This window comes from Plectropomus leopardus, chromosome 20, assembly GCF_026936395.1.
Source record: "Plectropomus leopardus strain MGB_pleo_1.0 chromosome 20, ASM2693639v1, whole genome shotgun sequence".
NCBI classification, from domain to species: Eukaryota; Metazoa; Chordata; class Actinopteri; order Perciformes; family Serranidae; genus Plectropomus; species Plectropomus leopardus.
In genome coordinates this window covers 17,025,692-17,249,573 of record NC_142195.1, presented here as the reverse complement: position 1 = coordinate 17,249,573, position 223,882 = coordinate 17,025,692, and the positions used below count along the sequence as shown (strand labels likewise).

The following is a 223,882-nucleotide window of genomic DNA, read 5'->3' as shown; positions in this document are numbered from 1 at the left end:
TATCATGTTAACGTTTCTAAAGTGGCGTAGTTCTGATTACATATGAGCTGACTTTGCCTTGAGAAGATTGAGAGATTGAGAGAATTGTGGATAGAATGACATCTTTACCCCTTTCCCACCAAAATTAGCGCATGTATTCAGGTTTTTTTAAACATGGGAAAACCTGCTAAAAATAGGTGATAGACTACTACAGGGCTCTGCAAGTTTTTTATTTTTTTAACTGGTTTGTCACATACGACATCACGGACAGGCTGCAAAACATGTTAGTAAACAAAATTTTATGGTGGTTACTTTTTTGTCTCCTACTTCTTCAATCTCTATCAAACTCGGTGCAGACCAATTTCCAGCTTTGTTTGAGCACTGCTTCGGCGGAGACGGACAGTATATTCTGATGGTGTGGCATTGCGTCTCACTGATAAAGGGGCTAAGATTAACACGGTGACCTAGGTATTGTGCCTCCAACACTGCTGATTGGAGCCAGAGCTGATAAATACTCTTGACTAGTGCAGAGTCGAGTGACCCAGGTGTGAAAGTCGATTATTATCTTTCCCATTACATAAAAAAAACAAATGTTAGCAGGTGTTACTGGATTTTTCGTGCTGTGGGAAAGAGACTGTAGATTGCTGTCGTGCTGCACACCATTGTGAACTGTTCAAGACCAACAAATAAAGATTTATTTTTTGTTTTTTGTTCTTTTTTAAGAAGTCATTAATATTTACAGTAGTTAATTATGCAACAAAACGTGGTTATTTTAGTTTTTGTGCCTAAAGATAACCACACATTCACCACAGCATTGTTAAAACATAAAAAAATCTTATATCCTCTCTACATAATAATGTACAAATGTTACATATTTTTTTGGTGAGTGGGTTAAGAATTAGTTGTGGGACATTATGTTCATGATTTCTATTCTTGTGTTGGCTGTCATTTACATTTTTGAAAATAAAATAAAAGTATAATTTAAACCTGATTAAATTGTATGAAATATTTACTGTAGTAAATAGGCTAAAAAAGACTGAGCACTAAACAAGTAATGCAACACATCTGCGCTCCTTGTTGTGAATATAACATGATCGAACATGTCATGTATGCTCTCCGCTGATCCTCCATATTACAGGGGGATCAAACACTGTCACGTATAGCCACCATCAGCAGATCCTGTTCCCTGGTGCACACTCACGCACACACACACACACACATACACACACAGGTCAGGGGATAAATCCCACTCTTTTTTCTCTGTTGCTCACAACTCATATTGAATGTCAACGGTTTTTACTGCAGCGAGATGGTGATGAAACAGCTGCTGATGGCAGTTGGTGATATTTAACAAATATCATTTATGGAATAACACTAATACATGTCTTCTCCTGTTTATAAATACCCAGTTTGTATAATCACACACACACTGGTTTACTGAATGCTTAATGATCTTTGAGCTTTCGTCTTAATATCACTTAAACTTATTGTGACCATCTTTCGGAAGACCTTTTTCTGATGTGTGCCAGCATCATGGACAGCTTCATTCATGTGCTATAGTCCTTTTATACATTTGTTGGAGCATTACATTGTGAAGAGATAAAAGCAAAGGGCATGCCACTGAGGAGAGGCTGTTGTTGTTGCTAGTTTTATTTGGCAGGGAATAAGCTTCAATAGAGAGATTCATCAGCTTGATTGCACATCTCTGAAGGCATTTACTGGAGGACTTGAACTTAACACCACTCAGACAGGGGAATAAAAACTCCTTACATTATATATGTCAGTAGAAAATTATCCAGTTAAGTTGAGGGCTTTTGTAAGAACCCCCTGTCTCACTGTGAAAGAGCAACTAAAAGAGCCTGCAATTCCCAAACTCTCAGCTGATATTGTCTGACTCAGACACTGTCCAGGCCCTGTGCCTCTGAGCCTCTGTGAGGAACAAAGCAGCTCCGTCAGCTTCTTTCTCTCACATGTCCTGCTGTGATTTCCATAACTCTTAAGGTCATTGAAGTCTTCAGCACAAAGGCAATACAACTACTCTGCTTTTAAATGAATACTTCATTCCCCAAATGACCATTTGTAAATCAATTACCCCCCCTGGGGGGTCACTGGGTTTCCATGTTTAACAACAGCAAGGCTATGTCACAACATCGGTTTACAAACTGTCACAAAACTCATGCAGTATAATCCAAGTCTCATTTTTCCAGGCATACAGTCAGTACATCCATATGGGAAACTGAACTAAGAGCAAACTTATCTTTGCTCTCTTCAAAGCAAGACTCCATTGACAAAAACAACGATTTTACCGTGCTGAACACAGGAGCTGATAGTCTACCACTGTCTGGATTGTTCATTTGTTTGTGGTATTGCCCAACTTTGGTGACTTCAAACTGCATGAGTTGTGTGTGAGTTTGCAAACAGATGTTTTGATATAGTTTTGCTCTTGATAAAAATATGGCCGCCTATGACTCCAATTCATCAAGAATTTTGTCCATTTTTGGATTCCTAGTTCACTGGAGGCATGTGAGTTTTCTTCATGAAGTCAGCGAAACTCAGGTTATTGATATTGATGTTTCCAATGAGTCAGTTTAAAAATCTGGTCAAAATTCTGACTGATTTTAACTGTGATTGTCTTTAACTTGTTTTGATTGACTCATTGTTTTATTATTTTGCTTTATTGTAATTTATGATTTTTTTGTGATTATTATGATGATATTATTTTATTTTCTGATATTGCGTATTTTAATTGTTTGTTTTATGTTTATATTGTGTACTCGGGTAACCTTCGTCCTTTGATCGCTGCCCTGTGTTTAATGGTCCACACACACACACACACACACACACACACACACTCACAAATGCATGAGATCTCGATCTCAAAGGTTTATATATACAAATGGTCATTTGGGGGTGTAGTATTCCATTAAAATGCTATAAAAGGGAACTCAGTCATAAGTCACCAAATTTTTTTTATAGCACCAAGAGTAAATAAATCTATTTACTGGTGTCTCTGCTCATTGTAGTGTGCAAAAGACAAATTCAGAAACTGGAGAGAAGAAAACTCCACCTCCAAACGTCTACATGGGGGGACATAAATTATCTGAATGTGGCATTTATACTTCTTTCAAGTGACAAGTGATAGGTAGTACCTATTTTTCTGCTAATAATTGATATGAAGAACACAGAGGTGGAGAATACCTGTTAAACTTCGTATGCCAAAATTATCTGAACTCAATCATATGACGGTCACTTGCCAGGTTGAAAGCTCCTTACTGTGAAATTTTCTACTTTGAGAAAAACACCATCAGTACTCTAAATTGTCTCCTTCTTAGTGTTGCCGATACACCTTTCCACCTCCCTCCGCTTTCTAACTAATCAAGAAGTTGTTTTTATCTGCTTTTAACCACAACGCTTTCAGGATTTGACCTGAAGAACTTGTCTTTGATGTTGTTTGCAGTAATTGCATCAATACTGAGGAGGAAAATGGTGATGAGATTGGAACATTTCCTTGAGAGTCACCTTGCGATTATCAAAAGTACAGCTCCGATGGTAGCTCAGATGACGAGGGTCATGGTCTCATTTACAGAGGATCTGGGAAATCTACTACTGAAACGTCTAAAGCAAAAAACACAAAAAATCACTTTTTTTCACCATATTCAAAAAATGAACTCTCTGTAGTCTGAAGATTATCATAAATGCACATGAGGTTGCTCTGACCTCTGTTGTATTTGGGTAAAGGGAGATGGCTAAGCATCTGATTTCTCAAAATCTTGGCAACTAAACCAAAACTATCTGCATGGCCCAGATACCACATTTTGCAGGGATTACAGATAAACAGTTGAAGAAAAAAATGACAGAGCTTTGGTGGATAAGCCTAGTTGCCTGAGGAAAATGTTGGCATTGTATGTTTCTGCATACATATTAGACATATTAGATTTTGACATTTCATATTAATGTTTTTAAAGTGACATCGTTCTGATTAAATGTGCTTACTGAGAAACATTGCTAGCTTCTCCAGCCGCTTTTGTGCCACCAAAACAGGGTGTTTTTAGTGAGATATGGTTAGCAATTCAGTCATGATTGTGCTACCAAAACTGGGTAATTTTTAGCAAGCCACAAACGTTTTTTTAAGCAAGATATTTGCTGCTTTTCCAATTGCAATTTTGCCACTAAAACTGTGTACTTTAAGCCAAAATATAACATTTTTCAGGCCATAACCAAGTTGTTTTTGTGCCTAAGCATTACTACCTGTTAACCAAAGCATAGTTTAAATGTAAGGAATGTATGGTTTCAAAATATCTGCAACATAGTAATGAACAAATGTTGCATATACATGGTTTGCAGGAATGTACAATACAACATTGCAACACATATTCTGGCGATTAGGTTAGGTGTATATTACGTTTATGGATAAACCCAAGTAATGATGGTATTTATACACGCTCCATCATGCTGGTAACTTGTAATGAAAGCGATCATTTATTTGTGCTTAAGAGAAAGATGATTCATTTAGTGTGCTGTGTATGAGCACCACTTGAGCTGCCAGCACATTCACACATGAGTAGACATAAGAATACTCAAAAATACTCCTAATGAGGAACTAGAAAGCTGCTCTTTTCACCCCACAGATCAAATAAGTATGCAAATATGGACAGCAGGACACTTAAGAAACAGACAGCTTTTTCCTCTGGAGCTGAGCGCTTCACTGCACAGGTGTGTGTTTGTGAATGTGCATGTACAGCTTCCAAGTCTTACAATTGCTTTTGATGAAGATATACTAAAGAATACAAAGTCAATCAGCTGTCCTTTTTGTAGTGGGATTATACACAAAATGGAATAAATCCCAAAACATTTCACTCCAAATCAGTGGATTTTAGAATTGCAAATATGGGCTTAATGAGGGGCAAATGATTTATTGTGCATATCAATGCTTGTATAAGAATCATTCACCTTTCAATGCAAATGATCCTTCTGATGCATGGACCCCCAGCCCCCAACCACACACACACACACACACACACACACACACACAAAGAGAGTAATGCGTCATCATGTAATGTCATTACAGCAATCTGATTAAAATCTAGCTGAGCAAATGTATTTGAATGCCAAAGAACACAAACACAGAAAATTATATTCAGATTTCAATATTTCAGCTTTGTTTTTCACTGGATAATGATGTTGTAACATTGCAGCAAACAGGAACTCTGTCTATCTGTCAATATGCTCGCTGCCCATCTAAACTCCTGCCGCTTATTAGATTTCAGCCATAAATAATTGATGACTTTGCACCTCCCCCATCTCCCTCAATCTCTCTCTTTTTGTCTCACCCTCCCAGTCAGCTGTGGAAAAGGACACTCAAGGTTGAACAATGTGATTTTGTATGTGCATTTGTGAATGTGTGTGTGTGTGTGTGTGTGTGTGTGTGTGTGTGTGTGTGTGTGTGTGTGTGTGTGTGTGTGTGTGTGTGTGTGTGTGAACCATGAAACGCAGGGCAGAGATCAAACGATGAAGGAGAGTCCTGGTTTGATACCAGGAGGCAGAGACTGATGGATAGATGATGAGAAAAGAGAAGGGGAAATGGAAAGCAAGAGACAGAATACGCAGCATGAATGCAATAAAGTGAAGAGCAATATCAAAATAACAATACAGTGGGGTAGCTTTAGATTAGAGTAGATGAAACATTTATGATCTGCTTGCAGAAGTGGGTCACAGTGCAGAATACAAGATAGACGTTATAACTCAAATGGAATATTTTGGAGACAAAGTAATGGGTTTTAAAAGGTGACAGTGAGAGGTTTGCAGGTTAGCAGATGTTCACAGTTCACATTTCTTCACTTCACACAAGAGACACACGAGTGTGAAGGTTATCTGCTCATACTATGCAGACAGGAGAACAATGGTAACGACTTCTGCAAATGTGCATCCTTAGCCTCTGACATATCCCATGAACTTCAAAATCATGACAACACTTAATTTATCCTTTGCAGTGATGCCACTGACAAGTCAAACATCTGCTGCAATTACAGTGTATGTGACAAAATGAATACAGCTAGATTCATTTAAAGTGGTATTACTGCGTTTCAGTTTTATGCCTCTGCCGTTAGTCAAGTTGCATTTACAGTTTACACCCATGTCTGTAAAAACACACAGAAGTCACAGCGACCTTGACCTTTGGCCTTCGGCTGCCAAATTCTAATGAGTTCATTCTTGAGTCTAAATGAACATTTGTGCCAAATTTTAAATAATTCTCTCAAGGTGTTCTTGAGACATTGCATTCAAATTATGAGAAAGACAGGGTCACAGTGACCTTGACCTTTGACCTACAACCACCAAGATCACATCGGTTAATCTTTGAGTCCAAGTGGATATTTGTGCCAAATTTGAAGAAATTTCCCCAAGGCATTCTTAAGATATTGTGTTAATGAGAATGGGAAGAATGAATCAATGTACAGATGGACAACCTGAAAACATTATGCCTCAGTTACGACTAATACTGTCAGAGACATAGTAAAAAAAAAAAGCACAAAATATGGGATGCCATTCTGATAGTTTAAATAAGCTGTTTAAGAGTCTCTTATTTCTGTAAACCAGGAAAGTGATTTTAGGAAAGCATTATAATTCTCAGTACAACCACAGATACAATTAAATATAATCATTATTGTCACTCATTAAAAACAAGTTTAAAATACTCACCCACAGACACCATAATGTTAGACATGATCATTCGATGCTTTTGGTTTGTACTCACTGATTGATGATCCAGTGTGCTTTAGGTGGTTAAGTTTGACTTGAATGATGTGTGCAGAGTTGCCGGCTTAAGCTATAAACTGATTTGTCTGACTGTCATAAAAGAAATTTAAACAGGGGTAATAAACACATTCATCAAACAAACTGAGATTAAACCAAACACAGAGAGTTGGAGAGTGTATCCCTGTGGTGTCCTCTGTAGTCAGCTAAATTCAGCACACCTGGGTTTAATTAGAGGTTCCTGAGATGCCAGGTCAGGTGAACACAACCAACAACTAACACTAGGTGCTGCCAAACCACAGAAATTTATGAACTTGCTAGAAATGGCTCCAACAATTATAATCGTTTTTGTCCACAAATGTAGATTGTCTGCAAAGTTACGGTCATGGTTTTAGTGTGAATGATGCTTACCAGTTAAGCAAAGTTATTGCATTTGGTATTATGCCTTTTTGCTAATGTTCTTGGTTCCTGAAGTGACGTCTAACTGGGGGACAAATTTAGGATTTTATCTGCATTTTATCTACAGTATACATCCCGAGTGTTTTTGTTCTTTCCCAATAATTTTAAAGGTGATTTTGTAATTCTGGACAGTCTCTCTTTACTTTGTTTTTAGCCTTCATGCCAGCCAAGGTTTGAGACTGAATCCTTCCTGGTGACCTTAGAAACGGCAGTATGTAAAACAATCACACCACAAGCCCATAGGTGTATATGCATTACATTTGACACACATCTTGGAGTATTATCTCTGCACATTGCAAATATTTGATCCACTGTGAACTTTTGCACATCCCCTATTAACATTTTTACACATCCTGCACAAATTACTATATATATATATATATATATATATATATATATATATATATATATATATATATATAATTATTATTATTCTGAAGCAGCTTTATTTTACACACGTTATGTTATAATACTTAAAAATATATATATATTTCATATTTTTATTCTATTTTTTCTATTTTATATGTATTCTTGAGTGTTGCAGTACTGTACCTCATTTTTATTTCTTTTAATATGTTTATTATCTGTTTAATTCATGCACCAAAAAAATAAATAAAATAAAATAAAATAAAATAAAATAAAATAAAATAAATTATAATTCTGATCAGTAGCTGTCCTGGAGCTTTTGATCATAGTCACAATGTTCCTCATCAGATGGGGTTGCTTGGTTGATGTGGAATTGTCGTCATTAAAGTGTCCATTTTCGGGGAGACCTTTTTTTTTTAAAGACTGCTTTTAACTTTCTGCACATTCCCATTAGGGGTCTGCTTAAAAACTGAGTGTAGGCGATTACTTGAATTAAACAATTATATGTTCAGATAGATAGATAACCCAGTGGAGTGAGATAAAGTGTGGAATATCTTCAAGCTGTGTTTTAATTTGGCAGGCATTATGCTCACAATGATCCCTGACACCATCTGCTGTCTTCCTCTCTTTGTCTTTCTATTTCCCTCTCTAGTCCTCTCTCTCTCTCTTTGTGTTTCTCACTCACATACACACATACACTCTTCCTTCCTGTTTTCACCCTGACCACACCTTTTTTTTTTTTATGGCGTCCCCTCATTCATTCCTCAGTTTGTTGTTCTGTATGACAGTCACATGGTGGCTGGGTCAAGATCTGTGCAGGCTGAGCGGATGCTGAGAGAATAAGAAAGGGTTATGACAAGGCTGTGTGTGCATGACAGAGAGAGTTATTGGAAGAAAGGGTAATTTCAATTTTTTACCCACACTGAGCTTTTTTGCACATATTGCTAAATATTTAGTATCCAAAGACATTTGATTTGTACTTAATTATGCCTATCGGGGATATGTGGAGTTGCTTTTAGTGCAATATGTTATAAATATTTCCTCGTAGGGCGGTAAGTGAGCTATCAAAAGCAGTGGATAAGAAGTAATGAAATATTTAAAAAGGGATTACTTCCCTGGAATGTTAAAATATAAATCTGTCAGCTTCTTTTAACCTCACAAAGTGCTCTTGTTCGGCTTAAATGGCAAACTGTGGCTTGGACACTGCTGGGGTGAAAGCATCATGTCTGCAGTCATATCTGATTACACTTTGACGTAATGGTGCCTGCATAGTGTTTCAAAATTCTGGCCCTAAAAACAAGACATTTCAACAGACATAACGTGATGGTACACAGTGATTAATGCTGATTTGTTTGCAGCGGTTAAAGGGACAGTTCAGTGTTATTTGTCAATCTAGATTGTTTTGAGATGCTGAGTGTAGGAGAAATTGGCTGTAGAGATGTCTGCCTTCTGTCCAATACAGTGGAACTAGATGGCACTCAAAGCGGCAAAAAAATTCATCTGAAAAACTAAACAGCAATGTCTCTTTATAGAAATCATGACCTGGTTACTCAAGGTAAACCACGGACCTTGTTGTGAGCAGTCATGTAGGAACTATTTTCTTTCTATCGAATCACGACCACCAACCATATTACCCCACAGAAGAAAGCATGCATCTACTGCTCTTCTTTTCAATGCCATGGAAGTTGATATCATAATTAATTAAACACACCAAATGTTTATAGTGGTTTATGCAAATCCCATGAAACCGATACAAGAATTTCCTGGAAAACAGTACTTTTCTGTCCGAACCAGTGCCCTTGGTGCTGATTGCCTCAGAGTCCACGCTGAGTGAGAAAACAGCAGATGTGAGTAAAACCATGTAAATGTATCTCCTTTGTTTAACCTATGAATTGGTGGATTTAAGCGACAATAAAGCACAAAACATGTCAGTGTGACTTGATGCCCAGAATTTGATCCAGATTATTCTTTCTCTCCTTGAATGTTTTTGTACTGATTCGATAATCTTCCCTCACTCGGTATGTGAGAGTGTCATCAGACAGGAGCAAGGACAGGACCTGCCTCTGGTTCTGCTCAGCCAGGAAACCATCTGTTTTTAAAACTTTTCCTCTGGGAGGCCAATCTCAGTAATCACTGAGATCTCTTTGAAGCTCAATACTGTCTGTCGGTGAATTATCATCTTAGCACTCCTGAGATTTATCCCCCACAGAAAATCAATCCACTGTTTAACTATTCAATAGCTAAAACTTCCTTTCTCGACCCTCCCTGAAGCTACACATATTGTTCTTTCCTTGAGTGACCGGGGGGCAAAGCATGGCCCTCCTTCCACCTTAAATAGACCCTAACCATATTTTTGTAGGATACATTCACACAAATGTTAGAGCCAATGCAACAAAAAATTGCACACAAGTGAGGAAGGATCTGGTCAGTTCTGACATTTTCTTTCTTTGGATAAATATTACACGGGACATGTAGAATAAAGATTTTTTTAATTAAATATTTCAATTTTAGGCTCAAATTTTGTTTTTTCCTAATGGAGGTGTACATGATGTGTTCAACCATCAAAAATGAGAAAAAATGATGATGATATCTGTTTTGCCAGTGTCTGGTTGTGATAAATGGTGTGTTTTTAGGGTTGTTTTTTTTAAAAAAAAAAACCCAAAACAAAACTTTAAACTTTCTGTGCTTATATGGTGTTCAAAATAAATACAAATACAAATACAACAATTTAAAGTTGGATGTCCCTCCCCATCAGCAAAAATAATAATAATTTTACATATATATATATATATATATATATATATATACTACAGATATTGGTGCATGTGAGTACCCCTGTATGGCCTGCAGCTATCCCGATGCTGTTACAGTATGTACAGCAATTGTACAGCATTGTTTTGTTGAGTTCTGCAACCTCACAGCTAGATGCCACTTAATCCCACACATCAGTCCTTTATAGTGCTACTGTGTGCCCTGTAGTGCTTCGGTATAGGCTGTACATTTCAATACAAAGAGGACATGTACATGCATTCTAAATATAACTGAGTAAAAAATGACCAGAATTCATAATCCTGATCAATCCTGATTGTTCAAACCAATACTAATGCAACTTTATCTCTGACCTTGCACTAGATAAAACAGTGACATAAAAAATAGAGTAAAATTCCTGGAGTTATAGAAATACAGTAAAAGCTCAAAGCTGCACTGCATTGAATAAATTTCACTTTTCATTGAGGATTCACTGTTTACTCGTCATGATTCAATGCTTCCCCAACAGAGGAGAGTGTTACACCAGAGCTGCACCTGGTGCAGATGAGTCACCTTCAGCTGCGTGGACTGCTAGACTCATTAAAGAGTTGGACACACACACGCGCGCATGCACACGCACACATACCTACTTACACACACACACACACACACACACACACACACACACACACACACACACACACCTGTATTCCTTATTACTAAGCTGGCCTCTTGACTTTGCTCCCAAACCACAAAGGGGATGACACAGAAATGAATAGCAGTGGAACAAAAGCAGATTGCTGGATAATTGAGTCTTTCTGTTTGTATCTTACTGACAATGCACATGGCACTGGTTCTATTTTACATTAAACAAATTCACTTACTCATTCTTAATCTCATTTTGTGGCAAAGGAATTAAAAAATCCAATGAATTCATAGGACTAATGCAATATAGTGCATTTATCCAGATATAAGCAGCTGAGTTGTTAACATTACATTCTTATTATATTGCATAACGGATTACAGAAGACATTACCTGATGCAGTACCTTCCTTCTCCTTTTTATCACAGGGGCTCCCTGTACTCCTCTCCTCTGTTCTTCCATATGTTTGATCTTCCTCACTCTGATTAATCATTAGTGTACTTCGGTCTTGATGGCAAGATAGATAACATAGTGGACATCCAAAGCCTTCACTGTGTTTGGGTAGACCAGATGCTGAAACTGGCAGATTAATGCCAAAATGGAAAACAGGCCACAAGAGTAGAGTAGGTCATTTGGTTGTATAGTGTCCACAGCACAGTGTCACAAAAATTGACTTAATTATGAGAAAAAAGAGAGCACCAACGATGCATAAATCCATAAACAAATACATTTTAAAAAGCTGTAAAATTGTAATTTTGTCCTTAAAAATAATTGCCCACATAACAGGGTTGCTCTTAACACCAATTTGTTTTAAATCCTTAACTTAAAGTTAAATCTGTTTGAGCCAAGGCCTTAATCTTCAATGTCCTCATCAAGTGCCTCCCATAGATGGTTCTGAAGTAACAACTAACCCCCGTCCAGAGTCCTGGCCCTCTATAGAGAGACACAGACTGCCAGAAATCAAAGTTGGCACAGCTCCTATAAAATGAAGTCTTTTCAGGTCTTCTTGTATTTTTCCAAAATAATTCACACAGACTCATCTGAGCATCAGAGAGAGATGATCCTCATTCACCTTCTGTTAATCTTACTCTGGATGACCCAAACACAAACCCACACCTACCTCATTTTCCTCCATGTGTGGCTAAAATAAAGTGTGGTCATGTGACGACTGGTGTCACGATTTCTGTACTGTATAATACATACTGTATTTAAATATTTACAGAGGTTATATACATTATTTGACACTTGTTAACTGTAACAAGCTGGCTACCTGGTACACATACAAACTGTTTTACATGTGATTTTAGCTGCTGCCATTGTATCTCCAAAAGAAAGCATTTGGTGTAAATGGCATTTCTCCGATGTAAATCTGTACATAAAGCTCTCTCCTACTAGATCTCAGCGCCACGTTTGACACCATTAACCATCAAATCTTACTCCACAGACTAGAACACATAATTGGCCTTAAAGGAACGGCACTAAACTGGTTTAAATAATACGTATCAGATCGCTCTCAGTTTGTTCCTATTAATGATTAATTCTCCATGCATACTAAGGTCTGCTTCGGAGTACCACAAGGTTCTGTGCTTGGACCCCTAGGCAACATTATTAGAAATCACTCTCAACATTTCCATTGTTATGTGGATGATACTCAACTGTACATATCTATGAAGCCAGATGAAACCGATCAGTTATCTAGATTACAAGGATGTCTTAAAGACATAAAAGCCTGGATGAGCCACTTGGTCCCAAACACCTCAGAAACTCTTTTTCTATGGATCTAATTTCTATAGATGGCATTGCCTTGGCCACTAGCACAACTGTAAGGAACCTTGGAGTTATATTCGGTCAAGATTTATCCTTTGCCTCCTATATAAAACAAACCTCATTACTGCTTTGTTTCACTTGCGTAATATTGTAAAAATTAGACAAATTCTATTCAAATCTATACTATGATGTTTTTGTGAATTTTTGTATACTCTGACTCTTTTTAAAATTTTTGAATGACCTACTATAGTGTGACTTTTTTTTGTGACGTTTCACCTTTTCATGCTATTTTGGATGACATAGTGCATTATTACTCATTCATGCAGTTTTGACTTTGACTTTTTCATGCTATTTTGTATGGCCTTCTGCAGTATGACTTTTTTAATGCCATTTTGGATGACATTATGACTTTTAAATGCTACTAGGGACAACATACTATAGTATGACCCTTCTATGCTATTCTGGACCGACATACTATATACTATGACTTTACTAATGCATTTTTTTCACGTGTTTTCGAAGACATACAATAGTATGACTCGTCTGATGCTGTTTTTGGACTCATACTATAGTGTAATTTTTAATGCTATTTTGGGCAACATACTGTAGCATGACCTTTTCATTCTGTTTTTTTACATGCTATATCATGACAATATTTGCCTTTTCAACAGCTTTTTCAACATGTAATATTCTGACATTTTTTGACACAATATACTGCAACATTTTTTGACATAATATACTATGACTTTTTCAACCATTTTTTGGACATGCTATAGTCTTACATTTTCCGACATATTATATTATGACCTTACATTTGCATTTTCATTTCATCATCTACTGAAAGTGTCTGTTGAGCGTTGATTTTTTTTCAAACTATTGAAGACGCAAAAAATGTTAGACATATTTGTGTTTATCTTTATATTTAAATTCATGAAGTATACACAATGCATCCTACACTATTACAATTTCCACACGTTGATAATGTTTTTGTTGTTGGATGATAAAGCTACGTTTTGGCATTTAATTAACCAAACAGCAGTCTGACTAAGAAGCTTGGAGCAAAATAAACATTGAAGACATAAAACATTGTTGTGAATTGAACTGTAGCACGGCAGCAGGTTGGTAGGTACAAGTAGGCAACATTAGTTATAGTTACAGAGTAGAAAATCATAACCAAAAACTCAATATTAACTTTTTAATTTTTGTTATATTCAACCCAGTGCCTTTCGAGGAACGGTCCATTGTTTTAACTTCATCTCAAACTTTCCTCTGATATCAATTCTGAATTTCCAATCAGATTCCACCTTCAAGTTAGATGCAATTTACAGTGACTGTTCATTCAGAAATAATAGCTTTGTTTTTTTTTTTTTCCTTCAGTTTAGTATTAGAATTAATTGATTAGAATATTGTTGAACCCTCTTTCTAGTCAGCCAAATATGAAAACACACAAACAAGCATGTTTAAACCTCCCCCAACCCCTTTGGACTGATTTAGAGTGCATGTCAGTTTGACCTCTGACAACTTCCCTCTGAAGTCCTGTGACTGAAAGTGTCACTCCTGTGATACTGATCCACACCTAAGGTGCAGAGTTTCACTTCTGGCAGTTAACTGTGTGTGTGTGTGTGCGTGGGGGGGTATATACAGTCAGTGGCCACCTCAATATTTCAATCCTCTCAGTACTGAGTAACATCTGCTTTTGCCTCCTGAACACATTGAATTCTGTGAGGCATGAATTCATCAAGGTGTTGAAAATGTTTCACAGATATTTTTGCCCCATGCTGGTTTGATATAGTCGATCAATTCCTGCAGATTTTTCGTGCTGCAAGATGCGTGTGCTGTGGTTATCCCGTTGTGCCTCATCCCAGAGGTGCTCTTACTGAGTCGAGTGCAGGCAGCTGGAATAAACACAAGTTCCTGTCATGTTACTGGATCTATCTAGAGGTGATGCTTTGTCACACAGCCAAAAAAAGATGCACTTGGACAGTAACCATGTTTTTGGACACTGTGACATTAAGGAACCCCATTGTGCAAGCCAAGAAACTCTTCTCACCATTACAATAGAGTCTACCCTTGAGTCAACACTGTATACAAGCTTTTTACACCAAGTCTGGCCCTCAGAATGATCGCTTCAATCATGTAGCATATCCTAATCATCAGTCACGTGGTTTTGGCAATCACCTACTATTGTCTAATTTTCTTGGACTTAAATGTCTACAATTGATATTAAAGACAAGTCACCATTCAAAAAGTATTGCATGCAGTGCAGAACTTATCTGACTTTGTGGCCTTCCAGTTTGTTTTAAACATAGACATTTTTTAAACATAGACATTTCTCATAGACGAGGCATGTTTTTTTCTTTGCATCTGACTGCACTGCTCCTGTTTCTCACCATCCAGTACAAAGATAACTAGCCTCCATCTAGCACCAACAATCATACCCTCATCCAGATCCAACATCTTGTCCTCTCTGAGTTTTTGTGAGGAAACCTCTTAAACGTGTCTGCGTGTTTGGAAGACTTTATGACGGCTTTAACAAGCAGGTATCCCTAATAAAGTGGCCACTGAGTGCTGGTTCTGTACGCAGCTTTACATGAAACAGTGTATTTCAGTGTTTGTGTGTAGTGGTTAAAGAGATCCCAAAGGTCTGACTGAAGTGTAAAAAGGCCTGACCCTGCGTGACCCTGCCAGTCAAGGGCAAAGGTCAGAGCAGCTGGTGCCAGAGAGTAGGAAGGAGAGGTTTAAAGGTGTGTTCAAGTGCAGAAGGAATTACAACGTTCGGTTAATGTGTGTTTCCATTTTGACTTTACATTTCCCATAAGTGATGTTTATGGTTTGTAACAAGCATTGCACCGCTCAGGGTTTAACAGTGTTCTAACACACATACACAAGGTTGGCCTGGTTTGGTGCTTTTTTTAGTTTCTTTGTGCTGGGACACCCAAACCAAACAAACCTCAAGCATGTTTTATGTCTAGAATTTGATGTGAGCAAAGTTATGTTGCTGTTGGTAATCACAGCAGCTTTTATGCTTCTGTCCTTGCCGTGAATTATCTATTTGTATCCACTAGTATAATCTTTATCGACCTTCAGATCAAGGCTTTGTCAGCAAACTTTTCTTTAGCATCATTCATATAAACATTTGAACATTAAAGGAACAACAGCCGGGGAAACTTTTTTCCCCTTACATGCATGCACACACTCATAACCTTAGTGCTTTTTCTTTCCCTTGGACTTCTACACACTGTCTCGCTCTTTCTTTTATACACACATTTTAACGTTATTTCAGTCAATTATTTTGCATCCAAACACATTTTTTTTTTAGTCTCACGCTCACAAACACCTACACCTCACAGTCAACACAAAACAAAAAAACATGCATACTCTCTCTCTCTCTCTCTCTCATACACACACACACACACACACACACACACACATATGCTCATTACATAAGCACATTCATGTACATACATTAAAAAAGAAAGGTATTGTTCAACGTAAATTAGAAAAAGCTCAGTTTGAAAAGGCGTCTATTAGCTCTCGTACCTAAAACAAAAGTTTTACAGGGACTGGTTGGTCTGTGCCAGTAGTTTAGAAGGGAGCACGCAGAACAGTAAGGAAGGACGGAGTGTTTTCTTTTCTATCCCGTCAGGACAGCAACAGTTCAGATGTCCTACCTTCCTTCTGCGGGTCTTTAAGATCAGCAGTACAAAGACAGAAATAAATGAAGCATTTCTTTCTTCTTTTTTTTTATGCTTTTCTTTCTGTGACTGGTGGAAGCACATTGTGTCTCTGGTACCGTTGTACTTCATCTTGTGTTTGTCAACCACTTCTCATCAGCACACTTAGCTGGAGTCATCTGGGGTGGAGAGGAGAATAAATGGATGGGGGTGATTTGATCAGGAGCTGTGGGAACAGGGAAATATGAGGACATTCTTGATTAGAGGAACAAGTAGCACAGTCTGTGGTAATGGTCATCCTGGGAATTAACGGTCAGTGTCAAGTTATGGCCTGGTGGGTTAAGTTAGGCGCTCAGAGGTTTCAGCGTGATGTAGCACTGAGCTCCAGACGTGGTCCGGGTAAAACTGGATGACAGGGTTATCAGGTTAAGTGGTCTCCTTGCCCTGGGTCCCAGTGACGGTCTTGATAGAGCTGAGTGTTCGGTTGAACCACGTCTTCTTGGCAGCCTGCACTTCATTGAGTGCAAGACCCAGGTGGTGCTCCAGGTCCTGAATGCAGAGAAAAGATCGCTATGATTATGACAGAACAAAAGCAGTTTAAACAAGTATGCCAATAATTAACAAGATGAAAAAATGTAGTTCAGGCCTCTGTAAGGTTTTTAAATATTTCTAGAATCTATTTTTACCACTTTGCCTTTCCTAAATCTGCAACTTTGATCCAAATTCCCTTACCACTCCAACAGACGCCATGAATCATATGAAATCCTCATCTTTCTTTTTTGACATCATTCCTGATAAACTCTGTTCTCATGATATCTTGTCAAAAAAGTAAATGCACTGTATGTTAAAAAAAGTCATTTTATAGTGTATAGAATAAGTCATAGTATAGTATGTCAAAAAATTATAACATTATAGAATGTGGCTCTCACTCTGTAGTTTGATTTGGGTCAAAGCTGTGTTTTGGGCGTACCTGGATTTTGCACTCAGCCTCCACCAGCTGCAGTTTGGTCTGGGCTAGTTCCAGCTCCATCTCTCTCAGCTGATTCTTCAAACCCTCCTTCTCCTCATCCATCTCCTCGGAGCCCCCAGCAGGTGCTGTGGTCACGGCAGCACGTACGCGACCTTCTTTATTGAAAAGACTACTGCACTTCTCACAGCCTTCCACTTTTGACTTGAGAAAGATAAAAGAAAGATAGAAAAGGTTAGAGGGAAAAAAGCTAATAACTGACATCTATACACCTTTAAGCTTGAGTAGAGTAAAATAAATGAGAGCAAAGGGCAGTGTTGTGGGGGGTAAAGGAACTGTGAAAGAATTCTTCCAGGTTAGATAAAAAATATAGGCCAGCAGCAGCATGCTGTCGGGGAAGAAAAAAAAAAAAAAAACGTGAAAAAAAAGTTGTAACGAAGCTCAAAGAGCATTTTTATAGCATATCGCAGTGTAACGTTTTTAGTGCATTCTAAATTATGACTGTTCATAACATACTATGATTTGTTATGGCATAGTGCACTGAGGTTTTTTGACATACATTACTGTTTTTTTACAATAATATACATACTATAGACACTATATTTTTTTTAATGAAAAACTACACAATGACCTTTTAAGGCATTCTTTGCTATGACTTTTTAAAGATGAGACCAGCAGAAAATGTCAACTTTTGTACACAAACAAAAAGTCTAACAGAACAACTAATGTATGCAGTTATCTGCAGCCATGTCCTTCTGTGAGGTGCCCCATCATCATTTTGCAGTAGCAATATTTATATAACTTGAAAAGAGATGGTGCTCTACTTAGTTACTGAAGCATTGCAGCTCATTAGTGTAGTATCCATACGAGCCCACTAAACTCTCCCTCTTCTGTCAGGGCTGCACTCCACCCTGACCTTTTGTCAATGAGCTCTTTTTGGGTGCCCTTGTATTAGATGTGCTATTATTGGGCTCAGAACATTTGTGCAAGCAGCAACAGAAAATCACTGCAAACAAACCCATACTGATTGAGCTGCAAGACAATGTGGAAATTCTACTTGTTCGTTCATTTTAGCACCTATCACTGTGGCAGAGGGGCGTTATTTTTGCCAGATGAGGTAAGCTATTCTGGAGGTGTTTGAAGGTGTAAAGAGCCTCGAACTATTTCAAGGTAATACCAGTGCAGCAGTAATACATACATACAAATGGTAGTTTTAGTGTTCCTGCTTCATTTGCTCTAAGTTTGGCTCAGTGGCAGTGCAGGCTGGGTACTGTTTAGTAGGTTGATTCCTTTGAGACCAGCACAGATAGATTAGTGCTTTCGCTCACAGTAACAAGCAGCAGTGTCCACAGCGCTGAAGCTCAAAGTCGCGGTGGTCTTTCTTGGTGACAACAATTGACTATGTTAGTTCCGATATTCCCTCAGAATTAATATTTCATAACACTATTACATTTCATTCGGATTAAACTGTCAACTGAGTTTAAAGCTGAATAGTAATCATACATCACGTTTTCAGGGCTCATCACTGCAGAAGTGAATGAGAGCATTAATGAAGCAGCGGAGTGCTTGAGCTGAAATCGTTTCTGTCGTCACTTTAAATAGAATTATAGTGAATAAGTATGTCAGTACATTATTTAAACATTTCTAATTAACACTGTTGTAACTTTGTTATATATTATTCACTGCACAGCACTGTTCCCCTACATCACTTCTAAGTGTGATTCCTGACAGTTATATTAGATTTGCTGCCCTTTTATTAGTTAACTATAAACGAGAGAAAAGAGCACAAGAACAAACAAGATTACAGACTTTCAGACTTTACCTCAAACACACACACAAAGACGCCCCGCTACATCCTTTACAGGACTTGTCCTTTGTGCAATAAACCTGTTTGTCCTTTTGTGAGTCCTTGGGCAGCCCTGACAGAGCTCACTGCCAAAATGGCCTTCCTCCCAGCTACAGTCTAAACAAACAGTACATCAGCCAAGTATGCAAGTGCTGAAAGTGAGATGCCTGGCCCTGGCTCCTTGGCCTAACTCCTAATTCTTACTCAAAAAGCTTATATTTCACAGCCAGGAGGAACAATGAGATGGCAACATAGTCACCAACATACCTGCAAACTCGGAGTGACTGATATAAACATGGACATACCTGCTGGATTTTTTAAATATTGTTACAGAGTGTAGCGACCATGCGTTCTTAAACTATATCTAATTAACTCTGCTTGTGGTAGACAATTTCTGAGACATGAAATACAAATTTAGAAAACATACATCAATGAGATCTATAAAACCCGAATTGAAACACATATTACAAATGTCCAATGACTGCTCCTAAAACTGGAATAATACCAGCATGTCCCACAATCAAAAAATACAGAATAAGTCTTAATTCCCTATATCCAGACAGAATCTGCTTTTTACATCGTCATACTCAGAATAACAGTAGCATCTAAACTTTGTTAATGTTACCCAGCATCATTTGAGGTCTAACATGACTGTTAGTGTAAAGTAACCTGAAATTCAAAAATTAAAAAACAAAACAAGTGTGGGCATATAGAGGTGTGAAAACTCACCCGGATTTTCTCCAGTTCTCCTCGGTTGGCTGTCTGTTGCTTCTCTAGTCGTTCACTCAGCTGGGAGCAGATCTATATGAAGCAGAGACAGTTCTTCATAAAATGTTCAGTTTGGATTTGCGTAACTATAACCTGGCTTCTTCTCTGGAGCATTTGTGCTCCCTTGTTTCGTAGTTTTTTCTGAATCTTGGCTGCGCCTGGATCGTGGTGATGGCTGTGCTGATGCGGTGTTCTTGCCTTTAGCTGTGCTGTTGCTGTGGTCTTATCTGTGGCTGCGCCTGTGTCGGGGCCCTTGGTTGCACTGATGCTGTGATCCTGCTCGACACCTATTTCTACTGCTGTTATTATTAGTCATGCCTCCACTATTAATATACAGGTGACTGTTATCACCACTTAGAGTATTTGCATGTAACATCCCATGCTATCATAAATTGCATTCACTATGTTTATTACTATTGCTATATGTTATGTTATTATTACCATTATTGTTGTGCATCTCTCCCCGTCCCTCTTTCTCTTTCCTATATGTCATTTTGTCATCTACTGTAATTTAATTGTTTTTTATGACATCTATTGCACGTCAGTGCGTCCCCGAAAAGGGGTCTCAGTTGCTCTTCCTGAGGTTTCAACCATTTTCTCCCCACGTTACAGGCTTTTTTGGGGGAGTTTATCCTTGGTCGATGGGAGGGTCTAAGGACAGAGGGATGTCGTATACTTTAAAGGCCTCTTAAGGCAAATTGTGATTTGTGATAATGGGCTTTATAAATAAAACTGACTTGACATGGATACTTTCAGACTGTCATCAACATGATAAATAATTCACCCAAAGTCCATTTAATTTCTACTGAGCAATGCAAGGTGACGCTCTGCAGACTTCTGTATCTAGAGCAGCACTGTGTCGGTTAGGCGGAGATAAATTATAAAAAGAAAATTGAATACAGATGCAGTAGCTTGTTTACATTTTTCCATGAATAAGAGGTCAGAAGTTGGGAAAAGTATTTTCAACAATAAAGATGCTTTTATAACACTGTACATGTATCAAATTCTATTTATAAATACGAGTGAAGAACAATGGATCTACTTAAGCTGCAGAATGAAATAATAAAAGCTTGTTACAATAGAGCAAGGATGTGATGTCCAAATAAAAAATAGATTTTTCCACAGAGAAAGACCATAAAGTTTTTTTTTAACATCTATTTTGATTTCTGCCTCTCCTGACTGTATCACCGTGCACAGCCCTGTTTCTCCCTCATTTGGTAAATCAGTCTTTGTGGCAGAGTCCTCATCCTCTTACTGTTAAGTCCATTAGCAGTGTCACAAGGTCCTGTTTTTCCAGCAGGGCTCATCAGATGTACACGCATAAGAATGAATGTGCATCCTTACATATGCCCAATCTCCTTTTCTCCTCCTGCTATACCTACAAGCACACTTGATAGACATACAAACACACACACACACACCCACACACTTGTGCTCTAGCTTGTTGGCGAACAGATAGATCGATGTGACATGAGTCATCCTAACGGGGTCATCCCACCTCTCTGTAGACAGAAGATCTATCTTTCTATCTGTTTCTGCTCCCTGCATATCTCTCGGCTTCCCTGTGGCATATACTGTATCTCTCTTTATTCTCCTTTAGAGATCAATCTATACATCTATCTGTGTATCTTTAGCCAAGCAGATATCCATCTCCCTCCTCCTCCATGTCTTTTATCTTTTTCTCCTGTCATCCTCGCCTTCATTTGCTCTCAACTGCCATTGCTGAACCCATCTCTCCACCTTCCCTTCATCACTACTGATCACTTATCCCTGTTTATCTTCCAGCTGCCCTCTTGCCTAATTTATACTTCTGCAGCTGTGCGCCTATGCGTTCTTTGCAGGCTGGTGCGGGCGCTTTTCAGGCAAATATAGTACTGCAGTGGATTACGAGTAGCACGTAATTAAACGTGTGTTGGGACCAGAACCAGAGGTTGCGTTGGACTTTGTTTTAAAAATTCTGTCATAATCTATTATTACCTGTCATTTTGAATTTCATTTTTGTATTTCTCTCAAGAAAATCTCTTACAAGAAAATTTACCCGAAAATAGCACAAAAAATGGAAAATTGGAAAATCAAAAACAAACAGAAGAAAATAACCTCAATCCACACACTAAACCAATGTCGATCCAGGTGTTAAAGTCTTAAAATACTAACAAGCTTATAAATTAGGCATTTGTAGGCTGGGGTATTGTGCTATTTGTTTAAGTGCCAGAGTGCACCTTTGATTCAAGCGCACAGTTAAGTTGTAGTTTGTTTTGGGAGTTATCCAACCACTGTTTTCATGGTGGTAAGTTGACATACATTAGTCGACTATAACTGTCAGTCTACTGTACAATCAGGAATTCACTGTACCATCTCTCAGCCAGTTGTCAGGGATTATTTTTCTTATTTAAAATTTAGGGTGAATGGCGTTAACATTTCCTTCATTCTTGTTACTGCTTTATTTGACACTTTTGTGTTTTTGTGTTTGAGGCATTGTGTTTTTGGTTTGACTGTCTGTCAGGCATATTATTGTGAACACGGTATCTCAAAAAAATCTTGAGATATTTTTTTCAAATTTGGCACAAATGTTCGCTTGGACTCAACAATGAGCTGATTAAGTTTTGGTGGTCAAAGGTGAAGGTCACTGTGACCTTGTCCGTCTCATTCTTGTGCATGCCTTATCTAAAGAACGCCTTGAGGAAATTTCTTTTAATATAATGCAAACGTTTGAGTGGACTCAAGGATGAACAGATTAGAAGTTGGTGTTCAAAGGTCAAGGTTGCTGTGACCTTCAATTTGTTTCTAATTTTATATCTTGAATTTTTTCCACAAACAGTCTTATTAGTTATATTAGTTTTAATATTTCCACTCCGAATTTCAACTGGTCCTGCTGTAACTTTACTACCTGGGGTCATTTTTGCATGTATACAGTATGTATGTTTAGAACAGGCATGTTGTAAACACATGCTACATTAAGTGCCTTATCACACTGATATAATGTATAAAGCTGAGAATTAAAGTAAGCAATTAGGATGCAGTGCTCAGTCAAAAAAAATGTTCATAACATTTTGGTGTCAAAAAATATTTTAAAATGTAGAAATTAAATAAATATAATGCAAACAGGGCCTCAGAGACACAAGCGCTGGCACACGTCGCTGTCCCTGTTAAGTACCCGAGAGGCCTGAGTGTATCTACACAGGCTCGGCTCCGACAGCAGGGATTACAATACACCACTCGACACCGTTTTTAGCTTCACCATTAACAGACGTTTCTCTGTCCTCATGGGCTGGAGGGGCAATTAACACACAAAGCTTTTTGGGCTCTAATCCCACTAAAAGAAACTTGGCAGTCACAGCCACTGAAATTTGAAAATGCTATTTGAAGAATAATTTGAGCTATCTGGGTTGAAAACAATGCAGGCTATTTTGGGGCATTCCTCAGCTTGTCAGTCCCAGAGGATTGAATGCTGCTGTCCTCCCTCTGCTCTCTCCTCCACAGACTTCTGTTCATTTTCTCCCTCTCTCCATCCATCACCACCTTATTCGCTGTCACAAAAATAACTTTTTTTTTTTTTAGAAAGCTCCATTTTCACATTTAGCTCTGCTCAGCTCAGCGCCCTTAGCTGCATGCTATCTCAAAGTGCTCTCACCCATAACACGCACACAAACATCAAATCCTTGATGGCTCTTCATCAGTTTTCAGATCTGTCAATTTAAATCTGATGCCAATATTTTTAGACTCAGGTGAAGTTAAGGTTGGTTTCTAAATTAGTCCTCTTGCTATTTCTGTCTGCCTCCAGAGGGAATGATAGGAGCTGGACTGTTGCATAATAACTCTGTGCTGATGGTAATAGTACTTGATCTGAGTAGGTTTATATTTAAGCATTAAGTGACAGGACTAGATCTGAGAGGATGAAAATCACCGTAAGAGGAATTCGGAGAGACAGGAACTCAAAATATGTTCACAGGCTCACTCATCAAAGGCTCTGGGTTCAGCTTAGGGACAGTTCGTAAAATTAGAAGTTTCTGCCTCACAAACTAGATAAATGAATGAAAACAGAGCACTCATATTATTCTTAAATATTTATGGCTAGTCTTGCCACGATAATGGCGGTATCAGAGCTTAGATCTGAAAAGACGAGCCAAAAAAGGAAAGATAAAGTGGAGAAGAGGTGCTTAAAGCCTCCTAAAACATCCAGAGTTCAGGATGAGGCGAGTAAAATGTAGCAAATCAGACAAAACTGCCTCATAAGAAACACAAACTACAAGCCACAGTAATTCTAATATGTAAAACACATACTCTTGATGAAATTCAAAACTAATCTTGTCACTGTATGTTGGTGATGACACTCCTGAGGAGTTTAATCTTAATAATAATGACTGCTTGGCCTACTTAAAAAATAAGAGATGTTGAGTGAAAATACATAAAATCCTAGTTCCTTTTCATTTATGTTGTCTGAGATTTAAGTGAACTCCCAAGTAAATTCTCTCTCCAAATCTTCTCTAAATTTGTATAAAAGCTTGGATTGGTAGTAAAATTTTGGCATCACTTTGAGCATGTTGTAATTAAAGCAGTCTGAGAGAACACTAGACTTCTACAGTGCCTCTTGGATGTTTTCAGGCTTTAGAAAATCTAGCCCATGATGGAAGATTTTGGCCAATCACAGGCCATTTTCAGAAAAAAAATCAGCTGTGAATCGTGTCAACAGCTGCATTTAAATGTCAGACATAACTTTGCTGTGCACCTACAATGACATTAAAGTGTCTTATGTCTTGACTAGGCAGTGCTGATTCTGTTACTGCATTGACCATCTTTCACCTATTTTGTTTTTAGAAACATATTTTCGTGTACTGTTAAGCTATGAAATCAGAAGGTTTGAGATGCGGCAGCCATGTTGGAAAAACGAAATGAAGCACTGCTGGCCAAAGCAAACTTTCTCTGTTTCTGAAAACATTTGAATCTTGATTCATATTTGACCAGCGCTGCCTAGTTTGACAGTGCAGTGACTGACATGAGTGTCAGCTGCGTTAGAGACTCTTCTGCTCTGATTGGTTGTTTTTGTGATTCTTGCAAATGCCATTGGGCGAACTAAAAGGGTGATGATCATTTTCACAGATTATCTACAGATCATGTACTAGTGTCAGGATAAAATGAGTTATAAGGAAAAACTTTGTTGTGTTATTTTGCTTAAAAAGTTACCTACTGTTGCTTAAGTCTTGTTTGACATTATGAGATGTTCCTTTTGGATTAGGGAGCCTTGAATCAAGCAACCTAAATACCTCTAAATCTTTATATTTTTATCATTTGTCTGGCCAAACTCAAACATGGACCCACGGGATCACTGCCTGTTTGTATCTGATCACCAATTGAAAGCTTGTACTGCTGTCTTACCCTGTTTTATGCACTTAATTAGCAAAGCTCCACTATGTTCACGATGTCTTCCAGACCAGTGAGCAGCTTTCTGCTCATTTACTTCAGACTTTAAATCTCCTCATGAAATTAAATCTAAGCCACTGATTAGGATAAATTCTCTTGAAAGTATTAGTGCCAGGTTACCTTCTTGCTGCTGGAAAACAGCAACTGTACAAAGTCAGCTGATTAGCTTTTAGCCAGAGCTCAGAGGTGTGACTTGTCAACACCTATTTTCATCTCTCTACACTGGTTCCAACTGGGGTTTTGGATTGATTTAAAGACTTTGATTGCCTTTAAGGCTCTTAATGCCCTGACTACTTGATATATTTTAGACCCTCTAGCTCCATGTGGACCTGTGTGTACCTTGAGACATTTCTGAGTCAAGGCTTGAAAATAAGGAGACAGAGTTGCTATGAGGAACCAAAGACTGCTGAATGACCGACCTGAGGACATACAGAAAGGCTGACTGACTTATTGTCATCTTTATTTTATCTATTCCATTATTCTTTAGCTATTCATTTCATTGTATGTCATTTTTATACCTGTATAATTTGATTTTTAATGCATTGTTCTTTAAGAAACATCCTTATATTTGCTGTTGAGTGGATTGTTATGATGTTGTACCTAAATTGCAACGTGTTCAAAAAAGTTAAAAGGAAATTGGGGTGGGTCTGCAACAGTCTACAGTTTCACTTCTCTAAATTGTACTTGTGAAGAAAGAGAGATCCTTCAGTGATATGATTTAAACAGCATGTTTGATATTATTGGTAAACTCAAAGATCTATGGTACATACCTGTTTGTACTCTCCAATAATGGAGCCGTTCTTCTTTATTTCCGATTCAGACTTATCAAGCTCTCGCCTGCACATCTCCTTCAGCTGTGAAAACACACAAAAACAGATACTGTGAGGCAGTTGGAGGGCAGAGACCAAGGACAAAAGCCGGGTCAGAGCCCCCAGAGACCATGTGACTGCCATGACATGTGAAGAAGAGAGAGAGAGGTATTGGCAGACTGAAAGCTCGGGGCAAAGTCACACCGTCAACACAACCTTTATGCATACACATACATCATTCACAGTTAGACCCATACATTCAAGAAGACAGAACACCTTTGGAGGACAGTATTGAACACACATTGGAGCACAGAGGGCAGCAGCTTGCTTTCACCTCAGAGGGATTCTTCACAAACTCAAGAAAATCAACATCAAAGGTGCACTGACATCCTTTGACATTGGAGATTTGACTGTGAGAGCGTTTCTTTGTAGAAATGGCACAGAAGATAGAGGAAGTCCTGAAGTCCTGGTAGTGGTTCGATGGTCAACTACATATGCTGAATCCAAATGTTCACCCTTCAATACTTGCAGACTAGGCCATCGAAGGCCTCAGTCATTTGTCATGTGACACCTTCACTGTCATCATGTAAACTCTGCGATGGCAGGGGCTGCACGCTGCTGATAGACAGGCCTCAAGAGATTTTCACCCGTTTTTTGTGGAAACGATGGAGCGACAATTATAGCCATGTACATGGAAATCACTTCTGTCATATTCTTTATGCAAGGGGATGGGCAGTGTCTACTCATCTGTTCCTGCAGAGCAAGATATAAATCCAGAGTACAGGCTTTTTTGTGGCTGAACTAAACATTATTTATACATTTCTCTACAACGTGGATGCAATACACATTAAGATACAGAAATGCTTGTAAATGAGAACTGGACTGTGACTAAATAAATTGGGTATCAAGTACATTGAAAAATCTTCTTTTGTTGTTTATGCTAGTCTTCTAGGCCTATATATTTGAAAGTTTTTAGTTTGTAAGGTAGGCTGCAATGATAAAATGTATTTACCTATATAGCCCATACCTCTACATATTTCTGTTTCATAATGTGGATGAATATTATTTCTTGCCTCCATGATTTAAGTAGTGTAGTAGTAGTAGTGCCTCTGCAACAGTTGTTTTTTAGTAGGCAACTGTAAAAAACAAACTGTCACGTCTGTATTGCAATGAATTGTGGCTAATGAAGTCTGGTGAGGCCCACAAAGTCCTGAATCTGCAAGTGCAGTTAAGTCTGGAAATTGGATCCAGCTATAAGCACACTGTAGGTATCTATGGTGGGACTTCTGTGAACTCCTTTTATAGACTATAATTTCTAGTTTAAACGAGAAGCAAAATTAATCTTGGGAGACTGAGTGATGATAACATTATAAACTAAAAGACATGCCAACATGCCATAAGTCTGCAGGGTTTTTCCTCCCCACAACAAAAAACTAGCAGGTGATTATACTGATTAACACACCATCATCCACAGACAGACTTTTTCAGCAAATTCAGCCTTTGCAGTGTTTGGTTGGACTAAAAACCTGCAGACTCTTGGCTCTGTCCATAAGAGTGACTGCTCAGTCACAGCCTGTCACATTAATATTGCATACTTCCTGCAAGTTTCCTACTCCTGACCCGGGGACAGGAGATTTAAGCAGCGTCTTCTCACAATAATTCTGATCATTCCTTCACCTGAGAATTTGTGTAGCAATAGTGCTGACGCTCTCCTACCATCTGTAACCCTGTGAGCCTCATGAGATTTTAAGAAAAAACATATATTCAGCTAATGCCTAAAATATAGACATCAGGCTGAGAGGTGTCTCGTTGTTGGCTCTAACCTGCGCAGATTCCTCCTCCAGTCTTCTCTTCTCGTCCTCAGAGTCCACCAGTTTCTGTTTGGTCAGCAGCAACTCTTTATTCAGGGCATCTGCCTTCTCTTCAGCCTGACACACAAACACACACGACAACATAACCCAATGTTGATAAGGTCACTGAAAGTTACACTTGCCCTACTTTCTTCTTAGTTTTCTCTCTAGTGTCTTTTCTTTTCAAGGTAAGTTCAATCTCTCTTAAGTTAAACCTGATGACACCTCATATTCTAATAAACGTGCGCGCACACGCACACACACACAGAGGAAATGTCACTGTTTGGCTTACGTTGTCGAGGTCTTTGCGCAGGGCTATCTTGCTGCTGACTAGTTCATGCGCCAAGTCGTCATTCTCCTGCTCCAAACGCATGTTCGCCTCCTGCAAGCGACGGTTCTCCCGCTGGACATAGAGAGAGGGAGAAAAGGAGGACGACAAAGAAAAAAATAAGATGCAAGAAAAAGAGTGGGACAAGAAAACAGAAGAGCGTATGAGCAGAGAGAAATTAGGGAACATAAAAGAGGAAGGAAAGTAAAGCGATAGAGCAGGGAAAATGAGTCAAAGAGTTGCAAATGAATGAATAAGCACCTCTCACTGGCTCAGTAGTTTTGAGCGTAGTGCAACAATACACAGAACGAAACTGAGCGTAAAAGTTAACTGTGATCAGGTGAGAGCGTAATCCCAGTTTGAGTTGTTAATGTTTAACAGAGTGAAACCTGTTTGTACATCATTAACAGCAACAGACAACTAAAGAAAAAATGACATGAATGTAAAATACTTTCAAGGAGTCAACAAACATAGAGGTTAAAGGAATATCCTTTACTTTTACTTAATTTTACTTCTGTGTTTGATTTTTTTACTTTGTTTTACCTTACCCATTCATTTGTGCATGCTTATAGGATGCATGCTTGGAGGCGTGCTTGTTATATTATCTCTTGTGCCTTCTGCTGTTACCATGTAATGTTATTAATCATTTTTATTGTACAGCACTTCAACGTCAACTCTGACCATTATAAAAACCTGCTTTATGAATGCATCTGATTCGATTTAAAAGTTAAGATATTAAGTAATCTTAAATGCTCCAACTTCAGGAAGATACAGTTTAAAAAAAGTGTGCAGCACTTCTCTTACTTGGGATGGCATTTTGTTATGTTTAACTTTCTTGTTTTGGGACTTTAAAGCAATTCTGTTACTGCAAATAATGCACATTTTCTCATTTCTGAGTGCATGCTTTTCACTGAAATATATGCTCACTTTCATTCTGGGAAAACAAATGTTTTTTAATAAAAGAAATAAAGCTTCATAAATGCTCTGAGGTGCTTCCTTAAAACAACTGACTCAAATGTAAACTGAAACAGGGAGTTGTTAAAAAAGCATTTAAATGTGAAATTGCAATTATATCTGAAATATATTTTTTAAATAATAAATCTACAATAATTTGACTGAACCAACCTGACTGCAGTCACCTTTATCAGTTTTGCAGCTTAATGGTTGATTGTATAAATATCCTCATAAACAGCAATAATAAAAACATCTTAAGAGTCCTTGTTTGACATTTAAAAATGGTATTGACATATGGTTTGGTGGAAGCATTCTTTAAAGAGCAAACAAAGCAGAAGTTCAGTTGCTGTAATTGATGATCTTGTACTGTATACAGCCAACTCGCTACCCTTGAGATGACTTATGGCAGTACAATTAATGACTTTTTTGGTGCCATGTAGTTTTTCTTTCCCAAACAAGGACTGTCAAGGTCTACAGTGTTCAGTGGAAAATCTGTCAGAACATGTTGCTTCTTTTAACACTATATAGCATGAATATGTTGTATTAACACAATCCATTATCTACACCAGCACCTGGGTTTTGAGATCAAATGAAATACTACACTGGCAAATTATAAACTAATAAATATGAGTTGAAGGGACACCCCCAAATATAAAATACATATTCTTCCACGTGAAGTGCTTTTTATAGGTCTAAATCTTTTTGTGTGAGTTGCCAAATGTTGGAGATGTCTGCCTTCTCTCAAATATAATGGGACTAGATGGCACTCGGCTTATGGTGACAAACTTAAAAGCAATGTCTCTTTCCAGAAATCATGACCCGGTCACTCAATCCATAGACCTTGTTGTGAGCAGCTTCATGTAGGAACTATTTTCTTTCCAAACGTGGATCTACAGCTAGCTCACCTAGCACCACTGAGCTGGCTAACTTTACAGCTCAGGGGAAGAGGACACCATTGATGTCGTCATCTTGCGATGTCATAAGCACGAGCCTCTTGTCCATGAGCAGGTGCATGGTTAGCAAATGTAGTTCAGTAGAGAGAAAATAGTTCCTACATGAAACTGCTCACAACAAGGTCTGTGGATTATCTTGAACAACCAGGTCATGATTTCTGGAAACAGGGATAAATATCACTGCTCTTGTCAAATCAGAGTCGTGTTTTTTGGAAAAGAAAATATAACTGCGCACAGGTGAATATTTTGTGCGCTTGTTACCTCATATCTCTCGATGGGAGCCTCCTGTTGCTCCTGCTGCTCCCTCATGGTGTGATACTCCTTCTCAAATTTCTTCAGCTTCTTCTGGCTGATCTATTGGGCATAGAGAGCAGAACAACAAATGTTTGGTACTCATCAACTTTATCACACAAACAATTATACAACATGATGAAACATATGAACATAAACTGGCCCACTAGTCTTTGGCTCGTGCAGTCAAGGTGGCTGCCAGAGAAGAATCTTTCCCATCTTTTGTAAACAAGCACACAAGATTGATAATCTTTGCTGGACTGTGGCCTTCTTTGGTTCAGTCCAGCATTTGAATAAGTTACAATGGAACATGTCTGGATATTATAGGCACAATCTGTAACTGTTCATTTATTTCGGACGGGCCAATACATTGAGATGTATTTGTCCAATTCGGAGTAACTCATGCCACTTAACCGTTTTGCAGAGTTTTTTTTTTTTTTTAAACATTCTTAGATTTTTGCCAATTTGTAAATTTTACTGTTACTACAACCCACAGAAATTAAATATTACAGCATTAAAACATGAACATTAACAGGGGCTGAATGTTCCCCAAAGACAGCGTACATGTATGTATATACTTTGAAGGCTGCTTGAGATAACGTTGTATTTTCTTAACATGGATTAACCCAAATTGGCTTCATCTCTTTCAAAAACACAGGAAGAAACAAGTTCCAACTAATTTAACAAATCAGTGCCCCAGCAGTATGTGTGAACTGTTAAAGACGCAAGCTGTGAGGATTTCTTATGCATCCTGACATGGGGGGACTTTGTCCTTAACCTGTGTGTTGCGCTGTCATTGGCTGTAGCTCCTCGACAGAGACAGGCAGCGCTGCAGCACTTTCCATGGTTTATGTGTGTGTTCGTTTGTTTGATCAGGAGACAGAGAGTCACAGAGGGGAAGATAGGGTGGAGGATGGATTTCTCTAAGTTATTAGCCTGATAAATTACTTGGAAGCATTGTTTTGTCACTTTTTGGGCTAGATATTTTCTGGTTAGCACCCCCTTAACAGTGGATTAGAGCAGCAGTAGAGCGGTAACTGCCGTGTTCAGCAAAATAAATAGTTTTTCTTAATGGAATCTGGCTTTGAAGAGAGCATAGATGGATATAATGGCTTTAGTTCCCTGTCAGAAATCGCTATACACTTAAACTGAACTAAACTACACTTTGCTGCTGCCCTCATCCACAACAGCACATTGCTAAGCTTACATGGTGGTACTCCTGCCTGCTTCTTCACAGTGAAGGTATCCTGACTATGAATATATATCTCTTACTATCTTATTTTAAAGATCTGAACAATCCCTTTAACACATCTAGTTACTGCAGCAAAATCAGTGCACGGTTAGTCTTCGCCTGCATGTGCATATTACAATCTTAAGTGTAGAATTACACTGCAGTACATCAGATGATCCAAATCCTCCCAGCACTCCTCCCCTAATGATGCTGGCAGAACTGGGGCAGCATGGCCCACATGTTGTCCTGTTCTAATTGTCTCTACATGCATGTGTGTGCATGTACATGGGAGACAGACAAAAGGAAGAAGAAGTACTTGACGTCATTCAGGGCAGGAGTTGCCTCATCGATCTTCGCTCTCATTCTTTTTCTCTCCTTTCTCTCACAGCCTTGACAGACAGCTGGGTCTCCAGAAGTTACTACTTAGAAAAGCAATTAGGAACACGGAGCAACCTGGCTCTCTCAGGCACAGCTATAATTTACAGACATAAAATATTTCTCATCTTGCAAGTCGTGGATCAATTATAAATCAGAAAATTACCTGTGCAGCACCATCAGTATTGTTTTGTTAAAGTGAACGTGAGGAGGCATATTGTAAGACCACCTGCACTCTCTCAGGTGATCATTCTCTCTAAACCTTAAAATCTGTTACAAGCTTTTTCGCCTGGAGGGCTGTAACTGTATAAAAATACCTACATGCTCATACAGTACATACTACATAGACACAAGAGAGCTATGAGGTAGACATTAAGAGATGGAAACTAGAAATGTAAACAAAATGAAACGTCAAGCATTCGTGATTTCCATTTAAATCCTATTGGCAATTTGCATATATTAGTTTTAGAAGACAAAAAGTTGACAGACGAGGAGAAAATAGGTGTGACATCTACACACCGAGACAAAACGACCCCAGTTTGACCCTGAGATTGTTTCCTGAATAAATTTTGTGACCTGACTGTAGTTTCCAACCATGTTTGTCACATAATCACTTGGAAAATTATTCAAACCATAAAGACCTTTGACCACAATTACTAAGTAAAGTAGTTGAAAGAGTTTTTCCCCCAAAACCATCTATTAAAACACTGGTTTTCACACTATGGTTCATGTACCAGTGGTGGTACACATGCTCCCTCTAGTGGAAATATTTCTTAAAAATTAAATACATTTATTCAATATGTTTAATGCTATCAAAATACTATATCAAATTAAAGTACTTAATCAATGAGATCCTTGAAATGTAATTTTAATTGCTGTTCATGTAAAATTTAAAAAAATATATTTAAAAAAATATATATTTTGAACTAACAGTTTCATGCTGCTTCCACCAAAAATATAGGTATAAATAAATAAAGGAATAAAAATATAGGAAATTAAATTAACGAAAGAATAAATAAATATAGAAAGAACCACTGTAATTCTTTAACATTTTGATTGACTTTTTACTTTACTTTTTAGTATGAAAAAGTATGTGGACACACCCCAAGGCAGGTCATTCAAAGGTAACACTCCAAACTTTAAATCACATTTGAAACAGCCCTATGAGATACTGACTATAAACCTGGCAAATCTGAGCTAAAACAGACAGAGTTAGAGCACCTGGCAGCGCAGATATGCTCCAATCAGAAGGCAGAATAATCAGTCAATGAGGGCACCAGTAATCTGGTCAGGTAATCCCTCTATAGTGACATCCAAGTCTCAGATTAGCCTACCTTGAATCAGATTTAATTCCTAGCTCCAACACTGCCATACTCACTGAGGTCAGATGAGTTCTTAGAATTATATTCTCCTCCAACAAAATGTGCTTGAAATAACTTCTTTGAGCAGTATACAGTAAACGTTGGGTCTGTATAAATACTACATTCAGGTATTTTATGCAAATGGCTTAAAGAAACACCCTTAAAATACAAACCTAAATTAAGATTAATGATTACATAAAGCCTACAGACATCTCAAAGGCAGCACAGAACAAGAAAAATGTGCTTTTATAGTGTTTTGCATCCTGTCTGAGAGGCCAAACTCATGATTTATGCTGAGAACTGATGCTGCTAAGATGAGTACTGAAACATCTCTACTAGTACCGAAAGTCCAGTTCCTTCTGATTTTGTTCCACTTGATTTTCTCTGCTGGAGCAGCTCATTGTGTGTGTCCCACCTGTCTAGCTGAGAACCAAAAAGATCATATCTATCTCCATTCTGGCTCCTCTACAGAGTTTTTACTAATAAATATCTCCGCCAAAAGTTACTGTCAAAGTCAGGCCCCTCTAAACTAGGCTGCTCAAAACAGGTCAGGACACAGGTGTGACTGTATGTGTGTGTTGAAGAGACGGGAGGAGAAAGTAGTGTGTGTTTGTTGCATGTGGTTTCCTTTTAAAGTCCAAAGGTGACCCCTGCTGGTGTTTAAGTAGCACTGCTGGACTACAAAAAGGTTTCACTCATTCATTTAATCGATTACATTTAATCTGGAATATCTGATCAGTAGTCATGCAAGTTTTGTGCTTCGAATTTTTAAAATCTTTTGCAGTTTCCTGAACATCCTAAAGACCATTAGCTTTTAAGGCATAAGGGACTTGCATAAATTTCTCTTTTCACTCAACATCAAAATGAGGTTACAACATGAATACAGAGCTGAGCCTGAAGTCTCAGAGGTTGTGTAAGAGGTGCAGTGCTGCGCAGACATAGCTGCTGTGTGTTTTAAGTCAACTGAGATTCTTTTACTCCAAACTCACCTTCATGCTGCAGGCCAGCTCCATCAGTTTCTTTGCGTTTTCCTCAGAGCGGTACCTCTTCGGAACTGGGACACGAAAGAATTTGAGTGCACCCTCAAAGTCTGTTTGGATAAGATCGTCTTTTGATGTCTGAGGGAAGGAAAAAAACATTAAACGCTTTTACACAATCAGGAGTAGCCTGTTAGGTGAACATTTCTTTTCTTTTCTGCAACATGAAGGAGCACAATCCTCACTTATTGACATAATTTCTGGATTCTACACTATATAATAAAGGAACGTATTAAACTAAAGAGTGAGGGAGTTAAAGATATCTGCCTTCTCGCCATCTACTGCTAGCTCACATAGCACCACTGAGCTAATTAATGTTATAGGTCAGCCGAGGAGGCTGATTTTGGGATGAACTGTCCGTTTAAGTCTAGAGACAAGTACAAGATAAGGTAGCTCCCAGGACTTGTTTAAACTGATGGATCGCTATTTTCGAGGCCACCCATAAATGGGTCACTCAAAGCACGCGCCTGCACCTGTAAAAACTTTCTGCAGTTTGATTTTTCTTTTGCCTGGTGTTGTGTGTGTGTGTTCGCATTAGTATGAGATATCTTACCTTCAGGAGTGCCAAAGCCACGTTGAAGATCACACTGATTCCCTGAAAATGAAGGGACATTTTTAATGGTGTATTGAGGAATTGAGTTTCAAAGAAATTACCATAAAATTAACATAACTAATAAAAACATAGTATGCGCACAAAAGGTGCATACTGTATAATCTTTCTGTGTGCAGGACTTTAATTACATTAATGTATACATAAAACTCAATAATGACTAAGGTACATTCCCAGATTTATTAAAAGAAAAAGAGAAATGTCTCAACCACATATAGTATATAATCCGATTATTTTAGTGCTGCAGTTGCTGCTAATAATATTCCTTCACCAGCTTTGCATATTAGAATTAGCACAGTGTCTCCTTCTCTTCCTTGCAGATTATTTATCAGAGCTGTCACACTTCATGGGAGGTTGAAAAACTACAAACTTAATGTCTCTCCATAGAGGTCCAGGATTTAGCTGGCCAACTCAAAAACATCCAGAGACCAGAGACACACAGCCGTCTTGGCTTGGACCAGTATGAGGTCTTCCCCTCAGTCTGCGGTTGTGTGTGTGTGTGTGTGTTTTGGAGCTGGTTTTCTTCTCCGTATTTTGGGTCTGTCCATCATGTCCTAGATCTTGAACAGACTCCCAGTTCCTGCTGCTGTGATGCATCATTACAGCATCATGGTGCCCTCTATTTGTCAAACGATTAATGCGGTGTGGTTTTTACGAGACGCAGAGCTTAACATTCAGGCCAAAAACTATCTTTATTTCATCAGATGAACTACTCTCTGAGGCCTTCAGGTAGGCAAACTTTTTTTACTGACTTTGGACAAACAGCCAGGTCTGGGAAGAGTGTTTATTGTTCCAAATGCCTTTTACTTTACATTTTTCACTTCAAACTTAATTATTTCAACTACTCAGGGCTTCAAATACTTACTACTTGCACTAACAAGTACAACAACATTTTATTCACAATATTGCCATAGCAATAGCCCTATTTAACTTTTTATTGACACACTAATTTTTCCCCACCTCTCCCAAGCATAATAAAGATTTTTTCAATTTCAATTTATGCATGAATTGTAAAATGTGTAACCAAACAAGTGAACGCAAACAAAATTACTCATTGTTTCATTCATTATTCAGTTGTTATTTATTGTTTACATTTCTCAAAATTTGTTTCCCCTTTGTGGTATGGGAGATTGTGTGCATACCTTAAACCCAAATAAATATATTTTCACATGTATGTGTAATTGCAGCCAGTGAAATTGTTTTGTGTTTTAATACCAACCTCACAAAGTAGCAGGTCGATGATATGGAAGACCATGTAAAGAGGAAATTTGGCTGTGAAGAGGGTGAGGAACCATTGGGAGGCGTACATGTGAGCCTCCAGACCCACATTCAGGAAATGGTTGTATAGGTCTGGTATATATTCCTGTTAAAGATGGAAAGAAGGCAAACAACAAAACAATAAAATGAATAAAGTGACAGGAGCACAGACAGTGGACAAGTAAAAGGAATGATGTGGAGGGAAAGAAAGAGGAGAAAGTTATGTTAAGCAATGAAGATAAAGTTAAGCACAGGAAGAAAGAAAGTACTAATCGGTGCTACAGTAATTAGACTAATTGTACACCACCGAACACATTGTCCCTGTTTGTATAAACACAAGTTTTGGGTGATGTGATCACAAGTTAAAAGCTCTACATACAAGTGTAAATTACCACCATGACTCATTGTGATGCAATCACTCAAGCTTCTTGGCAATGTGGTCTGGGACACATTTGACCACATAGCTTTTGTAGTACAAACACTAAAGTGTCCTAAAGTGTCCCTGAGAAAAACTATGTCATCGATGCAGGATGCGATTGTTGTTTTGGCGACAGTGTGATTGCACTGTATAACTTGCCCAAGTCAGACAAAGTGTGACTGTCCAATGTCCAGCCAAGTGGAAGAAAATTTGTTGTATTCTGATGACAACCGTATCTCCAGTTGCACCGACACAACAGCTGACACGACTACTGAGCAGCCTACAGAGCAGTTAGCTAGAGCGGGGATGTAATAACTGTACGTGGAAACCTTTGACCTTCTAGTGTAAGTGACGTAGGCAATAAGAAAATCAGAACAAGTGATCTACAGAAGACTTATTATAGAAACAGGTTTGAACAGCGATGTGTCACAGCTGACAGATCACTGAAAGGCATATTAATACCAGGTGTAAACCAGCTCATCAGTGTGATAATGCTTGAACACAGTGAAGTCGACCACTGCCACAGAGTACATTCAGAAAAAGTAATTAAGATGTCAAATGACACACACTTACCTGCATGAGTCTCTCAAGCTGGAAAAACTTGCAATGCAGATCTTCAAAATTCTGCTTGAAAAGGTCCCTGAGCCCGTAATCAAACATGATCTTGACCAGCACACTGAAAGCTTGCTCCTCTGGCATCTGAAGAAGACAACCAAGCCTTTGGTCATTAGTAAGAAAACGCCAATTTATATTTTAATGACACAGTTTCAGATGAGGCTAACATGGCAGACAATTTAGTTCAAAGCTTTTTCATACAAAACTACCTGAACTTGTTAAATCACTCTTATGTTTTTGTATTTTGCACAAATCTTCAGCTCATAAAAAGACTTTGACACTGTTTGTCCACTTGATGGCAGTATTGACACGTCCCTGTACTGCAGGAGTGCTTAAAGGGAAGCCAGTCTAGGGTGGCGGATGAGCATGAGCACATTATGTATTATATATAAAAATAAAATGTAAGTGTTCCACCTGCAGTGATGGAGGGAGTCATCAGATCTTTTGTTTATGTAAAACTACTAATAACACACTGTAAAAATACTCCACTAGAAGTAAAATTTCTGCATTCTAAACTTTACTTACATAAATGCATTAAGTATAATCATTAAAATGAATTTTGAGTAGTTAACATAAAAGTCATAATGCAGTAAAATGTTCTCTATCAGTGTGTCACTGTTATATCTGATGCTTTTTGGATTAATATCACTGTTGCATTTTACTACTGTAGATTTTTAGGGTTGTGCTCATTTTAATAGTTTAACCTACATCAACGCATGATAATCTTTAAGACCATGATAAATTTGTAGCAGGGCTGTCCCGTGAGAATCACGTATCTCTAAAAAGTAAACTTTTACTGGTGTCAGAAAAACACCCATTTTTTCAGTAGGGATGTTCCTAACATCTACTCTCCCTGACATTCCTTGAAGGGAAGTTTAAACTTAGTTGACCTAAGAAAACACTTAAAACAGTCCAAATTAAGCGCAATTTAATCCATAAGGCTAATCATTGTCAGAGAAAGTTATTGTGTATAAGTGCCATTTGAAATGGTAAATTACACTTTTCAATTACTGACTCATACTTTAAATGCAGCTAATATGTATGTCCCTTTTGTATCCTACTAAATATGACAACTCACTACATATAAGCCAAAAAACTGCTAAACTGCAAGTGTTTTCACAAGATGTCATCTTTGTTGTGCTTCATTTTATCAAACATCACTACTTGTGGGGCGAGCCAAACAGATCAGTGTGTTTTTTTTCATGTTGCTTTGTTTTTACCTCATTTTTTAAATACAGCATTGTTAACATTAATGGCTAACACATGCTTGTGGTTTTACAAAGCAACATTTAAATGGAAAGACATGACATTTTAAATCACGGAAATAATGTCTATGAGTAGTTTAAATGTGTAGATCAATAGAATAATAACTTTAAAAATAACTGTAACCGACTTGTATTTTTGGTGCGAATGATGACAACATTTAATCAACTAATCGCGCACATCCCTGGTTTTCAGCTCTGTGACGATGATATTCCAGCTGATCCAAGAGGGTTTTTACAAAGTTAGCTAAAGAAGTAGAGGAATTTTCTCTACTCATAAAGGAACACCTCATCCTTCACTTTATCATAAAAATTTAACGTCAACACATCTGGAGATTCAGGGTTTTCACTGGACAGGAAGGGGATGAGAAACTAAACTGAGAGCTAAGTTGCATAAAATGGAAATTCTCAAGTAAAGTACAAGTACCTTGAATTTGCACTTAGGTTCACTTCTTGAGTAGATGTACTTAATAACACTCCATTGCTGCCTTCCTCCCATCAAAAATGTTTCTCACACTGTTTTTGTGCAGTAACAGTACATCATGCCTATCATATCTTCTACTGAATATACTAGAGACAAGACATTCAGCTTAGCTAGGTCAGTCCTCCTGCACTGCAGAATGTCAAAACAGATACAGATGTCAAATGAAAATAAAACAGTCCCTCTCCACTCTTGAAAGTGGATTAAAAAGGATAGGATTGGATTTTTTGTTGAACTCACGTGCAGCAGCAGCACAGCAGCCAAGAAGGATTGTCCCTGGCAGTACCCAATCTCCTCATCGTAAACAGAGTAAGCCTGAGGGACAGGAGAAAGGCAAACAGGCACACAGTAAATAATTTTCACAGTGATTTCAAATATTGATGGGGGAAAAGATGATGAGACGGTTATTGTAAAAAAAAATAAAATTAAAAAAAGAGCTACTGTATAACAGGCGTTTCCGTCACCTTGCAACTGAAGCCTGCAGCTGATTCAAACAAGTATTTTTACAGGTACATTAAACAGTATTTGGGTGATTATGCAACTTTTGTGATTTTGTGTCCCTGAGAAAGGACAGAAAAAAAAACAAACATACATTTGGACACCAAGGGGAAAATATAAAAATAAATGGTAGATCTGTAATTATTCTTATTAAACAAAAAGTGGTCTTTTATGTGTGGTTTCTGCTATATTTGCTTTGTTTTAACCCTGACACAAAAACACCCATTTTAATGAAATTTATCATGTGTTGTGAGATATATTAGTATTTCATGTCTTTTTTCATAATTACTGTAGAACACCTGTCCCTCTGGGTTATTCTCATTTCCACCAAACACTACAAAATGTAAATTCAGGGAGAATTTTTTTGAGAATGTGTATACTTGCTGTCCACATCAATAGTCACATAACAGTAGAGCACATGGCTGGGGGATAGTTAGCTCCATAGAGGGAACTGAAATAGGATGAAATCAAGGTAAAAATTTTGGCTAAATCAAAACTATGTTAATTTGTTGTCATTTTCAAACAGCACAGATTTCCCTTGAGAGTACAAATAATAATAATAACATCTTTAAAACATGTGTATTTTGTGTACATTTAATGCTAACGCTAAAACTGACAATAGCAATCTAACCTTTTTTTTCTTTAATGAGACAAAAATCAATAAAAAAGAACTGGAAAAATGTGATAAAATCCTGTTTTCACAACAGTCAACATCTCACTGAATACATTTATTATATTATTACATTTCTCTGAATAAGTGTTAGATCTCTAAAATTTCCAGACCGAAACTGATCATAACTAAAGAATGACCCATTTATGATTTCAACACAGACTCAAAATATGAAATGTAATGTGAAATAGAGTTGAAGAGCCAGAGTTTAAAAAAAAAAAGGTGAGGGTAAATTGAAAAAAACAAAATACCAAAAATATTTTTCCTTATGCGTTGGCAAACCAGGCAAGAGCCAGTTTAGTGTCAGTAAACACTGAACTTGTATTTGACAGGCAGTGAAAAAGATGGCTTGAGCAACGCTGGAAATTTAACACAGCTTCAAATCAATAAGAAAAAAAAAGAGAGCTTGAGAAATTACGCAACCAAAAATAAAGACGTACACTGCATACCCACCATCATATCAGTTAAATACAACTAGGATAAATATTTAGCTTTTGAACTCAATGCAGAATTGTTTAGCTACAGAGCTCCTGAAAAAAACTGCACCAGCTATTGAGAGTAATCTTTAGTCATTTTTATTCCCCTTTTAGAAATCTAAAGTTGTTGAAGTTGTTGCACTGTATGTGATCAAACATACTTGGCTGCATTGTGAAGGGCGTCATTACTGGAATTGAAATAGCAGTAACAGAGGACATAGATGAGGTAAGAATATGGAGTGAGGGGACAGACAAACAGTAAGAATTACTACGAGACTGTTAAAAAGTCAAACAAAAAGGAAGAGACAAAGAGAGGGGAAGGGTTGGAGAAAGACGTTGGTATTGAGGAAATTGCATAAATGTGAGAGGAGGGAGCAGAGAGAGTTGTGGCCTACTGAGCTACAAACACAAATAATGAGTACAAGTCCAACGGACAAAGAGTGGATCAATCCACACACAGAGGAAAGGGAGGGCCCACTGAATTATTCAAACACACCTGAGGAGGTGTTTGTCTGGGAAAGAGATGGATGCCCTCACCTGAGTTATACATAATGAATGAAATGAAAACAGTGAACAAACTGCAGGCCACTCGTGTGAGATTATGGAACCATATAGGCTGAAATGTGTCTCAGCTGTGCCTGCACGTGTTTGCTCATGAGAAAGAAAGCGCTCGCACTTCAAGATCAATAAGTATTTTGTGATAAGTTGCCAGGTTTGCATCTAGGTGTGTGTGATTGTGAGAGAGAGTCAGCTATGCAGCAGGACTGATTATGGTGGAGCCCAGAATGTGTGTGTTTGTTCGATTAGAAACTTGCGTTGCTTTTGTAGACAGGCAGTGAACTCACTGAACCACCCAGAAAGAAAGCGGCTGTTCAGGTAATTAATGAACCGTTTTCTTTAGCTGTGACAACTCTCACTACTGCTCGACACACTTTGTCATCAGACTTACTGTAAAGCATTTGTGTAATAATCGCAGTGTTAGAGGGGAACATGTGATTTGATTTCACATGCAGATTGCTCTAAGTGGCAATCGACACCACTGCTACCAAAAAGACCAACTGTTTATATTATAAATGATCTTAAATGTACATCAGGGCTACAGTAATTTTAATTAATTAGACCTTGTAAAATCCAATAATGTAATAATGCTGAAAATGTAATAAAATCTGTGTACTTACTAACTTTACATTTAAAAAAAAACTGAAGTGATTATATCATAACATCTGAAGAAATTAAAAGATCCCACATGTAGGGTATCACATTATCTATAAAAATGTTGTTACAATATCAGTCAGGACATTAAACTACATTACTGGTCAAGCTATTACATTTTTGGGCTTTATTACATTTTCAATCAAGTTAAGAGCAATTAACAGACCTGTAAACTTCAGGGATATAAAATATTAGACAAGATATGAAACAAAAATCAGATGGATTGGTCAGGGGGAATCCCCCCCGTAGAAAATTTTTAGTGATTTTAATACGCATATGAAGCATATGAAGCATATGAAGAATATTTTCCCCTGGGCACTAATACATCATTACTGATTTAATAATATCTTAATTTATTTTTTATTTCTTAAAGCAATCAAATAAATGTAATAGATTAAAAAATACAGTTTTTTGTCCCTGAGATGTAGTGGGGTAGAAGTTTAAAGTAACAGAAAACAGAAACACTCAAGCACTAGTGCCTCAGAGTTGTACTTAAATTCAGTAGTCGAGAAAATAAAATTCAGCCACCACTTTTAGTAACAGAGTTGGGAAACAGCAGAAAGTTAGACATTTAGGAGGATGGTACTGAACAGTTCGCCATGTTTTTTACGTTTTGTTGATCTGTAATGCAGCGTCACTGTGCGGGTAAAGATGGTAGCTCTTTTTTTCTCAGGCTGCAGCTTTCGTTCTTATGGTATATAGTCAGTTGTAGCTGTTGATAAAGCTTTGTCCACTTAGCTGATCAAATTTTATTTTCCACTTTTGACTGGGTTAGAAAATGCTCTGTGATGATTTCAAAATGTATGTGTCCCACCTTGCAGATCTTGTAGAGGGAGTCTTGTCCATCTCCTCCAGTGTCTTTGAAGTAGTCGTGAGCTGGGAATGTCCTGTTAATGTCCCTGGTGATGGCACTGTCCTGAGGGGACTCCTAATAATGAGACAAAGGAGGAGGGGGCAGACAAAAAGGTCAAGGTGAATAAAAGAAGTGAAGATGGTCTGTCACAGAGAGGAAGATTCATTCACATGAGAATCCACAGGAAGTTTTAAGAGACAACTACGGGGATAAAATCCCTGGAGGCCCAGCAGTGGTCAGTGTTTCTCAGTATGTGGTGCCAACACACTGCTGAGATTTACAGTACGGGTCAGCGTGAGTTACTGGTGGCACAGAGTGTTCTCTTCTACAGTACAGGCTGTGCATCTCTTCCTGTACCTCTTTTTCCGTCCATTTTAGTTGTGACTGTAACCAGTTTAGAATTTGACAAGTTATTCTGATGTTGTCAAAGCTTACATAAATAATAATAACAATAGTTACTAACACTGAGAAAAAAAGGTCTGACAAATCTGAAAGATTAATATAATTCATCATCTTGATTCAACATATCATCAAGTTTTTTCTGAGATAAATAACATACTGACAATTCTGCCATCACCAGTGGTGGGACTAAAAAAGTAAAGTTCATTACCTAAAAAGGTGGTACTGTGAAATGTAATTTACTCATAACATGCTGCACAAAACTCCATGCACTCTGTACTAAGAAAATCTCTGACACATTGCCCTACTTCAGAGTGATATCAGCGAGGAGGTCATTGGAAGGAAAAATACCAGAGACTGAATACTGTACTGTATAACACCAGGCTGATAAGAGGGTGTTTGGCTTTCATTGTTACACCTTCTTCCAACACCAATCTGAACTGCAACAGAGTGAAACGAAGATATTTTATCTGGAGAGCAGGATGGACGGATGACTAGGACAGAGAGCAAGGGATGCGTGGAGGTGTGAGTGGAAATGTATGCACCAAAAGAAAAACATGAGAAGAGCTATTGGCACCACAGTATGAGGGATCAAATGTGTTGTTGCGTGCATGTGTATTTACATTAAATGTCAAAATCTGATCGTATTTGAGACTGAGTGGTGCAAGACTGTACAAGGAGAACAGCATAAAGGGTTGGAGCTGGAGCCCTATTCATAACTTTAAAAGTAGCTCAGTGGTGCTAGAAGCCCAAAAGAATTTGACTTCCTGTGTATAAAATCATCCATACAGTCCATACAGTATGTGTCTAAAAACTTAAAGAAGCAAAACTGTTTTTTCCTGTTCAGGCCTCCACTAACTGGAATAGGGATAAATGATTTACTTGTGCTGCTCTTCTAGACTTTCAAAATGTTATCGCACTTAATGGCTCAAATCACAATTTTGCAGGGCCTGTGACACTCATGAAAATGTATCAAGATATTTTAAGTGTCTCTACTTTGATGTAAGTCTATTGGAAAAAGTCTTCTTTGGCTCAATGGCATCACGTGTTGGACCAAAAAGATGTGGTTACATGGTTTGGTCACAATGTCAAATTGGCTCAAGGTCCTGCACAATTCATGGGGGCATTGAGTAGCAAAAGCTTAAGAGACTTTCACATTTTGTTCTAGGACAAAAAAAAAATGCATCCATAAATACCCCACTCGTGAACTTTTAAGCTTTCATGTGTCTTTCAAAAAGCAGTGTTTCAATGAGGCTCCAGAACGTCATCACACTGGACACGGCTAAGCAGCCTCGGTGTGGTAGCGACGATTAAGTCATGCGGCCGCGGTGTAGGTTGTTTATGGACTATCATTAGCTTTATATTTCTGGCGACTGCATTTATGTTCTGCAAATCATAAAGTGAAGCTTAATTCTGGGTCGGCCTACAAATAAAAACATCACCAAGCTATTTGGTTATAAAGTACTTAACTAATTAACACTCTGACCTGAACACCGCAACTAAAAAAAGTCAAAGCTGTCATCAAAAATATAATTAATCTTGATTTTCATACCAAAATACTTGATAATCCACCTTTTGGACCAAACAATCAACACAGACCACACTGCCACCCAAAGTAAAGCTGCTAACAATGCTAACAAAAATATATCTGGAACATAAATCCAGATGAGCTTGTTTAAAGTCAGGATAAAGTCAGGATGACCACATCCACAACTGCAGCTTGAGGCAACATACTTCTCTGGGATATCCCAACACTGTGATGACAGAGCACAACGCAGTGGAAATACCACACACACACACAAATCAGTAACTACTCTACTAGCAAAGATTAATCACTCCCCATTTTATTATTGATGCTCAGTGTGTTTGGGACAAACAGCCTCTAAATAAGTAATGTCACTCCAGACACCCTGGCCATTACATGACAAATCAAACACACATTTAAATACACCTTCATATAGTATTTGGCAGTGAAGTGGCTCTGAAGTTGGGGAATACATGTCAGCTTATGTTAACCAGAAATGAGGCATTCATTTAACTTTGCAGGCAGAAATCTGTCAGGAGGTGCTGCGACCAGGCTTTCATACCAAGCACAGTAACAATAATGCTGCACCAAGTTCATGTTGAATGAGCAATTTAACGTGATACTCCGATGTAGGAAAACTTTCCACTACATGTCCGGAGGTACTCATTGAGTTTTTAGCATCCTGTGCCTGGTTCAACAGGACTTTTGCAGGACTGAAAGCATACCATCAATTCCTGCAGGGGCTTCAAATCCCTATAAAGAACATCATCCTGCTACATCATAGCCAAAATGGGTAAATGGGTAAATTAAAGCAGAAATCCCTGACTTTAAATCATCAATATGCTTTTTTTTTTTTTTTGTAAATCTCTTTTGTTCTTGTGTAGCTAATTATACCATCTTGGTCTTTCAGTTACTGTACCCATCAAGTCCCTCCCTCTCCTTATCCAAGGTTTCTGTTCCCGCTTCCACAGAGGAAGACAGTGAAACAAAAATAATATGAGTATAAGAAGAAATGCAGGAAGAAAGGAATACTAAAACAAAGTGAGCTAATGGGGATCAGAGGCCAACAACAGGGGGCTATTTTTTTAAGTCCATTCCAAAACTTCCACCACACCCTTGAAGTCATAGTTAGTTTGTGTGTGTGTATGTGTGTGTGTGTGTGTGTGTGTGTGTGTGTGTGTGTCTGGCTGCTTTGGGAAGTTGAGTAATGTTGATTGTTGGAGTAATTTTGGTGAGAGTGCGCCCTGACCTCAGTTGGTGTTAATGAGTCCCTCCAGGATTTTGCAGGATTTTTTGGGGTATTGTTGCAGACTAACTTGCCTGATTTAAAGGCAGCTTTTCTAAAAAACAAAAATATTTTGAGGCTTTTAAAAAACAAAATGTATCATCATATATGCAGGCTCTCTTTTGGCAATTGTGATAAGATTTTTTTTCACTCTTTTTTGACCTTCATAGACCAAATAAGTGATGAATTGCTTTAAAAATTAATTGCAGATTGAAAACTTGACTTTAGAGCACATCACTTTCACCAGGTTGAACTTATCCACAAGAAAGATACACAGGCACTCCAGAAACCCTGATCTTGAAATTGGTATTGATGCATTTCAGAGCGCAGGGGTGGCGTTACTGTGTCCAGTGTGAAGAGCCCATTACACTGGGCCACAGTCTCTCAGTGAATGATAAGGATCCATGTTTATACAAGCACCACTTAGCCATACTTATCTGAAGTGCTGAGAGCATGTACAAAGACCTCTGACATAATGGCCAATTAGCTTCCTCTCTCGCGTGAGAGGGGAGAGAAAACATATCCAGTGTCTCATGGCAGTGCAGGAAGTGCAAGAGTGAATTCAAGTGATTAAGAGAAAGACAAAAAGAGAGAGAAATATAATGCTAGGGATAGTGCATCCCTATGGGGATGTACAAATAAAGGAGACAGCAAAGGACAAAGTATTTAAATATTATTTATATATAACTATGGCTTTAAGTGATACTTAAACACTAAACCCATGTATGTTTTGAACGAGGCTATAAAGGGTTAGACTGTGCCTGGTCAGCCTGGACATTCAGTTAAAACAGACTATGAACAAACAAGGTAGGAGGGCACACATATCCAAAGGACTTCTACAGGTACAGGATAAAAAAAAAAATCACACAAAGTAAGAATCAAACAAAAGGTACTGTGCACTGTACTTAAAGCTCCCAATACATTTTAATTTGCAACATTTTGATCAGAAATATTCGTCAGGAATTTTTGCCAAAATGCCTGACGAAGAGCTTTAAGTACAGTGTGCGGATGTTTTGTTTGAAAAAGACTATGAAACCACTTTCGCAGCATAATGCATTTCTGCCCTTTCCATCTGTGCACTAAGTATGTTGTGCACATTTAAAGGAACAGTCCAACATCTGGGAAAATAACTCTTCGTTCTCTTTCTTGTCATGAGTTAGAAGAGAAGATATGCTCTACTTTTAACATAACGACTGGAGGAATGAAAAACAGACAGCCTGGCTCTGTCAAAAGCTAAAAAATATACCTACCAGCATCTATAAAGAACTTTGTGTCTTGTTTGTTTAATCCATATACAAAGTGTAAAAATGTCAAGTTGGGGTTTTATGAGGAGTCACTGCTGTTGGCTGATGTTTGCCAAGAAACTTTCCTGCTTCCAGCCTTCATGCTAAGCTAGGCTTATAGCTCTAGCTTCATATTTAACACAAAGACATGAGAGTGGTACTGATCTTCTCATCTAACTCTATGGCAAGAGAGCAAATAAGCAAGATTTCCCTCAAATCTCAAACTCACTGGTGTTACTTCCATAAGGCTGTGTGTCCAACAAAGCCTTTTTCTTTTCCAAAAGATATGTGGCAAGAGGAGAGTGCCTGATAGCACTACGGAGGTGGAGCAGTTTTTTAAGCTGGGATGCTTTGGTCGTGTTTGATTGCTATGATACAGAATATCTACACAAGATAAAGTACTTTGTCAGACCCTTGCTCTGGATGAACAGAAGGATGACCCATGTAAGGAAAGAGGACGGATCAGCCAGTCTACATGACCAGCAGTAATAATTTCTCCTCAATTGCTGTTAAGAACTGGTACATGTAAAATGTGACATTTGGTCCTTGTATTTGTTCTGCCCCTTCTCCACTGTGACTGGATAACTGGGGTAAAAAGGTGACAGTGACTAGCGGAGTGTTTTAACCAAAGATGAACATTTTTCAACAACACAGAACAGAGGCTTTGCACCCCGTCAGGCTGCTGGCTTTCTAGCATGATGTAATTATGCAGCGCTCCCATATATATATATATCCCATACATATATATATATGATGGCCTCAGGATAAAACACTTTCCTGGACACACAATTGGCTAACAGGTAGAGAGTGCTCAGTGTGTGCATTATGGACGATTTAGAAAATTAAGTTGATTTCTTGCCCGATCAACCAGTCAGTTGGATGAAGAGTTGGTGGATATTGTATCGAACCAAGATTTTCTTTGGTAGACTTCAACAGGGCTGAAACTATTAATTATTTTCATTGTCATTTGATTATTTTATAATTATTTTATTTTATTCAATAATGTATTGTTTGGTCAATGAAATGTCAGAAAAGGGTAAAAAAAAATGTTGCTCAGTATTACATAAAAAAGGCCAATATGCCATCCCTCAAATGTCTTGTTTTGCCCACAAACCAACAATATTCTGTTTATTTTCATACGGGAGTAAAGAAACCAGAAAATATTCACATTTATAAGCTGAAAGTAGCGAATTTGACTCTTATGTCTTAAAAAAATCTTCAAACTGATCTATTAGTTATCAAATTAAATAGCAATTAATTTAATAGTTGACAACTCATCAATTGATCATTGCAGCTCTAGACTGCAGCCCTTGTGTACTGTTAGCAACAATAAAGCACCAGAGTCGTATTGTAGGGATTCAAAGAGCATCTACAAACTGAGTAAAAGTCAAGGAACAAAACATGTTCTTTTTCTTCTTATTACAGACATACAATAAAAACCCTTCACTGGGGGTAGGCCAAAAATGGCAGAGCTACAGCGTGCGTGTGTGCTTTTGTGTGTGTCTAAAGCTAGGAATAAAGTACAGAGTAGGGCTTCCGTGGGAAGGCTGAGTAGCTAGCCCTCTATTGTTTATGTCCCTGATTTTCTCTGACTCAACACAATAGCTTACATGTCATTCTGTTATTCTTTCTCTACTCCTAAAGGACCCTGCTGAGATGCCAAGAGAACACGGGGTGATATTTATCAAGCTCGATACAAACCCTGTTCCTCAACCCAAACAACCCTAAGAGCTACAATTGGATTATATCACTAGACACAAAGTTAAATTATAGAAGTAACAATGAATGTGACAGCATCTGTAAATGGAAATAGATACGTTTTTTTTGCTTTAATTTATCATAAAGAAATAAATGTTGATTTTACAATGTAGTGGCTGTTGAATAACGACAGAGACAGCATTTAGATCGACAGATTATCGGCCTGGCCAATTATTGGGGCTAATGTTGGGCATTTTGATGATTATTTGTATTGGTGTTTTATTTCAATGATCGCCAATAAAAATAATGAATTAGAAAGTACAAAGAAAGTGTCAGCATGGGAAGAACTTTTACTCTGCAAAACCTCAGGAAACTATTTTTATTTTGTTCATTTTTACTTAAATTTTCACTTTTTATAAAAAAAGGTGCTGTGAACTTTCTGTATATGATGTTGAAAGTTTCAGTTTTGATTGAACATTTGCGAAAGGCATTTAAACAAAGTTTTGTGTTGGATTTTAGTTTTTAATTTCAAATTCTCAATATTGACAGAAAGAAGGTGGACTAAGGCTTTTTTAAAAAGATACACTAAGGAGGCTTTCACATCAGGACCCAGGTCTGAGTACACATGACCTCGTGTACCATCCCTGAGCACATTTTGCCGATCCATGCCTGAGTCCACTTGAAAAGGTGGTCTTGAACATCAGCACCCTTTTCTACACTGTAGCAACAACATACACAAATGTCATGTACGATCATGCAAAAAGTGCATGATCACTCTGGTTCAAAACATTACTAATGTGAAAGCTGAGCAGCAGGGGAGTAGTGAAGGGGGATAGTTGTACTTAGACAATTGTACCTAAAATGAAAACGGCCGAAGCCTCTTTTTCAATATGTGATTCTGTCTGCCACCAGGCATCATCTCCTGAGAAAATAAAGGCTCAATTTAAAGCACAAAGGAAGTGCATCAACCAAAACAGGAAGAGGATTTGCACTTTTGTTTTCCCTGGAAGTTATTGGTAGTTATCCCCAATTGCCAAAAAATAATAAATGTAAGTTCTTTGAAGTTACTATCCCCAGTAGCGGAAGTGGCAGCCAGTGGAAAAACCAGAGTAATTGTGGACACTCTACCCAGCAAAAGACAAAGCCCCGTTGCTAGGCTCTGAGGAAAACAGAAAGCGATCCAGTTGTCTTTGTGACAGCAACACCAATAATAATACCACTTGGAAATGCCGACGGATGTTTAATGGTTTGTTTATTGTTAGCAGATATTTAAGAGATGCGTTTGTCACAAAACTGCAATTTTTAACCACTATTTTAATAAAGCCAATACTAGTTAGTTAAATGCAGTAATTCCTTCAGTCTTCCCTTTACAATAATCTGTAATGGACAGAGCACATGCTCAAGATACCCACAGAGCTGTTACCTCACCTTAGCGTCATCTATCATTAAATCTTAATCGTCTGTCTCATGCCCTACTTTTTGTGCCATTTGTGCACTGGTATGCTGCTTCAGCACAAGGACAGCAGGCAGAATATGCATCTGATTAGAACAGAGATGACAGAGAGAGGAAGAAGCAATGTAAACTGTAATGACAACAGCACATACTTAAATACGCTGCCAAAACTACAATGGCCTGCATTCTCTGATGGTATTACTTTCCATTGACCGCACTAACATTTCCCACCGTAGCTTTGCAAGCATAAAAATTCAGCAGACTGCTGAAACTGCTTGCACAAATATGGTGCTGCTTTAAAGCTGCACAATTAATTTAATCTGTAACAATCTAGGCCAAAGTGTTCGCAATTTGGCAAATGATGGCAAATTCTGTGTGAATGCAATGTTATTACTTTTCTTATCAACTACACAGCTTGATCTCCAGCCAGCAGTATCTAGCCAAGACTTCTACCTCACTAAAAACTGCGAAAACAGGTCTGTTTTGTGAAATTTGTTGCAAATAAAAACGCATGTGTGTGTAAACCTACTATAGTAGAGATTACTATCACCATTTAAGGGGGGAAACTGACTATAAAGGAAAATCATAGCAAGTAATTAGGTCAAGGAAGTTTGAATACATTGAGATAACATTACATTTATTTGTTCAGTACAGATACAGAACATGTACATCTTGTAATACCATATAGGCTTGTCACCTACAAAGCATCATGTAATGAAAAATATCTCATTCGTCACAAAGACTCACTTTCATAAAGAAGCAAAATTAAATATGTTTGACCATTTGCATTATCCAAACATTCTCCAACTATAAAAGCAGCCACCTCACAAAAACCTTATCACAAACTAAACACCCCTGATGTGTGAAGTATGACGTGGTTTGCCAGGATCTAATGCAGTAATGGCTTCAATTTCTCAACCTGAAATTTACAAATGGACCCTTGTTGACTGTGAGCAGTTTCCAGCATTCATTGTGGACAAAACACATGCAGAGTGAAATTCCTGCATCTTTTGGGAAGGTTACAGACCAAGGTTTTGCTACAGTGGTTGGTCTCGGCTTAATCTGATAATAATCTGTTCCTGAGAACAGCTGGGTCATGAGTCAGCCATTAGTGGGGGTCTGGTGTGGCCTATTTAGAGCCTTATGAAAACACAAAGAAGAAAATCTAATACAGATTAAAAGACAGATAAGAAAATGCTGTCGCGTGGGAATGTGTGTGTTAAAGTGCACTAAAAGAGTGAGGCTGTAACCTTTTTGGGGCACTATTCACTCTACAACCAACCAATATTTAGTTGGTGTAAAATAGTTTTGTTGTTAATTACAAAACATGCGTTTTGAACTAAGAGAACAATATGTTCAAGATACTAATGTGTGCCTCAAAATAGATTTATAGTTTTTGTAGGCTCCAGTTAATCTTATCAATTGCATGTGTTTGTATCTGGATAAAATCAAAGATACAGTATTTACATTGATCGACATATACAGTACGCTACATAAAGACTATGCATGTTCCCAAGACAGATACACATCTGGGTAGCTCCAGTCCTGAAAGTGGCAATACAACTAAAGCTGTTTGACAACTGCATACGTTGCCAAAAGTGGAAAATGAAGAAGAAGCACCTATTGTACATTTTATTTAACTTTCATACCTGAAAAACACTATGTGCAGATGGCCGTCCCGTTTTTTTGCTCATTATTACTGACTACTGCCCCTTAAACAATTGCTTTCCTCTCCTAAAGCAGGATGTATTTAACCTCAAATGGCTTCCTAAACCAGCCTTAAGTGTCCATATTCCCTCTTGTTATCGCTAATCTGACCTAACATGGCACTGCACCTCGAGACAGCCACCGAGTGTTGTTCCCTTGAGAACATGAGAGTCATTTGTTTTCCCACAGGACAAAAAAAGAGTGTGTGAGTGTGCTAATGTGAGCATGTTATGTCACGATAATTTCCCAGGAAAGATTGCTGTACACATTTCTGGGGAATTGTACCATGAACTGCGATGGGGCATTTTTTTTTTTTTATCTTTTTAGTGGTGAATTCAAATTATTCTAAGTGCAAAAGACAGTACAGACACCTCAATAGAAATTGTCCAAGTAAAATAAAATGTATCTTCGTAAAGACACAGCTGCAAGCATTTCAATAGATAAGCATGCTGCTAAACGTACTTAGTGTCTGGATAACTTCACAAGAGAATAGACAGAAAGTAAGTAATTTTACAAAAATAAACTTCTGTAGTTTGACAATCAGATCAGACATTCAATACGCCATTTCTGTACACACCATTTCTATACACTCAATTCCTGAACAATGCTGTACAAATAGGAGAGATTACAATATTTGGCAATGCTTCACAGATGACAGCCAAAAAATCTAAAGACAAAATTTGAATTTATCTACAACCACTGAACATCATACTCACATACACTCACAAATACAGTATACTCAAGGAAGGTGATTTGCTGCTAATGAAGCAATGAAAGTCTGTTTAGCAACCTCGCTAAAACAACGTAAACAGTCCAATTCAGCCAATGGTCGTCTCCTTACATACCTCTACGCACACTCATACACACCACTGCACACACAAACAAATAAATTAAAATGCACACAAAAATTAACAGTTTTGAGTCATGTGTTTGCTCCTGGCTACTTTCATTTTACAGAAAAAAGGAACAGCGATTTTTGAAAAGTAGCTGAATAACCAGTGGCGTTCTTAAATTATTTATCACAACAGCTGGGGTTCAGGTTATTCTACACTGAGTGTGAAATCAAGGCTTCATCAAGGATGAACATTTTCATTTCAGTTTTGAGTCTGTGTGTTTATATATTAAGCCCTCCCTAAATGTAAGGAAAATACTTTGTCAACAGTTAATTTCATATCAAGGCAACAATATATCACTATATACTGAAAAACAGTCATATTCATGCACACAAGGCATCGCTGAGCCTTCACAGTGCAGTGGACCTACACAAACTTTGTGTAAAACCCATTCACATTTTACTAAATCTTTACTATTTGATATTTAGAAACAAATATCATAATTGAAGATCTGTTGAACTTTCTTTGGTAGATTAAATATATAAAGCTAGATTATCTGCAGCTAAACAAACTGTGACATGAAGTCTCCATGGTTAAAAAACAGATAGTTTTTCGCAATTTTTGAATTTATAACACAGTATGTACACTTGGATTCATTTGGACTTGTTATTGGTCTTGGTAAATTTGTATTCAAATATCAAATAAATAGTGAAAAGAACCCACAAATAAACATAAGGATGAGCAGACGGACTACACAATGTGCATACACACAAACAAATGCAAGTGAAGTCCACAGGGAGTGTTCATGGTGCTACACAGAGGTTAGAGGTTAGCCTGCTGGCAGAGTGAATATGCTATTTGTCTGTTCTGTTTACAAGTGATCCTCCTGTGTTGATGTGTGTGTCTGTGAGCGCATGCACTAGTTCCCAAATACGGGCACAGCTTACACCCAGGTTTGCAACAACGTAATTATTCGCAAATTTCCACAATCACATAATTAAGACTTCTCATTAGACTACAACTCTCAGCTAATCCTAAATACAAAGGGTAAGGCTCACAGTTCAAGGGTCATTCATCTAAGAGCTTGAAGTTTAACCTTCACTCAAAAGCTTAAAAAAAATAGCCAAATGATGTACCAACAATCGGTGTAAAATACATGTAAAAGTACATCCTTTCTTGGTCTTGCTTTACATGGACACAGTTATGAAATACATTTAGTTACATAATCAAAACAACAAAGGTGTCATGAAACTGACAAAGATTTTTAAAATTGAAAGAGAAATTCAGTGAAAATAATTTTGTCGGGTTAATGGTCGCATACCCAAGCTCAGAAGCGTCTCATATCACATATTACAAACGGCAGGCTCAATGTGTGAACCCACATTAGATGAGTTTAAGATGCATCATCGGTGATTCAAAATATAATATAAATCTGCAGTTTCAAAGTTTATGTCTTGATGCTGACATTGCTTTCAGTCAATGCAAACAAACTGACATGTATGGAGTGTAGATCTACATGAATTCTTTCTATTACTTTTTGACTCTGCTTAATCAATCAGTCAACGAGAGACGCAACAAATACACAAACACACCGTTGCATCACTTTTCAGATACTGTTCAGATACTAAAGGGGTGAGAGTGAGTAAAAACATATTTCAAGAGCTTGCTTTTGGCATTTCAACTCAGCACCACATTACTAAAACACAGCCATTAACTGTTAATGTATTTGCACTTGACTGATAATGTGGTCACAAAAGGTCACATTGTTTCACATACAGTGTTTTGGAACACTTTTCTAGCAACGTTTTGTTGTTTTGGCAAAATAAGTTAAGGATTGACTTCCCCTAAAATATAAAATGTTCACTTCTGCAGAGATTTTCAGACACCTTTTTCTCCTCTTTTCCAACTCCTTTCATCTATCACCTCTGTCCATACAGTACAGTATGCTGTTTAGGCCTTTTCTCCTTTAGTGCTTTGCTCTTGACTCTCTTTCTTGTCTTTACCAGCTGTAGCATGTGCAGAGAGGACGCCTGTGTAACCTCCAAATGTGACACAAACAGCACCGGCAGATCGACGCCTCCTTCCATCTCTTTAAAGCACATTTAAGCTTAAAAGAGGAGACATTTTACAGCAATCACATTGGCATTTTTTAAAAAGTTCAAATGGCTCTAGCGTTTTCTGTCTGCTCTACACATGACATGTTGTGCCAATTCCTATGTCCCCGTGACCATATCCGTACCCCGGCCCTGCACATCCTTTTTCAACAGAGCCAACAAAAGCCTTTTTGGTGTTCCTAACCCCAAATCCACCGCCACTGCGCTGTAAGCAGAAGGAGCAGAGGCGTTTGAGGCCCTTCCTGAAGGCAGAGTTGGAGAGGCTGTAGATGAGACAGTTACAGAAGCTGTTGCTGATTGCCAGCCATGTGGTGAGGAATGAGGCTGCAGGGTGGTGGTAGATCCCTCCGCTCTCCAACAGAAAGTAGAGGATGTAGGGCAACCAGAGGATATAAAACACGCTCGTAATGCGGAACAGTACCATGGCGTATCGCTTGTCTGGGTATGTTGATGTGGGCTGCTGATACTGTGGTTGGGATTTTAGCGGTTGAGACAAATGGGGCAACTGCCCTTGCTCTACTGCACTGTTGTCCTTGACCGCAGATCCCGCTGTCAATCCTGGACCCTGCAGCTGCTGGGGTCGATAACGTGCGTGGCGTTCGCTGATCTCCCGGGTGTGCTGTCGGCAGATCTTGAAGATGTTGGCATAGGTGAAGCAGACAGTGAGAGCAGCTGGAGCGTAGAGCAGCGCTACAATAAAAGTGGTGAAAGCCGGGCGAGTCCTCCACTTAAGTGCGCACCACTCCACCACGTCCCCGTGGTAACCAGGTTTCCCCCACCCAAGAAAAGATGGGAGAAACACCAGAGCAGAGTACAACCATATTAGAACAATGCAGCAGCGTACCCGACAAGGCGTCACAAGAGACGCATAAGTCAGAGGTCGTGTGATGGCAATGTAGCGGTCCACACTCACGCACGCCAGCGACACCATTGAAACTGATTTTAAAACAGACACCATGTACCCGAACACCTGGCAGGTGAGTTTGGGGTCAAGGCTCTGGAGGTGATGCAGGAGGGACAGCGAGGGGAACAGACAGCTGACCCCTACCAGCAGATCAGCGTACGCCATAGTCTGGATGAAAGCACTGGTGGTGTGCTGGCTAAGTAAGGGAGCACAGTGAAACACAAAAATCACCACTAGGTTTCCAGAAATAATGAGAACAGTGAGCAGGAGTATGATGGAGACTTCAAGGAGGCAGGTGCTGAAAATTTGGGAATAGCCTATCTCGAGCAGGCAGAAGGGAACGGACAAGTTTGACGGGTCAGCAGAGCTCTGGTTCAGTGGATCCAGGGAGGAATTCATCATCTTGGGCAAGAATACGTGTCTAAAGGGGCCCTTCAAGGGTACGATGAGCCAACGCTATTTTGACAGGTAGCTGGCTGGCTCTGAAAGTAGCCGTATGGTTTCAGTCCAAACAAAAAGCTCCATGCTGCGGTTTCATGATGAGACTGCTGCCATCTGCCATTTCCAATGCAGGAGGGATGGAAAGGACAGAGAAAGGTGAGGAAGCCCCCTGGGTTTGTCCTCGGTGCAGGCAGTTGTGGCTTTGCACAGAGAAACCAAACCACAGATGAACACAAAAAGAAACGTATTCCTTTTCTTTTCTTTTTTTAAACTTCCCAGCCAAAGGCACAAAAAGGGAAAAAAAAAGTGACTTTGTATAAAAGAATTCCAGTCCTGCTTAAAATGCCTCCACTCCCTATAAAGTCAAAGATGTCTTCAACATCTGCCGCAGCTGTAGAAAGCACAGATTGAAGCTCTCTTATCTGTCTATAGTCCACACAGTCACAGCTTCCAGTGAAAAGACATTATTGTGTAATGTGCTGCGTACATAAATTGAGGGAAGGAGACATTAAGCATAATTTCTCCTTTTAATTATGTCTTCCTGCTTCTCTCTTCTTCTTTTTCCTCTTGCCTCTCCTTCACCCTCTTTTCCCCACTCCTCCGTGTCCGCTTGCTCTTGTCTCAGTTTTTGTCTGGTCCTTCGCAGTACGATCACAGCAGACTGCCATAAGCTGAGAGGATGAAGGCGGTGTGCGGGGGTGACTGATATTTAAAACACACACACGCATACAAATACACCTCAGCTGTTATTTCTATCCAGAGGAGCAGCAACTCTGTCTGGACTGGAAATGAGGTAGGCAGGCATGCCGATGCTGGGAGAACCCCCCGTGTTCATTTATCCTCCTTCGCTGTCTCTCTCCCTCTCTCTCTCTCATTCTCTCTGCCTCTCTCTCTACAGAAACAGTGGCTCCGAGGCCCCTCCCCTACCCAGTGGCTCCAACCAATGATCAACTGCAAGGGCACGAGGCTTGCCTCCTTCCCCCACCCTCTCAACCCTTCCTGTTTTGCTTTGTTTTTTATAATCGACCCAAAGATTCAAACACTGTTTTACACTGTCAAAATTTACCTCAATGTTAACAAAGCTCAAAATTGGAGTGCTGACAGCCTCTCAACTCAGTCTCAGAACATTTTGAGCTGTAAGAAAGACATTTTCTCTCGACAGTGCACAAAGTTATTGTATTTGTCTGTAGGGCAACAATAACTGCAAGTCTGGGTGCAGTTTACAGGAAATATTCCCATTATCAATCTGATTGCAAACCAAGAACATACAGTACAGAACAGCAGGTCACCCTATAGCTTTGTGCATACAAGCACACTGTACATACAGTATGTGCTGCCTTTTACTGCACAAAAGAGTAAATCATCTCTTATGTGTTGGTTCATTTTCAGTCAGCTCCGAAAATAAAAGCAAAGTGTGAGAAAAGTGCCGCTATTTAGCCTTTGAAACCTGGAATGACATCACTTTTTTTGTACTGCGTCCGGACGCCTTTCACAAGTATTTAAATGTTTGAACCCTGAACAAGTTCGGTTTGAATTCTTTTGGTAACATGGGAAAAAGGCAACTTACTAAAAGATGTCCCTCAAACTGAACGAAATTGGTAAATTTGCATTGCTTGGGGGAAAATGTCAATAAAACTGTATTTACAATTATTAGCATTATACATTTAAAAATATGCTACATAATAGTTATTACTTTTACAGCAATTTTTTTTGCCAGGTTGTTTCCTTGTTTGTTTGGGTTTTTTTTATGTTTGTTTTTGTGTTAATTCACTTTTTTTTGTTTTTTTTTGGGGGGGGGTTGCCAATTTTCAGTTACTGTAAAACATCAAAATAAGACCCCCAGTCAGTTTTCCTAGCTCAGTGTGGCATTCAGGTTCCAAAAGATAAACTGATAGTCTTCATTTTTTGTAAAAAAAAACAAAAAAAAACAAAAAAACAAATAAAAACCCAAGCTGAATGTCTTACATTATCTCTACAAGTTTATTAACGAAGCCCTGGGTACATTTTTTTCTGGCTCTGATGTTTTCATGCTGTTGTACACTGAATTAAACTTAATGCAATAAATGAATTGTATTAGTTTAGACATTTTATAGCTATAATCTACTAATAATAAATAGCAGCAACATTAAAGCTTGCGAGACTGACAGACAGATTTAAATACATGAAAGCATAGCGCAAATAATTTAATTTGCGCTCACAGCACAGTGTGTAATTAGGAGCTGATTCACTAACGCAGCAAGTAATTATGCAATTAGTAACTGCCTTCTAGGTGCATACTGCGAGTGAAGGAGAGATTGAAAGGCGTCATTCAATGGTGGGAATTCAGCATGTTCTAAAGTAACATTTTCTAAGGCCACTTTGAGTGTACCAAAGCAATTCATTGGTTTAAATTATATATATATAGAACTGTTTGTGAAAATAGTGCAGCAAACAGCACTGGACCAAAAAAAAGAAAAGATATAGAATGGCTTAAAAGGATGTGCTTAAGTTTCCTGGAAAACAAAAAAAAGAAACACCACTGCGATGTAAATATCCTGTTACCAAAGTACATTTATCTTGTTCATATTTAATGAACTCATAACCTCAACAAAGAGGGTTTATTCTACTCTAAAACCGTACATATTATTAGTATTAAAAAATGTAATAGTGGGTTTAACTGCAATATTCTTCTGTCATCAATAACTGCTTTGTACTGTTTGTACTAAAACATGTGGATGACAGTGTCATGTGGAAATGTCATGAACGCAAACATTCCAAAAAACACTATTAGAGGTCAAAGTGGCAACTTTAATAATAATCACTATTCATGTAACATGAATACATCAAAATAACATCACACACAAAAATGAGATAATGTTTACACACAGCACTCAGTACTCCTGCCTTTTATGATGTAAACAATGGTACTATGGTATGTAATGACTACACAAATGGACTACTGTCCTATAAGGTCTTTTCAGATATATATAAGTGGGTATTTTTGCCTTCTGTTTAATTGTAACTCTGTGTTTCTGAATGAGCAAGAGGAAAAAGGAAAATTGAGACTTCATACTGACACTTAAGCATTTACCGTACTAAGTAGCAACTACTGAATTTCTACTCCTATTGTTGTTCCAGAGTAGAGGTGCAACAATTAATCTATTAGATGTAAGCTGGGAAATTAAATGCCAACTGAGTTTTGAATTAATTAATCAGTTTGGATTTTTTTAAGCAAAGAAAGAAAAAAAAGTCCCAGGTCAAGCTTCTTAAATGTAAATATCTGACGGTTTCTTTACTCCTCTACCACAGTTAAATGAATATCTTTGGGTTGTGGACAAAACAAGACATTAAAGAACACCACAATGGGCTTTGGAAAACACAGATTTATATTTTTCATTTTCTTCTAACATTTTATTGACCAAAAACTTGCTGATTGAGAAAATAGTCTCCAAAATAGTTGACAATAAAATGCATTTTTAGTTGCATCCCAGAGCCAGCTAACTGCAAGCAAGTTCCGAACATTTTCAGTATTTATACATTTCATGTCGTAGACTATTTTCTTTTTAATAGTAACTTTGTCCATGTATAGACCAAATCACTGTCATGTTGCCCTAACAATAACAGTCACTTGCAGGTAGACAACTAGCAATTGCTTTCAATTGCAGAAACTGAATTCTTGTTTCTTTTTTTCTCTTCAAAATTCTTTTTTCATTCTTCAAAATTTTTCATCAGTGTAAGTGTACGGTCTTTGGAATATTTTCAGCACCTCAGCTGCCACACTATCTGATGGAGGCAGCGGTAGACAAGCAACTTCAGTGTTTTTGCTAAGTAAAATGACTGTTTTTTCAATGGAGTCTGGTGGGTTTGAGATAACGGCTCCTATTCCCCATCGTAAAGGCCTAAAAATGCACTAATTGAGGCAGTGTTTGCTTAGCGCCCGTTTACTGTATGTATTTGATGTAGGGATTTTCTACCAAGAAGTTATGGTAAACAATCATGATTCAGTGTATTTGTGTGCGTGTATGTACTTGTCCTTCTGTCTATTTGGCCTAAGAGCCAAATATGCACCTGCACCTGATTCTGTATGCATCAGCAGGTGCTGCAACTCCACCTAACAGGAGAGTTGCTTTGACACAGTCAGCTACACCCAGGTAGCACGACCTCACCAGACATCTTTAATCTGCCTCCAGGCAACATAAACACTAAATGTTTTATTGCAAGGCTCTAAAGGACTCCGTTGAACACTTTGTTTTTCACTCTTTCTTTAAAAAACATATAAGCCCTTGCAAGTCCCCTTTAACTCTTCTGCAAAACACCTACTTAATCTGTGCTAGAATAATTTCCAGCTGAGTTATTTTTAGATCATATGATGTGCTGATTACATTTAATTACTCAGAATCCTGTGCTAAAATTAGAAACATCAGTGGGTAGTAATCACTGGCAGGTTTAGTGCTGCACGGTCTAAATCCTCATCCTAATGGCTTCCTGAAGACTGCAGAGTGTGTCTCGTGCAGGGCAATTTGGTGTAGCGTGATGGAGACCCAAACATACCCACACACACACACACACACACACACTTCATCACGCGCGTGCACCAGCCTGCACCTTTCTCCCCCGCAATCCAGACACACTCCCATGCTTTCACGCACCTCGTCTGCCCACCACACGAGGAGCTAAAAATAGATGACAGTACCACGAAAAGGGTTGGAGGAAGAGGAGGAGCAGAGAAAAGGATGAGGAAGAGACTGGAAGGAAACACAACACACAAAGATGAGAGGAGGAAAAGGCGGAGGAGAGAAAAACATACAATGTTGCAAAAACAAATCAGAAGAAGAATCAGAAGAAAGGGACGCTGTGTGAGAACGAGAAAGAAGAGCATGATGTACCATCAACAAAGTTGCCCGGCCGAGCACAACTTCGTCGTGACAGCTGTGTAACTTATGCTTCATCACAACTTGTCAACCTCTAAAGGACAGATGTCCAGTAGCTTAAACACAAGCCTGACAACAAAACAAAGGCCCTAAACTCCTGAAAACCAGGTCTGATTTTAAGAGAAAGAAAATCGTTGAGAATCACGATTATTAGTGATAAATACTAAGTCACCTTATGATTGGTCTTTGTTGACACTTCTGTAACTACTGTAAGGGTGGTTTTAATACTGCCTAACATCAGCAGTGATTCTTTTGCAAAATATCAGCAAATGTATTTCAATTGTACTTAAAGAAATACTTTTCAAATTTTTAAGTAGCACTGAATCATAACAATATGGGTAGTAAACAGAGTCGGTTGTTTCCTGTGTCAAAACCATAGATGCATGAAGAAAACTGGATATGGTGTTGGACCTGTTCATATCTGTGGGAGTCACTCAATGGCACATGCAGCCAAAAAAGCTAAATTTCCAGTTATAAAATCACTGTACAAATGGTGCAGCCCATTTAACAAGCACACCAGAGACCTAAGGTGGCCATGCAGCTAACTCCTGGTTTAGCCCTCTGCTAACTTAAATGGGGATAAAATTATTTCTATTATGCAACTCTCAAGATTTTCGCAATGTTAGCAGACCAACTGGATCAAATCTCGATGGTGAAACCAGAGATTCCACCAGGGTTGTGATGCTCAAAAAAAAAAAAATATCCACTAAATTTACAGCTGTAAGTAGCACTGATTTAAAAAGTATTTGTGTCTCTCTGCTGCACAGATAGCTTTGCTTTATGAGAAGACCATCTTTTCAGCAGTGAAATACTTCTTTAAATAACAAAATATTAATAGATCCCCAACAAGAGAATACATTTCCTTTTGGAAGCCAAGCTAATCACAAATAAAAGAACAGATTGGAAACTTGCAACTGCTTCACACCCACAATCCATCTCCACCCAGCTGGTGGCTCATAATCCTGATAATTCTGTTCTGTTTTCATATAAGCAGTCACACAGTGCCAAGTTTAGAATCAACGTGATATGAAAAAAAGGGCCGGTCAGCTGATGTCCTGCCAGAGGTTTTTATTAATATGAGAAATGTCTGATAGGAAGAGAAATGAAAAGAATTTCAAAGAACTGGACGGCTGATATACCAACTCTTTTATCTGGGAATTAACAATGTTTATCTTTGTGATCTCTATGATGAGCCTCGAGCTAGCACATAAAGGTAATACAAACATCAGGCAAGGGTGGTGAGAGTTGTTACATAGTAACAGACAAAAACATTATTATAATAAGATAGACAAAAGCCCATTCACATTCGACTGCAAAAAATATTCCAAAATTCTTTCATCTGACTGCCTGAACCTTCAGGCATTCTCTGTGTGTTTTATAATGTGGGAAACTGGCTTCAAAACAGGATACAAAAACATCCAAAAGTATTTACATTTCAGTCAAAGTCATAGCAGCAATGCACACAAAAACCTATGGGACAAGAGAGACAGGCTCACACAGAAAAAGAAATACGCAGACACAGGGGCCGACAAGACAGCAGGAGAGGAGCAAGGAAGAGGCAAGCAGACAGTGTGACAAAACGCAAGTGAGCAGGTGGACAGAGAGAGGCAGGAAGACACACAAGCTGACAGGAGCACAAACAGGTCTAGGTAAAAGTCAGGCGTAAACAAGTACAAACGATTATAAAGACAGACAGGCATACAGGTCATTATGTGGGTTAGACAGAGACAGGCAGGCAGACATGAGCACTTGTTTTTTTCTCTCTCCATAGGAGGCTGAAACAGCAGGTCTGGGGACCGGGACTGTGTTTATCTGATCACATTGTGTCGACACTACACACATCGGCATTTGTGGATGCTTCTACATACCATAAGACCCCCATATGGGTAAAAGGTGGCTGAACATATTTGAGTATCCTGCAGTAATGCAACATTACACAACACCACTAGGTCTGTCACAATAACTACTTTTGTTGGACAATACATTGTCCATGAAATAATCAGTGTCTAGAGGCATTAGACAAGATTTGTAACATCAAAAAATGTGAACGCTCAGGCAGAAGAGCTTGACTCGTTTTGACAGAGATCAATTAAATATAGATACATGAAATTAGATCAAATGTTTGTAGCAATTAAGACCTCGCAAATTCAAATTCAGGACAGCTAAATGACTTTTGAGGTTAAATATTTAGAAACTTAATTTAAGAAATTTTAAGACTTTTTAAGGATAATTGGGTGTGTCCCAGTTGTTAAGAATACTGTAATTCCTTTAAAGACATTTTAGGGATTATTTCTAAACAAATTTGAGACTGATTTGGAACAAATATTTTTTATTTATACACTGCGGATAAGTATGAACATAATATATTATAAATAATTATATAAATAAGTATATCAGTTGTCCCATGCAGACGTAGGTTTCATGTAGAAATATGGTTATTTAAGTAAGTTACATAATTTTACAAGTAAGTATAAAGTAAAAAGACAGTATAAGGCTCAATAGTATGTTAAGGGATTTGTAATATCAAATATGTGGATGTTCACTTTGAAGAGGTTGACCTGTTTTAACAAAAATAAATGAAAAGATAAATGAAAATTAGAAAATTAGATAATTAAGACCTCACAAATTCAAATTCCAGACTATTAAAAGACTTTTAAGGTAAAATATTTATAAATTGAATTCAAGACATTTTTTAGACTTTTTTATGGACCTGCAGACACCCTGATAATCGTGTTAAACAATACTATTGTTGTTTTTTTAGAGCATTGTGTTATTATTGATAATTTAATAACATAATAATGCAAGCACATGCTTTAAAAGAGCAATACACTTTAAAATCTTACGAACTTAAGAACACTGAAATTGTAATATGAGATAAACATTTAACTTAATTATGTAATGAACAACATAAGAAGATAATGAAGACAAATATAAGAAAGAAAGGGCAGTCTTATGGTGGATTTTATGGAGTGGAGGATGAAGTTGTCTAAAGATAAAACTACAAAAGACAGACTTGTTGGCTTGTTGCCAGGGGTTGGCAAGTGAACGACTATCAGGACTATGCCACTTATCCTCCAAAAATGCAGCTGAAGGCCAGTAAGCTATGCTGTGTCTGCTCTGAGGCGTTGCTATATTTTTCTCTGGCTTGCTGCACGGACTCGTCATATAATAGTTGAAGGGGAAACCCTGCTGTTTATTCTGGCATCATATGGATAGAGCGTTAGTGACATTCTCATGTAAACAAACACGTGTAAACACAGCAGGGAATATTGAGGCCAGCAAAATCACTGGGGTCCTTATGTTGTATAAGTAAATAATTGTATAAGGAAATTATTGTCGTGACAGGCCTAAAAACTACCATCACCCACACGCACAAGCTAAATAGAACCTGGAAATCACTATAGAGTTCACATAAATGCTCTCGGACACTCTGTCACACAACTGCAGGTAAAAAAAAAGGATAATTAAAGCCAAAAAGGCTTGGAATTGTGTTTTAACAGGATTATGTACACTAAAATAGCCATCCAACATTATTTCAAATGTTACCAACCAAACTAAAGCTTATAACATCAAAGACAAATTACATGCAAACATTGGGCAACAACACTTCAGTGGTACAAGAAAACTAAGATTCTGCTGATAATAATGTGTTATCTGTGATACTGTAATAATGCCACGATGTTACTACCCCTCAGCATAATAACAAAGTGTCACAATGTCTCATCTTTCGTGGCCAATTATTCATTTGCCAGACTTTTAAGCTAACACTGAGCCATGGCCAAACAGCCAAATTAACTTATAGGTTATTGGGTGTAGTCAGCCTTCAAAGTTAAACTGGTACTTTTGGTATTTAGCAACAGGAGCTTTTATATCAATAATTCATTAGGGCTACATAGGGGACAAACATATGACCTGTTCCCCTTCCATCAATGCCCTGCATTCAGATATGTGGATGAACACCAAGTTCAGACAGAGTTAGGGTACAAAGGAGGGCACTAGCTAGGACATAATGTGCATACATTGCAAGTCAGCACAAAGAGATGCAAGCTGAGTACAGAAAGCACCCAAAACAAATTAGGAGCTGGCACATGAGTATGGTATGTACAAACTTTTAAAATAGGAACTGAACGGGGAAAGATGGAATTAGTTCATGAAAAGATCAGCTTTAATTAGTACCAGTGACAATACCAACATCAGTGTGAATGAAATTCTTTCCTAATTAAAGTTATGATATTCAGACTGCAATTATGCAATATATTTCAATACTCTTTTCAACATTTTAGAGCTACTCTATTAACAAGACCTTTCAAGTCTTGGTTGAAGTTTGATTTGAAAAATCAGTACAACTTTCTCTATGCACACCTCATAGCGTTGAACAAGATTTAGCATCTTTCTGTCCTTTAACTGTTCTTGGCTGCCTTACCCCATCTTGCTCTAAGGAGACTTAATAAAACACTCACATCATCTGTCAGTGTCAGACACAGCTGCACGTGTTCTCCACACTTTTCTCTGTGTGTTTGTTGGCTGATGTACAAACCTGGAATGCTTTAGTGCTTCTGCAATAAAATCCTGTCCAACTTTCTGTCCAATGACTATCACTACAATGGCATTGTGATCCATTGTTATTGTTGTCTGAGTAAAAGCTGAGATTCCATTCATACTATTCACGTCAACAGAAAACAGTGTGGCCCCCTACGTGATAAACTTTTATTTAAGTTTATCCTCAGGCAAGGGTCCCTTTAATCTAAAATGTTTCCATCATCACATGCCAAATATGTAAGACAAAATAAAGGAAAAGTGCAAAGGCTGAGGTAGGAAAAGAGCAAAAGAAAAAAAGAGGAAGGATGGAAATGTGGTCGAGGGTGAAGAAAATAAGAGTGGGAGAGTAGAGCAGAGGGGAGGAAAGGGCAAGACCAACATCTTGTCACCACCTGGGACCCAGCTTGCTGCCCGGGGATGTTGCCTTTACATAAGAGCAGTGGACAGAGCTGTAGCCACAGCAAAAATTACATAGACTAACCCACTGTTCAGCGCGCAGGGAGGGCTGCCCACCTATAGCAGGGCTAAGTCACCTCCGATCTGTCCACACATGGCCGCACAGACAGACCTTTACATGAACATTGCAGCCATCATACAAACACACACAGGTTTGCAGAAAAGAGATGCACCATTGAATATGGCCTAAAAACTTAATGAAATACAAAGCATCACGTCGTTGATGCGGTAAAAAAAAACAGCCACAACCTCATGAAAAATGACTCCTTACTTTCAGAAGTTCATAAACAGGTTGTAATGTACATATTTTGTTCCTTTGTTTAGAAACTGGATATAGGTTACAACATAACTGTCTAGTTTTAAAAAAAGTTAAGGATTATTACACACTTAACACCAATTTGTTAGTAAGGGTAAGCGCATCAACCTTTCACTTGCATAACGCCAAAAGTAATCAGCTGGTCACCATCACAAGTCTGAAACACATGAGAGATACTTATGAAACAGGGCAATCCGTTGCCCCAGAGGTGTACTTTCAAAGCTTTTTCAAACTGCCAAGGACAATAACAGTAACATGTGCTCTGGTTAGCACAAAAAAAAACACAAACAGGAAATTCAGTCTGTTTGATTAAATGAGTTTCAGTAAAAGAGATTAAACTATGACCAAGTGTAAAAACTAGGGATGCACAATATACTATATCAGAAAAATATTCTGATAATGAAACTACAGGTAATAACAGAGCAGATAACACAAAATCAAACTGCTTTCATTGATTTCACAAGTGCAGCATCTACACACTCAGACACAGGATGTGGCTGTATGCACCTTTAAACTGGGTTTGCAATCTGCCAGAGAATAACAACAACAAGCGCAGCACGCTGACTAGAGAGCCAAACGTGTTGTCATCGTCCGAAGCATTTTTCGCAGTCTCAGAGAAACACAACAAGATTGACCCAGGAGTTTGAACCCACACCACCCACTCTCCGCATGATCAGCAAACTTTCTGTTGCTGCCATTACATGAGACATACACAGTGATGAAGGACTATCTCCAGAACTGCCCATCTCCAGGCAAACTGTAAATTCAACTTTTGCCCAGTTAGCATTTCATTCACTTTCTTGTGTATAAGTTGCTGACATGTCTGATTTGACAGATTATGTCAAAGCATCCAATATACATTATATACATATAATTATTTTACATCCTTTACATCTGAAAAGTAAAAACTGTTCTGTCGGGGTTTTTCTGTTTTAACAATTGTGATGTCAGTTGGATTTGGTTAGGCCAGGGCTACGGGATACAATAAATCATCCATATTTGCTCACTGAATCTTAGCCTTTCTAACCTTTACGTGTGCATAAACTACAGCTTAAGAATTTCTTTTTAAAATACAAAAATGCGATTATCGGTGATCTTGTCTGTATCGGCTGGTAAAATCAGGTAATTATCAGTATCTTCCCTTGTAAAAACACACAAGACAACATTGTTACAGGAAAAAGGTCTATCTTCAGTGATATCTTCAGCTTGGACAAAGATTTAGAAATCAGGGGTGAAGTGTACAGATTGCAGGTGCATCCTAAAATTAGGGGAGCTTGTGTACGAGCTATCTTGTTAAAGGACACCAACATTAGGGGATCATGGGACTTTGCGATGTCCTGGCCATCCTAACACAGACAATACTTTTGTGTGGTCTTACCTTTGTAATAAGAGTGCGGTACTCCTCTACCTGGTGGTCATTGTTATGACAGCCTGCCAGGAGCTGCCACACCTCCCCACGGAGAGCCTCAGGAATGCCGCTCCGCACCAAAGCGGGAAGCTGCCTGGGACGCACTGATAAGTTCATATGCCTGAGAGAGGAGAGAGGAGGAAAGGGGGAGTCAACCATGGCAGTTTATCATGCACATACTAATTTTATGTCATAAGTTGCAATCTTTTGGTGCACACCTGTCTGCTATATCGACCCCAAACAATGTTTTCATAGGCTCTACATTGTGTCTATAAAGGACTATCATCATATCTACAGATGGTGTGCTGGGCAAGAATCAGGACAGTGAGGAGAATTTATATCACCTAATACAGCGGACATAAGGATTTACGAGTCCCACAAAGGATACAATCAATCAGTGACACAAATGTCACAGATTCAGAGTGTAAAATATGTGCTATTTTTGCATGGAAAACATTATACTTTCTATAGGGCTGCGAATCATCAGTCAGAGACCCCTCAGCAGAATGAGACTGCTTCATATCAAGCAGTCTTTTTTTCTTTTTTTTTTTTTTTACTAGTCAGCATGGTATGTAGTGTAGCCTAATTCTGGGTATGTTTTGGTCCCCAGATTTTACTGTAGAGTGAGTGCTCTTGACTTTAACGCTTCTCTTTGGAGTTGCGGCCATGCAGGCTGTGGCACAGAGGAGGAGAAAGGAGACTTTCTGCCTAGAAGTGGTGAATTTACAACTCAAAGCAACTTAATATGATACAGTCTCTGGCTTTTGTTTGTTATCTAGTGTCAGCAAAAAATGTTTCTGCACATTCGTGACCTGTCATTAATGCAGTTAGCTTATTTACGTGAATGCCACTGTCACATGAACATCCTTCAGAGCCCGTTCAAACATTACAACTTTGTATGGAAAACAAAATGCATCATCTAATATTTATACTGAACATCTGAATCCACTTGCATAATTCTGAGTTGGCTACAGTCCTTACTTTATATATCCTTCCTATTCTTTCTCAGCTTTATTACTCCACATCTTCCCTGACATTAGTTTTTCTCCCTGCACTATTTTTACCAGGATGGATAAACAATAAACAATGGGAGACAATAAGCCAATAGAAAATAACAGCAAGCAATACACAGAGGCAATTTTTAGTTCTTCCTTCCTTCTGAATCTTCACATTTAAATGTTGAAGCTGTTGGCGAAACACTCCATCTCAGAGAATGATTTACACCGTATGCAGCCTGATGTGAACTCAGGCATCTGCCAGCCAACTAGTGAGTGACAGAGACAGAATTAGAGATACAGAGTGAGGGAGAAGGTGAACTTGGAGACACAGCTGTATCTACCTAACAACTACCGCCTGACTGGAGCCGACAGAAAATCCCTGAATCCCTGATGATTCTCTCACTTTTTCCTCCTTTCTTAATTCATCACTCATTATTTTCTGACTTGTTTGGTTTGTTTGTTCCCAGAGTCAGGTTATGCAATGTGTGGCATTTTCTTCTGAGTATCAGAAAGGGAACAAAAGTGTACTGTGTACTTGTGTGTATGTGTGTGTATGTGACATAAGTAATGCCAGGCCTGGTCCTCAGGGGCCTAAGATTGTAAAGGGCTTTCTTTGATTTGCTCCCTGAGAGCTGCATCCCACAATGCCGCAGCACACACACTCTCGCTCACACACAAAATCACCCGCACAAAGCCTAGCATTATAACACACTAGTCTTATGATTTCTTTCTTCATTACCTTTGCCAAAGAGTTCATGTATTTGCCTTGTTTTGTGCTTTGGTTGTTTGTTTGCAACATTATGGTAAAAACCAAGGCAAAGGTTGAACCCCCAGATCCGAATCACATGATGGATACACAGATTAATTTTTCACTTTGCAGTATATGACATTCATAGTCTAGGTTAGGTTTGCCTAAACATGGCTCTCACCTCGGACATAGCAAGCAAACATGGAGATGGGTGAGCTAAAATCGTGGCATTAACAGTGCAGTGCTAACAACAGCAACAGTGCCGATTAAACTACCAGTGTTAATAGGGGTTTAGCTCACAGTCATTTGTGCGACCTTGGAGGGGGAACCAGAGGGTGGGCATTACGCTTCCATGACGACTTGGTCCCGCTACTGTTTAGTTATTTAGTTGAAACACCGTTTTCAGTGGTGCTACCAGCACTAACAGTGCTGACAGACCTAACAGTGGGGTTTTTTTGTTTGCTTTTGTTTAAGAAGAAAATTTTATTATTTTCAACTTGAAAAGACATGCACAGATGTATAATACTAAAAAGTATAACAATCCAGAAAACAAACAAACAACAACAAAGAAAGGCAAATGAGCACATAAAATGAAATATTTAAAAAAAAAATAAGGGGGTGTGGGGGGTTTCATATACAAACACACATTAATCTTAAAAAGATACATTGAATGCACATGACCACACCGCTCTGATTGTACCATTATAACCTTCAAATCATTTATAAAATAATTTTCAGACGGGCCTCTGGTGCTTTCTAGTAAATTGTGGTACCTCCTCTGAGAATTAAGTAGCATAAATCGCTGGGCAAGTGATTTATCAGTGGCTGCCATACATTTATGAAGCTGCTCTCATTTTCCCTTTTATTTTGGCACTGAGTCTTTCCATGAGAAGCACTCTGAAGATTTCTCCAACCCATTGCATCACTAATGGGGTGGAGATCTGCTGGGGTAAATTTTGCTTAAATTTTGAAGTATTCTGTGTTGTCTGTGTAGTGCCTACACCTAACAGTGTTACTGGGGTTACTTTACAGTCACTGGGGTTTTCGGTCTGGGCAATATATCATATATATATTGATATGGAATAGCTTCTAAGATTTTGGATATTTCATTATCCTAAATGTTGTCCTGTCCTGGTTTCAAAGGCTGCATTACAATAATGTGATGTTTTTTTCTCAATGTACCACTCTTCTAGCTGTTCTTTTATTTACCTTAACCCACTAAGTCATGATATTCGCAATACCGATGATTATTTATCGAAAATCTCATATAAAGATTTTTTAAAAAGCACCAACTGTCAATAGAGTATACCAATGAATATTTATCAAAAGTCTCATGTAAGTATTTTGTGAAAAAGCACCAATAGTCAACCCTACAATATCACTGCAAAATCAATATCAGGGTATTTGGTCGAAAATCTTGCAGTATTTGATTCTCTCCATATTGCCCAGTCGTCCGGGAAAACAAGGGTTATTGTGATTTATCAGAATAAACATATATAAGGTTAAACAATTCATACATAGTTTGTATTGTACAAAGTCAACTGACAATAAATTATACTGTTCTCTTGAATAACATGCAGAACATACACGTAAAAAGAGAGAGGCATGGTAAGTTGTGTGTGTGTGTGAGACAGGGTGGGGAGCTTAACGTACAGCTAATTTAAGTCCCGGCAGTTTCAGTTCAGTTCATCACAAGCTTCTGATTAAAAACAAATGCAGTAATGGGAGATTGAAGCCATCTTAATAAGCTGCTTATCAAGAACACCTCCCTGCTGCTCTTTCCCTGACGAACATACAGTGAATCTGCTACCCCCCTCCCCACACACACAAAAATGACTTGGTGTATGTGTGCACATGTGGAAGGACAATGTTAACGAGGAAACAAAGCCTTACCACTTGGATAACAAGTCCCCCCAGGTCTCCAGGATCTTCTCTGCACACTCCTTGGAAACGTCACCTGACCCGCTGAGTAACGGCTCATCATTATCTGGACATACAGGAGTACAAACACGTAGAGTAAAGACAAGTTAGGTCACAAAAAGTCTTGCATGTGAAATGAAAATGATATAAAAATGTGAGGATTTAACATTGGATGTTGTCACATATCAAGAGATTAGTAATTGTGGAGAAAATCACAAACTTTCTGCCTAATGGTGTTGCCAAGATCAGCGATAGATAGTATTTTTAAGCAATGACCCCACAGGCCATCAAGTTCATTTCTAGTGGCCAAAATGTAAATTTACATAAAATCAGCAATTTTTTGTCACTGTTTTGGTTTTTCATGGTCCACCTTTGTTTTTGTGTGCATTTCTGGTTCTCCTATAAAGATCGCGTTATCAAGTTGAGTGGGCTAATAAAATCTATACCTTAATAAGCCCCAATATATCTGTTGCTAGCTGGCAACCAGTACTGCTGTTTTTGTACAATGTACAATGTGCATTTGAGCTGTGGACATGATAATATTGAGCTTCAACAGCATCTCTCTTATGGGTAATTTCTTATTTCCTAAACCACATGCATACCTAGATGTTACATTTTATGGTCTAAACAGACAGTAGGGTCTTTCACTTAATCTTTTCATGGTACCAACTGATACACTGTACAACATATCTTTACGTACTGGCACAAATTTTGTATCTGAGTACTGTGGTATCTATATATTCACAACAACCGGCAAGGAGCGGTCAATGGACATGCAGTCCTAAGAGTGAGTTCAAACAGGACTGTAGATCAAAGACTGACACACAGATGGATAAAAAAAAAAGTACCTCTATTTGTTCTCTGCCTTTTATGCTATTTGCTACCGCTCTCTCTCACTCTCTCTCTCTCTCTCTCTCTCACACACACACACACACACACACACACACACACACACACACACACACACACACACACACACACCACTACTGGCTAAGTACTGTGTGAGGAGTACAAACAGTTCTGTCACACAGCGCCTGATAACCCACAGGATTTTGACTCCCGTGGACCACAAGTCTATATCTGGTACAGCCCTGTAGAGTTTTATTTTTTAATGAGTCATCGAGCCAGGGTGCAAATGTAAATCGTAAATATCTGAGAATATGCAGCATAATTGCAAGGATAACACAATGGTTAAGCATTCCAGGGTAAAAGAGTACAAAATGTATATTATCTTGCCAGTTTAGTGTCAGCTTTGAGGCTGTTTGCGTCTGACATGATCAAGTTCAACTAGTGGTTCAAAAGGCTGAAACCATTTTCAGATGGTTCTACCAAACAGGCTTCCTCTGTGGTTCTATGTGGTCATGTTTGCAAAAAAAATATTTTCATATGGTTATATTAAGAAAATATACCCTGTGCTATATATGGAATTTGATTTTAATAACATATTTCTTATCCCTCTGTATTGTGTGCCTTTGATAAAACAAGAATCCCATAACAGGTGACTAAGCGGAAAAGTAAGACAGCATCAAATCACCTTCCTCTTCATCATCCTCAGGTGGTGAAGGAACAGTGGTACTAGCCCCGGTGGGCAAGATGCCGGGACTGGCTGTGGTCTTTCGTTTCTCTCTCTCTGTCTCACTTTCCAAACTCACCACCTCATATAGTGTGTCAGAGGCGGGACTCTTACGTTCCTTACGTTCCATCTGAAGAGAGATGCATCAAGAAACTACTTGTCAATCACAAACAAACTGTGTGTTAACAAATTGATTCATTTGCATCACTGCAGCTTATTTTTGGTGCAATTAAGACAGATCATCACTTCAACTGAATAAATCTTGGATGGAAAATTATGCCATGTACCTGTCGTAGTTTCAGGTAGAAGGTCTCAGTGTAGTTTCGCTTGCTAAAGGGCCAGAACAGCCTGTCATTTGGGGAGCAGACTCTGACCCTTGTCTCCAGCAGAAAACGGACCGGCTCCTCCACCTCTGTGATCACCAGGTCTACTGCTGTCGTCATGTACATAAATTTATCTGGAAAAAATTAAAAAAGCCAAAATGTCATCCCAAGACAGTGATTCCCTTCAATTCACTACCAACAAACCAAAAAAATTGAAACTTAAAGTTGTAACTAAGGATGGGACAATGTAGGATTTTAACAAGAATCGCAATATAATGACACTCAAAAAGTTGATCATGTTGAATTTTCATCAGAGATAAGCATAAAAAATATCCAAACAATTGACCACACTCCGCAACAACAGGTTGCATATGCATCGACCTCAAAAAACAAAAAAGATCTATGTAAATCATTGGCATATTTCTTATTAAAGATTTAATTGCCATTTTCGATTGTTAAAAAAACCTGGCTTTTTAAAATTATCACTATCTGTGATGTCTGCAATGCAATAAAAATGTCATTTTTCTAGCAAAATAGTAAAGAAAAGTGATTCTAGTATGTTTTATTGCCACTTTAAGAGTTTAAACATGCTTTGCTGATATCAGGATAATATTGGCATTGACAATATTTTGCCCAGGATTATGATGACATAAAATTTTTATTGTCCCATGCCAACCTATAATTGTGTAATTTATGAAAACGATGGAATCTGACATTTTGTATTTAAAGGTAGACTGGTGGTGCATAAGATGTAGCATGTGGCACAATGATGGAAAAAAACTGCCTGTGTCATTATCAAATTTTCAGCTATATTTATGTGTGATCTGTTAAAATGTATGAAGTTTCTGCTTTGCAACATTATTTTTAACAGGGACAGAGATGATTAAAGTGCAGTTTCATACCTATTTAGTGTAGCTGTAATTTTACAGTAAATTGCTCCTTCACAGCTTGATTTGGGGATTTGTGCAACCAGCGGAAAGTGATTTTCACGCTTGGCAATGTGTCAAATATTAGTGTAAAAATATGTGTGAATAAACAACCAACTAGCTAATAAAATGTGAAACAAGGAAATAATAGGTGTTGAAAAATATTCTTTTTTTATGTGAATTTTTGACACATTTTTGGCTGCTACCTTTGGGCGTTTCCTCATTCACAGCCTGGAACTGAGGCGTGTTGGGGTTCCAACTTCCTGTGATGATGTAAGACTTCCCGTCTGAGCTCTTTCCCATTGACTCCTGAAGGGGCAGGAGTTGGAGGGATGTCAGCAAATGCATGCAAACACACAGTGACACACAAACACAAAAAAACAGTCACCAACCAGATCTAGCAGGTGCATGTCGCTGTTCTTCACATTTTTCCCCGGGCTGAGCAGGAGACCGAAACACCTGCAGAGGGGACACACATGAAAGCACGCAACCCACACAAACAAACAATCAAGAACACACACACATACACACACACACACACACATACACACACAGAAGAGAGAAAAGTGACATGAATAGGATTACATAATGAAGGGAAAAAAATAGAGAGCAAGAGCGGGAACCAGACACAGAACAATAAATCTCCCTATAGAGTAAAAACAGTCGTTGATCATCACATGTTACCGCAAATAGCTTCCTGGAGGGATCCTCTAACACAGAGCAGAACATGGGGATATTTAAACACAGCCCTTCAATCCTCACCTTGTCTGGGTTCATCAAACAATAACAAACCACCGTGAAAATGGAAGTCGGCAAAAAGGTGATGGATTGTTTACATTTCAGCAGATTTATCAAAGCATGGAAAATGAAGAGCCTTGCAGACAGACTCACATCAATCATCTTAAAACTGTGCCGGAACACTTAAAACCTGACGCGACCTGACACACGGATGTAAAGATGTTCACTGCTCTGTGTTTATCAATTATAGATGAGTGATTCTTTTCAAATGTCTGAGTGTTTTAAGCAGAAACACCGCAACTGGAGCAAATGGAAGAATCTCGGCCAGTCTGACAGATTCTCTGCTTAAGTAGTTTCCCTTTAGGACAATTCCAAAATGTCAGTTTTATCCTTCATTCCCTTGGCTGTTTACATTAATCTAAATTATTTCTGCTACTTTGTCATGTTTAGATATGTCACCTTGGTTGTTATATTTCAAAATAAATCTTCTCTAAGGAGCGTTGTCAACATACCAAAATGTTCTCTTGGTTAATGGAAGGAAATGTAATAGTGCACTGAACAAAAGGACCTGACAACAGCTGAGGTTACATGAACAAGAGATGGAGGGGAAAAAAACGATACACCCTAGTGTCGCTTTATTTTGTTTTGCAATACTGTATCAATACACAGAAACTAAATATTGATTTTTTTACCATATAACTTATAAATACTGCAAATGCAAACTAAACGTTTGGTAGCCTATTAAAAGAATAAAATCAGTTGCTTTTTTTGACCAACAGATACATTTTGCTGCAAAAGAAGTGAAAAAAAAACACATACGGTAATCTTTCAAACTTTTTCTTGGTAGATATATGTTAACCAAGTTTTTCTTTGGGGACAAAGCTTACAGTTGAAAAAAGGTAATAAATTGCATTATATTGCAAAATGTGTGTTGATCTAGGGATTTAACGATTCACTCAACTCATGAATCGATAAGATTCACGATACTGGGTTTACAATATGATTTCCTCACAATTTGTTTTAATTGCAAAATGAGATTACAGAAAAATTAGGACTGAAAAATATTATATATAATAATATATAATAGTAATATTTCAAACAAAAAATATACAAGATACTGCATTTTCTCTTCTTTTCTATAGCAAATTAAAGAATTATTTTAGCAACTTTATTTGCATTAGAATTATTTTGCTAGAGAGGAAAGTAGAGAGGGCGAGTTTGAAGAAATTGTGACGTGTGATGTCAAGCAAGCAAAGTCAAAATTAGATCACGCCCTCTGCTGTTCAAAAAAGTAATGCAGTCATTTCACCGATTTGATTCTCACATATTTTGTATCGATTTTTAACTGCCTCGCAATGCATCGTTACATCCCTAGTTATGGCAGTACTCAGCATATTTCAAAACATTTAAAATTGCAATAACATTGCATTGTGACATAAGTTTTACAATACCATCGAATCATTTGATCATGATCGCTATGTTTAGCAAATCCACAATGCAGCGTATAACAGCCACCTTCTATAAAGCTCCTGTTTTAAAATCCAAGGATACATGTATTGATCAGAGCACTTATAAGAACCTAGCACTACCAGTGCACTAAATACTTTTTTAATAGATGAATGTTTCTCTGTTAAAATCAGTAAAGGGAGGGGCTTAGATGTGTTACCCCCACCTGGGGCAAAAATGAGCAGAAGGTATATATTCACTCCAACGTACTGAATGGATTGTTACAAGTTTCTCAAGCTGATTAAAATTCCAGGTGGTTACATGAGGCATTTTTATACTAACTGGACTATTATTCTTACTATTAGTGGAATATTAGGGTACATATAAACACACACACTGTGTTTTAATGAAAACTTAATTCTGTTTTCTGTGTTTCCTATCTGTCTTAAAGTAGTCTCATCCCTGACTGGATGTTATAGCTTATCTTAATAACACTTGAAACGAAACAAATCAACATTCAGTGGTGTTATGGCACTGTATATTAAACTAGTATCTCAGAGGATGCCTCTCTGAAGCTATTCTGAGGATGTCTTGCATGTGTGCATGAGTGTACGTGCTTGTGTTTGTGCTTTATCTCACCTCTCAATAGCCAGTTCCTTATTGGACGTCTGCTGGACATAGATGACAATTTTCTTGTCCATTCCCGCACGAAGCTTGAAACTCTGCTTGTCTTTGTCTTTTGCTACAGCACTGAAAAATGTGAAAACAAGAAATAGTACCCACATTTTTAACAGCAAAAAGACCATCAATAGAGAAAAGCAGAGATCAATGTGTCAAAAGTATGGTTAAATTATGTAGCAGATACAATGACACAGTGAGGCAGATTTACTCATTTGAAACCTTATATTGGAAATTTAAGTTCACATTTGACCACAGGGTGACTAGACAGGTTGTTTTTGTCTGGATGGAGAAGGAAAATAAAATTCCCTCAGTTTCTACTTTTGAAACAAATAAAACCTAAAATTAAAGCAACTAGTGTTTCTTCTGCTAGAAAACTAGGCCAATAACATTTACCACTAATCAGTAAATCAGCCTTACTGACAGAAAAAAATCAAAGACCATGGCTCATGTTCAGAATAAACCAATTTTTCATAATAAAAGCCTGTATAGGAGCTATTTCAAACATGGTCTGGTCCTGGTTCTTTCCTGCTCTCAAAGCAGAGCAGGATAGAGAGGCATGTTTAAAACAGTAACAATAATCAACACTTTCCAAACCTTCACAGAAACAAATTTCTGAGGAAACACTAAAGAATCATCAAGTTCAAAGATTCTTGCATGAAAAAAAAATCTATCAATCAGTTTGAAATCTATTGTAAACATTTGGAACCTGCCATGATTTCAGGCAGCACTCAGATTACTAAAAGATGTCTCTGTGAGTACTAAGGACTTAATGCACCAGATACAGCTTAGTCAACCATACTATCGCACACAGTCATGCCTTAACAAGGTAAATACACTTGTATTATATTTTAAAGATATACTATGTGCAGTGTTTGTATAGAACACTCTTTCCATATCTTACATCCACAAGGACAAACTGCTCTCACACAAAAACAGTTCATGCGTGCTTGCATGTGAGAGCTGTTTGCATGAAAGTCAGGACACTAAAAATAATCACCAAAGAGCTAATGAGGAGGAAATGCTGGTTAAAAATAACCACGGGCATATTTTCTCGTTCGGTTTTGTTTTCCAAACAAGCTGAGTATCCCAGGCTGTTTTCGAACACACAGGCATGACTCAGTAGTATGTGAAAACAAAATAAAAAGGGTCAAGGAAGATGAGTTGGATGGAGCAAACATCGACTGAGATTCCTAAAGCAGTCTCAGACAACTGCGAACCCCAGACCCAGGGTGAGTCTGAGTGAGACTGAGGGAGCTGCAGGTACATGAAGTTCATTCTTCTCTGGCTGAAGTCACAATAGGTACAATGGAAAAAGTTCCATGTTTCCCAACGTCTGTGCAACCCCAAAGCATTTCAAGACAAATATGACACATTCACTTCTCACAATTTACACCTATGTGAAAGCATAATAAAATGTGAATTCATGCTCCAAACATTAAAAAAATCATGGGTGAATGTATGTTACCTGAAGGTACCCTTGCCATCATCCTCCTTGATTTCCAGGCTGACAGTGAAGGTAAACAAGTCACTGTCAGGGGTGAGCGGAGCAGGCTGCTGAGATGACAGGACTGCCTTCTTAGCTGACCGCCGAAACGCCGTGGCAAAGCTGTACAGTATTCTACTCACCTGCAGGAGAAAGGTAAATATACACAAAACACTTTAAAATAAATCAATGGGGAGGACTAATAATGCAGATATACAGGTAAATAATCTGTGTTTGAAAGGGAATTTGTGACATTTATTTTGACTTGTGCTCATGGTCAGTAGAAATTGCCTCAGCAAACATCAGAACAGCACATATGGCAACTTTGTAAAATGTCAAGGCCTGCGCCCCCTTTTGGGGGATGGAAAACACAGAATCTACCGATATCAATTTAATTTGATGTGTTTGGATTAAATCTTTAGCAACTTTATTTGCATTTATTTCTCGTTAAACATTTGTTTTATGGACCTGTCTAATTCTTATTTGACAACCTTGCTTGAACTGAAGCGTTTGTGATACCTTAGTAGATTAACTCTTTGAAACCTGGAGCAACATCACTTTTCTTGTGCTGCTTTCAAATGCCTTTCACAAGTATTTAACCCTTTGAACTCTGAGCAAATTGGTTTGATTCCTTTCCAAACATGGCAATGAGAAGAAGGTAAGAAATGTTTCATAAATTACAATAAATACATTTAGAAAATTATTTTTTAAAAAGCTAGGGCAAAATGTTGAAGGAAAAGAAGAAAAAAGCTACGTTCAAACTATATTTACAATTACTTTAATTACATATTGAAAATTATGTTACAAAATTATATAATTTTTAAGCACTTTTTCCAGGTCATTTCCTTTATATTATTTTACTAATTTCCTTTTCATTGCCTTTTTTTAACTTATGTTCAGGTAATTTTCTTGTACTTTTTACTAAATCCTGGCTAATTTTTGCATCACTTCTTTTTTCTTTGCTCATCGCCTTTTACCCGGGTTTTTGAAAGAAATGAAGCCAATTTGCTCAGGTTTCAAAGGGTTAATGATCACCATCATGTCCCTTCGATTAAAAACACAGCCAACATTGACAAGTTAGCGAATTAAAACTAAAACCTAATACAAAACATTTACAAAAGAGATAAACACTATCACATGACAAAATATTGTACTTTACTCTGTTGCCTTTGGCACAAAGTTTAGCAGCTTCTGTAGCTGAAATGTCTTGTAGACCATAAAATGGAGTTCTGGAAGCCAAAAATATCTGCGCTGAGCAAGTAATCAGTCATTAGTATCGATTAAAAACTGCACCAAACCTCTACAGATCTGTTATGCCATTCTGCAATATGGGGCACTAAAAAGCTTACCTAATGACCCACTACTCTACTGACAGCAGATCCTCCAACCTATTAACCATTTTGAGTTTTAATCAACATACTGATTCACATTTGCCTGTGTGGAGTGTGGAGGTATTGCTCCTACAAGCATTAGGCAGAGATGACTCAGTCCTACCAGGGACTGCAGAGTTCTGCTAAATCAACCCGGGTAGAGTTGGGGGAGGTCAGTGAAAGACTGCCAAGTGTGGAAAACTAGGTGGTAATGATTTATTTAGATTCACTAAACATACTTTTCCACTCACAAGATTTGCATTAAGTAAGTATTTGATTTTATTTCTGATTATTACTACACAGACATGTGAGTGTCATAACAAACAGAGCGTTCCCCCAACTAGGGGCCCACAGCACAGTGGTTTTGGATGATCTCTAATTCTGGTAAACAGCAGAGCTTGGGGGTTAGTGACTGAGAGTTGGTGTGTGGAAACTGCTGTTATCAATAAATAACAACGCTCTTTTGGTTTTTTCAAGGCCAGGGTATAAAGCAGCTCTTAACATCTCCTACAAAAAGCCTTTGTTATGTTCTCGGTACAGTAGAAGGATGTTTGGGCATCGCAGGGGGTTTGTTTATTGAGAAACACTGGGGGACTGGATGTAAGAGATGGGAAATAAGGAGTTAGATGGGGGTCACCCCCTGTATGGTTGAAATTCTGACAATCGGCACAAGAGAATTGCTGTTTTGTACTGTTCCAATCGATGCTAGAATCAACACTGACCAGTTTTCAACTGTCTAGAAATGGCCTGTTTGTTTTTGTGTGCAGACCTTTATTACTTCCTGGACAGTTGTAGATAGTTGCAGAAAAATCAATCCTTGAAAAAAAGAACGCCTAGCACATCTATCTGAAGAGACAGGTGAGTTCAAGAGGGACGTACTGTTATAAAAATTCAGGATAACATTTTTAACTATTTCATATAAAATGCAGGGGAAATGTTAAATGTTAATTTTTTTTTATTGAAATGTAATTATATCAGACATTTTGGATATTGACTCAGCCTTTAAAACTGTAGCTCTTAAAAATCTGGAACTTGTTAAGTATCGGGCTACACTGTCTATACTTCCATTACAGAATATTCTTGTTTTTTCCTATATGGTAGCCTTATCTTAATGTGCGTACTTGAATGCAGCTTTGAGACATTCTGAAATGATGTCACGGCAACAATCCGTATTCATTTGTCAGTGCCCCATTTGTGTTTGTCTCTCTGAACATGTGATTTAATTTGGGTCAGGAACCCAAATCATTTGAGTGAAACAAATCTATTTAAGCCATTTTGATTTGAACTGTACTAAATACACATCTCTGGACAGGAGCAGCAAGATGATGGGAACAAAAAGGGAGGCGTTTAAGAGTCAGCGGAGCTCTGCATCCCCATCAACACCAGAAAACTGGGAATCGTTAGGAAGCAGCCTTGGGGCCTGACTAGGAGGTCTGGCACAAAGGAGGCGGAGTAAGGCTGAGGATGTGGTTTGCTTTATGTATCAACAGCTCAGCTCAGTCTGTTTAAAAAGTGAAATTATAAAGAGATTATGAGTATAAAACATAAAAGGACTTTCAGTAATAATTCCAATAAAAGAATGGAAAGAATTTGCCCATAGTTTCTAATTTCTCTTTCCAAATTGTCATATTCTTAAAATTATGGCAAACGAATGCTTCAGATGCTCTTAACTATTTCATTTAATAATAAGGTCACTTGTTGTATCAGATGAGACAGCTGGAGAAAATAAGGAAGTAAACAGTTTTAGTCCAGCTGTGATGGCCCGCCACAAGGTTAGCTCTGTACAGATATGGAAGTTTGTGTGGGTATTAGGGTTAGGTGTTATCAAAATTCGCTTTATGAATATACTGCTTTAAGAAAAACAGATATATGAAATTAGTGTCACAAATAAGAGAGAGCCACACATGGATACAAATATGATAGGACTGGAGACACATATGTTGTAATATCTGTAGGTAGCCACAATGTATAGGCAATAAGATTTTTTTTGTTTGTTTGTTTTTCTTGTATTGTTTTTTTAATGCATGAGCTTGCTGAGATTAACAGATCAAATAAATCAATTGTTGACTGTCACTTCTACATTTAATCGCTTTTGCAGAGGCCCTGATGATTGAGGATTGATTGCTCACCATGGTAGGAGTTATATGGTCCTGCCAAGGGGAAGATGTATGATGATTTATAAACTAGGATTTAACAACGCAGTTTAGCATAAAGAAAGTAAGAGAACAAGTAAAAAAGAGACTGAATATAGTGCAACATTCATAACAGGCATTTTACAATTGAATGTCTTTCTGTAAACATGGACATGTAAAGACCATTATCATGGCCAACCAATATTGTGTTGAATAATAATCTCACCATATCACCCAAGCATAGTAGGCATCAACATGAACAGTGCTTTAAGATGTCTTGGGACTTGTTTACATTGGGGTTTGAGATTGATGGGAGACATATGACTCCAGCAGCTTTTTTCTGAATAAGTAGGAACCAGCGGGGTGACTCATTTCAGTGTTTAAGTGCAAATGTGAGGCCAAAAAAAAAGGAAAAGCTGATGGCATGGCAGCTTGGTTTGTTGCTGGGGGTTTGAGAGGAAAAGAAAGGCAAGAGCAAGAGGAAGTGAGTTGAGAAGAGGAGAGAGAGCTGAAGACAGAGATGTCTGGTTGCTAAGCAAAGAAGTTAATTACTGCTGGGGCTTATCAGCATGTGGATTTATGTGTGTGTGTGTGTTGAATATATGCATTAATGTTTTAGTGTGAGCATGTGTGTTATAAGTGGGTGTCTGAGAATCTAGGTAGTAGGATGATGTGGGTCTGATAAAGTGGCATCTGTCTGGAGGCTCTAAGTGACATTGAAGGAGAGTGCTTCCATGAGGGAGGAATCAGGTCACCGAGCACTGAAGCAGTACTTTAACCCAGTTTCATGAGTGGATTCCCTCTTCTCTTCCTTTATATCTCTGCTGAACTCACTGTGTATAAGCAATGACACTTCCTCTACCCTATAAGTTAGCTTGGGGGATTGTGAGTACTTTGTGTATGATGTACATGTGCACTGCAGCACAGCCTGCAGAGCATGACATAAAACCTTGGGGACCTCTGACGAAGCTGCAACACTGTTGCTAAACCCTGAGGAAAACGCTACGGGGAGATCACCATTTTAAGACAAGGTCAACCAGAATACTGTTGACACTATGTGCGTGTACACATGTATATGTACATGAGTGGAAGAGAAAGAAAAAGTTTGAATAAAGAAGTGTATTGTGAATACAGAGCAGAGCATTTCTAAGAGGAGCTTTTGCTCCCCCCTTTGGTTCGCTCTCTGAATCGCAGTAACACTGCTTGTTACCATTTTTCTTTTGGTATGTTTGAACTGTACCAGAATGTGGGATGGTCTTCTCTCAGTAAAAAGGGAAAGACCATGCCTGCTTTTTGTTTATAAGGCATTAAAACTCAAATATATTTGTCATCATAGACATTTTTATTCCTTGATACTCCTCAGATCAACACTGAGCATGGTAAAATGGCATTTAGTTGTTACACACAAAATAAATAAACAAATTACAAGAGGTATTGAAATAGACAGATTCAGGTTTTTCTTGATGTAATCATTCCTCCTGTTCATACTGGCCTTTAAGAGTTCCCTAACTAATGCATGATGTGATAGAGGAAAAAACCCACAGTCCTTGTTTTGTGCAAAAATGTATTCCAACATTTATCTCAAGCTAAAATTTCCATTTAAAAATTTAAACTAGAATCACTGCCTTGTGGTTATATTCATCCAACAACCAGTGAAGTTGTAGTTTACATTAATATCTGTCAAGGCTCATAGTTCATGAAGTGAAGACTTTGAAGAAATTTAATAAAAGGTGTTATGCGTATTTTTTGGCAAAGTTAACAGAATATCTTTACAACCTGCACAGTTTAAGATGGACATCGAAGATTAGTATCACCAATTCAGTGTCTGACCAAATGTCTCCCCTTCTGTTCCTGAGTTATGATGCTGAATAATGGCCAGAAAAGTGTTTTTGCAGAACATTATGATGTCACAGTAAAGGTGACCTTTGACTTTTTGGATATAAAATCATATCAAATCATTTATAATTTTTTTAAATTTTTTTTTTTTTGTGTGAAACTTTGTTATAATTAGTTTATGAATTCTTGACTTTAACTTGTTTTGTGAGGTCACACTGCTCTTGACCTTTGACCTTCGACCACCAAAATCTGTGCAGTTCATCTTTGAGTTCTAGTGGACGCCTGTGCCAAAGCTGAAGAATTCCCGCAAGGCGTTTTGACATATCACATTTTTGAGAATGGGACGCACTAAGAATCAACCCAAAAACATAAATCCTCTAGCCACGGCTCTTGCCGGTGAGGAGTCATAACAATTGTGACCCTTTCCTTTAAATGTGTCTCCAGTGAACAATCCACATAGTTACACATAAATTTAACAACCAGCAATCAATTAATGAGTGAATCCTCACCGCCTCTTGGATTTGGCAGCGGAACACGTGGATCCTGAAGATCTCAGCATTGAAGTGGCTCTCAGTGAAGGCAAAGCAGTCGCTCTCTGGTGTGCCGTCATGGCCTCGCACACAGAACAGAATCTTGTAGATAGGGTAGTTGGCGATCTCTGTACTGGCATTGGGGTCCAGCAACCTGTTAGAATATCAATAAAAAATACTGCCATTTGATATCTTAAAGATGCTGTTGCATGATGACATTATATGTGTGCGTTTTATAGTGTGTGTGTGTGTGTGTGTATGACATCTAATTCAACATTAGGTGCCCAAGTATGCATATTGTAAGTAGACATATGTTAAAGTACATTTAAGAACTGGAGCTAGTATGTGTCCCCTACCTGACAGTGCCTTCAGACACGCCTGGCACAGACAGTGTGACATCCAGAGGGACTTGGCACTGCCCTCTGAGGATACTCATCATACGGAGGGCCTCCACCTCACTGCGGGGGGCATTGACTGAGGCACACCCAAGATATGTCAGCTGGCTGAACACAACGCTGTCCTCATCTGGGATGGGACTGCCAGGACTGCCCTCTGATGATGATTCATCTGCTGCAAAGGGACAAAGGTTTGGGAGGGGGGTGGAAAAGAGAGCACAACAAGGTAAAGGCAAAGGGGGGATTATTTTAAAACTCCTATTATGATTTTCTATATAGTAGGAGGAGAGATAGTAAGAGCAGCTGTATGAATAAGTGAAATTCATGTAACAAATGCAAAGGGGTGAAAGGTAAATGAAAAGAAAATGGCAAGAGCCATCTGCTACAATGATAAAAAAGAGGCAGTGAGGGAAGTGGAAAGACTCAGAGTAAACTGTATGATTAAGAAACCAGGGTATTTCTGTGATTATCACTCTGAATGACTTAGAAACACACCTTTAAGCTGGAGATAAGAGCCATTGTGTCAGCTTCAACAGTCACAAGAAAAGGGGATAAAAAATAGTCCCATCCAAGCTCACCTCGGTAAGACCTTTCATTCAGCTCACTCTCCTGAGCTGTCTGAACAGGAAGGACCATCTCCAGCTTGGGTGGTGGTGCGCTCAGAGGGTCAGAGCCTGGCGGTACAGGCGACGCTGTAGTGGGAAGAGGGCAATGGTCGCCCCCGCCAATGCTGTCCATTCCTGCGTCTGATCTGAGCCCAGTGTCAGCTACCGATGGGTCCATAAGGACATCTTCTAACTCCCTCTGGAGCTGCTGCTCACTTCCATTCCCCACAATCTGATACACACACACACAGAGGAGGAGGAGAAACACATGCATTCGCACACACAGAAACAGACATAAACACAACCACACCGAGGAGCAGGGACAAAAGGAAGCATATAAAGCAACACATCTTGTATAAAAAACAAACAATAAAACACAAGCACATTTTTTCCAAACAAAATCACTGAAGTAATCACCCTAACATATTGAAACTAAGATAATATTTTCTCATACAGCATTGGCTGTGCCCTCTACACTGATTTTTTCTCATTCATTTTAAGTGATTGCAGTGTGTTTACAAAGGAGAGGTGCCTTGTTTCATGTTGGAGTTTAAGAGATATATCTTCATTACATTTCATCCAATATTAGTGATTAGTAGACATGTGAGTTTGAGTTGTGCAAACACCTGCATCAAGACATTAGATGAGCCATGCCAACACGAATTGTGGGAGTTTTTTTCAAGGTAACAAATAGCAATTTAAAGAGCAAACTTAAGGCCGGACAAACCATGAGGTGCCACAAAAGGTGGCAACGCCCCTTCTTGCTGCCTGCTGTGGCAGCAGCGTATGTTAGGTAAGAAGTGGAGAACATACTTAAGCTGCAGAGGACAATGCTGTGTTGAGCATAAAGGAAAAGAACATACAATTCAAGGAATACTTCACCCCAAAAATGATCATTTGTGCACCAGTTACTCAGCCTGTGCTACATTGAACTCATAATTTAAACAGTCTTTTTCTCACATGCCTCTGGTGAATGAAGAATAAAAAAAACAGAAAAAAAAAAACAGCAGAAAAACTATATCAAAACGTCAGTTCACAAACACTCACACAAGTCATTCGCCAAGTCTCATTTATCCAATCATATGCTCAGTACTTCCCAAACAGACAGTCCCTTCTGATGGGAAACAGAACTGAAAGTGAAACTATCTATGCTCTCCTCAAAGCCATACTCCATGGACAATAATAATCATTTTACTCGCTGAACATGGAAGCTTCTGGTATACCAATGCCATATCAGTTAGTTTGCTTGTGTAATTGTGTGACCATCACTAATGCAAACTAAGTCTTTAAAACACCAAAGTCATACAAAAACACAAATTAACTAACTGAATGAGGCAGTGGTAGACCAGCAGCTCCTGTGTTCTGAAAGGTAAAATTACTGTTTTTGTTGGTGGAGTTTAAAAAGAGTATAGATAAGTTTCATTTTCAGCTCAGTTTTAAGTACTACTGTTTTAACAATAATGTACTTGTTTGGAAAGTACTGAGCATGCAACTGCTAGAATGAGACTTGAATTATACTGCGAAAATTGTCTGAGTTTGTAAATGGATGTTTTGATGTAGTTTTCCTGTTACAATATGCAGTCGTCTATGACTTTAATTCATCAAGAATATTCTCTGTTTTTTGGATTCTTTATTCATTGTGGAGGCATGCAAGAAAAACAAAGTTGTCTTCACAAAATCAACGCATCACTGGGTGAGTGATTGATATATAATGCAAATTTTGGGGGACAAGTTTTCCTTTTTCCTTTAAGATTTTTCAACCTTAATTGTATTGGTTATTATTGCATGGTAGACTATTCAGGTAAAATTTTCCAGGTAGGCTTTCCATGTTTAGACAGCCATACATAATATCTTTGCCTTGCAGGTAAATTTGTTCAGTGCAGTTAAACTTAAGCAATTGTCTAGAGCAGGATGGAGACTACTGCTACAGCATCTGCGTTCATAGCCCTAGAGCCATATAAGGGAAAAAAGGAGTATAATTTCAAGATGGATGTAAAACAGCTATCAATTCTACATTTGGGTTCACACATTTGACACAACTGCGTCACTGTGCAACTGTGGTCGGCGTTGGGATTTACAGGTAGTGCTAAAAGCCTGGGGAAATTGTCAGCTACAACTACAGTCCTATATGTGAGAATGTCTATCACTAACGTCATCAAAAACTAGGTGTTAAAAAAGACTGGCTCACTCAACAGCCGGCAAAGAGAGCACAAATAATCACAAACAGAATCACCACGGAATCACATCACAGAAAGAGAGTAAAATAGAGAGATACAAGCAAGAAAGAGATACAAAGAGAAGGAAAGGAAGGATTGTGAGAGAAGAGACTGACCTTAAAGCTGACCCCTTCCTCAGAAATCACCTGCATAACAAACAACAAGTTTAGACATACTGACTCCTCTCTGACCGGATGGGCTGACTGGGAGGGAAATGTGCACAAGAGTGTGTTGGCGAGAACCAATACATGATGTCTGGATGACCAAGTGTCAGTGAATGGCGTGATTTCACCACTACGTATTGAGAACAGTGGATGTGTGTAGGGTACCGCTTCTCCTCCGTCCAACATCAGGCAGACAGCTGCCTCTAGGCTGCACAAAAACTGATACCTCAACTCAGTTTTCAATCAAAATAATTGCGATTTGTACTTGTGCAAATCTGTATTCTCTCATTTCCAAGCACAACCCATAGCGTGACCTCCCCCTATCAACTGATTATGCAACATCAATGCTCTGCTGGCGCCATCTTCTGGTAACTTTGCAACATCAAGTGAATGATTTTTTATTTTACAAGGAAACAGGTACAGTACAGTAATGACATACACTGATGGAGACGGTACGAACACACCATCCAGTCAAGTAAATGTAACAAAAGGAAGTGTTATAACTAGTAAACTGAAATAAGAGAGGAGAGGAGAGGAGAGGAGAGGAGAGGCGAGGAGGCGAGGGGAGGGGAGGAGAGAGGAGAGGAGGAGAGATGAGGAGAGGAGAGGAGAGGAGAGGAGAGGAGAGGAGAGGAGGAGAGGAGAGAAGAGGAGAGGAGAGGAGAGGAGAGGTGAGGAGAGGAGAGGAGAGGAGGGGAGGAGAGAGGAGGAGAGGAGAGGAGAGGAGAGGCGAGGAGAGGAGAGGAGAGGAGAGGAGAGGAGAGGAGCGAAACCTAAACCCATCAGGGACACACACAGGATGGTGGCTAGCAGCTACATTTCCTCCAAAAGTCTTCATTCTGTTTGTAGAGACACGCCCTAGTCACAAAACACCATTACTTTCCATGACAATGAGTTCAAAGCACTCACAGCTGCATCGCCACACTGTTTGTCAACTAATATCTGCTGAGTGACTGCTAACTGAAGCGCAGAGGGCGTACTATATGTCAGACATACTGTGGTACAATAGCACAAGCTGTATACTTACAGAAGCAGCTGACTGACTGCAGAGGTTCTCCCAAAGTAAAGTATTCAGCTTTGCAGATGCTGAATGACAAACTGGTAAAATATCAACTGATTTTTCCTACACTTTCAGCTCACCCACAGATATACAAAGTGTTTTCTTCGGTTGCATGATTTGCAAGGATGACACCCTTCTTTCCACTATCCCATACTATTTAAATCATACCCACCATTTACAGAGGAAGCACTTAGGAAAACAAAAAAGTTCTTTACTACAATTAAAGCCAGCAACAATGTACTCCCAATGTCTGGCGATGTGCAACAATTTAAGGGCTCCCTTACTATATGAAGCAAATGGAAACAGACACTCAGATAAAACACACAAATCTAAGACCAACTATGAGAAGACCGTAGAGTGAGAATGTGGGAAAAAGCAAAACAAGACATGGTTAGCCTCATGGTTAGAGTGTGAAACTGCATGTTTAAAAAGATGGACAAGAGCTGTCATGAACACAACCTGTTGACGATGTGATAAGTATGGATTGTGACCCCTGACCTGCAACTTTATCAAGTTACATGTGCGACAAATAGGTAAAGATGAAATGAATATCAAGACGTTTTGGTAAATCATGCTGTGGGTCCTGAGATACATCACCTAAATTAGGGGTGGGCGATATATCGAATATACTCAATGAATCATGACTTGGCCCACATGGGAAATATAAAATGACCAAAACACAAACATCGACTAGAAACTGTCGCATAATCTTTTTAACGCAATGACCATGAGATTTGCTCTATGGCGTTTGGTTCTCTTGCTCTCTCCTGGAGCACCACTGAAACTTGCAAATACTACTAATATATTGATTGGAGAGCTGTTAGTTTGTTTACAGCTTACAGTGACTGAATCTTAAAGCTTAACAGCGGTGCAGTAAAAATAAACGAGTTTAACAATAGCAGGTGAGCAGATCAAGTGTGCATTTTGAATCTGCGGAGCTCTGATCACGATTACTGATTTTTGTGACCACGGAGCACCAGTGCAACTAGCAAATCTTTGTAATATATTAACTGGAGAGCTGTTAGTTTCTTGCCAGCTCACAGTGAAGAATCCTAACATTTAAAAGTGTGGCAGTGCTGACATCTAACTGTTGACAGGAAGCTTCAATTTCACAGTGAAAACATCTTACGAGTACTCGTGAGCCCAAGACAGCTGGGTCCTTCAAAATAAAGGCACCAGCTTCGCTTTATCTAATTATAAAAATACTTCATTTCATTTTACTATAACAGTGTTTTATTTAACTTGATTCTAACAATATTTTATTAAACTTTATTATAGCAGTATCTTATTTAACTGTATTATATGGCAGTTGCTACTTTATTTCACTCCATTGTAACTGTAGTTCATTTCATAATTTTGTATTTTAGTAGTCTAAAATAGTTTAGGGGAGATTTCAAAATAAAATACCTATTGTGCATCAGGATACAGCCTAAAAATATTGCCTTTTTTTTGTCATATCGCCCAGCCCTAACCTAAATCAGTTTTAACTATTACAAAAAGAGTGCTTATTTGACATAACTAAATCTGCAGCACACTCTGGCCTCCTACTAGCACAGTAGCTGTAATTTTTCTTATGTTATCAGGACCAGATTGTGACTATTATCAGTACTGAGCATAGTCATGAAGATCACATTAAGTAACATATTTTTTATGCACTATTCAAGTGGCAGTAAACGTCAACAGACTTTCAGACTCTGACCAGTACAGCTCTGAAGCCTCCCTTCTCTCCTTTGTACTTCCGTCCATACCTACACCCAACCATCCTTACCTTCAGTCCTGTCTTTTCGTCATCACTACCATTATTAGTGGAGGAGGGTGTCTCGTCCCCCAGCCGGGACACAAGGACAAAGTCCTCACTGTTGAGAGTGGACACTGAGTCCGAAGACACGCTAATCTTCCCCACCGAGCCCTTGTCATCCATGGCTGCCGCTGTTAAACTCAGCCACGCTGCTCATGAATGGAAGACGGGAGGCGAGAGTGGTGGGAGATGATGAGCAAAATCACCTAGAAAAAGAAAAAATAAATAAAAAAGAAAAGAAGCAGAAAACAGTTATGAGGTGATGAAATTCATGAGGCATCTTTAAATGCAACTGGAAACTTGGCTTATTAGAAACTAACCCTCTCATATAATGGTATAAAACCATTTACAATTCTCTTTTAGAGGTCTTTGAAACACCTTTAGGAAACTCTGAGGAAGCTTTAGAAACCTAAAGAGAGGGGGCATTTAGAGAAAAAAAGAGGGGGCAAAAGAAATGTTTAAAAAAAAAGCTCACTTCAAGTTAAAGTGCTAGACAAGAGAGCACGCTACAATGAAGAAGTAATGTCATGTGTAAAGTCATGTGTTGCAAATGTGTCTATCTCAGCACAATAAAGAAGCCGTATTTGCAAAATAGTTTGATCAATGCAAAGCCATGGTGATGCAAGTGTCATTTTGAAAAATAAACATGCATATGAAAGTGAGGAATTAGGGAACAAGCCAGCTTGCCACAGGCATCCATCTATTTCATGTCAGTATTGTACCTACAAAGATTAAATCGTGGTCACACATCACCACATCAGACATGTACACCAGAAATATAATACCCAAATGCACAAAAAGAGCAATGCACTGAATGTGCTAATTGCATTGCATGTACTCATCAGTGCCTGGCTGTTCTCCTGGCCTGACACCACAACTACAAATAACCCAGATCCTGTGGGAAACACTGCACATCATCCGCTCATCCCTCGCTCTGGCTTTTACTCCAGCTCCCTCCAACAACAATCAATAAAATTTAAAGATAGCATTTCTACTGACTTTGTCTAACTATTAAAATTAGTGAGCAAAACTGAGCACATTCTCAAAATGTCTTTGTGAGGATACCTTATGAATGGAGAAACAAGCCAATAGTAATGTTGGCATCTAAGTTTATGCAAACCACAGATTTGTTACATGAAACTTCACATTTCTTTACGTTATAACAATATTGTGGTTAACATGTGGTTAGGTTTATGCACAAAAGCAACTTGGTCACAGTTCAGAAAAAATCTTGTTTTGACCTAAAATACACATTTTTGATGGCACAACACTGACTTCACCTGATTGCCACTTTTTGTGGTACTACGTTGGCAGGAAATGCAGCAATATCTCAGTAAGAACAATTACTTTTCATGCCAATATCCAGGCATGAAACACAGTGATGTTTGTGTAGAAACAACCACTTTTCTTGGCAGCATCCCAGCAGAAAGTGCATCATTGTCTTGGTAAAAAACATTCACTGTTTGTGGCACTAACCCGGCAGGAGACAGAGCAATGTCTCCATATTAAACAACCACTTTCTGTGGCACCATTGCTGGTGGGAAAACATTTACAACATTAACATTTATAATAACCCAGTTTTTAGTTTGATGGTCTCAAACATTGGTCTGCAGCTTTGCAGGCGTCTCCCTGTGTAAACATGACACCTACCATCCCCTGCACCTCCTGATGACCAAGTGAGGTCATCACTACATCAACGTAACTTATAGTTGATTTGCAGAAATATGCAATGCCAACATTTTCTCCTGGTGACCGAGCTGGAAGAAAAGACTGGAAAAGAGAAAGTAGAGTTTGTAATAGGTATAGGAAAGCTAGAAAAAATAAAAAATATTTTCACTTTTACCTTAAGTGTTAAAGTCAAAACTGACTTCAGCATCAACATTAGCATTTTAGTGTCTATATATGAGTTTAGGTATGATAATAAGAGATAAAATTATGTTTTACAAGCAAAATTAGGTAAAGTTCTACAGTTAGGGCATGAGGCAACTCAGGAAAAAGGGAGGTGGCATTGTGTGTAACACAGGAAGAAAGGCGCAACAGAAGGTTCTGGCAGAGGTTCAACAAAAGGCCATAACAAGCTATTTCTGGCTGTTCCCCCTCTCCACTGCTTTTCATTCTCTCCCATCTCTCTCCCTTCGTCTCTACTCTTTTCTTCTTCATGCTGTCCTTATCTATCCCCCTGCAATCTCCTGTTTTCTCAGCCCTTATTCCTCTCAAATAAGGGCTGCCCTTGCACTCCTACATTTTTCTAAAGGTTTCAGTTGCTTCCACTTTGCTCTCCTGTCAAACACCGCCCTTCCTATTCAAAGCAGGTCCAACAATGGAAAAGTAATAGGAAAAAAGGTCTACAGCAGAAAGGTCAAAGCAGTTAATAATGTGCATTACTGATGATAACATTGTTATACTAACCAAGAATATATTAGTACGTCTGTGTGTGTGTGTGTGTGTGTGTGTGTGTGTGTGTGTGTGTGTGTGTGTGTGTGTGTGTGTGACTAAAAGGTTTTACATCTTGTGCTGATATGAATGTTATTATGAGGCTTCAAAACACAAACTGAGAAACATAAACTGACAGCTTAGCTTGTTCTCTTTATCTTTTCAAAGCAAACTGAGAAAATGAGCGACTGGTATTATTCACCCTGAAGTCCTGGGTGTTGTTTTTCACTTGTATTGCAAAAACTGGACTTGAGAGACAGGGTCATAGCGTACAATGATCTCACATGGCCACTTTTACTGTGAAACTGTAGCCTCAGATAGAGCAGAAAAGTGTAATCCTTTGACCTCTGAATTTTGTGTTAAACAATCTCAATCTTGATTCCCATAAGGGCGCTTTCAAACCTAACGCATTTGAATTGGTTAAACACTGACTCAGGTTTGTTTGCCCAGTTCCTTTGGCCTGGTGTGAAAGCTGTCGATTGAATTCTGGGGTGGAGCAAACAAACCAACCACAGGATTTTATAATAGCAGATGTAATTTTAGCATGATTTCAAAAGCTTGAATATTAACAAATCCATCTTGTTATTGTGAAATCTTTTCAGAAAGCAATCTTATAACTGATAAGGACTGGTAACCATCCTAACATGTACGTTAGCATGTGTATTAGGGCTGCTTGATTATGGCTAAAATCATAATTTTGATTAATACTGAGATCATGATTATTTGACATGGTTACCGATTAACTTTGGAGACATCATGTATTTATCAAACTTAAAAAAAGGAGAGGGAATATATTTTTCCCTGATGGTCTGAAAAATCTTTTACTTTTTCAGAATAAAATTACTAAGAGGTTCTGAAGAGTCACTAAATCTAGTGGGAAAGTCTCCAAGTTGGCAACACTGAGCACATGGCTATAGAGGAAAGAGGTGCGCTGGGTTTGTACCTCAAGAACAGATGAGAACATCACCGAGAAACTGAATACAAAATATCAAAATATTCATTTCATCTTGATTATTTTGTTTTCATAATCACTGGAAGCCAAAATCATAACTGAAAGTAAAATTCAGTAAACTGACAAGCCTTAGTGGGATTCTCCCCGATTAATAATGTCAAAAGCTCTTAAAACAGCTGTGCTAATATATGACTTTGTACTTTGTCAATTCATTAAGTCCATTAAAAGTGTATAACAGTGATCCCCATACTAATGAGCCTCGACTCATTACTTTAAGCCTCCTTTACGTCCTGTCTCTTTACCCTTAGTGTTACAAGGAGCTTAAGAATTAGAAGAGCATCCTGTCAAGAGTTAACTGTCTCTCAATGTTTTAATGTGGAATTGCTACAAGACTCAGAGCACACAGGCCCAACACACCATAGTTTACCTCCTTGTCACTTCCCAACATCATCGAAAAACCCAGCACTTTTGTGCACACAAGTTACCATGGTTACCAGATAATGTTGCATAAATATAAATCAGTGATAAGTGACAACTCATCTTATAACCTCTGATTAAACTTCTTCTCAAGATTGTGTTGGTGTGTACAAATTTCTTCATACACATAAAATACAAAGTTCAGGGTATAGTTGATATACAATAGTAAACCAACCAGTCTAAAAGAGAAAAACGAATCTGGCAAAGTAATCAAATCTAAGAGGGAAATTTGCATTTCTCAACATCCTCCTTCTGATCTTCTCAGGCTTTTAATCTTGAAGAGACATGCAGATGTTTACTCTACTTTTGGCTCAAAGGCAGCTGCTTTCCATTTTTAGCACACGTGTCCTCTGAGTTGTTAGTCTAGTTCTTCTTCAGATTTTGTGTTGATGAACTTTGAGTTTCTAGTGTCTTTTTCACGTTTACATAGTCCTAATACTTAAATTATGGCAGTTAATAACTAACCTGCCCCAAGAGAAACATGGAAATCTCAGTAAAATACTGTGTTTAGAAAACAAATGAGACAGTAGCCAATCCCCTTTTCTGGCCACCATAAACCTTAATTCAAGTAGATCACTACCTATAACCCCAGAGTCAATCATTTCACCAGAGAGCAATGCTGAGACTTCACAAAGTGTGGTGCTATGTGAGAAGGATGGCCTCACTAATTCAATCATGTTTCTAGCAGCTAAAAACTCTACCAACCTATGCAGTCGGGCCTAGACGCACAAATGCATCCAGAAAAGAAAGTACTGTTTCATGCTGGCTCACTTATACCCTACACACACACACAAGCAGCTGTATTATGAACACAAATAAGCACTCACCCACAGGCACACATGTGCATGCGCACACACAAACCTCATACTCAATGTCTTTGACTAGCTGGCGGCTCTGACAGGCTTATAATGGTTGCCTTGTCACCCTGCTTTCCTCCCGAGCCTCAGCAACAGCCCTCTGCCTGCTCATGCCAAGCTACACTGTTCGTTATCAACCTTTTCAGTGCCTTGGTACATTTCCAGCAAGACACACAATCCATTGCCTATCACGCTTCTGAGGTAACAAGTTTAGCAACAGAACTTCCTATCTAAAGGCTTAAAACATTCCTAAATGTCTTAAATTGGAGGACATTTCTACATTTGAGAGTTTTCTTGAACTTCAACTAAATCACACTTCTTACATTTATTTCATTGCACTGTGCTTGACAACACCAGCTTGTTGTGGATTACAGATGATACGAGCAGTAGACTGCTTCTTCGTTCCCATTTATTTATGTCTGCAGCCACACCCTCTCTCTTCCTCATCTTGTTTCTGTTTCATTTTTTGTTTTAAATCTTTTTTTTTGTAAAATTCTTGATAAACATTTTCCCCATTTTCTATCCTCTGACTTTGACTTGGAACTGGACACAGCCACTTTTACGTCACCTACTAGTTTGTGGACTACCTTTTTGAAGCCTTGACCATCATATTTTTTTTTTAAACTTTTTTTTTGAGTCATGAGTGACTACTTTTGTACAAGACGGTTGAGATGTGAAGACACTCAATATAAACGAAAAGACAAAAATGAATGTTGGGAAGCCAGACACTCTTGTTAGCAGCTAAATCAATAGCACAAAGGAAATTTGTCCCCCCAGCCAGAGTGAGTCGCTGCGCAGCTACAGACTTGCATTAGCAACTTAACCAGTAGCACAGTAACAGACACACCCCAAGCTAAAGAAGAAGAAAACTGCTGTGCACCGATGGACTCTCGCTCAGCCGCTAATAGCAGTTAATGTTAGCACAAAGCACACACGCAACGCAGTGAGCAGTAGGCCCTACTGCCACCGCGAAAAGTAGCCACATCAGGCTAAAACCACTAAAAGGTACGTCAATGACCGATATTCTGCATGTTGAGACAATAAAGTCACTAAGTAAATTTTTGAAATAATAAGTGAGAAGTAGGGTCATTTTTACATATACTTGTATGTAATTAGACTTCTTTGGTCTAACCAACTGTCCCAAGCCAAAACATATACAATTAACTATCATTTATGGCAAAGGAAAACTGCAAATCTTTACATGAGAGAAGCTGGTTTATCAATTTACTGATTGTTTCAGCTCTATTTCATAGGTTTAGATGCAATCGCATTAGCTGTTCAATTTTTTTGTGATATTGAGTTTCTTTGTCCATGACAAGTTTAAAAATGAACAGCATCACATTTACTAACAAGATGTAATCAGACAGGCACTACACTGTACTTTTCAGGATTTCAAACTTAGTCATCTGGTGTGGTGGGGCTGAGCTTCACCAAACCAGCTGATACGCAAAAAGATAACAGCAGTTAGGTTGGTGTACTCGGGGTGTGTCCTGCAATGGATGAGGCAGAGTGCACTTTAATTTGGGGACCTTGGCCAAAGTTAAAAACAGGTGCAAAGTATTGAAATCTGTAACATGTATATCTTATGTCAATCCATGTACTATGCCTGTCTTTTCTCTTTTTTTTTGCATCCCAACTACTCTCCAGCTGAACAGGCTGTTCTGGGCTGCCAGCTGGGCCCTGCGTGCACCTCACAAGGGAGAGGAAGACACAGCCAGACACAGCCAGAGAGCATTCAGGCTTGCAACACAGTCCCTTTCGACTCGCCTCACAGCAGTGATTTCAGCCAGGCAGAGATAGCAGGGAGAAACGAAAGGAATGGAAGAAAGAATGACAGAATTAACACAAGCTGAGTCACAAGGTACGGTGCAAAAGGCAAGAGAGAATAGGATGGGCCCTCTAAATGAGCAAGTCAGTGATTGTACAAATCACTGAAACACACACAGATGCTGTCCCTAATCTACAGCTTATTTGTACTGTGTGATCATCAAATAATTATGTGAACTCACATCCCCAGCAGAGCACAGACTCCCAGTTCCGGGATGAAACCTCTGCATGTCTGACACTCAACAACAAAACAATCTCACATGACTCAGAAAAAAAACGCAATGGCTCATTGCAGGCCTGCCTTTAACTTCTGAAATGGAGCACTGGCTGCAACAAACCCCTCCACTGTGAGATACTGAGCTGCGCACTGTGTGGCTATTCAGGGGTTTATTTAGCAGTGGTGCATCTCTGCTGGTTTATAAAGAACAGAACTATGGCTTATAAAGGAAATTTGACACCTGTGTGTTTAAGTGGGTATATGCTCCAACAACAAACAGTTGTTAAGGCTGTTATGTGTTTAGAAATGAGAAACAAAAGCAGCAAATGTCACTGATACAAGGTTAACATGCAGCTGAAAGAAAATAGGTTTATTATATAGCTGTTTTATTTGAATTGAGCAAAATAAAAGACATTGGTTGTTTTGCTCTGAAAATACAATGTAATTTTGTGACTTTCATCTTATTTTAAAATGAACAAAAGTGGCCAACAACAGTGAGGTCATGAATATCTCATTTCTAACCCATGAATTATGAACTACTTTGTGTTTTTACACCATATTAAATTACGATTTAAAGGACCACCTGTGTGTTCAAGATGTACCATGGATGAACTGTGATTATGAAAGGAACTGAAAAACATGGAGAGAACATTTGTGGGTGTTGCAGGTTTGTCTGCACACACACATATATTAAAAAATAAACTGCTTGCCACTACAACTGGTCAGAAAGTATCTCAGATGAGAACATAATTGTCACAGATTTGTCAAATCACAAAATCTAAACAACCAGCCCACAGATAAGCTTCCTACAAATCTGAAAATTCAAATACAAAAATAATGAATTAGCAGTCAGCGATTCATAATACTGATTAAAGTTCTAGGCCTCCTGGGGTGATGATTTGAGGTCTGAATAATTTGAAGGGAATTTATTCATTTTAAATACAGGCTATATAAACAGTGTGTCTCAGGGAAAGTCATTAAATATCATTAAAGCAAACATTGACTTTTCTGATCTGAATTTATAGCAGCTGGTTTTTAAGAAACAATCAACAGGAATACACACTGAGTGAGAGAAGACAAGAAGACTAAATGTTAAGTGAACACCTGAAAGTCACTGGGTGATCTAACTGATGTTTCACTGAGTCAAACCTAAAACATCTCCATAAAGCTGAACAGAAAGTGTTGGAAAGACACTCCAAATACTTTTGTCTACAGTATTGCATAGTATTGCAGTATATTTTCATGGCAATATCTCAGTGATACACAGACACACCAAGTATCTTTTTCACTATAAAACTTCAATTAATAGCCTGTGCTATTATTTGCTTAAACCACTAAACAAAAGTTTAAACATTTTATCTAAGAAGCTCACTAACGTAAACTCCAGCAGGAAGTCAAAGAACTTCTATAAAGATGAACTGCATGGCAAGCCGGCTTCTACTTGAGACAGGCGTTTATTTGTCAAAATGTTTAGCCATACCGGGCTAGTAAAAGGGACTAGGCGTTTATTTGGGACAGGCATTTATTTGAAGTCTTAGGGTAAATTATATAAATTATTAATATTATAACTCGAACTTTTGTTAGTACTAGAATAATACAACCAACTGCTTTTAAAGTCCACTTGATACAATTTAATGCGATAAAAATGACTGAAGTGAGATTAATAAACAGAAAACAAAACACATGTTGACATGGTTTTCTTTGGGGACATAATTTGCAGTTGAAAAAAGGTTATCAATTTTAATATATCACAATATATGTTATCACAATGCTCAGCATATCACAACAAAATTGCAATAATGTTGTATGTGACTTAAGTATCATTAGAATAGAAAAAATTCTTTACACTTCTATATCTCTTGCCAGATTCAGACTCCACATGGTCTGCTTTCATTTTGTCCACAGCAACTGTAAGGAAACACGAATCCACTACAGTTGAAGCCAGCAGCCCCGCCATTCAGTCTCCAATAGCTCGCCATATGACAGGTGCATCTGAGGGGCGTTGTTGGGACTTCAGAGCATTCAGGGCTCAGAACTCACTCAATTACAGATAGAGCTATAATAGGAGGGATACAAGGGGATGCACTCAGAGGGACGAGTGGAATCCAAAGAAAGTGCATCAGGCTCTAGATTTGACAGATTTGCTGTAGAGGAGGCAGGATTTTTGTATCTGATTGTTTGATACATAAATAAGTTTTGTATTTTATCATGGCTGACTTTAAAGGAGAAGCTGACATAGAGATGCTGAGATTAAATGACAAACTACTAGAGGTAGGAATCACCAGAGGCCCCACAATACGATATTATTGCGATTTTGAATGTGTTGATATACTGACTATTGCGATTCCATATATTCCGATTTATCACCTCCTTTTCAGCTGTAAATCATGTCCTCAAAGGAAAACTTATTTGTTTTATCTACTAAGATAAAGTTTTCAGGTTGTTTATCTCTCCTCAGTCATCTTTATTGTGGCAAATTGTATCTCGTGGACTGAAAAAGTAACTGATTATTATAGTAGGCTACCAAAACTTTGTATTTGTAATAATAATAACCCCCCACAAAAGCTACATTCTTTGGCTCTCACTGTTTATTGAAAGAATTAACACTGTTAATATATTTAAAAGTATTAAATTTAATCAAATGAATAGCAATGTATGCACTTGTTTCCATAATTCTTTAGACTTCATAACTAAATTAAGACCACTGAATTGCAGTCTGCTTTTAAACAATTGATTCCAAACAGGCATGCTTGAAGAAGTATTGTTGTACTAAGACCAATATTAAAAATGTATGTATCTTTATAGTGTTGGCATTATCCCAAATGTGTAGGAAAATACTCTGAAGCACTGTTCTTTTCCCTCTTATACACAGTGACTGTTGTTTTGCAGCAAATATTTGCATACATACAAATTTGGGTCATGTGTCTTTTGTGCATGTGTCACCTGTATTACTGTAATACCTGAGTTTCAGGAAACAGAACAGGAACAATGAGCTGAGTTAAGTGAAGGGACAGTTGGCATGTTTTGCAAACGGTTAACCATGCACATTATCCACTGTGGGGAAGTATTTGAACTAACAAAGAGAAAAAAATGAATGCATCAACAATACTATTCTGGCAAACAATAAGCATTAGGCGAAGCTAATGACAGCTAGGTTGCTGCTGTTACTAACTCTGTCTCACTATCAATGAAAAATGAGAGAAATGCGGACTAAAACGCAATACAAACGGGTTACTTGCTCAACATATCAGTTTGTTTTTGAACACCTTGCACTACTCAATAACTAATAGAGCTGTGTAATGTTAACACTAAAACACAGAGTTTGTTGAGTTAGCTTTTTTTGGGAAGGATGCTGTATACAGGGTTCCTACTGCTTAGGGCAAGTGGGATTCAAGACTTTTCAAAACTTTATTTATGCCGATTAAAAATGCCACATAAAATTTAAGACCAATTTTACAGTAGCCAATATTGAAGGGGAAAAGGCATGAACCAACATCCATTACTTATGGTTATGGAAAGTTTTATTTCATTTTTGAAATAGATATTGAAACATAAAACATGAGTATTTGGTGACGTTAATGCAAGAGACATCTGGTAAATTATTATCATTACATTGCTTTTGCAATGCAATTTCAGAAAACAAACTGAAAAATACATTTTAATGCTAATCAAGGCCTTATACTTAGACTAATGGATTTAATGTCTTTTCAGACTTACTAAGGATCTACGGGAACCCTGGCTGTATGAGACACCCTTTTTAAATGTTAAATCACAGTCACACGGCTTCGATTAAAAAAATGTATCCTTGAAATATTCTTCTAAAACAGCATTTTCTGAACCTCTCCTTGAGTGCCACTTGTCCTGCATGTTTTAGATTTCTCCCTGTTGCAACACAGCTGAATTCAATAATCAGCTCATTATCAAGCAGCTTCAGGAGGTCATAAGGAGTTGATCATTTGAATCAGCTGTGTTGGAGCAGGGAGATATTTTCATCTTTTTATACAGCTAGTTTAAAAATGTAGCACAGCATTGATCTTTGTTTGTTATGAATGTTTCTGTGTCAAACGAGTATGATTGATAAAATGTGTCAATGGGATCATTCAGCATAAAAAAGTCAGGCAATGCTTTACAGCAGACATGTCATACACCCACACACCACCAGACTTCTCAAAGCAATCCCTGCTGGTCCCTCCCTCATCATGTGACAATAACAGAACTTCCACTAACAAAACACAGCATTGATTAATGCTCATTGTGCCAGAGTGCTTGACTAAAGAAAGATTTAAATCATGTTAAGTTCCCACCTGCGAGCATCTGAAGGGCGGTTTCAAATAAAGATTCACTGTCAAAGCCAATGTAAACACAATGAATGGTTTTATCTTGTGTTGTTATAACAAACAACAATACAAGATAAAACACTCAAGTGAGTTAAAATAGCCCAAACCAAGCTATTGAGCTATCAATGCTCTTATGATTTGATTTCTTCTTCTATTCTATTTTTATGTAGACCGCTTTGTCTTTATTTCATGTCAAAATTAACTTGTATGTATGTGGTAAGCTGCCATGTTACAAGGAAAAATGTGTGATCATTGGTGCATTGTGATAACACTAATTTATTTAACTTTGTAATAACAGTACTTTATTTAATTCTATGATAACAGTACTGTATTTAACTTTTTATTACATTTTACAGTAACAGCACTTTATTTACCTTTATAATAATAGTACTTCGACTTTATATTAATAGACATTCATTTGTTTTTATTAAAATACTTCTGTCTTATTATTACAGTACCTCATTTACCTATGTAATAGCAGTTCTTTATTTAATTTCATTATAACACATATTTTGCACTGCCTGAGGCAACTTCAAAATATTGTTGTCATTGATCCTGTAGTTTGTATTGCCCTTAACTTCCATGAAAATATTTTTTACGTGCTTTTTTTTGTTTGTTCGTTTGGGTATTTTTTACCTTTTGACCTTGGTATCAAAAACTGTAGCTATCAGGTATGGAGTATTTTTCCTGAGTATCGGTACCGAGTTAGAAACCATAGTATCATGACAACCCTGTAATGTCAAATATTACCGAATAACGAAATATGCTACACACAAAAAAAGTTCAGTATAGTAGCCTTAAACCATACCACCCACTTGTGAACACACTTGGTTGGCGATATATTGAAAAGAAAAACAGAGCAAATCCAGCTTAACAGTGTCAAATAAATCACGAAAACCAATATGTTATGCTTAATATGTAACTGTGGCCTTTAGCTACTCCAGCATGTTTATTTGCAGCTTAATAATCAGATCTACTGCACCGTTACTGGTTTAATTGGCTTTCTGGTCTCACCTGTGCACCACTTAATCTGGATACAAGTAAACCTTCTGCATGTCAGTGTAGCTTGATAAGATTCATAAGGCCTCGATACATTTCAAACAGCACATCTCTTTAATAGATAACTTAAGTAACGATTCATATTGTATTTTTTAATGAAAAACGTTGGGCGAACCTGATGTAGCAAGCTCTGGTGTTAACTTACTGCCCCAGTTAGCCCATGCAAACATGCCTTACGTTAGCAAAGATAGCTACTAGCAGTCATCGATTCAAAGTCCGACAAAAATGTTAAACCAAACAGTGACCAGCAGGCGAAACTGTTCCGTCACTAAAAAGAAAACTGCCGTGCGAAAGTGTTCGCAGTAATTTGGTGAATTACCGCTAACTGGCCCTCGGTACAGCCTTGAAACAGGCCATTACTGTATGTAGCTGGTTAGCTAACGCCTGCTAGCCATGCTACCCTGGCAGTTAGAGCCAACAAACGGGTATGTTGTTCGTAACTGTGGGAACAGCCGCGTTAAACGTTGATGTTAAAAGCGTGTGCAAGTGCAAAACAGCTTACCTTTGTTCCCACTGTTGTATTTATTCCAACGGCGGCTGGCACAACATTGCACTTTCCCAAGAACATCAGCAGCCAACAGCATCCAGCCGAGCTGTAAACACAAGCCCAACCAACCCGCTGACACCCACACTGCGCATGCGCCTGTCAGTGCCCCTCTCTGGTCTGTGGTGACCGGGAAGTAGGGGGGGGGGGCGTTGGCATTACCTAATGACATGATGCTCATTGACTATCTGCAAGTCTACAGGGACAAGTCCAAGTCTCACGTCAGTCAAAACACGTCTCAACTCAAATGACAGTTTAAGTCCTTACAAGTGGTTATTTTGGGTGATATCTTTACTTTATTTGAGTATTTTAATATTTCTTTCAAATTTCACTGGTTTCAAAATCCCGACCAAGCTTTTCAATTTGGGCCCCTCAGCTGTGCAAACTCAGTGACCTCTTTTAAATTGCCTCTTAAGACTCACTTTTATTGTTTGGCTTTTTCTTTACTAATGGTATTTATTGTTATTTTTTTATATTATTTTAACTTATTTTATATCTTGCACCCTTTTTTTTTAGCTTTGTTATTGTTTTTATTGTAAAGCACTTTATAAGTTTGTTTTGAAAAGGTGCTATACAAATAAAGTTATTATTATTATTATTATTATTATTGTTATGTATATATGAATAAATTAATCAGAGGAGAGAATACTTTTTTTCGGTTCTTTAAATTCTTTAAGTTGTAAAAAAAAGAAAAAAAAGAAGACTTTGCCTTCCTTCAATTGTAATGCAGGCTCCATTTTTATGGTGGTGTACATGTTAAGGAGAAATGAACTTCATAATCCTCAGAATTCTGATTGTTTGCTTTGTTATTTCCAGGATGTACTTGCTCTGTTATTTTCAATACTTAAGTACATTTAATATCATTAAATTACTTTTGGTACTTAAGTATGGTATATATCAGGTACTTTAAGTTTTTTACTCAAGTAGCCTACTATTCAAATAGGCGACTTCCCCAACCACCAAAGTCATTCTCTGTTAAGATATCTGTACTTCACTCAAGTGTGGCTTTCAGGTACTTCATTAACCACTGATTGCAAGTCTTTTGTTTTTATTTAATTTAAAGGTGAAACTAAGTCAAATCAAGCCGAAGTCAAGCACCTTCAATACCCATGAGGCCCAATAAATGATGAGGCCTAATAAATTAGGCCACCAACACACACACACACACACACACACACACACACACACACACACACTAAAAGAGAGTTTGGTGTCAGCGGATTTTTGAAGGAATATTTGATACTGACTACAGAGACCTCTCATTCAATTCCCCTTTTTTTCCAGCTCCAGTCTATAACCACAGTTTTAGGGATTTTTAGCACTCCTGTGTGTTCTGTTAAACCTCTTTTTTTCATGGTTATAGATTTCAAAACCACACTACAACACTACAGCAGGGAGTTGTGAGGAGTTTCTTTTTTTATTTTATTTTTTTTTTTTACTAATTTATTGCTCATTTTTAGACAATGTCTTGTGTCTTTCAACATCAAGTTGAAGAAAGACCATAAACTGAATACTTATTCGTAAGATTACTATGAAATAATATCTCAAGACCTATGAATTTGTCTCCCATAATACAACATTCCCAAATGATAACAGGAATCACAAAGAAACATCATTAGTTGTTGGTTTTATTGTCGCATGCAATTTCATGTGCTGAAATCTTTCTTTTCATAATTCCATCTCTCAGTGCAACACAGAAGCAGTGCGCTGCTCAGCCAAGTTGTCTGTAAGTAAGAGTAATACAGATGAACGAGCCAGAAAATGCACAGAAGAATCAGTCAGTCAGTCAAACAATACTCAAACAGTTTCATCAGTCATTTATAGCACATAAACCGTTATCATTACTCCAGTCCTGCATTACCGTACAGTAAGTAAAAGGGAAACCTTTCACAATGTGATATTTCCAAGGAAATAAATGGAATACGTAACAGTATTATTCATTATGGGGACATTTTAGATATGCTGTCTCTTAAGGAGTTTATTTTCCTCATTCTGAAACATTACACAACTGCCCCAATGATTAAAACATTTAAATATATCTAATTATCACAGGTTGTATAAATGAGCGTCTATACTATAAGTCCATCTAATGATGGTGCCAGACTGTATACAATGACGGATGTGTACCATCTCTTAATAGTTCATTTACATTTCAATCGAACAATAGATTCGCAAATAAAATGTCTAATACAGACATGAATAGTCAGAAAACATCAGTTCATCATGTTTCACAATCAACAAACAGGCTGTTTTTTTCCATAGAATATAGAATAATGAGACACTTTCTTGTCTAATAAAAAAATTTCAGCAAATTCTCAAATTCAAAACAAAGACTTAGAATATACCAAGGAGAAAAAAATACCACAACAACAACCAAATGTGGTAATAACAATAATAGTCATAATAATAATAATAATAATATAATCTCTATCAAACAAGAATTAATTTTCATGAGCAAACAGGTAAAATGCTGCAAGCAAACTTCAGCACTTGACGTGGCCACACAGTGGGCATGTGCAGAACTCTTACAGCGCTGGGTGTGTTGTATCACAACTACAGAATCATCAATACTCCTCCGCCATCACAAGAGGGACTATATCGCATGCACAACGCAGGATGCAGGGAGGATGGGGTGAAGGAAAGTTGGGGCGACACTGGCAGTGATGGGGAGGGAATTAGTGCAGTGCAACTAGCCACTACAGCAGTGCTCTTAAGACACTTTAAAGGAAACGGGGAGTATCACTTCAATACTCACAATACTGTTTTTACATAGTGCCCAGCCCTTTCCCAGGGGAGCAAGATCAGCAAAGCCAATATTGATACTGAGATGCAAAAGAAAACACTGGCAAAGTAAACACCGGCAAACAATATAATCTCTTACCCAGATATGCTTTGGGTGAATGGGTTAGTTATCAGCAAGAGAAATCCAGGTAAACACTTCCACAGAATATTTAAGTGATGAATATAGAAAAAGCAACTGAAGTCTTCCCTGAGCGATTCAGACGGACAAGGATCTAGCCTCCTCTAATGGAACAAATCAGAACTACACGAGAAGTATCTCACCCCTCGATTCGGCTGAGCCTTTCCCTCCTCACACAAGTTTACAGTCGAGGAATATGAAAAGCTGCAGGAAAAATTGCAGGGATTGATTGTACTGTACTGTACACAACAGGGCACTTACATAAATTCAAAGGTGAAGTTGTAAACAGATGCAGAGCGACAGTAGAAAGCTGAGCTAATGTCACGACTTGGAGCAGCAAAAATCCCTGTGCTACCTCATCTTTTCATGTCAGAAAAAAAGACAGAATTTTAAAAAGAGTATTATTTTGTCTACATGCTTCTCCCAGCACATGTTGAAAGGAAGATAGGAGAGAAACCTAGAAAAGGTTGCCAGCCCATGATTTCAATGTTCATTCTTGTGAACAACTTGAAACTCAGTAATCAGTCCTCACACACACACAGTCATTCTACCATCCTCTAAAATGGGATTTAATGTATAATCTGAGATTTCTAAAAAGTTACAGTATCTTAGGTGAGGGGAAAAGAAAAGAGGAAGCTGGGAAGATTTCAAATATAAGTCAGCTCTCCTCCTCTCATTCTACACAAATCTCATAAGATTTAAAATAGGGTGTAAACAAACTTTAAATCCTGTAAATCTAAAATGGGTTAATGTTTTCCTAGTATTTATTAACCCTTTGAAACCTAGATGGACAAAGGCAATGAGCAACTTGGCAAGAAATGTCTTTCAAATTGCAAGAATTTAGTAGATTTAGAAAATTGCTTTCAAAAAGCATTGAAAAAATGTCCAGAGAACTATGTTTAAATACATAATTATGTATTTAAAATTATTCTTGTAGAATTATTATAAATCTAAAGCAGTTTTTAGGTCATTTCCTTTGATTTTTTTTACTTCACTTTTCTTTTACTTTCCCGATTTGTTTTGTTGTTGTTATTTTCATAATTTTCAGGTAATTCTGCTGTATTTTATACTAATTTCGATATAATTTCTTCTAAGTTGCTCATTGCCAAATTAAAAAAATAAATAAATAAAGCCTATTTGCCCACGTTTCAAAGCATTAATAAGACAAAGCCACACATGACAAGATTCCTCATATCTGTAAAAAGCAGTGAGGCAAGGCCAGACTGTATAGAAGTCACCCATACTGCACAAAATGAACTACACAGCGTACTTTTGGCAACGCATCAGCAAACACAGAGAAACATCAGACAAGACGATCAACTTCGTCTCCGCGATGCAAAATATAGCAAACAAAACAAGGGTAACAAAGATCCTGATACAAAATACCCCGACAAACAACTTCACAGAAGTTAGCAATGCATGAAATAAAAGTAACAGAAACTTTTTAAAAAGTTAAACAAAGATAACAGCGTGACAAAACACAGGAAGTGGTGTCCCTCGCTTTTTGTAGGCTTCAGCTTGAAATGCATGACCTCTGAATAAGGTGACCACACTGGAAAGCACAGAAAATGCCATGAGCGTACAAAAATGTGATTTCCAGTTTTCATGAAAGATAATACCTGTGAAACAGGAAAGGGGTCTATCAGTGGGTGTGGACAAAAGTCACTGTAGAGCCCGATGTTTACGTCTGTACAACACCAAGGAGAGAAAGGCCACTGTATTGCATGTTTGTGTCAACTGTGTGTGAATGACAGCTTGTGCGCACGTGTAATGTGTGCACATGTGTGCGTGTGTGTATCTGTGTGTCTGAAAGAGCAGTGAGATTGTTCCTTATTTACAGTCAGCAGGATTAAATGCCAGGACCACTACAGGCACACAAAGATAAAACAATAGTTTTTTTTAAAAAGATTGTTTGTGAGTTCATGTGGCTTGTATTTAAATCTACTAAATGAACTCCGGATGAAAATAAAATTCAAAAATGTTGCAGTTTTTATTTATGCAGTATAGTAAAGTTTAGATTAACCCAATGAAACCTGAATCAACATCAGTTTTCTTTTGCTGCATTCAGATGACTTTCACAAGGTAGTTAACCCTTTGAAACCTGAGCAAATGGGTATGATTTCTTTCAGAAACACATGGGAAAAGGCAATGAGCAATTTTGCAAGAAATGTCCCACAAATTGCAAGAAATTTAAAAAAAAAAGTTTTTTAAATTAGTTTTTTAAATTAATTTACAGAAAAAGTTTTTTTTTCAGCACTTTTTTCAGGTCATTTTCTTGTTTGTTTTTGTTTTTACTTTTCTCTTTTTTAAACTTATGATAACTTTCTTCTTCTTCTTCTTCTAACTTTTCGATTAATTTCTGGCTAATTTTGGGGCCATGTTTTGTAAAGCTGCTCATTGCCTTTTCCCCATGTTCTTAAAAGAAATTAAATCAATTTCCTTGTTTCAAAGGATTACATAAGTGTGCACAAATCTTTACTTTGTTGTCATCCCCCCGGCCTCCAGTGATAAAGCATTATTTTAAAATTTAGTGAATGAGTGTGTCGTTGTGTTCTGAGATCTCATGACAGTCGAAGGAATCCAGAGGTCAACTTATGACTCATAAAAGATAGAGCTTGTTTGCGTATCAGCATATAAAGAAGACCTCTGTTTTCTTCTGCACTTACTTTAAATTTTCTCTGAGGGTTGGAGTGCGCTGCTCATTTTTTGTCACTATTAAAATGTTTATGTATCTTTTTATGTTTCGGGAAATACTACAGGCTACACATTAAATCAGTAGCATCGAGCTGGATGTGGGCATTGCCATGTGAGTCTGCTCATGGAAACAAATGCCTAAAGGGTAACTTTAGTACTATTCAACCCTATTTTTCTTTATTCTTGTTTCTACATGACTAATGGAGACAACAATTTTCGAGGGCTGCAGCCAGCAACAGCGTAACGGGCTGCAATGTAACATTAATGGACATTTGTGCATCGTCAATTTACGTCAATTTACGTCAATTTACGTCCACTTAAAGAGCCACTGACAGGCTCAGATTTTTACTCTAAGTGTGTGGAAACATTAGAAAAAGAATCTCTACAGATATACACATTTTTATTAATGAAGTGTGCTTTACAATGATAATAGTAGTTTGTTTAAATGTAGTCTGGTGAGGTTGGCGAAACTAATTTCTGGGCTGTTTTATGGTTGAAGAAAAAGGGTCTTACTCTCTCACAAAAAGGGCTATCTCTGCAGGGATCCTTTCCATAATGTTGTAAGACACTTAGAATAACAATCTGAGCCTGTCAGTGGCAAAATGAAGCACTTTTAGTGTTCGTCAATTTACGTCAATTAAAAGTGCCCAATTGATCATTAATATTAGACTGCAGTTGTTTAGCTGCCTACAGTGGTCTCACTCAATACTGGACACTGTCATCACTGGGTTACAATCCCAGGTGCCCAATGTCAGTACTGGGATGACCACTAACTTTAATAGGAAATATTGGGATCTCAGTCCCTGCTGTTAATCCACGCTACACAAAAAAAAAGAATAATTGAAGGAAAAGAGAAAGATAGAATCAAAAGATTTAAAAGTCAAGTGACAAAGAGTCACGAAAAGTGGCACCAACTGTATAAGCTTCTGCAGTCTGACGGAGCATGTGAAACAACATTAAAAAGTTTGTCTTTGTCGGCCATGTTGAATGACAACAAACTAGACAGTGTGTAAACCTCAGGAGTACAATGTCGTGTAAAGTGAACAACCATTTAGTGAAGATGCTGTGAAACCCCCAGTCTTTCTCCTAAATGTGACTGCGGTAGAAACTGCAAACATGGACACAAGTTCAGCATCTACTGTAAGGACAAACTGGTCATGTGCCTTATTGGGCATAAACAGTGATATCACTAAATTCTCTGTGGAGCTGTACATTGGTGAAAATCACCACTTACGAGGCAGGACAACGTGTTTTCTCTTGCCCCTTACGATGTGCTGCAGCATACACTGTTGACCCATATGTGTCAAGTTTTATTTAGGCATATGATTGACATATATGAAGGCTGGGATTAAATGGTTTTCCCTTTAACCAGTATCTGATTGTGGGCAAGCGACTCAGCTCTAGCTCGGCGCAGGTCAGTGTCTGACTTTGTGTCCCCTTAGCTCCCATTGAGCAGCATCTCTGTCCCGGGCGTTTCAGGACAAGCATCCCCCAGTCGAGGAGGTCCAGTCCGCAGCACAAGCTTGCCGACGGCCAGACCTCCTGAGACCAACCCTCCAGGAGTCAGAGACTTCCTGGAAAGGAAGGAAGGAAGAAAGAATGGGATGAAAAAGAGGGAAATCAAAGTCAAGTCAAAGACAACTGACTGACCGACGCTGGGTTCTCAGTGGATACGGAACGGCGGCGAAGTACACAGATTTTTCATGGAGTGCCGGCTGCTTGCTTTTGGCTCCCGTGTTGAGCAGTCGGATCATTAACACTGCATGTGCCGCAGCCCTGAACTCCGCGGCAGGCTCACGATCTGCAGTGATAGTTTCGACATATGGTCTATTTTTTTTTCCACAAGCCATGCGCGGATCTGGCAGGAAAATACACTAAATACTCTATTATGAGCAATATAAAGGATACCATACATGTAATATACATGATCTCACCATGATAAATGATAAAACATGCATCCAGTGCTTCCACAAGACCTGTCAGTTATGTCTAAAGACAGAAGGAGGGGGCAAACAGACATACAGAGACAGGCAGGCAGAGACACACAAGCAAGTAGGAACAGGAAGAGAGAGGCAGAGCTCTCCATTAGATTAGAAAGGAGCAGAGAAGGAGAATCGCTGCTGACCGGCACGAAGAAAAGCACTCTTGGTGTGATTGGCCAGGCAACTGCCGACGGGTGGCTGCGCGGCAATTAACATATCAGGGTGCTTCCGCATCCTGTGTGAACCCAGCGTGACCCTGTGAAGCACCAGTTACCATGGTAAATCACCTGAAGGCCATTTTTTTCAGCAGGTGAGTATCCATCTTTTCTGTCAAAGGACCCTCTGTTTGGGAGTGCTCCTCCACAGGAGAAGCAAGGAGGGGAGAGGAGCAGGGTGGGGGGAGGAGGTGGGAAGCATCCTGAGACTGCGGGGTGGCCAGGTCTAAACACTCCTGAGAGGCAAAGATGAAAAGGAAGATGAGATTCACGTGGACTTATTAAAGGAATACTTTAACCCCCAAACAACCATTTGTTTATCAGTTACTCACCCCGTGTTACGTTGAATTAATGGAGACATTTTTTTCGCAGGCCCCAGGTGAACAAAGAATCAATGTTGTCACACACTAACCCCTTTGACCTCAATTCATCAAAACTTTTCTCCGTTTTTGGATTGTCTTCTCAAATTCAATCTAACACAAGGTGAGTACCTGATACACAAATGGCCATTTGAGAGGTTTAAGGGTTTGAAGTCATCCTTTCAGAGATCTTTTACTTCAAATGTTGTGCTCCAAGCTTCAAAAAAATCCTTTCAGAAACAAAGAGTCAACACAGACAAAGTGTCCATGTGTCTTCCTCTACATGGTGCGTCATTCTGGGGTGATTAACAGTATAATACCAACCTGAGACTTGATCTCCTGGTGGTCGGAATCCTCCATGTCAAGAGCGCACAGTTCGAGCTCAATATCTCGATCCGGGTCAGGTTCGCTCTCGGCCTGTCCTCGATCCCGACTGTAGGCAGACTGACGGGCTTGCAGATCAGACACAATTTTCTCTCCACTGCTTATTGAAGTGCGACGGCAGTGTATCTCTGATGCACAAAGCTGCTCACTTAAACACACAGAGGTACAAACAGTTTTTTAGTGAAGTTCATTTAAATTGTAAATTTCTTGGTGTTAACATTCTTGGCATCGGTAAATAATTTGTATCACATTACAATTATGACATTGTGCATTAATAGCCTGGTAAATGGACACAATACATCTCTTTGTGATACTAAAATGGTCCTTAAAATCGCAGGTCAATATATTGGGAAACATTCTGTGCAACAGAGAGAGATCAGTGGAGAGGGCTTTCCTGACTCTCTTTCTTGACTTCCTAGTGGGGTTTTTTACCGACCAGCTAGCAGCACTATATTTAGTCTGACCACAGAGAGGAAATGACTGCAGCACAATGAGATCGGAGAGAGGGATGAGAGAGGACGAGTGGGAGAAAATGTGTTAACAACAATCAGGAATAAATTTCCATGTGTGCCCTGGGGTTTAAAGCAGAGAGAAATCTAACCAGTGCTGTGACATTGCCTTAATTATCTTCAATTTTTTTTTAGCAGGTTGTGAATTTAAAGATATGAATTGTGTCCTGTTAAATTTTTACTTCCTCCCATGTGTTTTCCTATAATTTCTTCACTGGAAAATAAGACTTTAAAAAAAGATTTAAGACAAAAAAAATACGGAAGTGCGTGCGAACACCATTTACCTCTCTAGGAAACTGGAGTGGCTGGAAGAGTCTGATCCTCTGGAGCTCCACCTGTAGTCGCTGTGATCCAAGTGGTGGTTGTAATCTTTAAAAGGAAAACCAAAGAAAGAAAAATGTTAACAACTGGAGAAAGAAAAAAATCCAAGCAACATTATTAAATTCTGTAACAAAAACAGTATGGAGTATGAAAATGACATAAGTATAAATAAATTATGGAAATGGAATTATAAATGAATAAATAAAGAAAGAAAGAAATACATGCGCAAGTACTAAAAATAAAAAAATAATACAGTAATGAATATTAAAACATAAATGCTAAATAAACACAGACATAAAGAAATTCATAAATAAAGAAATAAATGCATTAACAGACAAAGAAATACATATTTTTATCAAACTATCTATTTTAGAGACTTCAAAATAAACAAGCAAAAAAAAGTATTAAATAAAATAAATCCAACCAAAAAATACAAATAAACAATCATCATGATGAATAATTAAGGACTTTCATCCCATCTAACCTTTAAAGTTGATGGGGGTGGTGTTGGCGCTGCCTTGGCAGGCCGTGGCTTGGATAGGATCGGTGGTGTGGTAGCCGGTTCGAGACGCCCTGGATATGGCTCCCCACTTGGAGATAATGGGCCCCTCACTAAAGGGAATGATCGGGTCCTCATCTTTCAAGCGGCGGTAGTGATCTAATGAATGCAGCCATCGCTTCCCAACACCACCACCGCTAACGCCACTGCCTCCACCTCCGTTACTGTCCAACTCCTGCATGAGAAAACATGGACGCTGTTTGAACACAACCACACACTGGCGCAGAGAAATTTAAATGAAAAAAAAAAGTCTTCAGATGGATTTCTGCGCCTACTTTTGGATGCATGAGGAGTCTCACCGAGTGCTCTGAGCAGGAGTGAGCCGAGGTGTGTGCGAGCGTTTCGGGCTCAAAGGGACTGAGGCAGGGGCCGATGGTTCCACAGGACCACGGAGAGTAGCGCGCTAAGCTTTCCTCACCTCTGAACCTGCACCCCACACACTGGCCTCCACTGCTCTCCACATGCTGAAAGAGGAGAGATGTTTAAAGACGATGCACACCTTTGAACACTGTAGAGGCTTTACACGTTTTCCTACATGCCTACATGTGTTTTCTACCAGGAACTCCAATTTTCTCCCAAGTCCAAAGACATGCAGATTAAGTGGAGACTCTAAACTTCCCAGAGGTGTGAATGTGAGTGTGTATGGCTGCTAATGTCACATGTTAAGTGAATATTAAATATAAGGTATTAGTTTTAGAGAGAGCTCATACAGCTTATACCAGTGGTTCCCAACTGGTGTGTTGCAGTCCAAACTGAAAGTGACTTGCAATCATGTCAAGTTTATGAAAAACACACTTTTTTTTTTAAAGTACAGTAATTTTGCAGCACAGAGCTTTTATTTTGAAGTGCAGTTTCCTGCAGTAGAGTGAGAGTTTTTTGGCGGTTGCCTTCCATGCCTACGGGTTTGGAAGTCATGTTTTTTGAATCTGAATTTGAATATTGAATTTATGTTCTCGCTGTAACAGCTGACATGCTGCCACTTTGCTGCCATCCCTGTGGCAAACACTGGACATCATTAAATAGAAATATCCTGTCTTTCTCGTTTGCTCATGCTTGTCATGCAGAGACATCAAAATTAAATTCAGATCAGTAGGCAAGCACTTAAAAGTCATTGCATTGCATGTCTTAACGAAAACATATCTGACGTGCCGTTAAACAAAGCTTTACTCAGCCGAAAGCCTGAGTCACTGCTTGTTTAAGTCTCTCCTCTCGCTTTCTCTCTCTCTCTCTCTCTCACACACACCCACACATGCACACATGCCACGATTGTGCATTGCTATAATATCTCCCTCCACAGTTGCTTAGCAACTATCTCCCACTTAAATAGCATTGGGCACAGTTGAAGCGCAAGCTTTTGGGATAGAAATTAAATCCTACATATTTTAAAAATTGTAAAATACACAAGCAATTGATAACTCTCACTTTCAAGTGGCTGCGGTGACACTACTGGTCATGGTGGCATTTTATTTGTCATGCTCATGCCTATAAACGTCTTAATAATGCTCTGTGTGTTTGTGTACAGTATGTTGTCTCTCTTATTTGCTTTTTACCTCAGTTCCAAAATCGATGGTGAAGATGGGGGAGGACTGGGAGGGCCTGTTGGCGTTGTGATGGTGGTGATGGTGAGCCCACTGCTCCTGCTTTCTTCTGAACAGATCCTCATAGCCCAGAGGAACACGGCCGTAATCCTGACAAGGGAGCGTTGGACAATACATAAAGAGTGAGGAAGAGTAAAGAATACAGATACTTGTGTTAAAATAATAATAATATATTTAACAATCTTAATCAACACAATGTAATGTCACAATGCTGACATTTCTAAATATTGATATTTGATAGTATTTTGTAATAAAATTGAGGGTATAGAGTTTTAAATTTTGACTAAAATAAAAACATAATAAGGCCATAACATGAAAATGGTGACTTTTCTTTTCTTGGTTAGTAGCAGAGAGCAGCAGCATGACTGTAGTATTCATTGACAATAAGAGTAAGAAAGAGCAGCTCGTGCCGGTGTATTGATACTGCAGGAAACGAGTATTGAAACTGTTTCAAATATTCTGAATCGACTTGTACCGACATTCTTGAAACCACAAATCCAGAACTATCAGGTAGCAAACACTTTTGACTGAGGCCATGAATGAAAACCGATAAGTGCCATTTGGAGCCAAAGCAGACTGCTGGCAAACACATTACTTAAAAAATACTTTAGGTTCTCAGTTAAGTTAGGTGTAAAATCGAGTCTTGTCTGCTTCCATCTTTCCCCAATTTTAGGTGCTTTTATTGCATTTCATGTTGGGTTTAGGTCGAGAGAACACTGCAGAACATAAAATGCATAAACAGCTGTACAATATAATGCAATACATCAAATCTCTAGTTAAAAACACGCAAACTTCTAATGTTCCCTTTTTATTTAGACCCCAGACCCCTAGTTCGAAGAAGCATTATGAGGGGCCGTAAAACATTCTTGATTTCAAGGGGTGTAAGAAAATTTTTTGAAAAAGAAATCTGTCGGTCTATACCTTAGCATTTCATTCATTTCCGAATAAAAAGAAAACTGAATGAAATTGTTGTTTTTAAAGTTTAGATTATTATTTATTTATATAAGTTATAACTAACTTAAATGCATTTGAAATGTACATGCCTAAAACGTATGTATGATTGTTAAAAAAATAAAATATGTATACATAACAGACAAAGCTACAAAATGTTCCCACAAATGTCAGGAAAACTCACCTCTGATGCAATATTCACAGGAAGTAATCTGCTTAAAATTCATTATATTCACTCATTTTAAACAAACTCTCTACAGTCAGGCATTTGGGTTAATTGTACAGTTTATCACTTATTCTGTACTGTTATGTTATTCACTGAATATATAATATGCAATATTACTTAGTCAGGGTTTGTTAGTTTACTCAGCGATAGAAAAGGGGTCCCTTAAGGAAAAAGGCTAGGAAAAACTGCTCTAGAGAGTTGTTAATTCAAAATGAATATTCTTACAGTTATTAGTGTTCCGTATTAGCTTCCTGTATAATGCAACATCGTCTTTCCCAACATATAATGTACACACAGGTGGAAGGCAGGACTATTGCATTGTATAGTGATAATAAAATGTTTGTTTTCTCCTGCACAACTGAGAAATAATAATCTAGAAAGATCTAGAAACTATTCTTTCTTAAGACTTATTTTACTTTATTTGTCATTTGTTTGTATGAATAATCTCTATCACAGGTATGGTGGCCAGACAGCATTATCGGTAAAATAAACTGTAGTATGGTAGCAGTCATACTGGTAATACTATATGATGATGTGAGAGTGAGAGAAGAGAGTGGGGGAGGCAGAAACAGATTTGGGTGAGAAGTGGGAGGACTACAGAGGAGGCTGAAGCTACATACTGCAGCTCTGTGGCTGGCTGGGAAGGCAGAGGTCAGAGGATATATGTGGGAGTAAAAAGAGAAACCGAAGGACAGGAAATGTTGCCGAAAGGGATGCAGCTGTAAATCTGTTTGGTGTAAGACAGACCAACATCGATTAACACAGATGTGTCCACTGGATTTACTGGAAAGTACACAAGAGATGTTTCATGACGTCGAGACAAGCTTTATATTTCAATTGGCTCAGAGTACAGAATAATTAAAATATAGAGTTTTTAAGATGTTACGAAATAGATGCTGTGGTTGCAATACTATTACCATTGGAATAACGTCACTCAAACAAGCGGGAGAAGCTGCAGCCCAATTTTTAACAGATATATGTGTTAAACTAAACCAGTGATGCAGCAGTTACATCAGAGGTATGTTCATGTTCATCTAAAAATAAATCCTTCAAGCCAATCAGAGGTGAGCATTTCCCCCGGCCATGCTATAAGTTGTGCATTATTTCGCCTACCCTGTGTAGCCCTGCGCGGTGCTCGGCTCCAGAGCAGTAGTTGCTGTCTAGAGAGTTGAATCTCTCCCTGAGTGGAGGCTGGTAGACGGAGGAATGCAGCACCTCTGGAGGCAGTGAGTTACTCCTGGCGTCCTCTCTGTGGTACAGCTGTTGATGATAAGAATCAGTTGAAGTTACAGGATGATCAGATTAACTCAGAAACACAACATCACAGTTTTCCCCCAATCCTTTAAACACATATTTCCAGAAACTTAAGTTAAGTTTCTTTAAACTTAAACACAAAACTAAAAAGAGTTAACTATTTTGTCAAAACTCTACAACTCTCTTGCAAAACTAAACACTGAACTCAAATCCAAATCTTTATGTTTTTGTTTTGCTGCTTATTGTCCCTATAATGTAAAAACATTAATAGATAAAAAGTAAAAAAAAAAAGAAAGACTGAAACTGTGCTTAGAGTTTAGCAAAAGGGAGTCCTGTTGTTGATACATAAGCTTCAAGTTTTCAGAATTGTCTGCATAGTTTCATCTTTTGTGTGTATACAATGGAGAATAGCTGTAACACGGAAACGTGATAATCAAAAGACAGCTCACCTGAGGCCGCCATACTCTCCTGCTGTCATAGAGAGGAGCGTAGACACCATGAGTCGGAGCCAGAGGCCCATACTGAGGCTGGTGGGGATGGAAGGCAGGAGGCCCCATGCGATCTCTTGGCGCATGTGGTGGGTACCCCGAAGAAGAGGAGGAAGGTGGGTGTGGCGCTTGAGGGTCACTGGGGTAGGAAGATGGCGGAGGGCCAATTGAGGGCGGTAGAGAGGATTCTGGGACATTGGAGGATCGAAGGAAGCGAGCCATGCAGGGTTTGTGAGAAGGATGAAGAGTAGATTGGTAGTAGGAACCTGCTGGAGAGGAAGAGGAAGAGAAGAGAAAAAAGAGAAGAGAAGAGGAGAACTTTTTGCACTTTTCTAAGACAACAATAAAGCCCTTTTTTAGTATAGTCTTTATTGAAATATGGACTCACAGGTTGGTTGATAATGGGGTGTGTCATATGCAGAGTGGGGCTCCTGAAAGTACAGCTCTGACGCCTGAGAAGGATGTGGTGCACGCAGTACGAACTGACCATGTTTGGGAATAGGAGCACCACCATCACCTCTCCCAACTGTTGTCAAGGGAGACGACGCTGAAGAGTGGCTGACTGGAGTCCTGGGAGGTGAGATGGGCTTCCTAACAGAAAGAGAGATGACATAAAGAGAGAGAATAAACACGTGAATGCCCCGCCCGTTGATTTGGAGATATCTAAGATCAGACCTTCCCAACATCACCTCTCTGTAAAAATCAAATGCAAATATCCAATGTGAGCAAATTCACAGATGTAGTTACTTGTAAATGTGCATTTTATTAGAATAATTCTAATGTGAATAACAGAAAATAGGGATAATATCAGCACGTCATTGAAATCGACCCATATGGCTTTAAGATGAATTAAACCAGCAGGCAGTGATAAAAGGGCCCTTGCACCCCCACATATGTTGGCGGTACTGGTGGGACTCCAGCTAAAGCAGTCGTTCATTTCTGTGAACGTTGGATAATGCACGCAGAGTTTGGACCCTGGAGTGAGATATTTCACACAATGTAGTAATTCCAGCAGCCACTAGGTGGTACTGGAGGGCACATAAATTCCATGCGATTGTGGTTATTTGTAGACCAAACCATGAAAATTTCATTTAAAAATTAAAAGATAATGGTATGGCAAGGCTTACTTCCTGTTGCCAGTAGGTGGTGCAGCGAGAAACTTCCTGTTTGGCATGCATACTACCTACGGCATTCAAGGAAAACCTATAATCTTCACAACAAGGCATCGTCAAGGTCTTAAGGCTTTTCTTACCAAGTTTGAGCTGAATGTGTTCAACCAGCAAGGAGGTGCGTATCAAAATGTAAAACATGTAACTTCCTGTTGCCAGTAGGCTGCACTAATAAAACAAGTGAATATTGTCATAGAGATGTGTTCAGGGTGGGACTCTTATCAAACCTATGAAGTTTCAGGCAGATCGGACAATGTACACTAAAGTTGCAACAATTTCATGTATTATGGCGAAACATCAAAATTCTACGCTGCACCACAGGAAAACCATAAAAGTTTTGCACGGACCTTTGATAACTTTTCATCACTAAGGGGTTAAAACTGGATACATCAAATTTGAGGTCGATCAGATTAATCCTGCAGGACAAGTTTGCAAAAGCACTTGTCTAGATATAGCTAAAAATGAGCACAAAATTCAAAATGGCTGACTTCCTGTTGGGTTTTGGGGGGGGGGGTTTGTGCACTGTTTGGTGCTCGGGCCCCAGTATATAAAAATATAAAATATGAATAGAAATACAGTAAAAGTAAACAATTAAGCAAGTTGTTTTTTTAATACTTTCATGCAAGCAACTATGTGTAAAAGTATGTATTGGGTCCACATAAACAGAAATGCTAAACTGGAGGTAATATCAGGCTGGTGGAGGAATAATCTTACTGTTCAGTTGACCCTGACGAATTTCTGGTTGGTAGCCCGTTGGACCCGTTAGCCCCACTGGATCCATTTGGCACCGCTCTCTTCATTTCCTCCATCATGTCAGCCCCTCTGGAGATCAGCTGGGGGTGAGCCAGGCCGGGCACTCCCTCCGTCAGGGAGGTCGTGTTCTCCCCTGAGCCTTTGAGCCCCTGCCCCACTCCTGCAGACAGATCTGTGTGGATGTTACCTTCCATAGTGAAGGTTTTACCCATAACCCCTGGTGCTAATGGAAACGCACGCCCCACACTGCTGCTCTTCTTGTTCCTCAGTCGAAATCTGAGAAAGGACGATGGGGAAAATCAGTACAATGAGTCAAGGTTATATTTTGCTTACAGGAAAACATCTTAATAAACATGTTGTGATTGGACATTTGCGCTGAGGATCTCTTGCAAACCAATATATGATTAAACAGATCAAATCCATTTAAGAAGGGGCGCTTGGGGGAGGCTGTGTAGTAACAGATGAGACAAACTCTAAAAGCTTGTTTTTACAGGGCAGAGTGATTGTATCATGAGCTACAAATCCTCATGTAATGTAGATATTTATGCAATTTCGTTAAAATTATGGCTCTTAGTCATATACAGATAGAGTGATAGAGTGTCATCTTGCAGTTATAAAACAGAAATTGGAGTTATTTTCTATCTTGAGCAAGTGTGTGTGAGTGTGCGCTCACTTCTCCAGCTCATCCTGTGTGTGTGCAAATGTACAGTTGGTTCCTCGGGGACAGCCTCCCTGCTGACGGAGGTCTCGGCACATGCTGGTCTTATACTTGCTGTTGGTCTGAGGCTTCAAAATGCACAGATACAAAACACAATAACTCTCAACTCTAATGCATCTGAGTCTTTGATAAAATATTAACTTATGATTCTTTGACTGAAGCCGTAAGTTGTGATAATTATAATAAAACGTGGGTGACCCTTAATGATGATCAGAAGTTCATGTCAAGGTGTAAGTTAATGTTTATACAGTGTTCTGACAAACTTAATCCATGGTGATTCCTTTTTTATTTGAAGACTGCTTCCACTCATTACAATAGATGATGATGACAATTTAACAATGTATATCAAACATTACGCTGTGCCAGACAAAATAAATGATGTCACAAGTGAAAGCCCACAAACAGGCAGTTGTGGGTGAGGTAAATAAAAAAATACTCAAGTAAAAGCATTGTTACTTTACAACTGTATTGACTCAAGTAGAAGTAAATGTACTCATAAACATAACCATTTGAGTACTTGACTACTTAAGTAGCGAGTAACTTCATTAGATGAAGTGTATTATATCAGTCTATGACATTCAAACAGGCCCTCAACAAGTAAAAACAAATGAGAAGTGCATGGTATTTGTCATAACCAGAATCAGACAAATGACAAATATTGGCTGTTTAATCTCTTAAAACCAAACAATAAGAAAAAAAGAGAGGCTTGGACACAGCTTGCATCGTGTGTGCGTGCATGCATTTATTGTCCAAAACATAAACCTCCGTTCCATCTGCGTTGCTATGATTGATTAGTAGGCGATCTTATTTTTACGCACCAGACAATCACTGTCGTGTGTGAGCTCAGCTGAATATAAAAAGAGTTTAAAGCTAAATGTGTCTGTAAAAGTAGCAAGAAGTGAGTAACCCAATGTAACGGAATAAAAAAAACAAACATATTTTATCAAAAGTGAACTTAAGTAAAAAAGGGTAAAAGAGTTAAAAACACAAGCATCATATCTTTCATCATACATTTTCCTGTTGGGGATTATGACCAAATTTAGTACTTATAACATACTGCTATTTAGATATTGTACAAGTATTAATTTATTTAGAATGTACTCATATATATATATATAATAATTCTTATTATTCGTGCAATAATCCGCCTGGACTTGATCTATTTTTTAGTATGCATCTTTCCACTGTTTTTGATCTCTTACATTTCCTTCAGACAATTTAATTTCTTGCATCACTCTGTTATTTTTAATTATATTACTGTGTACCTGCGGGGCATCGTGGCTCTTCTTGCTGAAGTTCTGTATGAACTCCACCAGTCCATGAACCACCAATTTCACAGCCAGCATCACACTTTCCAGCTCCTCCCATGACGGTGCCGGGGCATCTGCACACAGATCAACAACACGGTCTGTTTAAAAGAGATACTTCACTCTGGTAGCAAAGCTCAGAACTTAGCATGTGCTTGACATAATTGAAATGAACCAATAATTTTAATCTCCTCTGTTGTGCCTGTTAATTGCGTTTTGAAATGCGAGCTCCACAGTGCGCCTAATTTCTTCTCTTTTGATTCTCATTAATCTTTGCAGAACAGCACAAGCTCTCTATTCTGACAAGCGTGAATCATTCAGCCTCATTAGCATTCACTCAGATGAGTACTGTTAAGCAAACCTGGGTTGTGGTCAATGTTGGCAAGTAACTCTAGGTGTGGTCTAAGGCTTGTGAGGTTGGCAGGGTCTCCTGTCCTCTGCAGAACGATGGTCAGCTCCTGAACGCTCTTTGCAAACGACTCGGGAGACTGCAGCTGGAGCAGAGGATACAAGAGGAGACATTAAATAAAATCAAGAATTAATTAATGTATTTATCCTGTGCTACTTTTCTCTGCAGACTTGTTAATATATGGCAATTGGAATAAAAACCTGTTACTAATAATGATTTGAATCACATGGGCACCTTGTCAATAATGGACTGCATATGTGACTTGTGCACGAGGTCTCCGTACAGCAGGGAAGACCACTGTTCAGGTGAAATTCGTAGGCCCGCCTCCATGGCGATGTGGACGATCTGAGCATCGTGTTCTCTCCGGAGAGCCTCGTACGTCCGAAACTCTTCTTTCAGCTGCATCAGTGAGGAGTCTTCATCACGCTTAGTCACCTGACAGGCGATGGAGGGAAAGAGAGAGAGTATCGGGGATATCGAGAGAAAGGAAAGTGAGAAGCGAGAAATAAGGGAAGGAGGATACGGATGATTTATTATCTTTTGTAAGACTTTTGTCCTTAATACAGAATAAATTAAAGAATGATAATTTTTCACTTCACCCTAAAATGGAACATCACCATTATTATTATAAAGCTGGCAGAATCAGCAACTTCTTTTAAATCACTTCTTAAAACCCATTTTGATAGACTTGCTTCTATGTGATGTCGTCTTTTTATTTATTTTACTTATTTTTATCTATTTCACCTTCTTAATTCATGTTTTATTTCTTTTATTTCCTGTTATTTATGGATTTGTTGCTTTCTGGTCTATCTATTTGTATTATTCCATATTGACATTATGCATCCTGCATCTTGCATTATGTTTCCTCTGCCTATATTTTTTCTAACTCCACCCTAGTTTCTTCTCGCTTGTGTTCAATTGGACTGTTCGGTTCTGCGTTATTGTATCACTGTCTTTGTATCCAATTTCTGCACTTTGTAAACTCTGTTTTTAAAGGTGCTATATAAAAAAAGTTATTATTATTATTATTATTATTATTACAGTTAACTAAGACTAAACTAAACATTACAACTGGTTATGAAAAAATTACATAACTTAAATAAAAATAAAAAAATATAAGAAAATAATATAAATAAATGAAACAAAATGTACTTACGAAACTAACAAAAATTTAAAAAACACAGTAAATGTCTTTAGTTTTAGTCTTTTGTCAATTTGGTCAAATTTGTTTGTTATACCTTATTAAACACTTTTTCTTCTAACGATAAACACACCAACACTATATCCACTCTGGAACCTTACTAAAACTGAGTTTAAAAAAATAAAAATAACTAAATAAATATCTTGTTTGTGTTTTGCCTTCAGTGCTTATTACATTACAACATTTTCAGTGACACTGGATAAAGGAAACACAAAATAAATGTACTGTATTTAGAAACCGGTCAGTTTGTCAGTATGTGGCGTCTTCAGACTAATAAACCCAAATTCAGATCAGACAAAGGGATTCCCACCTTCTCAGAATCTGCCCTATGAGTAATCATCACAAGACACCAACACACACAACCAGCTACTGTATCACTTACAAATCTGCCGAGCTCAACGGTCAAAACTACAAATGAAAAGAATCAGATTTCATTGGAATTTACTTTTGCTGCTGTCCATTATGTGTCTGTTTTCTCTCTGTTCCTGCACTTGCTATCTGTCTCTGCGCTGTCTGTCTCTGTCCTGTGAGGCGGGGCAACAAGGGCAAATTTAGACTGCTGTTACATCAGGAGCAGATAGCTGGCATTTCTGCCCTACCAGCAATGTCTGTCATCAGATATGATAGAAACTGCTGGTAGGACATAAAAATACACTCATGCACAGAAAATATATACACAGACTCCATATCTCTATTACATATATGACTATTATGCAATAAAAGGTATTAGTAATATGGACGACCCATTTAGAGATTGATAATGCTTTAAAAGTAAAGGATATATTATTATATATTATATTTTTTTGTCTTACCCATAGTGCTGTTTATCAAACTACATTTTTCTGGTGTGAGTTTCTGAGTGTTGGAGATGCACGTTGGCAGGTGTAGTTTGGCAAAAAAGAAAATAGTTCCTGCATGAAACTGCTCACAACAAGGTTGTGTATTATCTTGAGTAACTGGGTCAGGATTTCTGTAAAGATACTTTTCTGTTGAGTTTTTAAATGTATTTTCTAGCACTTTGACCACCACGAACTGAGTGCCATTTAGTTCCATTATATTGGGCAGACATTTCTACGGCCGATATTTTCAACACTTGGCAACTCACATCAAAACAATCTAGATTAATAAATAGCACTGCAGGTCTTTCGAATGTATTTAAACCTTTGAAACCTAAGGAAATTGGTCTGATTTCTTTTGAAAACATGACTACAAACTTACTGAGCAAATTTACAAGAGGGAACCTGCAAATGAAATTAGTTTTAGAAATTAGGAAAAGAAAAAGACCTGAAAATTAGTTTCAAAAGATATAGAGAAAGAGAAAGAGAGAGAGAATCATTAGAAAAAAATAAAAGAAAACTAATTATTATGAACTATTTTATCGATTTTTTTGATCATTATTTTGTCTGTTTGTCACCCTTTTTGTTTTTGTTTTTTTCCCCTTTTTTCTAAATTTAAGATAACTTGCTGTAGCTCATATCTTGTAAGTTCTTCCAATGTTTTTTCAAGAAATCAAGACAATTTAACCAGATTTCAAAGGGGATAATGTCACAGTGGGTGATATTTAGTTGGAGCTCAATCAACAGCTGAAAAGGGGTTTTCAAAGCTCATTCAGGCACTTTTTTTTAGAATATCACTGATTCTGTTTACCTTGATTTGACAGACTTAATTCAGCGGATAAATCAAACTGACAAAAATAAGTTTCAGAGAGAATAGCAGCTGTAGCTCTCATAGGAAATTATTCTTTGTAACACCTTCTCTGCAGTAAAGAAATATGTGGTGGTAAATGAGGATCTATTTAAACACCCCTCTTTTAATCAGGTCATTCATTATGGCTTGGGTTCTTGGGACAGTAGCAAATTGAGGTTCATTTGTTCAGTTTGATGTACATTCAAAGAGCTGTGGATAGCTTCTTGTTTTAAAAAAAAGCTTAATAGTGCCCAAATGTCCTTGAATGAGCACATATTTGTGTGTTGGATGAGTGTGCACGCTCATTGATGTTGCCTGTACCTTGAAGCAGGAGGCCCTGTAGAGAAGCTGCACCACGTGGCCTATGCTGGTTTTGGAAGCCTGGGGGAACCGAGCCTCAAGCTTCTGGACAACAAACAAAACCAACACCTTCCTGGACAAAGCTGAGCCGTCCTCCAGAGCCAGTAAAACTAACTTCAGAGCATCTTCTTGCATAGCTGATGATGAAGAGATAGAGGCAGCGTAGGGAAACAGTGGAGGAGGGCAAGAAGTCGGGGTGATGGGAGGAAGGAAGAACACATATTTTAATAAACAAACCAAACAAACAAATCTATTTCTAACACATAGAGGTTATTAGAAGCAGGTGTCCTCAGACTTTCAAATGAACTCATTCTGTTATCATGATGAGAAACAGTATCCCAGTCAGAATCTGCCCTATGAGTAATCATCACAGGACACCCGGTACATTCACCAGCAGGCAGTTTGATGAGGCAGACGAAACAGACAATTCAAAAGGCAACTTCTGGACACAATGAGTCAAAACAAAACCAGTCGTTTTTTAAGTGGGTCATCACTGCGTTTACAGCCGCAATTGTGCCACAAAAGCAAGTGTGTTTTTAGAAGACTTTGGTAGCATTTCCAGGAGCAACTGTGCCAGCAAAAGTGGACATTTTTTTAGCAAGATATTGGCGGGATTTCTAGCTTTAAATCTGCCACCAAAAATGGGAGTTTTCAGTATGACATCTGCAGCTTTTCCATTCATGATTATCCAACTAAAAGCAGTGTTTTCTAGCAAGACATCGGTGGCATCTGTAGAAGTAACTGTGCCACCGAAAGCGGGCATATTTTAGCGAGACAGCGGCAGCATTTCCATAGCATCTGTGCCATCAAAAGCAAGTGTTTTTTGGGGAGGGGGGTGTTGACGCCATTTTTAGCAGTAATTGTGACATCAGCGACATTTCTAGCAGCAATTGTGCCATTAAAACTGATATTTTAAGACAAAACATTATCTTTTTCGTACCATAACCATGTGGTTTTTGCACGTGAAAATAACCACACATTCACTATGTTGGGTACTATGTAGGTTGGTCGCATGACTTTTTACTTTTATTTTTAAGATCTACCTAAATATACATTCTGTATTCATATATTGCCTTGCGTCACAGATCTATCTGTCTGAGTCTTGGCTTTTTTATTCATATATGTGCACTGTATGTCATTCACACCCACCAGGTCCCAGGAACTGGCAGCCCCGCGCCCTCACTGCTGCCCAGAGGTTGGCAGAGAGCTGCTGGGGGTTCTGATGCTGCAGGATGAGCTCGGTTACAGTTCGTTCCCCCAGTGAGCGGCCTGCCCGCACTGCCCGAACACGGCCCTCCTCCTCCACCAGCTGGCAGTTGACCAAGGTCACCAGCTTCCTCTGCATGGGCCGGCTGAGCACGCTCGGACTCAGAGTCGCCACACCTGCAAAAGTAGTAAAACAGTGTGGAACTTTATTGTAACTGAAACATTTACTTCCACTTTTTCATTTGATTGATTCTGTCTCAATTCAATTCTGTTAAAGTCTGTTATAAGCAGCTATTTATGTGGGTGTAAGGGCCTCATCATGGAAGCTATGAGCCTTAAAGGTTCATCTAATCTCCCACCAATGCTTCCTGCTTCTTGTGGAACCAGACATGATGAAGTGTGAATTGTCGAAATGACCAAGTTTATCAAAAATGACGAATTCTACCAAAGTATCGTCACCCAGATTGGCTGAACAAACAACCGGAAACTACTGGTCTGTTCCAGTCGGGTTAATCTTTCTTGTCTGGTTACGCAAAGAGCTGAATTTTCCATCAGTACAGCAGCTTTCAGGCGTCATGAGAAGTGTGAAAAGCATTAATGCCAAATTGCACATTCAGCTCAACTGCGGCCCACGCACATTTAGTATGAAGAGCTTCATTCTCTTTCACAGATGTCCAAAGATCTGAAACTCTACCATCAAAAACAGAGATGCATCACTGCACAAACCTTTTGCTCCGCTAATAGGCTTTAGGTAGAGAGCCAGCTCTTCCACACACACTCTGCACACCTCATAGTTCTCAACTTCTGCTGCAGAGTTCAGGCTCACCGGCTGCACATCTGGAACCTAAAAGACACACATTGTGAGCACACGCAAAACACAGAGACACATAAAGTTTTAATGCAAACTAGCTGTCTTTCTCCCTGACTCACCTGAGCTCCGACCAGCTGCAGCAGGGCACAGTTGACGGGCAGCAGGTCGATATCAGTGCTAATCGGCGTCTGATCGAAGGGGCAGGCCTTGCGGTGCAGTTTGTGTAGGCAGGTCTTACACACCGTGTGGGAGCAGCCCAGGCTGATGGGCTGGTGGCCGCTGCTGTCAAACTCATTGTAGCAGATGGGACAGGACAGGAACTCTGTCCACTGGGCCGCCTGCACTGGCATCCTGCCACCACGCCACCGAGGGAGGCGCCACTGAGCTCAGGGGGAATGCATGTCAATGAGCCCAGAACGCAGCTCCTGCTCGCCAGTGCCGACGATGACTGTGAAGAAGTGGACACAATGTTATGTAGAAGTAATTTTGTAAAGACAAATGTTGACGCAATACTGTAACTAGAATTACTGCCTTGTGGTTGTATGCTCCTGCAAAGCCATCAAGCTGCAGTTACAGTTTCTATTCATGACCATCAAAATGTAATCAGTTCATCTTTGAGTCCAAGTAGATGTTTGTGCCAAATTTGAAAAAACTGCCCTCAAGTTGTTCTTGAGATATCGTGTTCACGAATTGAGATGTACGCAAGGTCACAATGACTTTGATCTTTAACTATTAAAATCTAATCCATTCATCCTTGTCACGAGAATGGGATGGTTGGACAGATGAATGGATGGACATCTGAAAACGTAATGCCTCAACTAGTGCTGCAACCAATGATTTTTATATCTTTTGTTTCTATGGCAGGGCTATAATTACATCATACAATGAAAAATATAGAGACAAATATGCACAAAATGTCACCCCAGTTATATTAATAAAATAAACAAATTGCCATGTTGGGACAGACCACCACACACCACCCCCCACAATAATATTAGAAAATGTAATAAAAGGATAAATAAAAATGACAAATTGCCATCATTAATACTACCAGCTATAATATTACAGTATATTTCAGTTCTGCGTGTGGTTTGTCCAAATGGTGTTGCCGTACCCCAGCAGAAGCCATTGTGATTGCTGTGGGTAGGTAGAGATGTACATTCACTTTCAAATGTATTTAAAAGTAATGTAATATGATTATTAAAGTATCAGTCACTTGTCATGCAGTGTGTGCAATTTATCTAGACAGTAGTGGCTTTCAATTATTGCATATTTGTATAGTATACTGTCCAGCTGTACTGGCTCCTGTTAATAGAATATAAAAGGAAATGACATCCCCCCAGCAGATTCGGTCCCCCTTAATGCGGCCTGCATGGCTACGGCCCTGATCTATAAACAAGAAATAATGAAAATGTTTAATCCATTATGAAAGCCAATTAATATTCTGTCAGTTTACTACTTCATTAATAGACTAATTGTTTCAGCACAAACCGCCACAAATTAAGCACTTCAGATAATCCACCACATGGCATGACTCAGCATATAAGGAATCATCACAGTGAGTGTGCATGACATTACAAATAACAGAACTTCACAAGAAAAGCATTACACACTGGGATTTGCAATAACGTAGACCTCCAATTGCAACTTATATTGTAAAAGTTTTATTACAGAGCTCATTAAAGTTCACTATATGCATGAGCACATGGTTGCATATTCAGCTGCTTGCCCTAAAAGATTTGTCTTATCAAACTACAAACTACTACTTAAAGTCAGCTTTTGCTATGGTGCATTATCAGTTATACAAATGTGACTCCATAAGAAAATACATATAATCTATACAGATATTTACAGAGAGAAAGTTGTAAAATCCAACAGACAATGACGTGGTGTTCAACAAATAAAGGAGCAGCATAAATATCATTATTCTCCGAGCTCTGTAAGTGCAATAAGCATTTAGCTAAGTACACAGGCAATCTTCAGCCTCTCACGCTACAAAAGTCATAAATTTATTTAATTTAATGTGGGCTGTAAAAGTGCTCTCTCCTTCTCTCCTTAAAGAGGTAGTTGCCAAGTCTCGACACAGCATTAAAAGACCTTGCTGTGAAACATAATTTGTACGGAGAGTCCAGGTCTATATTTCACTCATGTCATTACAAACATGGATTATTTAAACGACATCATCAAGATTACAATGACAACAAAAGTAGGTATACAAACTACATTCATTTAACAACGCCATATTCCTAAAATCAAATTACATCCTGAAGGCAACTGCCTCAAAAATAAAGGTCCAAAACTTAGTACTGAGTACTAATTTAAGAGCAAGATCAGTCTTGCAGAATCATCTTGGCTTCCACTTCCCTTCTGATAAAGACTGAGCTCATGCTGAATCATTACAATACTGAATCATGATAAACACAAACAGGATCCGCAGTTTGGGACAGATAAAGCTGAATCACAGCAGCGGCCGGTTTCTGGGAAAGTTTGCAGGCCAAAGTGTTGGTTTATGTTGAATGTTCCCAAACATCTTTTACAACTGATTCTCATTCAGAGCACAATTTGCTGTACACAGTGCTGACCCAGGCACAGTGAAATAAAGACATAAAACACTGCTTAATTGGAGATTATTTGGGGAGGCATCAAAAGCCCCATATGGGCAAGGGTGTGAGTCGTTTCTACATTGTGGAAGACACTTATGAAATGGGGTATTTGGGGGTTTTATGCACCAATGTATGGCTTAAATTCTCTGCTACTTCATATTTTTACTATGGGGGAGTGGGTGACAAATGCATATATATCCTAAATATTGAGTATGACATGTTCCCTGCATCCCACCCAAAATCCTATACTTACAGATGAATTAACAATTACTCTAGTTACTACAGGATAGCATTTTCAGGGTTTTTCAGCAGGCAGCAATTTTACTTTAATTGAACTTTCGATGTTCTGAAAAAAGTAATGCAGCATTTTAAATCATATTATTTATTAAGCAATTTTGTAAACTCCCCCAATGAGAAAAAGTAAGGTAATAAAAAAAACTTTTGCATGTTTCAACCCAGAAATAGTCGGATCCTTGTGAAATTAGTGCTCTTAAAAACAGTCTATTTGTATTTCAAATCGTAATTTTATGGCATATTCGATTTAGTCAAGAGACACATCAGCATTTTCATGAAGACGCAGGGGAGATTCATTCTTCTGAACAAAACCTCCACTGCAGAGCAAATAACCTGCACATTTTGATAGGCATATCAGCACTGTTATGTTTTAGTATTGTTTCTTAAAGCCACATAAATTCTATTCACTTAAAAATAAAACAGATCATCTGGGACAGGATTGTATGCTGTAGTCTAGTAAAGTGATAAAAAAAAGTAAATGTGGGTACAACAAAAATGGAGCCAGCAACTGACAGAGCTGATGAGCAGACAGATATGTGGGAGAAGTTAAAGTCATCAGACCTAAATCAGCTCCCTTTATGCTTTACTTTGGTTGGGAATTTCAGAATTTTAGTTATTCTTCTTAAAAATTCCACTTTGTGCATTTTTTGAAAACACTGCATACCAGAAAAAAGTTCTTACCTAACAGTGTGCAGTATAACGTGGTATATAACTTTCTACAATTTCCTGTATGCTATTAGATGTATCATTCCATTAACCAAAAGCAAAATCGTATATACAAAATACACAAACATAAAAAGTACCATCCTTCTGACTCCATTATTCAAAGTGTTTTAGACAAAGCGTGCAGACATCCAGCAGCACCTGTTGCTTTTAGAGTCTGTTGCATCTGTTCAAACTGCTCACCAAAATAACAGCTGGTGCCCTCACAGAACAGATGCCATAATAAAATGAGCAAAAAAAATGTGTCCAAATGGATTTAGAGATACAGTAAAAGACACACACGCACACACACACACAAAAAAACAAAAAATAAACAGTGCAACAAGAGAAGGAATGAGATTTGAGAGGACAGAGCAGCTTAGTTAACTGGCTATACAAGTTTTGAAAACATGCTGCAACCAGCTTGTGGTCCTGAGAGCCAGTACAGCTAATTGTCTACTAAATGTGCATGAAGAAATTTTATATTTATATATATATTTATGTGTCTATTAAAACTACAGCATGCCCGTGTCCCATATTAAACATGTCTGGAAAAATAGCATGCAAAAAATAGATACATCAAATCCTTTTACAATATGAACACGCTAGCAGCAGTGGAATGGAAAAGAAGGAACTGTCCACATTATGCACGCGCTGCAGGCCACATTTTACAACAAATAATCCGAGAGCTTCCCCACAAAATGCTTTTTTTGTTGCATTTCGTATCATAATATACTGCGACCTTTCAGTTATAATGCCAGTTATACGCACCTTCCAAACTGCCCACGGCGCGCGTTTGCTCCTTGTCCGCGTGGACAGCTCCGCTCTGGCGTCGCGCGTCATATTTCCTTCCGCGCCGGACTCAAATATAACACTGATTACGGCTATCTATCCCACAAACTGCTAAACCACCGTCTCGGGAAGAGTGAGGCGACGCTCATGTGGTGAAACGGGTTTAGGGGGAGGTCGGCGGGGTGGGGAGATTTATCCAGGCGCGTGAGCCTGGATACAAAATCTCTTTTCCCGCTTGTGCGCAGATTAGGGAGTGGTGCAAACTCTGGGGGCAAGTGTTGACCGTCACGTTGACAGCCACCTGTTCCTGCTCTGAGCAACTGCTACATCCTGTTTTTTACAGAGTCCTTCCCTAGCAGAATGCAAGAGGTCTGGCCTTAGCTCGCGCTCTACCCCGCTGTGTGTCTCTGTGCAAAAAATCCTGCGCACATCATGGCTGCATACAAGTGTGGGCACTGTCACACCACAGTTACACTCATAATGTGCATGAGCACCCAACAATACATGGAGAGTCCAAAATACAATGATGCACACAAGACTTACTTACACACACACACACACACACACACACACACACGTTCACAAAGGCCCCCACAGTCATGAATAAGTCTTGTGACAGGGAGGAGTGGGCGTGTTGATGTATTGTCACAGGAGACCTCCACTTCCTCATCAGGCTTCTCTCCTTCACTGGCAGAGATGGAATGTAAATTAAGTACATTTACACAAGTACTGTACTTCAATGTGAATTTGAGGTACATGTACTTTCTGTGAGTATTTTCTTTTCATGCTAGTTTACACTTTTTCTCTACTACACTTCAGAGGGAAATATCGTATTTTTTATGTCACTACATTTGTCTGACACCTTTAGTTGTTTTTTAAATACGTGTGTGTGTGTGTGTGTGTGTGTGTGTGTGTGTGTGTGTGTGTGGGTGGGAAGTTTTTGGGTTGTTTTTTTCTTTTTTAATAATTTTTAGTTTGGGGGTGTTTTCTTTATGATGTTTAGATTTTTCTGCAGTGGGTACTTTTACTTTTAGTACTTTAAGTAAATTTTCCTGATAATACTGTCTTACTTTTACTTAAATAACATTTATGACTTTAAATAACAATGCATGACTTTTACTTGTAACAGAGTATTTTCACTGTGCTATATTAGTACTTTTACTTAAGAAAGGGATCTGAACACTTCTTCCACCACTGCTCACTGTTTATTTTAAAATAAGGAAATTGACCTATGAGCGTTATTCTTTCAGGCTTGTTCGTGCCTGCAATTCACCCACTACAGTGCAGAAAACAAGAGAATGTGCCATTTAAACAGGCCCAAACATCAAGAAAGATGCAGCACATTCAGTGTCCACTTTGAAGAGCAAACTATCACTGAAAGTGCTGAAAGAAGGCTTCGTAGATCTAAGCAGTGATTTGCTGTAGTGGCCTGTAGAGCCACCCACTCTGCTGAGCGGAGGATGAGAAGTACATTGTGTCTTTACAGCCAACAGTTGGCGAGCTATCATCTGGCTCAGGACAGTGAGTCCTCACTTGGCCCCCTCCGTGTGGGGGAGGGCATCTGGAGTTTCCTTTGGCATGTCTCATAAAGAAGGAAAGATTGTTTTGAAAGAGTGTTTTTCAGAACATCGAGGTACATTTCCATGACAGGACGATGTTTTGGCCCCATCTCACTTTTATTAGATTTGGACTTTGGTTTAGTTTGGTCTCTTGATGAGACTTCCTGCTGGGTTAAGGTTAACTTCGGGGTAAAGGTTGATGTTCTCACATTGCTAGTGAAAGGTCGGATAGAAATAAATCAGGTAGACTGGCACTTCCATGGGCTGAGATCACCACAGCGCCTGCAAAATATCATGCCAAGGAGGAAACATCTTGCTATTGTGCACAATAGCACAGCTTTCAGGAGCATGTTGTTAGCTTGTCATGGCTGTTTCCCATAGAAACAGGGACTCTGAAAACAACAACGCAACTGAAAAGGGAGAGCAGAAGTAAGCAAAATACAGCAGTCAACCACTGAAAGGCTCATCCAAGCAGTACACACACTCATGCATGGTTAGCTTATGGTTGGAGTTTGCGATAAGGTTAGACGTGTGTTAATTATGGCTGGATGTGGCTGTTATAAGGTCATTTCATCCTACACGTGTGTGTGTTTCATTAGTTTCTGATTGTGCTGTGCCAATGAAATTTAACTTGCAACTCCAGCTTGAGTATTTCAGTAGGCCCAGTGGAGTGAGCTGGCACAGTTACCTCTATTGAACCTCAGGATCTGTCGAGAAACACATAAGGGACAGCCGAGCTACATCAATATGTGTATAAATACGGTTGTGTTATATGGAAGAAGAGCATTTGCATTTAAAGCCAATTTTAAGCTTAATAAATGATGGTTACATGTGTTTGACTGACATCATGTTTTAGCTCTGACAGCTTTAGCTCTCGACTGTCAACTAACAAATAAAGGCAATAAAGTGCTAGTACAACAAAAATCAAGACTGTCAACTATGAAAAAAAAATCCAAGATAATAGCATGCAAGAAACGTCTCGTTTGTCAACAATCAAATAAAGGTAAGAAAATGAAGTACAAGATAAATATTGACGATCAGCTTCCAAATAAAGTATAAGTGCAAGAATAATCAGTGCCAGACCTCTCACATTCAGTGCCCTCGGCAAGATCAAGTACATGCAAGAACAATATCAACTACCAAATAAAGGCAAGAGAACTAAAGACAAGTTTAAGAAAAATCTAGTCAACAAACTGGCAAATAAAGCAGGAAAAAACAAAGTACAAGTACAAGAAAAATCCCAACTATCATTTACAAAATCAAGGCTAGAAAATGAACTGTCAACTACCAAATAAAGTAAAAAATAAAGTTCAAGTACAAGAAAATCTCATCTATCAGCTACCAAATAAAAGCAAGAAAACAAAGTATGAGTACAAGATAAATGTTGACTATCAACTGCCACATAAAGAACAAAAAAGCCAAACTCTGACTATAAAGTGCCAAATAAAGGCGAGAAGATTAAGTACAAGTACAAGGGGAAAAAAATCTACAAGTATGTTCGGTTTATGGATCCACAAACAGCAACAATAAGGGATGAGCTGTCAGGGTGGTTAAGGCAGCCCTGCGTCATCTGATGGATAAAAGTCATGCTCACATCTGCCAAAAACTTTTCTATGCACACATACACACAAACAAAATAGATGCATGGGTATGGACATACACAGAGCTTAAGTTGGACCTGACGGAAAGTGATCTTAAGTAATATGAGAACCCCTTCTCGCTGTCACCATGACCCCTGAATTAGAACATTCCAATTAGTGTGTGTGTGTGTGTGTGTCTGTGTGTGGGTGTGTGTGTGTGTAAGCATGTGAGAGTGTGTGATGTAAGGCACAGATTTACTAAATTAAGACAATTCACACACAAAAAAAATCCCCAACAACTGAGTAACTATCACTAATCAGCACAAAACAAAGGCCTCATTCTATGATTCAATACTGTAATCACCTCTCCACTTCACTTATTTTGAGAAGTATGATCACCCACGCAATTTTAAGTACCCTTTTTGGTATTTAAAAAAAAATTAAATAACACTCATGACTCACTGTTCATCACTTTTGTAAATGTGACCTTTAAACTTCAATTAAATCCCCCTAAATATGTCTTGAAGGCGCCCCTACAACATGAGCTACAACCAGAATTTTAACATAAAGTCATCTGCAGAGCCTTCTGGGAAATACTTGGGTAAAGCACAACACCACTGAAACTTCACACCCACCACAATGCTGAAAAAAAACACTGAAAAATTCTATTTCCAGTACAGACAGGCAAGCTAAAAAGAATATCAATTCAGCCTGAGTGAAACTATTTGTCTGAAAATCCATTTCTGTCAACAACAAATTAGATTGTGCATACATGCACAAGAACTCTAAACTTTCTGTTTCAGTGGTTCAGGAGGCAAAACTTCTCAACTTAAGTGAAAGCAATACTTGAAACCACAGCAAGCAGGTAAACGATGAAGAGAAAGTTACATTTTAACCTCAATGATGCTTGTTAATCTCTTCAAAAACTCAACAGGCACACAGACTCAAGTGTAAAGTACTCTGGGAAGTATAAGTTACAAAATGCACTTTTAGCTGCTTTAAAATATTCTATTTATGGCATTATCATACACATCATTTTGATTTGTTTTCATATTGCAGCTCTAATGGTTCCAGAACAGCTCCTGTGATATTTGAAATGTTTCGCTCCATAATTCATTGCAGGGTTACTACAGTTGTTTCATGTCTTGTTTTTGAGTGTTCAGTGGGGGTATGTGGGTCTGTGTGATTAACTATTCATGAGGTCTGTCATCACAGTGTGTGGGGGTAGTGTATGTATGGTAGAAAGGGCAACCATACAGCACATAAAATATAGGCCTACTTTATTACGCTGGGAGATGTGTCTGCAGTAACAGGAGTAACCAAGAGTTATGCAATCTCAGTTTCTTTGCAGCCTCGGGTAATATTGTTAGACTATCAGGTTGCTTGCAGTTGCAAATCAGCAGGTTATAGAGTAACCTCAACATGACAGGCTGCTGTACACTTAAACTTTAAGATGTCAGTACTGCATTTCAGACTGAAGGCTACAGTGAATAATGTGCACACCTGAACTTGGAAACAGCTGCTCAGGAGCCAATCTGAGTGCAAAAGTGACTTTCCTCCACAGTGATGCACCTATCCTCACGCTTGGGAGGGTAACATCAATAGTCATTATATCTACAGTTTCATGTGGCTTTACACCATGCAATAACTGCAACTCTTTCTAGAAAACCCTGCATGTGCATTCGTATCTGGCCCACACAAGCAGCCTTCTTATAATATTCCAGCAGCACCAGTTGCAGCAGCAATGGATGATGAGCTGGTTGTTTAATGGCACAATTTATGAAATCTGTAGCTGCTAAACGGTCTGTCATTTACAGCTGTGAAAAACAAAAACAAAAAGATATGAGCACGTAATGTCAAAGGCTTTGCACACATCAAACAAAATCTCGATTTGGGGAGCAGGAGAAAGTAGCGCGCACCTCTGGATAAGTCACTTACCTCACGCACTACACAGGAGCACCAGAATAAACATGTTCATAGACATCCACAGAAGCGCATCAAAATGATACTAATAATAAAAAAAATCTTCATCAGTTGCAAAACAACCGCAGCAGCCAGCCCAGGCAGACAAATCTTGAAGCGAGGGTGATTTGGTTCTGCATTTCAGAGCGTAAGACACAGGTCCCTTGGTCCAGTTTTGATCTTCTGCCCCCCTTTTCGATAGTACATGACGGACACGTTCGCTCAGGTACAGTGAACCACACACTCTTGGTTTGACAAACCGGGGCTGAGAGGAGATGGTGGTATCGCTCCGCCGGTGATGGTGCCTGAACTGCGCCTCAGAGTCACCGCCGAGCTGCACAGGCGGACAGCTGCTGCACCGATACACGCATCCTGCATGCTCCTACCCCGAGACGAGGTTCCGTTCACCCTCCGACGGTTCAACAAAATGCTTGTGCGTAATTGTCGGAGGAGCGGCGCGGGGCACTATTTTAATGTTGAGAGCAAGGATAAAAAGATGTAAAGGGGCAAGCCGGAACAAGCCGCTTTTCGAGGCGTGGGCTGTCTGGTTTTAAAGGAACAGAGGATGCGCTTCGACAAGTGCGCCTGTCAAGAGGAAGTTCACACGAACGCACGCAGTTCCTGCTCGCTTTATTGCAGCCCTGCGTTTAGAGAAGTGGAGTAGCGGAAGAAAAATATACCCGAGTTCAGTTTGCCTTCCTCATTACTGATAATATTTACTTTCACATAACATAACCATACACACTCGCGTTTCAACCCTTTGAAACCTGGATCAACATCACTTTTCTTGTGCTGCTTTTAAACGCCTTTCACAAGTATTTAAACCTTTGAACCCTGAGCAAACTGGTTTGATTTCTAGTCAAGGGGGGGGAAAGGCAATGTGCAACTTTTAAGAAATGTTTATCAAATTGCAAGAAATAATCAGGTTTAGAAAATATTATATAATATTAAATAATATATATTATAAATACATAGCTAGGGAAACATTTCCAGCGAATTTTACTTCTGGTTTAAAACTTCAAGTTAATAAATCTGGTTCTCTACCATCTGAGATGTCTGGTTTATAACTGTATTTCTAGTTATCATACTTATTTATTTTAAATTATTTAACAGATTCATAAGTACAACAATGGTACAGATTTACATACATATATTTTTAGCACTTTTTTCAGGTCATCATTCTAAGTTTGTTTTGTTTTGGGTTTTTTATTTTCCTGTTTATTTTGTTTGTTTTTATGTTCTCATTTTCAGGTCATTTTCTTGTACTGTTTTCTGGGTCATTTCTTTTTAAGTTACTCAGTGCCTTTTCCCCATGTTTTTGAAAGAAATCAGGCCTATTTCCCAAGTCCAAAGGGTTTATGAGCTCCAACTCTCTGGGAAGGCTTAAATAACTCATACAGAATATTTTAATTAACTTAAATAACAAATTCATAGTAAAAATCAGTTTTATGTGTATATATTAAAATGTTTTTATGTAAAATATAGTTGCTAATATAATATTGAGCAAGCCTTTTTTATCACCTATGCCAGGCATAGGGGTCACTTGTGCTGACAGAGGTCAGGGGCCAGTTAACCCTTTGAAACCTTGAGTAATATTAGTGTTCTTGTGCTGCATTAAGATGCCTTTCACCAGTATTTAACCTTTGAAGTGGAGTACTGGGGATCCTTTTTCGGCACTTCTCTTTTAATTAAAAAAAAGCTTTATTTAAAGGCTTTTTAAAAATGGACTCTAATACATTTTTTCCATCAAAAGTACAAAAAACTCTCAATGTAAATCTATTTATTTTCATAATGCATTAGAAAATGGCTGACGGGCCACCTGACACCCTGTTGAGGGCCAGAATTTGCCGCAAGCTGAGTATCACTTGCCAATACTGTACAGGTTGATAAAACACTGGATTATGTTGATGAATTTAGCCTACAGAGGTTAATCCTATTAGATGGATAGCCTCATCCTGCACATTATAATGGACTTAGTCTGGCATCTCAGTAGTATTAAACAAGCTCATTTGGCCATGAGGCTTTATCTCCAGTGTTTGTGTCATACTGTACTGTAGACTCTCTCCTCATTGACCTGCTGAGGACATAATGTGCTTCTAATTAACCATAAGATACACACTGGAGAGTTAAATATTTGCTATTATACATTTTTAGTTGTTGTAGCAAGTAGCAGACTGTTGGCTTAAAAAGGGTGCTTTAGTGAAAATCTAAACAGGCATTTGTCTCTGTGATAAAAAAAAAAGCATTTGGAACTACAAAGACCTCAAACTCAGTTACACAATGAGTCTGGATAGTGTTACTGTAAGTTAAAAAAAAGTGATTAAATAGTCTCATCTGAATGTTTTGACTGCTTTATTTATGTGAGTTGCTGTCTGGAGGGGGCTGTTTGCATTATCAGAGTGGTGTACCTCATAATGCAAGCAGTCAATTTTAATTATCATAAAATTATCAGAGCAATCCCTAGTATTATACTTAATTTTCTCTAAATATAAGAAGGACATTAAGCTTTAAGCCAAGACTGAGAAGGTGGAGACATTTTTTCAATGAAGTAGAGTGCGCCTGCGGGCTACAAGAGAAGCAAAAGCAATAATATTTCTCTCCTTTGTATTGAATCTTGTAAATTTTTCTGTAACACCAAAATAGAGATCAAGGTGCTGGGAATCACAGGTTTATTGAGGGCCTTTGAGAAGGTATCATACAAAAAGCACCAGAATGAACTCGGCTTTGGACATGAGAAAAAACTTATGAGAGTAATTGTCAGGTGACAGAGAGCATTGTCTGTCTTGAAAGGATTGCCATAAGGTTTCCAATCCAATGTGGTTAGAAATCACCAGGTCAGTGTTTTAATTTGTTTGACACGTTGATTTCTGACAACATACCTGCAAAACTTGCACTCCCATCAGCCTCAGCTATACTTACGCTACGCTTTATTTATGCTGAGAGCAGTGTCATATTTTTCAGGAATAGCCAAACACATTCATACCTGGACATTAGAGTCTGATCTGTCTGCTGCTCAGTTCCTCTGGAGAAGTTTGGGGTCGCGGGCCTTGTTTAAGGGGAAATCAGCAGTGGTTATGAAGGAGGGACATGTGCTGCTCTTGACATCTTGTCAAATTGTGGGCATGCATGAAAATCTTTCCCAGCAACGTCGCAGTAGAAAGACTCCTTGGTGCCATCGTGCACATGCCTGTTTAAACTTGGTGGTTTTGATTGTCATAAGACCACCATCCTTATCACTATTGTCACGCTTTTCATTCCCGTCTCTGTATCCTCCACTACACCACCATCTTACCCGTTGCCTTCCCCCTCCTCAAGCTCATTCATAATGGAGGTGCCCTGAATGCCACATTTACTGTTTGTCTTTATGCATGTGCATGGTACACATCAAATTAGGTATTTTGTCTTGCTGATTCTTTCCACATTTAGTCACAAATAAAGAACTGCTTGCAAATGAGAAAGATATAGGTGATGTAAGATGTAGATTGCTCACAACATCACTGTATTATGTAACTGTTCTAAGAAAGGTATATGGGTGTCTATTTTAATGCAAGGGAAATAAATGTTGAGTATTTTCAAAAAAAAAAAAGAAAGAAAGGTAGCACATCTCAAGTCAAGTCAAGGAGGAAAAAATAATTCACTTATCTATTTGGATCGTATGCTTTGGTATATCTTTGATTATATTTCTATGTATTCTTTGTCTTCCTTAGTCACACAGACATATATACTGTGCTGAATACACAACCCGCCGAGCATTCATCATTTTTGTGTGCACAGACAAATTTCAAGCCAGTGGCTCCTCAGATGCCCTGAGGAAGGCAACAACTACTGCTCCATTCACTGAGATGAGTGACGATTACATTTCTGGGCTGGAGGAGAAAGGGAGAGATGCGAAGGGAGAGAATGGAGCGAGAGAGCATGGAAACCCTCTTAGCCATGCGGGAAAACCCACTCACTTATAACGTAATGCTCAGCGAGCTGCACAAAATTTCAGTCGGGTCAAATGGTGAAGCAGAGGCTGTCTGTGAACCTCAGCCTCATTTCAATACAGGCAGTGTGCAGAATTCAGTCTACTGAAAAAATCAGTTAACAAAACAAGATATAGGTTTCTAAAACAATTTTTTGTCAAGGTTTTCTTACAGCTACAGAGGCAGACACTTAGTTGTACACACTATAAAATAAAGTAGCACTCTCAAAAGGTGTTGGTCACAACGCCCAACTCAATCCTATATGAGACTGAATTCACTATAGCAGATGATATATCATAACAAAATGTTTACATTGCATGCTACAAGATTTAATTCAGTATATTACCTGCAGAAATCAGGAAAATGCTGCAGGGGGCACAAAAGGACCGTTACTTTTCCCATTACACAGATGGTGCAGTGTAAATGTATTAACTCATTGATTACCAATCACTGTGATGGGAGACACCAAAGAGAATGAGAAAATCTGTACTCTAACATTTTGCTAAAATAAAAAAAAGTATCATTGCAACACAGTACAACATGCTGGGGTTTTACACATTTTTTTGCCAGATGACTTTTAATAAACATTTAAATTAATACATTTTTAAATTCATTTTTAAACAGATAAATTGAAAAAACAAACAACCATTTGAAATTAAAAAAAACAAGTAAATGGAATCTATAATTTAATCTATAAAAATAAAAAATAAAGGCAAAGAAAGTAACTAAAAAATACATTTCAAAAAATCAACAAAAATAAGTACATATGAAAGTAAATAGATTAGACATTAGCCTCAAAGTCAAGGCAATCTGTACTATATAGCTTAATATTCTTCCTGCAATTATGTTTGACATGTTCTCAAAATAAAATGGAAACAAAAAACTATTAAGATGCCTCCTTTAACAACTCATAGTGCTTATTTGCTGTCAGTGCACACCCTCCTCACACATTTTACAGGCTCTTACCATGAATGTCCTTTAGATGGCGCCTGAGGCCTGGCTTATGTGCAAAGTGCACAGCACAGTATTTACAATTATGGGCCTTATCCCCTGTGTGCAGATTGAGGTGGTCTTGCAGCGTAGCCCTCTGGGAAAATGTCTTGTGGCACAGCGGGCATCGAAAAGGCTTGACTCCAGTGTGGATACGTATGTGGTGGATCAGATTACTCCTCTGGGAAAAGCCTTTCCCACAGACCAAACACAAGTACTGTCTGTGCTCCTTCAGGTGTCCCACATAGCTCTCCAGGTGCTGGAAGACTCGGTCACACCTCCTGCACAGGTACGGCCTCTGGACTAATACGCTGTCTGAATGTTCTGAATCATCTCCTGAGCAATGACTTGAAATAGATTGGCCAAATAGATTTGAGGCTATCAGTTTTTCATAATCTTGTAGCTCCAGCATAAGCATCTCTTCCTCATCTTTTTGCTCTTCCCCTGCTTCTTCATCTTTAATCTGGGAGCTGTGCACAAAGTCTTCCTGTTGAGTAAAGCTTCTTGTGGTTGATGATGATAGATGATCATGAACGGCTGCAGGAGGGTGAAGTTTACATGTTATGGCACGTGTAATGTGATTAACCTGACAGGATGGCTTGTTTTTGTGAACAGGCCTAATCTCTCCTCCTTCCTCTGACTCCGGAGTATCGAGACAACATGCTGCATCTTCAGTTAACTCTATTTTAGCAATAACCACCCTCCCCCCACCTTGACCATTCACCTTGGCTCCTTGGCTGACCCTCGACTGGATCGCAGCCGCTCCTCTGTCCTGGATGCTAGTGCTGGGCTGGGCTGCATCCCTTTCCTCCTGATTGTGGAAGTTGGTACCAAGCCAACCGCTACCAGGCTGCTGGATTTCCTTCTCCTCCAAGTGTCCCTCAAGTTTTAAGAAAGCCAGTGTGGGACTGAGGTACTGGGAGAGGGCCTGTGTGCACTTCTGTACCACCTGGGTCATCTGTAGTGCACTGGCAGCAGTCAAGTAGCTCACAAGTTCTCTCAGAGGGACCTGCAGGACACCAAGGAAATTATATCAAAGGGAAAACAACAAGATTCAAGCAAAACTTTTACTTGCACACTTTAAACTCACATGCAAAAACAAAAGTAAAACCTGTGAGTAAAGCCATCTCAGTCAGTTTTGCTTTCACACACTCTTTCGTTGTTGTAACAGTATGTTTGTTCCTTATTTCTGTCTGTTGTGGTACTGTTACACTCTGTTTTGCAGTGATGTGAATTGCAAAGTTCAAGAGGAAACTTATTGTAATATGGTATATGAGTAGAATATTCTGCTTTTTGAACTTTTTTTTAGTTTCAAAAAGTAGTAGATTACATTGCACCTCTAAGATTCCGGTGTAGCAGGACAGGAGAAGTCTCTGGCCAACCTCAACACTGGAAATGACACCAATGCTCAGCTCGGCTCGGCCTTCGTAGAGCAAGAACTGGTCACGTAAGAAGTCTGAGGACGCTGCAAGCACCGCTCTGTGACCGTGGAAGTGCTGAGGTTGGGCGGTGGTGCCTCGTGGACCATCGAGGAGGAGTGTGATGTCACAGAAGCGGTGCTCCTCTCGCAGAGTGTTGATTTTGCTGAGGATGGAGTCACCGTGGGTGGGGAAACGAAACTGCAGGGTCTCAGAGGAGCTTGACATGATGAGTCTGTGCGGATTTAAAAGAATATTTTAAGCACAGTTTGTGAGCTGCTGTCTTCTTAAATATCCTTTGTGCCTTTTCTGTTTCTTCCAGTTGAACAGTGTGAGCACATTTTGGAAATTTAAGTGTGATATAAGTTAAGGCACTCCTGGTGAAACTGCATACAACCAAATCACAATTCCCACATCCTATAATTTATCATGGGATAGTTCTAGTCTGTTGTAAAGCAAAAATGTATAAACCACACTCAGAAACATACCAGATGAAGAGAACAAACATGGAAATGATGATCCAGCCCCACCTTTTACCGCAGGCTCATCCCGTGATGATGGGTCAAGTAGATTAAAAAACCACAATTAACTTGCAGAGAACAGTGAGTCTCTATTTGCCTGATGCCTGACAGTTTAACCACAGTCACTGACAGAAAAAGAGGCGTCAATGGGCTATGCAAAAAAGAGATGTGTCTTTCAGCAATGAAACATCGCTCATCCCGACTTCCTCCAGCTTTCTGCTGACTTAGGATCTGAAATAAAGACAGCAGTGTGTGCTGCGCAGGAGCTTGTACACTAATTAACCCATTCAGTGCCTTTATTTTACCAGAGTTTCTATAAAAGCTGCAAGACTTCCCGCGATGACATTGTATGAACATGTGTACACTGAAATAATGCAGTTCAGTAGCCAAAAAAGGTCCAAGTGAATCTAATCTACAACAACACACTGAACATCAGCTGCTCGGTGGATTATTGTAGATCAGTCAAGCTTTTTAAACATGTGGATGATATGGCCCCTGTTGGTCTTCTGTCAAAAGGCAAAGCCATATGCATGAAGAGGCATACTTTTGCCAGATCACTTCACATCAGGACTTGTGTCAGGTGAGTTGGAAATAAACATGGCCAAGATTTAAAAAGATAAGATACAAATGAACCAGTCACACCCTCTTTGTCACGCTCAGTAACCACCCTGTAGAGAAAGTAGAACATTTTAAGTACTCGGGCACACTTCAGACAAAAAACTTTTAGTGAAAACTCAGAGAGGCGCTGAATGTGCTTCATCTAACACTGAAGTTGCTTGCTTTTTATCCCGAGGCTTAGAAGTTTGGATTTATGCAGCCAGTGCATACCTGAAATGGTCATTTAGTGTAACAGCATGGCACAACCAGCTCTCCGAAACAGTTAACATTTGCAGGGATGGTGATTGACAAGTCACAGAAACTACTCTGCCATTCATTTGACAGTGCTGTATGCAGGAAGGCCAAACACAGAATTACAGATACCTCACATTCTTCACACTCAGAGTTTGCACTGCTCTTAAAAAGTTCTCTAATTTCCCCTAAGAAGTACTTTATTCTCTCTGCCAAACAGGGACTGAACAAGAATGACTGCATCAGGGAATACTGTTGTTTTATGAGATGTGCTCTCTTGTAATATTTATATATAAACAAAATAAATACATGACCTGGTAAATAAAGTCTACCTACCTACCTATGGTTTGACTGCCTTTTCCATTCTCTGAGACTGAGGCAAATCTCTGATACACAAATAACCCTGTGTCCTAGGTTGCACGTTAAAATATGTATTTATTACATTAATCCAAAAGAGAAAGCACGAGGATAATCAGTAGTTGGTTGTGCTCTTAGGAGCTAATAAGCTTAAATATAGGGCACACTATGCTGTTTTGCCATTATGTCAGAGGATACATATTTTGAATTTGAGGGGCAGAAAAATCCAGAACAAATTATTTTCATGAATCAGTTCGCTACAGAAGTGAGCCCAATGTGAGTAACAACCATAAGAGTGATTATTCTTTCACTTCCTCCAAAATAATCAGCCTCTCCTTGTTTCTGTAAGTGATATACCTACTTTATTACCACATGCATTACTGTTCTATGAGTCTAAAGATGCATTTTATTACATGCAACATTCATATGATAAAAATCATACCTTGAAATAAGCTATTAAGCTCACTGTCAAAAATAAATCTAAGCTCGAATAGCCCACAGCAACGTTACTTAAGCAAATGTAGGCCATTTAGCTAAAATCCACCTCTAGCTTTGTCTTCTGACTTCTTAAGCTCTATTATCTCAAGGGGATTCTGGTATATTAAAAAAAAAAACATGTTTTCGTGTTAAGCACGGAAGGACCCGAGTCACTGGGTCATACAACAGCAGGCTCAATCCGTTTTGAGGCATCCTGCTCCGCCCTCACTACCACCACAACCACCACCATCATCATCATCATCATCAGTCATCAACTCATATGTGGAGACTAATGCGAGTCAGTCAGGGAAGTAGTAGCATAACAGTTGCGTTTGCTAGCAAAACCCCAATAGTCATGTCGAGCAAACAGTAATGAGCTCAGTGAGAGTTACCGATAATAACATATGCGATGCGTAAAGTGAAAATAGGTCAGGGGGAGACGTGAAGACCGACGGAATGGCAGTTAACGGGGCGAAAAGCGAGGCAGCGGTACTTGTGTTGACAGCTAGCGGAGGGTCTGTGGCGTAACATCAGCTAGCCAACGGCGCGTTAACGACACCGAGGTGGACTGTGTGTAGGACTTCAGAGACACGCAGAAGAGGACAGACAGATCTGTGTTGTTTTGGAAAACTGAAGCAGCTACAGGACATCAGAAGACAGAAAGCAGAGTAAGTTGCGTGGTGTGCGGATCGTATGAGCGTTCATTGTTGTGTCATGAAGTTCCTGCAAACCGAGTGAAAGCACTTACTGTAAACGGCAGTTTAGCAAGTAACTTCTAAAACTAAGTCATAATCCTGACTGATTTAAACGGATTGTTTTTTAACTTGATTTAGGTGACTCGTTGTTGTTTTATATCGCTTTATTATGATTTTTAATGTTTTTTTTATAGAATTTTATTTACAGTGACTAATAATGTTAAATTTTAAATTGTGTTCTGGGGTTTCTCTTGGAAATGGGATCTCGATCTCAATGGGACTTAATTGATTAAAGAAAGGTTTATATGTAAATTGACGGTTAACAGTAAATCAGCTGCTCTATGGTAAAACTTAGAACCTAGAAAAAGTTTGTGCATACCGCACATCACTTACTATAATGTGGTTGATCTGGTTAATCTCAATTGAGCAAAAGATCAGAGATTAACAAACTGAATTAATCCTGTTTGATGTGAAATATTAACTTGTTACAACCTGGATTAAATGTGTTGTTATTGTCAGGGGCGTTTCTAGGATTTGTGGTCATCAGGGGGCTTAGCCAGGGGGGGTCTAGGGGGATCCTTCCCTGTGATTTTTTACTATTATATATTTTTTTGTTATGAGCAAGCTCTGTTTTGATGCTTTTTTTTAAAAAAAAAGTGAAACATTTTTTGTTTTCACTTTCCAGATTAATTATGACTTGTGATGAGAAAAATATTATACCCTTTTCCCAGCAAAATTAGTGCGTGCACGTTGTTTTTTTTAAACACGAGTATACCTGCTAAACATTAGCAATAGACTGCGCTCCCACTGCCAGTGAACTGACCTCACAAGTCTGCCTTTCTGTCAGCTACTGTGTGTCTGTGTGTGTGTGTGTGTGGGGGTGTTGTTTTGTTGGTGTGTCCGTGCGACTTCAAGAACAGGCAGGAAAACAGGGAAACAGTAGACAGCAGCAGGAACAGAGGTCTTTGAAACATTTTCAGTGTTTTTTTTGCTCTTTCTATATCTCTATCATTCAGTCTCTCTTTCGGTGCAGATGTATGGGATTGGTGTTTTAGCGCTGCTTAGGAGGAGACAGGTGGTAATAAGTAACAGCACGTCATTGCATCTCGCTGGTTAAGGAGCTGATATTACCACGTTCACCCAGGTGTTGTGTTCCCATTACTGCCGATCGGAGCCTGAGACGATAAAAACCTGTGTCTGCTGCAGAGTCATCTGACCCAGCTGTGAATGCCGACTGTACGCATTCCCATTGCATTAAAAAGCCAGATGTTAGCGGGTGTTAGTGGGTTTTTTGTGCAGTGGGAATAAGGCTTAAATAGATGTTAGTAATTAGAACTGAGTACAGATTACTTTACAAATGCTATCATAGATAATGATAATTATCTCAGTGTAATTGTCCTTGATGGAGATATCAAAAAATGTTTGATAAATCCTCTATATAATTAAACCACACATATGCCCATATATAACCCATATATAAGGGGGTGGTAATGCCAGTTACCACCCACCATCAACCAGAAGAAGAAGACAAAACAGCAGCTATAGAAGAAAAAGACAGTGAGATTGGGGGACCAACAATGGATGTATTAAAGAAAGTCTGGATACAGCCATGGAGACAGGGCATCGTTCATTCCTACGAGAGCTGCTGATTGGCGCATGAAGCAAAAAAAGCTATTTTTGGCTTAAATCTAGATAGTAAAATGAGTCGTTTCGCAGGGGTTTTGGTGCTCACAAAAATTATTTACTGATTTAAAGATGTCTCTTTCCTGATGTAAGTCAATGGGGAAAAGTCTTGATAGGCCAGTGGTCATCATGTGACCGACCCAGACGGCATAATTACAATTTTGGCTACTATGTAAAATTTGCATCAGAGCCTGGTGCACTTCCTGGGAGTTTGGGAACAGCCACCTTTTTCTGACCATTAATGTGTACGGCATCATTTTAAGGTTACAACAACATTAAACAAACATAAAGTTAGTTTTACTATGATTGTTGTGATCACAGATAATGTTACGCTGGGACTGAATCTGCCATATAATGTTAGCTACAGTAACTGTAGTTAACTTTTTTAGGCTAACAGTATGTGAACAAGTTAACATGGTTGATTAACCGGCTATTTCATGGAACAACGTGACTAAAGGTAATGTGAATAAAACTTTCATACATCAAAACACGTCTGTAAACTTTCACCATTTCTTTCTTGGTAGTGTCAGACAGACTTTCATTGCTACTTGACAATGTGATCAAAGTCTCCTTTTTGTTTTTTGTTTTGGGTAAGAAATGGCAGAAATTATAAACTTCCACCCTCCATGTTGGAAAAAAACCCTACACCCTTGCTCAGACATTTCAACGGCATATGTGTACTGCATATTTTCTCGTTACAATACCGTTATTTTGGTGATAAACCAGTGTTGGCCAGTATATTTGCCGGGGAGTCTAAATCCAAACTGCTTTTGAGAGTTGTTGATTCAACTTCATATCCATTTTGCAAGCTGCAATTTTAAGTGCTGATGTTGATTTCTTTTTTCAACTTGCAACATGACCATTAGGCTAAGATGAATCAACACCTGAAATGATGAGGGCTGGAATTTGTTAAGAAAGTGCAGAAAAGTTGATTCCCACATTCATGAATCAACACCAATCTATAACAGTTTACACAAAAACAGAGCATTATAAGCTTCACATGGGGAGGATACTTACTCTATCAGACTGAATTAACACAGCTAAGTGTGCTGAATAAACTGAGTGTAAATTTAGACTGTTGGCAGTGCTGTCACATGGCTTATATAGATGCTTATCTAAGAAAACTAATTGTATAGGCCAGGCTACTGAGGCCAGTTAATTCTTTTCAGAACAGTTAAGTCATTTTCCTGTTCAAGCTTCATAATGTTGTTTGTGTTTTCTTGTTTTGAGAAGGGAAGCAGCGTCATTTGCAATGTTTGAGTCATCTCCAACGAACAGTACTAATATGGATTCTTGAGATGACTGTTAAGGGGACTGCAGGTCAGAGGGAGCAGAGGGAGCAGATACAGTATTAACTCAACGTTTATCACAACAAGACTAACTTAGTAGTGTATCTATTTCAAGTTAGACATAGGGCTGGGCGATATATTGATATTATCCTGATATCATGAGACTTGATATTGTCTTTGATTTTGGTTAGTGTATTGGTTAAGTGTTGTCTTTAGGGGTCGACCGATATTGGTTTTTCAGGGCCGATACTGATTATTAGTATTTAATGAGACCGATGACCGATATTTGGAACCATATTTATTTACAATAAAAATGAAAATATTTCTGTTGAAATTTAGAATTTGGAATATTACAAACTTTGTTTGAATGCCTTTAGCAAATTTTTAATCAAAACTGAACCTTTCAACATCATACAGCAAGTTCAGTGAAAATTTAAATTAAATATGGATGAATTGGGCGTCAACGGCTTAGTGGATAGAGCAGGCACCCCATCCGATAATCAGCTGGGCCGATAATCTGTCGACCCGTAGTTGTCTTTTTCTGGCTTTAAAGGCCACATTACGGTAAAGCAATGTAATTTTCTGAATTTACCGGACTGTTCTATTATTGGTCTTAATTCACTTGGTCACTATATCCATAATACTATTGATTTATGAAAAATATCATTGTGTAAATATTTTGTCAAAACACCTAAACCTTACAATATGGTTGCAATATCAATAGAGGTATTTGGTTAAAAATCTTGTAATTTTTGATTTTCTCCATATCTCCCAGCCTCGGTAAGATTTAAAAAAAAAAACATTTTCACATGATTTAATTGTAAGTAGGCGGTGTTGATTCATTAGGCTACTTGTCAAAGCACTTACAGCTGTTTTAGCATTTTTTTTTTACTGGAAGAAAAATCAGTTACAGACATATAGACAGTAATGGGGAAGTACACTATTCTTGAAAATTTAATTCAGGTCACATACAAAGAACTGCAGCATCAGCTGCTGTCATGGAGAGGAGCTGGCTACTTTAAAGTGGAATGTGCTGCAACAAGGAAGTTACAGCTGCAAGTTTTCTGCATCACATTTTTGCCAAAATAAGTGCAATCCAAGGAGTACCAGATCTTTTAGAGCTGCTATATCTAAACCAAAGAGAATAAAAACCTCCCACACTGCAGTTTAGAGGGAAATTTTTGAACCCTGCTGCTTTAGGAAGCCTAAGTGACGTCATCATGGGTGACTGAAAATCCTTGCCAAAACATTTCACAATGAATACTCCGTGTTTACAATGCTGGTCATCTGTATTGCTTTTGCAGTCATTCAAACTTTTTTAACTAGTTATAGGTACTTTAGAAGAGGAGTCCTTTAACCAAAACCTTTTCCACAACGCTGTTTTTTAATATCTTTGAAACCCAAAGCGACATTACTGTCCTTGTGCTGCTTTCTTTGAACCCTGAGCAAACTTATCCTATTTCTTTCAAAAACATGGGAAAAAGACAGTGAGCAACTTGTTAATAAATGTTTCACAAATTATCAGTATGTAGTAGATTTGGAAAATTATTTTTTAAAAGCTAGGGAAAAGTATCAAGGGAAAAAAGAAAAAAATACTAGGGGAAAACTACATTTATAATTATTATGATCACTTAATTAAAATTATTTCATAACATTATTATAATTTTAATCACTTTATCCAGATCATTTCTGTTTTTTTTGTCCTTTATTCAATTATTATTATTATTAGTATTATTATTATTTATTCATTTATTTATTTTTAACAAATTTTCAGGTAACTTTTTACTAATTTCTTGCTAATTTGTGGGTCATTTCTACTTTTGTTACTCATTGCCCTCTTCCAATGTTCTTAAAAGAAATGAGCCAGTTTGCTCAGGTTTCAAAGATTAAACACAGTGCCTTTAAAAGACCCAGCACACAAAAGTTCACGCAAGCACACAAGTACAGTACTGTGCCGCAGGGAAAGGAAATGCCTGTGTGTTCCCCATCTCCCTTTCATGACAATAATCTTTGGTCTGATCTGTACAATTTGTTGATGATGTAATGTGATTTTCTTTTTACATGTTACGGGATGACAGAACGGTGTGGTATACAACAGTAAATCAGCTTTGATATAAGGACATAACATATTGATTGTTAAGCGCTGACTTTAGGCTCTGTGTTTGCTTAACTTTCAGTTACAGATGGTCACTTAAACTGTGGATCTCTTTGTGTGGAGTTACTGATTCAGCATGTGTTCTCTTTAAGGTTTCATGGGTGAAGACTGTAAGAAAGTGGTTACTGTTTCTATATTGATGAATCAAGAGTTCAGAGCAGACAGAACACAGTAACATTGTTACAATACAGTAACAAGTTTCAGCCGCTTCTAGGATTCAGGACATTTCTATAATTACAGCAGATTTCTAGGATTGTAGGCAATTTCTGGGATTTGAGAACATTTCTAAGATTTCAGGACCTTCCTAGGATTTTAGGCATTTGTAGGATTTTAGGACATTTCTTGGATTTCAGGACATTTGTAGGATTTTAGGACTTGATGGGCTTAGGACCTCTGTTGGGAGTGCAGGGGATCCTCCAATGGCACTTTTTTTGATAAAGAAGCTCTATTTTGATGCTTTTTTTAATGCACTCTGGCACATTGTGTATACTAAAAGCACAATAACAATTCCCAATTTGAATCACTTTATTTGTATTGTGAATGAGAAAATGGTTTGAGGGGGGGGGCCACCGGGCACCCTATTGGGGGCCAGATTTGGTCTGTGGGCAGTAAGTTGAGTATTACTGGTCTACTGGCTCCCCTTTTGCAGTAGGCGGTAAGGCCTGAAGAAGGTGTAATATATATTGTGTTGATTTCAGATCATCACTCTATATGTATGTGCACCACCTCAGACACTTTTGGGGAAGTATAAACCCACTGAAACAACTACATTGTTGCATCAGTAGATGGGAAGTGAGTGTGCAGAAACGCCAAGGACAATATGAACTTTAGACACAACTCTCTCTTTGTACTGTTTGCTCAGTAAAGATTACACTGAACAGTCAAACTTATGTTTTGATACACTTTTCCAGCCCACTGGGTCCTTTTTTGACCAATTTCCTTTTTTTGGCATGTGAGAAAGGACATATAGGAGGAAAAAATCCTGCCAAAAGAAAAAAGGAGATCACAAAAGAAAGCACTGTGTACTTCGGTGGGTGGGTGTATGAGGTTAATTGTCAAAACATGACTAGGTAGGTATTCACAAAACTTTATAATACAAAGTAAAGTCCCTCGTAATGAAAATCTAAGGAAATTCTAAGAATTATGACATTTTCTAAGGATTTCCCCTCACAGTTATGACCTAGATCCCGGTAAAGGTAAAGGTAAAGGTAAAGGTAAAGGTTAATCATAAAGCATCTGAACCCTTAAGGGGATAGTTCAAGATTTTTTAAGTGGGGTTGTTTGGGATACTTATCAATAGACAGTATATTACACACAACAGATGTCAGTCAGCATGCCCCCAGTTTAGAAATGCAGGCAGGAGTCCAGTGGGAGCTGAGCAGACTACTGCTGTGGATGGGGGTCAGCAACAAAATGTATTTGCATGTAACAGTCATTTTGTTTGTGTTAATGTGTGACTTTGACGTTTAAATGGAATAGTTCAGATTCACCAAAGTCACACAATCACACAAACTAAACTGACTGATCAAAGCAGCGGTCGACCAGCAGCTCCTTTGTTCAGCGAGCAAAAAAGTTTTTGTCAATGAAGTCTGGTTGCTTTGGTGAGAGCATAGATCAGGGATCTAAAGCTGTTTAAATGCAGGGACAGGCTGTCAGAAATGAAGGTAATGCAGTGAAAATACTCTCAGTATAGCATCTAAAAAGATTTGAAACTAAGAGAACTAGTCTCTCTGCCTGATTTTAAGGCTCTCATAATTACAAGGGTGAATTAGTTTGTACTTGTGCATAGGTGTTTTTAATATTTCTACATAGTACTGTACATATTTTATGTTTTTATTGTTTTCTTATGCTGCTGTCTTGGCCAGGTCTCCCTTGAAAAATAGATTGTTGATCTCAACAGGACTTACCTGATTTAGTATGGGTTAAATAACATAAAATAAAACTTTAAGTGATATTGATTTTTTTAGTTGGCTAAAATACGTTGCTGACCCCAATCCACAGAAGTACACTGCTTAGCTTCCGTTTCGGATACCAGTCTCTTTACCTTAGGAGCCCAAAGAGAGCTCCTAAGGTAAATAATAATAATAATAATAATAATAATAATAATAATAATAATAATAATAATAATAATAATAATAATAATAATCATAGGAGTAGGATGAGGCTTAAAAGTTACTTATGCAGAGAAGCAAATGGCAGAAAGACCAAGACATAGAAGAAATATTCTAAAAGTACTGAATAACAGTGAGTAAATGAAACACTACAGATGACATAGTGCAGGGTTCATGTCTGTGGTCCATCTCATCTCCCACTCTGAAATGTTTTTCTGAGAATACTGGTCAAGTTGGTCAAGTTGACATGTGAGTTTCCACAACAAGGCTATGGTTGACAGTGTTATGCACCACCTGCCATCTGAAATACCCAATCAGGCCATCATCTATGGATTAGGAATATTATAAAAGTACTGCAAGCAGCGGCATTCTGCTTTGCACGCAGAGGAGTCAGCAGACTGTCTGTAGATGCCATAACCTGTTTCAGTAATGGCCGGCAGAATGGGAATTTTTTCTGCACCAGAAAAGATGTGCATATTTGTGGCTTCTTAACATTTCACACACGCTACTCTGCCTTGCATAAAACTTGATCCATTGTATTTTTCAGGGGTTTTCCTTTTGTTTTCTAGAGAAATTGGGTTGGGTCGAGAGCTACGGAGGCCTGTGTAAAGTTAACTGAAACTGATATAAATTGATTCTTGGACTATTGCTCCACATTATTATAAAAGTAACTGTTCATTTCTGACACCTAAGTGAGTATCCAGGCCTTCTAGTCATTTGAGGAACCTTTGACAGCAGTAATAGTTTGTCTGTGTTTGTCTGTGCCAGCTTTGTACATCTGGATAGCAGATTTTTCCAACAGCATAAAGCTGCCTGCACAAGGGTTCATGTGTGGGATAATGTTTTTATGCTGATGTGGGGATTTGTTAAAAACACTGAACATAGTGCTTAGTATAGCAGTCAAAAAGTTTAATGATGATTTTAACAGACCATTAAACTTTTCCTTTCCTCTCCCATAATACTGATCTGGTGAAGCAACCGGGCAACAGTTATGCACTGTGTCATCCACCTCACCTGAGAAAACCTGCAGCTCCTTTAAAGTTACCATGGTAGCCTCCTGTTTTAGTAATGCTCTCATTAACATTTTTAGGCACTGTCTTATAGATTAATTTGATATTTTTTTATTAATCCTTTGATCTATAAAATTAAAAAAAATAAAAGTGAAAAATGCATTATCTTAAATTCCAAGTCTACAATCCAAAGGTATTCAATTTACTATTGAAAATATGAGAAAAATTAGAAAATGTTTAACATTTAGGGTGCTGGAACCAGAGATTTTTAGCATTTCTTTGTAAAATAATTAAAATATAAAGTCAAAATTGTTGCAGATTAATTTTCTGTCAGATGACTAGGGTTGAAGTTGACTCAAAATTGTGATAGTTGATTTGGCTGTTAAATATGTATATAAGTATTTTTCAGAAAAAAAACTTCAAGTTTGAACGAGCTCAGCGGGAAGTTAGGCGACAGCAGCATTCACATAATATAGTAAACAAGCTATCTGCGGTAGCAACATTTTTTGCTGACACTAGATATCAAACAAAAGCCAGGAACTGTGTCTTATGAAGTGGCTATTTGTTGTCAGTTCACCACTTCTAAGCAGAAGGGAAAAGATAATGTTACCACAGAGCCTTACAGTGCCTGCATGTCTGCTGCAGCTTGTACTTAAGAGTAGCATGTAAGTCAACAGTGCCCACTCCACAACCAAATCTGGGCACTGAAACGCCCCCCCCCCCCAAAAAAAGACCGCTCAACCTGAAACTATCTCAGTCAACTCAGGGGTCTCTGATGATTCAAATCTCTGACTTTTAAGGAGCAGCCCTACAACTGACTATTCGTTTCAGGTTTATCCAGACACGAGAACGCCCATTTCCTGACAGGGAGGGAAGAAATTGTTATGAAGCCTTTTCATAAAACAACTCCACTTTTTATGTATGGGACATCAGGATTTGTGGTTGGATTATTTCCATTCCTTTCCTGGGATGAACATATCCTGGAGGTTGAGTCGGGGAGATAAAACTGTGCTATCTCATGTTCTTTCTGCAGATTTCAGTGGGATTTGGTCATCAAAAAGTTTACCACGGTTTCAAGCGGCTCCATTGTTGATTTTACAATGCTTTTTTGGTGTCGGGCCATCTAAGGCTAAATCATAATGTGGTTGTTTTTGTCGCCATTCATTGTTTATACACATCCTGCTTCAGACAATGGAAAGTGATTAATGGTTGGTGCCAGATTAAGAAATCTGTGCTACATCAAAGAGCAGTGCCACTGTGGCTCGGGAACATTGAGTAGGCAGACAATGTGTTGATTACCCTGTTGCTTCAGCCTTAAAGCTGCCTCACTATGACATGGGGGGAGTTTTTGGTATTTGTCATTTGTCTGCAGCAGACGGAGCAGAGAGTATAAAGTTAAATGCGGCGATTGGGAGTGACCTATGGTGGACTGTTAAAAGTGGATAAGCAATGCTTATTGTAGTGACAATCTCAATTCAACATTATTATTACTTTTTTTTTGTGACAGGCCTTTTTATCAGAAGATATTTTTTACTTGTCACTTGCTACTTGCTCATCAGTGAGCTCTGTTTTCAAATTAGGAAAGTTGCAGCCTTGGCTTTAATCAGCTGGGGAGCACTAGAATTGCTGTAAACAATCTTGTTTCAAACTGATCTGAGTAGGCAGACTCTTTTTTTGGAACTTGATCCAAACTTTACAGGAAGTCCAGCAGTTGGCTGGTAAATGTAAAATGTCCAGAGACCTATTAATATAGAGGTGGCATCAGCGGCCCAAAATGACACAAAGCAGCGATTGAGGGCAAAATGTGTCGGAGCTGATAGGTCAAACCTCAACCAGCACCAAGGCCCAGATAAGATGCAGCAAGGAACTGGTCTAACTCTGCCTGTCTGCTACATGATAAACGTTTTGGGTGTGTAAACACTGACAGCAAGAGAGAAGTGTTTTCCTGTATTCTTAAGCATGTGCTGACTTTATTATTGTCCTCTGGGACATTCGGAATGAAGAGTTTTTCCATATATTATTCAGATTTGACCCCGATGAAGGTCACAAGCCGAAAAATGTTTCAATTTATATCTTATTAAAAGTGCACTTGGAATAATATGTTTAAACCCAAACCTGTTATTGCCCAGAATAATCCTTCAAACAAGTAACATTACAAAGCATAACTAGATATCTTTCAGTCCAAATAATCTAAATATGTACAGCAAGGATTTCAGCTGTCATGTAATCTATATTTGCCTTTAAGTTTGCCCAGTTGACTGAATTTAAAGGAGACAGGATGTGTAGGTAGCATGAAGTCTTTTTGTTGTTGTTTTTTTGTTGGAGCTTTTACTTTAGTATTATCTATCACATATTGTTGTTGTTTACTTTGATGTTTATCTCTCAGTAATGTTTGTACAGTGTGTTTATGTCACGTTAGTGTGTACATACTGTTCCACTTCCCCTAAATGGTTTCTGACTCTTATCAGCTGATAGCACCACCCCTGTGTGGTTGTGCTACACCAGAAGAGAGCTTTACAATGTTTGGGGCTTGTTACTATGGGGCATATTTATAGTTTAGGTTTAATAACCATACACTTTGTTAACTATCATGACTGTGAAATATATAAATGATATGATTATTGACACTGGGACTATTGTTTATTGATTATAATTATATGATTATTAAAAAAGATATTTCAGCAAGATATTTCAACCCTAACAAGCATGTGCACACACACACACAGAGAGGGAGAGAGAGAGAGAGAGAGAGAGAGGGAGAGCATGTTTCAATTTTGAAAAATGACACATAACCGTTTCAAGACAAATGCCTGAAAAAATGACAACGGGATGCCTGTAATCAAAAGAGGAGCAGTGCAGTGCCACATTCCAGAGGAGTGATTCTATTTTAGTATCTGACTTGAAAACAGCGATGGTCTACCCACATTATGTCTTTACATACCCTCTTACAACGCAGTGCATCACAGCTAAATTACATTTCAAAGACTGTAATCAAACCCAAACCCGGGAACCAGAAGCATCTGCTGTGCAGCATGTTTTTTACTGACTGACAACTTGCTGAGCGTTTGTGCTTTACGCAAATTACATAATAATTTCATTTTTGGCTTGCATATATTCACGTTGGGGACACTACCGTGAGTCTAACTTGGTAAAGAGGAGCCTCGTTGAGACATTTTCAAAACGAACAAAGGTGGCTGCAGCTGATGAGAAACTTTTGTTTTTGTTTCATTGGCAACACTTGCTGACAGAAATATTGATGCTACACCATCACAACTCAGTAGGCATGTCCAGATTGGATCAGAGGTATCAGTATCGGGCCTGATCAGCGCATTTTTTTAATTGATCAGGATCAGCTATTTCGAGCACACACCTCGCCCAATCCTTTGTGTACATCCGTCGTCTCAGGTGTCGTAAAGTGAGAGCACAATTTGCAACATATTCAGGTGTTATTGTAATGCTGCTACTCCAATAAGTAGAAAATTATTCTTTTTTTGATGTTCAACTTAAGCTGCTAAATCACTTTAAGTGGAATTGAAATTTTTGTTGTTCATCTTTAGAGAATTAGTTAAGCATTTGTTGTGACTGGACAGCCATGTAAAAATATTCTTAGCTTGTTTACTCATTTTTGTAAAAATGAAATAAAAACCCCTAAGGAACTGTTGGATTCAGATTTTTTTTCTTAAACTGCATTGCAGAGCTAATAAACTGTGAAAATTATCTTTTTTTTCTAATACTTCTAATACTAGGGATCGAGGGCAAAAAAGAACTGGATAGGGACATCCCAACAGCTCAGCTCTGCTGGCTGTGTTTTTGTTTGTCCGTTACTCAGTGCTACATCTAGTGTTTCATTGTTCTTACTGGTTAGACAGTAAGAATAAAAGTCCTCCACTACTTTTATGTTTTTATTAGGGGGAGGGACAAATGCACGTCCTCTAAACACCGAAGACAACATGTTACCTGCTCCTCCCCAAAAATCTGCATCTTGTAAACTGTACTCTTGCTCTAGCAAAAAAATATTTTATGCCCTATATAAGTATACAAATATTGAAATAACAAATTCAAATAAAATTATCTGCATGTTCATAAATAACCTAAAAGTCAAACTATATAGAAAACGCCATTAACAGTTAAAAACATAATGGGGACATATGTAAAAGAATGAAAAATGTGAATTTACACAAGATAAGATAAACACCACAGAGGAATACAATGGGATCATTGAGCTCAACGACTAAACAGAATAGAAATATTACAAGACTAAAAGCTTACACTTATGTGAGTGGTTGGTTACAAACTAACATACTGGAATAATTCAAATTTTGATGCCGCTAAATGAAATATCAGAGGATCATCAAAGTCATTGCACTTCATTTTGGAGGGGACTTCATTGTGTGTGCTAAATGTCATGACCATCCAACCAAAAGTTAGTGGGACTTTTTACTCAAATCCACAAATGTCAACCTGCTTATTGCTCTAGACTGAAGGTCAGGGGCTCACCAAAGCCAGCAGAAAAATAGAAAATACCAAATGTTTTTTCTATATGCAAAAATAATTAAGTGCATTTTAGACCAGAGCTGCTGAGCCCAGCTGTCCAGGGTAGTGTGTATAGTTTAGTATCTGTGTGTAAGCCCAGGGCACTGCAGTCTTGTGATTATGTTCTGATAAGAAACTATAAATGTAACTGAAGATAAGTAATGCTAAGTGTGTATCAGCTAACAGTTTATGGTTATATAGAGGGATACAAAAGCATCTCTGTCATCTGAATCAGCCACTGATCTAGAAAATGTAGCAGGGTCATTTTAGGGTTAAGTGCGAATTAAAGTGAACAGAGCAGGAATAAATGTGCTGTTCTTTTCAAGCCTCACACTTGATCCTCCCTATAAAGTATTTTATTGTACACAGTCTGTTTCTATGTAGACCTCTGCAAGCAAAGCTACCTCATCCAAGATTTACACGCCCTTAACTCTTCTCGGGAGTATTTGTTATTGATTACTTTTCATCATCTACACTGACCAATATTAATTCCACAGTCTCCATCTGTGGTCCATCATCTTTTTATTTTAGCCTCTTCTTCCAAGCTGTGTGTATTCTTTGGAAGACCCTTTTTTAGGGGCTTGCCTTGGATGATATTAAAACTTTATTTCACCACATTCACCCCTTCTGTCTGTGTTTTTAAAAATTTCACTGAATATAATGGATACAAGAAGCCTTTATTTCAGTATTGAGAGCATATACAAGAAGACATGAAGGCGTTTTGATTAAGAGACGAAAATGTATCCTTTGATCGTTCTGTTATCAAACACGAAAAGCGAAAAAAGCTGTTTTCAGACTCTCTTAATCAAATGATTATGTTACGTTTTTTCAGAGTTTTTATTTGTCATACAGGAAGAAATCTATCACAGGTGAGACAAAGCTGTTAACACTTCTCCACAAGGCTATAAATGATACATCACTTTTTGTGATAGATAGTCACTTTTATTTGCTGATGAATTGATTCAATGGTTGACTGATTGATAATTGATTTTCATATTCAGTAACATTTAGTGAATAACTAATTGAAATCAGTTTCCAATAGATATGTTTAGTCAATCAGGCGGTGTGACTCATCACTTTTGCCAGTACTGAAATATCTCTACAACTATTGAAGGGACTGCCATGGAGTTTTGCAAAGACATTTATTGTCCCTAGAGGACAAAGCCTACTGACTTTGGAGATCCCCTGACTTTTTCTTTAGCACCAGCATGAGGTTCTCATTTGTGGTTTTGAATTAAATGTTTCAGTAACTGATATATTGCCCCAAAATTTAGTGCAGACATTCTTAGCGCCTTCAGAATCAACTGTAATACTTTTGATCCCCTGACTTGTTGTCCAGTACTTTGGTGTACACCTAATAATATACCTATGACATCAATGACGTTCCAGCAAAAAATAGCATGCTAACAACTAGGGTGTTGAACATCGTAAACATTTTACCTGCTAAACATCAGCCTGTTAGCTTTGTTATTAGCATTGTGCTCAAGCATCATGGTGCCTAAGCTTCACAGAGCGGCTTGTAGACTCTGTCATGTAATGAGTAAATAACTTCAAATCTCAGAAGCTCGTTTGTCAGGTTGGTCTCGGCTAGCAGTGTGTGCTGTAAAACATCTTCAAATGATGTCCCAGAACTATAGTTGAACGTAAACTTTTCTGCTCTGGCGCATCCTTACCTGTGTTTTTCCCTCTGTCCTCTGCCAGGTGGATGTTTGTTTTGAGCAGCACATGGCTTGCATTCTGCTGACAGACATGGACCCACCCATCTCCAGTTCCATAGCACATCTTAATGGCTGCCTCGCTGACCTCGACCTAGCCACAGGACCCGACCCCAAGCAGGACACGGATGCCACCTGCCTCACTGTCCACCTTTACTACCTGGGGAAGGACCAAGGAAGGGGTGGTTCAGAAAATAGTTCAGAAAGTGCGCTCACATTTCCACCTGGGGAGTACGTAGCAGAGGAACTGTGCATCAGTGCAGCGAAAGCATGTGGTGAGTCACAAGACGATTTCAGTTCTGATGTCTGCCCACACACAAAAAATATTCTTTAGTTTACTTTTATGAAGTCTATCTGTTGAACGATTCCATAACATTGGTTCAATATGGGCATCACATGATGCTAAAAAACTAAACATGCTCCAAAAATATTAGAAAATAGGTGGCAAACAAACTACAGTAGAAATATTGTGGTGTGAATATTGTTTTGTTTAGTCAGGTGTTGATTCGGCCTTGGACAGCTCATTGAGATGTCCTTGTTTTTATGGCCATGCATGTGGTTGTTTGTGCAACCTTGTGAAGTTCTGCTTCTGTTTGTGTTGCACTCCTTGCTGGGAAAAAACTCGTAGTCAGGCTATATAAAAATTATTAAAAAGTCATAAATGTTACATTTCGATACAATTATTTTCCTTTTTACATCGACAATAGAAATTCTGCAAGGCACTCCTGCACTTTTACAGTAAAGTATCACATTAAATCAACAAACTGTGAAAGAAATGTACTTGCATCGTTACATTTTCCTGTGAAGATCATTGAATGGGCCGTAAATGGACATGATGTAATGTTTGTGTTAAAACAACACAATGAAATTTGGAAACAGAAGAAGGATCGCACAGAGTGCAAATGCTGCTGGAGTAAATATTGGAAGATTAATTCAACAGTTTGTTTATATGAGGTAAGTGTGTAAGACTTAACACGTGTTTCATGTAACATTTCCCAGCATTCTTCCAAAGTAAATGGACGTGATGTCACAATACTGATGTGAGCAACAAGTAAATATTGGTTAGAGCAATCACAAACTGTAAAAAATGTGAGAGCTTTAGTAGAAACAAAGAAACAAACTAGAATGATAACTTATGTGGACTCCTGCTGAAAATTATACTAAAACAGGAAATGCATGCTTCATTTTGTTTGTCATATTGGCTTCAATAGAAGTGATTTTGAAACTGAGTGAATAGGTGTGGTACAATGTAACTAAACATTTAGCCAAAACTTATGAGGCTGGATGAGCAGATGGCCTATTACCAACTGTAATAGGCTAAATTATCTGTCAGTCAAGCAAGCATAGTCCCAAAGCATATTTCCAATGGCCAAGACAAGTTTATACAGCTGAGCCTTTAAAGCAGGGGTAGGAAGTTTTTTTGGCTTCATTGGGTGAGAATCCCAATATAAACTTTAAGAATATAGTTATTCATGTGGTCTGAGAAAAAAATAGACTTCTGCACCTCCTCTTGGCTCTGTTTTCGTGCTTTAGAAAATCTAGCCTGTGATGGGAGACTTTGGTCAATTACAAATCATTTCAAAGAAAGGATGTTCCTATTGGCTGTTATACAAATGTAGATACACGTGCATGTCCCTTCAGTAAAAGCAATTTAGCATTCAATAGCTGAGAATTCTGCAGAGAAAGTTGCTATTCCAGATTTGGAAATAACAGACTACACTGCAAAAAAACCCCAAAAAAGGAAGACAAACTTTTCAAAATCCTGGGGGAGATCAGGAAAGTCCCGTCTCTGGGGCTGCTGCCCTCTCTCCTCCTGGCGATTTGGTCTTTAGCTGCAAACAGTGGGGCGAAGGGGCTGCAGGGTACTAGCAATCTGATTTTGTCTCATCTGTGGTCTGATAAATTGAAACAGTGAGGAAAGGAGAGGAGATTGATTGCGCTGTGCACAAGTCTACAACAAAATTAGATTAAAAAATAAATCAGTGTATGGGAAACAGTGAGTTACTTTAAGAAACATGCGCATATGCCCCAGCTCCTCTGGTAGGTGGGACCTAGAACAGAGAGAGGAGAGCTGCTGGAGAGTTTTTGGGTTTTTTTTGTGCTTTTTCCTGAAAACTGCACATCCCAGCTATAACCTCTCTTGGGGAAAATATTGAATATGTAGTTTTCTCTCCACATCAAATGAGATAATACGTTTTGGAAGAATGTTGTTTATCCCTTTACATGACCTCAGAGACTTGAAGAGTCTATGCCGAGGAGCATTGACTCAGCTGGCTGAGCTCTTTATGAGGACATTTGTCATTCTGTTTTTGTGCTTATTTGACCCAAGCCTATATATCTACAGAAAAGCAGTTTTTTTTTTTAATACAATACAGTAGACAAATTCTTATGACAAAAAATGCAATGGCCTTCTATTGGTAGTAAAGTTTTAGGCTCTGATCCATGATTTTCTCGGTCTAGATTAATTGGTTATTTCCATAATAAGAAAGTAAATAATCAATGGACAGCTTGGCCAACATTTACGAGCATTTGTCTTTTATCTCCATTTCTTTGACAGGCATTCAAATTTATCCAGCTGTATTACTTAACAAGAATTTCCTTGCAGGAAGGTATTGACACAGGCATTTTTGCTATCAGAGCTGATCCAGTGTTTATTTTCTGGAAGCAGAACTACTGACTTTTTTCTTTCTAGCAAACACCAGTCAGGAAGTTGTCGACTGCAGTGTCTGTTTTCCTTCTCTGCCTTAGCTCTATCTCTCCCTGCCACACTCTCTTGCCACATTCCTTCTTGAGAAGATAAGAAACAACCACTCTTGCTCTCCTGTTTATCTTACACTTTTTCTATATGTCCCTTTGCATTTTTTTCTTCCTTTCTTCCTTTGTTTTCTTTTTTGTCTTTAGACTTTAATTCTGCCTTTCCCCACCCTGCCAACCATTGTCCTTTTCATGGTTTTAATACAGTTAAATATCAATCATGTTTTGTGTTAGGAAATAGTTTAAGTTCGCAGTGCAAGAGAAGAAGAACCACCAAAGTCAGACATGCCACTGCAAGGAGAAAGATCAGGGTGTCACACCGCAAGATGAAGTCAAACATATTCACCTTCCCAGCCGTCAAACCTGAAAGAAGTTCCACCTGTCTTGTCCTCACAAATTAGCTTCATGCACAATTAGAAACATTCTAACATTGATATTAATATACTGTCAGGTGTTGTGTTTTATCCAACCTCTGAACATGTGAATAAAATGGTACGAAGTATATTATAGAGCTGTGTAACATCATGCAATGAGCTCCTAAGCTGTGAAAATATAGTGAATTACTCTGCAGTGCATAGCTTACTGTATTATTTGATAATGTAATAAATAAAACAAGGTAAGGCTTGCTTATAGATAAACCTTCTCAGTACTTTGACTTCACTTCCTCTGTTGTGGTTTAGCATACTTCCTCTAACGCACCATCATACCATTTCTTCACTCTCGTGAAGAGTGTTTCCTGCTGTGTGATGACATGTTTAGTCTGCAAATGACCCACTTGGCGTGACTGACAAAAAAACCTTACAGGCAGATCAAACTGAAAAGGAGGTTATTCAGTCTTTACAAGGGGTCCGGACATTAACCATGGTAAGACACTATAAATACCATTACCACAACATAACAAGAAAACCCAGACTGCTGAGAATGCATCTTCTTTTCGATACAAAAACACATTACAAATTTGCTGATCACAATCACCACATTAATGCTAAAAACACAACAAGCAGCATCAAAGTGTGGCAAACTCCTATGCAACGGCTATGGAAACCTGCAGCGCCTGCTCCGAGCTTTGGCCATTTAATTTTGGGGTAAAATGCAGCCTCACGTCAGGGATACTTTAACTTTTAGCGGCTAACAGAAAATGCTAATGCTGGCCCCCAAAATTCTCTGTGCAGCTGAACTTTTTACCGTAGATGCCTCTCGGCCCTCCTTAGCAACAGACTGTTGGTGCTTTTGTTTTGAAGGCAGAGTTGTGGGAAAAAGAAAGCAGACATTTGGGACAGATGTCATCATGATATAAACACCACCCCCAGCAGGCTTTTATTGCCAGTTTAAGTAGCAAAAGTCTTATATTTTGGAGCGACCACCTGGGAATTAGGCAGACTCATAAAACAGTTAATGGGGGTCTTAGTTTTCAGTTCTGAGTATAAGACTCATGTTATTTGGGACTCTGAGCAGCAGGGGAGCACGGATTCCAATCGTCATGTTCGATTGTGTGTCAACTGAAGCACACTACCAAGAAAAGTTATTTTGTTATCATTAGATTTTCATACATACATACTTTTAAAAAAGAAGTTTTAAGTTTCAATTGTACTAGGTTTTTTTGTGTGGGTGGGGGTTGTTTTCATTCCTTTACTGGTCATTGAAACTGATAAACTAAAAAAAAACGACATTTGCCATTGGTTAGAATACATGAGATAAAAACAATAAATGAGTCATAAAAAGTGGGTTAAACAGTTGGGATGAAAGTGTTAACAATTATTGCATATCTCAAATAATTATCAAAGGAAATGGCAGCAGTTACTAATATCTAATAAAGTCAGTAAGATGAGGATGGAAAAAAGGATTTCTTAAAGATGCTTCTTTTTGCTGTTGATACCCTGTTTTGTTTTCCTGAAGGGAGTTTTTCCAAATCTATTCAACAGACTTGCTTGGTTTGTGTGGTACACAGCTCCCCTGCTTTCTTTGGGGGTTTCCCATAATTTAATCTAACAATACTGTGAGACCTGATATTTTCAGAGACAGATATCATACCTTGAAAATCCAATCCCATTGCAGCCCTAACCTCAATATTGGCAAGCTCTTTAGCCGCAGCTATTTAGTACCAGTGCTACAAAGCTCAAAAACTTGTTCCTCATGTCAAACATAAGTTTGCTTGTCTCTCTTTTTTGAATAGGAATGGGATGTACTGGTATTATTGTAGACAGTGTTTTTTTCTCTTTCCAGGGATTGCTCCAGTGTACTGCAGCTTGTTTGGCCTAATGAGGGAAAATGACAGAATATGGTTTCCTCCTAATCACATCTTTAAACTGCACCAGCCAGCCAGTGAGAGACTGCACTTCAGAATCAGGTGGATGTTTTTTTTTGTTTTTTTTAAAAATACATTTTAGACTTTTCATGTGTTGTTTTATGCTAGGATTTACTTTTCTTAATAGAACTTCTTTGGTCCCCTTTTCTGTCCAGATACTATTTCCCTGGCTGGTATAACAGCGCTAATTCATCATATGCCCATCGCTATGGCGTATCCAAGGGGACAGAGAGCCCTGTGATGGATGATTGCGTAATGGCGTACCAGTTTTTTCAGGTCAGTCTCTTTGAATATAAATCTGTGATTTTTAGGATATTATTTTCTTTTGCACATGGTACTCTGTCTGTTCCTATTTTATTCTTTTTCTTTGTATTTGTGATTTTAGAAATTAGACTCCATCATTAGACTGAATCATCTATAAATTTTTCTTAAGCAATCTAATGCAGGATGCCCTCTCCTTCACCTCCAACTCTCCCTTTCTTTTTCTCGCAAAAGAAATAAAGAACTAACGAAAATCAGAAATGTGTGTGTGTCGGGGGGGTATGCTTACTTTCTTCTCTCTGTGAACGGCTGCCAGTCTGTCTCTCATGACGGCTATTGTGTAAGTTCAGAAAACAGGAAGTTGGGTAGTAAGAGTGTAAGAGCACAAATGGGGAACAGGAGTACGACTGCGTTCTCACCTCTCCGTTTGTGTGTCTGTGCATGCATATGTGTGTGTGTTTTCAATTTAAACAGTTTCTGCTTTTTTTCCCTTTGCCACATGTCCTGTTCAGTTTTGTTTTCCTCTCCATGGTCACACTAAAAACATTGTGTGCGTCAACAAAGTGACCCAGAGACTGCTGTTGTAGAGCTTGACTTGTGCGGTCCCAAAAATCTAATCTAAATCTAGTCTGCATTGCTTGTGGCAAGACTTTATGCCTGTTCAGTGATAATTTGCCTGATAGATCTAAAGTTTACTGAATTTGACATGTGAAATAAGCCAAAAGCACATTTGGCAAGACATCTGGCTTCTATTAGTCCTCCTGCTCCTCCATCCAACACCTTTTCTCACTTTATACTTTTAATTCTTTCCTTCACTGACCTCATATCTTATATCTTTTTTATCCTTCCAGTGGCGTAGTGACTTCCTGAATGGCTGGGTTCATATTCCGGTGAGTCACGAGGCCCAGGAGGAGTGTCTGGGCATGGCGGTGCTGGACATGATGAGGCTCGCCAAAGAGAGTGGTCAGTCACCTGTTGAAATCTACAATGACACCAGGTAGGATGCATTCATTATTTAGTGCAAAGCAGAGCTGAGCAAAGTAATCTCTGAGAAAAAAAACCAAAAAACTTTGCAGTGTTGATATACAATCTGGTAGGTTATAAGAGTCTAATACTGTAAGCCCAGAAGTTCAAAGTACTTTGCATTGTTTGGTTTAGTCTTTTCCACTGTTCCAACAATCACCAACTCTGGTTTGATTTTTTTCATCCCTGTCATCACACTGGCAGCTGAGCAGCAGCCCATCCTCATTCTTCTGAAGCAGCTTCAGTAACGTTACATTTAGTTTCAGGGAAATCGCAATTAATAGCAAAAAAGGAAACAGGAAAATGTACAAGTAATGGTTTGCTAATTCAAAAACATAACTAAATGACTGATTACTTGAACAGCAAACTGTTAAATATATCTACTCATTGTGAAAAGATGTCAAGACCTTTACCAACTTAAAAGGCAGCAGTAAGCCAAACATTCATCAACATTTCAGAACACTGTGTGTGACACACTTTACGGCTCCACTGACGTGCATGCTTACCAGTCGCCATTTTCTGATGAACTTGTCAAATTACCACGGCAAACATTTTAATGGCCTTTCATTTTATTTTATTTCCATAGTCCACACTCAAAATATTAATTCTCCTATTCATTCTCCTTAATACTCATTATTTAATGTATCTTTTGTGCATCATTCATCATAAAAAGTATTGATTTATTTTTAAACTCATGATTACATTAACACTACTTTTTGTGATTATTGACTGTTTCTCTTGAGGGTGACACAGCATGTAGACTGGCTGAACTGCCACAAAGTGTACCTAGCGGTTGGTCTTCTAACCTTGTGTCCTCTTTGACTTGTCCCTCCAATCTCTGTGTCTCTCCTGTTATCTGTTCATTATTCCCTCCTCATCTTAACTTAACCCACCCTCCTGGATCCCCCTACTTTTAGCTACAAATCCTTCCTGCCGAAATGCACGCGAAACCGCATCCAGGAATATAATATTTTGACTCGGAAAAGGATCCGCTATCGCTTCAGGAAGTTCATCCAGCAGTTCAGTGAATGCAAAGCCACGGTGTGCAACCTCAAGCTCAAATATCTGATGAGCCTGGAGATGCTGCTCCCCTCCATTTACTCTGAGCGATTCCAAGTCACCGACCTCTCCGCGCGTGAGGTTACCATCGTTGTCATGGGCAACACAGGCATCCAATGGTCAAAAGGGAAAGAGGAGGAGGGAGCAGAAGAGGTAAGGACTAGAACATGTGTGCCATGGCAATGTATTTGAACACAAGTCTACCAAAGTGCAATGCTGTCATGGCTATTTTTTACCAATAGATGGAGCTCTAGGAGTTGGTTAAAATGGCTAATAACAACAAGAGTGCATGTGTGTGCACGCTTCTTCATCTAATACAAATGCAAAGCACAATTTACTTCTCTTTTTGTGTCTCTAGGAGCTGCAGACATACTGTGACTTCCCAGAGGTGATCGACATCAGCATCAAACAGGCCAATAAGGAGGGCTCTGTGGAGAGCCGCATAGTTACCCTCACCCGACAGGACAACCAGACCCTGGTATAGTACACACTGAACTCTTCTGTAAGCTCTACCCCACACTGCTCTATTATCGCGTTAAATGAATAATTTGTTTACTTTGCTTCATTCTAATCTTCTCTGATTTTCTATTCTGGGAAACAAACGGATCTGCGAGCTCGTGTTTTATTTGCTCTGGCAGATGCGTCTGGTCCCCCTTCCATTTAAACTGATTTTCACCCTGCCAGATCCTGGGCAGGCCAATCATTTGTCTAATATGCGGCGAGTTAGATACAGTGATTGAAAGACCAGCATCACTGGTCTCTGCTATGTCGAGCACAAAACACCAGGCTCACAAAACTCAGATCAATCTGTCAAACTAGGAAACGCGAAACAGATATAAATCAAGATTTTGTTTGCCTGTTCCCCAACTAAAATGTTTGCAAAAACACAATTTAGTGTACTTTTTAACAGATGTGTGAGCAGGTTGCCATTTTTTTCTGCTTGAAAACGGACCAACGGACCAACTTACACATGTTGCTCTGCACTATGTCACGTTTCATTGCTCTGATTGGTTATAGGTCATGTTTTTTTTCTCTGATCAGTTGTAGGTCATGTTTTGTAGCTCTGATAAGTTGTAGGCAGCATTTTGTTACTCTGATGGTTGTAGGTCAGGTTTTGTTGCTCTGATTGGTTGTAGGTTTTGTTTTGTAGCTCTGATAAGTTGTAGGCACCATTTTGTGACTGATTGGTTGTAGATCGCGTTTTGTTGCTCTGATAAGGTGTAGGTTGCATTTTGTTACTCTGAATGGTTGTAGGTCACGTTGTATTTCTCTGACTGGTTGTACGTCATGTTTTGTTACTTTGATTGGTTTTAGGTCATGTTTTGTTGCTCTGATTGGATATAGGTCATGTTTCTTGTTCTGAATGGTTGCTCCCACTGATAACACGTGCTTGAAATCCAAAATTAATTGAGAGGCAATACCAGGCTACTAATTTTCACTACCGTCTGTACATCAAATCTTGGGGACACTAAAGCTCTACTCTGCAATGTGTTTAAATGACCATGTACTTGTTGTCAGAGTCAAATTAGTTAAAAAATGAATATTCTAACACATTCTTAATTAATTTAAAGTGAAATAATTTGTTACACTTAATTGCATAAATATTTGTATTGAAGGCTTATTGGTTATATTGATTCAAAGTTAAAAGATATGTACTGAATGATTTATTTCTGTCCTCTTCATTCCCTCTCTATAATCTGTATCTGTCTGACTACAAAGGAACTGGAGTTTCGTTCGCTCTCAGAGGCTGTGTCTTTCGTATCGTTAGTGGATGGGTATTACAGACTGGTTGCAGATGCCCATCATTTTCTGTGTAAAGAGGTGGCTCCACCAAGACTTCTGGAGTGCATCCAGAGCTACTGCCACGGCCCGGTGTCGTAAGTATCACACACATGCACCGATAAAGCATGTCACACGTGCACCCGCAACCACAGAACCAGTCACACACACATTCACACACGCACATTCTGTCTCTTTGATCACAGGATGGAGTTTACGATCAGTAAGCTACGTCGCTGTGGAAACCACCAAGGCTTGTACATCCTTCGCTGCAGCCCCAGGGACTACAACAAATTCTTCATGTCCTTTGTGGTGGGGGTAAGCTGTTAATGTTGGGTCATCATCAATGTGAAGTACTGTATTTCTCACATGTGACTCCATAAATAAACAGGCCCATTCAACACTTACAGACATCACTAACTTGCTCATTCAGCCCATGAACACATGCAGCACCACAGACTACCAAGTTATCTTTTCTATTGGCTGATACAAAGTGTCACATTAAGCAGAGCCATTAGACTAGAATGTAAATGCAATGCAGTACTTTGGTACATTAATAATTATTCAATTAAGATGGAACAAGGTCAAGTGCCCCTTTTAAAGTTGCATCATTACATTTCTGTTTCTGAAAATAAATTTAGTTTGTTCATTGTTTTGCTAAAACTCAGCGAGTGATAAGTGTTCACACTAAAACCTATTAAATATGGCCCATATTTTCATCGACAGGAGGGAGCCATAAGTATTCATTCTCCTGCGCTCTGACACTGACTCAATCAGTGTCCTTCTTTTAAAATAATCTTGCCGGCACATTTAACACAACTTCACTGCAATCATTTTTCTTTTGTTTTCCAGTATGAAACTATGGTGGACTATAAACACTGTCAGATTGTGAAGACAGAGTCAGGAGAGTACATTCTGAGTGGTGCAAAGAGGAGCTTCGGCTCACTTAGGGAACTTCTGCACTGCTACCAAAAGGAGGCGCTTCGAACTGATGGATACACGTTTCAGTTGACCAGGTGCTGCTCACCCAGTCTCAAAGGTAAGTATTCACAAACAGAATGACACTAAGAATATAATATGTATACTGTCACTCCTATTAACACAGGTTAAAGAAAACACACACAGTCAAGTGCACAGTAGTGACCTTTTCACAGAGTTGGCTCTATTTTGGACCTTTTGGACCAACTTTTTGTAAATAGTTTCTTTGTCCATAGGGCTGCAAAAATAGGCTACAGCATTACTTTCATTACATATGGATGAATTTATATTTTAAGTCTGCAAAAGTATGCACATCCAGAAGACAAAAAACTAGTTGCTGGCGAAGTGATAATACAAGAGATGAAAAAACAGTGTCTGCACACTAGATTATGCTCCCATAAATAATTAATTAATTTACCAGCAAGGCGATGTCTTGAGCTATGTGCTCTTTATCAGACAATAAGTCTGATCAGCAGATTTTTTTTTCATCTTTTAATCTCATATTTTAACTAGGATCAAATGGGAAACTTTAAATGTTAAAATAATCTCAGTGAATTACAGAATGTATTTTCGAAGCTCATTTTGATTAAAACCTTTGCACATTGTACAAAATGCAGAGCTGTGGGCTGCAGACCCATAAATTGGCCTTAAATCTTCCTTAGGCTGCAAAACATGAGTGGGGCAAGCAGTTAAACCTTTATTTATAGATCATTTCATTATGATTCTGTTGCAAGGTTAATGGCTTTGGTCCTATGGTGCTTCCTGTCAGCTACAGGGAAACCATAAAATTTTATAGTTTCCTTGTCACCTGCTGCATTTACAAATATCCCAACTGGAAATACAACTGGGATCCATTTGGAAAGTTTATATTGTCAAGTTTGAAATGGTCAATAACATTTTGAAAGCAATGATCAAATAATATAAGACAGTAAAAATCACAAAAATCCTGCGAGTTCAACATTTGCCATCAAGGCAACCAATTACCCCTTGTGTAGAGTTCCAGGGCTCGTTACATGGGTCTTTGACACTGTTGCCTTTTTGTTGGTGTTTATTTAGTTTCTTTCCAAAATTTCTTAAATTCCTGTTGCAGCTAATTACTCATTTCCAAGCTTCTATTTATACCAGATGACTTGCTCTTGAGTCAGGAACATTTCTGATTCCCTGTTGGATTTAAGACAATAAAGAATACAGACTCTTTGTTCTTCAAAATAACTATTGACCTGCAGTGTATTTACTGACAGGCTAGACTGACTGCTTGGATTCATTTAGACTTAAATTTATTTATACAGACCGCACAGACCCTGCAGTTATAATACATTTTCTAAAAACAATATACAGTATTTATAGTCCTTGTTAAAGTTGTTGTTCTTGGTGTGGACGGCCCTTTATCCTTTTAAGTGTACTATAATTATGCAATTTTGTGCCGCTATGGGGTCCCTCAATCAAAACAATAACAAAAGACAATGCTGTCTTAGCAGTCAGTTTCTCAGTGTAAATCATTCAGGAGGTTTTTATGGGGAGCTGAATAATCTACAAAGGGCTCTTTAAATTTTAAAATGATTAAAGCACTGAGTAGAGCAGTTTCTGTGATGCTGTTTGGCATGGCGGGGGTGGAGCACAGCTGCCACTAACATTTGCTCTGCTTGTTTCGCTGATAATTTAAGATCCAGATGTCCGATGACTAAAGCCCCTCATCATGTTAAAATATGAAACTAAAGATGAACAAGATGAAAAAGTCAATTTATGATAGCTCAAGGCAGACACTGCAAAGGGAGTATGATGCCACAGGCAGGCAACAACCAAATGACATGGACCATGTCCTTGAATAAAATTACAAAAAATGAATTTTTTTTAGGGTGTAAACATTGTTGGAAACTTTCGGGTAACAGAACTCCACAAATTAAAAAGAAATATATGACACTGGCCTAATTATTGTTAGTCATTTTAATGCGAAACAGTTACATATTAAATCTTTAAATTGCCGGAAAGTAAAATTTTTACTGCTGATTGATTCGATAATTACTTCAGCAGGTTTCCAGATGCCAAAACTCTTGTTTCAGAGCAGTTACCTGTCTCTAAGGGTCATTAAAACACACCACTTAGGTTTTAAATTTTGCTGATATTCCTAATTAAGAACTCTAAATTAAGCAATCTATTCTTACAATTGGAAGCTGCTGGGTTTCTTTTCATGTGCGTCATTTAATTAACAGTTTCACACACTGAAAAGCAATATGTAATGATGAATAAATATAATGTCAAAATGTGAGTTTGATGTGCGTTTTCCTAATCTAATCTTGTCTTTACCTTTCTTTAGATAAATCCAACCTGGTGGTGTGTAGAAATAATCAAGGGGCAGATGTTCCAGTGTCTCCATCGCTCCACAAACACAACATCAGCCAGATGGTCTTCCACAAGATCCGAAAAGAGGACCTTGTCATCGTAAGATAACAACCCTTGCTTTAGCTTTGCCTCCTCATCTGAAAAAGGCACAAAAACATCCATAACTAGTTTTAGAAGATGTATTAGTGAATAGGATTAGATACGTTGTATAAGTGTACAGCAGTATTGAAAAAGGCCCTTGTGTACGATTGGTTTCTCTCCCTTTGCAGATAAGTTACAGGCTACAAAGGTGAGCTGTACTTAAGTGGGTGCCATGTATCTCTGTAACTGTGAAATAACAATGAATGTAAAGCCAAACTCTACTGATGCAGGCCTTTATAGACAAGCTAACATTGTTACCTTGTCAATATGAGTGAGCATACCAGAAGTTTTGATCAAAAAAGACTAGAAAGACTCCTGTGGGGTCAGCGGGGTCAGTGAGGTCACTGCGTCAAACACTTCCTCTATTGATCCACTGTGCACTCACTGATTGACTGTAAGTCAACAGCAATCCTGTGGATGCATGAGTGTATAGTGTGTGTTAGTGTGACAGTGTGTCAGCCATGCTCTCACCTTGGTGACTAGTTCATTTTCGTCTCACCGTATTGTCTGTAATTTGAGCTCTTGAAGTTTTGTGCAGCAGGTCTGTCACAGGAAAACCACAGAAGAGGTTCCACTAATCAGAGAGCTCAGGGGGTTTTCTGTATTGCAATATTGTCTTCCCTCGCCGGATTTAACATGTTTTTTTGATCTTCCTGTTTTGAACGTTTGTTCAGCTTTGTTGTGCATTTATTCCAAATCTCTAGTTGAATCTTAAACAGTAAAGCCACCTAAGTCTAGTGGAAGGAGTAGGTTTTATTCAGTTTGGTTTCTGGGCTGCAACTGAGAAAGCTTATAGCTATAAATATGTTTGTGGTTTGTAATTTCGAGCACTATGTAACTTGTTGCCATTATTATAGTTATTTATATATATATATATATATATATATATATATATATATATGTTTATATACTCCTAGGTAATACTAGTCAGATGGTTCCAGTACCTTTATGGTTAGACAATATTCGTCGAGGAATTGTCTCTTTGAGTCAAAGTGATGAAAACGCACTCTATCTCATCTCTAAAGTACATTTTAAAACAAATTTAAACTGTGTTTTAGAAAGAGAGTCTCGGCCAAGGAACCTTAACCAAGATCTTCTGCGGTGTGAGGAAAGAGCTGGGAGACTATGGCGAGGTGCACCAAATGGACGTCGTTATCAAGATCCTGGACAAGGCTCACCGCAACTATTCAGAGGTTGGCTTGTTGAATGAGTCCAATTAAATGAACTGGACGTGATCTGAAGAGAGACATGTTAACAGAATCTCCTCTCTTGTTTTCTCTTCACAGTCCTTCTTTGAAGCAGCCAGTATGATGAGCCAGCTGTCCCACAAGCACTTGCTCCTCAACTATGGTGTGTGTGTTTGTGGCAATGAGAGTAAGTCTACAGCACACACACAAACACACACCACTGGACCAACATGCCTGCAGGTCCTTGAAAAGTATTGGATTTAATTTTATCAATATTAGGCCTAAAAAGTCATCAAAAAGTCTTAATTTGACTTTGTGTGGTCTTAATTGCCATAAACATTTTATCTAATTTAATTCATCCATCTTTTAATTTGTTTTTGTTGAAATAAGTCAAAGTCTTCTGTAAAAAGGACACTGTAAGATCTTAGATTAGAAAGATATTGAGACCAGAAAAGAGTGTTACATAGTTTACAAAGAAAGACTATGAGGCTAGTGGATGCAAAAGAGTACTGACACTTAAAAAGGTCGAGTTTACATCAGATGGGGTCTAATGTTGACCCTGTAGCCAACTGAGAAAATCAAGAGAGGAAATAAGGTTTCTTACCTGTTCTGCCCTGACCCTTTCACTCTGACTGGACAAAGCCTTCGGGGTCAGCAAATCACTAATGTGCCACTGTAGTCTTGATCTTTACTCCACCTAAAACTGTCCACGTTGTGCACACGTCAGAGTGAGCAGCGTGTCTGGGAACTTTAAGTATCCACGTCAGCAGGCTGGAAAGCAAAATGAAGATTTTAATAAAGAACTTTCAAAAATATGCAAACACTGATACAGAGTAATAAATTGTCATTGCAAATAAGGATGTTCAATGCTTTTTACAAATCAGACATATGGTTCACTGATAACTTAATTGTTCCAAAGAAATAAACTTCAAATTAACTAAAATTTCAGATTTGATGACCAAGGCTAGACTTAACAGAACCAGATGACAAATGTGGATTAAGGCATTCACTAAAAAGTGCTGTCAAAGCATGTTTGAAGAGACCACAGGAAATGAGCTACAGTAAACCACAAACTGGTTACATGGGAGTTTAAATTGAAAGCACTTTGTTTAAAAGATTTTCCATGTGGATAGTAGTGACTAATGAAAATGATCTCCCTTACATCTTCCTGTCAGACATGATGGTGCAGGAGTATGGTAAATTTGGTTCACTGGACACCTACCTGAAAAAGAATAAAAGCTGTGTTAACATCACCTGGAAGCTCGAAGTAGCCAAGCAGCTTTCCTGGGCCATGCACTACCTGGTAAGTGTGCTGACATAATGCAGTCTGCCTCATACTGATTTTTTAGTTTGTGTGGGGCAGGAGAAATACCTTTAAGAAATGTGTTAGTAAAACTAGTGGGTCACTGAAGCAAGGTAACATATGAAGGTAAATGATGTTGTCTCTGTCATGTCTGCACACAGGAAGATAAGAACCTCATTCATGGAAATGTTTGTGCAAAGAATGTGCTTCTGATCAGAGAGGAGGACCGGATGACGGGCAGCCTGCCCTTTATCAAACTCAGTGACCCGGGGATCAGCATCACCGTGCTGCCCAAAGAAGGTGAGATACTGTCCTGATGTGAGAAGACTTGAACCTCACACCTGTGCGGAGGCACAATGTGAGAATAATGTTGGCCAGAATACTTTTGCTTCGGTGTGACTGTCTCAGATTTTTAGAGTCTGTTCTGACTGCCTCTACCTTTTATTTCATTCATGTATTTTGTCCTCCCTGTGCCTCTATGTCTCCACATGTCCGTCCATCAGTTCTGGTGGAGCGTATCCCATGGGTGCCCCCTGAGTGCATTGAAAACCCCCAAAATCTGAGTTTGGCCACAGACAAGTGGGGCTTTGGGACAACGCTTTGGGAGATCTGCAGTGGTGGCGACAAACCTCTCAGCACCCTGGACTGCTCCAAGGTCACAAAAAACAAAAAAACAAAAAAACAAAAAAAGAAAATACATTGAGAATACTGACTTACTAAAAAAATAGAAATGTTGGATTACAGTGTTTGTCTGAGTTTCCCAACCTACACATTGGTGGTCATTTGTGAGCTTTAGGGCCCTGACACACCAAGCTGCCAGGCTGTCAGTGAGCATCTGTTGCCTTAGTTTTTTAAGTTTTGTGTGCTGTTTTTCACTGGGTGCAGCATGCTGAATTGGCATTGGACCCGGCTCAGCCTGTTGGTGAATAAAATTACTCTGATTAGCAGTTTAGCTGAGTGCACGAGACGAGAAATTGATAGAAGAAAGGCAAAAAAACTGCTTAAGTCAAGAGGGATGTGAGAGCAAAATAGACATTGAGTGTTTCATAATTGTTTGCATTATTGTTGGCTAGCGTACGGCAAATATTCCTTCTTTATTCAACATTGGGTTGTGTTTTTAATGTTCTTACTCGCTAACTGGTGTCTTGAATCCGTCCTGTCGTTCTCCTAGTTTCCCTTTTTAGAATGACAAATACAAACTACTGCCTCCTGCTGGTATGGAAAGTTACTTCCTCTCACATAGGTGCAGAGCATACATGTATTTTGGCCATTGGCTGTAGCCTTTGCAGTGATTTCAAGCGCAAATTTTGGGCCAGGACACAAGCAACTAGTGACAACGCAACGGCCAGCCTTCGTTGCCACTAGTTTTTAAATGTTAGTTTGGTCAGAGGTGCTGGTAGGTATTTCTTTTAACTTTTTGACCAGGCCAGGCTAGCTGTTTTGATTGGTTTAAGCTAAAGGGCTGTTTTCTATAGTTTCATATACACTTATGAGAGTGGTATCTTATCAAACTTGCTGGGCTTTTCCTTTAACTTATGCAAAATGTTTTGAAGCAAAAAAGACAGGGTTATCTAAAACATATTCTATTTTTCTTATTTTTAGAATGTCCCCTAACACTGTATATTAAGGGGTTTTGTTTGATTCTGACTTTTGCTCTTTCGCTCCTCAGAAACACTTGTTCTATGAGGACAGGCACCAGCTGCCAGCTCCTAAATGGACAGAGCTGGCCAATCTGATTAACAGCTGTATGGACTACGAGCCCTCGCACCGACCCTCCTTCAGAGCAGTTATCAGAGATCTCAACAGCCTCTTTACACCAGGTAGGCAGAAAAAAATTATGTGCAACTTTATGGCAGAGTTGCCTACAACAGTTCAAGCAAAGCGCTTCACATCTGGTAGACAGATATATAGATCATGAGGATGATCTAAGCCCTACACACTCACTCTTTATCTAGGTTTTTTTCAAGCTTTTTTTTGGTAATACGACTTTTCCACATTCTTGTTGTGTTGCAGACTACGAGCTCCTGGTGGAGAGTGACATGGTGCCCAACAGGACAAGAGGCTTCGGCTTCCCATGGGCCTCTGAAAACCAGGAGCCCGCCCAGTTTGAGGAGAGGCACCTCATCTTTCTCAAGCAGCTGGGCAAAGTGAGACATGCACACATATGCATATTACTGTATATTTTTTGTATTTCCTATGTTTTGGACTCTTTCCTTTCTTTTTTATAGTACTCAGATAATGTCTTCAAGTGTGCATGATTTAATAACTTATTAGCTTGATTTTTCATCTTGCTTCTAAAGGAATATATCATCCCTCAAATGACTATTTATATATCAGGTACTCACTTAATATTATTTGAATTTCCAAGAAAAATGTTGTTTTTCTCGCATGCCTCCGGTGAACAAGGAATCCAGAAACGTAAACCATTCTTGATGAGTTGGTGTCGCAGAGTCTGCATTTAACAATGGCAAAACTCTATCAAAACATCTGTTTACAAACTCTTACACAACTCGTGCAGTTTAATCCAAGTCTCATTTATTAGTTATATAGTACTTCCTAAACATGTATTTTCACTAAAACCTTAATATTTAACACTGAAATTACAGTGAACTGTAAAATATTCTCTCTTCAAAGGCAGACTTTATTTACAAAATCAATGGTGGTACGAGAGAAAACCCTGGTTTTCTTCACAAATTCAACATTGCCTGATATACTTGATGTAATTGGTATATAAATGGTAATTTGGGTGGTGAAGTGTTCCTTTATGCTATTTTTAATACAAAATTACATCAAAGCATTATAAAGATTGGAACTGGGAGAGCTGATTAAAAATCTGTTGAAAATTCCTCTTTGTTTCATGCTCTCTTGTGGTGTTTTCTGTTTGAGTTGGTGTCTTTATTTAGGTATTTGAAATGCATCTTTGGGATAAATAATGATAAACAGTAGCAAACATTATCCAACATTACTAATGAGCTCTTTCCGCTATCATCTCAAATCTGCTAATGATGTGTATTGTTTTTCTGTCGTAACTAATTATTCTTGTGATTGGGTATCTCACTGATTCCTTTTTAATGACCAGCTTATACTTTGCTACATAAATTAAAAAAAGCTAATATAATGTGTGCTCAAAACCAAGATGACCTGCTGTTTCTGCATCTCTTAAATCTGTTCTCCATGTGACACTACTCTGCAGGGAAACTTTGGTAGCGTGGAGATGTGCAGGTACGACCCCCTGCAGGACAGCACAGGGGAGGTGGTGGCTGTGAAGAAACTACAGCACAGCACAGCCGAGCACCTCAGGGACTTTGAACGGGAAATCGAGATCCTCAAATCCCTCCAGCATGAAAACATTGTCAAATACAAAGGAGTCTGCTACAGTGCAGGTATGCAGGGCAGTAGGGTTGCAAATTGTTTGCACTTTACTTAATCGATTAGTGGTAAAATAGCAATGAATCATTGTTTGAAAAAACATATAAAGTTTGCTTATTTTAAACACTACCAAATGTGTTTTTTTCCTCAATGCTAACAGAAACATTTTGCATATACTTTGACAGAGGCATAGCCTGTTGATCGATCAAAATTTAACATGTTCTATGAAATTTTTGATGGTCGATTAATTGTTATCATCCCTAATGGGCAGATTATTAGACATCTTCATGTGCAATAATTCGTTTTTGGAAATCACACTATATAGTGTTATCATTTATCCTGTTGCCTGCACTCACTCAGTTTAAAATCTGTATAACTGATTTTGTTTATTAACAATACAAGACACAGCAATCTAAATTAATGCTGTCAGATTCTGTTTCATAATATTTCCATAAATCATAGTTATATAGGCTGGTATTTCTACATCAGTGGTTCTAAGGACGTATTTATGCTCAGCATTAGACACATAAACGAACATGGATGGAGCCCTCTGATCGTATTCTGTGTTCACTTTGTCCTTATTTGAGCATATTTACTGAAAGTGTATGGATACGGATAAAACAGAGCAGTACGACTAGAGATCATGGAAACAGCGTAGTGTAGTTCAAGCGAGATTCAATAGGAGATTACAATTATTTTTTTTTGAAATGGCAGAAAGGAATGGAATCAGTAATTTAGTGAAAATATTTCCCACCTGTATTTAATGACCTCACACATTACTGCCATCTACAAAGTTGCCTTTGTTAAGATGACTAAAGGAATAAGAAGACTTCTGTGGTATGAAAAACAAGTCACACGTTTTATACGAACTGTAGATCACAGTAAAAGATAACATATATGTTTTCTTATATTAGAAGAAAGTATCTCTGTTCTGTGTTGACATAAAGCTAATTATTGGTCTGATTAATCTGGTTTTTAAGGGAGATCTAAGAGGGCTTCAGTGTTTTGATCTTTTTTTATTCTTACGACAGAGCAAACTTTCCTAATCAGCTTGTTCCGTGATTTAATATTACCAGCCTGGCAGATTTAGTTATATATAATAATGTCTTTACAGTCCCCACATTTGCTGCCTAGGGCGTCAGTGACCATGCCCATGAAACAAATAAATCTTAATTTTCTCAGAGGCCTCCACTCAACTGCTCTCACGTCATATATTTTTTTCTCTTAAGTATCACACTTAACTTGTTTGTTCCTGCAGGACGGAGGAACCTACGGCTGATCATGGAGTATCTCCCCTACGGCAGCTTGAGAGATTATCTCATCAAACACAAGGACCGCTTTGATTTCAACAAACTGCTCCATTATGCGTCACAGATCTGCAAGGTAATGTGAGGCAGTAGGTGGTGCGGACTTGTCATACATACATACTGGTATATTGAACATTGAAACAGCTTTTCCTGGAGCTGCACTCCAACATAGCTAGCATGTAAAATATTATTCTAAATTATTTTTACAAACCTGGGACAGTTCCCATCTTTCATGTGTCTGTGTGTGAATGGAATGATTTAATGTATAATGTATTAAAATTACTTTTCACTTTCACTGACCTAAATATTTTAAACAACTTAAGTCCTGATAATAATGACCAAATATTCATTCATTTTCAGAAATTTAACCCTTTAAATGCCAGTTTTTTATATGATGCCTCTATGTTTTTTGAATGAAAAATAACACAAAAATATTTAGTTTCCATATACTAAATGTAACTATATCTGACATCATTGAAATAATCTTTTACACAGTGTAAAGTATATAGGTGATATATTTTTTCTTGCTTTAAAAAATATGTCTCTTGTTTCTTTAAGTGTATTTTTTTCTTTATTGCTTGCCTCTAAAAAAAAAGGTAAAATATTTAAACAACAATGTGGATTACCACTATATGCATTCAATTTAGTAACAACAGTGTACATACACTACATAACCCTGTTCTTTCTCTCTGTGTGATTTTATTCATTCTTCAGGGTATGGACTATCTTGCCACTAAGCGATATATCCACAGAGACCTGGCTACCAGGAACATTTTGGTGGAAAGCGAGACAAGGGTGAAGATTGGTGATTTTGGCCTGACCAAGGTGCTGCCACAGGACAAAGAGTACTACACTGTCAGAGAGCCCGGGGAAAGCCCCATCTTTTGGTGAGGACGACACACTGTTATTATTAGCGGTTCAAGAGATATTTTCAGATTTTTATGGGTTGACCTTTATAGAGACCAAAAATCGACTGTTTTTGAGCTCTTTTTCAGTGTTAGTGACCCTTTGTGACGTTAAACATGGGTGTTAAAGATAAGATCATTTGATTTACACAGAGGAAAATCAGACTTATTTATACAGCCAGAACGTGTGTGTTTCTTTCATGCCTTCATATCTGTCTGCTTGTAATGAAGGACTTAGTGTTGACGGTTTAAAGATGTGTGCTTCATTATGCATATGTATGTTATGTACTGTACATATTATGTGGTGCGGTGTTTTGCAGGTATGCTCCAGAGTCGCTGACAGAGAGCAAGTTCTCTGTGGGATCAGATGTTTGGAGTTTCGGTGTCGTCCTCTATGAACTCTTTACATACAGTGACAAGAACTGCAGCCCACCCGCGGTACTGCACTTCCTCTGTCTTTCTGTGTTTTACTTCTGGTTTTTAGTTTGACAATTTTACTTTTGTATGATTTAACCATTTTTTTATCCTACTTTTTATGGCTTCGTCAACTTAATTGGGCTATTTAAAAATGGCCAGTATAATTAGTTTGAAGTGTTGTTAAAGAAATCAGTTGATTGCAGAGTGATGTACTCAAAAACAGAAAACACTTGTCATTATTTTTGGGTGGCAGTTTAAAGTTTTCACTCAGGCCAAACAAAAACTACTATTTAATATTCTTTTCCAGGTGTTTATGGACAAGATGGGGAATGAAAAGCAGGGCCAGATGATAGTCTACCATCTGATAGACCTGCTGAAACAGGGATACAGGCTGCCTGCTCCTGATAATTGTCCAAAGGAGGTCAGTGACTACAAAACTTCTTAGTTTTAAAAAAACAATAAAAACGTCTCTTTGTTCAAAGCAGACTCAACACTTGTTTGTAAGGTTAAACAAACCACTTGAAAAATTCACAAGTATACCAACACCTGAGTCTCTCTAAAAGTAATAACCTCACAAGGTTTTGGATTTGCAGTATTGGATATATTAAAAATGAAACTCTCATCAAGAGCAAACGCTTTGGGAATACAAAGAAAATATTCTTAGCCCCAAGCAGAAATGGGCACCATGTCATATCATAAAATGGCATATCCAATAAAAAATGAATTGAAACCCCTTTTATTGCAAATATATTTTTCAAAACATTCAATGGCTGTGAAACTAGCCTAGTCATTAAAGTAGAATTAAACTAATTGTACCTTTTTTCTGTGATAATGTTCTTGCTCTGATGCTTCCCACAGATCTACAAGATTATGACAGACTGCTGGAACAGTGAGCCGAGGCTGCGCCCTACTTTCAAGACATTAATTCACAGTGTGGAGGCTGTGCGAGACAGCAAGGACGGATGAGCGGCATTGATCCCTGAACCTCTGACCTTTAGGTGTTTTCTCCCGGGAGGGTCCGTTGTCACAGATCTTTAAAGAACAATGAATGTCTCTGAGATGCGTGGGTTTACTGCAGCGATGCAGTCACTAGCCTCAAGTATACTTGTTGTTTTTCTTTTGATGATCTGCATGTCTGTCAGACTATTTAACATAAACTCAGATTAGGATGATGAATGGGGATATTCACTTTCTCAGCAGGATACTCACTTCTTAAAGGAGCTCTATATGATATTCACAGCATTAATATAGCAGCAAACCACTTTTTGCTATGTTCACATATTGTGGAGTAATGGCGTCCTGAGCAGTGAAAGTCACGCCGTACGTGTTTATGCCACGGGCTAGCTTGTCTCCGCCACTCTGCACTGCGCTCATACAGTGGTTACTGTTGAACTGCTGATATTAGGATGGCAGCGCTGCGTTGTGTAACAATATTAACTCTGTCAGCACTGTGGCAGTTGTTAACACTCTAAAGGCCCTGACACACCAAACCGACATCGGAGAACTAGTGGTGATGAAAGCCCCCCTCTGCATCGCCACATGCCACCTGTGTCTTGGCCAAAAAAGTTGCACATGACACAACACACTACAACTGTTGGCCAATCAGCACCTAAGTTCAGCACCTGAGTGAAAGGAAACACCCCTCCAGACCAGCAGACCAGTAGGCCCGGTCGTTTGTTATCATCATTCAAAAAGGGAGGCTGGAAGACCGTCCTGAGGCTACTTAGCCACTTAGCAAATTAACACAATCTAATGCTGAAAGACCAAAGAGTATTTTCTGTGTGGCAGTGAACAGAAACACAAACCACCACAAAGAGCTCAATGGCTAAAGAAAAACAATCTTACCTTATATAACAAGTTTGTTTCAACCTCACTCGCTCCTGACTTTAGCTCTTTGTTTACTCTCCTCACTTCCTCTTCTCGTGTGCTGAGCTGAACTGCCAGTCAAGGTGCTTTCATTCACTGAAGTTCTCCAGAGTCTCCGTCTCACCCTGAATCAGCAGAAAAAAAGCAGATTAGCATCAGCCAGGGCTAACAGTGCAGGGCGCACTACAGTGACTAGGGCGACGGATTGACCAACAGACGATTGCGGCTTGGCAGTTCAGGGCCTTTAACACTGTTTATGCTGTAAGAACTATTAACTGTTATTCATGTTAGGAGCTTTGAATATTGTATAGAGCTCCTTTAATATGACAAATAAGAATTTCACGATTATTTAGTACACTACATCTGACTCAGATAACAAAGAAAATATACATTGGATGCCTTTTATAAGATGGAGAAAATAGTGTTCTTCGATATGCGTACATGTTGTTTTACAATGTTAAATTGACAACAGTCATGGACTGGAGAAATGAATCTAAAAAAGATTTTCTCCTAACTCCAGTCAACGTTTGTTTAATGTTTAAGCCTTAAAACCAATATTAATACTAAAAATGTTTATATGGTCAACAATTAGCATTTTGTTTGTGCTCAGTCATTTAATTTTGTACTTTTTATTGTTACAAAATGAGCGGTAAATTCTTTTGTTTAACCAAAGAGGCAGTGGGATTATTAGCCATCTAGCTGCATACCTGACCTCACTGCACCGCTCACAAGTGGCTGAACATTTATGAAGAACTTGAACTGAGCAGGGATCCTCCTCCTAACATTCAGACAGACATTTGCTGGATAGTTTTAAGACTGATAAGGGACTGACCATTCATGTAAAGCCCCAGTAGTACTTCTGCCACAAGGGGACCAATAATTAAATTTCTACGTGTGGTTTCGAGTCACATTCCTGCAGTTACAATGAATGTTTTACAGATTTTCATTGCACATCGATGACGATTCTGTGTTTTCTGAGCAGATGAAGCAACAGTAGAAGCACCCACAGTGCTTTTTTTTAGTGGCGTTAGTTTCCAATGACTGCATATCTTTCCACATTACAGAGGTCAGACTTGACACATCACATGTGTTTACAGAATTTCATACAATGTGCAAACATTCAAGTACATTAAAGAAACAGCAATAACTACTCATACAGTATTATTGAACTTACGGTGTTGCCTTTGTAATTAGTTTTGGGTAAATATTTTATAAAAACAGTATGAAATTTTTAGTGTTATAAGGATATACTATCTGTTGAATACCAAATGTAAAAGTTTATTTTTTTGAAGAGAAAAAAGTGATGAAGGGAAAAGTTTTTTTTTTCTACAGTAGCTTGTCATTGCTACTGATGATTTTATGCAAATCGTCTTCAACTTTGTTCATGTTATTATTTTTCTGCTCATTTACAGTTGTTGACGTGCTTGTGTATATGTCAATAATGTACATGTGTATGTGTTTTGATGTGCATTACATCGACGGCAGTGGATCAGTGGTCACAAGAGGATTTATTTTTTAATGTACCAAATGTTATTGACTGAAAGTCATTTCCTCTCACCAGTTCAAACCAAAGACTATAAAAATAATGAACGTAGCCACTGTGAAGGACCCACTGGTTTATGGACGTCTGTTCTGAAGGTCTCGTCTTGGACTTGACCACATTTTTTTTTTTTTTAGTCTAAGACGGACAATTTGTGATTTTATGACCAGTCAAAAGCACAGCTGTGAGGGTTTCATTAAATAAAGGAATAAAGAAGGTCAAGTTGATTTCAGCTCCTTAGTGTTTGTTTGTATGGGTTTACTCATAGAAAACAAGGGAAAATTCCCACACATAAAATTAATCTTTGCAATGCCTTTTGATCATTTTATCAATACATTTCTCACGGTGCACTTACACATATATAGAGAATGGCAATGAAACAGGTGAATGAAGTTGAATATTTGTTTTGTGAGTGTTTCAATAGGAATGTTAGTCTTTCAGATTAGTTTGAGGAGTGCTTATGGTTTGCATGCGCCACATTCTGACTGTGTCACGCAGTGTGGGACTTGTACTGGTCTTAGTCCTGGTCTTGACACAATCTCGATAAACTGTGGTCTCAGTCATGACTAGGTCTTGGTTTATGTGATCTTGACTAAAACATTGCTGTTTTGCATTTTGGCTGATACTATTTTGAATTTTTGGAGCCAGAGTTGACCATATTTCAATGAGAACTGGGGAGGAGTGAGAGGTGGATCTGACTCTTATGCCTAGCAGACAGCCTGTCATTCATAGCAGCCGCACCCTTAATCATGAATAAAGTAAACTGTAAACATGTTTATTTCTGCTGTAAAGTTGAGCATTTTAACATGGATGTCTATGTGGATTGACTCACTTTTGGAGCCAGCCTCTAGTGTCCATTCAAGACTGCAGTTTTTGGCACTTCTGCATTGTCTTTGGCTTTCAGCCCCAGAGGTCTGGAACAGCATCTTTCTCTCTAATTAAAAAAAAAACAAACTTTTCCAGTGTTGTTTTTATGCCATCGAGAGAGGCCATGCATGCACGCACAAAATGTCAAAGGATGGACATTCTCACATCGCTAAGGATGAGTCATCGTCGTCATCACTTCCAAACATATAGTGTGTCTGTAAGCTCCCACGCTTTAACCTCTGGGCAGAATCACGCTGGTCTGAATATATTATTCACATCAAGTCTGTTGTGAATGAAAGACTGTCAGTTTCTTCAGAGTTGCTGTAAAGCCAAAGAAAATGTTGGTGCCTAATGGATTTTTATTTTTTTCTCCAGATTTTTTTTACTCATACATCCATTATTATGATATATGTTCATCTAGACCAAATATGTTTATTCTGTGTATCATTTTTCATGCAAAGATGTTAAAAAAACAGACTGAAATGGTGGCTCTTTCAAATTTGAGTTTGTTACAGTGTGAATGACAAAAGACTGATTCCTCACCTAATGGCAACAACCAGCTACCTTTAATACATTGATATTAGAGATGCATTTGTACTATATTCCAGGTGTGTATATATTTGTATTAAACAAAATGTGCATTAAAAATGTATTTTAATTTAACGTGGCTTGCTTTTCACATGAAGCTTCATCATATAGTACCCACAGTCAGACAGCTTATAGGTATTTAAAAGTTGTGTTTTGTTCAAGTTTTTCACGATTTCATTTAAACCAAAAATGATATTGTGAGATTTTGTGCAAGGGGTTGTTTGCTTTTTATGTATGCTTTTATCTGCATAACAAAGGGTTAAGAGAAAAGAATCTGCTGTTTTGCAGTGGTGTCCTGAGGGTGTTTGACAGAAAATGATCCAGCAGACGTAATGTTGTGAACAGAGGCCAGCAATAAGTTCACAGCAGCCTAAATGACACTAATGTGTGATATTGGCCTGTGCTAGTATGAACGTACGTAGTTTTGTCAGATAGTCTGCGGGCGAGAATATGGACGCTGTTTATTGCCCCAGATCCTTTCTCCGCATGTAAACAAGTATAGACAGCATATGACACTGCTCAACATTTCATATTAACAGTATTTAAAATTTATTGTCAGTGATGCTGAAAGGGCAACATACAGAACATGATCTTTATTTGAACAAAATACAGTTGAGGAGAATAAATAAAATATTTCAACCATATAATAAAATATGAGGCTAACTATAGCCTATTTAACAGCAGATGTGAACCTCATTCATCTTTCTAACCCGTCCATCACAACATTTTCAAGTCAACCCCTCTGCCATCACCCCGTCCCTCCCTCCCCTCTCCTCATCGTCTCAGCACAAGCGTCCGATATCATTCTTGGTACAGCCCTGGCTACAGCACTTCCCCGCTACACCCAAAGAAAAGTTCCTCTTCTTCTTGCTTGGTATGGCTGCAGCTGGATACCTGTCTTGCCTGCCTAAAACTGTGGATGGCTGAGATCTCTCCTTTAAGTCACTCAGCGACAGCTTGTCTTCTCTGATCCCAAATAGAGCTATAAGGTCTGCCAGGGAGTAAGAGGAGCCGATGTGGAGCGGAGAGTGGTTAGCTGCCATGAGCTCTGCACCAGATTTGAAGGTATGTTGGTTGTCCTCCGCTGAAATGTCACTATAAGAACCCCACTGTAAAGAATCTGGAGGAAAAAAATAAAAAAAATAAATGATAATAATTATAGGAGTAAAATGCAACTTCACAGCAAGAAACAAATTCACATATAAGAATAAGTTCATAAAGGTGCTTTTATTTAGAGATGGTAAAAATGTAAGATGGTAAAATGGTAATTATTCGGCAAAAGGTTTTGTCCAGTTAACGATGATCATGAGCTGACCGTGGCGCTGAAATATAAGCTCTGTCTATCAGCTTTCTTACTAAAACGGTGGCCTGTGATCACCTAATCTGTTGATATGTAATAACTCACCATCTACAGTAACAAGTGCTCTGTAGAAATAATCCCTTTGAAAGCTGTACTCACATCACTATTGTGCTGGGTTCAAACACATTTTACATGTGTTTAAACCTTTGAGCCCTGAGCAAATTGGTTTGATTTCTTTTGAAAACATGGGAAAAAGGCAATGATTAACAAGAACTGTCCTGCATTTTGCAAGAAATTATTGTAAGTATTAGTAAAAGTTGTATTTGGAATATAAAAAAAAAAACTATAAATCAAACAATATGTACAATATGTATAATTGACAATAATAATTATATATTTTAAAGAATTATCATAATATTTGAACCAGTTCAGATTTTGCTTTGCTTTCTACTTTCCTGTTTTGTTTTGTTTTTGTTGCTAATTTTCATGTAATTTTTTGTATTTTTTTAAAAAAAATTAATTTCTTGCTAATTTTGGGGTCACTTAATTCTTAAGTTGCTCATTGCCTTGTTTTTCAGAGAAATCATGCCACTTTTCCCAGGTTTCACAGGGTTAATGTTGGAATGAAGAAAACATTTAGTTTCTTGCCTGTGCGCTCTTTCTTTTTCTTCCCTTTAATAATTCCTTACACTATACCATGGCTATGGGAGAATACTGTAAAATTAAAGGCATATTTTTAAATTGTTAAAAGTAGATTTTACAATAAATTTTAAAGCTTGTCCCCACACAAATTTTTGCACTGAAATTTTTTCCAGTCCAATTGCACAAATAAAGCAATAAATGAAACAGCAGAAATGTTGACTCACCTAAGTCCTCCTCTGTGGAGCGTCTCCACCGGGAGCCTCCGCAGGTGAAAATGACTGCTCTGATGAACTCTCTCCCACACAGTTTCACCCCGTAGTCCCTCGGTATGATCAGTCTGCTCATCACGTCAGCCCTCACACAGTCGCATATGCCAGCGACGCACACCACAGCCACCACAAGACTCAATCTCCACAGCATTTTCACTTGAAAACTAAAAGGAACAAGCCGGCTGGTTTGCGCTGCACGAGAGGGTCAAGCTGAGCTCCACCTCAGGTCTGATCAGTGTTTCGAATCCTGTCAGTTTCCTTCTTGTTTTTTTGTCCGTCTTGTGTTGCAGAGCAGATTTTCCTCTTTTTGCTCCCTCTATAAACCAAGTCACTGATTCACTCCTCAACCTTTGTGTTTAACCCCCACCCCCCCCCCCACCTCTCCCCCTCACACACACACGTCATTTAGATTGATGACAATGACGTACTTGGAGTTCTTTATAATAACAATATTAGGGGAATGTTTTTATGTGAAGTTTGAGTGTGCACATTACTCAGACTAGTTGCAGTGACGATTTTGAGACAAAGAATAGGAAGGCATGTATGATGTCTTGTACACCTCACAGGGAAGAGATTACGATAGTAAGTGCTCCACGCTTCTATTAACACTGTGTCCGTTTTTAATTTTTTAATTATTTTTTAAAGTGGTTTGGTGTTTAGGGCTTTGGAGCTTTGCATCAAACTACTATGTCACAAAATTTGATAGAAGAGAAAGTCTTGGCAATATTTCTTTTTTATTTTCAAATATATTTTCCATAATGTCAAACATGAGTTAAAATTAATACACATCGCATAAATATCAGCACCAGCATATTTTACATCCACTGAATATATCTGTGTTTTTGTGTAACAAAAATGAAAGTTACAGGTGCACCAACTACACCTCTGAAATAAAGCTCCTTAGCACTCTAATTTAACCTCCATAAATGACCAAAAGCTTTAGTGCTTCAGTTTGAAATGATAAAAATCTTTTGCTGTCAGGATAAATATCTGCAGTGTTGAAAATGTTCCCAAATAAAAATTTGATATGAAAATTTTGATCACTCTTTGATTATTGCTTTGACAGCAAGCGTACCTGCCTGACAGGAAATATCAGATATCTAATGTTAAACCCAAAAGTTAAGCATCTAACAAGCAAACACAGCAGAGTTTGTGCACCAAAACAGAGCTAAAAAGCATGTATATTGCATAATGTGAATATTGCATTTGTACGTTTCAGGTTGCAAGAAATACACACCAATGTTTGTTGCTTTGTGTCTGCCTCGTGTGCAAGTAGGCAACTGTTTGCTCAAATATCAGCCGTAATTCCTCGATAACCTCAGACAGTGTGAGGGTTACGTTACTGTGAGTGTGTTGAAGAGTCTGTCGGTCCTCTAGTGGTCAAAAGTCACTTAATGCATCTTTAACTAAAACATGATCAACAAGAATAAAAACAGCTTGTTGAGACATACGCTGTATCCCAATGCCATACGACATACTGACGCTAAGCTTCTTTTTAGGAGCTGTTGTGTTCAAACTGAAAATATGACAAACTAAACTGAAATTAGACAGCATGCCTACTAAAAACCATCGATTGTTGAGTTTGCTGATGATGCACTATCATCCCTCAAAATGTTATGTATAAAAGAAATAGCGCTGCACCAGCTGGTTAAAATAATTTGTGGTGAAACAGCTCAAAATATTAATTCTTTAAGGGGCAATATGTCCTGTCTAAACCTTGATAAGATCAGATACTCAGTTTGTGACTCAAAAAATTCCATAGATGTGGCGATAACCACCAAGAACAGACAAACCAAACACCTGCGTTGGCCGTGTAGTTCTCCTACAGTTTCACTTCTGCAACATCGCCACTAGATGTCACTAAATCCTCCACAGTCTAGATTTTATCCTATGTTTTCTTTATTTAAACTGACAGGTAATAACAGATTATGACATAACTTAATATGACCCTCTCTATCAAAATGATGGACAATGAGAAAGTCTCTCAGGTCTACGCACCCTTTAATATATAGAACTTTGCCTGTAAATGGCGCCTGTGGGGTTGAGGAATAATTCGTGGAAGATTACATGTTGTGTTCCAATATCATCAATGCACTTTCTTAAATTGACATATCTGTTGTGCACTCTAAAGATTTCCTGTGTATAACTTTGTCACTTCTTTAAATTTCAATAAACTTTTAATAAACTTTATTATACTAAACTTTTAATACTAATACTAAACATTTTGATGTCTCTTTGTAAAGTTAAAGTGGCAGTAGCTGTCCAAAGTTGCAGTTACATATTGTATCATTATCTGTTCATATAATATGTAAAAGTATGTTCATAGTTTTTTATAGAAATTGGTAAAATAAGTAACAGATTAGTATGTAGTACATAAGGTTGGGATTTGGTCTGGATTTGGGACACAGCTTCAGTCTCCTTGTAACTAGATTAAACGGGTTGAATGTAATTGAAGCAAATAGTTATACTACAGATTGATTTTATGATATTCTAAAGAACTGACAGTGCATTCCTAATCAACTCAAGTATTTTGTTTGGGATAAAAATATGTGTTTTGCTACTGATGCACCTCTAATAACAATAACCACTGAAATAACTTTAACATTATATCGGGACTTATTTGACCTGAGGTCCATGATACAGAATTAGTGCAAACCATAGACTCAATAGCGTCGAAAAGGCAGTTTGACAGTTTTTTCAAGCAAAAGCAGAATGGGTGAATGCATCGACTGGACGGTTATAATTCTGTCTCAAATAACCAACAAGTCATTTCTCCAAGAAGGAGGTGAGGCTGCTTCGAGCACGGCGGGCTTTCTCTATGCTATCAAAAGTCGGAGTCCCGTGAGGCAAGTCCAGACGGTCATGTTCAGACGTCATGATGCTCTCAGCCTCACCTGATGGTACAATCGAGAAAAAAAAAAGTGTTTTATCGGGGTCAATGGATGTCTGTGAAACCTGCTATTTTTGTCCTTCACATTCAGCAGCTGCGTTATAATCTCTTTTCAAATAAGCTACTTTATTTGTTAATGAGTCATATAATTAATGATAATTTTGGGGTGTCTACAGAGAAAAAATTGAAGATACGATGTATTGTAGTGTTATTATACATGTTACAGTTTTATATGTGTGTATGCTTTGATATTCCAAAATGATTTGGGCATGTGCGATATTGTTATTCATTGAGTCAAATGGAAAACTTGCTACGTCTTTGGGAACAGACATAATTCTATTTTAATGTTATTATTTTTAATATCTGTTGGTGCATTTAGTGTGTGGCATGGAGGGGGCTGCCACTACATTTTATTCTGGATTACACTGAAGAAAAAAATGACTTAAAATGGCAGGAGTGTGTGTATGTGTATGTGTATGTGTAAGTGTATGTCTGACCAACCGCTTAATTCTCACCATTTATATGAATCTGTGATAGTGCTACAGATTAACACTTAGCGTTTCTGAAAAGGGCATTTTTGTTACACTTCTGATGATAGTGGATCTCAGTGTAACAGCTGCCACGAATGTTGAAGCAAATGTGGCTGAAATTCAGTCAATCTTCAAACGTACAAGGTTGTTTGTAGTATTGTGTTCAGTAAAAACTCCTGCGGTTTGTTTTTGGTTTAAAGCTGAACATGAGTCCATGTCTGTTGCTCAGAATTAGGATTAAAATGTGTTAACTAAATATTTTAAAGGTTTCACTACAAAAAATCGTATTTTAAATATATGTGAAAAGAAAATAGATACCACTTTTAAACACATCTGGCCAGTATTAATGTTTGTTCGTGTTGGGTAATGATGACAGCTGGTTAGTCCTACCTCTCATGCGATAAATAAGTGTCCCATAGGCGCTGTCCATCTGGTAGGTCAATATAAAGCCAAGAGGGATGATTGGAGCCAGAAGGAATGGTTTCTTTCTTTTAATGGCACTATAGAAAAGTAGAAAAACAAAAAGAAGACCTTTTTAGTATTTTCCACTATAATAATGTGATAAAAAGATAAGTTAAACAAAACACTCACAGGCTACACAATTATATATACATAAAACTGAATCTGCAATTTGCCTTAAAACACACACCATAATACATCTTGTGAACACTGAATGACAAATTGTGGAAAATGTCAAGTTAACTGAACTCATGATCATTAAGATACTGTCATATATATGCTAGGCTGCTCTAGCACCACCTAGAGGTGTCTCGTGATTCTTAGCAAGACTAAAACTGCCACATGGTTGAACTTGTGTTGAGAACATAAAAAGAGCTTACACAGAGATGCACCAGTGAGGGCTAATAGACTGTGATTCATTTAATATGGACTTAAAGCTGTCATATGCAAGCTAATACAGGTTCTCTCACTGTGCATTTTTAGAGTTAATCGCTAGGTGAATTTTTAAGGGACTAGTTCACCCCAAAATCCAAAATAAACATTATTCCTTTTACCTGTAGTGCTATTAATTAATCTATGTTGATTTGATGTGAGTTGCAGAGTTTACCAGATATCAGCCATAGAGATGTCTGCCTCCTCTCCACAGACCTTGTTGTGAGCAGTTTCATGTAGGAACTATTTTTTTTCTACAGAACTACATCTATCAGCTATCCGTATCGCTGTGCAGAAGGAGGCGTGCACTGAGTTAGCTAATGTACAGCTTAGCCAAGGACGACACCTTTAAAGTTCAACGTACATCTCCTGCTGTCACCACCACGAGCTTCTTGTCCACGAACCACAAGCCGAGTGCCATCTAGTTCCATTATGTTGGAGAAAAGGCAAACATCTCTACAGCTAATATCTCCAACACTCGACAACTCACACCGATTGATAAAAAGCACTACAGGTAAAAGGACAAATATGTATTTTTGATTTTGGGCTGAACTGTTCCTTTAATGTTAAATAATATACCTCGACTTAACTTCTTTGAGTGGTTGTAAATAAAACTCACCCTACAGTGAGTCCAACTGCAGCCACTGTAAAGAAAGTCCCAAAGTATTTGAGAAACTCTCTGGACCAGGCAACCTGCATCGCCATCTGTCTCTCTCTCATCTGGTTCTGCATCAGGATCTGACGCTCCATCTACACACAAACACAAGAGAAAGGACACCATGGATGTCAAAACAGACCTTTAAAACCAAATACGGACTGTGTTATACCTCTCAGTGTGCAACACTTGATGATCAGAAAAACTTGTTTCAGGAATTCAAAATAAAAAAAAAAAAACCAAATACTAGAGCCTATTACTATCTTATCGCAAAAACAAAAAATGATTAGCACCACAAATAACAGAGATATGTTTGGGGCATCTTTATTATATAGTTTGTCACCAGAGTGCACTGAAAAGTTTATTTTTCAAATGCAATATCTTGGCCACATTTAGCCTGGAGCTAAATTTGATGAATAGTATGTTTTAGTTATTTGTTTATGGGAAAAAGAAGATGCATGCTATACATGCTACATGTTATTGTGCATCCCTAGAATAAAGTAATTATTGGTTTATCACAGAAATGAGACAGACAGTCAGAGGGACAAAGACAGGGTCAAAGGAATGAGGGACAGCTACTCTAGTCTCAGAAACATCTTGTCCATACTGATGAAGCTCGGTCAGATGAATCTTTTGTCTGCTTTCCTGTTTGACGCTCACTCACATCTACATGCACACATACGTGTTTCCTGCATGACAATTGCTAATTACTAAGTGACATTCTCATTTAAAAAGCCTCTTTATTATCAAAGAAATGAATGTGTCAAAGATGAGCTTTTATTTCCATTTGACATTAACTCACTGAGGATGCAAAGAAAAAAAAAGACCACAGAACCATTCAAATGAGTCAATGATGCAAGTGGATGACAAAAATTACAACATGTCTGAGAAGCAATGCTTTGATTTCTGACTTTTTACTCATATACAGTTCAACTTCACATGACACTAATATGAAGCTTAAATGAATCAAACTGACTGGTGGCACACACTTACTCATCGGTACTGCTAAATTAGCGTACATTCGCTTAATTACTTGCCCTTTATACACCCTTGCATATCCATATTATATTTTATACCACTGTCAATAGTGTATAGACTATCCTATAGATTTATTCATATTTATACCACAGTACATCTTTAGGATTTATAGTGTGTACACAGCATTCCTTTAATATATCTATTTGTGCACTTGCACACTGTGCATGTGCACTGCCTACCGTAACAGCTGTACATTTCACGTAATTCATATACCGTATCTTAGCGTATTCAATACACACCTGTACCCTGTGCCATGAAAATAAAGCTGAATCTAATCTAATTAAATAAATATGGACTACAAAAAACAGAGATTAACAGGGACAACAATATTTATTTAAGCGGTCTAGGGATAGGCGTGAGTACTTGATATGGACGTTTGTATTTATTTAAAGACATATCAAGCCTAAGTAATAAATATAAATGTAATTTTACTCTCTTCTAAATTAACCGTTTACAGCTTTTGGACATGATGCAGAGATGTAACTGCTATCTATTAATATCTGCACTGATCCATATGGCAAAAATGATAGAGCTGCACAACAACAGATAACATTCAGTGTTTTCAGTAAGATATATCTCGATGTAATGTTACAGACAGAATGGGGAGCAGATGTAAGAGTGACGTTTGGAAGTACTTTGACACAACACACAAAATGAATGTAGATGAATGTTATGTAGACTAATCTCTACAGTCTGAATAGTGCAGAAAGATAGGCTAACCCCAACCTTAACCTGCATTTTTGCTTTTCTGTTCATTTCAGATCCTATTTTGTGTTAGATCTTATTTTTTTGCTCGTACTCGAGTCCACTATAATAATTAAATGTGAGTACCTGTATGGAAATTACTTAAAATCCCTCATTAAAACATTTTCCAAACACACAGACTGACTTGTATCACTGAGAGAATTAAAAAAAAAACTCTTAACATGCCACAAATGCTGCAATCAACTAACTTAACACTGTGAATACTTGTTGAGGGCACTTCATACCCTGCATACCCACATGGATGGACATTACTAAAGTGCACAGAATTAAGAAGTACTGTTTTATTTGGGCTGCTGTTGAAATTTGAGTCCTTGCAAGAAACTCAACAAAACATCTACATGTAGGTGACAGAGAAAGACACTTTTGAGCTACGCTATAGGGTGCAGGAGTTTCTGAATGTACAAGTCAGTTAATTTAAACACTGTTTCATGAAGGAGCCGCCCTCATATTGACCAACTCCCAGCATTTGATTTGCTTAACTCATCAAGATGAATAAATAACGGGAACCCTGATGAACAATTCCTTGGGGCCTGACAGTAAGAATAATCAAATTTTCAATCATGGAAAATTGTCTTTCAGTTAAATAAAATTATAATTCACATTTCTGGTTAGTAATGTTTCCATATAGTGACAAATTTTTTTAAATCAAAGCTTTATGTAGATTTCATACATCTGCCTTTTATGTTTATCTAGATCTAATTCACAAGGCAACTCTTCTCACAGAAACTGTAACAGCACCAATCAAAAACCTTTGTTAGTTAATACATAATAGAATTTATTTTTCCTGTTTTGACAGTGTGAAGAAACACAAATGGGGTGATTTGCTACTAATAACAGTCAGTTGTAAAGTACAAAGAAAGGTGTAAAACTAAGAAAACACGTCAGGAGGGTTATTATGTAATCACCGGGCTAAGATCCATTCGGTAAAAGCACAGTAAAAGGTACTTCTGTTGAGCACAATCAATGTGTATCTAATATGGTTGGTAAGCATGCTGTCACACTGATTGAGGGGAAGTTATAATTGGTTGTTGAGCAGAATTGAAAACAGCTGTGAAAAAATGGTTGTTTTCAGGGTTGCCGGGTAACAGTAAAGAGTGGGAAAGGGTTCAGGTTTATAAAAAAAAAAAAAGTTTGCATTACAACAAAAAAATCCCCTCAACACATTTAAGCTATAAAACATTAAAGGAAACCATCCATAGCATCATTTAATCATAAGCTGGTAATACAGGTATGCACTTCCATGTATGCATAAGAAATTTCTATGTACATTTTGCTACTGTATTTCATCATGAAACTTGGAAAAAACTTTGAAATCCACAACAGTAATAAAGCTGACTACAACTACTTCCCCTTCCTGGAAAGAGAAGGCTACAAACTTTTGAATGCCCCAAGGGTGAGTGTGTCATACTCCAGAGATATACTGGGTGGAGTAAAGTTTCAAATTATTGGAAATTACAGGAGCTCTCTCTGCCATCAACTGTACCAGTTCTCTGTGGCTCTACTGCGGTAAATTAGTGACCATAGTGACCTCCAGAACACGTCATAAAATGAGACAAAGCTGAAAGAAAACAAATGCAGCAGGTGTTGTTAATAAGTCAATGAGTTTTGATTAGACCCCTTTCTGGGAACAGTAAGGGGAGATTACCATTATTTCATTCCCTTATGATCAAGAAATGTGTAATGAAAAGGACAGTCATTCCTTCGCTCATCATGGTTGCAAAACAGGAACCAGAGATACGAGATGTCTGCTTTGATATAAACTACATGGAAACTACCCACTGCTTGTCATTGATTTTATCCCATTAGTCACCTGTGTGTGAGTTGGGCGGTGAATAATTGATCTGTGGATCTGTTCAGAGCTGATCAGATCAGATTGATGGAGAGGAGCAGCTACTGCAGAGGCGAGTTAGAGCGAGGGCTGTACCCAAATCAGAATTATGTCTGTCGAGTCAGGTTCGGCCGGTAAATATGAATATCCCAGGATTTTTTTTTTTTTTCCCAGAAGTTTTATAATTCAATTATATAACAATAATTATACAATTATATATAATAATTCAATCTTGATCATTTTGATGTCATTAGCTGCGTTTACATGCACACTTTTTGTTCGTCTGATTGAAATCAATCTGATTTCAGATCAACTGTTTACATGGGATGTCCTCTAAAACGATCTGGTGTTTACACGTGCTGAGACATGTAAACGAGCAGCTGTGTGACATGCGCAAAAATTATGAATATAGTAACTTGACAGGGCTGCCAACTTTCGCATTGACCATGAGGCACATGCAACTGACACTTTTCACACGCTCTCACATCACAATTGAATTTTCTCGTAGTGAAAAATAAATAACGGAAAACTTCTGACAGCAGCAGTAAGTGGGTTACTATGGTTACAGGGCAATCCAAGCCGCTCAGAAAGACTTTTTCCTTTAGACTTACATTAGGAAAGAGACATCAGTAAATTAGTGGAAATTTTTTTGTAAGCGTCACAACCCCTGCGAAATGAAATTTCACTATCAAGATTTAATCTATTCAGTTCAATAACATTTGAAAAGACTTAAAAGAGCCGGAAGACTACATCTTTGACCGCCATTCAAGCTAGCAACACACTAAACTAGAAGTAATTCGCTCCGGGTAATGTGCAGAAGTTACCCGCTCAGGCATTCTCAGCTGCGCTACGCCACCACAAATCTCTAGTGTGCATGCCATATAGGCCCCATAATGCAGAAAATCCAGGTACTTTCATTATGCAGAAATATTGGGTTTTTGCTTAAAGTGCTACTGAGCAGTTCTCATAGGAATTAACGTTGCCCCGCCTCCGTGCTGTATCCAGATCTTCTTAATACATCCATGAAACTAACAGCTAAAATGGATATTAACCCTCTGTTCAGCACAGTATTTGCTGTTCTTTTGATACTCTTAATCAAGCAACAGCACGATACCATCGTACTTCTACTGGAGGTTATAGAGGAGAAGAAGGCCAGCACACAGATCATCCACAGAAAGAACGCTTCATCGTTTACATGATACAAATTTTCTTTTGATCGGTTTATAAAAAGGTTTATGCAACCAATTGAAATTTGAATCAGTTTGGGTCTGTTTTCAGTTGATTGAGGTGTTTATATGGATCATGTTTAATCGGTTTTTAAACTCATTCTAATCAGATCAGTAGCCTCTTATTGCACAGTCTTTTTTAATGACTGCTGGAGGGCATCCTTACAATGCTTTTATGTGTTTTTTGTTTCATTTTACGCTATTCTGTTGATTGTTGAGACCTTGAGGATGCAAGACAAATTTGTGTGAAAACGGAAAATAAAGTATCACCTTATCTTATTTCAACATGCCTATTAATTTACGTCACAGAAAAACTTCTCAAAAGTTTAATATTGTTTAACAGCAACCAGTTTACAATTGGCAAAATCATCATTCAATTTATAATGTAAAGGATAATTAAGCAAGATAACATATCCAACTGTCAGCTATTGGCATATGACCGTTTTTGTTACTATTTCTGACATATTTTGGTTAATTTAAGTAATTGGGGTTCGATACCCTGAACATGCTGTCTGTCAAAAATAATTAAGGCACCTTGTATTTCTCAAAGACCAACTTATATGTGACACACTTAGTTAAAATGACAAAGAACCAGTACTACCTTTATCTACATGTGTCCTTTAAAAAGAAGACAAAATTGTGTCTCTGTTGGTTTGAAGGCAAGCTTGGACAAGCGGATGAGACAGTGTCTGGACAGAGCAGTGAAGAAAAAGTGAAAGACAGAAATGAGCCACGATGAGTTCACTCCAAAAGTGACAAGGTGAGAGAAAAGCTGAAACATAAGCGGGAAATTCACTGACATTTTCTAAAGGCTGCAAGCATACACAAAGCAGGACTATTCCTGGAAAACTGACAAAAACTAACACACAAATTATCACGGTCAACATACTGAAAGAGGTGGATGTAACAGACAGGAAGAGGAAAAACAATAACACATTATACAATTTATGACACAAACACATAGAGAGATATTATGGCTATCATGTCATTTGCTCTTATATGTCCTGAAATTTTTTTTCTTGACAATTTAAATACAAAAATGTTTTATTTTTTTAATCATATGTAATTGTTTTAATTATAATGCAAAAATAAAAAGCAAAATTTAAACAACTCTAAACATGTAAAGCTGTTTTGACTTCTGCTTTCTATTCAAATGTGCTTTACACAAAATCCTGCAGTGGACAATAGAAGAGTTTGACTGTGATTCATATTAACATTTTGGTCAGTATATCACATAACTGGTTTAGCCTTGTTCCTTTCATCTCAGGGATATACATATAGCTAATACTAAATACAGATTACTTTTATTGTTTTTTTCTGTATGCTCTAACTAATATTAAATCATAGCACTTCAGTTTTAGCTACTATGCACTGACTTCCAGTACCTTTTATCAGTGTTTATATGATTATGAATTGCATGTAAGCCACATCATGGCAGAAGCTTCAATTTGACTATGTTAAACCTCCCAGGGTGCCAGTCATCATATGACCCACAGCTTTGAGCCGTCCACCGAAGCTAATTTAAAAACACAGGAGTTTTTTGCAGGCTTTATTCGATTCAAAAGGTGATCAACTTGGCATTTTTCCAAAATTTTTTCCTGCATAACTGTCCACTGTGTAGGATTTGGGGTCATCAATAAGCAGAAATGGTATATAATATTTATAACTATGTTTTAATTAGCACATAATGAGCTAAAAATAAGATTTTTTGAATTTTTGTATCCTTAAATTCAGGAGGTCTAGATTAAGCCATTCGCATTTTGCGTCAGGCAGTGTAGTACTCATTGCTAGATGCCACTAAATCCTACACACTGTACCTTTAATTGTACTAATTAATTAATTGTGTCCACTTTTTTAAAAATAGTTTTACCAACATTTGTCAGCCTTTAGCCACTCTCGAATCACTCCGTGTACTACTGTACTTTTTTTATGACAGGAGTTTTCTGTTAAATGCTCTCCTTCCTGTCAGGTGCTTTCAAACAAGTCTAAAACATTGTGGAGTGGTTTCACTTCTCACCTTTTTCACTTTCAAACCCACTCAAGTTCAATGACTGTGAATAACATCCAACCCTATTATTAGCAGCCAACACACATATTGAATAAAGAAATAATAAAAACTTCATTGACGTCATTTCACAGCTGCTGTTTTATCCTCAGCATGTGCATCACATATATCAACACATATAAAATTAATATTTAAGATGGACACTGTGGTTCACACACAAAGCCCCAGTGGATCAATTAGCTTTTACGAAGTGACTTGAAAACACTGGCGAGCAATCATCTCTGACACCTTAATGCATGGGGAGGCAACAGTGTTTCCTTTTCAGACATTCTGAAATTGCCAGGGTCAATGCTATTCATTAAATGTGGAGATGTAAAAATGCAATTTCACTATTGAAGATGAAAGAAAGCAGCAAGATTATTTCCTGTTACAGACGGTAATGTATTCAACTATTAGCGACCCTGAAGATTTTTTTGGGCTGTTTGACACTCAAGTATGTTTTGTTCATCTAAGATCTGACAGGTTAAATGTATCAATCAAAATATATTATCACATAATAATTTCAAGCAGGCAGACAGATAATGGTCAAATGAGTAATGTCTTATTAATTGTATTCAAATGTGATTCTGAGTCATAAATATTAAACTATCTCTAGTAAGTTAAGTGAATGAAACAATGTAGATCCACTACAACAATACTTATTTGCCTCAGCGTCATTGTTATGACGTAATGAGGGCGCTCTGAAACTCAATTGCCAAACCCTTGCCATCAATCAATAGTATTAATCATCTGAGAGAGCAGGAGAATATTACGGGGCAGAAAGTTGGATAATGTCATTTGTGTTATGACAGTCACACATCCCACCTGCTGCTCCGCAGCTTACAGGCATGAATAAATTCCAAAAAGGAGGAGAAGAAAAAAACAATCCTTTATTTAAATGAAATAATGTGTGCTAAAAAAAAACTTTGGTCTCTATATGGAAATGCAGAGATTTGAACTGAAGCTTCCATACCTAGATACTACACTGAGTGATTCAAAGAAAAGACAGAACACGAGTCTGACAAGACAGATGGACAGGATTGACAGACGGTTTTCACAGAAGATATGTTGGCCCATCATAGTAAGAAAACTACAAATGTGACAAATTAAACTAACAATTACGGATGCATGATAATATGGGCACATCATCAGTATCGACCGATATTGTCTTTCAAATAAAACATCAATATCGGCCAGCATTTATATATATACATATATATATATTACTTTGTGTTTTTTGGCAAAGTAAGCACGTGCAAAACATCAACACTATATTAAAGTACTTTCCTTCTTTTCTTTTGCACATTGACTGAATATTACATACATTAAATAACACTGTATTTTATTTCTCCATCTGCTGGTGGGCCATCACATTAAGAGTATGCATAATGCGATGTTAGGTCCACTACAGAAGAGACTTAATGACCATTGGAGAAAAAGTGGATATGTCAATATCTCATAGGCTTTTTCATGAGGGAACCAGGGTGATGCTAACTTCCATGTTGGCCTAGAGAAAAATATCATCTCTCATGTACTCTACTGAAAGGTGAAATATTCCTTCAAGGTCCTCTTTGTGTCAGCTGTGTACATTAGTTGTGTGTTGAAAACTCAAATATTCCTAATCAAAATTACAGGTCATCACCTCACCACACGATGAATCTGGGGTTTCAGGGGCATTGTGGGCATTGTGTCTGCTTTGCACAGTGGGTAGTATATTTTGATTTTCTACCAAAGACACATAAAAATGAGATACAATCCATGCCACATTAGATCAAAACATAATTTAAGCAAGTCACTTCCATGTTTCACCTGACACAGGCACCACATGGTTGCAGGTGAATGGAGTAAGCCGTAAGTGCAAATGAGATCTTTTGAGCAATCATGTTGTTTTTAATACTATTTGAGAGTGTGCACCTTCACTCACCTGCAGCCGTGCATTGTGGAGCATGAACTCTTGCTGCTTTTTAAAGTTTGCATCCATGGATTTGGACAGTAGAAATCCCATGGTGGCGGTGTTACTGTTCACCTAAAGACACAGTTACTCAAAGTTATGCTGCAGTCAAACTTAACGTAACTTACACAAATACAATGTATAGAGGTTCAAACTTTATAAACTTTGTTTCACTGTACTTTAGTTTAGCCGCCGACTCTCATTTCAGTGCTTCTGTCCAAAATGCTAAAACCATCTAACGTGCAAATGTTGCTAATGCTAGGTGCTAGCAACACGTAGCGTTAGCAAACATAAAAATACTTAACGTGTGCTTTGTAGGCTCACCTGTGTGTGTTAATTTGGCTTACAACCGTGCAGTAATACTACTACTGACAGCTCTCCACGCTTCGCCTGACAAGTGTCTGTTTTAACCTTGAGTGGTAACTGTTAGCTGGGTTAGCTTAAAATGAAGGCTTTACGTACCTAACACACGTTGAAGACGGGAAGCTAGATAATATAATGATACTTGTCATAAAAGCAGGACTGACAAGGATTTCAAGGGCATGTCTCTTCAAAACAAAAACGTGTACACCGCCTTAAACGACTGACTTCCTGTCTGTGGGTCTGTCATCATTGGGTATAAATAAAAAAACTAAACTTCCGGTTAAACTTTCAAAATAAAACAAAAAGCACGTGTGTAGCAATGCTAAACAAGAAGGATGCTTTCCAAAGTCAAAACTTATATTACAGGGGCATTTTAATGACAGTCTACCACGAGAATAAGATACTGTAAACTCACTTTAAATCATGATCGTGATTTTTCAACTGGGACAAGTCACAATCATGATTCAAATGAATTAATTCAAACCAGTTTAGTCACACGGTTTTGCTCTGACCTTGAGAAAAATGTACATTTCACACGCGGTTCTTGTATTCAAGAGTTATGCTAGTGATTTTCTCAGACATAGATTCAGAAATGCATTAATATCTATAGTCTCTGGCACTGTACAGGCCATAGTCCTAGTGCAGTTAAATGAGAAGTGACTCCCTCTGCTGGTGTCATTGGGTCTATTCTTCCAAATTCAACAGTGGTTTGCTTTTCAGTCAGTGACTTGTTTGCCTTAAGAATCAAATATATATGTCTCAAAATTACAAGGATTTTTCTGAGGATTACAAATGAATTATGTAGAAACGATGAGCCCTCAGATTGAATGAGGATTTGACCACTGGGTCAGCATTAAACAATAAAAATCACTTGATTTATAAAGTAATTTAAGTGATTTTAATTAAAATAATGTTTTGGACTAGTATGTATATCGTATAATATAAAGTAAATGTAAATAGATTGATCATGGGAAGATTATGAGACAATAGGCCATGACATGTAGACTTTGTGGAGGGTTTACTTCTTTTTTTGTTTTTTGGTTGTTTTCTCTTTGTAGTTGTTCTATATTTTTGTGGTTTTATGTTTGTTTGTGGATATTTTGTGTATCCTTGTGGGTGTTTTCTGTCTCTTTGGGGTAAATGTGTGTCTTTTGTAGTTATTTTGTACTCTTTAAAGTTCCTTTGTATCTCTTTGTGGTAATTTTGAGTCTTTTTCTGGTTGGTACATGTTCTTTTGAGTGACATTAGATAGATAGATCTAAGCCATTACAAAGAGTTAGGTTTAAAACTTGAAGACTTTTATGTAGGCCTAAATGCTGTTACCTGTATAGGCTCCACTACCCATTAATAATGAATGAATAGATGGACTTTGCACAACCAGGGCCCTTAATAGGTGGCAGTAAACTAAAACTTTATGGGAAAGTAAGCATGCTTAGCAGCCTTTGTTGATTCTGACTCAGTCAGTCAAAGTGAAAATGTTGATGCTGCAGTGTACTATATCAAACCAAGCTATCTTTTTTCATCAATGCATTTCAACAGTGTTGGGGACTACGGGTCAACTTTCACCTTCCTCTGTAAATTATGTTTGATTTTCCAGCTTCTGGTTTGCAAATTAATACAACTGAATAATAGAGTCAGGTCTTTTTCCATTTTAACTAAATAAATTGTTTTTTAAAAAAATACATTTTTTAGATTGAAATGTGGTCTAAAGAGTCATAATCACAGCATGTAGCAACCAAACAGAACCAGTAAAGGTCAAAATTTAAAAAATAAGCATAATGCTGCATTTAGCAGTATATTACCTTGACCATCCCATGCTGTCTTTTTCTCTCAATATTTTTTACATCCTTGTCACACTCGTTCAGTACTGTACAAAAGCCTATTGAATGATTTATCACAGAAATAACCTTATACGACATTATTTCGTAGTGGGTAAAAAAACATGTTTACACAAGATCTGTATCACAAACCTATGATGATAACAAAAATACACATGTATTTTATGTGTTTTATCTTTTAGTTATCTCAGTAGTGGATTCCATAACAGATTTCCCAAGGGCTTTCTGAAACAAGGGACATGGAGGCAAAATTAAACACCCAGTGACAAAACATCGATAAGATCAGACATGCACCATATCGTATTTTCCATGTTACAAAATAAGGTTGTGTTTTTGAGTCAAATGTAAACACACACCACATAAGGGAGTGAGTACATGCTGAAGGGAAGCCCACAAAAACTTTCATACAGTCATACAGTAAATGGGACACTGCAATCTCTCCCAGACAGAATTCAACGGATGTGCGTATGCCTCGTGAATGGGAATTCCACCTGGCTTGTAATTTGGCAATGTGAATATGTTGTAAAAAATCTCTCTTGTATGCTGCGTGAGATGTTTATCTTTTTAGATTCCCAGCTTTCTCAAATGACGTGTATGGACATGTGCAGACATGAATGTCTGTTGTTTGGAGATCATTTTCCCTATTCCCATTTTCCCTTACTGAAAATTCCATTTTACTTACAAGACTGTAGTAGTAGCTAAGTGGTTACAGAGGTAGTATTACACTATCAAGGGTGAAATGAAACTCAGTACATTTACTTGTGTGTGTCAATGTCCAATTTTGTGGTAATTGTACTCAAAAGTCTCCATATTCTACAACTTTGTGCCTCCAATTCGATATTTTTTCAGAGGGAATATTGCACTTTTAACTTCTCCAAATGTATTTGACAGCCATAATCATTACTTTTCAGAATAAAATCTTAAGTAGAGAACATGTGGTGAGTTTGTTAACTGTGATGCATTTGTACAGATTAAACTGCCTAGTAGTTTATTGAATCATCGCAATTTACTCCACCTCAACCAGATACACTGAACATGACTCTTACACATTTATGCATCAGTTATAGCTTTTTAGCAAATAGGTACCCACCTGCTGTAAAAAGACATAAAAAAAGAGGTGGGTGTGCCCCATACCTGCAATCCCTACTGATTATATACTGGTGAAAACATAGTTATATGAATATTTGATTCCACCTCTACCTATAGATGCCCCTAAATCCTACACACTGCTCATTTGAAACAATTGATCATTTCCTCCAAGTCCAAAGATTAAAAAGTATGATGGGTACAAACCAATTTACTACCCTTAATTTCCAGATCAACTAACATTAATGCTATATGCCAGCAATTCTCTAGATTCAGTTTGAAAAAAAAAGTTTCACAAATAAATACACATTTTTAAAAAGCATTTATGATTTTTGTAAGTTTAACATACTTTTATTTTGTTGTTAAATTGGTAAAATATTTGGTGAAAAGCACATTATAACTTGTTTAGTACTCAAAAGACTTAATTTGGTACTGTCAATCTTGACTTGGGACTAATCTTGAGACTTGAGACTTACTTGTAACATGCAAAACAACCTCTGCCTCACATTTATACATCAGTAATAATAATCCAGTCATAGGATAATTAATAATATAATTCTGATAAGGGGCACTGTGCATAATGAATAGACCCACTTTTACTTTTGACACATTAAATACATTTTGATGACAATACAGGTTTCATTTTAAGTAAGATTTTGAATGCAGAACTTTAACTTTTTGTATACTTTTTGTAAACTTTTGGATATAGTAAATATGGATACTCTTTTCTAAGGCCAAATGTGGGACCTAAATGCTTCTTCTACTCGAAGGTTTGACCAAAACTTTGGCAGTTACAGTAAATGCTAAATCATGCCTCACCACTGGTATCATTAAACCTCACTGAACTGTACATTTGCTGAGCAAGACTTAAGTCGTGTGGAGGAAACTGCAACTCTTCAGTGACACTGTGGTACTGTACACATGATGTCATAGGGACCCCCAAGAAGGAACTGATGATTACACAGACAGAAACAACAACAGAGAGGAGAAACACACAAGCCACTAGTCTCAAATATGTCCCACCGGCTCTGTTTAATCTGATTTACAAATGCCTATAAAACTCAGTTTTATAAAAAGTCTGCCCTTAATCTTATTCTTTGATAGTGTTTATTGTTTTTTGTCATACATTTCAGAGTGGTTTTGTTTCAGTGTCTCCATATGACTCTTTCTATATGCATTTCAATATATGTTACATGTTTATCTGCCTTAAATTCACAAGTTTGTTTTGTTATGGGCATCATGAAATAATTTTTTATTGACGTCATATCTGCCTATATATAGGCCTATGGTTAAAACTTCTACTCCTAATTTTATCTTCTTATATGAGCTTAATTCTTTCATCTTGTTTTTTTTTTTTTTTTTTTTACAACTTATAGATAAAATATTATGTATTTCATTTTTATACTGTAAATCATCTTTTCTAATAAGCACATTGTGCTTAAGTTTGAAAAGTGCTATATGAATAAAGATTATTATTATCATTATTATTATTATTATTATTGGTTATTGCACGTGCAACGGATAAAGAAACATCTGCCAATAACATTTACTGGTTGGTTGTAGAGCACTAAAATTCGGGCTCTTTTATGACTCATTGCCATTGGATAAGGTATTGCTCATTTCCTTACTGTAAGTGAGGTGACATTTCCGTGTTAACTCTCGTTGTATTGTTAACCCTTTCCAGGTATCTGACGAGCTGATTCAAGTTTGCATTGGATCATATTTTTTTACGCAAGAGTTGTTTCCTTGTCATATACCGAAATATAGCTGGATTCAACAATGTTTAGTGTTTTCTTGTTGTAGGGGTGCGCACAGTACAGGGACAAAAACCTGTCAATCCTCTCGAATTGGGCGCAAATACTTTGGCGTCACAAGGTAAAGTCTTAAATTTTTAGTTACAGTAAGACTTCGCTGGGGTTTAGGTTGATAACGATTAGTAAATACTTAGTTAGGGGGTTCAAATAGCAGGGCTGCGCTTGTGTCACGCCCACACTGGTTTTTGGGTAAGTCCTTCATAAACAGAGGAAGCGACGCAGAGACCTCAGATAAAAGCTGAAGGAAGAAGGAAACACCAGATGAAAACATAACAACAAGCTGTATTACCTGCAGGTAAGAATATTATTATTAACTAATAACAACAATTAGGGTTTGCGCAACTACAAAAGCTTGATTTTATTCTTATAATTAGTATTACTACTAGTAGTAATTCTATTAATGATATATTTTTTTAATATTATAGGGTGAATACTGGTAAAGTGGGTATATAGGTAAAGTAGGACAGTTAACCTTTATCATTTACTAAAACTCAGCACTGAGCTCATCATAAGAAAGTATGCCATTATTGGATATAGGTTATGTTGCCATGAAGCTGTATTATGTATATATAAGTTCTGAAGTTAAAAATGTTAATAATGTTAAGGTTATATATTTTTTTTAAATGATAGATAGTTTGTCATTGGTTTTATAAGATGTAATGGCAATCAGAATTAAAAATAAAAAAATCTACGTTCATAGTAATCTTTTTCTATTTATGATTTTTGGGGTGAATCTGCTCTACCGGCACCCAACCTTTAAATAATAAAAAAAGATGTTTATTGTTGTTTATATTGTTATTGTTTATTTCACCAAATTCATTAGGCCTACACTTCAGTGACATCAGAATGTGTTTGAAGTGTCCCAGATTGCCAATAAAAATGTCCCACTTAGACAACAGCACCAAAATAAGGTTTGGGGCAAATGCGTGTTTAATGTTTCTGTCTTTTTTCTTCTGTCTTCTTCTGTGTTTGATTCTCATGAAACTGGCACAGAATGACTAATGTGCTTATCACTCAACAGCTCATTCAGGAAATTAATTCAAATTTCAAAGAATTTTGAGATCTGTATGATATGGTGCTATGTGTGACGAAGGTGCACAATCATTTTTATGTAAGGCACCTTAGGTAAAACAATATTTGGCATGTGTCCGACTCTTTTCTTACTCAGTGTTACATAAAACAGCCAGTGTGTGAGTTGACAAATATCCAGAGTCAACAGAATCAACCAACAGCATCTTCATTGCTATTTTTATCTCTTTACTCAGGATAAATCAGTAGGGAAGTTATTTGATTTACAGTGCTGATTCATGCTGATATTAGGAATTAAAATGTGTGTCTCACCAACATTTGATGTGATGTGATGCCATGTGTGTTTGTCTCAGAGTCATGTCATTTTTCTGCAAAGTAAAAAAGGAAACTAGATCAAGCTACTTGTGGCTGTTGATATCACATCCGGTCCTCTCCAGTAAAATGATTCATGTTTCTCTGTAAAATGACCAACACCTTTCAACATTTTTGTGTTTCTTAGGTCTCAATGGACTGGGCCGTTGTGGTAGTTTTGCAAGTTATGCTACAGCCATCTCTCTCAGGTTTGTAGTAAGAAATCTCTCCCTTAGATTTCATAAAACCTTAATTTGAATATTCCTGACATGACTTTGTATTATTCCTCTGCAGCGTTGTTCACTGTTGAGGCAGAGCAAACCACATACAAGTCAAAGTTTGGGGAAGATGTTGTCATGGGCTGCAGGTTTCAGCCGAAACTACCAGGTCCTCTTGCTGACCTGGAGGTGAACTGGCACTGGATTGGCGCCAACTCATTCCGAGATGTGTATAAAATGGATAACTGGAAGGAGAACTTAGCGCTCCAGCATCCGGACTATCAAGGCCGGGTTAGGCTTCTCACTGACCAGCTGCTGGATGGCTGGGCCAAGTTAGAGGTGAATATTTGCAATGATGTGTTCAGGTTCACATAGAATTTGTAGGGCAGGCAAAATTTCATCTAAAGTGACGTGGTTAAGTTGTTTGCACTTGCCATACCTAAGGATGGCACGTAAACTGTCCTGGATGCCTCGTTTTTGTAAAAGTATCATATTTATCTCCCAGTATTCTCTATGCACACAGTATCAGATACAGAGGCACCAAAAAGGGACAGAAAACATTAGTGTTTGCTTAAAACACAACAATAAACCAAGAGATTTGCTAAAACCTTGTAGTAGAGATAGAAAAAGAGGGATTGTGCAACAGAATTTATGATTTTGGTTAATTTAACCCTTTAACACCTAGGCCGACATCAGCTTTTTAGTGCTGCATGCAGATGCCTTTTAATAGCATTTAAATCCCCCAAACCTGAGAAAATTAACAAAGTGACAAGGAAATTATTTGAAAACTAGCTGGGAGGGATTATTAGATGCTATCTAAAAAAGGGGAAAATGTCTAGAGCACTTAAGTTATAATTCTCTTAATTATTTAATAAAAATTATATGAGAGAAAAAATAACAAAAATGCAATTATTTGTTTAGCACTCGCTTGGGGTAATTTTCTTGCATGCCCGTTTGTTTGTTCGTTTACTTTTTTCTTATTTTCTGGTAATTTTCTTGTAACGTTCAACTAATTTCTTGCTAATTTTAGGGCCATTTTTTATTAAATTGCATGTCACCCTATTCTGATGTTTTTGAAAATAAAATTGAGCCACATTACTCAGGGCTCAAAGGGTTAAACCTCTTGTTTATGAGGGCATAACTAAGGACTCTCTTCTTTTTTCATTTAACAGATCTCCAGACTCAGAATTAACGATTCTGGAAACTACCAATGTTTGGTACGGACAAAGGAAGGAACAGATTACAAAGCAATAACTTTGTCTGTTACAGGTAAGTACTGAGTCTGTGACGGGGAGTGCGTGTAGATGGACATGAATAATCGTTTTTATGATTGGTATTTTGGAATATCCTGTTAATGTGTTTGAGCATGTAAACACCATATTCTGTTTATGAGAAACACAAATGTATTAGCTGTAGTTCTCTGACAGAAATTGGGTTGTATACGGAAATATGAATAACCTGATTTCTCTCTGCTTTTGTAAACGCCATATCCCGAAATATAATCATAACTGGGATAAATGGTTTATCCATGTCCATGTAATCACGCTCAGTGTAATGCTTCAGGTTTTGAGGGGAAGACTTCTGGGGCTTTGTTGTAGGAGGGGCTGCAACATGGTCATTTCTGGGCAGCCACAGCATTACTCATTGTGAAAATGAAACAGAGACCAATATTACTCAATCTGGTAAAAGAATGCTTTTGGGTCATTTTAACTTTCCCAAAAATCTTACCCAAGTCATGCAAGATCTTTTGATCATAAAAAGATTATATCATTGATCAGATTCACTCAACTGCACAGAGTAAAGTGAAACAACAAAATGCCGTTTTAGTGCAAAAATCAGTAAACATGTCTATATCTTGTGTATAGTAATGCTATTCTAAAAGTAAGATAGTAAATATCCTTTTTATCTGATTCTGCACTAGCTCCATATAAAGATGTGACTAAACGCATCCAGAAGGCTGCAGAGGGGGATGAGTTGCTGCTAACTTGCCAGTCTGAGGGATACCCACAGTCCTCTGTGATGTGGCACAATGGTCACCAGCGGACAATTAATTCCAGCACCACAGCAGAATCAACTCCAGAGCAGCTTTTTAAAGTCACCAGTCAGATACGTGTCGGATCATCGGAGAAAAACAACTACACGTGTACCTTTACAAATGATGGCTCCTTCCAGACGTTTGTTATTCCAGGTACTTTTTTTTTTTCCTTTAAAGTGATACTTTGCCAGTGTTGTATTACAACAATGTGGGCGGTTCGGTAAATTAACTGTGGTAAACTTCCTCCTCCTTTTTGCCAACGCCCACATTTACCTGCTTATTTGCCAGCAAAAAATTTTTTGCTGACTCTTGGCTCTCTTGTTGCTCAAACTACTGTTTCATTTTTGTATGGCTGCCACATGGACTCAAAGAGTATAGAAATGTATCAAGAGAGAGCCGCACCTCTTTCTTCAATCTGTAGAACTAAGAATTGCTGAACAGATACACTGTAAACCAAGATTCTGTTACTGCGTTGTCTATTTCTCACCTAAAATGTTTTCAGAAATATATATTTTGGAGCACTGTTTAGCTGGATGTCACTGGCTGGCCACAATATTGTTTTTCAGATACTTTTATACTACTACTTTTATAATGTCACCCACCAGAAGTAGCGTTTATTGGTCCAGTGTGTGGCAGTGCATTCTTGTTGTATGTTTTATACTTCTTGAGCAAAAAGCGAATATCCCAGCCTTTTTTTCTGTTTTCTTTGGTCATGTAGCACCAGTTTCAAAAGTATTTGCATCTCTCTATTGCATAAGCAGCCCAGTTCTATAAAAAAAAGCACCTGACCTGCAATGAAATACTTCTTTCAGTCTTTCTTCCAAAGCAAGACTCAAAAGCCACATGTTTAGAAGGAAAGATGACGGCAGGAAGTTTTTTTTTTTTTAAAAAAAATGCTTATTGTTTACTGTAATTGCAACATATTCAGGTCAAGTTTGACCAGTGAACTTTTTTGCATGTCATACCCCATCACTCTCCCATCATTTTTTGTTTGCTTTCTACCACCACAAAAATTTACAAAAAGAATGAATTAAGAATGAGATAATACAAATGATCTGTCCAGTGGTAGAATGTTACAAAGTCCAATTACTCAAATACTGTAGAATACTGAAGTACTTGTACTTCACTTGAGAGTTTCCATTTCATTTTACTTCATGCTTTTACTCCTCTGAATGCCGGAGTGAAAATTGTACTTCTTGCTCCATTGCATTTTATGATAACTTTAGTTAATTTGCAGATTCAAATCATTCACATAAAACACAATCAGCTGTGATGCATATGTATGATACATCACTATTTATAATCAAAACATTTAATATGCACAAGGAAAAAGAAATTATTGGTTGTTTTGTATACTCACATAAAAATGAAAAGTCGGTTGCTCATGGAAAACGGAGAACACCTTGATACACAGGAAGGCAATCCAGGCACTTGAAAAATATCTAAATGAGAAGGGAAATATTGAAACTCTTTATAATAATGACAAAATTAGTAAAAGAGCCAATGTGTCTCGACCACTGCAGGTCTTCATCAGTGCTTTAAAACAGACAACAAGGGCATGGCCTCACCTATAGCAGCAACCAATGGGAGGCAGTAACATGACTGAGATAATTACATGGCAGGTGAAACAAATTCAAAAATAATGGAAACATAAAGTGACATGGGATGAGATTACCCAGAAAAATGAACATATTAGGTGAATAATATAAATCCATATAGGATTAAAAACATAGTCTCTGAGAAAAAAGTGAAGGCATTAGAAAACAGGGACAAATCAGAGAAAACACATCCCTGTCTTCAATAAGAACGGGTTACTTTAATGCGTTCTTTTTGTGTAATATATTTTATAAATTATTCTGAAACAGGGCGTTCTTAGTATTATTACACTCTGATACTGCTACTTTTACTTAAGTAAAAGATTCTTCTTCCACTATGTAGTGCTTCACAATTATTTGACTTTTTGATTTTTTTGTGGCTCTCACATCAATATCTCTTCTATAAACGTGAGAAAAGTGAAGCAGATTTTCCCTAATTTAAACTTGTAAGTTAGGCAAAACCTTGAATAGTGTCATCTGAAAGTAGGAACTGCAATATCATCATTTGCGCACTTATCACCCTGTGAGTGAGTTTGATGCTTCACGGTCTTGCTCCCTTTTTTCAGTGAAAAGCCTTTACTCTGCTTTTCGGTGAAGCTGTAGGTGGTGTGTTTGGGTTTGAGCTTTGATTCAGCAGTGTGTAGGAGTTCTGTTACAAGAGATGTTGTCGTATGGAAATGTTTAACTTGTTTGTGTGTATGTGGGCTGCTCATGTTTCTGCTTGTACATGTGCAAAGTGTTTTTACCCTTTCGGATTCTGTTTGAACTTGATAAGTTAAAAAAATAAAAGTATCAGGATATACTCATGTTAAAAACTGAAAATGGTCTTTAAAAACAACAAAAAATGAAAAGTTAAAGAAGATCTGGCTGCATGCTCCACTGTGCAAAAAATGCTAACACAAGCATGAGTCACTTTTTCTTTTAGTTCATGACCAATAAGAGGAAGTTTATGATGGTTTGTCTTTGGTATATTTGGTTATTTCCATAGTGGTCAACCATGTTAAAAACATGGTGATAAATCACAAAATGCAAAATACAACACTTTTTTCCAGGTTCTGTGGCACATTTTAAGATAATTCTCCCTCTCTTTTTTCCACAGATGACATACCTGCTGCTTCACCGCAAGTAAAAAGTGACGCTTTGTTCATTATTTTGAGCATAGGAGTGATAATGGCTGTCATCGTCTTTGCGGTGCTCATGTACCGACGACGAAAAGGTAAGCTATCACTCAATTCTTTATGTGCACAGCACATTACAAATTGAGGACATGCGGCTTCCAACAAATACAGCAAGTCATAGCATGCAGATGTAGATTGGAGACAAACTGTCCAAACCACACTTCTCTGATGTCCGAAAAAATCACATCAAATGAAAATTTGTGTTTGACACTGGCATATGAGACAATGCACACCAGTTATGACAATGCAGAATCAGCTCTACTGGCCAACACACTTAAGTATGTTAACAGAAAAAAAGTTGAAATGGTGTAACAATAAATATAAAATGATGAATAATTCCACATACAGCTATAGTGAAATATGTCTCCAACCATGCCTCTCTCATGCACTTCAAAATGTCTTCAAACAAAGTCAGTTGCTTTCGATTTCCCCCTTTTTTTTAGGGGAGATAGATAGTAGATGTTTGTGCTCCAGCAGCATAAGTGCATTTTCAACTTAGTCACTTGGCTCTGGCTGCATTTAAAGGTGAATTTTAGTACTGGACCGACTAAACCATTTTGAGCCTTCTAGAGATGAGAAGGGCCTCAGCGAGCTTCTACTATTTTTTATTTTTTAAAAAGTTGAGTCTTTCAACCAATTTATAGTATGTGCACTGAACAAGCTCTGCAGGAAATGGGAGTGCAAAATGCAGTTGTGGATCTTTTTAATCTTTATTATTTTCTCTTTCTTTTAAGTATTCACACTGTTTTATTTTTAACTGTTTAAACCCATTTGTAAAAAATACAGCAATAATCTAGGACGTAACAGAATAGAACTTAATACACCTATATTGTCAAACCAGAACTGAGTTCCTCTCACCTCAAAAAAACATACACTGGTGCTAAATTCATTAGTCAGCATCCAAGGTGTGTCCTTCCTTTCAAAGCTATAGCGCCCCAGTGGTGCTTTCTTTTTGTTTTCATCAAATGGGCAGAGGAACCTGCCTCCTGTGAGTATAAAACTGTGTCATTTCAGCCGAAAAGAGAACAGAGGCTGTGACACACACAGGGATACATGTTGAGATAAGTAATTTTACTGCTGGAAAGAGGAAGTACTTGTGAATTAAAGTTCACAGTGTTGTAGTTAAGATGTTAGATTTGTTACCTTAATGTCTGCAATTTGGACTTGAGGGAAGTTTACCAGCATGTGACCGGCCATGCATGTTTCCATGTGACCATGACTTTGCTGTTTGGGCCTGACGTGTGTTGCAACTATCAAGGTTGGAAACACCCGTTGGTATTGGTATTGGTTTGTGAGAGAGGGGAATTTGAGGCTATTTTTCAGTGTAGCACGTTTCTTGTTTGTATATTCCCCTAAGCGCCTCCATCATTTCAGTAGAAAGCTTATTACACGTTTTTCCAAAGATTAATGTGTGAAAATGAAAAGGCACTTCAGCTACAAGTCCGGAAACCGAGATAGTATTTTTGAGTTGGTTTCAGGTTGTAATTTCCGGAAAGTTCTTGTTCACCATAAAGTAATGAAGTCTGTACATTTACCATAACATGTACTAATACCTTTAAATTATATAGCATTTTGAAAAAACACAAAAAAAAGAATGTACTTTCAAGAGCACATAAAATACATGATACATATTTAAGATTTGGAAGAGAAAATACATAATAATTGTTTTTTTAACTAAGATGCATGAATAACACTGTATACAGTGCCAAACATCTACACTCATATCAGTCTATACTTGGATATGTATACACCCATATGCTGTACCAACGCACTAAAGTAACGTTTCTCTCTACAGGTTTCCGCACTCATAGTACCAGGAATCTGTTGGTTGACAGTCGGGGTAGGTGTCTCATGAAGAGGGTTGAGATCATACATTTAGGTTGAGGTTAAGTGAAAAGATCCCCTTTCATTGTAAAGTTGCAAGTTAGAAAATACATCTCTGATTCATCTGATTGTACTGACGTGTATGTGAGTGGATTCACGCCACCATAATTCTCGTAGTGACTATCGAATTACTCACTGATTAAGGACTATAACACTCCTATTTGTGAGTTTTATGAAAAACATTGTATTTTTTCCAAAAGGCCTACAGATAAATACAAAAAATTGGAAAGAGATAACTATTTGTAATGAAGGCAAGCTGCTCTTGCAGCTCTAAGAACTGCATAATTTATTTTTCAGTTGATGTGTAAATTTGTTCTTCACAGTTAGAATTTTCTTAAACCCAAGGTAAAGTCTTCAAAGGTCTTGTTTTGTCTAATCAACAGTCCAAAACCCAAATATATTTAGTATACTACCTCATAACACATAGAAAAGCAGAAAATCCTCACAGTTTAGCTGCTTGAACTGGTAAATGTTTGGTATTTTGCTTAAAAAATTACTTAAGTAAAAATGAGGTAATTATCAAAATAGTGCCCAGTTTTTTTGTCGATGACACTACAAATGAATGAATTAGTACTAAAATTGACCATACATAATTAATTTGCAGTGTGGATTTTTTGTGTGCAAACTATCCTTAGATGTTAAACACCAATCTGAAGACACCCACAAGTTTAAGGTTTGGAATAAGCTCCTCAGAAAAGACAAATTCAGGAGGAAAACTTTGTCCAGAAATCTGTAGTTGTCTGTAACAACATATAGTCCTGAACTTAATAAAATGCCTTTTACTGTAAAGAATATCAGCCTACGCATTATTATGCATATTTGCCTCCTCTTCATGAAGTGACGCAGATATAATCATGATCTGTTTTGTTGTCTGCAGGTTGCATGGAGGAAAATCTGGGGGTGTTTCTAAAACGCCAGTATGCTAACATCTTCAGCTCAGACGCGAGACATCACCAGAATGTTTCCAATGCGGAGGATCTACTTCACACGTTGCAAAACAAGTGAGTCACAAATTTTCCGCATTGATAATAAGGATGCCAAACATCAATGATCCCATTTTACAGCAACAGCAGCAATTTGGGTTTTTTATCCCAAGCCATTGAGAAGAGTTTATTTACCCCTATTCTCTTTGATTTGGGAGCTACGTAGCTTGCAAACTGTTCAGTCAGGAAGCTGGTTAGCTTGATGACTGGCTTGCCTTCCACAAAGTCACTGTCACAATAAAATATGGTGCAAATGCAGAAGGAGCAGCAGATTTTGCAGCTGCAAACTAGACTTTCTTATCAATATAGCATGTACTGAGAAAATCTATTACTTCAACTATGTTTGCCATTGGCGCTGATTTTACATGCACATGAAGAATGGAAAATTTTCCCACTAAGAATTAGACTTTCTGTCTGGACATATACAATTGACACTGCTGATTTTTTAATATTTGCATGTAGGTTATAGTCCCAGTTCTGCTTGTTTTTCCAGTGAGCTCCAGCCTTTGAATCTCCAAGCTCTAATCCCAGAAACTGGAGAGACACTTTTCCTTGAGGGACCTCCAGGGAGCGGGAAGACAACCGTAGCCCACATCCTGGTCTCTTCTTGGACTGAAGGGCCCACAAATGCCCTCTCGAACCTCCTCGATCTCAGCACCATCCAACTTCTCTTCTACGTCGACTGCCGCAAACTGAGGGGCAACTTGTTTCAGGAAATAAGGACTCAACTTTCTCTCACGGAAAAGATATCAACAGAAGATGAGCTGAGGACTTTGTTAACCAGGACCTGTGAAGTTCTGCTGTTGTTGGATGGGTACAGAGAAGGGAACCATTATTTCGACGAGTCCTTGAGGAAGTTTCTAATGGAGAAAGGAGGGTGCAGGGTGCTGGTCATGGCCTGCACGGGACACTGCCCCATGCTTAAGGGGACAGTTGGGTCAAAAGAGGTGGTTCAGCTACAAACAAACAGTGTGAAGTACTGAGGGCACAAAAACATTAAGCACTCGTTAAATATTAAACAAACATTTGTAGGATTTTAGTATATTTTTACACAGACTGTGATTAGATTTTGTATAAGCCCAAATATGCTGCAGAACTTGCTGAATTTATCATATGTAAGATATGCAATAAAAACTACTTTTGTATACTTTACATGACAGCACTTATTGTTATTTTGATTACAAATATTACATGCAATAACATTTTTTATTTTTTCATAGAAATTACATCATAACATTACAGTGAAGATAAGAGAAACTCCATGGTACAATCGGTAATCCACCTAAACTCTGTTTGCGCTTCCCATGAAACTCCTGAAAGGTTTCAGCAACATCATCACACTCTTTGTTTCGAACAGATCTCATAGTTCAAACACTTAATTAATGATTGTAGCAGTTTCTGTGTCTGTTCTGTGTCAGCCCAGGAGAAAAAGAAAGGTCATTATCAGGGTCATCTGCTAGACTGCAAGCAAAGCAGGAACTTTTTCTTTGCGCTTTTAGTAAAATGGGAAATGAGTGTTCCTGGCATCAGATCTCAGAGTGGATTCCAGTAACAACTGATTAAAAAAGACTTTTCTTTTATTTCTGCATGTTCTCCATTCTCTGGTAATTGGGGCATCTTATCTCACTGGATGTATGATAAATTTGGATTTTCATTAAGTCAGCATGTTTACTTGTGGTTTTATGCACATTTGACTTATTTTTCATGCATACTTGCATGCACTGATTATCTCCAACAACTGCACACCAACTTTCAGGTCAGCTAGAATAAATGTTGGCATTATACATTTCTGCAAAGCACAGTTATTTTACATTTATAGGTTTTATACATATGTAGCAAATATATTAAAACTTTAAGCTTCTTTACGCTTCTTTTCAATTTCTTGAGAAGATCGTGTTTTGGCTCAAAATACAGCTGGAAATGTCATCAGAAATATACCAGTTTTGTCACAACAAAAATGGCTGGAAATGTCACAACATGACAATAAAAGGACATGCTTTTGTTGTTTGTTGCTCCTGAACATTAGTCTGCTGATAGGCTTAAAATACACGGTTTGGGCAGCACAAACACAGCTGGAAATGTGTTGTTAAAAAGTACCTGGTCAACTTGTCTGGAAATGTCCTGAATTGTCATTAAAAACACCCTCTTTTGATTTTGGTCTTGAATATTGGTCTGCTGCTGTCTGCTGTTGGCACCAAGGCGTCATGCTAGCCACCATCCCCTCCACTTTGTCCTGATAATAAAAACTACGCTCATATACATATAATCTGATTCACGTCACTTTAGAAACATTCATAATGCATATGAAATGTTCAAATGGAACATATCTATGGTTTGCAGAAACATACAAGGTCAACATTTTATTACAGTGACTGAGCTGTTTAGAAAAGAACCTTTACTGTATGCCAGACTGGGTGTTTTCCACCGCAGTCAGCAATGATCAGCATGTTATTTCCTTTCTGTTATTCTTCAAAATGTCTCTGTGTGACGTTTGCCACCCCATACTTGATTGAGGAAATGTTATACAGTCAGTGACCAGAAAAACTCCACCTTTGTAGAATGGGTTCTTATCTTCACACTGTTATTTTTACATTGCCACATAAACAGGTGCGAGCAACAGCAACTCTATTCGCGCACATGCTTTACAGCATATTAACTGGAATTTGTTTAGAGAATATCCTAACAAAATGTTAAGAAAGGAAGGCTTTACTGAGCACAGAAAATTAAGAGCAGCTGTCAGGAACTCAACATTTATTTGGTCAGGAAATCAGGTTTCATCAGAAAGCTGGCTGTAACTGTGTTACTCTATATTTTTATAATGGTATTGGTGAAAAGTTTTGTTCTTAGTGGTGAATTCTCACTTAGTCATTGTGCAGTTCCTCTTAGATTTATAGACCAAATCATCTCCATGTAGTGCTAAAAGCAACAGTCACTTCCTGGAAAGAAAAAAATGACAACTATTTTGAATTGCGTCAATATGTGAAATTGGCAAACTTGTTCATTTTTGTTGTCATTTTCAGGCGTAACAAACATTTTAAAATATAGAGTCAGACCTATCAAATGTTTCTACTTGGGGGTGGGCCTTTTTAGGTGGCTAAAAACTATAAGTACCATACCATACCATAAGTTATTTTAATTAAACATTGTGATTCAGACTATATGGAGCATTTTGACATCTTTCAGCTCATTGTTTCGCACACTGTATGCTTCTTGTCTGGCACAAAACAGCAGACAAAGTTAGTGAGTATCTGGTGGACATAGTGGAGCATTTAGCTGCTTAAAGATATATTTTCTTCAGAAGTTGGTGGACATCAAAAAAGAGCTAAAAGAAAACCCAACTGCCAGAAAAAAAAATTTTGGTATTGAACGTTTCACAAATACATTACATTTGCACATTATTATGTAGTGAACGCTATGGTTGACAAGTGTTTACATTTACAAAAATCACTTGGTTATGGTTAGAAAAAAGATCACTGTTTGGCTTAAAATACCCTGTTTGGGGAGCACAATCCCAGCAGGAAAAGCAGCAATGTCTCTGTAACAAAAAAACCTGTTTGTGCCTAAAAAGCAGCTGCATACATACATATTATGTATTATTAATAATCCTTGATCCTTGACATGAAAACAACCCCCCCCACAAACATTACACATAGTCACATTTTCAAAGTGGATACTTTGCCTCTATCAGCTGTTTGTTTGTGGACAACTTCCTCCCACTAATACTTGACTACTAATATTGCAGGAGCTGGCTGTGCATTGTTGTGTTAACCCTGAGATTTTCTGCTATGCTCGGTGAGTTAATGAATACATCTTTTAATCTGCAGAAGCAGCTGTTATGAATGCACGGTCTGTGCCTCTGTTTGTTCAAGTGAACTGAGGGAAATTATATATGCAGACACACTGGGAAGACTTTATCGGTCATTTACAAAAAAAGGACACAAATTGCTATTATTTTCAGTATTCGAGTGTATAATGTGCTTGTAAATTGTAAATGGATAAATATGGCGTAAATATTGGCTTAAATCAATACATTGCCATCCAAGAACAAACAATAGCTTGGGCTTAGTTAACTAGGAATATATTGGCGCTGTTACTGTACATTTGTAGATTTGAGGATTACTGTAAGAGATCTTAATCATGGGAAATACCGAATGTGTTGCGATATTTTGGAAAAGAAGACAGTTTGTGAATCCACTGATGGACACAAGAGAAGTGGTTTGTGATGCAAGAATGGTTTGACAGACATCTCCTGGTGTTCACATAGTTTTCTTTCCAGTAAATGTTTCTATTAGAATCTAAATTGAGTAAAAGGAAATAAATTTACTGTATGGCACCAAATGTATGTTCTGTCAATGAGAAAACAACCAGCTGCCTTTTTGGAATGAGGTTGTTTGATATTAAAATGATTAAATTTGAACAACTTTTTAATGACCGGTTTTTCGATGCTGTTTCCCCTTGAATTCTTGGATAAAACTATTTTTCTCAGATGCCTCCACAGAAAAAGCAAATGTATTGATTGATCAGGGATTACATTTAGCAGCAAAATTATATCAAAAATGGTTGGGATACAGTGTAATTCAAGTTTCAGTTCCTAAATGTGCATTTTGACTAAAGAAACCTTAGTATATAAAACTGAACTGAAAGTGAAACTTGTCTACTCTTCAAAGCCAGACTCCAGTACTGTTTTTTTTTTAGTTTGCCAGAAAAAGATTTGGTCAAATGCAGAATGCACCCAGTCACATTTTGCAATATGCAAGCCAGCAGGCTTATCTGGCTATTCTGATTCACAATCCTCTGCACAGTGGAAGATCTGTCACACTGACTGAGCCACGAACAGATGACAGCTCATGAACAGCTCACTGACAGCTCATTGTCAGGAGCCACAATTACGAACGACAGCGCATTCAAGTAACTGATGACCAGTCAGATGGTAATAAAATCCTGAAGATTACCAACAGCAACAACAAAAAGAAAACAATGACAGAAATGTACATAGGCTCATTTTACTGCTGTGAATATAAAATGCTAAAATCCATAATGTATGCAGTTAGGACTTTAAACATAGATTGCAAAGTAACAAACGCATAGCGCTCCACTTTAACCCCTTCTCTGTCGTCTCTGGATCAAAGTTTAGAGTGAAATGATTTGTTTAAGTAGTATGTCGTAATTTTGTGCATAATGAATGCAATGGTATGTACTTTGTAAGGGTCGCTGAAGTACCTATAAAGTATAAAGAAATAGTATGTGATTCGGAATGCACCTTTGTATGTTGTGTAAGTTTGTAAAAAGGTGTTTTGCTGTTGTCGATTTTGCTCACAAATCAGTCAGTAAAACAGTATGTTTGTCATTTCTCATGGTGATGTGAAAAAAAAAAGTTTTCTTCACAAATTCAAGGTAACATGGCATCACTAGTTGATTTACAAAAGATCATTTTTTTAGATGAAGTATTCCTTTAAGGGCTATTTTATTCATCTCACTTAATAGAAAGGCAGGCAGCCACATTATAAAACAGAATACTAGTTTTGTATTAATGAGCAGATAATATTTAATTTGCTGTTATTCTTATTAACATCATCTAGGACTTTATTTCAGCTATTGCAACATAAAAATAGTGCAGTTTCTGCCCCTGCCTACACCAGACTTTCACTAGATGGAGCTATCCGCCTTTCCATGCAGCCTCAGTTTGAACGCTGTAAGGTTTCTGATGTCGGCTTATTATAAATCCAATAAATTATGTTTACATGTGTGGAATTAAAAGGTCATGGGTAAAACAATTTAGACAGAAAGCAGAAAAAAGGTAATTTTGTAGATAATTTTCATGTGATGACAAGGAAGGTTCTTAAAGGCAACTGCCTCTTTTATATCTTTTCTTTTATTTCACTGTCTATGCTTTATATAATTGTAGCAGTCTTTAATGTATATTTTAATGCTTCTTACCCTATCGTTTCTCCAAAACAGTTAGCTCTTAGATAGTCTAAGTTGGACTGTGTTTGTGTCTGTTTTTGGTTTTCTGAATACTCATTACAGGAGTCTCCTGGCCAAAATATCGTAGTAGCAGCACATTAACAGCTGCTTTAAAAAAGTTTTGATGCTTTTTTCTCTTTTTATACTTTTTGTTCTCTTGCTTTGAATAATTTTTTTCTTGCTTTAAAGATAATTTTCCTCGAGGCAGATAAAAACGTATTAATTAGCGATTCTGTGCTAAAAATACAAATGCTTCATCCAGCTGTCCGAGATATTCTCATCATCTATTCAATCTGAGAAAAATGCTTCCTCTTAAAACTCAACCACACAAGATACCTGATGCT

General features: G+C 38.1%; 8 protein-coding genes across 15 annotated transcripts; 2 read left to right on the top strand and 6 right to left on the bottom strand.

The window, feature by feature from the left end:
* Positions 1-13,604: 13,604 nt before the first annotated feature.
* rabgap1 (RAB GTPase activating protein 1) lies at positions 13,605-103,949 on the bottom strand. Of its 2 annotated transcripts, XM_042509320.2 has the most exons (27): positions 103,801-103,949; positions 91,110-91,345; positions 88,234-88,263; positions 85,875-86,133; positions 85,258-85,471; positions 84,881-85,055; positions 79,016-79,176; positions 77,509-77,619; positions 75,078-75,144; positions 74,892-74,994; positions 73,724-73,893; positions 73,398-73,566; positions 71,837-71,930; positions 68,168-68,318; positions 42,888-43,001; positions 39,458-39,532; positions 37,433-37,558; positions 36,404-36,547; positions 35,128-35,169; positions 34,527-34,655; positions 30,541-30,633; positions 28,337-28,447; positions 28,018-28,122; positions 26,156-26,239; positions 19,929-20,000; positions 17,357-17,557; positions 13,605-16,935 (listed from the first exon to the last, which is right to left on the bottom strand). In XM_042509320.2, the coding sequence occupies exons 2-27, from the start codon at positions 91,260-91,262 to the stop codon at positions 16,813-16,815; spliced, it is 3,276 nt and encodes a 1,091-aa protein (XP_042365254.1). In that variant the 5' UTR covers positions 91,263-91,345; positions 103,801-103,949; the 3' UTR covers positions 13,605-16,812. The 2 variants fall into 2 exon arrangements, with proteins under 2 accessions (XP_042365254.1, XP_042365255.1); XM_042509321.2 differs by lacking the exon at positions 88,234-88,263.
* LOC121959817 (putative G protein-coupled receptor 21) lies at positions 51,186-68,157 on the bottom strand. Its single transcript, XM_088071465.1, has one exon. It carries the CDS (start codon positions 56,527-56,529, stop codon positions 55,297-55,299), a length of 1,233 nt encoding a protein of 410 aa, XP_087927591.1. The 5' UTR covers positions 56,530-68,157; the 3' UTR covers positions 51,186-55,296.
* A 1,503-nt stretch (positions 103,950-105,452) lies between the features above and the next one.
* rc3h2 (ring finger and CCCH-type domains 2) lies at positions 105,453-137,965 on the bottom strand. Of its 4 annotated transcripts, none has more exons than XM_042509064.2 (20): positions 137,391-137,965; positions 128,042-128,370; positions 127,838-127,955; positions 127,055-127,288; positions 125,867-126,042; positions 122,893-123,093; positions 122,611-122,743; positions 122,208-122,326; positions 120,898-121,010; positions 120,186-120,500; positions 118,691-118,893; positions 118,264-118,571; positions 117,674-117,820; positions 115,336-115,473; positions 114,061-114,249; positions 113,711-113,960; positions 113,190-113,274; positions 112,337-112,544; positions 111,726-111,889; positions 105,453-111,030 (listed from the first exon to the last, which is right to left on the bottom strand). In XM_042509064.2, exons 2-20 carry the CDS (start codon positions 128,270-128,272, stop codon positions 110,895-110,897), a joined length of 3,468 nt encoding a protein of 1,155 aa, XP_042364998.2. In that variant the 5' UTR covers positions 128,273-128,370; positions 137,391-137,965; the 3' UTR covers positions 105,453-110,894. The 4 variants fall into 4 exon arrangements, with proteins under 4 accessions (XP_042364998.2, XP_042365001.2, XP_042365000.2 ...); XM_042509067.2 differs by having other exon boundaries at positions 114,085-114,249; positions 137,391-137,964; XM_042509066.2 differs by having other exon boundaries at positions 118,264-118,568; positions 137,391-137,964.
* Positions 137,966-141,923: 3,958 nt separating this feature from the next.
* Positions 141,924-161,278, bottom strand: LOC121959858 (zinc finger and BTB domain-containing protein 26-like). 3 transcript variants are annotated; one of them, XM_042509376.2, is made up of 4 exons: positions 161,141-161,278; positions 143,707-144,022; positions 143,094-143,378; positions 142,604-142,906 (listed from the first exon to the last, which is right to left on the bottom strand). In XM_042509376.2, exons 2-4 carry the CDS (start codon positions 144,013-144,015, stop codon positions 142,751-142,753), a joined length of 750 nt encoding a protein of 249 aa, XP_042365310.2. In that variant the 5' UTR covers positions 144,016-144,022; positions 161,141-161,278; the 3' UTR covers positions 142,604-142,750. The 3 variants fall into 3 exon arrangements, with proteins under 3 accessions (XP_042365309.2, XP_087927569.1, XP_042365310.2); XM_042509375.2 differs by having other exon boundaries at positions 141,924-143,378; XM_088071443.1 differs by lacking the exon at positions 161,141-161,278 and adding an exon at positions 144,276-146,114 and having other exon boundaries at positions 141,924-143,378.
* Positions 161,193-185,943, top strand: jak2a (Janus kinase 2a). Its single transcript, XM_042509374.2, has 23 exons — positions 161,193-161,457; positions 166,160-166,283; positions 166,397-166,517; positions 167,354-167,499; positions 168,443-168,737; positions 168,943-169,062; positions 170,304-170,461; positions 170,570-170,681; positions 171,216-171,402; positions 173,656-173,780; positions 174,881-175,015; positions 175,109-175,196; positions 176,185-176,312; positions 176,474-176,612; positions 176,816-176,967; positions 177,982-178,132; positions 178,326-178,459; positions 179,506-179,695; positions 180,940-181,064; positions 181,703-181,875; positions 182,214-182,331; positions 182,618-182,731; positions 183,169-185,943. Exons 1-23 carry the CDS (start codon positions 161,193-161,195, stop codon positions 183,274-183,276), a joined length of 3,408 nt encoding a protein of 1,135 aa, XP_042365308.1. The 3' UTR covers positions 183,277-185,943.
* Positions 185,944-187,372: 1,429 nt separating this feature from the next.
* rln1 (relaxin 1) lies at positions 187,373-189,725 on the bottom strand. The gene is made up of 2 exons (XM_042509866.2): positions 189,338-189,725; positions 187,373-188,291 (listed from the first exon to the last, which is right to left on the bottom strand). Exons 1-2 carry the CDS (start codon positions 189,531-189,533, stop codon positions 187,954-187,956), a joined length of 534 nt encoding a protein of 177 aa, XP_042365800.1. The 5' UTR covers positions 189,534-189,725; the 3' UTR covers positions 187,373-187,953.
* Positions 189,726-190,097: 372 nt separating this feature from the next.
* Positions 190,098-203,820, bottom strand: plgrkt (plasminogen receptor, C-terminal lysine transmembrane protein). Of its 2 annotated transcripts, none has more exons than XM_042508843.2 (5): positions 203,663-203,820; positions 203,174-203,275; positions 194,313-194,443; positions 193,193-193,302; positions 190,098-192,276 (listed from the first exon to the last, which is right to left on the bottom strand). In XM_042508843.2, exons 2-5 carry the CDS (start codon positions 203,252-203,254, stop codon positions 192,149-192,151), a joined length of 450 nt encoding a protein of 149 aa, XP_042364777.1. In that variant the 5' UTR covers positions 203,255-203,275; positions 203,663-203,820; the 3' UTR covers positions 190,098-192,148. The 2 variants fall into 2 exon arrangements, with proteins under 2 accessions (XP_042364777.1, XP_042364778.1); XM_042508844.2 differs by lacking the exon at positions 203,663-203,820 and adding an exon at positions 203,525-203,656.
* A 4,376-nt stretch (positions 203,821-208,196) lies between these two features.
* Positions 208,197-218,731, top strand: LOC121959507 (butyrophilin subfamily 1 member A1). Its single transcript, XM_042508842.2, has 9 exons — positions 208,197-208,596; positions 209,830-209,890; positions 209,976-210,238; positions 211,072-211,168; positions 211,821-212,087; positions 214,629-214,745; positions 216,503-216,547; positions 217,469-217,592; positions 218,068-218,731. Exons 2-9 carry the CDS (start codon positions 209,836-209,838, stop codon positions 218,555-218,557), a joined length of 1,458 nt encoding a protein of 485 aa, XP_042364776.1. The 5' UTR covers positions 208,197-208,596; positions 209,830-209,835; the 3' UTR covers positions 218,558-218,731.
* The last annotated feature ends 5,151 nt before the right edge of the window (positions 218,732-223,882 follow it).

Coding starts and splice junctions, on each gene's coding strand:
- LOC121959817 (XM_088071465.1), bottom strand. CDS start 56,529: ATGATGAATTCCTCCCTGGATCCACTGAACCAGAGCTCTGCTGACCCG.
- rabgap1 (XM_042509320.2), bottom strand. CDS start 91,262: ATGGATGACAAGGGCTCGGTGGGGAAGATTAGCGTGTCTTCGGACTCA. Junction 43,002..68,167: donor ACCGCACTCTTATTACAAAG/GTAAGACCACAC, acceptor TCTCATTATTAG/GAGTCCCCTCAGGACAGTGC. Junction 28,448..30,540: donor CTCCCATCGAGAGATATGAG/GTAACAAGCGCA, acceptor CTCTATGTCCAG/CGGGAGAACCGTCGCTTGCA.
- rc3h2 (XM_042509064.2), bottom strand. CDS start 128,272: ATGCCAGTGCAGGCGGCCCAGTGGACAGAGTTCCTGTCCTGTCCCATC. Junction 127,956..128,041: donor TGCAGCTGGTCGGAGCTCAG/GTGAGTCAGGGA, acceptor TGTGTCTTTTAG/GTTCCAGATGTGCAGCCGGT. Junction 118,572..118,690: donor ACCCCATTATCAACCAACCT/GTGAGTCCATAT, acceptor CTTCCTCTCCAG/CAGGTTCCTACTACCAATCT.
- LOC121959858 (XM_042509375.2), bottom strand. CDS start 144,015: ATGTCAAGCTCCTCTGAGACCCTGCAGTTTCGTTTCCCCACCCACGGT. Junction 143,379..143,706: donor GCTACACCGGAATCTTAGAG/GTGCAATGTAAT, acceptor GGTGTCCTGCAG/GTCCCTCTGAGAGAACTTGT.
- jak2a (XM_042509374.2), top strand. CDS start 161,193: ATGGCTTGCATTCTGCTGACAGACATGGACCCACCCATCTCCAGTTCC. Junction 167,500..168,442: donor GAAATCTACAATGACACCAG/GTAGGATGCATT, acceptor CCCTACTTTTAG/CTACAAATCCTTCCTGCCGA. Junction 168,738..168,942: donor AGGAGGAGGGAGCAGAAGAG/GTAAGGACTAGA, acceptor TTGTGTCTCTAG/GAGCTGCAGACATACTGTGA.
- rln1 (XM_042509866.2), bottom strand. CDS start 189,533: ATGCTGTGGAGATTGAGTCTTGTGGTGGCTGTGGTGTGCGTCGCTGGC. Junction 188,292..189,337: donor CTCCACAGAGGAGGACTTAG/GTGAGTCAACAT, acceptor TTTTTCCTCCAG/ATTCTTTACAGTGGGGTTCT.
- plgrkt (XM_042508843.2), bottom strand. CDS start 203,254: ATGGGATTTCTACTGTCCAAATCCATGGATGCAAACTTTAAAAAGCAG. Junction 193,303..194,312: donor GCAGTTGGACTCACTGTAGG/GTGAGTTTTATT, acceptor ACTTTTCTATAG/TGCCATTAAAAGAAAGAAAC. Junction 192,277..193,192: donor ACTTATTTATCGCATGAGAG/GTAGGACTAACC, acceptor TTGTACCATCAG/GTGAGGCTGAGAGCATCATG.
- LOC121959507 (XM_042508842.2), top strand. CDS start 209,836: ATGGACTGGGCCGTTGTGGTAGTTTTGCAAGTTATGCTACAGCCATCT. Junction 214,746..216,502: donor CATGTACCGACGACGAAAAG/GTAAGCTATCAC, acceptor TTCTCTCTACAG/GTTTCCGCACTCATAGTACC. Junction 217,593..218,067: donor CTTCACACGTTGCAAAACAA/GTGAGTCACAAA, acceptor TTGTTTTTCCAG/TGAGCTCCAGCCTTTGAATC.